The sequence below is a fragment of the Mytilus trossulus genome, chromosome 7 (genome assembly GCF_036588685.1).
Source record: "Mytilus trossulus isolate FHL-02 chromosome 7, PNRI_Mtr1.1.1.hap1, whole genome shotgun sequence".
NCBI lineage: Eukaryota > Metazoa > Mollusca > Bivalvia > Mytilida > Mytilidae > Mytilus > Mytilus trossulus.
In genome coordinates, this window is record NC_086379.1 from 63064068 (window position 1) to 63304292 (window position 240225).

Genomic DNA, 240225 nt, shown 5'->3' on the forward strand with positions numbered 1-240225 from the left:
GGACATCTATATCAATCACTACCATTTAATTTAAAGGGGGGGGCTAGGATGAAACAAAATACATTTTTTAAGTTGTAATCTCTGTCCTGCCTTTTATTTTGTCATCATGTTTTTTTCTTTTAAATGTCTCATCCTCCCTTTTTTTTTACTCAAAACTCCTGTCCTTCCGCTTTTAAATTTCATGTTAGCCCCCATATAAATCAATACAACCATGTGCCCGAATCTAAAGCATTGATCGTCCAGAAAGTGGTTTCCAATCCAGGAACACCCACCCAAGAGAACAAGTACAAATTGCAGGCTGGTGAAAAAAATAACGATGAAGCCTATTTTTACATAACATCAACACTTTTCATTTTCATCAAGTTTGTATTTCACCAGAATAAAAAAGAATTAATTGCGTATCCATCCTTGTCAAAATCTACATGGTCATGCACAGCATAAAACACACAAAAGGCAAAGGAACAGGAATTATGTTTTCCGACGATGTTTCTGCAACACTGCATTTGGTCATTTTGCAATTTACTATACAGAAACTCTCGGACCAGACTTATAAAAAAGGTAGGTGTGTCGAAATAATATCATTATAGATTAAAGAAAAATGTCAAGTTGTTTAAATCAGTACGGTAAGAGTAGACTGAAACTGAGGCGGGAACTTTTGAAAGGAACAAGCAAAAACAAATATTTGTCCATTTCTTAACATATGAATGAATCACATAGACTAGCTTGTGTTGCAACTTGTTGTGTTTTCTGATAACTTGAGTGCTGCATATTTCCTTTATTTTATTGCACAGTATTATGAGGATCATCATGAAGAAACGGTAGAAATATTTTGACAACAATCATGGGTTTTTTTCGGATTTGTTCCGCGTTTTGAAAATACAGTTGATTTTTACGTAGTATCAACTACAAGTAATAACATGATTCAAGATCCGATACCAGGTCTTTCACCAACAGGCCGATCCCAATGTTTGACCAGCATTAGGTATTCTTTCACGATCACTGATGATCTTTCTCATTATAATAAAGCCTACCAAACGATCGAAAGCCGTGGACAGGGTCAGACGCCTGGTATAAACCAGATATAGTACCCAAAAAATACAATAATGCATTATCGAGGTAAGATCTGACAAAATGTCCTTCAGTGTTACTGGACGTGCAAAATTCATGACAATTGTTATCATAGTTTTGCCGTTAAGAGGGCTCCTGGGTATAAATCTTTTTTTTTCTTCTAATATATGATTTCGCTATATTTTTTTTTATAAAAGAACTTTTTCATATACTTAAAAGAAAAATGAAATACAAAGATGGGATCACCCAGGGGCATAGCTGCCGTTAGGCACTTTAGGCACGTGCCTACACATAATTTTTTACAAATATTTTTTTTTCTTCCAAAAAAATAAAAAAATGATAAACAACGTTATCTGTAGATGAACGCCAGTTAAGTTCTCAAAACCCTTTGATTATCGAATGTCAAGTTCACACTAGTCTCTCGTTCTTAGTGAATGGAATGTTGGAAAGAAATGAATGTTATTATGTTTTTACCTTATATAGAATCTATAAACTAGAACTTAGTTGGTTCAGATCATTTCACTTCTATCAACAAAAACTTGAATGAACCTCAACTTAGACACATGCATGAGTGTTTTACTTTAATTAGTTGTTAGTTTTCAACTAGCTTTCCATTTTGCCCTCACCCGACTTGCCAATGTTGGTTGTCCGTTTGGCTGTGCAGGATGTATAAATACGCAGTCACGTTAGGTCAAAATGGGGACATTAAATCCGATGCCTAGTTGTAGAGAGAATGCCACTCTTTGGGGAGTTCGTAGTTGGTCTACTCAAAGGCAGAATTTCTGCTCTTTTCCAATAATCCCTCATTTTCAAATTTCCAGACCTTCGTTCTGGACGATACCTATTACAGGACCTAGCTCCCTGTTGTATGTATTTATTGTAAAAAAAAAATTGTCCAAATTCCTAACCCGGTAGGGATTTTACAGTAGAGGATACTAGTAAAGAAATATGCATTTCTTGAATTTTGTTACGATGGTATGAACAGAACAGAACTGTGTGTATGTGTTTATGTGGCTAGGGTGTAGGTTTATAAGAATAAAAAAAAAGATTAATGATTATTTTCCAGCCAAACGGATCGTTTTATTATATAGAAATATTAGTGTTTACGTGGATTCCTATTTTTTTTAATGAAGGATCGTCACAATATTTACTATTAATTAAGTTATACGTATATATCAATCAGAATGGAATAGATATGAAAATACCAAACAGGGTGTACTGCTTCATTAAATGGATACGCTGATCTACGCTGGGCAGTGCATAATGTGAGTTTTTTATCCATATTTCCGATTGTACTGCGTTACCTAATTCACTAGTCAGATTACTCATAATTCTTCGAACTTTTCATCATGTATATAATAATTATCATGAATAAATAACCAGTAAATTTAATATTTTTTAACATAAAATTATACAGCTAAATTGCTTAAAACCGTTTTCCGTCGGGGGGCGAAACCCCCTGAACCCCCTACCAGGGCTCTGCCCTGGACCTACTGGGGGCCTTTAGCGGCCCCCAGACCCCCTGCCGATTGGTGCCTACAGTTGGCTGAATACCTAGCTACGCCCCTGTCACCGTTCATTTAAGCTCACAGTCTGCATCTGGAAGAAACATACATTTTGTCGTTTTTTTCTGTTGAACTAATAGGAGAAATAGATGTAATATCGAAATAAAAAATAACCTAATTACAGAAATCGCTTAAATTTTACAATTATTTAGTTTATGTACAGCTTATTTGAAAACAATAATAAAGAATAAAGGTCACCGATGAGTTAAAAAAAAGATATTTCAAATTTAATGCCCAAAAAAATGGCATTTTTGCACCAAAGGGAGATAATTTGTAGCTTCATTTTAAAAGTCATCTTGGGCCAAACCGAATCAATTTTTTTGGGTCGATTTTAGTGACCATATCTTAAAGTTAAAACTAATAGTGTAATAGTTAAAACTTGTAATGAAAAATAAAGGTTTATTTTTTTGCCGAAAATTTTGTACCCAGGAGCCACCTTAAACAGATGCACAAATCATAATTTAGGAAGCTTGTACATACGGATTGTGTAATTTTAGCATGATGCGTGTGAGACAGTGATGATTAATTTAGCCATTATAAACGATACAATTTTTTTTTATATTTCAAACACTTCAAAATGATACATTTCCGTTGAAATGCAATGACACGAAAACTTTGATTGATTGATGGTTTCAGGTGCGTTTTAATGAACTGATAAAAACACACCTGACATCAAATAAAAAGTGTGTATTAAAAGTTAACTTTGCAATCAATTTTCTATTATTATTTTAGTTAATTGTTTTTTTACAATTTTATCTACAAAAATGCATTTTCTTTTATCTGCATAGAAATCTACAACCGTTTTATAGGTACTTTAACATATTCATAGATTTTATGGCATACAATATTCAGGGGGAGATAATCAATGTACACTAGTTTCTGTATATTTTATTATTAATATCAAGTTTTCATTATGCTTGGGTTTTTGTTTGTTTTCCAAATAAATAAAGTTAAACGACTGAATTGAAAGTATATTGTTGAAAAAACATGAACCCCTACCAAAAATTACTAGATTTATCTTAAGTGCTCTAGAAGGGTAGGCATATATATTTTGCTAGACATGTGGCTCCCGTCGTGTTGCTTATGTACGGACCTGTTGATTAAATTCGAAAGGTCACATTTTGAGAAAAGGAGACGGGATGGTTGTTACGACACTTGGAACATATCTGTCATCATCTGTGAAACAGATATTTCAGAACGGTCAATCAACTCGTGATGGCGTCCGTAAAATAAACGAAGATTTCAACTTCACCACTTGGAACTCTTGGCTTAATAGCTTTATTGTGGGTAGCAATCATTGAACAAGTAAATCATGATAGGAATTGCAAGCCCTGTTATACCAGATCAACTGGGAGATACACATAAACTCCGTTTGCAGGCATTGCTGGAATGTTGGCACATAGAAATGGAAAGTTCACAATTTGGAAGCTGAAATCATGACATCTCTTTTGTCGCAAAGTTTTTTGTTCAATAGGCCCACAATCAGGAGGTCAATTGTCATTTCTAGATACAAGTCAATGCACGAGACAGACTTAAATTAGTCAATCCCAACCTTCATGAGAAAAATGTGACAAACATTTTCAATTTGGCTACTGATGTGTCAAATGCAGTTAACAGGAAGTTGTTGGGTAATAAATATGAAAACGCATCTCACGGTATAGCTAACTCCAGCTCATATAAATACTCAAACCAAATTTCAGAAATCCTTGTAATTTTGATCCTGAGAAAGATATCATTTCGGATGGACGGATGGGCAGACTATGCAGAGATAAAACAGTATACCCCCACTTTTTTAAAAGCAGGGGTATAAAAATCAATATAATATATGTACATTCGAAAAATAACATTTAGAATATACTATATGCACTTGATAAGAATTTTTAATACGAACATAGGGCTAAAAGCAGATTCTGAGATCATACATTTGAATCCCCGTAATGTGCTGCATGAAACTATGTGTTGTGGTATAAATGATTCCAATCATTTAAACTGTTACAGTACATCGGATAAAATGAAAATCTATAAATATCTTGAGATGTTTGCATTTGCCTTAAATGAGTGTGGATTGCTATTTCTGGTTCGATTGTCTAAAAAGGAATCAAAAGGTATAATGTGAGGGACTGCAGTAATTTCGTGTATAGTTTTGGATAAGAAACAAGTCTGTATCTTACACGCCTAATTTTCAGTGGGTACTAATTTAAAACTGTCATTATTTAAGTAAATGAACTGGTGTTATGGAAGCGGTTATATCTGAAGCGGGCTTCTCGTTTATGTTCATTTTGTGAAATTTGCTGTTTTAGATGTGGATCCCAAATGGTTGACCAATACTCTAAGTTTGGTCGGACAAGAGTTTTTAAATACATAAGCTTTGACTTTATGTGAATTTAAGATAATTCATATATACTGAAATATTCTTCTGTTGAGACAACTTTGTTTCTGGTGTATTTGTTGTGCGACACCCATAACAATAAGATATACGAAAAAGAAGATGTGGTTTGATTGCCAAATGAGACAGCTCTTCACAAGAGACAAAATGACACATAAATTAACAACTATAAGTCACCGTACAGCCTTCAACAATGCGCAAAGCTCATACCGCATAGTCAGCTATAAAAGACAATGTTAAAAAAAATTAACGGCCTATTTTTAATATGTACAAAATAGTGAACGAAAAACACATATGTTTCACAGTCACATGTATATACAGGTTCCTAACTTGGGACACACAAGTCTATATATATCGAGTTATGTAGACCTTCAGGAGTTTCAGATTATTACAGAATAGCATCTGCAAACATTGACATTTTTTTAGAGTCACTTGTCACTAGTTTACAGTTTTCTTTAAATATTTCTGGTAGATCAATTATATATTCATTAAATGAATTTGGACTCATATTATCTATCTCCTTGTAAAACTCCTTTGTAAGTAGAGACACATGGAGATATAGATCCAAACACGTTTAAGACTAATGCAACTTTCTGTTACAGCCGATTGCATTGAGTGTGTACATAGAGGTAGTATCTTTGGTTAGCTTGCTTGCATTGACTGACCTAATAGGGGCCCTTTCCAGACATGCTTCAGTGATTCACTTTATCTATCAAAGTCATCTTCGTATAATAAAGGAAAGTCGCAACAAACACATTCTAGATTGAGGTATATTTAAGCAATTGAAGAAACGGCACACCTGGAAAAGAGAGGCGCGCGAATGAAACCAAAGGGAAATAAGCATTGGAACATAACCTGGAAATGATTTATCTAGCAATCTGCTCAGTCTTATGTTCTATGTTGTATTATGGGTACTGATGTGTGTCTGTTGGCCTTTTTTTTTATTGGCCATGAATTTGTCAGGTTTTTTTCGACTTATAAGATTGAATGTCCATTTTGATATTTTTCGCTTATACTTTGTGGATATATTTCACATATTTTCAAAGATCTGCCGTATATAGGTCATAAGCGAGTAGGGTGGGAAAGCTACTTTATAGCTCTTTTTTTTTAGCACCAAGGCATCGCCTTTTATTTATTTTATCTATTTTATCAGGGCAAAAATAATGATTAAAATAGATGAAACAGTTTTCAATGTTTAATAGAAACGCAGATGATAATGCATTTAATAACATATGTAATAAATAAAAAGCAAGAACACAGCAGATGATTTTATAAACTATAACAGTTAACATATCATACATGTTGCTTCTTTTTTATCACTAGGACAAAACCTCATATCTGGAGTTGATCTTAGATACCATTCTGGCCATGACCCATCGTATACGGGCACGTCTTCTTTCCCACATAAATAGGCAGCAAATGCTATGCAACAGGCAGTAAGACCTAAAACAGAAGTACTAAAATTGAGAATGGAAATATGGACTGTGTTTAAGAGACAACAAACAGAATTAAGAGCAGACAACAGATGAAGGCAAACATGCAATGGGTCTTCAATGCATCGAGAAACCCTAAACCAAAATATATACTAGTTAAATGATAAACTCCGAAATATACACAAGAAACTAAAATTGAAAATCATATATAAGAAACACATATCATAGAACAAAGGATGTTGGGTATCGTTCCAAGACACATGTCTCTTACAATGTGGAACATTTTTTTCTATCTAGGTCGATAAACGGTAACCAGCAAAATAACCTTTTATAGATTGTGACTTGGATGGAAAGTTGTATCATTAGCGCTCATGTAACATCTTCCTATATCTATTGACAGCAAATATTATCTCACTACATGACAGTCAGGTAGCGGCTCTTTTCGTTGGACTTTTCAAGAACAGGTGTTCAATATTTTTTAATTACGAATATTTTAAATTTTTTAACTATCTTAAATATTGTTGAATGGGTCTTATTTCTGTGACTATAACCCCACCACAGTAATTCAGTGGTTGTCGTTTGTTAATGTGTTACATATTTGTTTTTCGTTCATTTCTTTTATATAAATAAAGGCGTTAGTTTTCTCGTTTGAATTGTTTTACATTGTCTTATCGGGGCCTTTTATAGCTGACTATGCGATGTTGGCTTTGTTCATTGTTTTAGGCTGTATATATACGGTGACCTAGCTGTAGTTGTTAATGTCTGTGTCATGTTGGTCACTTGTGTGTCATGTTGGTCACTTGTGGACAGTTGTCTCATTGGCAATCATACCATATCTTCTTTTTTATATATAGTATAAAAGAAGGGACACAAAAAAGTTCTTAACTAATCCTTATACCATGGTCATTTTTATTATCGGCAATTTCTGAGATTATTAGTTCGATTTAAGACAATCGGATTTAAAGTCACTTCCGGTTAGATTTGCTACAAATGCACACGAAAGATAAATATTCTAAGGAAGCAAGTAAAAGATCTAATTGGATTATAGACAAGAAACATTGCTTACCTGAAGCACAAGAGGATACTAATGGTTTTGATAGATCAATTCCAGTTTCATTGAAAAGTTTTTTAAGCTCTTTTACATCAAGCATAACACCGTTTTCCTTATCCACAATATCTTGATAACAGAGATTCTTTGAATATGGTATATGACCAGACTCTAAACCTATAATAAAACAGAAAAGTAAAACTGTGAGTTACTGCTCACTGAGTGATACCCCCGCCGAAATAGTTCGGCAAACAGGTTGTTGAGTGATGAATCTGAAAACCCATCACATGGTATAGCTTACTCATACATGTACATAAACCCTGAAACCAAATATATCAGAAATCCCTGTATTGTAATTCCTGAGAAAATGTGACGTTAATTTTCAACTTGGCTAATTATGTGTAAAATGATACAAGTGTTCGTTAAACGGGAAATTGTTGAGTGATGAAGATGAGAACGCATCACACGGTATAACTGACTTATATAAACCCTGACACCAATTTCAGAAATATCATGGCCTTGTCAACTAGTTCCTGAGAAAATTATGACAAAAATATTAATGGGACAGACTGACAGACTGACTGAATGGATGGACAGACAGAGGTAAAACAGTATACCGCCATTTTTTGTTTATGTCAAATCTTATAACATATATATACTTTTGTTCAAACGTAAGTACACAGTAGGAGATCAATGATTATACCAACATTTTTTTTAGTTATTGTAACAGATTTCCAAAAAAGGGTAATCAAAGCATGTTGAAAATATCATTTGTCCTTTGAAATAAAAAAAGCTATCGTATTTAACATGCAACCAAATATAACTTTGCCAAACTTTGAATACCGAGATTTCCGGAAAATCATATTACAGTGGAACTGCTTACCTCGTAGTATTTGTTTTTTTTCAAAGGAATTGAGTTTACTGACTGGTTGACTAAGACTATCCTGTCTGAATTTTGGAAGTGCTCATGGAATTGTAAGAGGTTAAATATTGTATATACATTTACAATTCAGTTATTATAAGACATGTCATTTACGGTTAATGAACGAGCTGAGTCTTGGAAGTATTTGATACTCTGAGAAGAGACAGTTCAGTTAGGCCAGATAATAGAACTATGTCCCCGTACAACTTGTTTGTATGCTGGAGTTCTGAATGCTTAGTCCAGTAGTCGTCAGTTCTAAAAAGGCATTCATTTCGTAAAAACTTGTTAATAGATGTCTCAATTTTACCTATTTTTTCAATTCAGATGGACTATTTTCTTCGTTCCAGTTTTGTATAGTCCTGGAAGTTAGCTTTTTCTTTGGTCGACTTATTGGAGATGTTTGCATTCCGTTATGAATAATCGATGGTGTGGATCTGTTCTAAAGTGTTATACTAATTTTAGATGTGTCGGAACAACCCTAATATTAAACTGGACCCCTGTGGTGTTCACTTATCTCTACGCTCGGTGAGAAGCTATAGACGGAACGGCGGACAGTTTACCATTTCAATCGTAACTACTCGGCCATTCTCGTTACGCAGTTATTTCTTCGTGCAACCAGAAAGGCCGAGTTGTTCCGATTGTTTACCATTTATAACTTAAAATACCTTCTCTTGCTTCCGGTTTGATTCCCATAAATTGTCCTCCTCCTCGAGCATCCATTAACTGAAACGAATTATCTTTCAAGTTTTTCACAATATCCTCGTATGACTTTACTAAATGTGGGTGATAAATACCGTCGAATATTGTTTTCGGAACCTGAACAACTTCCGATGTCGTCGGTAAACCCTCAGAGCACCATTTCATAAAACCACCGTCAAGCACTGACACCATTTCATGTCCAAAAACTCTGAACATCCACCAAATTCTTGGAGCAGAGAAAAATCCGTAGTTTACTCCATTATCATAAACAACAATATGAGTGCTATTATCAATACCTAAGTTGCCTACATACTGCTCAAAGCGTTTTGTGTCTGGTAACATGAGACCGTAAGGAGAGGATTTATCACAACATTCTTTGATATCAAAATATAACGCTCCCGGGATATGCTTTTCTTCATATTCTTTTCGACCGTTTCTGTTCGAAGATGGCAAGTGAAAAGAAGAGTCAAGAATCCTAATATCTTTTGGATCTCCACTTTTCATTACATTATGCAACCATTCAGTTGTGACCAGAGCACTTGCTTTCGTCAACATTCTACAAAAGAAAATACAAATGAAAGGCACGACTGTACATGTAAATGATAACTGAAGTGAACAATCGACTTGTAACGCTCACTTTCAATTCATTATTGTATTGGCTGTTTGAATTGTAATGCAAGATTTCATGTTTTAAGCAAGGAAATTCTATATAAACTGAAATAGGTCTTCAATAACTACAATACTGGAAACTATCAAGAAACCTGTTATACCCGGCCATGATTGTCAGCCTTCAATTGCACTGCTGTGGCATCAATTTTAGGATGGGTTCCATTGTACTGTTGGATCAAACACATGCAGCCTGCATGGTAACCAAATGCCGTCAAATATCTTAGTACGGTAAAGTTGATTGCAGTTTTTGTCATGAGTTGAACACAATCCCCTAATACAGTATATACAGTCAACCACTAAAACACAAACTCATGAGTACCACACACAGGGGCGGATCCAGCCATTTTAAAAAAGGGGGTTCTCAACCCAGGATAAAGGGGGGTCCAGCTATACGTCCCCATTCAAATGCATTGATCGGCCCAAATTCGCTAAATTCGATGTGTTTTATGACCATTGCCTGCTTTACTCTTGTAGCTTTTTTTCATTTGTCCTATTGAATAGTCGATAACCATGATAACTAAAGAAGCCATGATCAAAGACAGAATTGATAAATGTGTCGTACTGACGTAAGGGACATAACTCTATGCATATTTTAACTAATTAAATAAAACTTGCTAACTAATAATTTAATTTAAATATAAGATCAAAAGTCAATTCAAAATGTTTAAACACTTTTGTAAACAAACTGACTAGTCCAGATAATTATGACATCTTGAAAGGCTCTTATATTAATTTTTGTTTACGCCTTACATCGTCGAAGGCATTGGAAGGCGCTGAGACTACTATAACTAGTAGTCTCAGGAAGGCGTCAAAGCAAAAATATAAAATAACCTTCAAAGACGTCATAATTATTTGGACGAACTGAAATCCTGCGGAAAAGTGTGGCTTTCAAAACCTAATTTATGAACTAAATATGCAATCTACATACAAAATATAAAATCACAACTTACAGAATAATAAATTAGAAAATAAGGTTTCATGTCTATATGTTATGAAGCTTTCGATACTAAATATTGCTCAATCAATAAGTAACTTTGAAACTTTTACATACAATATGAATTATTTTCGGACTTTCACTAAACTTTTGAAAATAACTATTTTAAAATCACCTATATATTTCTAAACATAGAATCGATGTGTATTTAATAAATTCTTGAAAAGTTTATCAATTATTTACATAAAAAAAAGTATCGCGTCCTAAGCGTAACCAACACAAAAATAATTAATCTCAATGGAAACGAAATAAAAGGATTTTAATCTATGCAAAATATATACAATTAATCTTAAGTGAAATTGATAAAAATAATTTTAGTTCAGCTTTACCAAAAATATAAAGTAATTAAAACGCTTTAATTCAAATGAGACAAAAATACAAAAAAATATAATTCAACTTACCTGGTGTAAAACAAGAGAAATTCGGGTAAATGAAGATGTTTATTCTTGTAAATCAGTAATCAAAGTAACCGTTGGAAACCTTAATTTTTTCCGTGCGGGCGTGGTCAAATGATCACTGATTTCTTAACTTTCTCCTGTTTTCACCAATCAAAATTTACCTTTTATCACCTTGACCACGACCTATTTTCACTGGTTGGTCAATAATCAAGTCATGGGTGACAGGTGTTATAGTTAACAATTTCACACATGAGTAACAGGAAAAGGTTATTTACAAAACCCTTAATTTACATGTAAGGTACATAATCCAAATTAAATCATTTAGAACTTATATGTCTCTTTGTTATCTTGCTTAATTACGGAATCTAGATATTTAAGTTGTATGTCATTCTTCTTTATTTGTTATGGTAAAATTATGAATTGCCAAAGACAAAATTTTAGGTATAACAAATGTAAAACATTTATTTTTAGAACATCAGACATAAATATCAGGAGCAATTTTACAATACGTAAGAACATATTAACTTAGCCATTCGTTAACACGACTATAGACATGATAAAGGTGAAATATTTTTCTCATCTTTCTGAAAGACAAGAGCATTGGTGAATTACTTTCCTTTTTGTTTTTTGTGTACAAGCATACAAATAAAGGCAACAGTAGTATACCGCTGTTCGAAACTCATAAATTACAAAACCGGGTTACAAACTAAAACGGAGGGAAACGTTGAAACATTGAAAAGAAATGTAAAATAATACCATTAGCTTTGTAACTATTAGCTGAAAGACTATATAATATTACAGGATGCATGTCACTAAAATAACTGACTAATTTGAATAAAACAAAGCATATGTTTATAATTTATAAATTTGTAAACATTAAATAGATTTGAACTTATATCACTACCCTTGTTTCCGACTACTGTGCCTATAGAGATATATTCAGATATATATAGAAACGTTTTAGACCAATCAAACTTTCGTTTTAGGTTTTTCTTTTTACCCAAACAATCAATGTAGGATACTTAACCAGTCAGTCTGAACCATAAGGAATTCCTATCTATATATATATATATATATATATGCGAATTGAAAAAGTCTTATATCATACATTGACATTTTGATGCAATAAAACACAATGAATTTAAATTGGTCCTTAGAAAAGAAAGAAAAAGACGTATATAACTATGGTTTCTGTTAAAAATTATGTTAAGCTCTATCCTTTGAGAAACACTCAAACTTTCAAAATCACATAGAATATTCAGTCATGTGCCATTTTTCGACAAAGACGGTATAATTTAGTCACGGCATTATCAGAAGTGCATTGTGTATGTCATGATTTTGGTTGACAGCCCAAGAAACACATTTAGATCTGGGACTTTTACTAGAACTAAAGATTGAAAGACTTTTTGATAAAAAAAAAATTCTAGCGTGACATAAATTCAGGGAAACTTCTCCCCATCTTTTTCGATAGCAAAGTTCTATTTTAATGAAGTTTTGATAAAAACATACCTGCTAAAATTTTCAGTATTACACCGATGTATTTTACTGACTGTGTCGACAATACATTAACCCAGTCATATAACTTTTCATAATACAACATTTAGCAGGAAATAGTGATAGAAATTGTGTATTTGAATGGATGTATTTTCGGCCGTAACAACCAAACAGAAGCCGAACAGGGTAGGGAATTGGGTCACTAATCTGATCTGGTATTAAACTTTGCAATTGTCCAAACTCGATTTTCAAAGTTGAAAATTTTATCCTAAATTTGTCAACAAATGTTAAGGATCATTTATAAATGTCATTTTACTTGTAATCGTGCATGTATCAAAATTCCGTGTCCAGGCTTTATACAAGGTTGTAACCAAAGCAAAGCACAGTATTTGAATCGGCTTGTTTTACTTGCAATTTTGAGCTTTTTCAATTTTGCTTGATAAAAATTATCGCCCACGTTGTACTTCTTAAAGGTATATCCTACAAATACGGCATTTTCTGCTTATCAACACTCGTGGCACTTATTTGGATAAAAAGAGGTCAAGTAACGAAAAGAAAATGTCTGCCATAACATTTGTTTTGTTATCATTTATCAGTGTTTCTTCTGGACTTCTTGAAGGTTTACCATCTCAAGAGGAGCTGCATAGTGACGCAACTCTTCAGCTTCTCATATCGGAAGTTACTAGACTAAGCAATGAACTCAAAGAGGCTCAGGAGAAAATTACCACATTGGACAAACAAGTCGGTAAAAAACACTTCTTAAGACATCTACTCTCGTGATCTCTTTTTCTTTCGAGAAATTAACATCTCATACAATTGGTTTTTTTATCGTTTATTCTACTTGATTTTTATAAATATTTAAAATTATATTATTGTTTATTTCAATACAAAAAAAAATAAAATTACTGTTATGTGTATTCTTAAACAAATTTAAATGTTCCAAAACAAAGGGTACTAAATTTACTTTCAAACGATTGTCAGTGTTTTATTTTCCAGACAAGCTAACGAATAAAGATCGTGACATTGCGTTCTTTGCTTACCTAGGACCTGGTTTGGTAAACCCTAGTCCTGGAACAACAATAGTTTTCAATGAACCAATGACGAATTCAGGCAACAATTATGATCCGCAACATGGAGTGTTCACGGCCTCTGTCAATGGAACATATAATTTTCACCTAATTGCCGCCTCCCCCGAGAACAGCGACCCATCCCATCAGTTGCATCTATACATCACAAAGAACAAGCCTGGATCCTACGTGTCATATGGTTGGTTGGATAGAACGACAGACCATTGGGTACAGACCAGTGCTTCTGCTGTTCTTCATTTGATTCAAGGAGACAGGATTTGGGTCGAAGTTGGGACAGTCGTAGGCTCTCACACCCTTGCAGGACACAGCGATAACAGACCACACACATATTGGTCTGGTTTTCTGATCCATGCTGATTAAAACATTTATCAAATAAAACAACTAAAGATTAATATTGTTAACCTTTCTTAGATCATTGATTTCATTTCCATATTTGTACATCACTTGTTTTTGTACTGCCCATCGGCGGATCCATAGTAATGGGAGGGAGGCGCCCACCCCCTTTTTGTGTGAAAATTTTGTTGATTATATAGGGAATCACTGAAGCGTTTTAGGAGTGGCCAACAGTATTTTGAAGTCTAGCAAAACAAAATTCGATAGAATCATTTCGATTCTGATAGGAATATTTAGACCTTTTGTAATGCAAAGCGGACCTACAATACACATTCAAAAGGCAACCATTTTGATTTGGTGAATCAAAGACTAAACTAAAAATATCAACATATATATACTCAATATAATTTAAATAAATTACATATATACTGAAACTTACTTTTAGAATAATTACTTTTTATATTATATTTCATATATAGCGAGCAAGCTTTTAAAAACAACAAAACTGTCCGTTTCGACGTTGTTAAGACTATAACTGACGTTGCAATTTCAATGTTTTGTCATAATTTTGTTTAGCTTAATGTTTGAAATAAATCAGTATAAATCATGCCGCTGATTTCCTCGTTTGAATTGTATTCAGGAACGTTTATAGCTGACTATACAGTATATATGAGTGTTGATCATTGATGAAGGCCGCATTGTGCCCTACATGCATGCAGTTGCTTACATCCAAGTCATTTGGATTCTAGTTGAAAATTGTCTCATTGACAATCATATGTACGTCTCCTTTTTTATATACTAGTAAATACGAAAACATTTTAGTTGCTGAAGCATATAATTCCCCTTCATCTATCAAAGTCACATTGGTAAAGGAAAGTCACAACAAACACAATCTAGTTTGTGGTATATTTAAGTAATTGAAGAAACGGCACACCTGGAAAAGAGAGCGAATGAAACATTTACTTGGAACAAAACCTGGAAATGACTAATCTAGCAATCGGCTCAGTCTTTAGTTTTGTATGTATTGTTTCGGGTGCTGTTTCGTGCCTGTTACCCTTTTTCTTTAATAGCCATGGAGTTATCAGTTTATTTTCGACTTATCAGATTGAATGTTCATTTGATATTTGTCGCTTCTATTTTGTGAATACATTTGACAGATTTTCATTTAATCGACGAGGTTCTAGTATTTGGACTAATAAACGAGTAGGGTCGAAACACTACTTTATAGCTTTTATTTAGAACCAAGCCATCCCCTTTTTTCTATTTCATTTATTTTCATCAGGGCAAACACGATAATTAAAATAGCTGAAACAGTTTTCAATGTTTAATAGAAACGCAGACAAGAATGCATTTAATAACATATGTAATAAATAAATAGCAAGAACACAGCAGATCATTTTATAAACTATAGCAGTAAACGTATCATGTAGATTCTTTTTTATCACTAGGACACACTCTCATATCTGGAGATGATCTTTGGTACCATTCTGTCCATGACCCATCGTATACGGGCACGTCTTCTTTCTCGCACAAATAGGCAGCAAATGCTGTGCAACACGCAGTTACACCTAAAACAGAAGTAATAACATTGAGAATGGAAAAAGGGAATGTCTCAAAGAGACAAAACCCCGACTAAAGAGCAGACAACAGCCGAAGGCCACCAATGGGTCTTCAATGTAGTGACGTGCTTAAGCTGGCCCCTAAACAAAAAAGTATATACAAGTTCAATGATAATAGACGTAAAACTAAACTCCCGGTAAAATATACAAAAGACATATATATATATATATATATATATAATTTTAATTCAGTAACTGTATCAGTTTATTTTCACAAACTGATCCACGCTTAAATAGATTGAATGTTGATTGTTGCTATTTTTAGACATTATATATTCATGTTTTTGACCACACTGTAAAACCTATTTTATTATATGGTAGCGAAATATGGGGGATGTTTAATTCTCTTTCCTCTAAATGTAAGAAGGAAGATATATCTTTTGAAAAATTATATTCAGGTTTACCCTGTGAGAAACTTCATATAAAATTTTGTAAATTTATGCTTGGGGTACACAAGAAAACAACAAATGCTGCAGTGTTATCTGAACTTGGAAGATTTCCAATATATTTTAATATTATAAAAGGAATGTTATTGTACTGGTATAGATTAGAGAATTTAGGTAATAATTTTCCTCTATTAAAAGAGGCATATACACAATCAAAGACACTACATCACATGAATATAACATCATGGTATGGTTCAATAAATGTTGTTTTTAAAATACTTGGTATTGACTATACAAATGCCATAAATGCTCCATTTTGTGAATCCTTATACAAATTTAAGAAATATATACAAACCAAGCTATCAATATTGTTTATTAGCTGTTGGAAAAAACAAATAGATAAATTTTCAGACAGTAAACTGAAAACCTACCTTTTATATAAAACAAATTTTGGTTTTGAAAAATATCTAACATCGATCAAGAATTTTGAACTTAGAAGAAGTTTTACTAAATTACGTGTATCTTCTCATAGATTACAAATATAATTAGGTAGATATCAGGGTATTCCCCGAATTAACAGAATATGTAATAAATGTTCTTCCAATACTGTCGAAGATGAGGCTCATTTTCTATTTGATTGTAACAAATTTGAGGATGATAGGAATTGTATGTTAGCTAGTATTGCACAATATAATTCTTATTTTAATCATATGAACAGTCAAAGCAAAATTATCTGGTTATTTAGAGTAGAAAATGTTGACTTACTTAAAAATAATATGTAATTTTATATACAAACATCTTCCTTAGTGAAGATTAGTTAAAGGAAATCTATGTGCGTATATACATTTGATTGGACATAGAAAATTATATTCATCTGAATATCACAAACATACTAGCCGATTAAAAAAAAAAAGTAATTGTTAAGATATATTATTTATTCAAATGTTCTCTTATATCCTTGAGGCATCGTCCCCTGGTATCAACTGCATTCAAGTTACCTATGATGCTTCCTTGTTTGCATTTGATACAGGTAGGAAAGAGACATTTACACACATTTACATGACTATGGCCCATAAGGTATCGCCCCCTGGTGTCAGCTGCCTTTAGGAAACCATAATGCTTTCCTATTTGCTGCTGACACAGGATGAGTCATGGACATGTTTAATTTCTACTTTCTTTTTGGCTAATTATTATATATTTAATTGATCCAACTTTTTGTGTACTATACATATGTGGATATCTATTTTTCTTTTTTTTCTTTTTGGGCTGCTTGTTTGTTATCTATATCAACCACACTTGCAATAAAATGCATTAGTATTAAAAAAAAAACATACTATAGATTCTTTATCTATGTATTCTTTAAGAACTTAAATAGTTCTCGTTTAACTTTTCTTTTTTTTTTATCTCATTGTTTGTATTGTATTATGAAAAAATTATTGATGTTGTAATGTTTATGCCCTTTGGGGCCCATAATTGGAAAATAAAATATCTTATCTTATCTTATATATATATGAGAGCTCAGGTGGTCGTGTAGTCTAGCGGGACGGCTGCAGTGCAGGCGATTTGGTGTCACGATATCACAGTAGCATGGGTTCGAATCCCGGCGAGGGAAGAACCAAAAATTTGCGAAAGCAAATTTACAGATCTAACATTGTTGGGTTGATGTTTAGACGAGTTGTATATACATTATGTACACAGCCATGTATCACCATCATTGATGGCGATCCGATGGATACATCTGTTGTAGGGTTGTCACTGACTCAGACGTACTTATATATATATATATATATATAAACGAGTCTAAATTGAAAACTACGTTCAAACCTATGACTGCGTTGGATAAAAACCGCAATTTTTATACGTGTGCATGTCAAACAAGTTTCGTTGTAGAAGGGTCTAAAAACAGCACAAACAACATTTTCCAAAAGACCAAAAGCGTGAAAAAGTATATTTAAACAAAACGCATTTGACTAACAGGTCGAACAACTGATGTTCTTTAACCCTGATGACTGCCATTGGCGATTGCCAAATAAAATTGATCACAAGATGTAATAAAATGGATCTTAATATAAATTTAATACGTCACAGAAAAAAAAATAATTGTTAAATTGTGGACAGGATGTTGTGCCACAAACATTCGGTGTCAATATTTCTTTAGTACACCATATCCGGATTTCGACAATAAGTGTCTCTTCAGTGATGTTAGGGATCGAAACGGTATTTGGAAGGCCATATAAAAAGTACCCTCATTTTTAGAGAAAGTACCCTCATTTTTAGATTTAGTTAGAAAATATGATACATGCCCAAACAAAAAATATAAACGAGTCTAAATTGAAAACTACGTTCAAACCTATATATATAACTCGTCTAAACATCAACCCAACAATGTTAGATCTGTAAATGAAAGCAAATGTTTTGTTCTTCCCTCGCGGGATTCGAACCCATGCTACTGAGATATCGTGACACCAAATCGCCTGCTCTGCAGCCGTCCCTCTAGACCAAACGACCACCTGGGCTTCACAAATAATAAAGCTTTCGGTGGCCGTGTGTTACCTTTCCTCGTCAGTTTTAATCTAGCGGCGTACTACAGTACATGATATATAAGGCAAAGAGATGTTATTGTTACAGATCAGCTCAATTATCTATAGTAAAGGATCCTACAAATTAATGCAAGATACAGTCACAGAAAATAATTATATTTATAAGTACGTCTGAGTCAGTGACAACTCTACAACAGATGTATCCATCGGATCACCAGCAATGATGGTGATACATGGCTGTGTACATAATGTATATACAACTCGTCTAAACATCAACCCAACAATGTTAGATCTGTAAATTTGCCTTCGCAAATGTTTTGTTCTTCCCTCGCGGGATTCGAACCCATGCTACTGAGATATCGTGACACCAAATCGCCTGCACTGCAGCCGTCCCGCTAGACCACACAACCACCTGGGCTTCACAAATAATAAAGCTTTCGGTGGCCGTGTGTTACCTTTCCTCGTCAGTTTTAATCTAGCGGCGTACTACAGTACATGATATATAAGGCATGGAGATGTTATTGTAAGGATTTAGGGTATCTCTCCATGACACAAAATTAGTTCATGCACAACAACAAAAAGCAAAGGAGCAGCGCTTTTATTGCTTTTCGTCATCTCAAAGTAACAGCGAGGCCTTTTAAGCATGTCACTTACAATGTGGAAAATTATTTTCCAATTAAACGGTACCTGCAATATAACTGTGACAGCAAAGATGTTATATTTTTTTAATTACGAATATCTTAAATTCTTTAACCGTATCTAAAATATTATTGAATAGGTCTTATTTATGTGACTATAGTTTAAACGAAGGGACACAAAACAGTGCTTTACAAATCCTTATACCATGGTCATTTTCATTCTCGGTAATTTCTGAGATTATTAGCTCGATTTTAGACAATCGGATTTCAAGTCACCTCCGGTTAGATTTGTTACAATAGTTATCAAAGGTACCAGGATAATAATTTGTTATAAAGTTAATATGCCAGACGCGCGTTTCGTCTACAAGATAAGATAAGATAAGATATACATAAGACTCATCAGTGACACTCAAATCTAACCTTAAAAGCCAAATAAGAAAAACAAGGACCGAAAATTTCAAAAAGTTGTGCCAATGCACACAACAGATAAATAGTCTAAGGAAGCAAAGTGAAAGATCTGATTGGGTTTTAGACCAGATATAATTGCTTACCTGAACCACAAGTGGATACCAAAGGTTTTGATAGATCAATTCCAGTTTCATTGAAAAGTTTTTTAATTTCTTTTACATCGAGCATTACACCGCTTTCCTTATCCACAATATCTTGGTAACAGAGATTCTTAGAATCTGGTATATGACCAGGCTCTATACCTATAATAAAACAGAAAATTATTGTATTTAAAAACACGAATATAAATTTTCTAAACATTGAATTCTGAGATTTCCGGCAAATTATATTACAGTGGAACTGCTTACTATAGTATTTGTTTTATTCAAAGGACTTCTGACTTCTTCTCCCAGTGGGCACAAGCCGTCAACTGGTTGACTTAGAGTATCCAGCCTGAGCTTTGGGAGTGGACATTGATTTGTAACCAAGAAAATTCAGAAACACTAGGTTCAATGTATATACATTTACCATTTAGTATTATAAGACATGCCATTTAAGTTTAATGACGGGGCTTTCTTGTGCAATTCGATACTCTGAGAAGAGACAGTTCAGTTAGGCCAGATAATATTTCTTTTGTCGTTCTGTACGATAGAGTTAGAACGCTATCCCCCGGTTAATCTAATTTTATATGTGTCGGAATAACCTTAATAACTAAACTACCTTCTCTTGGTTCCGGTTTGGTTCCCATAAATCGCCCTTCTCCTCGAGCATCCATTAATTGAAACGAATTATCTTTTAAGTTGTTCGCAATATCCTCGTATGACTTTACTAAATGAGGGTGATAAAGTCCGTGGAATATTGTTTTCGGAACCTGAACAACTTCCGATGTCGTCGGTAAACCCTCAGAGCACCATTTCATAAAACCACCATCAAGCACCGACACCGTTTCATGTCCAAAAACTCTGAACATCCACCAAATTCTTGGAGCAGAAAAAAACCCGTAGTTTACACTGTTATCATAAACAACAACATGAGTGCTAAGATCAATACCTAAGTCGCCTGCATAACGCTCAAAGTGTTTTGTGTCCGGTAACATGTGACCGTATGGAGAGGATTTATCACAGCATTCGTCAATATCAAAATATGACGCTCCCGGGATATGCTTTTCTTGATATTCTTTTCGACCGTTTCTGTTCGAAGATGGCAAGTGAAAAGAAGAGTCAAGAATCCTAATGTCTTTTGGAACTCCACTTTTCAAAACATTATGCAACCATTTAGTTGTGACCAGAGCACTTGCTTTCGTCAACATTCTAGAAAAGAAAATACAAAAGGAAAGGTAAAACTATTTAATATAACATATATTTGTCAGGAGCAATTCCTACTGAACATAAACGGTCAGGAGATAAATGACAGATCATTTCTACTGTGCACCCAGCACTAAATATTATATCTAACATGGAAGCCAATTCAACGGAAGATCTCTCAATAGCAAATGTATAGAGCTACGCCCCCAGATCCGACATGCATTGTCAGGAGACTCAGTACCAAACAGAAGATTAGAAAATTAAGCAAGTTACAAGTACACATACCAAATATGCGGCCACGCATAATGTAACAAAGTTACATGGTCATATGCATGTGGTGTTAAAGAGAACATTTACTAAACTGTTTATGTTCTTATTTCCTAATCACAGGACCCTTTATGTCATTTCGAGATGGATGTTAACAATTAATGTTTAAAATCATACAGCAAACTATCAGGAATTTCCTGTATCCGGGTGACTTTTACTTTTTCTTGTCAATTTTCCGCTTATACCATGGAGTCACGATCTCTTCATCGTCAAACCTAGAAAAACGTGTGCACAAGTAAGCATCCAAATTGGAGAATCTGAAATTAACAGGCCATGATAAAAAGGCGGACAGGACTGAGGTTTTAAATTAGATTATAGCTTACAAATCATTGTTTTATTTTAATACTCCAATCCATAAGACACTGAAACCATCTTCTATTAATAGGATCAACTTTTACGCAAAGACAGACATTCAGTTGAAGCACAGGTACTTGCTTTCTATCCATTGCAAGATCTACTATCCCTTTATAGGAATCCCTTTCTAGGAATAGTAGATCTTGTAATAGAAAATAAGTGCCTTTGAGTTGAAGGCCGAATGCAACAAAATATGATTACTTGGGGTACCCCCATGAAGGGCCTCCTCGGTACGGTACTGATCGAGACGCTGTCCGCCGGTAATTCAAGAGTTTTAAACATAAACATATATCAGAAGTTTTTCTCAGATAATTCGCGGGATAGACAAACGTTTAATGTCATCAAAAGTTACGAAAAAAAACTCGATGCATGATTGTGCTATTCGGTTTAGAACATGAGTGGCGTGGGGACTGTTTGATTACTATGATATTTCGGACGTGACCCACAAATTACACTACAGTTGACACAGTTTTGAGTCCTCTGACCTAATTATGAGTGTTTTAATTTGAAACGTACACTTATTAATTTCAGTAGAAATGAAGTTATGTAAATAGAATTTATTCGCGCAAAAAGTTTTTAACCAGCTGGTAACTAAGTCATTCGTTTACGCGACATTTAAGGTGAAACTTTTTCTCACCTTTCTGAAGGACAAGACTAAGCATTGACGAATTACTTCCCTTTTTGTTTTTGTGTACATGCATACAACATTGAAAAGAAATGTAAAATAGTATCATTAGCTTTGTAAATATTAGCTTAAAGACTATATAAAATAATAAGAGGCATGTCACTAATATATCTTACTAATTTGAATTAAACAAAGCAAATGTTTATAATTTGTATTAACGTAAGCGACATAACTTCTTTTGTGTGAAAATGTCGTCCGACGAGGAATCGGATGAAATCGAAGATCAAGAAAAATTAGAAGAAAAAGTAGACTTTACATCGTCCAGACAGGCCAAAAAAGAAGCAAGACTTAATCAAATTATTTTCGAAAACGAACATAAAGCCAAAATAAGAAAAGTATGCAAACATTTCGCACTACTTTGTATAGCATACACTTTTACTCTTACAACTCCAAATATATCATGTAACTTTATAGGCACAAAATGTGCACCATGTAACACAGAGGTCCTGGTGGAGACAAGCAATTTTGCAAGAAAAATCATGCTCTCGGGTTACAATTTGTTACACACAGCACAGGGGCTTGTTACAATTGCCGGGTTTACTATCCATACGAACCCCTAAAAAAACACAAGGGAGGAAGCTAATTTGCGACAATGCTTCAAATTATTGTTGTAAATTTTTTCTAAGACTTTCACTTACTTTGTGACCTGGATAAATATGTTCCCACTTGAATTATCTCTCCAATGACATATATTTGTTACCTTAATTAACCTATATAACTATTGTAATCCTTAAAACAAACTCAACATTTCTGAAATAGAACGAATCGAGGCCCTAAATTTGAAAATGAGTAATTGATTTGATTTAACCATTCTTCCTTGGCTGAATAACAATGTCTATTTTTTTCTCAAGTGCTGCAGGAAGAACTTGTATTCTACAGTCAACCCTTTATTATATGATACAAAACCGTATATGTATTCTTATCCTGCTTCTATTTGAAGGGAAGGGCAACATTCAAATCATTGTTTATGTTGCAGTTCACTTTGTGATCCGCTATAAAATGCTGTTGATTTTAATGAAAAGTATCATCGGTAAAATAGAGATACATGTTTTCAAGTGTTAACTATAAATTGTCTGCTAAAACATTAGTTCTTACTGTACATTGTAGGAAAATAAAACATGTATTTGTACTCGCTACAAAAAAGGAGAAAGCTCTGCAACCATTGCATTTCGAATTCTCTCTCATTTAGATTAAAGCTCATACGAATAAATGTTGCATATTCAGACAATGAACGAATTTAATAATTTTAATTTTTAATGACAAATGTAATCTACACCAATTATCCACATATGCAATACACTCTAAATTGTTAAAAATTCATTTTACCTGAAATACAATATTTGCAAAACATAAATTACCTTTATAGCAATTATTACTTGGTCAGACTTGTTAATTTAGTAACAATCACTTGAAGTCTTCAGCCTACTGATAAATTGTAAAGCCTATCAGATATGTTACACCTTAGCATAATAGCTTTTGCAAAAAGACTTTTGAAACCTCAATATTTTAATACTTTGATTCCTACCCTTTGAACCATAAGCTTGATACACCATTGTACTTAAGCGAACAAACAACCATCACACTTTAGAGTGAGACGCCATCTTACTTTGATGTAGACCATCGCACTTTAGAGTGAGACGCCATCTTACTTTGATGTAGACCATCGCACTTTAGAGTGAGACGCCATCTTACTTTGATGTAGACCATCGCACTTTAGAGTGATCATTGCACTTTTAAAGTCCTACATATATATATGAATGAGGGTATCAGGGTTATGCATCATAAAGACTGATGTACATATACACCTTATTGTTATTTGGAAATCTGCGCCTGTTGTTCAGAGAATTAGCGCTGTCGACTATTGACATCATATACAACAATCACTTTTACATTTTAGCATCAGACATTTATCTGGTTTAGTTATATTTGTCTTACATGTCTTATGTGTACAGTTCTTGGCAGATTGCTATTGAATTTAAATCAGAAATGTTTTTCACAAGTTATGTCGCGTAAAACATGACCAATGGTAAAAACATACAGAGAAAATAATAGGCTATCTTTCATTCATTTTAATACCTCCATAGGTTAAGGAATTCTGACGTTCAGAAATGTTTATAATGTAAGATCCTTCTTTTTCACCGACTAAAAAGTATAAAATATAAAAGGAAAGCTGAATAACAGTGTCTGTGTGGCATGTACAAGTCAACATTGCCTAGTTTCACCCTTGAATGACAAGTTTTACACATTGTTGTATTTTTTTTAAAGGAACCATTCATGTATACTAATTATATAGAGAGAAGCTTAACAAAACAAAATATCAGAAGGAAAATTCATTCAAATATGTCCTTGCTACTTATACTTTATGCACAAATATCATTAATTATTAGTGGAGTTAAATCTTACTAAATATTAAATAGTCTTTGGTTTAGAAGCAGTTGAGCAATTTTTGGATTATTTTTCCATGTTAACAGTTAGTACCTTTTAGACTGAAAGATGACTTTTGAAATTTTACAGGTTTCAAAAATATTAAAGAAAAAAGACCATGATATAACAGATGAAGATAAAGATATTTTGACACAATCTCCAGAAATAACTAATCGATTGGTTAAATTAAAAGAAAGGAGAGGAGCATTAAAACAAAGAGTATTAGAGGTACTGGTAAAATATGTATATAGATAGCTTTTGTTGCATATTTCCTCCCTTGTGCAACATGTGCAAGACGGTTTTGAAATAAAAATAATATTTATAATATGTCAGGGTGACATAAAAAGAAGAAAAAAAAAACATAGAATAACAATATGTCACACAAACTTCTTGAGGGTGCCATTATAAGAGTAATATGTATATATTGGGTAAAAAAGAAACAGAGGAAAAGCAATATGTCACCAACATTTTTGATTGGGTGACATAATTTCTGGAATTTCTGAAATTCCATAATATTACATATATTTACCTGACTTGCAATTCAAGGACGGATTTATTTTACTGAAGACTAAAATGAAACATAAATTTAACTAGTCTTTGTACATCGTTTTACATTTTTTATGCCCCACCTAGGTGTGTTTGTCAGTCTGTGTGTCTGACTGTTCGTTGGTCCTGCCTCAGGTTTTTGTTCAAGGTAGTTCTTCCCTTCAATAGAATCTTTCTAATTTTAACGCTGTTGTCTGATGTTGTTTAATGCCCCACTAGTATAGGGATAACATCTCTGTCAATTTACTTGATTATTGTATAAAATCTTGTTCTAGATTGAAGATCCTGCTGAAGAACTTGAGTTGAAATGTGAAGAACTAGCTGAAGCCATAAGACATTCCAATAAAGTAGTTGTATATACAGGTGCTGGTATTAGTACAGTAAGTTTCTTTCCATGATCCTAGTATTTACACACTCTTATACATATAACTAGCTGTCAGTGTATGTGGATAATTACAGAATTATTTATGTGTGGAATTTAGTTTAAAAAGAAAAGATATATTTTAAAAATGAAAAAAAGTTTTGAAACAGCCAGTTTCACCACACAGATTGATCATATAAATGTAAAAGAACATTATCTAATTAAAGTCTTATTGATGCATGCTCTACATTTCATGTGTATGAATTTCTGTATTAATCTGAAAGAATTTTATTTTCTATTAGGCAGCCTCTATACCAGATTACAGGGGACCAAATGGAGTTTGGACACTGCTACAAAAGGGGCAACAACCCAAGTAGGTTTTCTAAAAGCTTGCATTATTCTTTCTCTAATATTTCTTGCAGTTTAATTTCAGCATCTATTGCATCTACAGAACTATTGAACTGACTAGTGGGTCTCATTAAGGTCTAAGCATGACGCGGGATTGCCGATTTTTTGTAAACGGGAAATGAGGTCTAGCGGGACCCGGGAAATGACAAAAAAGTGAAAATTGCTTACGTATATAGTGTAAGCAGGATACTGGAATCTGACAAAACAGTAAGCGGGATCCGGGATCGGAACCCCCCAATGGGAATTCTGACTACAGCTGTGTGTTTATTTTCATGTTTTGAAGATTTACAAAACCCTGGTTAAATTTTAAGAAAGGAGATTGATTTAGAGATTACTGAAATCTACAGAAACAATGTTTATCACTTTCCTCAGAGTGATTCTCCATTTCTGATGACATCTTAAAGTAAAAGAAAGTAAATTTTCTGTAAATCAAAAATACACCCAAGTTTGAGGTTAAAATATACAGGGAAATCATACAAATTAAATCTGTTAGTATCATCCATTCCAGCGGTGTAAAACAATTATATTGTGGTTCTCACTATTTATAAAAAGCACTGGACACCTTTTTATTGTTATTATTTAGATTTATAATACTTGGGCTTGGTTATCAAATTAGTCCACATTGAAGTTTAAAGGGTCTAAAATTGAACATTATTTGATTTCATCAAAAATTGAACATTGTTTGATTTCATCAAAAATTGAATTCTTGGGGTTCTATGATATGCTGAATCTAACCATGAATTAATATTTTGGATATTGGATCATAATAGGTAAATGTCAAATTTAAGATGTTTAAGTTTAAGTTTTTAGACCACATTCATTCTGTGTCAGAAACCTATGTTGTGTCAACTATTTAATCACAATCCAAATTCAGAGCTGTATCAAGCTTAAATGTTGCTTCATTTCTTGCCCCAACTGTTCAGGGTCCGACCTCTGTGATCGTATAAAGCTGCGCCCTGTGGAGCATCTGGTTATTTGATGTATGCAAAGTTAGGATTTTGACTAAAAATTAATTGTTGAATGATCATGGAAATGGGATAGTGTGAGCCAGAAACTGTGTACAAAGGAAATACATTTTTGTTTCACCCCTCATTTATTTTTAACAGAGCTCAAGATTTATGTGATGCCAAGCCTACTTTGACACATATGAGCATCAAGAAGTTACAAGATGAAGGACATGTAAGTATTATATGAGGTTTGTTTATAAAGTAACTGATATGGATTGTTATTCCTTAGTTCAACAGAGTTGTAAGAATGTAGCATTTTTTCATTTTTGTGATCATGTATGTATTCATTGTCTCATACGCCCAAATTAGTTTTTGAATGTTTCTGTGTGTTTAAAATTATAGGTTATAGAAGTACAATATTTTGTCAAAGGAAGTGTCCATTCCAAGTAGGTCACATTTGACTTTGAAGTTTTATAATAAATTAAAACAAGAAACTACCAGATGATAAAAAATGTACCACTTGATAAAATCTGTTTTAGATTCTAACACTATGTAATGAAATTATAGAATACAGGTCACATACATTTTGAATTTTGGTTGTGGAACATTAACTGGTAAAGAGTTTTTACAAAAAGTTTATCATAAAGTTTTAATTGTTTGTTAAAAATCCAGTAGACAATGTGATAGATATAGGAAGATGTGGTGTGAGTGCCAATGAGACAACTCTCCATCCAAATAACAATTTAAAAATTAAACCATTATAGGTTAAAGTACGGCATTCAACACGGAGCCTTGGCTCACACCGAACAACAAGCTATAAAGGGCCCCAAAATTACTAGTGTAAAACCATTCTTACGGGAAAACCAACGGTCTAATCTATATTTAAGATGGACATCATATTGAAGTCCAACCATAAGAAACATTATTAAAGTGTGCTGAAAAGTAATCTAGAAAAAAAAATCACTGCATTATTTATTATCAAAAAATTAACCCATTAAGATATTTTTATGCCCCACCTACGATAGTAGAGGGGCATTATGTTTTCTTGTCTGTGCGTCCCTTTGTCTGTCCGTCCTTCTGTCTGTCCCGCTTCAGGTTAAAGTTTTTGGTCAAGGTAGTTTTTGATGAAGTTGAAGTCCAATCGACTTCAAACTTGGTACACATGTTCCCTATGATATGATCTTTCTAATTTTAATGCCAAATTAGAGCTTTTACTCCAATTTCACGGTCCACTGAACATAGAAAATGATAGTGCAAGTGGGGCATTCGTGTACTGAGGACACATTCTTGTTAATTCCAGGTATCACATGTTGTATCTCAAAATTGTGATGGTTTACACATGAGAAGTGGTCTGAACAGAAGAAAATTATCAGAAATCCATGGAAATATGTACATAGAGGTAAGTTATGTTACAAGGATCATATTTAGATTCAATAGTTTTGCATTGCAATTATTTATCATCTTTATGTCATCTATACACAATTAGGCTGTACTGTTGATATTTTATTGAACTGTGCAACTAGTTTTACAGGAGTTATGCCTCTTGGATTTAGAATTTCTCTGGTAAATCACACCTTCATTTCGTGTAGCATATTTTTAAAAAAAAAGTTGATATATTTAATACTTTAAATTCAGATATTATTGGGAATTGTTTTTTTAATGTGACATGGTGATTATATTTACAATAAGAACTAACTAACATTCTAATATCTGATACATTTATCTGTATGCAGATTTTCATTAAATCACAAGAATTGATCTTTTCTTTCAAAAATGGGATAATAAATGCACACATTAAATTTAATTTCTGAATTTGCAGTAATTTTATCCCACTCCAGGAGTAGGGGCTAGATTGTGTGCACCTTGTCCATCTGTCTGTCTATTCTTCTAACAAATATATCTGTCAGCCCTTTTTGGATACTACTGTAACAGAATGACTTATTAAGTGGTCATCAGTCTAACATAGATGAGTTATTTGTTTGAGTGAATTTCAGATATTTAGAAATCTCTTCCTATTTGCTGATACTTTGTCTGTATATTGAAAAAACTTTTTCTTCAGTACATGAGTTGTAAGATGTGAGCTATTTTTGAAGTTCCACATTAATAAATTGTCTTATATGGTATGTCTAGTACAAAGCAGGATTTATTTTCATGTTCTCTTCCTCAATATGCAGTTGATTTTCAACTTTCAAACAGCCATCATCATGGTCATCAATCATGTTAAGCAAATAAAAAATCATCCTTCATAATTAGTAAACTTATTTATTTATGTCTTTGTCAGATTTGTTACAGTTGCCGGCCACATCAAGAGTACATCCGACTATTTGATGTGACTGAGAAGACAGGGGTGAGACGTCACCAGACAGACAGGAATTGTCATACCTGTAAACAGCCACTTAAGGATACTATAGTACACTTTGGAGAGAAGGGAGGGATGAAATGTCCATACAGATGGAAAGAGGCTGCAAAAGCTGCAGATAGATGTGATATAATCCTATGTTTAGGATCTAGTCTCAAGGTTGGTTCTGGTAGATGTGATATAATCCTATATTTAGGATCTAGTCTCAAGGTTGGTTCTGATAGATGTGATATAATCCTATGCTTAGGATCTAGTCTCAAGGTTAGTTCTGATAGATGTGATATAATCCTATGTTTAGGATCTAGACTCAATGTTGGTTCTGATAGATGTGATATAATCCTATGTTTAGGATCTATTCTCAAGGTTGGTTCTGATAGATGTGAAATAATCCTATGTATAGGATCTAGTCTCAAGGTTGGTTCTGATAGATGTGATATAATCCTATGTTTAGGATCTAGTCTCAAGGTTGGTTCTGATAGATGTGATATAATCCTATGTTTAGGATCTAGTCTCAAGGTTGGTTCTGGTAGATGTGATATAATCCTATGTTTAGGATCTAGTCTCAAGGTTGGTTCTGATAGATGTGATATAATCCTATGTTTAGGATCTATTCTCAAGGTTGGTTCTGATAGATGTGATATAATCCTATGTTTAGGATCTAGTCTCAAGGTTGGTTCTGATAGATGTGATATAATCCTATGTTTAGGATCTAGTCTCAAGGTTGGTTCTGATAGATGTGAAATAATCCTATGTTTAGGATCTAGTCTCAAGGTTGGTTCTGATAGATGTGAAATAATCCTATGTTTAGAATCTAGTCTCAAGGTTAGTTCTGATAGATGTGATATAATCCTATGTTTAGGATCTAGTCTCAAGGTTGGTTCTGATAGATGTGATATAATCCTGTGTTTAGGATCTAGTCTCAAGGTTGGTTCTGATAGATGTGATATAATCCTATGTTTAGGATCTAGTCTCAAGGTTGGTTCTGATATATGTGATATAATCCTATGTTTAGGATCTAGTCTCAAGGTTGGTTCTGATAGATGTGATATAATCCTATGTTTAGGATCTAGTCTCAAGGTTGGTTCTGATAGACGTGATATAATCCTATGTTTAGGATCTAGACTCAATGTTGGTTCTGATAGATGTGATATAATCCTATGTTTAGGATCTATTCTCAAGGTTGGTTCTGATAGATGTGAAATAATCCTATGTTTAGGATCTAGTCTCAAGGTTGGTTCTGATAGATGTGAAATAATCCTATGTTTAGGATCTAGTCTCAAGGTTGGTTCTGATAGATGTGATATAATCCTATGTTTAGGATCTATTCTCAAGGTTGGTTCTGATAGATGTGATATAATCCTTTGTTTAGGATCTATTCTCAAGGTTGGTTCTGATAGATGTGATATAATACTATGTTTAGGATCTAGTCACAAGGTTGGTTCTGATAGATGTGATAAAATCCTATGTTTAGGATCTAGTCACAAGGTTGGTTTTGACAGATGTGATATAATCCTATGTTTAGGATTTGGTCTCAAGGTTGGTTCTGATAGATGTGATATAATCCTATGTTTAGGATCTAGTCTCAAGGTTGGTTCTGATAGATGTGATATAATCCTATGTTTAGGATTTGGTCTCAAGGTTGGTTCTGATAGATGTGATATAATCCTATGTTTAGGATCTAGTCTCAAGGTTGGTTCTGATAGATGTGATATAATCCTATGTTTAGGATCTAGTCTCAAGGTTGGTTCTGATAGATGTGATATAATCCTATGTTTAGGATCTAGTCTCAAGGTTGGTTCTGATAGACGTGATATAATCCTATGTTTAGGATCTAGACTCAATGTTGGTTCTGATAGATGTGATATAATCCTATGTTTAGGATCTATTCTCAAGGTTGGTTCTGATAGATGTGAAATAATCCTATGTTTAGGATCTAGTCTCAAGGTTGGTTCTGATAGATGTGAAATAATCCTATGTTTAGGATCTAGTCTCAAGGTTGGTTCTGATAGATGTGATATAATCCTATGTTTAGGATCTATTCTCAAGGTTGGTTCTGATAGATGTGATATAATCCTTTGTTTAGGATCTATTCTCAAGGTTGGTTCTGATAGATGTGATATAATACTATGTTTAGGATCTAGTCACAAGGTTGGTTCTGATAGATGTGATAAAATCCTATGTTTAGGATCTAGTCACAAGGTTGGTTCTGATAGATGTGATATAATCCTATGTTTAGGATCTAGTCTCAAGGTTGGTTCTGATAGATGTGATATAATCCTATGTTTAGGATCTAGTCTCAAGGTTGGTTCTGATAGATGTGATATAATCCTATGATTAGGATCTAGTCTCAAGGTTGGTTCAGATAGATGTGATATAATCCTATGTTTAGGATCTAGTCTCAAGATTGGTTCTGATAGATGTGATATAATCCTATGTTTAGGATCTGGTCTCAAGGTTAGTTCTGATAACGGGCTCGTCTAGATATTCCACATGATATAGTCAGTATCAAAAACGAAACTACCTATTATTCTATATGTATTCTGGGATTATGTAAAAATGAGAAAATGTGGTATGATTGCTAATCGGACAACTCTCCATCAGACCAGACCTAATATTGCATAGATGTAAGCCACTATAGGTCAATGTACAGCATTCAATTATGATTTAAACCCTTATCCTGTGTTAAGGATCTTGGTGTAAAGTAATTTTTTATAATACTGATAATACTTTCTCAAGAACATAATTTTTAACCGTAGTTTTGATGTTATAGTTATACCCATATTGAATTCTTTTCATAATATGACTATATTGTCTGGTTTTTTAGATACTGAAAAAATACTCATGTTTGTGGTGTATGGACAGAAACAAGAAGAACCGACCCCAATTGTATATAATAAACTTACAGTGGACACCAAGAGATGATGCTGCTACTACAAAAATCAATGGTAAATTTTAACATATGATAATTTAGGGGTGTTTGTAGAAGGAAAGGGTTGATGCCCATGATACAACGGCACATGAAAAAAAAGAGAATTTCATAAACTTTACATAAGATCAGACCAATGTAAAACAATATTTTATGATTTGATTTATAGATTGGAGATATTAAACTGTGGATTTATTATTCATGGAATACCAACTTTTGTGGGTAAAGAGATTAACCAAAAATTCAAATATTCAATATATTACATATTTTCTGAAGTAATAAAAAGGAGATGTGCTTTGATTGCCAATGGAACAACTCTCAACAAGCTTAGTCAGCTATAAAAGGCTGCAAATCACAAATGTAAAACAATTTAATTTTTTTTGGCTCAATCCACAAATATTGGTATCTACATAAATTAATCCCTAGTAATATAAGGCTATGAGGTAAGTGTTATTTGTTTCAAAAGCATTCTCCATTTTTATACAATCGCAAACAATATTTTGGGATCGTATAATGGTATGATGTCGTTGTTGTGTGCATCATCTGAAGTCACATTTTGTGTCAGGACAATAACTTTAGTTCAAGTAAATGGATCTCTATCAAATTAAGTAAGAAGGTTCAAGACAACAAAAGGAAGGTGTGGATTGATTTAAGGGATGATGGTCCAAACTGTTTTGGAATAAGGGGCCCAAAACAAGCATTTTCTACTTTCAGTATATAAACTTGTGTAGAAGTATTTTAATTGCTTTGAAGTTGTATCATTAGGCCAGGATTTTTTAATTTGTTGGTTTACGGATCCGCCGACCAGATTTTGCCGATTCCTAGAATAAAAATAAAATTGACTTTTCATGCTTTTTTATTCCCGCCGACCCAAAAAAATACATTATCCCTGAAAAATAATTAAATTCTTCTTTTGTTATGAAATAAAATGCATGAATCACTAACAAAATTGATAACACTCTCTGTTGTGAAAAAAACAAACTTCCAGATTACGTTTCTAAAAATAGACAAATCAATTATAACTGACCTTGAAATGTCGTTTACGCAAATAATTTTGTGGAAAGAAATCTGTGTTTAAAACCCATTACACAATAAGTTCGTTTCCCTTATTTGTCATCAGTCTGTAAGATGCATAATCTCATAGAAATAGATTTGTCCAATTGTGGACAGGTGGAAAGCACCTTGGAAGTAAAAGTTCTGAATATCAACAAGTCATTTAGAATTTTCTTGTTTCATGGATAATAAAAAAATAAATATCATCCATTTGGATTAAAAACGGGAATGCATGACACTAGATTAACCCGATATTCTCGTTTTTTCTGTGGACGAGTCTATTACGTTTTTGACACGTGTGTTGAAACTTATTTTCGTACGACGTTTTTTACATTTTTTTCTTTATCAGTTTTCGTTTTTGAAGATCATTACTCACCAAATTTTCTGGAATTGATTAAGAGCTACGCGAATTTGTTTTTCTTGTTTATGAAAAGACAATTTAATTTCGTCTTTGTCTGAACACCCCCCTTTTTTTACGGCAAATCATTAGACAATGTCATCCGATATTTCATTTATGACAGCTAAACAAGAATATTTCATCGAACTAAAATTTGAAATGATTATAAAATAGCATAAACACATTTTGTTAGAAAGGTGAAATGTATATTTATTTTGCTTTTTTTTCTGTCTTGAAAGATATTTTTTTTTCTTTTTTTTCCTGACCGACTGACCCGACTTTTTCATGGGGAAAATCCGTAAACCAACAAATTGAAAAACCGTGGCCTTATGTTTAATACCACAAGTAGAAGTTTTGGATTCATTTTGGGGGCTATGGTGCCAACAGTTTAGGTATTAAGAGCCAAAAAGGGGTAAAAAACTAGCATTTTTGTAGTTTCTGGACTATAACTTGTGTGTAAGTGTATGGATCTCTCTTACATTGTACCACAAGGTTCCATGTCACAAAAGGAAGGCTGGGATTGAGTTTGGGGGTAGTTGCCCAAATCATGTGGGAATAAAGGGTCCAAAAAGGGTCAAAAACAAGCATTTTTTCTTGTTTCCAGACAATAACTCGTGTTTAAGAATATGGATATCTCTGAAATCGCACTACAAGGTTCCATACTACAAAGGAAGGGTTGGGTTTAAGAGTGGGGGTTATTGCTTCTAGGAGGGGTTCAAATATTTTTCAACATTTTTTTTAATTTTCAAGAAGAATCTTTAATTTCACAGTATTGTGCAATAGATTTGTTAGACAGAATCAAGCTTGAATATTGTGTTCAAATTTGCCACAACTGTTCAGGGTTCAACCAAATATTATGAAACATTTACACAATGCTCATTACCACAAAACACAGATCAAGTTTGAATTTTGGTGGCATTGCTGTAACCATTCTAGATTTGTGCCCCTTTATAAATTGAAAAATTGCCAAAATTATAGTGTCTGTTATCCAACTTAAATTAGGCATCATCTGTGTCCATGGGGACACATTCTCTATTTATTTATTTAAAAAATAATATTCAGTTTTTGAAAGTTTAGAATCAGGGGTAATGAAACCTATTTTTTTGGGAGGGAATTGGAAGAATGAATACTTTGATGATTTATGTAAAACTGTCTTTTTACATAGAGGTCACTTTCATTTTAAGAATTCAATAGCAGTTTGAGTAAATGTTATTTAAATCATGCATAGGTATGTTGACCTTTTATAAGTACATTTGCAACTAAAAAAAATGCAAAACCTTGGCTTTTAAATATTTGAATTTAAATACAAACAAGCACCTAAAACACATGAAATTTATAAAGTGTTCTTTTTATTTTTGTAATTTAATTTTACTTATCATTAATATTCTGTTCCACAATAAAGCAAAGAAATTCCAAAACAGTTTTGCATATTTATTGTATATCAATTTTATTACAGGTCGATGTGATGATGTAATGAGACAAGTGATGAGGCATCTTGGGTATTCCATACCTGAGTATTTTGAGTATGTATTGTTAACTTATTTTCTTATCACTAAAAAGTTTTATATGAAGATAATGTATCTCTAATTTCTTGTCCATGTATGGCTATACTTTTTGGTGTATCAGCTCGTCAATCTTTGAAGAAGGTTTTGAGCATCATTGAAAAGACATTGAAAAGATGTAACTTGATTATATGCAGTGGTAGTTCCAACTATATCATGTTATAAGTAGGTTATACAGTGCCAGATAATTTAACAGTTCTAAGGTTCTTCCCCTTTTATGCCCCACGTACGATAGTAGAGGGGGCATTATGTTTTTTGGTCTGTGCCTCCGTTCATTCGTCTGTTCGTCCGTCTGTGCATCCGCTCGTTCAGGATTTAAAGTTTTTGGTCAAGGTAGTTTTTGATGAAGCTGAAGTCCAATCAACTTGAAACTTAGTACACTTGTTGCTTATGATATTATCTTTCTAATTTTAAAGCCAAATTAGACGTTTGACCCCAATTTCACGGTCCACTGAACATAGAAAATGAAAGTCAGAGTTTCAGGTTAAAGATTTTGGTCAAGGTAGTTTTTGATGAAGCTGAAGTCCAATCAACTTGAGACTTAGTACACTTGTTGCTTATGATATGATCTTTTGACCCCCATTTCACAGTCCACTGAACATAGAAAATGAAAGTGGGAATTTCAGATTAAAGTTTTTGGTCAAGGTAGTTTTTGATAAAATTGAAGTCCAATCAACTTGAAACTTAGTACATATGTTCCTTATAGTATAATCTTTCTTATTTTAATGCCAAATTAGACTTTTGACCCCAATTTCACGGTCCATGGAACATGGAAAAGGATAGTGCGAGTGGGGAATCTGTGTACTTTGGGCACATTCTTATTTTCCCTTTTAATCAAAGCAATGTACAAATACGACTCAAAAATGATCTATATGGTCTCATGTGCTCATAATTACCATATAATACAACCATAGGATTTTAATACAGTTTTATGTATTTTTGAAAATAGCAATTCAATTTTCTTGGAGTCTCTAGTTGAAGATTAGCATCAAACAAAAATAATTGCTCACAAAGAAATGCTAATATGAATATTATTCATCTTGTAGGGAAGAAGACCCATTATTTTCTCTTGCAACATCTCTTCATGAAAAAGAAAATGACACAACAAGTAAAAAGATTCTGCTAAAACCAGACATTGATGATATTACTAGACATAGAAATTTAGTTGATGCAAATCGTAGAAATTCAATAGAATCTGAAAGGAATAAGAATTTAGCAAGATTAAGTAACACAAATTTGACTGATGTAAAAATATTTCCTTCAAGTTCTGTTGCAGGAAGTTCAACAAATTATTCCGTGGGAATAAATACTCAGGAAAAAATGAATACAGAATTAACTGTTGTAAAAACGGAGAAGATTCATGATCAAAATCATTTTATTCATAATCCTTTAGATCATTCATTAATTCACCATAACCATGCTCTTAAAACAGCGCTGGAAAAAACTCATACCGAGAATTTCTACCGCTATAATGCAATGTGGGCAAAATCGCCATTAAATCCTTACAATCCATATTCTTTACCTCCATTTCTACCTGGGGTGCCAAACGGTAGACAACAAATAAAGTTTGGTGAAGTTGCATTCCAGAAATATGTCGATCAAGGGGATAATCAAAGGAAGGAGGTCAAAGTTGAACCAATTATAGATTTAACAACATTTGCTGGAAAGAACCCTAAGCTGGAAAACAACAGTGCCAAAAATAATAAAGTAAAAAACAATTGTACTAATTCTCATGGCAAAATGAGATCACCAGAAGAATTACAAAACATAGATTCTAGAAGCAAAACGGTAACTGTTCCTTGTAAAGAAAAGTGTGCTGCTAGTCCCCGAAAATCAAAAACAAATTCAATCCTAAATAACGAAAAATGTAGTCCGGATGGAAAGGGTGATTCAAAAATAGGACACTCAGAACCTATATCTAATTCTACAACTGTTACACAAAGCAGTAGAGGAAGAAGGGTTAGGAAATCATTCTGTCCAAACTGTCACGGTGTTAGTGGTGACTGTCCGTGTACTGTACTAGAATCTGTAAAGAAAAGAAAACCACCAGCGTGTGGTAAATGTGAAAAACATCCATGTACTTGTCCAAAAACAACAACTCCAACTATTTGTCTACTATGTAGAAATCCTCTCAATAAATGTGAATGCAAAACAAACATTAAGGAACATCCTTCCAAATGTAGTGCATGTGGATTGTCAAAAACATCATGTAAATGTCAGTCCTCCAAATGTTGTGCATGTGGATTGTCAAAAACATCATGTAAATGTCAGTCCTCCAAATGTAATGCGTGTGGATTGTTGAAAACATTGTGTAAATGTCAGTCTTCCTTCAACAATAAGCTAATGCCGTGCCAGTTTTGTAGACACACTCCAGATAAATGTAAGTGTGCTCAGAATGGCCAAACATATTTATTGCTGTGTCCAATTTGTCATCAGCATAAACATCTGTGCAAATGTGTGCTAAATCATACCTCTTCCTTTACTCAGGGTGCAAATGTGCCAAATTTTACAAACTTGTCTAATTTACCAATGGCACCTTTAATGCCATTTTTTGACTATGCAAAATTTGCATTTCCAATGAACAATATTTCGCCGCTTTACATGCCGCAAGTCTTTCAGAATAATCTTATGAATGGTCTGCTACCAAGCAATTATTTAAATGCTTTGTTGCCAGGTAACAGTGTTAATCCTATGTTACCTAGCAATGGATTAACTGGTTTCCAGTCAGATAAAGTTCTAAATGGAACATATAGTGCTAGAAATGTCAATAGTTTGGTACCAGTTAATCATATGACTAATGCATTGAAGGTAGAACCAATATTACAAGATCATTCATACTTAAATAAAGAACAGATGCAATCATTGTCTCCTAACTGTGATAAAAATTACCAAAGATCTCAAAATGAGAAACAGACAGTTGAAAGTGTATCTTCAAAGACGGGTCTGAAGACTGAAGAAAGTAAACCTACAAGAACAGGTCTGACGACTGAAAGTATATCACCAAGAACAGGTCCTTCGACTGAAAGTATATCACCAAGACCAGGTCTGACGACTGAAAGTATATCACCAAGAACAGGTCTGAAGAGAAGCTATAGTTATATAGATGACATTCAGAAAGAAGAAGAGGACATTGTTTCAGAAACTACTCCAAGAAAAATTGATTTAAATCATTCCAAGAGCCAGAAAAAAGAGCCTGTAGCAATTAAAAGTACAGAACCATCAAATCCTATTGTTATAGATATTGAAGATGAAACTGAACAATGTGAAGGTGAAAAGGAAGGTCAAGGTGATAACGAAAAAGAAGATCAAGAAAAACCTAAACTAATGAGGAGCATGTCAGTTCCAGCATGTCCAGGATGGTTCGGGAAAGGTCTTAATCTTCGAAAGAAGCGTAGATAGTAACAAATGATATTTAATGTATTTTTCTATACAAAATGTTTATATTCAAGTCATTCAGGGATTTTTGTAATAATTTATAAAAATATGTTTTTTGTGTTTTAATGTATGGAAGTTTGGTTTGAATTGTTTACAATGATTGTATGTTTAATTTTCATGATAAAAAGAAGAAAATACTGTAAACCAATTAATTTTTTCGTGTGTAGAAAAATTTTGCGAATATAAATAGTCTTGGAACATCATCAAAATTGGAAAATAGTTAAAAACAAATAACTTTGAATCCAGCAAGTTAAGGCTTAGTAAAAAGAGTACACAGAAATTATTTATTTTCAAAGTTATTAATTTTTGGTATTGATAAAACTGGCATGCTGCCGTGCAGAATTAATTGTATTGAATTATTAACAATATAAATAACCAACAGTACAGCCTACTGGGTAGGTTATGGTAAGATATAAAGAATTTACCTGTTACTATGAGGGTGTAGCATTATGTATTTGTAGTTAATGTGCACATTTGGGCATGACTTTTTAGTTGTACCTCTCAACTGATATGGTTTATACATCTTGAACTAGAGAGACAGAGGCTCTAGTACTCCTTATTAGGTCACCACGTAACATTTAAAAAATCCCTCTGTCACCATATCTCTAAAGCTAATAAAATACAATATTTTTAAAGGTCACAAGTCCTGTAAAATGAGATGTCAGGCTTCAAAAACCGCTGCAAAATTTCAGGTTTGATTGGACCATGTTAAAAGCATGCAAGGTCGCAGGTTAGTTAGGTTAGACTAAGTTGAAAGGTTGCAAGGTCTTTGATTAGTGCATCCACAGCTGCAAAAGGACTATGTGTGTTCAGAAAGCATGCTGGCATTTTCTCACATGTATATATATATTGTCTCAGATCAAATATCACTGTACAGCATTATACATTTTTATGCATGTTATTATGGGCATAAGATATTGTAAGTTATATCTGCAAATAAGTACATGTAGTACAGAGATTTATGGGTATGCAACAAGATCACATAATAGGGTCGAATTTATTTTTAAAACAGGATTATTCTTTTATTAATAAGTGAACATAGAAATATATGAGTGCCTGTACAGCAGGTAAATTTGACAAATTAACTGCTACTTATGCGAAATACTGTAAATTAAGAAATTATTGCATGCATTTATTATTGCTTTTTTTAGAGAATGGACGTCAGATTGATAATTTTGATTTCTGTGAAATCTGCATACAGCTCTTTCTATTTTTGTCGAGCCTTCGACTTTAGTCGAAAAAGCGAGACTAAGCGATCCTACATTCCGTCGGCGGCGGCGGCGGCGTCCACAAATATTCACTCTGTGGTTTAAGTTTTTGAAATTTTAATAACTTTCTTAAAACTATACTGGATTTCTACCAAACTTGGACAGAAGCTTGTTTATGATCATTAGATAGTATCCAGAAGTAAATTTTGTAAAAATAAAATTCCATTTTTTCTGTATTTTACTTATAAATGGACTTACTTTTTACTGCGGGGAAACATAACATTCACTCTGTGGTTAAAGTTTTTAGAATTTTAATAACTTTCTTAAACTACACTGGATTTCTACCAAACTTGGACAGAAGCTTGTTTATGATCATTAGATAGTATCCAAAAGTAAATTTTGTAAAATTGAAATTCCATTTTTTCCGTATTTTACTTTTAAATATGGATTTAGTTTTTTCTGCGGGGAAACATTACATTCACTCTGTGGTTAAAGTTTTTAGAATTTTAATGACTTTCTTAAACTATCCTGGGTTTGTACCAAACTTGGACAGAAGCTTATTTATGATCATAAGAAAGTATCCAGAAGTAAATTTTGTAAAAAAATAAATCCATTTTTTCCGTATTTTACTTTTAAATGGACTTAGTTTTTCTGCGGGGAAACATTACATTCACTCTGTGGTTAAAGTTATTAAAATTTTAACATCTTTCTTAAACTATCCTGGGTTTGTACCAAACTTGGACAGAAGCTTAGTTATGATCATAAGATAGTAAGATCCAGAAGTAAATTTTGTAAAAAGATAACTCCATTTTTCTGTATTTTACTTTTAAATGGACTTAGATTTTCTTCCAGTTAACATTACATACAGTCTGCAGTTAAAGTTTTCAAAACATTTATTAGATTCATTAACTATCCTAGATTTTTACCAAACTTGGACAGAAGCTTCATACAATCATAAGATAGTATCAAGAGGAATATTTTTATTGATTTTTTTCCTCACTTTTGTTGAGCCTGCGATTTACAGCAAAAGTAGGCGAGACACTGGGTTCCGCGGAACCCTTACAAATTTTTGATTAAGAATGCAAGTTCTTATTTTTGCATTACTTACCCGGTTGCATTGTTCACATTAATAAAAATGTTATAATTTCTGAATTTACAGTATGTATTATGATGCAGTCATTGCAAAACATAATATACCTCACCACTTACTGAATTATCCATGACATAAGAAGTACTTATCTTTAATCACTCTTGCACATCTGGACATCTGACAATTATTAAAAACTTTCTTTTTATGCCCCATTTATGGGCATTATGTTTTCTGGTCTGTGCGTCTGTTCGTTCGTTTGTCTCTTCGTCTGTTCATCTTGGTTCAGGTTAAAGTTATTGGTCAAGGTAGTTTTGATTAAGTTGAAGTCCAATCATTTTGAAACTTAGTAAACATGTTCCCTATGATATGATCTTTCTAATTTTAATGCCAAATTTATAGAGATTTTCCCCCATTTTCACAGTCCATTAAACATAGAAAATGATTGTGCGGATGGGGCATCCGTGTACCACTCAGGGGCATTACTTAAACAAGCTATTTTTTTTAATTACTTATATAAGTAATTTTTTATTTTGAAAATAATAAAATTACTTATTAGAGTTATTTTAATTTTCAATAGAAACATAGACTAAATGTAGTTTTCATGATTTTAAACAACATTTTATATCATAAAATAAAGAATTTATCAGATTTAAGAGGAGTATAGAGATAAAGGGTTACTTTGAAAATAATGACAAAAATATTACTTGAATAAGTTATTTTTAACATTTTTGAAAAAAATTGCAATTACACTTATCTAAGGCACATATGTAATTGATTTAGGTTACAAATTATAAATAATTTCATGTCTTAATTAATTCACTAGTATCTATCTATTTATATCAGTCTACCTTCAAGATTTTAGAGGAAAATGATAAATTAATAGTCCCAAGAGACCAATCTTTGACCCAGAAGCGTTGGTATCAAAGATAAGTGCATCGGAAAGTTAACTAGTGTTTCTGAAGAATTAGTTTTTATATATCAAGGGGAAAATAACCAGATAACTGTGAAAATTATTTAAAGCTAGTAAAATCTGTATTCTTGGACACCTATAAAAATAATATTCAGAAAAATAACTTATATAAGTTATATTTAAATTAGCCTCGTTTTCAACATTACTTGTATAGGTAATTTTAATTGTTACTTGTTTAAGTAATGCCCCTGACTGTGTACTGGGGACACATTCTTGTTTAAATATAAATATACATGTACTATAATGCTGAGTCATATGGCTTTCACATTTACATGTTATGTTTGTGCATGTAATCACAAAAAGGACCTCATTAACAGGCTTACACAAAAACTTCTCAAGCAAGAGTTGTGAGGAATAGGTACTTAAATTGATAAGTTGATGCTACACATGCTTAAAGGTCACTATCACAAATTGGTTGCCTGATAAAATGTCTCAAATTTGTTTTATGCTTTCACAGTTCTACAATTTACTTTTAGATACTAATTCATTTGTCTGCTCTGCAGTTTTACAAATGTGTCCTAGACTACTATTCCTCATTTTGACATTTTGACATTTGACAGGTCAAACATGCATAGTAGGAGGCAATTACAATGTTGGGGCACCAGTTCTTCCTCTATTTGGAGTTCATGCAATGCCTCAGTTTTGTTTATCTTTATGTTTACGGTATCTTCTGAATGGATTTTTTTTAAATAGTTTTATGTAATTTATATTCTGCTGCACAGTAGGTCACACATATCAGTGTGTTAGCAGTATAAGTAAAACATAATTTGCTAATTCTTAAGGACCAATAATATGTGGGAGGGTAGAAAAGTGCATTATATGGAGACTTTTTATTTTGGTAAATGGTTCAAGCTGGCCTAGTTTCAGGCTATTTAGATATTTATCTGTTGTGGATTGTAGGTTGGTATTGAAATGAAGTAATATTTTTCTACAAGAAAATTGGTCTGTGACGATTTATAGATATATACTTGCTAGTCTGAGTTTGGGTGTGCAATTTTCATGTTTTCTATATGGACCGTGCTCTCATTTCCCGTGAGCCCAACAAGTCCAAAACATCTCAGAGCAAATCTTAGACTAATTTTAGTTATGGTTGAGGATCTAGATCAGAATTTAGGAACTTACTATTACTGATAATTTTGTACATTTCTTAATGTGAAGAATAGACAAAAATGAAATGATTTTTTGCAATTTCATGATAATCTGCATACTCATATATGTACCAGATATCAGAATTAGAGTTTGCAATACTGCGCCCAATGGTATTATTTGCATGAATTAAACCTTGCAATTATTTCTGAATTTACAGTAACTTTTTGTATCTCAATTTAAAATTTCTAGACAAATGTACTTTTCTTATCTGCAATCTACATTTTCTAATGCATAGAATTTGTTGTATTATATAATACCAGGTAGTTTTCAAATTCATCGTTTTGTATTGTGTAAACCAAGATCATTCAAAAAGTTTAACAGTTGGTGAATTATTTCCTTGTTTTTTGTATATTCATAACAATAACATGTTTTTGGGGTGTAGAAGACTTTTGTAATTATTTGATGATATGGTTGAAAGTGTATATTGATTAGTTTGTGAAGTATATTTTGTAAATCAAGTTGCAATATTTGTACAAGAGTTTACATTATTTATTTATGTAAAATAGGATGCAGAATGTATTTATATGGTATAGTATGTTGTATTGAGTGGTTGCAAACTTTTGTTTTTGGAAAATTTTGAAATAAAACATTGAAAATCTACAAAGTAAAACTTCTTTTATAGTCATATTTTTTGAGAGATGAAGTTGGTTTCTTTCTGTGTGTTAAAGAATACTATATGTAGCAGTAGAAGTTGCTTGGCCCTGATTTAGAACATGTCTAGGACTCTAAGTGAGATTTGTGAGTGAGCAAAGGGTCACAGATTTTAGTGTTATGACATCTCTGACTGACACAGATAGTACAAACATATGAGAAAAGAACACAAATTTGCATGCATCTTACCTGCCAACTTGCCAAAATCTCAATCAGTTTTTAGTACGGCACAACAATAACAAAGGTTACATGATTGCTGTGCACAATCTTTTGTTTTCTAGAAAAAGAATTGTGGTCTGATATTGGTATCACATTGTCGACAACCAAAGATATTTGGTTTCCAGACAATAACTTAAGTATAAGTAAATAAAAATCTATGAAATTTAAACACAAGCTTTATGACCACAAAAGAAAGGTTGGAATTGATTTTGGGGGTTATGGTCCCAACAGTTTAGGGGACCGATATAAGCATTTTTCTAGTTTCCAGAAAATAACGTGCGGAATGGTGTATGGATCTCTCTGAAATTATAACATAAGTTTCCATACCACAAAGGGATGGTAAGAATTGGCTTTAAGGGGTTATGGCTCAAACCGATTAAGTGCTAAAAAGGGAGAAAACAAGTGTGTCCTGGTTAATGGACAAGTACAAAACATGATTTAAATGCAGTGTAAGGGAGGTAATTCACACTGTTTATGAATTATGTATAAAGTATTAATGTTGTATTTCCTTGAGGTGATTAACTGTCAATTTATTTTCCGAAGTTACTGTTATAGATATGCTGATGCAGGTAATTAAATTTTAGCCAATATTTTGTATGTCATTTTCTATTTTAAGATTTGAATGATGTATTTAAATAGGTTATTTTGGTTGCAAACTCCAATTGAATCCAAATCCACACCTGTATTAAATGCGAATATTGTGTCCATTTTTGCCCCAACTGTTCAGGGTTGGACTTCTGCAGTCATATCCAGCTGGGCTACGCCAAACAGTTTATTATTTAATGGTTTACTGAAGATGAGATAATAAGCCCTTATCTTAATTTTATTCCCATGATTCTCATACTTATGTTATAATGTCAACCATGTATGGTGGATTCAGAAATTTGTATAAGGGGTGGACAACGACGGCCTAAGAAGGCCAGCTCTAGTCCAGTGATTCCTTATTTATAATCTACAATCCCCCCCCCCCCCAAAAAAAAAAAGGGGGGGCCTGCCTTCATTATGAACTTACATGTAGCTACAATACCATTAAATATTTTCTGTTGTATGAAAATTATTAAAGTGACTGATGACTTTTGAAAATATGGACAAAAGGACATTTATCTGAATCCATCTGACCTTGTGAAAATTAAGACAGTAAATTGTACTTTAAACGATTTGACAAAATGACAACACTGTATGTAGATATAGGAAGATGTGGTATGAGTGCAAATGAAACTCCATCCAAGCATAGATATAATGGCCATTATATCTATGATCCAAGTAAAAATTTAAAGAAATAAACCATTATATGTCAAGTTACAGCCTTCAACACGGAGCCTTGGCTCACACCGAACAGCAAGCTATAAAGGGCCTCAAAAATTACTAGTGTAAAAACATTCAAACTGGAAAAACAAAATCTATATAAAAACAAGAAACACGTATCAACTGGTCTGTTACAATAAGTGAAATGTCCACAAGCTACCAATTGGTATGTGTATGCAAGGACCTGGATTTGTATTTAAAATCACTTTCTAAACAAATCTTTGGTTTATGAGAGGACTGCATTTTTAAATTTTGTAAATCAGCCATGCTTTTCTTCTGACAGGTGAACAATACGTGTCACAAAATATGTTTAATATTAAGATATTTGAAGACATGATAAAATAACTTAATTCCTGCCTGAACATGTTATATTCAATTATTCTATTCTATTGACACCTGATTGTGTATGATGAATTACTAATATTGTGTAAATATTAATTAAATTGAAAAAACAACATTGCCGAACATATTTAGCCGGTTATTCCTTGAATGCCAACATCCTTTGATCTTCCGACAATTTACCTGTAAAATTATGTTGGCATTCAAGGAATAGGTGCAAGCAGTTATCACAACAAAAGTGCATGCTTATCAAAACAATCATACTAATTAAACACAGGTAAATTACAGGTAGTTAGTTCATGTTTGTCAAGGTGTTGAACATTTTTTGCGGTTACTGCTTGAACCATATGATCACCTCTTAACATAAAACTTTGAATCATCTTTAATTGTTGCATCACAAAGTGCCTTTTGTCAGGAATTCCAGGTTGCACAAATTCTATAATAGACTCTTTGGACTTTGATGTTTCTTTTCAATATTTCTAAAGTTGTGTGTGCTGTAATATCCTCCCATATTTCTGAAAACTTATGTAAGATTACACTATTTTATTTTGTTCAGTGGTTCAGGATATATTTCTTGGTTATAATATATATTACACCCTTATTATTGTAAGTGATTCATAATATATTGTTCAGATATTTGTGATATTTGTTAATTTTGAATAGCATAATATTCGTTTGTAGACAGAGCACACAGAAAACAGTTACATATATCATAACATTAGCAAATATATTTGCAGATTGACATAAAGCATTACAAAAATGTCAGTATTCACCACAGAAACTAACAAAACCTTTAAATAGACTTATTAAGAAGGGATATAGTTACGATACTGTTGTCAAGTCATTGAAGATTGCATATTTTGGCGTTAATATTGATTCACTTATAGGGTCTTTGCATCGGAACTAAACACATTTATTCAAAAAACAGTTGTTGGCATGACACGGGTTATGTTCTTCTCATATATGTTATGATGGTATGATACTAAACCCCTGACGGGAAGGATTGTGCCTGATATTCATATGATGAAATCATAATCTTTCAGTCAGTTTAATTGAAGTCTGGAGCTGGCATGTCAGTTAACTGCTAGTAGTCTGTTGTTATTTATGTATAATTGTCATTTTGTTTATTTTCTTTGGTTTCATCTTCTGACATCAGACTCGGACTTCTCTTGAATTGAATTTTAAATTGTTATGCGTTTACTATTCTACATTGACTAGAGGTATAGGGGGAGGGTTGAGATCTCATAAACATGTTTAACCCGGGCGCATTTTTGCGCCTGTTCCAAGTCAGGAGCCTCTGGTCTTTGTTAGTCTTGTATTATTTTAATTTTAGTTTCTTGTGTACAATTTGGAAAGTAGTATGGCGTTCATTATCACTGAACTAGTATATATTTGTTTAGGGGCCAGCTGAAGGACGCCTCCGTGTGCGGGAATTTCTCGTTACATTGAAGACCTGTTGGTGACCTTCTGCTGTTGTTTTTTCTATGGTGGGGTTGTTGTCTCTTTGATACATTCCCCATTTCCATTCTCAATTTTATTATGTGATCTGATAACAATTGTTGAATATTTTATACAAGCAATTTTCACATTCAACAGTATCATGAGTATATTACAAGCATGACAAGTGTAAAGTTTAATTGATTGTTCATTTGAAAATTCTCATATTAAATAATAAAATATTCAAAAGGATATGGAATTAAATAAATCTGTATCTTTTTTTCTTTTAGTTTGAAATAATTTTATTTAGCTAGAATTCCTTAAATACTTATGATATGTCTTGTTTTATGTTCCATTTCCAAAATATTTTTTAATCAAAAGTTATAAAATGTTTTAATTTCTCTTTTACTTTAAAATACATAATACTTTTAACCCAAAAAGCTATTATTTTTTCTTATCAAAAAGTGATAAAATGTTGCAATTTTATTAAATTCACTAATTATCTTTAACATTTAAATACTTATAAAATAATTTAGACAGTAATAAAAACACCAGTGACCAATTGTTCTTACATAAACATCTATTGAAATATTTTTGTTGGCATTCAAGGAATAGGTAACATATAAAATGTTGGCATTCGAGGAAGACACCATTTAGCCAATTAGCATAAACAGTTCTCACAATTTATTATTTATTTGTTATTTGCAAGTGGATTAATAAAGACAATTGTATTAATATTTATTTAATTGTTCTCTGTATTCTGTCATATTTGTATATACCTTGTTTTATGCTAAAGCAATGTTGTTGCTAATGCAATAAAGATTCATTCAATAATTATGAATTATTAATTTCCTGAATTTCTTCACCTGTTTTCAATGTTTTATGTAATTAAATGATAAAGTATTACAAGAATTTTCGACATCAAATGAATTCGGGTAAAAAATAAAATTAACACAACGGCAGGGACATTTATACTAAGTATTATGTACCATATATCTGAGACTACATGTACTTTAACTCGGACTATATGTTACCTCGTCAGTAGTTGCATGTATATATCATGGACGCATAAAATTCAGGGGCGGATCAAGCCAATTTAAAAAGGGGGTCCAAACTATATGTCCCCATTCAAATGCATTGATTGTCCAACCAAAAGGGGGTTTCCAACCCCGGAACCCTCCGCCTGGATCCGCCACTGAAATTGTTGTCGTCTCTTTGGCGTACTCCCTCAACATCTCCTTTTAATCATATATAAGCCAAAAACATTAAAAAAAACGGGTGCATGCACAAGAACGTATCTGTGCAAAATTGCTTGGAATTCTATCAATCAGAAAAACAAACAAAAATTTTGTTCTTTTCTTTAATTGTATTTGAATCAGGCCGACAGTTTTCTTATTTCAACTGCTTTATATGTAGTTGTTGATTCGGGACATTTTATAGCTTGCTTTGTGAAATGGGTGTTTCTCATTGTTGAAGGTCGTACGATGATGTGTAGTTGCGAGTAATTTTTACGTCATATTTGTCTCTATTGGAGAGTTGTCTCATTGGCAATCATGCCTGCAGCCAATCTCCATTTTTATATCTTTTTGCGCCAAAAAGTAACTCATTTGCGCCACAACTTAATTGCGCCAATACTTCTTTTGCGCCACCTAATTTTCGAAACTACAGGTATCATTTGCGCCAATAAAACAATCATCTAATTGCGCCAATTTTATTTATTTATATTTATTTATAACAACTAAATGATTGACTTCCCTTTCCTTTATCCGGCCTTGGGAACGGCAGTTCTTGCAATTTTCACCAAGTAAGAAAAACATTTTCTTGTAACACGCTTCTGATTTTGACGGCAACAGACAAAATACTAAGGGAATGTAAAGCCATGTATAGTATAAAGTTGTTTGAAATATTTTGGACAACATTTATAGGTACCATCAGCAAAAACTTCCTCTGTACACATTGTACACATGCATACATTTTAGATTAGCCTCGCATCTTATAAAATTAGCCCGCTTTTTTTATCGTTAACAATACAAAGTCATCATCTTTGTTTGTAACAATTAACACAATATCATCCAATATTCTGTGAAATTCTGCTTGTTTGTTAGGTTGAGCCGGATGCAGTTTTCTTCTCTCTCTATACATTGAATGACGCACATATTTTAAATCTTTCTTTATTAAATTGTATTCTTCAATTTAGAAAAGCTCTGAATTTATCATTTTTAGAAGGTTGTTATGACAACATATCGGTTGCTTTTCTTTTTCAGACATCTTCACTCGTGGAAAAATATTCTATTACTAAACAATTCATTTTTTTTCAAATTTGACGAGTGTTCAGTTAAATCTTAAGTAGAATGGTAAATTATAGTAAAACATGTGGTGTCAACGTATATTTGTTCCACCTAACAGAAGTTCCAGTGGAAACTTTATTATAAACAATGTCATAATACCTGTACCTGATGGAACAAATATTCTATACTATTTATTCCGTTAGGAACATCTACTGTAACATTTATTCCTGAGGAAATAATATTCCAGTATAGTTTTTCCCTTTGGAACTTATATTATGAAGGAACTTCTATTCCGTGACAGCACAAGTATGATACAAGTATAAAATTTATGTACAGGTCAATGTGGCGCAATTTCATTTCATTTATTGGCGCAATTAATACCATCAAAATAAAAGAGAGTGGCGCAATTTATACCTTTTCAAAACTGCAATTGGCGCAAATTGATTCTGCCCCATTTTATGTTATATTGATCCCAGCTTCACTACTATAACACGTGCATATTCATGAAACTGGAAGATTTTTATAATAATTCATGTGATATTATACTGTTTAGAAATCAGCCTATAACCACAGTGTACCACTCTTTATTCTTAATTAAAGACAAACCAACTTTTACACAAAAAAACAACCAATTGTGTTTAGCATCTTTTTGCAAATAAATTTATATATATTTTATTTTATTTTTTGTATTAGTAATTATATTTTCAAAAATCAAGAAATTAAAAGTCTTGTAATAAGATGGTACACTAAATTATTTATGTATTGCAAAAAAGGGCCAATTAATTCTTGTTATTCATATAAATAGAACAACTTTGTTGCAGTGAGTTTGTAAATTTGAGTAAAAATCACTTAATGATGTACTTGATTCCTTACCAACACTTATTAATGTGGTATAAAATTCGACATTACCTTCAGTAGGTCTTGCTTTGACTATATGTTAACATAGTTATTTATACATGTATGTACACAAAAAATACTTCAAGAAGTTGGGGAATTGCCTCCCCTGACTCACTGCAACAACTTGTGATCTATTAACTTATCAGAAAATTATATACTATCATGCATGTTATTTAATCCATCTTGTATGGGAAAGGATTTGTATAGGCACTGCCTTTTGTCCAATCCATTTGTTTAAATGTACATTTGATATTTGAACAATAAAATATTTTTGAATTGAATTGAATAACACGTGCATTGTGAAGGGATATAGGAATTATTTTCTGAGACAAGTGCCTGTGCTGACGACGTCAACATGGTCAACAGAAGGGTCTCAATATTTCGTGTTTCACATGCAAGAACATCAAATAAATATATGTCTATACTTTCTCATTAATATGTTTTGTCCAAAAAAACTTAAGGATACTTTTGATGTAGAAAAACAACTTTTTTATATAAATCTTATAGACAACGGGGACTGAATCGGTTGTCAAGGTATACAACACAGGGGTAATATTAACTTATGATTCCGATTTCAGAGCGAGAGATTTGTAAGAGATATCATGATTACTTTTTTTGTGAGAAATCTTGTGAAATATAAAAATACCATTTAATGAACAACTTAAGCCTGATACGACACAATGGTTTGCAGGTCGACAACCCACTAATTCATTTGTGATAATATAACACTCGAGAGAGAATATTAGATTTCCGCAAACCCTACTCTTTCTTAGTAAATGTACTACTTTACTAACAATATCAATATATGTAAATATGAAAATATTTTTATTAATTCAACAATTAAAATATTAATAACCTTTCAAATGACCCGCTGAGACATATATCGGCTTTTCAAATGTGTATTCTTTCTAGCCATTGTTTTTTTTTTAGAATTCTTATTTCGATTAAAAATTAACATGTATTTTTTGTTTATCCAATTCTCCATTAACAAAGTGCTAAAAGAACAATAATTGATATACATCAGTTATTATGTTAAATATTTATTGAAAAAGTTCAATTGATTTACCTGTAGAGGGTTTAAATACCTATATAGATTTCACGGTACTCTGATTAGACCAGTAGACTTGAAACTTTTAAGTTAATTGGTAGTACGGTTCTCAGTAAGTTCTAACCAGGATGTTATAAAGTTGATCATGTCGGAACATTCGTTTTTTACTTTGTGTGTTTTGTGTCTTGGATTGTTTCAGTATGGGTCATCTGAAAGTAAGTACAATATTCTTTTATTACTTATGTTCTAAATCATTCATTTTGGGGATACACTCTTGGAAGTATTTTCTGATATTTGGAAACCCCTGTAACCACTGACCCAAGTTTTTCTTCACAATTCATAAAGATATTAGATACGAATTTACAAGCACATGTATTAGATATCATATATGTTTGTTCTTTATTCCTAAATACCCTAATTTTTGTGTCAGTGTTTACACATAACAAGAAGATAAAATATCGTAGTGTAGAGATATAAGTGTTTATAAGAATAAAAATAGATCACCAAGCATCTTAGGTAACGTTCTGATCACATCAAAATACACTATTTTGAGAGCATATTTCCTGTTTTGTCACAGTGATATTTTGATCGCATGTACAAAAGAAAATTTATTTTAGGATTCATATTCGTGTATTTACTAGTGAATAGCTTTGTTCGATTATTTTAGCTCCTTTATTTTTGTAAATATCTTACAGTTAAAAACTTTATTTGTTTACAGAGGTATTCAAAATCGTGTTTTTTTAAAAAGATTGTGAAAAAGGCATTATAGATAATTACACAATCAGACATTATTTCTAAAGAAGAAAAAAGGGAATTAATTTGAACAAGGAATTTAACACTATAATAAAACTGATCCACTTTGTTAATATTTATGTTAGTGTAAATCTTAAGACTGAAAACAAGTTGGGACAGACATATCAAATAAAAAACCATGACAACTAAATTGGAATTTAAATCATGCACCAGGGTACAACTAAAACGTACAATAGGTTATTGGCCCTTGTATTATCATAAAGCTAAATCAAAATTAAACCAAAACAGAGAAAAGGGGGGATTTAACACATTACAGTTTAAATCATCTGTCCAATTAGTATAAGGTTTTCTCTAGTATATGTTGCACTAAATTATTCAGTATATTAACTGACTGACAATAGTTAATTTATCTATTAAATTATTTTTTGGAACAACAACAAAAAAGTATAAGTCTCATGGATTTATTTTACTTGACGACCATTTTCAATTTGTTTTTCGATCGGCCTTGTTGAAATAAAAACCGTATCATATAGTCAAATTATACATATGCCTATACAAGTAGATCAAATATACAATTTTTGTAGACTTTGTAAACATTACGTGGAGTCCTTAACCCCCATACAACCCCCACCCCCCAAAAAAAGAAGAATGTATTTGTCTATTTTGGTTAAATGGAAGTCATGTGCGGACGAATTGTGAAAGGTTATACCAATTTTCAAATGCTGATTTAAAATAATCGATAAGGAAAAAAATACAGATGTTTTCTTAAATGAAATAGATACATACAAATCCATGAAATCGTTATTGTCCCTCCATGCACGTGGAAAAGTTACAACAAACTATGATTACCTTCCATAATACAAGGATAGAAAAAGCTTGATCTAAACATTCGTATAGTTGACTATATCTTTATTCAAGGAATGATGATAAAAAAGATTGCTATTAAGTAAAGTATAATTTAAGCACAATTTTAAAGCTTCGTCGTTCTTTAACATGACCTTCCCATTTTAACATGGTAATAGATCCTTCCTGTCAGTGTGTTGCAGATATTGAGGATGATCACTATTTATTTTTTCTTTGTCCAAAATATGCAACCCGCAGTAGAGAAACCTGATTCAATCTGTATTTTCTCCCAAAAAAAACTGTGGTTCAGATAATATTGCAGAAACCCTCAACTCTCAAAAGTACAAAATATCAAATTTTCAAACAAGGTGACTTTTGATCAGAAATAAGATTTCTTGTACCTTATGAAGTGTTATTTATAACATGGACCCTCATCATCGTCCTCACTCAAACTATTATGTTTCACTCTTTTTATATATTTCCGTCTCTCTTCTTCATTTACAATTCGTATATTATGTATTAAAGATGGATTATTCTCGTAACATGCATGCTTATATTATACATATACATGTACATGTAATTATTGATTTGTATAACATGTTATATTGTATTACGGAAAAGACCTCTTAAAAGGTTTTGATTGTGTCTAATACAATTTGATTAGCTTGTTATTAAATGGAATGAAAATAATTGAAGATTTATATCATAAGATACAAAGTTATATATTCCTTAACAGTGAAAAATTATGGTGTGTGTGTATAATGGATTTATGGATACGAAATGCTTTGTAAAAATAAAAGCGCTCCAACATGTGAAAGGGTATCAATGGAACCTATTTGACAAAAACACAAAACAAACGAAAGTCAAACAAATAAAAAAAAACACCCATAGAACTTTAATGTAAGAATGTACTGCTAGAAAAATTTAAAATATAATTATATACAGTGATCGTGCTTATTTAATTCCACCGACTTCTCATCGCATAAATGATGCTTAAATGACTTTATTCAGAACTTATAGTTTTTAAGTAACAAGTGGTATTTTTATGACTTTAAAAACACGAGTACCCAAAAGACCAGGATTGTCACTCGCGTCATATATTAGGCTAGTACGGTTCGCGGGTCATGTATCAATAATTTATTGATAAATCAACCTTAAAGAAATTTATAACACACAGTTCCAGTCGAATAAATCGTTATTCATGTTTCAGTCATATTTTATAATTTTAATATTAACATTTTTAATGTAAGATGTTGGCTTCAATGATTATATAAACAAACTTTTCATAAGTTTGTTATTGTTTGGGGAAACCCAAGTTCACTTGGTAGGAGGCTGGGATTCCATTTGGTCTCATTAAAAACCAAATTAGAAATCAACTTACACGAATGCACCGATTTTATTTGAAACAAGAACTGAATTAAAATGTGTGATTTTTAATGTAACATGCACATGCATGGTTCTAGTTAAAAAGTAAATCAATTTGATAAAAGAAAATATATCGGAGCCTTTGGGGAAATAAAGAAGTTGAAAAACATAAGACTGAAAAATGCCCCAAACAGTATCGCTATGTTTTCTTTTCATTCTATATAGTTTTTAACCGACATAAATTAATAAGACTGAGGATTAGTTTAAAACTTCGATAACGTCGACTACAATACATTACTTGTATTTCACTTCAAATTCAGGATGTTTGCCTTGTAAGATATGATATGCGACGTATCAGTTGATATATTTTAAGTGACAAACCGATATACATAAAATTATGCTCACTTGATTTGGGATTAACTTAGACTACACAATATTTGTAGTTCATTGTAAGGTCTTCTTTGATGATACTAGTAATTTCTATTAGGATTTTTCGGCTAGATAGACTATATATATGCACATGTTGATTTTATTATTGTTACAAATGAAAACCATTGTATATGGCCAAAATCACCTGCATGGTATAACACCTTACTAGCATACAGACAGACACATACAGAATATGGTGGAGTATAGCTAGTCTAGAAAGGCGCCAACCCTTCCCTAACCTGAGACAGTGGTGTAACAGTACAACATAAGAACACACTATAAAAATAGTTGCACAGGGCTTTACTCATCAGATGGATACAAACAGAAATGTATCTCTCTCTAAAAAAAAACCACCAGAGTGAACGTTACATGGGCACTTTCACACAATAAAAAGACACTACGTATAGATGTGATAGTACTCGTAGTTACTAACAGCTAGTTCAAAGCCAATAAAAACTTATATTAAACTTAATATGCATTCATAATGTTAAGATAGTAAAAATCAGCTGACACAACCGAATCTATTTCGTGATTAACAGATGTCAACCAGTAGTTAAAGACAGTTGAACACAAACGTCGAACTAAAGCAATAAGAAAAATTGTGGATTCCCTTTTCTAAGTAGCAATATATACCAGAACATTCACGACCAAATATAGAAAAAATGGGAAGCTTGAAAAGATATATAATTACAAAGGTTATTAGGTCTTACGTATGAACTGAAAAATCGGCCATCTTCCTCTTGGTTTCAATATATACGTTACAACCAAACAAGTAACAATTGTATATTCATGACTTGTTATGCACAAACATTCATTTAACTATATACTATAACACTGACCCCATAGCTGTCATAGAACATGGCAGACAATTTGATATCAAATTACTGTAAAGGAAGCCGTTAGTGTGCATTTTAATAATTTTAACTTTCTAATATCTCACCATGTGCTAATTTTTTTTTTTTTTATTAATTAGAAAAAAGATTATTGGGGTATGTCAGTGGGCATATATTTTATGAAATTAGTTTCGTGTACGAGAACAAATGGTTTGAAAGGGAAAATAAATGTAAACAAGGCTGAACTACATTTATTGAATTGATTTGGCCCGTAGTCAAGAAGGGAAGAACTAATTTTCTTCTTGCATTGCTACTTAATTTTCATGGGTAGTGCCAATTGATCATTTCACACAATATATTTCAAGTCATTGTTGATAATGTAAATATTAAAATGTACGTATTATAGATTTCCCTCCATGCAATGACTTGATAAAATTAAGGGAACGTGGTCTTATACGATTGGATGAAAAAGAAATCATATTGTTGATATTTCAACGTTTAAATGACTTTCAAATGAGGTAAATCAAAAGCTTTCCACAACACCGTGTATAAATAAAATACTTCATACGACAGAAAATCGAATGTTCATTTTGTTGAAAACTTTTGCTTGTTTTTATCTAAGTTTTAGTTTGTAAAGTCTTCAAAGTTATTGGAGTGCTTGTAAGTTTAAATGGTTGTTTATCTAATGTCAAACTTGGTTTTGAAGTCCATTTAGTAATACCATATGGTCAATATTCCTATACTTGGACGTATTTGGCTTATGGTTTTTGGTGGTGGTTGTCTAATTGACAATAGTTCCACTTCTTTTATCAATGTTGATATTTTTTTCTAATAATTTGATGCGAATAAAGGGAAATGTATGGAATACACAAACGAGGCAACACTGATACGATACAAAACAACCAAAAGACGAGGGTACTCACATACCAAATATCAGCCCAATATCTGAAGGCGTTTAGAAAAAAAATCCGTATAACTGTGACTTTCAACAACTTATCAAAGTCCATGGCCTGTAATTTCCGCAATAATTAGCCGAGCAGAACAAAACTTAAACTTGATCTGTAACTTATCTTGGTTAAATCACATACCAAAAATCAGTCCAATATCTGAAGGCATTTAGAAAAAAACTCCGTATAATGGTTTGTTGCGGAATGACGGAATGACGGAATTTCGGAATTGTGGAATTTCGGAATTACGGACAAGTGTAAAACTATAAGGCACCGACAACTTCGTTGCGGGGCCATAACAATAACAAAAGGCAGTTATATGTCAAGTTCTGGCCCTTTGTGTTTTTCTTTTGTTGATGACTGGTATCTTATTGGCTTATATTGCTTTTATTCGCATCACGTGTCAAAAGTGGAACTACAACGCTGAAAAAATAAAAACCAGACCACTTAATTATATGAATTGATATTTCTAATATACAACAGAACACACACACCCAACCTCGCTCCCTGTAAGTGTGTGTGCAGCTAGTTTTTCATTGTGTCAGCATGGCAGCAATCTTTGTTTTATCTTAGTTTTTAAATTGTATCTGTCTTTACAGTGTTTCAGGTATTTGCGATGTTTTATTCTCAATTGAAAAAATATATAATACCAAAAATTCTGTATGTTGCTTTTCTTTTCTTTCAGAGATATCGTTTGACACCGGTATAAGTCTGGACGTTGTTGACCCCGACCTGTTGGGAGCTGAAAAAGATAATCTTGCTGATCCTGTAAATACAGGTATGTGTTAATAAAAAATCACCGAATTTACCATGATAGTTTAAACTAAATACTAGTAAAGCTGAAAATGGAAACGGTGAATGTGTCAAAGAGAGAAAAAAAAACTTACTTTCGCTTGTGGTCTTGTGTGGTCATCTTTAAACCAGATTCCACTATTGGATGAAGTTTTTATGGTTTGGACTTTTCAGTTTTACGAACCTCTTTTAGAAACTTATAACGGTTGGTCGCCAAAATAATGCGACTAGTCCACGTTTTTATTTTAAATAAAAAGTTAATCACAGCATTAACAGCATACGTTCATAACAACCAAATAAATGCACACGGACTGCCTAATATGTAAGATACCAACGTCTACATACTTGTTATTGGTTTCATTATTTTTTTTCAGGGAGTTACTTGTTTAAAGCAAACAGTAATGATGACACCAGAGCCTTGACATTGAACATATTGGTACGAGATTTCAAGTCGCCAAGTTCACTGTACTTCAGGGCTCATCCAACTTTCTTGAAATGTGTACAAGCCGCCATGACGCAACTCAGAAATGCTGATAAACAGGTAAAATGTTATAGAAATAGACATTATCTGAAATTCATAATAATAACTGTAACAAAGAGTTTCTACTGCAGGATGTTCTTGTAGAGCCTTTTTCGTGAAACTAGACAAGGCCGTACGGTGACCTATAGTTGTTAATGCTTGTGTCATTTTGGTCTTTTGTGGATAGTTGTCTCATTGGCAATCATACCACATCTTCTTTTTTATATCGAATGCCATTTAAATGTATCAGTATTCTCAAATATTTCACATAGATATTACGAGAAATTCTTAAGAGTATATGTCAGAAAAAGTATCATTTTTCATAAGTACATTTCCGATTCAAGCACGGTTTAAACGATTGTTTGTTTTTGGACTTGCTGTATACATACTTTGATTTCATTTACAACAAACAACAGCACATGGCATTTGTATACTATTTGGCCGTTTACACATGTCCGGTAAACCATGAGATCTCCACCAAATGATTAAGGCGAGAGAAAAAAAAAACCTACTTAAGATGAGACGTTGAGATTTTCTGGTATAACATTGGTATAACATATAAGATAGAGAAGGTCGAATTTTCACCAATTCATTCTCAATCTGTGAGTTTTGTTTTGGTTACACAGTAGAGAATCAGCAGAATGTCAGTCCATGTATAACTGAACGATAGTCTGATTGATGGTTTACCAGGCGTAGTTTTTGTCCTGTTTTTTTTCCAAATAAAATACAAAAGATAACTGGACTACGTATAACAAGATATGCTTGAACCAAATTTTCATTTTTACAAACATATAACTCTTAAGTATACTTAAAGAATGTTCATCAGGTCTACAACCTAAATGTACACAATACATATACTTGCAAACAAGTCTTACATTATACCTCTTTCTTTATTTCAAGGTTAAAGTTAAGCAGGGGTTCCAAACATTGAGTGACGTTTCAGGTGGTGTAACCGACCAAGACAATTACCTAAGAAGTGGTGCCGGTATCACTCTCGAGTTTAAGGCTGGAGTGACTGGTACTATAGATGATATCGTCACTGCTGTATTAAAAACATGCCCTGTTCCAATGATGGTGAGTAGTCGTGACACTGTAAATAATTTTAAACTCAAACACCCCAGTGATGATTAGAAACCGTAAATATACCGGTAAAGTCAATTACTGTTGTCATGAAAGTATGATGACCAATTCCAATCCAATTATACCAGTCAGCAAAATTATTGACAGCTTAAAAATAACCTTTCCATAGATGGTAAGAAGTGAGAAATCATATTTTTTTCTTGGTAGAAGCCATTGACTTTATCAGAAAAAACAACAGACTAATACAAGAAGCTTAATGTTGTATTTTGTTTCCTCAATTTTTAAGGGAAACACACTATGCATATAACTGTTTTTGGGTTATCAACTTTTCTGAGCAACTTCAAATTTCGTAAATCATTTCATTTATTGAACTTATTTTCAAATTACAGAAAATGGAGAGAGATATAGGTGTTGAGAAATTTGCAGATAGTGTCCATGTTCACATGAAAGGAGCTGATTATGATTCAGGCCCAACGTTTACTGGTTTAACAAATGAACAAACACACATAAGTGCTGGATTAGGTAAGACTGCTTTATCACAGTAGATTGAACAATGATACATTCGTTAAATTAAAAAAACGTAAAAAAAAAATGACCCGAAGCGTTTTCGAAGAATTTACTACTCTTTAAGAGTCTCCAAATTAATTGCGGACCCTTTTTGTATAGATGTGACAACATTTGTATTGTGCCATGTGAAAACCCGAAAGCCGTATGTTGACAAACAAACAGAGAGTATATAAAACAAAAAGTACTAGTACTTGATATTTTCTGAAAGTTTTGTCATTAAGATCCTGTCAGTTGTATTGGAGTGAATGATGTTATAAACGGACATCACAACGATAGTTTTGACCAAATAAAAGAAACCATGCAATTCGTAAAATCGACGGTATACAACTGGGACTATCTTTTAAAAAACACGAACTTGCTTTATCGCATAAAATACAAACATAATTTAATGTAATGGAAACCACCAAATAAGACCTTTCTTCTGTGTTCCTTTTAGATCCACAGAAAATCCCCGACTGCTCCAATCTTAACACAGTTGCAAATGGTGCTTATTACCCCGGTGGATACGACGATCCAACACAAGTAGTAGGGATAGTGGATGAACCAGTGGATAGAACTATGACGGTGGATGCTAGCAGGTACGTGGGTAGAAATGTTTTATTAGAAATTTGAGTGCCAATGAGACCAATTATCTATTATGTGATTTGACAAACAGGTACTGTATTGCCGTGGACGGTACTTATCAACAGGTTATTTAATGAGATATACGAAGAAATATAATTTAAAATTTAAACAATAATCATTTCCCGAAGTTGGATAGTCCTTTGGAATATTTAAGAATATTCGTTTGTAGCCCGATGTAATTGTTCAGTTATGACTTAGTCGAATGTATTGTAGCTAGCCTTTAATGGTATTGTTTACTAAGTTAATGAACGTGACTAATCTTTTTAATTATAACTTTTAGGCTTGTACAGTATCTTGGTGACAACGTCGACTTCAGTGATTGTCCAATTTATACAGGAAATACACTAACTGCAACAACGATAACTAAGCAAAGGTAAGAACAATATAGTATGGATTAAAACAGAACTTATAAGATATTACACAACATGAATATCAATGGTGAAAAAAGTATTGCAATGTGTACAACGTCCTGTAAAATAAACGAATGTGATTATGATCCATTAAAAGCCTGTTTTGTTGTCCATTTTTTTTAGCTGCTTCGGATAACTGACTGTACTTAATCTATCAACTTATTGTTGAGAAAAATGTTGAACAAAATTCAATAAGTTTTATTTTGATTTTAGGTGTGCACAAAGAACGATGACAACAAGAATGTACAATGCTGTCAAATACTTACAAAAAATGGTTAGAGATAATATGTCAGGTAAGACTAGATTTATAACCACTATACTTCAATAATTTATACGAGAAACACTAATCACTAGAAAACAAAAAAAACAAGACTGCTCTATTTGAGTAACACAAAAATGTATATTTGGTATGACATTATAGTCATTGTTTGCATCGCCCTTTTCAATTACTGTGGATTCATTTATTTTCGTGTGTACCAATTTTCGTGGTTTTAGGAAAATTTACATTTTCGTGGATATTTAATTTCGTTGTTTTGGCAAAGTCTACACTCATTCCTTTAGAAAATTTGTTATTCGTTGAACATTTGAATTCGTGGTTCTCCTGTACCAACGAAATCCACGAAAATTGGTATCCAACGAATAATAATGAATCCACATAAAAAAATTTAGAATCAAATGGTATATTCTAAAGAAAAAGGATATTGCTCTATGGACAATTCTTCATTAAACTATGCATCTAATATACATGTACAAATAATGTGTTTAGATGTTTTGTTGTAAAGACATTGCAACACATAACATAAACTAATTGAATCGGCATTATCCATCGGTATTTGTAGTTGTTGTTTCAATTTTTTTTGAAATTGTGCATGTTTTGACGTTTTATAACAACATTTGTAACAATATGAAACGTTTTGTTCAACAGACAAATTGGTTATCACAAAAGCATGGGATGATGATGGTACAAATCAAGACTCACTGCATTCTGAAGGTAGAGCCCTCGAAGTGGAAATGGTGACATCAACCGATATGGCAATGTTGTCACGATATGCTATATGTGCAGGAGTGGATTATGTTGCAAATAAAGGTATGCTGTTATACTGTTTAAATATGTAATACATAGTTAAAACTATACTAGTATTTGAAAATATAACATAATGATATCCTTAGAGTAAGTTAAGTATACCACTGCTATTGATCCGATAAGTATATAGGAGAAGTGATTCAAACACGGTATTAAGGAAGTGAACATTTGCATATGAAGAATTATTCTAATAAAGATTTAATAAAAGCATTTTATTTCATTAAATCATATTATCAGACCTTGACATTTATAACGATGAGAATTGCAGGATGACATGTACCAATATAAAGAAAACAGATTTTAAAATAAAATCAAATGGGTATGATTAAAGCGTGTGTCACTTGTTTCAGTGCATAAGGAATGAATTAAACCAAATATGTATATTTATGATAATCAAAACTTTGATCCAAAGAATACGATTTCATTACATTTGAACATAGGTGATCACCTCTTGTTGGCTGTAAAGAAAATGAAGGGTGATATAGCTAATATGATCCAGTTTAAATCCATTCAACTGATGGGAGTAGAACCAGCATCTTCGAAAAATTCATATTACAGTCTGCCATCTGAATTCACAGAAAAGGAGATTAATGCCAAATATTCCCTGTTTGACAGTAGTGGTCGGGTTAGTATAAACCTACACATTAGTGTACCAGTAATAAGTAAATGTTAGAAATGCATTTTGTATTTGAATTAGTTATTCCCTTCATGTTCTGTATTTAGGGAATTCTTTCCATCACATATATAAAAAGTTACATTCCTGATTTGTACACGATATATCTCTTAGAAAAAAAAGACAAATTCCTACACACGTAATTGCTTGACTCAACTTCATTTTAATTGTGGTGGATAGTAATCTCATTGACAATCATACCATATCTTCTCACTTTCATATTCAATAAATTAATAATGAAATATTTCATGGATTGTAGGAAGATTTCAAGCTTAATGACAATGCTACTGTTGGGATGTTTATGTCACAAGATCCAGACTATCGTTACTTCAGATTAGACCCTAGAATTGTCGAATGCTATTCTTCCATAGTTGAAAGTGAAAACAAAAACTCAGAGGACTGTAAGTATTATAATTAGTATTATATGTTCTCCCATTTATTTGTATTGTAGTCATGTCATGTAATGTTGCCATTTTACTGTTATATTTTACATTACCATAAAAGCGGGCGGTTTGGCATGCAACAAAACCAGGATCAACCCACCTTTTTTTTTTCTTAAAAAATGGAATGTACTAAGTCAGGAAAATGTCCATTGTTATATTATAGTTCGTTTCTGTGTGTGTTACTTTAATGTTGTGTTCCTGTTGTGTCGTTGTTCTCCTCTTATATTTGATGCGTTTCCTCCGTTTTAATTTGTAACCCGGTTTTGTTTTTTCTCAATTGATTTATAAGTTTCGAACAGCGGTATACTACTGTTGCCTTTATTTGATTTATTTCGAAATTGGCTTGTTTAAATGAACCTCTTTTTTCGTATAGCTTTAAGTTTATATAAATCCCGCAATTGCGCTAACAGAGGTTGCAACTTCTTCAGGTAAAGATTGCCTCAGATAAGAGTGGTTATCATATCTGATGTTTTCTTCTTGGTTTCTCAAACTTTGATTGTACAGGCACACTTTGTTTGCATACTAAAACCTTTATCGCTAGTCTGTGTTTCCGCTAACTCTCTTAAGGTACCATTCAGCCAAATGACAGAGCCTTTGTCGGATTTAAAAGATACATTTCAACTAGAATTTAATTTTCAGCATCTTCATCAAAATATTGATCCTGGTAGTACTGATTACCCCTTTTTTGTTTTTATGCAATCTAGCGCCTAATACCTTTCACCCTCTAAGCGTTCGACACAAGCGTTCTCATATCTTTTTTTTTCTTTCAAAAATGAAACTTGGATACAGAGAAAAAGCAACTATTAGTACATAAATCTGGTCAGTAGAAGAACGAAAAATCAACACTGACTGCTGAATACTGTAAGATTTGTTTTCAATATATTAATAGATGTAATTATGTATAATACTACTTAATATGCATTTTACAAATTTGCAGTGATTGAAGTAGAAGTGCTTCGTGGATTCATATCCAATCCCGAACAAGCATCTTTGATGGATGTTATGGACGATAGATACGAAACACACACTTTGGGAGTGGCTATACAGATAAGGTACAAAAATGGAACCCTTGGCCCGGAGTTTACACCTCAAAGACTTGCACAGAAGGCTGTTGAGCAGTGTTCACCTGTTTTCAATCACACCGGAAGTGACGAAGAGGCTGCGGGAATTGGTTTATACAAAGATAGTGTTTTTGTTGATATCAGAGACCAGTTTGAATTGTGGGTAGAAAAAGATGAATACATTCCAACAGGATATACACTTGAGACGTACACTGATTTTATGGAAAAAAGAGCTGAACTCGCAAATGGTATGTTTAAATCTTAAAATAAAAATGATAAAACGTTATGATTAAAATATGACTTCACATTTAACAGGTTCTGCAGTTTAGTAAGTAGATTCTTTAAAATAAAATTGTTTTAGAAATAATTTCTTACAAATCCACATTTATAATAAACGGAACAATGACCTGCAGGGAAAATTTACATAAGAAAAGTTTGTGCTATTACATGGACACTTTTTCTTGCACGATTATAGATAATATGTAAATGATATGCATTTTTTTCAGACTTCCGTATTGTTGACCCAGACGATCTGACAGAAGCATGCGCTCTTGCACATCCTCCAGCGAAGCAGTCCCTAACTTATGATTATGATGAACCCGAAATTTCCAAACGTAAAAGACGACGCAAGCGTGCAACGGCTGACGACTGCATACCAACCTATTCTACACCTCATTGCACATTAGTCGCCAAACACCTCCAGGAAGAGGTAGAAGAGATTTGGACTGAAACCAATAGAAAATGGATCTATCGCAATGCAAGTGAAGTAAAAGAAGCGCTGGACAACTGTTTAGGCATTTGTGGAACTTGTCTTACAGGTATGTAATTACAAATTTTAGTTTTGGTGTTATTTAGAGATATACCCATTTTAATATATTACATATGTTTTCCAAGTTTTTTTTCCAAAATTGCATGGTTCAATGAAAAATTAAGGATTTGTATATGTGACCTATGGCAATTCCCATTTACTTTTAACTAATTGTTTCCTTTTCTATACTTTTTACGTGGTTGATTTAATAAATTGTTATCAAAAGTACCAGGATTATAATTTTATACGCCATAATAAAACATTTTCTAATACTCCTAATAAGTAAGATAAGCAGAAATCATATTTTCCACAAGATGAGGTCCAAATATTCGTGTCTTGATAGTGGTGTGTGGGAAAATTAACATCGAACCTGGAACATGATAGACTCATTATACAAGTGTATAAATAAAAGTAAAATCACAAAAATACTGAACTCCGAGGAAAAATTCAAAACAGAAAGTCTTTAATCAAATGGCAAAATCAAATGATAAAACACATCAAACGAATGGACAACAACTGTCATATTTATACGTAAAACAACGCTCAGTTACTAGCTGAGGAACTGAAAGAACGATCATTATCGCTAATATTTAAACAAATAATGTGATTTATAGATTTAAAAATATTAAATTCCAGGTGCAATTTATGATGCTAAGCTGAAGCACTGTAACAACTTACTTCATTGGCTACCATTTGAAATGATGAACGACGATCCAGACATTACCAACTTTTATCCACGTGACAACTTGATAGCAAGAGGTTTGGCCTGTAATGGTGGTGAACATTGCCTGGAAAAGGCGCCGTTGTTTTCTATTTTGAGTAAGTATCTATTCACGTTTTTAATTAAGTATTATTTTATATCATGGTTAGTGTCTAGCCCAATGCATGAAACGAGTTTCTTGTTTGCGTTTCAGAAACATTACTTATTTATAATATAATTTCATTTTACTGCTATATTTTTGTTGAAATTTTCCTCCAGACAAAAGACTTCAAATTGGAAGTCCCTATTCGATCGACCGTGTGAGAGCTGTGAAGCCAGTCAAGGTCGTTAATAATTATCATCATCAACCCAATTCGTCAGAGGAATATTGCATATTGATTTTATACATTCAATTCATCTCTTCAACTTGAAATTAATCTTAAGAAAACCCAATAGCTTCAATTTCAAATTTAGAATATAAAAATAGGAAGTGTAAAATATATGCTGCATTGCATTCATTACTATAATTGACTTTTAGTGCCATCCATTAAGAGATTATACAGACCTGACCCCACCAAGAGTGTGAAGGAATTGATATATGCCTCTGAGGAGAACCCTACTCCATGTCCACAGATTCTGGATGAGTTGTATGCCAGTCATGCTAAAGGAATCGTCAAGTTTTGGGTTGCTGACGAAACTGATATAACCTCGTTTAAACATGGGCTCCAGGTAAGACACATTAATGCAGGAACGGTACCCAATTAAATGCTCCATTGAAACACATTTAAAGTCATAGTGAATTAATGGGACCCTGTTCAATTCATATTTTTGATAGCCTCCTTGGGACTTCTGGTTCATGTTAGGCATTTGTTTAAAACTGTTTAAGTGTCCAAGTACAATCTCAATGCATCATGACCGGCATTCCATTGCAATTTTTTTTTATTGACAAGTGGGTCAGTCTGTCTTCTTCCGGGGAAGATTAAAGGCTAGAATTAAGGAAATGTACTATATGTACTGACGCCAGAATACATTTAAATCAGTCAAATGTTTTACAGAAATTCAAACTAGAAAGCCTACCCTTTCAAATAAATCTACATTCAATTGCAGAACTAGTTTAATAATAACACTACACACGTTTAAACAAAAGTTATATATTTTTTATTAAGAACTACATACGTGGGTACCAGACTGGTTGCCATAACTGGGATCCTATTCCACTTATATTACAGATAGCAAAAGAAGACTTAGTGTGTTGAACTTTGTTTATTCATCAATGATTTTAAATGAAAAATAAAGGCAACATTAGTTTACCGGTCTTCAAAGGTCATAATTTGATTGAGAGAAAACAAATCACTCGTTTTTTCGGCTGATTTCTGGTCAGAATATGACATGGAAATTATTTCAACAAATTGCTTCTTATATTATTAGGTATTAATTCTTATAACAATTGTGGTCCCTACTCCCTCACCAAGTATATAGAAAATATCCTATAAAGTTATCCACCATGGTTAGAAGAGTTCGTTGAAATTTACGTAAACTTATACGTAACCGAATAGCACAAAATTGATCACTTTATCTCTAACGTTATGAAATATACATCCTTTAATATTTTAAGACTGCTATGTTGTACAACAAAGACGTGACCAAAATCCAGGTTTTCGTACTAAATGCCCACAGCAAAGAAGTAGTTGATGGTGTCCTTCAGGGTTTCACCAGGGAATTTGCTACCACTGGATGTCCTAAATATTCAAGAGAAACTGTAGCTGAGTTTGAAATCCTCGATCCACCTCATCGTAAGTTATTCTTTAATATCTTTAATCAAGTCAGACAATTGTGTCACGTACTCTAAATGAAGTTGTTTCAATGTCAAATCTGAACGTAAAATGTGTATACTTATTCGTAATCGTTCTTAAATTGAAAAAAAAACATAGGATGGTGACATTATGTTATTGTTAAAAGTTGATTTAGTATAAGCCTTTAATTCGCTTCTTTTTTTGTCACCAACGTAGATAAATATATGGTTTCTTTACACATATTTGATTATTTACATTTTGACTACTATCAAATAAAGAACTAAGCTAAAACCTATGCTTAAAACCTTATCATTTGATGCTTAAGTGTTGATCATTTTTTTTTTTTAATTTTTTTTTTTAAATTTTCTTATAAAAAAGAAGATGTGGTATGATTGCCAATGAGACAACTGTCCACAAGAAACCAAAATGACACAGACATAAACAACTAAAGGTCACTGTACGGCCTTCAACAATGAGCAAAGCCCATACCGCATAGTCAGCTATAAAAGGCCTCGATATGACAATGTAAAACAATATTAAAACAAGAAAACTAACGGCCTTATTCATATAAAATAAATGAACGAAACACAAATATGTAACACATAAACAAACGACAACCTTATCTTACATTCTACCGCAATACAATATTTAAATGTTTATTTTTGCAGATGTGCGTAGGAGAGCTGCATCACACGTCCACAACCACAAGAACAAGTTAGTTCTAGACGCAATGAACTGGGAGATGAATGACTTGAGAGGACCATAGAAGTGCCAATGTTTTAGTTTTTCTGTTAAATCATTATAATATTTTAATTTTATCAAATATATTCTATTTTTATTATTGCATTTTATATTTGTTAAAAAGTTTTGTGTTCTTCATCATGAAACAATATCAAAATAATATATTATTACCTGTATCTGTTGTAGTAGTCCGTCCATGTAAGTACTTTTTTTAAGGGGCAATTGAAATATCTTAATATTTTATTCAACAGTTACACAGGATCAATAAGTCTTTTGACGAAAGACGAAATGCGCGTCTTGCTTACAGATTATAAACCTTGTATGTTTTAACAACTTTTTAAAGTTCCCAAGATGGTATGCCCTCAACTGCTATGTAATACTTCTAACAGCACTAATTGATGACAAAAACAGACTTTCGAATATGAATTCTTTGATACCGTTGACAAGAAACAAGCATTCGTATTAAACACGGACGCAACTATAGTAACAAGTACGTAAAGTTACTTTGTTCTCTATATGTGTAGCTCATATACAATATATATCAGAACAAATATACAGTATGCCGAACGACATCAAAAGTCTTTTTTTAAAATGTTTATTTAAATGGTTTTTCTTTTAGACTTATGACAGAACACTGTTATGTATTGTTTGTTAGTTAAATTTTATTTTTGTGCTATCAAAATGATTTTATTCGTATTTGTTAATATTCGCTAATTTTTCAAATATTAAGTGTTATTAGTTATGAATTCCTACATCTTAAAAATTAAAACAGATGTGATAAAACATTTATCAGTATTATATACACATTTCTATTTTCTTGAATAAAAATTTCTTAGAATATCGTTTTCTTTAATGTATATTCAAAGTGAACAATATGACAGTTGTTATCCATTCGTTTGGTGTGTTTGATTTGTTTGAGCTTTTGATTTTTGCCATTTGCTCAGGAATTTTCTGTTTTGATTTTTCCTCGGAGTTCAGTATTTTTTGTGATTTTACTTTCCACCAATAATTATTCCACACAAAATGTTATGTCTAGACAAGGTAGTATGATTGGCTCATAACCGTCTCATATGATCTTTTCGTTTATCAGGCCTTAAACAAATCAAAACCTTAATTTCTAGTTGTGTTATTTGATATTTGCCAAATATGAATTCTCTAATTGATATTTAAATGTCAGTATCCTTTCAACCTTGGTTCTTCAATATGATTTTGATGAATGTAGGAACTAGGACTTTCATTTAAGATGGTAAACTATTTTCCCCATCATAGATACTTTGAATTTGATTGGTGGATTACTTCTCTTAAACATGATACATTCTAGTATTCATGCTATCAGGATTTAATTCCGAAATCTTGTTATGACTTTGCTCTTTGACATTGAAATTAAGCAAGTATACTACTATTGCATTTATGTATATATCACATTGAAAAATACGAATATATATATTTTAATTATTCATATAGTTTTATATAATATTAAAAAGTATTACTTTTTAATATTATTATTATAAATTGCAAATCTCAAGATATATACCGATCATTGGAAAACCAAAATGTTTGCCACGTTATCGATACGTTCATACTTTCATAAGCAATGACATACTAGTAAATGTACGATTTTTACTAGAGTAGACCATCAACCTGAATTCTTTTTTGGATAGAATTCAAAATGTAATTAAATCATTAAAAAAATGAAAACAACAGGTTATGCATTTCATGCTTCTAAAGCACTGTCTTGCGTTACTTTCACCAGAAACTGTTAAAGCGGAATATTTGAAAGCCAAATATGTATAAAATCAGAAACTGTGGAAGTTCTATATGACCAAAAAGGACATGAAAAAATTGCCAAATACATCTACGATCTATAATACTTGTATGTCTGCGAATCTGCGATAAAGGTTATAAATAATGTCATTACCTAAGTACCGGCTACTAAGCTGAGTCAGTTCGGACTTCAGCACAAAATTCTAGTTTAGAATCAAACCATATGTATAATTTGATAATAAATAACTATTATGTTTCGTAGTCTAACAAAACTCATTAAAGATTCATGAAATTTATTTCTTCAGACGCGCGATTAACTACGTGACTTTAATATCAACATGGTTGGAAGGTTATATCAAATAGGAAGTTGAAGACTATTCTTCCGTTACAGTTGTGGTATTCCCTTACCGAAAAATAAGCCCTGCGGCAAACATTTGCCGCAAGTTTGCAGCAAACATTGCCGCAAGCTTGCAGCAAACGTTTGCTGCAAACTTGCCGCAACCATTTTACCATGCAAATGAAGTTTGCGGCAAGCTTGCGGCAAACACAATTATGCAAATTAGATTTGCCGCAAGCTTGCGGCAATTGTTTGCTGCAAGCTTGCGGCAAATTTTTGTGGCAAACTTGCGGCAAACTTGCAGGAACTACACATATACCAATGTCATGTGTGTAGACACATTCAATTTATTCTCTTTCAAATTACACAGTAACATTTTAAAAAAGTCAATTCCTGTCTTTTTACAATCATTGAAAGAATTCTTGCAAACTCATGAGATGTGAGGAAATACATACATGCATTTGAGTTTTGAAAAAGGGACAGGAGTCATTCTCAAATGACATAATATACCTGTATTAAAAACTTAAAAAGGTAAAATCTCAAGATGTATTGAGTATAAAGCTAGGTATAACTGCAATACAGAATTTAACTTAATCTTAATAAACATAATCATGATGGTGCAGTTACATCAGTAACAAATTTAAACATATAATAGCTTAACGTAAGTTTTTCAATCACACATACATGTATATCTAGTTGCTTACTTAATTATGTATGATGATAACATTAATTATTTTATCAAAACATGCAGTTCCATGAATCATTTGTACTTACACAGTTACATATACTGATTATCCCATATTATTGAACCAAAATGCCTTCTTGATCTCTTATATGTGAAATGCATTTCCAAACACAACCAACATGACCTAGCCACAATTTCAAATTGTTAGCATCCAGGAAGTGCCAACTAGGCATGCCCAGTCAATATTGTGTAATTCCTGCAATGTTCTGGCAAACATATAGAATGGTCAAAGTTTTCTGCAATCTTGCGGCAAACATATTGAATGATCAAAGTTTTCTGCAATCTTGCGGCAAACATTCTTTCTTAATTTAAACTTTCTGGCAATCTTATGGCAAACATTGATGTTTCTGCAAACTTGCCGCAAGCTTGCAGCAATGTTTGCCGGAAGTTTGCAGCTAGCGGCAAACATCTGCAAACAATTTTTTCTGTGTTCCTGCAAACTTTTTGTTTGCCGCAAGCTTGCAGCAAGTCTGCTGCAAGTTTGCGGCAAATAATTCAGTTTCATAAGGGTTGTTTTATGTTTGGTAACCGATTAAATATCAAAACCTACTTTTAATCAAACAGTTTATACAATATGAATGACACTTGAAGGCCTTGATAGATACATTAGCAAAGACCCATCGAAACAACATTTGATACAAAAATTTAACAATACTTTTAGATATTTGAATGATATATTGGCTCTCAATAATGAAGACTTCAGTATGTATACTAAAGAAATTATCCTGTTGAACTTAATTTAAATAAAGCTAATACTAACAATTAACACTGCCCTTTCCTCGATTGATATCTATATCATTAACGTGAAATTTATACAAAAATTTATGATAAAAGAGATGATTTTTCACATTTCCAACCGTTAATCATCCATTTTAATATGGTGACGTTCCCTTTTCACCATCTTAAGGTGTTTATATATCTCAACTTGCACTATTCGCTCGTGTATGTAACAACGTATTAGATTGTAGCGAGAGAAATTTATGTATTACTGAAAAATTATTTCACCAGGGTTTTCGATATCACTAACTAGTCAAAACATTTACTAAATTTGATAATCGGTATAAGGAAATAATTCGTAAATATAACTCAACATGAAGACATCTTATACGTTCAGGTATTTCACATCCAATCTTTTATGGTAATATTGTTTACAAAGCACAAAAATATCAGTATTCACAAAACCTTTAAATATACTTATTAAGAAGGGATATATTTACGATACTGTTGTCAGGTCATTAAAGATTGCATATTTTGGCTTTGATATTGATTAACTTATAGGGTCTTTGCATCGGAACTAAATACATTTATTTAAAAAAAAAAACAGTAGTTGGCATGACACGGGTTATGTCTTTCTCTATATATTTTATGACAGTGTGATACTAAACCCATAACGGGAGGGATTGTGCCTGATATTCATATGATGAAGACATAATCTTTCAAACAGTTTAATCGAGGCCACATGAGTTAACTGCTAATAGTCTGTTGTTATTTATGTATTATTGTCATTTTATTTATCTTCTTTTGTTACATCTTCTGAAATCGGACTCGGACTTCTCTTAAACTGAATTTTAATGTGCGTGTTGTTTTGAGTTTACTTTTCTACATTGGCTAGAGTTGTAGGTGAGGGTTGAGATATCATAAACATGTTTCACACAGCCGCAATTTTGCGCCAGTCCAAAGTCAGGAGCCTTTGTTAGTCTTGTATGATTATTAATTTTAGTTTCTTGAGTATAATTCGGTGTTTAGTATGACGTCCATTATCACTGTATACATATTTTTTTAAGGGGCCAGCTGAAGGACGCCTATGAGTGTGGGAGTTTCTCGCTACATTGAGGGCCCATTGGTGGCCTTCGGCTGGTGTCTGCTCTATGGTCGGATTGTTGTCGCTTTGACACATTCCCCATTTCCTTTCTCAATTTTATTATAAGCAGAAAAGTGTTACTAGTATTGAACATCAGTAAACTATTGTCGACTATGTCAAGGTCACAAATTATAACGAAGTCAATTGATTTATATAAGACTGGGGGATCTTGTTTATGTGCAACCACGTGGGTTTAGACCTGAGGCTTTACCTGCCAATTGGAACGTGACCGTGATTCTAGTTTGTAGTCGTACACATAATTAAGTGTCAATATCAAGGAAAAGATTAAGATATGAAACCGGCATTCTAGTTTTGATTGTAACTCAAACTCGATGGGATATATTATAGGTGGCACGGTAGTATTTCCTAACCCATAAGGGATATAGATAGACTTTTAAGGATTTGCACCACTTTCTAGCACTGCGAAGAATTCGACATACACAGTAAACTGAAGTACTTTCATTAAACTAATCAGAAATAAATTTGAATATGTATCATGACCGTTTACGTTTTTTTTTTTGCTATTTTTAAAAACCTACGACCACTAGTGCTTTTTTGTCTTTGATCATGCAGTGAATACAAAATTTTAAACAATTCTCAAAAATGAATTTTCGCATTTATGTAAAATATTTTCATACACCTGATTCATCCCTCCGCTTTGGAAAGTATGTTCAGTAGATACTGTATGTTCAGTCCAATCACACTGTTCAGATACATTGACCTAAGTAGGGTACACAAAAGAGCAACCTAAATTCTGAAATGCAAATACTACCGTGCTACCTTAAAATGCTAGCTATTTTTTTTTAATATTAGTTATTGAGTGAAACATAATCAATATAATAACCTGAAGTGAAATCTAAAAATCTTGAAAGAAGTTTTTCTTTCTTTTTGTCTCTGAGGCTTAATGTGACTTTTTATTTTGGGATAACATATGGAATATTTTTTTAATAGTGAAAAAAAGACATGTCATGCTACACAGAAGTTCAGTAATGGGAATGCTTGAATATCTCATTATATCAATTCAAAAATTATTCACGATGGTCTAGTATAGATCGTAGGTACGTACTTAATTATTATCTTAACTTTTAGTTATAGCGTTTCTTTTATTCGTCGTTGTAAATTATTAAAGAGGGACGAAAGATACAAAAGGGACAGTCAAACTCATAAATCTAAAACAAAATGACAACGCCATGGCTTTAAGTCAAAAAGACAAACAGATAAAAAATAGTACACATTACACAATATAGAAAACTAAAACAAAACCAGCACGAACCCCACCAAAAACTAGAGGTGATCTCAGGTGCTTCGGAAGGGTAAGCAGATCCTGCTCCATATGTGGCATCCGTCGTTTTGCATCTGTGATAACAAATCTGGTAAATAGTCTAATTCGGTAGGTCACATGCATGAAAAAGGGACGAAAGATACCAAAGGGACAGTCAAACTCATAAATCTGAAACAAACTTACAACGCCATGGCTAAAACTGAAAAAGACAAACAAACAAACAATAGTACACATGCCACAACATGGAAGACCAAAGAATAAACAACACGAATCCCATCAAAAACTAGGGGTGATCTCAGGTGCTCCGGAAGGGTAAGCAGATCCTGCTCCACATATGGCACTAGTTGTGTTGCTTATGTGATATCAAATCCGGTAAATAGTCTAATTCGGTAGGTCACATTCATAAAAGGGAAAGGGATTGTAGTTACGACGTAAGGAACATATCCGATATCATTTGTGAAACGGTAATTCCATAACGGTCAACCAACTCGTGATGGCGACCGTAAAATTTACGAAGGGATGATTTCAAATTCACCATTTGGAACTCTTGGTTTAATAACTTCCTTGTAAGCAGCAACCCTCTATCAAGAAAATCATGATAGGAAATGCAAGCACGGGAATATCATATCAATTGGGAGATATATACCCCGTTTGCAGGTGCTGCTGGAATTTTGCTACTTAGAAATGGAAAGTTCACAATTGGAAAGCTGAAATCATCTCTTTTGTCGTAAAGTTTTGTTTTCAACCAACCCTCATTGTCAATTACTAGATGTAAGTCAAGATATGAGGCCGATTTAACTGTATCTGTAGTATCCTTTATCTCTTGTTCAATGGGATAGATGCGTTCCACATACTAGTAGTCACCTGGTATAGAATGTTGTTAGAATTGAGGTTAATGTCTGATCTATGATCGCACATACGTTTGTTTAGCCATCCTTTCGTTTCAGCGACGTATACCAATCCGCAAATGTATGTTGTGTCATGTGTACTATTGTTTTTTCTGTTTGTCTTTTTCATTTTTAGCAATGGCGTTGTCAGTTTGTTTTAGATTTACGAGTTTGACTGTCCCTTTGGTATCTTTGGTCCCTCTTTTGCACTCTAATCCATAGACGACATTTATCGATTTCCAATTTAGATACCCGTAACTTCTGGTAAAATATGACTTCTTGGTCAAATTGCTAGTGAATTCAGCATCTGTCATTAAAATTGCACAAGGTTTTTTTTGTAATATCCAGTTGACGTGGATGGTTACCTATGCACGCCAATGCGTTGTTGTGCTGTTGTTATTTTATATTCTTGTCTTTCCAATTTGCTTACAAGAATGTGCTTTGTCTATCTGCCATTTTGTTTTCTGTGATGACATATTTGTTTGTTTTGATAGTGATTAAGATTATAACACAATGTTGACTGCTGTACTTTTTACCTTTTTTAACCTATCATGTCTGTTTGTTTTGTTCACACATTGCTGACAATATAATGGAACTGTATGCGACTGTCATCCAAGTGAGATGTTTAGCTAGCTATAAAGCCCGGTTAACCTACCAGTGTCTACATATGGAAATGTCTGAACCAAGTCAGGAATATGACAATTGTTTTCTGTTTGACGTATTTGAGCTTCTTATTTTATCATTGAATACGGTACCTCCCTTGAGTTCGGTATTTTCTTATTCTAATTTTATCTTCGTATTACATGAAGTAAAAAAAAAGAGTCAGCCAGTACAATTATAACCTACTGGAAAACTGACTTTCTATTGAAATAGCAATTTACCGAACTCAAGAAATATGCCTGGTAAACCAGTTTTGATCTGGATAGCGTTTCAAAGACTGAACTATAAATTATTTAATCAGTTTAAGTCAATTCTCAGAGTGGTCATTGTGAACAAATCAGTATTGTTCAGACAACTCGCCTATGGTAAATTGAGATCTGTTTAGTTTGTGTCTAGACTGTTCAGTAGTGGTTATTTACCTATACAAATTATCAGTATGCTGATCTTTTTCAAAAAGCTAATGAATAGTACTGAACTAGTCGGAGTGTATTATCTGTATATGGACTGCCCGTCTTTTCATATGATTTCAAGATTAAAATTACCGGTCCAAACTATAATTTATTTACTATTGTGCCGAACAAAGTCAAGTATTATGAGGATAACATGCTCTGCGTTGTGTATCTGCGATCAGTTCAGTACATGCATTTGGTGGTGGATCTGTTAAAGAATCCACATCTACCTGGGACATTTGGTTATACCTAATTACATTTTATAAAGGGCATCATGTACTGTAGAAAAAAAAGGTGGTGAGAATTTAAGAAAAATATTTATAGAAAATCTTGACAACCTGGTTATATATCGTTCTTTATAAGAATTTGTAAAGTGTAGCAAATCCGGCATAAAGACGAAAGATTTTGAATGCACTACAGAATACAATCGTGTCCGAACATCCATGTAGTCCAGTCAATCTAGCATAACAAATACCCATAGAACTTCGGTTTTGTACATTTCAAGAGCAGAAGATTATATAATATAGTCTGTGTATATTTTAAACTAAATGTTATAGATTAGAAACTAAAACTTTTTCTGTTGCAATTAGTTTGAGGTTCAAACTTTGTTTGACTGCCTTATTGATAAATTCAGATACATTGTCCAGTTTTGTACATCTGGATTGTGTTTTTCGGCATCCCTCACTAATCAAAAGTTCTTTTCGATCTGATTTCCTGAAAATTCGATATAAAGCCTTCGGTTAACAATACTCAAAGTTGTTCATTGTTTTCATCTTATAGTTGATGTGTTTCCCTCGGTTTTAGTTTGGAACCCGGATTTGTTTTCTCTCAATCGATTTATGACTTTTCAACAGCGGTATTCTACTGCTACCTATATAAACAATGTCATGGTCTCCAGTATGAAAATGACAATTGGGGTTGTATTTGTGGATGCACGGCGAACAAGGGGAAGCAGGAGGATTGAATTGTACATCATTCAGGTTATGGAACTCATGAGAAGGGCTCCTGAGAGGGACTCTAATACCATTCTGTGGTTGAAAATATTGGAAAAAATATGATTAAGATACATAATGTCACAATAATTGTTTTTGATATCTGATCTAGACTTTCTTTGTATGCCATTACATTGAAATTAAGTGCATTCTGTCATAAAATAGTTATCAGAAACAGATCAGGTAAAAACTCTTTACTTTTATATTGACAATATATTTGTAAAATTCGACAGAAATGCTAAACTCAATATTTCGGATTTTCTGTTGAACATTACAGTGTATCATCCGTTGTGAATTGACTAAAAACTCAGATCAAGTGGTGTTTATTTCAGTTAACTGAAAATAAATAAACTCTACCCAGACTTTGTGTAACGTGCCTAGTGTCATTGGAAGGTACCAAGACCTTGTTGATAAATATTCCGTATCAACTTTACAAATTATACATGATTGTCTTGGTGTATAGATTCTGCGTACTGACGTTGTTTATCATCTTTATAACGTGTTAGATTGTTCATTTATTTGTCTTTGTTCTATTATCAATAGTACATTTACTGTGAGGTCTGTTTTTTGTGATATTCATTTGACGTGGCTCGATGCTTATACACCCCTTCAATGTTCTGTTTGTATTATCTTTCCATTTTGCTGGGGTGTTTTGTACGTGTGACTTTTTGTGTTTTTTTTTGGTACATACGACGTGTCTCTGTACTTTTAAACATCCCGCCATTATGTTATTATATTATCGTTTTATTATAATTATGAAAATACTGTGAACGACAAAATATTTTATATCTCTTCATGTCAGCATGGTGAGACGTTTAAATTCTGACGTCAAAGATGCGACTCTACACTAGAGTTGAGATGAACCTTGCCATTCAGTCACATGACTTAAATATTTCACGTTATGGGTTGAGCTAAATACATATTTAAGTAAGCAATGAATTTGATAGATGCTTTTTCTTCTTCTTTGTTAAATGTATGTTTGTTTTTCTTTTAATTTAGATTGCATCACGGTAATGACTGATGTACCCCTATTTTGACAATTTACCTAATATGTCTGTTTTGTTTACGCATCGTTGTAAATATAACGGAATTTGATGCGACTCTCATACAATTGAAAAGTTTAGTGCTATAAACCAGGTTCGACCCACCATTTTCTACATTTGAAAATGCCTGTAACAAGTCAGGAATATGACAGTTGTTGTCCATTCGATTGGTGTGTTTTAACATTTGATTTTGCCATTTGATTAGAGACTTTCCGTTTTGAATTTTCCTCGGAGTTTAGTATTTTTGTGAATTCATTTTTTCTATATGACTTTAGTGTAGTGAATGTTTTCTAAGTCTGTTTTATTCGTGAATATAAATCACTTTAAATACTTATTAGGTTCTCGAAATTTAAAAATCAAAGTTAGACGAAGTCAAATCTACTTTCCAACTTAAACAGCACACAAGCTTCTCGAAAGGGAGAGGCTAAATATGCCAAAAGGATAAACTCATAAGGCGAAAACAAAATGACAATGCCATGGCAAACAAACCCGACGAAAATACAAAAACTTGTGATTTGAAGAACAAACGTGATAGTATGATTTCCCTTAGTGGTCATGATTAAAGAAGTTGTTATCTATGTAATTCCAGTTCTCAACTGGAGTATTGTTTTACTTGCACTAACAACAGACAATCGTAACGAGTTGAAACAATGTAACTGGCATCTGATATCAAGAGGGCGCTGCATATCTATAATATCTTTAATAATTATACGAGTTCACACTCTTTGTGGAGTATGTTTTTTTCTCTTAAATTAGAGAAAACATTTTTCGTATTCAATATACTTATAATTTACAGTATACACACTTTTGACAGATATTAAAGTTGATTGAAAAAAGCATATTTTTTTTAAAATGATGATTTATTCTTAATCTGATACAAATCATTTTTCTTATAAGGATTGTATTTTTCAAAAAGTATTTTGCCGTGTTAAATTGTATCCTCCATTTTGCATCTTCACATTTATTCACAAATATATATAAATATATCAACATTGATAAATTAACTAAAACATATATTCTAAAATTAACAATCCCGAAAGCAAAAAAGGAAAATCGGGACTCAAACGAAATAAAAAAAATATCTGTAAAATGGTGTTTAAGAATTTAACCGAATGCAATTCCAATTTTCCTTCTTTCTAATGTAAAGTTTTTCTGTACACTATTTTACAAGCACTCCTTGTCCTTTCTTCAACACACATGAAAAGCGTTCAAAATTATGATTTATAAATAAATAAATATTTTCAATTACGAAATGATCACAGTACTGATAAGCTTGAAAGTCAATTGCACGTTTCCCTTATTATATTGTCTCCCCAGTTTTTTTCCTTTGCTCAGAGCTCTTCGTAAGGGTACTCAAAAGTCTGAAATACCATAGGTTTGATCAACTGTAGGCTGACCGGTCTGATACGTCTTAGATGAATAAGTCTGAGTTGTGACAGGAGCTTGTCCCGGATACGTTTTTGTCTCCCGTTTTTTCTCCTCCTTCACCATTTTATAAACATAGGACTGATTCCAATCTCGATCCCCATCTTTTTGTTGTTGCTGCTGCTGATACTGCTGCTGCTGTTGTGGTTTAGAGACGGTAGAAGAGGTCCTAAAATGCACAATATATAATCGTTATATTTTCTCGGATGATTATGGTGGTGACGACTACGATGTTGATATGACAACGACTATGATAATGAGAATGAGGATGATAATGATGAAGAAGATGAACTAAAAAAGTAAAAATCAACAATAATACTGAACTCCGAGGAAAATTCAAAATGGGAAGTCCCTAATCAAACGGCAAAATCAAAAGCTCAAACACATCAATCGGATGGATAACAACTGTCATATCCATGACTTGATACAGACATTTTCTTAAATATTTTTTTACTTGAAACTAGAATGTGTTAATTTATATATCTAATCCACTGTTCTTTTCAGTAATAGATCATCGTTCCTTTTTCAACCGTTTAAATAGGGTCAAAGCATCTCAATATCAAAAGGTTATAATACTTGTTATTAAATCATTTAATATCATGTTTCCCTTCTGTTTACAAGAGAGAGAAAAAAAACATTTCAATCAAAATGTTAATTTACGTTTAGAAAAGAAAACGTTTACATCTTCCAAAGCCGAAAGTATTTTTCATTAGGAAACCATTTAAATGTTCTAGGTATTAAATATGGGAAAAAGTAAATAAAAAGTAATGTTACAAAAATACCGAACTTTAATAAAGAAAATTCAAAACAGAAAGTCAATTATAAATGACAAAATCAAAAGCTCAAACACATCAAACCAAAGGAAAACAACTATCATATTCCTTAACCCTTTTCCAAATAAAATCAAGATTATAATACTTTGGCATCTTCTGAAGAACACTGTTTAATATTTTTGTTTATGTTCATGGAAAAACACACTTGTATGTGTTGCCATTAATAAATATATTAATTTTTAATATTTAATTTTGATGTATAAAGGTATGTTTTGTTTTGCATTTTATAAATGTGTATTCATTATTTGAGGACCCTCAAGGATATAAGTTCTAACTAATGATTATATTTGGCTTAAAAATATTTGTTTTCTATTTTTGTATTATTATTGTTTGATAAGTATCTATTTATTTATAGTTGTTAATCAAATGTTAATGTTCATATTATAATAACAGCTAATCGTTCACCATAACTTTTATTATAAAAAAAGGAAGAAGCGGTAAGATTGCCAATGAGACGACTATCCAATTTTGGTTTCAATGACGTGGATTTTTGGAATTAAAGATTAAAGATCATCATATGAGCTTGAAAAGTAAGAATAGCGTATTTATTCTGTTTTGAATGTTTATGTTCCGTTCTATTTTATCGTACATATAATACTTTAACAAATTGTTTATATAAAATAGTATTGCATGAACAACGATCTAAAATGTGTTTATTATACAGAATTTATTTTATAATTGACTTCAGATTATATAAAAACTCGAAAAAATAACACATTGACGAAATTTCATGGAATTGTCATGATTTGGGTACAGTAAGCTTTAAAGATGTTAGAAAAAATTACGATTGTAATGAAAATTAATCAATGCCGACATGCAAATGCAAATGCAGTGTGGTTAATAATGTATTTTATGAACTTGACAAAGAGTTAAGCTACTTCATAATTAACATTATAATAAACTAATCGTATTAAAGTTACTGTATGCGATTTAAAACTATTGTAAGCATATCTATATAGAGTTTGCGGAACGCCATTTCTATGTCACTCAAAGGGTATAGCTAATCACTTAGCAAACTTGATTCAATTCAAAGCAAAAGTGTGAGGCGTTCAAATATGAGCCTGATTATTCAGTACCTTCCTACCAATACCAGTAGATAAGCTGTAACGTAAGAAATATAAATCTTTTTGGAAACTATTTGGATGTCATGGTAAGGGGATGGTAAAGAGGCATGGATAGTCTTTACACCTACATATAATATCACATTTTGTATGAAAAGGTAGGACCAAATATCCCTGAATTCATTTAAAAAGGGACCATTTTCAAACAGTCTTAATGAATTTATGGTATTTCCAAAAAGATATGACAAAAATGTAGATGCTTAGATGGAGTTTTAACAGCAATTTTGATCACTATTGTCAAATTTTTAGTATCAATTCGAAAAATGTATAAATATTAACACTTTTTAGGCACACATATATTCATCAGTTTGTCAATGATTGAACGCTATATCAATTCTGAAAAATATTGTCAACAACAATATATTACGCTGAATTTTGACTTCATGGAAATATATAAACTTGTATTCCATATAGACTCTCTAGTATTTCAAAATAAGTTTCTGATATTAACTGTGCGAGTGAAACCTTAGATATACATTACATATACATATATGTTCTAAAAATGTATCTGGTAAAACCAATATAAAGTAAGTTGACCCTCTTATCATTTCATCGAAATTAAAAGTTAACTTCAATTTGAGGAAAAAAACAAAAAAATGTTTGTGACTGTTTGAAAATGAAAAATCTAATATGGAAAGGATTTGATCGAATTGGTCAAAGTAAAATTGCTATTTTCTCAAATTGAAAAGGAGGCTAGGTGACATGCGCAAGACTTCTTAGACTAATTCTACCACATGCGCACATCACAACTTACTCCTCCGGACCATCCTGAATTTGGGCTTGGTATGTCTTGTCTACGTTGTCTCTTGAATAGAGACCCATGGGTGAATTATATTGTAAGTGAACCGCTTTAGGTCCACCTTCAGTTGGTTCATTATTGACCGACCTGATGCTTATCTGTCTTGCTGGTGCAGGTGCAGACTGTTGAGGTTTCGCCACTTGCACCTTGATTTGCTGTGATGTTCCCTTTGGTTTTGGAGATACAGCAGGTGGTTGTCGTTGTTGTTGTGGTTGCCGTGTCTGCGGTCTAGAACTACGTTGCTGTTGTTTCATAGCTTCTAGCTGAGAAGGCATGATATACTCCTGATCTTCTACTTCCCAAGGTTTTATTCCGCCAGTACTCTCACTTCGAAGAGTACCTGTCCATGGTTTTGGACCTTCATCTACTTCCGGTTGTGGAGGAGGTCTATTAATTGGCACCTGTGTTGGAGGAGCAGGTCTAGGAAATCGTGTTTGCTCTTGTTGTTGTGGTCTTGGTTTGGAATAATCAGTTCCAAACGCTTCATAACCTTGTGCTACACTTTGTGTAAACTTTTTCTTTTGCCGTCTAAGTTCTGAAAAAAAGGTTTGGTTTCAAATACATTACAGTTAGTTTGACATAGCTTGAATGGAATATATAAATGATCTGCATAAAAACATTTCTTTTCAAGTCTTGTTCATTTTAGATAGTGTAGATGGTACGAGTTGAATTAAAATCTACTTATTTTACAACTATTATTCTTTTATAGATATATAGTTGACTAAACATTAAACTGCATAATTATGTAACAGAAAATAAAACTTGGTCCACTACTAAAATGTGTCCAGAATCTGGGCAAGTAAAATCATATCATTAGCTTTCCTAGAAAACTACTGGACCAGGATGTATTTTCCTAGGAAATCTAGTCCATAAGAAGTTACATTATGTCTGGTTAAACATTTTCCTATTTACAATGGAATATAAAAACTAATGCAGACGTGCTTTATGCCTAAACATATTGAAATGGACTAACGTTTAAAGTTAAAATAAATAAATAAATTATCAAATATTAATTTTTTGCAACATAGTCGGTGTTCGATTAAATTTGACTCATTTGTGCATTTTCCTATTTTCTAATAGTATAATTTATCACAATAATTTTATACATCGTAAGTCTCTTTCTTGACGAAGAAAATACTTTAAAAACGTTTACAATTTCATTATTTAAAGCATTTTCAAATAGAAATAACAATAAAAAAAAGTTAATAATAATAATAAAAAAAAAAATTAAAAAAATTGACACTCTTGCTTTTGTTGTGTTTTTTTAGTGTGTTTGTTCTTTCTTTCTAAAACTGTAATTTTTTTCTGAAACTTGTCAAAGTGTTTCTGTAGATGTATTTTGGCATTTATAAGTAACATGCATAATCTACTAATACGTGAATACAATATAAGCAATGTACTTCTATCTAACACAGAGCATAGCAAATATATCTCTACACAATCAAAACACATGGCGTTGATTTAAGGGAATGCAGAGACTGACTGCCAAAAAAAAAAAAAAAGTACAGATTTGATTTTATAGCATTTTTTTTATCAAATAAAGATGTTGCAAAAGTGTTTTAGAAACAACTTACTATTCAGATTGCCAAGGAAATCTATCTGTTCTACATAATACACTAATGTCATAATTCACAGTCATATTAATGTAAACATGTAAATCTACTTCCAACTGATGCCATGTATTTCACAGTTCGTACATACAACGACCATGCTGGGCGGAAAACTAGTCTAAATGCATCACCTTTCGGCATAAAAAGTTTCCGCCTTTCCCACACCGCACAGTGGGGGTAATCATCATCTGCATCGCCATTATGTCTGATGTGACCAGCTAAAATCGATCAAAATTCACAAGTAGCTAAACCCAAAGGTAATCTGTTATTGACAAAACAAAATTTAAAAACTTTTTTTAACAATTGCGCACATTTTTTATAGTTCCGTTGACCGTGTGTACCTTTTGACATATGTCATGTAACAAAACAGAGTACAATACTATATACAAATCAATTAAAATTGATCGCTTCAATCAACCAAGTGTATCACCCATTCACAACATATCTTAAAAGCCAATCAACATTTGACAATATCTAACACAAGCTTTAGTGTAGTGAATAACTTACCAGGTGCCCTGTCAGGTTTGTCTACGAACTGTTGTTTTCTGTCTCTTACAGATGAAAATTCATATTCCTCCTCGGGTACCGGATCTTCAGCCCTGACATAATCAGGCTGTAAATCTCCAACAGTCTGAAATGTTGGTGTGTATGGCTCTTCTTGTTCCTGTTGGTATTGCTGGGGTGGTGGCTGGTATTGTTGCTGGGGTGCTTGTTGATATTGTTGTTGGGGTGGAGGTTGGTACTGTTGCTGGGGTGGAGGCTGGTACTGCTGCTGGGGTGGGGGTCGATATTGTTGTTGAGGTGGGGGCTGATACTGTTGCTGGGTTGGGGGTTGATACTGTTGCTGTTGTGGAGGTCTATATTGCTGTTGCTGTTGTTGTTGTTGTTGATACTGGGGTTGCTGTTGAAACTGTGGCTGTTGTTGATAGTAGCTTCCTTGTGGGGGACTAGTTGGCGATAACGCGCTGTCTAAACTATCTTGTACGCGGCCCATCATACCCTGAGAGGACCCGGGACCTGATACAGGTTGCCAATTATTTGTAGTTGTCGTTTTTTTAAAAGATTGTCCAAATGATGTTGTTCCTCCTCCAAACTTGTTCAGAGTGACTTTCCTGGGCTTGTGGCCAGCAATTGGTGGTGGCGGCATATTGTTATGAGTTGTATCGGAAGTTCGTCTCTAAAAGTATTTGAAACAAACATTTAACAAAAATATCCTTATACAAGTATATATTTACCTAGCAATTACCATGTACGACATTATTTTACCATGTACGCAAAAATGTGTTGATACCTAATCCTCTCTCTTAAAGTTATCTGTGTGTTGTGTTGTGCATACATACCTTCACTATATTCAAATTCTTTTTTCATTTGAGTAAATTAAACTTGATGTGGAAAGAGACCTTTCAAGAATTTGTTCAAAAATAGATAGTTTCTATAGATGACTACATGATTGCATTATTTTACACAAACTAAAACCAAGCCGAAATTTATCATACTATCATTTTCTTACAAAATGTAATTCCTCGACAGTGCCAAGGTGACAGTAAAAGCCATTAAATCTGGTCAAATATGTACGTGCTAAGTCCAAAAGAATACAGAAACGATTGCTTCAATATTGAGAAACTATATAAACAGAAAAACAAAGATTGAGCGACAAAAAACACCTTTACCGAAGGTGAGCTCATGTGTTTATGATGGAGTAACAAATCCTGACAGGGACAACAAACTCTCATATAAAAAAAAATATACACTGAGGAACAGGAACTCACAAAATAATTGAGTTGACTCGGTTGTAACAGAAGGGGTTTTAAAAAATACTTCCATCGAAGGGAAAGCATATTCAGGTCTACTTTGGGTCCATTTCACTGCCTCTCATTTTATTTATAATAACAGAGTAGCAACGAGGCACATAATGGGAAAGGTGTTTTCACTCAGTCATCTAGAGAAAACATTTGCAGTACAATAGTAAGTAAATCCTCGATGACGATAAACACTTAACTTCAGTTGTCTATATGATTTTTCAAAATATTTTATGGTTTCATTGAAAATTAAAATTATTAACAGTGTTTTTTATCATTGGTTTCGGACAGTTCATTCATAATTCAAATGTATCTTTGGTAACAATGAACGTTATATAGATGTTGTATTTGTCTCATCAACAAAACACCTTTGTTTAGTGGTGTACTCTTGCTTTTATATCTGCAATACTGAACGTTGTTATCTGCTGTATTGATTGTTCTAGTATTGAAGATAAAACAAGTATTCGGATTATTTACACATAAACATAAAAACACAAAACAGATGGCGAGTGTTATTCTTTCATCTTAATGAATTGAGTTACTGTTAACTTTTGCAATACATGAAATACTTACACCAACGAAGTTTGATGGTGCCCTTGTCGGACTGGTCGGTTGTAGTGGCGGAATATGAACACTTCCTGGGGACGGTCTGTAATGTAATAAACATAGTTTGAATAGTTATCAAATGTACCAGAATTAAAAAGTGTTTACGTTACTTCTTGATTGAAAAACTATGTCTCTATTGTCTGTATTTGGCAAAAGTTTTAGGAATTTTGGGTTCTCAATACTCTTCAACTTCGTATTCGAGCGTCACTGATGAGTGTTTTGTAGACGAAACGCGCGTCTGTCGAAAATATAAATGTTCAATCATGGTATCTGATGAGTTTATTGAATAGATCATATCACAGATAAATAAACAGATTGATAAAAAGAAAATGTGCCAAAATTGAAATATTATCTTGAAAATACTCTCAAAATAAATATAAATATACATAAATTTTGTATACAAGTCTAGATTGAAAACTACGTTCAAACCTATGATTGCGTTGGATAAAAACCGCAATTTTTATACGTGTGCATGTAAAACAAATAAATAAATATGTTTAAACTAATATAAATTTGTTACTAAACAGAAAACAATACACTTGTGGCTCAGATGTTATGCCACAAACATAAGGTGTCAATATTTTTTTTTTTACACAAGATCTAGATTTCGACAATATATGTCTCTTCAGTGATGTTAGGGATCGAAACGGTATTTGGAAGGCCATATAATTTACCTTCAATTTAAGATAGACTCTTGAATTTTAAGAGTCAATATAGAATGAACAGATCATATAAACCAGAGGGAAAATATGATACAAGCCCAAACGAAAAAATATAAACAAGTCTAAATTGAAAACTACGTTCAAACTTTTGATTGCGTTGGATAAAAACCGCAATTTTTATACGTGTGCATGTAAAAACAAATTTCGTTAAATTGTTTATATATATATTTGTTTTATTTAGTTGCAAAATTAGATAAATAATGCCAGGAGTACGTTTATACGCAACCAGACAAATTAAAAGTCTTTGAAGTCGATAAATACATCTCCTGATAATGATGCAGTGCTTTCTAACCTACCTTCGTATAACATCACATCTCTTATTGAACATCATTATTAAAACGTTGTTAAAATCTCAATTAAAATGTCTGTTTATAACTTTGATCAGTATCAACAAATTATCAAATTAATATATTAATCATTAAACTTGTACAGGGCAATATGTCAAATTTACAAATATTATATTGATGTGTCATTTTCATAGCTCGGGTTAACGAAAAAACGATCAACCTTTAAAATTATGACAAATTAAATCAACGGAAAGGACTGATTATCCAAGTTTACTTTTTTTGGTTGTTTTGCCTACAAGAAAACACCTTTTCTTTTCATTTCCGAAACTGTAATTTTATTTTGTGACACAATTGCTAAATAAACCGGAGTAATGAAGAACAAAGCCCCCACAAGGGAAATGCCTCCACCATATTTAGAACAAAAAAAGTAAAAACACAAAAATACTGAACTTAGAGGAAAATCAATTAAGAAAGTCCATAATCACATGGCAAAATCAAATAACAAAACGTATCAAAAACGAATGGACAAGAATTGTCATATTCCCATGGTTTTTATTTGAAATGAATGTGTATGAACTCCTTTTTGTATGTACCAGATTCTCTGAGCAGGATTTTATCGTGTTGAAGACACATTGTTTTGCTTTCAAGGATGTTTGCTATAGCAGAACAAGATGAGACAAATACCACTTGTACACACTTTTTTTTGTACTGGTATGGATATTTAGACCCCATATTGACAGAAACAAGTGCTTGCTCATTATTTTATTGGACTTCTCGCAAATTGAATCAGACAGTTTCAAAGCAAGCAAACTATTAACAACTTGAAGCCATCGATACTGTTGGATCGTTAGGAAAGAAAAGTACTAAATTTAAAACTATAGATTTAAAATTAGTACTGACTTATAGACATTCTATTCTAACAGTTTTTTTCTTTTTTATATTAGGTAGTACAATTTTTATACCTTTGGACGTTAATTTCTATCTGGCCACCGGCAAACTTGATGATATCTTGTGCCTGTTTGTGGGTAAAACTTCCGGAGTCACGTCCGTTAATGGAAAGGATAATATCTCCCCTTTGAAGTTCCCCCTCCGCAGGACTGTTCGAAAATACCTGAAAAGAAAAGATACAGAAATAGTTACTTTAAAACCAAAAATGTCTGTATACAAAGCAAGGCAAGTATATAAATGTACTGCTCCTTGTGAAACTTACTCTCTAGTCCATTTGTCCCCCAAAAATAATATAACAGCACGAGTTTATATAACTTAGCTTGTGCACCTTGTGTCTCTTTTATAAAGGCAACAGTAGTATACCGTTGTTCGAAAGTCATAGATCATTGAGAGAAATCAATCCGGGTTACAAACTAAAACCGAGGGAAACACATGAACTATAAGAGAAAAAAAACCAAACACGGAAGTGCAACAAAAAAACAACCGTCGATGTTAGATAGTATGAATGCATCATCAACCGATAACGTAATTTGAACTTGCGAGCATTCTCTGATTATTATATTATCAAGTTAGTTTTCAATAGCCTTACAACATTTGACCGATATCATTGAATGAAAAGCATGATACCTGCATGTTGATTTTTATATAATGGGATTTTTCATCATACCATAATCTAGAGAATAAGCTTTAAAGCCAGAAAACATGATAACCACTTCATATGCTTATGCAAATTTCAAAAGTCAAGAGCCAGAATATAAGTTGTCCTCTCTTTGTGACCTGCGATTAAGAGTATAATATTTGGCCTTTTTAATACTTTTTTGGATTCGAGCGTCACTGATGAGTCTTTTGTAGACGAAACGCGCGTCTGGCGTATATACTAAATTTAGTCCTGGTATCTATGATGAGTTTATTAACAACCACTGGGTCGATGCCACTGCTGGTGGAGATTTATTTCCCCGAGTGTATCACAAGCCCAGTAGTCAGCACTTTTTGTGCTGACATGAATTGTCATTGATATGGTTATATTTATTAATTTACTGTTTACAAATTTTTGAATTTTATGAAAAACTAAGGCTTTTCTATCTCTGGCATAGATTACCTTGGCTGTATTTGGCAAAACTTTTAGGAATTTTGGTCCTCAATGCTCTTCAACTTCGTACTTTATTTCGCCTTTTTAATACTTTTTTGGATTCGAGCGTCACAGATGAGTCTTTTGTAGACGAAATGCGCGTCTGGGGTATATACTAAATTTAGTCCTGGTATCTATGATGAGTTTATATGCACTGTCCATCGTTATATACAGTGACATTCGAATGGTATTTTTTACTTTACTTCTGATGTTGTATTGGTGTATCCTTGGTGTGTATCCCATATCTTTATTTATTATAGTAATAGAACCGTTAGTTGTCCTGTCTTTGTAACCTGCGATGAAGAGTCTAATATATGCACTGTACATCGTTTTATACAATGACATCCTCTTGGTTATTTTTTAAATTTATTTCTGCTGTTGTCTTGTTGTCTCATTGGTGTGTATCACACGTCTTTATTTATCAATAGAACCAATGTATATATGTAAATAAGAATCACTAATACAGTGTATCATGAAATATTTTATTATTTTACATTTTATATCTTTTTAATGACAGTGATTATTGTATATTTAGATATCTGTATTACCCATTTTCATTTATAATAAAGCTATTGTATATATAGATATTTTTATTATTTTTTAATGATAAAGTTTATTGTATATTAAGATATCTTTATTATCTTTTTATGATAAAGATTAGTAGATCTCTTGATATTCCTATTCATGATAGTGCATTTTGTATATTTAGATCTCTCGATGAACATTTTATGAAAGTGTTCCAACATGCGTTAGTACAAATTTTTTAGTGTTATTGATCTTGTACATTTCCGTCTTTTCAATTAGACCCACTTTGGTGTCATTTCCCCCTTTCGATGGAACGCAAATTATACAATTGAAGTTGTTCCCTTTGGTTTGCAGAATCTGCTTACCCTGCCTTAGAAACTTAGATCATCCTCTATTTTTGATAGGGTTCGTGTTGCTCAGTCTTTAGTTTTCTTTGGTGTGTTTTGCGTTCTGATATTTAACTTAGATCATCCTCTGTTTTTGATAGGCTTCGTGTTGCTCATTGCATTCTTTAGTTTTCTATATTGTGTTTTGGGTTCTGATATTTGTCCTTTCGTTACTATTTTTTTTGCCAGGACATTGTCAGTTTGTTTTCCACTAATGGATTTTAATATCCGTTTGGTACCTTACACCTCTCTGCTAAAGCCTACTTGTCATAGATTGACATTTACCATGGTAAATCATCATAGTATAAACATAGAAGTAACTCACAATAATAAAATAAACGTCATATAAATGCACTGTTAAAAATAAATTGGCTGATAGAATTACATTGTACTTTATAGATACGTAAGAATGATTGATACGAACAGTATATTGCTGAGTTAACAAATTAGTAGAACTTTATAGTTAATGCAGTATTGTGATTTCTCAGCAAAATGCAGTAAACACCTTAGTTTCTACAGGTAACGCACAGTCAGTGTTATGCTTAAAGAAAACAATCATAAATCATTAAGATATAAAAAATACAGTGTATCTTGAATGTTTCATTTAAATTCAGTCACTTGTTTTAAGAATTTTGGTGATAAAACATAAGGACTAACGAACGAAACGGACGGAATAAAAGATTATTATGCTATGCATAGTCCTGCATGCATAGCTCGCCTATCCAAAATTATGGTTGTCAATTTAAGATGAGAAAATATGGCACGATTACTAATGAGAAAACTTTCCACCAGAGACCAAAAGAATGGAACATATGGCACATATAGTACCTACACAGTTCTAAAAATTATTTAAAAGTGCAATATTCTGCAAAAAGTTTATATTAAGGTATATAAAAATCGAGCATCTGGAACATTTTCAAAAATTTAAGCCAAAAAATTTCCACGATATTATTACAACATTGATATGTTTATGCTATGTCAGTTTGAAAATCGGTTGTTTTTTAAACTGAACAACGAAAATGCTACTCATAGCTACATAAAAGAGAGGCGAAAACCCCAAAAGTCACAGACAAAAGTGACATATTGCCCATTAAATTGAATAAAAGGGAAATTTGAGTAATTACAATAATCCAATCTTGCAAAAAAATAACATATCGAACAAAAAACCTGGTTTGTCTTTTAATATTCCTCTGTAAAGAGCTAGACATAAAGGTTAAGAAGGGTGTTCTTTTGAGCATACAGAGTACATAATAAAGTAATAGAGAAATAACTTTTTAATGATTATAACTTATTACCAAAACACTTGCTGTGTACACATAGATGCATACGAGTGCAAGCCATCAACTAATACATTTGTATAAAACAATGTAGGTGTCTATAGATTTACCGAACATTATTAATAGACAAATAATGGCATGGTGCCAAACTGTAAGATGAAAGTGATGAAACTATCTCTCGTTTTCATCTTGGGGTTCAGTTAGGGTAAATATTTATCAATATTTTACATTATACAAATAAACATTTTTCCATATCTTTAAGAGAATTTTAATTTGATTAAATGTGATTTACTACGCCAGCTGGAGTAAAGATTATCAAGTTGAGTTTTATACAAATTTAATAGTTGATAAATTATTGATAATAAATTATATAACTTTATTCTGATATTTTTAGAATTATTTATTGAAGCTTTATTTGATTTTAATTAGAGACGCAGAATTTGATTGCATCTGGTATTATAGAGAGAAAATAACGTTGTCAATTGAACATCGAAAAGAAAACCTAGCAGACAACCTTCGATATTATTTTGAAGGTTATACACGTATAATTGCAACTAAGCAATTAGTTCGTATGCAAGCACCGAAAGTCATGCAGAGGACATTCTTACCGTTATATCTCTCAATTCCCTGCTTACTCTGATATCGACAGGCTCACTCCCAGACCGAGTAAACACTCTAATATGAGCCATTACTAATACTGGTCACTGCCCCCATATCACAATAGAAATACATCTTCATAAACTAATTTATTTATACATAACGAATTAGCTTCATTATTAATAATTATTAAGACAAGGAAGAGAAGATATCAGGAATTTATTGAGAAGACATGTAATATCATAATGGTGCCGAAAGATCAGATCTGCTTATTACTTTACTAATCAAGTCTTACATTACATGTAGTTAGGGCACAGTCTGTTCAGAAGAGAAGCAAATAAATGAATAATGCCGACTGTTCAATTGGCAACTTGTTGCAACATGTCACCCCATCAAAATTTTTGTTGTAGAATACTTGAAGATAAGCGAAGATGTGTACAGCATTATGCTATGACCTTCATGTCTTATTCGATAATGGCTGTTGTGAACATTTTAATTGGAAAACAATTTTTTTAACGGATCTCATCACTCATTTTCGTTAGCTGTTATCCTCTAACGATATCCCATATCATATATGATGAAAAATTACTTTCTTTTGTTAATTTTAGAATTATTTATTGAAACTTGTTTATTCAATTTTTAATAAATAAAGAATTGGAGTGCCTCTGGTCAACATTATTGAAACTGACGATGGCTATTTGTTAGACCGAAATATTTGTCAACAAAAAACTATGTCTACAAGCTTTCCAATTCATATGATTTTATTCGATTATTTGTTTTCATGTGAAAAATAACGTATTTTTATTGTTTAATGCATACACAGCAATAATTTAGATACGTAATGCCAAAGTAACAGCCAATTAGCCTGTATCTTAATTTCCTTTTGTTGTATATACAATGAAAAAATGTTGAGTTTTTCTAAACAACTTGTAAATTGATCTAACAGAAATATACGAAAATGATTTGCCGTCAACGGACCAAAAACATTACTACATGGCGAACAACAACCAGTTTTAGCAGAATATATATTGAAATTTCTTGCACTGTTTCTAAATGCAAATATGTAAATCTATGATTTTTGCAGAGACTTTTGTACTGCCAAGCTTATATATATTTTTTTTAATTTTACTTCATAATGCCAAAGAAGAATTTGTGAAAATTCACTAATTTACTTGAATAATTTTTTTTTTGTGTGATCAAATCCCCTCCCCCCCCCCCCCCCTCCCCCGAAAATCAAGTGACAATTATTATATTGATGTTTTTGGGAGGCGATTTTCCTGATATGGAACTTGCGCCATGTTGTCAAGTGACAATTTAAAAAACCAAACTTATATAATTAGACTTTTTAAAGTCCGACTGGCATTGATGGTGTGAAGATGAAGATGAAAATTATGATTTGAGCGGAGCAAGTTTTTGTCATTTGATAAGGGACTTTCAGTTTTGAAATTTCCTTGGAGTTTATTTTGTTGTTGTTTTACTTTTTCAATGGGATAAAAAAAAATATGTATATAGTATCACCACGAGAATATCTTGTCATGAATTTTCAGGTGCAAAGAAATTAAAAAAAAATACCACTTAGAAGCAAGAATTATCTATGCAGACTCGTTTTTAACCGATCAGAATAAAACATAAAATTTCAAACATCACTGTCAATGCTACATGTAAAAGTTGTTTCAGTTGAGATGTTTAAGTTTATGAAATAGTAAAGGACCACAAAGACAGCAAAGTAATAACAAAATCTGGGTCCTTTTGACCATAATGAGAAAAAGGTAATCTTAACAGTAGAGAATGTAATTTAGAGCCAATTCTTAAAATATAAGACCTACACTGAAGAGACTTACTACATGTATTCTCATTATTGACACTAGAAACAAAGAAAATATCTATTTAAAAGTTTAATCATTGGAGTTGCCGTGAATGTGCAACATAAGGTTAAAAAAACAGTGGTGTAGTCTTGAAATTAGTCAATGTCCTCCCATTTCCATTTTAATTGTTTTGCCAAGAAGGTAAGGAGGAGGGGGCAAACACCCACTTAGTCTGACAAGTGACCACCACTCGTTGAATAAGCTCATATGGAAAGTTTGGCATTCATAGTTCCCTTTAGATTGATTTCAAGGTGGGGTTTTTCCTACATATTATTACTGATACTACTAAAATTTGCAGTCTGCATAGTGCAACATTAATATCCAAGTGATGTTCAGCATTTCTTTAATTAAAGATTATGACTGATTGTTTCTCTTAGTGAATGTATTCCTACAGTAGTCAACATGTCATTGGGGGAGGATGAGGGAGAATCTGACAAGTATCAGAAACATTCATACAACCTTGACAAGTAGCCAGGATTATCATGGTAATATTGAACTTACCAGTTTTCAGAAGTTCATGTGTTCTTCGGGCAAAAGCAATCATATAGACAAATTTAATCTAATAATTAAAATGTATGCAATATAGCTTGATAGATTAGAACGTGTTTTTTTTTAATTCACACACACTGCATACATTTTTTTATGTTGAAAGAAGTCAGTGGACTATTTTTGTAAAGTTCAATTTCTTCATTCTTCTTCATTTAGATTGTCGTTATTAACTCAATTTTACTAGTATTCGGTCGTTATTTGTGACGGTGCGCTGATGTTTGAAACTTCTTAGTTAGATATAGACAGATACTCTTTAAGTTAGATTCGATGTATTGTGTTGTTTGTTCCGGGATATTTCCGTTGTCTTTTCATCTGTGAAATAACTTGGGAATTTCAAGTTTTGACACGAACCCGAATCAGATGACTGGAATAACATGTCGAAATTAATTAATTAATCCATTCAACCTGGAAAGAGGAGAAACACACCAAAACAGGTCTTTTTATCTAAAAGCACGTACACGTTAAACAATTTGGTTATCCCTTATGGGGAGGTACTTCACTTATTTCAAAAACTTTAAAGAAAACAATAAAAGAAAGCTATTGCATCACTTAATGAAACTGCATTTTTATTATTAATTTCAAAATTGTATGTATCTTCAGTGTAATCCTTAATTGTTGATAAGCTAGATTCCTTACAATTTTCCAAAATGGTAATGCCGTCCCGAGTAGTAGGGTAAATAATATAAATACGGACTGTGGTCGGGCATCCACGTAAGTCTTACTACCAGTCCGCTGCCTAATGTAGTCATGACCATCAGTCAAAAGTCTTGACCGGCTGGTTAGAATAAAATTGAGAATGAAATGGGGAATGTGTCAAAGAGACAACAACCCGACCATAGAAAAAAAACCAGCAGAAGGATGGTAGTCAATATTTAGCTGACCAGCAGCCAGTAGTTCGATCTTTCTGTTTTATGTATGGGTAGAACTTGTATCGTTTGGTGGATAAGGACACTTTTTGTAGGTTGAGTCTTCACTTATATTAATAACCTTAAATTATGCTGGGTCCGGATCGTCATAAATGAAACAATAATTGGATGATATCTAGGATTATTTCATTAACAGAGTTTGCATTGCCGGTACATTAAAATAAAATATGGTATAAACAATAAGCATATGGTCATTTTAAAATAAGAAATATTGTGCTGGGCAATTAATCACTTTGCAAGAGTTTAACAATATGTATCTGAATTGTAGTCTTTTAATCATTGCCAAAGCGTTCTCGTGATATTCTTGGCTTACTAATTATATATAGACTTCATCAAAATATAATTAAAGTAAAGTTTGTCTGCTAATGAGTTTATGTCTGAAACACAAATATTCAGTACTTGAAAAGTGGTAAAACTCTTAAAAAGATGTAGGCGTAACATGAAGAAACTGGATGCTATCAGTTAAAGAATTATACAATCATTGCTCATTGTTGTAGCCGTTCTAATTGATTAATTACGTTTGATCTGTACAAGCTAATTATTTTATATCCAACTTTCTTATCGATGCTGATCGGGGGATGTTGGCTTATAATGGATTGCAGATGTCAGAGAGACGTCTTCCATATGATATATGGAATCTGAAATGATCATCTTTTAATCAGAGTTCTGATTGTTCTGCATTTTTTTAACCACTAGGGTACCTTCTGTTTACACATTTCTTTCCTAGGTAATGGCATATTTTGTCATTCAAATGATTGATAGGAAAATTCAGAGTGTTTAAGATTTACCCCCATAAAAAACGTTATCCCATCTAGAAACACAATATTTGGTTGACTTAGCTGTTGCTTTAATCTTATGTGTCAATTTTTGGAATTTAATGTTGAAGGAAGATGTAAAAGTTTATGTATTAACAACTTGTATGGACTCATGGCTACCTAGAGTTCAAAATATTGAATTGACTTTTTTTAACACCACTCAGGTACCCTCTTTGAAAGTTTACATTTATCTGTCATGGAAAATAGCATATTTTGTTATTTGATATGATTGGAAGATATGAAAATTGAGAGTGTGGAGTTCGAAACTTAAGTTAGGGACATATTCTGTATGTATGCGCCTGTCCCAAGTCAGGAGCCTGTGATTCAGTGGTTGTCGTTTGTTTATGTGTTACATAATTGTTTTTCGTTCATTTGTTGTACATAAATTAGGCCGTTAATTTTCTCGTTTGAATTGGTATACATTGTCATGTTGGGGCCTTTTATAGCTGACTATGCGGTATAGGCTTTGCTCATTGTTGAAGACCGAAAGGCGAATTATACTTGTAAATTTCAAATTGTCATTTTGGTCTCTTGTGGAGAGTTGTCTCATTGGCAATCATACCACGTCTTCTTTTTTATATATATATTTGTTTGACTTTAGTTGTAGCTTAGTGGTTGTAGGCAAAACTTTAAAAGTTAAATTTTTTATCGTAATTCATTCCCAGCTTTTAATGCAGCCCGTCATATAGACTGGACTTTTGTTTATTTGTTTAAATCGCATGTAAGGTACAAGTTATTTGCGAGTTTTTCGTTAAATTGCTGTCTCGTAGACAAATATTCAGCCCATTCAGCATGATTTCATTAAATTCATAACAATTACAAGTATGAATATTTAAAGAAAAATAAGAGGAAAACGTCGTTCTTCAACATTCAACTTTGAAACGGGTTTTAGGATTTTGAAAGAGAGTATTTTTCCCAAATGACAAAATATCAGAATCGGTTCCTTGGTTTGTTGTATATAAAAAAAAATCCGATTAATTTAATTCAAAGAGATTATGCAATGTATTGTTATTATAAAATACAAGACCAAATCTTATTTTACTCAACACAAGAAGCACATTTCAAATATTAAAAGTCATTTTGAATATCATAAGTTAAAGAATTTGCAACCAAGGCCTTCGCTAATCCATAAAATAGAATCAGTGCCTTGTTTTTGTACTTGTACGAGCTGTGTGTGTTATTACACGACATGTAGTTGGAGCATGTACAAATCAGCTAATTATATACCAAGAATCTCTTTGACTAATTTATAGTAGTACGATATCTAAGTCCGAAATAATTTAAATGATATCTCTTTATTTCATTTTAACATTTCAAATTGATATCTCTTTATTTCATTTTAACATTTCAAATTTATATCTTAAGTGTTCATTATGTAGTTATTTGTGAATAATTTATTTTACATTCAATTGGGGAAAACAACTTTTCAACGTTACTTGTTTAATTGTTTAAGATAAATGTACGATATTAACGTCACAAAGACACACGTGACAAACGCATACCAATTAAATTTTTAAAAACGTATCTTCCTCTTAAACTATTTTTATAATATTGAATAGGGCTTCTTTACTTAGCTTTGATTAAATTAGTGCATATATCCAGCGATGCACGGACATCGATCATTCAAAATACGACATTTTTATCAAATACGAACATATTAATGGATATATCAGACCAATGTTTGAACATTTGAACTGACCGCACTGGACAAACAGCAACTACCTGTGCTGAACCTCGAATACCTGGCTCCTTAAAGAGAGATGCACACGTCTTCCAGATGTTCGGTTTCTAATTACAGATCATAGAATTTCAAAGCATGCATGCTATATGTTAATAATGACTTAACAGATTTAACATGTTAAATGATGGTTGACATTAAAGTAACTAACTTAAAGGTATTGTCCCTTGTCAACCTCAGGTAAACCTAGACATGCAGAAGGACGAAAATGGTACTCACCCTTGCCGCACCAAGGAAGTGGAAGGGAGGATGAGAAAGAGGCTAACGTCGTTGTATTTTCTTATTAATGTCGATGTAATAATCAACGACAGACTCCGAAGCGGAAGCCGGCAGTGTTCTCTCACCTGGGCTAACCCACGTATCAAGCTTCACCTGCCGACTATATATGGTAAAGCCATGCACTACAACTATAATGACCTACCCTCTGTAGAACTAAGGGTTGGTTTAAATCCTTTCCACCCTGTAGACGGAATCCCCAGGGGGTTTCGAACGAGTCCCGGTACAACTTCACCAGCATTTTGATTGTCAAATTCTAGGCACCATCCTGGAATAGTAAACAGATCAGTTACACCTTCCCTTCGAAATCGAGGCACAGTATAGATAATGGAATTTACTTAGCGAATGCCAACTAATATGCGAGAAAGCATATATAAAAACAAGAAGATTGATAATAATCATAGCAACCCCTTGCCAATACATAAGATAATATGTTACATTTCAAGTGATTTATTTTTCATTGTAATTAATGTGAAAATTACAAAGCAAATATGCAATAATGCGTTTTTATTTGTTTTGATAGTTTTAAATGATAGATTTAAAATTCAATCTTCGTTTTTCCATCTTAACAGTGAAAGGTGATAAATCATTAATTAAAAAAACAAAATAAAAAAGTCCCGACTTAACGATTAAACTAAAGAGAAAAAATCGTAAAAATCGTTCTCCTGACAATATGAATTAACTTCAAAAGGCACTACAAATATTTCAAAGAGTTCTTACCCCGACGTTTGCCGTGTCCCTCCTGATAGTGAACTGTGTTGGATACCAGATAGGTTACTATTTCTTACAAGTGTTATATCATATCCGTGTAGTTAATCACCAACATATGAACACAATCTACTTCATCATTATATTTATTTATTGGTTTGTGATTATTGAGATTATCAGAGAAACATATTGGAGCAGTCACACTTTACAGAATAGGATGATAAAATTCTGAAAGTTATGATGCTAGATTTTTCTTAATTTATGCGTTCGCTAAGCAGCTGAAAAATAAATATTCCCCAATATGATTTAAAATACATATCATCGATAACATAATCAAGGGTTCCTGTATCAAAATGAATAAGTTTATTCTGTCATAAAAAAAATATACAGAGTAACTATCCACAAATCAATGACGATAAGAGGGAATATATTGTACCCATAGCATTCCCAAACACGAATTAATTTAAATTTAAAAACGGTCGAAGTTATCTTTTGTTTTAACTTTTACGTATACATGTTGTTGACTGTTATTGAATATGTCGCAGATGACCGTGGATCTTACCTCATTTATGAAATTAGCATTCGAAACATATGTCAGGAAGCTAAATTAATTAAATGTTAGGGCTTCAACAATATTGGGGGAAATATACCATCAATATGTAGTAGTATCTGTAATAAAGCTATGCACTTTATTCTGTCCAATTTTCCTTTTATCGCCAAACATGTGCTGTGCGGTACTTCGAAAGTTATATGTTCTGTTTTTAAAAAACAGCTGAATGTCTTATTGTCGTTTTTCGTTTTCGGCTTTTGGGTTTGAATTGCCCTTTTATATCTTCTGTTTCCCGTTAATGCATATGTTCCAGACCGTATGAGTATTTGGACCGTACGCGTACGGTCTGGACCGTATGCGTACTTTTTCAAAATACTCATACGGTCGGACCGTACGCGTACGGTCTGATTAATATTAAGAAGTTAGTCAAGTTTAGTAGATACAAATGCATATAACAGATCAACATAACTTAACTCTAAAATTTATATAAAAAGTTCAATTGTAATTGAAATACACAGTCTAGATATTAATACCTTAAAAAAAACCACGCTAATTAAATCTGTTAATCTCTTATAATTAGCATGTTGATGTCATACATTACATTTTTTCTGTATTGAATTATGCTCACTGAAATTGAAGATATCGGAAGTAAGCATAATGCGGGAGGACAATTGCTATAGAAAATTACATAAAAAAGAATATGCAAAGCATAGGAACATGCATGCACTGCAAACATGTAAATGTAAAAAATAGTATGTTACTCAGTGTGGTAGCAAGTGTCACCTAGTACGAGAGTACGAAAAAATGATTCAGATGTACAGTTCAACACATATTTAATTTCGAATGTTCGCTTGTTCATTTTATCCATCTAATTATAATAATAAAAATTTGTAAAACTAAAACTAAAAGATTTCGATAAATGTTTGTTTAAATTTAACCCATTTGATTCAATAACATGTATTGCCAACTGGACCGTATGCGTATACTCATACGGTCCGACCGTACGCGTATGGTCGGGCCGTACGGGTATACGTATACGGTCAGGACTGTACGCGTACGGTCCAAATACTCATATGGTCTGGAACACGATTCTGTGATTAATTTTTACATGAAAAAAATATTGACAGTTTTGGACAATTTTTTTAAAAATTTGATAATTATTCTGATATTGCATATATAGGTACTATTCAAAGTCGATTTTTAAAACAAAACTATGAATAACTTTCTGTATACAGTCTTATGTTACATTTTAACTTACCTCATTGGAAACTCAAAGTGTAAGAAGTTCCAACACCATCTCGCACATTGTACTAAAACTAAAGAATCAAAAAGCTAAAAATACAGGCGCATGAAGAAACAAAATATATATGAAACATATGTTTTTATTAAAAGTGCAATAACAAATAACAATTGCGTCACGAATGACAGATTCAGACAAGAGTATGTACTAAGAGAGCTACCGATTGATATTTAGGGGGGGGGGGGGGGGGGGGGGGGGCTAGGATGAAAAAAATTGTCCTGCTTTTTTTAGCTGTAATCTCTGTCCTGCCTTTTTTATTTTTCACTCTATCCTGACTTTTTTTGCATAAATTGTCATCCTGACTTTTTTTTTAGCAAGTGTCACATCCTGCCATTTTTTTACTCAAAACTCCTGTCCTGCCTATTTTTTTCAAATTTCATTCTAGCCCCCCCCCCCCCCCTAAAAATCAAATGGTAGCTCCCTAACTATCGAGAGTAAACTTTATCGTCAGAGCCATGCTTATTCATTGACCTTTTGACTGCTTGGCCATCTGTGCTGACCTTTTTGTACATAACACAACAAGCCTACAACTGGCAACTAAACAAATTGGCATACAAAATACCTGTCTATTGATGAGGACATTACCGTTATACATAATCTGTCCAGTGGATATCGGATATCAGTATTGATTGAAACCCCGAACCGCACTGAAAACTGTCAAAATTGGTCAGTTGTTTTAAATCATAGATTTTGTCTTTACATTTCTAGTCAGTCAAGTATGTACCACCTATAGAATCATATTCAAAACAGTGTGGTCCTGGCCATTGATTGACGACCTAAATTATCCCATTGACTGGGACAGATTAGGTGAACGTTTGTCGGTAACAATCACTGCTCACTATGTACGTGTTAAAGACACTGAATCTGTGTGGTCACCAAAGGTTCTCAACTCCTAAATAAAGCAATTCGATAAAACAAATCCAGAATAATACGATGTGTTGATTTATATCAATAATATAAATCAAAACATAAAGGTTATTCCTGAATAATTTCGAATTATTTTATTATTAAAGGCGTTAAGAACCTTTGGTGACCCCACAGTTTAAATTCTATAATAAGTAAGAAGTGAGCAATGGTCGTTACAGACAAACGTTCACCTAATCTGTCCCAGTCAATGGGATAATTTAGGTCGTCAATCAATGGCCAGGACCACACTGTTTTGAAAATGATTCTATACTAAAACGGATGTTGCAAGCCGTTCCTCATCAAACTGAACTGCCGCGGTTCTATCAAAACTTTTTTGGTGAGTTTCCTGTCAAACTTATTTTGTTGTTGCGTTTTCTTTTTCTTTCTTTCCAAAGTTCTAGTTTTGAGTACTATACTTGTATAAATGATGAATGAAATTCACAAAAATGCTTCGTTTCTTTTAAACCGTTTGTGTTTACGTATTCTGTCAAACGTGGTATGCTGTTGGATATACAAACATCCTAGTTTGAGTGTTAATGCAAGATGAAGATAATCGAAGAGTCTCGTGACTCTTGTGCACGGAAATCGACATCATACGTTTTTGTCCACATTTGTCAATATAAAAAAGAAACGTAGATGTTGTATGATTGCTAATGTGACAAATATCCACCATGGACGAATTGATATCAATAGAACCAATTGGAACATTAAACGATCAGCAAAACATATACCGTATAGTCAGTCCATACATGCATGCATGTTTGTTAATTTTTGGTTTCTGTCCAATACCTGCCAAGAGGACTAACAACAAGTAGGAAGGTTGTCTTATTGATGATTTTACCTACGTTTAGCAAAGATCGTAAGTGTGGCTTATATTTAATCTGTAAATAATTTAAACATTGATATACATAAATCGTTAAAATCGGATAAAAAGTCAACATATTTTAAAATTTTGGTGAACTTTCTTTGTATTGCTCGTGTGTCATGGACTTTTCAAATATTATTGTAGAACTTGCATGACATGCACGAGTTTGAATTTGGCTAATTTCTATTGCTAGGTTTCATCTGCAGCTACTATAACACAATGTGTCATAGAAGTTTCAGACCGTTTAAATTGACCACAGGAAACAGCATTATACATTGTTTTCAACGGTGTCTGATTTCGACGACATGTTCTCTGTATGAGTGGACGGATTCTTTCTAAAAGAACAACGTAAACTCACTGTAACTCTTAGAAGACGATGTTAACGATGTCCTTTTAAGATTTTGATTTTATGAATTCTCGTGGTATGAATTTCAAAACGACTGTTCTTTCTTTCATTGTTGGTAATATATGTGTTAGTGTCACCTTATTGAGTGTTTTCCTCGTTGTACATGTTTTTATGCAATGAAATCTCTGATGTCTGTGAGAGTAATATTTGTGTGTAAATAGTATTTATTTTATGAAACAGGAATGTAAATTTCTTCGGACTATAATTTTCTACATAAATAGACAGTTATTGTTGAAGTTTAAGATAGGGAGTGGTATTCCAATGTGACGTTGTTTATAAAACTAACAAGTTGAGTGGTTGTCCTTTTTTGACTTTTTGATGGATTTATGGATCTATGGTTGAACAGTTGTTAAACTCATTTATTTGTAAATTTATATGACGTTTTTCGGGTATAAGCACCACAGTATTTTTATAAGAATCTGGAATGTTTCTTTAAGATTTTCACTAAAGTACAATACAAGCTTATTCCTGCATTTCAAAGGGTCATGTCTAACTGTAGGGTTTACGATGTAAGTAGAAGAAATGTACTCAATCTTCTTACTTCTTACCTTATCAGAATGTAAAATGAAAATGCATAATAACAACAGGTAACGGTCTTACAGATTGCTCTCAACTTTGTATGAGGTATAAATTATATTTTTTTGTCGAGCCTACAACTTTTGTTGCAGAAAGCTCGACATAGGGATACTGATGCGGCGGCGGTGTTAGCTAACTTCTTAAAAGCTTTATATTTTAGAAGGTGGAAGACCAGGATGCTTCATACTATGTATATATATCCCTCATGTAAAGAAGTTTCCGTCAGTCACATGTCCAATGTCCTTGACCTCATTTTCATGGTTCAGTGACTACTTGAAAAAAAGTTAAATATTGTTTGTAATGTTAAATTCTCTCTTATTATAAGTATTAGAATAACTATATTTGGTATTGCGTACCTTATTCAACATATTTTATTTGCAATAGTAGCAAAAGGGATTGGACATAAGTAATAACAACATTAGAGACATCCTCTCCCAATATAAATATAAACACAATATACATTAGATAATGACAAAAAAAAAACATAATAGCCTACGCATGTAATACATACTACATCGAAAATTAGAAAGAAAAAGAAAAAAATACAATATAATAAGGAATAATAATGAAAAAACTGGACTGGAGTGAAGGGTTGTAAAGTAGAAATTTAGAAGTTAATTGATTGTTTTAAATCTATGTGTTATTCTGATATAAGATTGTACGGACTCAGAAATGTCTTTGTTTTGCTGAAAAGAAAGGTCACCGTCACCAGCTCGACGCTCAATATATATAGCATATCTTTCTATTTTTGAAAACAGTATTTTTCTTGCTTCGTTGTGAAAAGCGCACTCTACAAAATAGTGTATACTATCCTCAACCGGGTGGCCACCGCAGCATGCGGGACTGGATTTAATATAAACACGATGTTAATCTGAATTTAAAGAACTGCACATATTTCTCAAACGTGTATGAATGATATTAAGTTTTCTATCCCCACAACTAAAATAGGAAGGCTGTATTAATTTGGACTTTATCGTTTTCGTTTAAAAATATTAATGTACGTACCTTGCAAGGTCCTCATCCCCGTCACACAGTTTTCAACTGACCTCGACCTCATTTCATGGATCAGTGAACAGTGATCATATTCGGTGTATAGAAACAATGTAAGGTGTACATGTCCAACTGGCAGGTGTCATCTGAACTTGACCTCATTTTATTGGTTCAGGGGTTATAGTTAAGGTTTTGTGCTTTTTAGGTCTGTTTTTCTTATACAGTATGCAACAGGTCTTCTATAATTGGTGTATGGAATGATTGTAAGGTGTACATGTCTAGCTGGCAGGTGTCATCTGACCTTGATCTCATTTGCATGGTCCAGTGGTCAAAGTTAAGTTTTTTAGTTTTGATCTTTTTTTTCTAATACTATATGCAAAAGGTCAACTATATCTGTATGGAAATATTTTATAATCTATATATCAGACGTGCAGGTTTTATTTGACCTTGACCTAATTTTCACGGTTCATTGCTCAGTGTTAATTTTTTTGTGTTTTGATCTGTTTTTCTTAAACTATGAGCAATAGATCAACTGTATTTGTTCTATGGAAGGATTTTTAGCTGTACACGCTTGCCTGGCATGGCTCATCTGACCTTGACCGGTTAATGTTAAGTTTATAAGACAGTTGTAATAAAGCTTTATATTTAGGACTATCAACATAATATCAATGATTAGTAAAGAAGACGAGACATTTCAGTGTGTGCACTCTTTTCATGTACATGTACTACTTGTATTATAATTACCATTATTAAGGCCAAGTGTTTTACTTCACTGATATTGTGTGTACTCGCCTTCTATATATGTTTAGTTATTTCAATTATGGATATAAGAGGGAAGATTAAGATGTCAAATCTAATTCTTGGGCGAGCACAGAGTTGGTCAAGTTTGCCTTCATTGTGCATATAAAGTAAACCTTGCATTGTATTACATATTAAGATCGTATTTTGAACTGAGTTATCTCCACTTGTTAAGTAAACCTTGCATTGTATTACATATTTAGATCGTATTTTGAACTGAGTTATCTCCACTTGTTAAGTAAACCTTGCAGCATTGTATTACATATCTAGATCGTATTATGAACTGAGTTATCTCCATTTATTCACAATCATTATCTATGTTGGTCAGATGGTTCGTGCTTCTTTAAGCAACTTGTATAATTTTAAATAAAATTGTTCTTGACACGTATTGTATTACACCACCATATTTAGTTTGTAAATTGAATGTCTCTGTATATATTAATTATAAAGTGCATTATATGGTCATGGGTATGATCTAAAAAAAACGTTAACCTCATTGCACTATGTTTTGTGGACTCATAAAAGACTGGTAGAAAATATGGCTGGAATAAAGCTGACCAGCCACAATAGAAATTGGGATACGATTTCACTTTATGCAATCTTTACCCAAAAAACTAGATACACTCGTTTTCTTGCATGTCCCTGTTCTTATTTAAGAACCCCATCAGTTTGGTATTTTTTAATGATTTTTTGTCATGTTTGGTAAGGTTAATCAAAGCCGTGACATGTATAGTATACTGTATATTTCTCTAGACTCTGGTCGATTTATTTCTTGACTAATTGACATATTGTTTAAACACTGTTTGTGTAGACAATTCACTAACTACTTGATGTTTCTTGTTTCTTTTTGCTGTGATGCTGTCATCATTGGCATATTCCACACACCTTGTCTTGATCATTATTGCATTAGGTAATGGCTAAAACGTTCAAATAATTTTGATTGATTGGTTGGTTGATTGAAGTTTAATGTCTCTATCAACAGTTTTGTGTTATTTCAGGGCAGTCAGTGTTTTGAAGGAAGCTGGAGTGCCCAGAAAGAACCTCCCCTTCAGTAGAAATGCTGTTAATCCTAGTCCATTTAGATCTACTTTGAGATCCCAACACATACAAACTTTAAAACAATCTTTATTTCATTGATATTTACAAACCATTTTCAAATATTTAATGCTCACAAAACAATGCTGTTAAAAACATTCAGAAATAAATTGATAAAATATACATTTTCAGACTGAAAATTGCATAACTTGACAGATATTTGGTTGCAATAACTGTGTTTAATCATTTAGCTCTCCATACTGTTTGTGTATTATAATGACTAATTAACCACTTTTGTGCATTACTAACATATTAAAGGGCAAAAATAAAAAAGTCCATTTGATGCATTTGTTTGACAAAGGCTTCCCCTGCTATAATTTTACTTTTGTATAAAAATGAGTTATATTCAATATATCCATAAAATTGAAAATGGAAATGGGGAATATGTCAAAGAGGCAACAACCCGACCAAAGAGCAGACAACAGTGGAAGGCCATGGATGACTCTTCAAGGCAGCAAGAAAATCATGCACCAGTAGGTGGTCCTCAGTTAGCCCCTATATAAATCCAGTTTGAAAATGTACTTTTACCAATTTGTTTCTAAAAGACTACACTAAATATGGCACATATGCAATATAACATGATGTGGAATGAAATCTTACATTAATTATGAGACAGATACTAATACATGATCATGTTACATCTTATAAATAGGCATTCAACAATATGCTGTTCCATAAACAATGATAAAAGACGTGTTCATTATGATTCAAAATACATATATAAAAAAAAAGAGTAAGGCAGATTAGCAACATCAGTCATCTTCTGTGGTTCTACCAGGATGACTGGTCATACATTTAGGTATATCAGTAAGACAAATATTTACAAGAAAATCATGAGGCTAGAACAGTTATTTTTCAATATCATTTTGATATCAGCGCAAAAGATCTTTTCTACAACTTCATTGACATTTGAAAAAAACCCAAAACAATAGTCTAATTTTTATAAAAACTTACTTTTTTATGTAATAATGTAGTGACTGAATTGTTTGTAATACTGTTCTGAAAATCACTTGACCTGCTAAAAAGCAGGTGCTAGAATAAAACTTACAATTTTCAAAAGCATAAAAAGCAAATATTGAAGCAAGATACATTATAAATTACCATTATTTTTTTTTTTTACCTTTATAGCAAAAAAATAACACATAAACAATAAAACTTAACAAAATAACATTTAATTTTGATTTTAAAGGGAAAATTGCACTTTGATAAATAAATAAATGCAAAAACAAATATATGATAATATTTAGCCTCCTCAAATAAAAACAGCACCTATAACTTTATTGTGACACATTAAAGTAATTCCTCTCAACTATTTACAAGATTTTTTGTTTCTGACACTTTAAAAGTTTCTTAGAAAAAGGGTTTTTCAAACTGGGGAATATCATTTTATTTTTTAATCTGAATAACAGCTTTCCTTTCAAAATTGAATTTTAATCTTTTTAAAACTTATCCTATCGCAATTTTAGCTATCTTAAAATCATTTAAAAATGTTCATTTATTCTTTCACTTTTATTAAATCATTTCTGTACCATGTATACATAAATGTGCAGTTTATAAATAAAATGAAGAATCATGCTGAGCATAGGATAATACATCAGTTATGTGTCAACCAAGAAATACTGAAAATGTGTATATTAGAAGCAAAAAAAAACAACAAATGCTGTAGTGTACTTCAACACAGGTAAAACACAGTAAAGACCTAACGGCTTGGTATTTTGAAACGGATTGTGTTACAATCAATTACAAATACAAGCCTTTCTTTTGTGCTAAAGACTTGTTCTTGACGGAAACACATGCATACTATATAATGACAGTAAAGTTTGCTGTAAAAATAGTTTTTGTTAAATACTGTATCTTGATGATAATACATTACATTTCAGTCAAATAAGACAACAATGAGCAATATTTAATTATATAGATATATATATGGCAAATAATTATTATTTATAAATAAGTATAGGCACCTTACCAGCAATGGGTAAACAAACAAATAAACAAGTACATCTCGTAAATATACAATATTCAAGTGTAGGTCTTTGACCAAATCTAGTGAAAAATTCTAGAAAAAACAATAAGAACTCTCAACTGAAAGATCAATAAATATTTACCATTCAATTTTATCTAGATATGTACTAGTCTCATGCTTTTCTTAAAAGAACCCAATACTTGCAGATTTTTTTGAAAAATTAACATCAGATATTTGAGCAGAAAAATAAATCAGAAGAAAATGTAGCTAGCAAACTTTCAATTTTTGGGGAACAAATGGATTCCATTTAATATGAAATTTTGACAAACTCAATGCAGTTCTTAATGTTATTCAAAATAAAATGGTAAAAACTAAACTGTGATGAAAAACTATGTGTAAAAAGTATGTTATGATACAAGTATGGAATGTACCACTTACTTTCTAATGAAAGATCATTATATCGCCAAAATATAACACTTTCATCCATTCCAATGTTTCACTGGGTACAATTTAAGATTGTCATTTGAGGAGGTATGTTATTGAGGATGTAGTATGCTTTTGATGTCAATTGGACATGATGGAGGTTCTTTGTGGATGCCTGGGTGCATGAATGGGATGGGTGGTGCATTTCAAGTCTCAAGAGTTACAATTTAAAATTATCATAAAGTAATATATACTGTTCATGATGTTGGTCAGTAAACACTGCATTTCAACTCAGATAGACAAATTATGAATGAAAAATGGTGAAACATATATATATATATAATGTAACAAACAATGAAATCTTTCACATTGTATGATATGATGACTGAACACACAATGGTTTTCATGTGTTTGATTGATGAATAAACAAAACTAATAAACAATTACAATGTTACATTTAACAATTACAATATTATAATAAACAATTACAATGTGACAATAAATAATTACAATGATATATAAACAATTACAATGTTATAATAAACAATTACAATGTTACAATAAATAATTACAAAGTTACAATATCATCAGATTTGCCTTGAATGGTCAGATTTCAGGAAGAATCTAAAAGTTTGTCTTTTCCTGAATCTTTCTCTCTCAATACTGGCTTGTCATTAAATTAAGAACACTTTGTCTATTTGCTGTTAAGGCATAACATGTATAATACACTGATCACCTACCATACACACATCCTATAGTGTCACAAGGCACATACATTGTGGAAAGACTTGGCAATGTGAACAGAATTTATAAATACTTTTATTTTTCATAATATATCCATGTTTTTTTTTAGCTATATCAACTTCGTTTTAACATATATATGTAGATATTTGACATATGTTAATATATATCACTCATCAAGATAACAGGTAACCATCAATCATTCTGTATCTAGGAATAACATTGGTGTTTTAAACATGTACAGTAGCTCTGTTGAGTCATGTATGTACAGTAGCTCTGTTGAGTCATGTATGTACAGTAGCTCTGTTGAGTCATGTATGTACAGTAGCTCTGTTGAGTCATGTATGTTTGTTGGAAACAAACATTTTCACAATCTCTCTTTTCTTCATATTTTGAAATTGCATTTGTTGATTAATTGGCAAGCAAAATCACATTTTTTCAGTTTCATTTCAAAATAAATGTTTGACTGAGGCCATAGGTTTTATGAAACAGTTTTTACCTAATAGATTATGTGGCGTGATTTTTGTTCAACATTTCATTATCAGCTTATTTTCTGATAAAAGTAATCTTCCTTTTATATTTCACCAGTCTCTTAATTCTGTTTCGTTTGATTTTTTAATGAAAACTGTCTCTTCTTGGTTTAATTTGGAGTTTCTTATATTGTCATTTCGGAACCATCTGTTCCTTACATGAATAATGTTTTCCATTTCTTGTCTGGTAAGAAATTACTTTGAGAAAACACATTGTGTTTCAAATCAGCTAACAATTGGCTGACTCATCAACTGGATTATTTCTGAAGTTGTTATTCTCGTTTCCCTATTCAGAAAAAAGAATCTGAGAAGTCACTCTTGTTAGATATAGGACTATCATTCTTATGAAGTGAGTCCTCCTTGTACTGGCTAATACTTGAGCTTGGAGAGGAGTCCTTAGGATTAGAGTCCACTCTATATTTACTTATACTTGAGTTAGGGGAGGAGTGGTGTGTATCATCTCGGTATTGACTCAGACTAGACCCAGGTGATGAATCATGCCAACTCTTGTTACTTTCAATCTGCAAAAAATTAAAAAAATGTAATTTACAACAAAAATTTTGACACAGGATGGTTAAAGTGTTATATCAAGGTTTGCTTTTTTTAATAGTTATTTTCTTTTTAAACCATGATTATACCTAATAAAATTTAATAACAGTGTTCAAATTTTCACTGCAGTTGCACATATTTAATTTGTTGAAGGAATATAACTAACAGAAATGTCATGAAGGGTTCATTTAAACTTTTTCGTTAATATTCTGCAGGGAATGTATACATTAAATTTTTTATCAATGTTATTTTCTATAACATTTCCTTTTCTGATGAACCTCTTCCGTGGTCTTGAGGTAGCATGTTTGCTACCATTGTGGGTTATTATAGGTCTGAACCTTTGTCAGTTTTAATATGCTTTAAAAATTGATATTTGATGCTTCTCTGTAAGGCACTTGGCATAATCAATAAGGAGTAAGAGTAAAGACTTGTCAGCTCAGAGTCAGAATAATGTGTCCAGGTAGGGTGACATGTCTTCCAGTGGACTGTTACCATGTGAAGCAAGTTGAATATCCAGTTTTAACAATTCAATGTATTCTTCAGAATACTTTTAAGCCTTGTTACATATTTTATTTCCAGAAACGTATTTGATATTTAGAAATTAATATTTTTTTAGAAAGATTTGTTATAGCCTATCTCTCACCTCAAATTGTTGCTCATTTTTCATCTCCTGGGTTATTCTTAGTCTAAGTGGTCTTTTCAATGATGTTTCACTATACTTGGATAAGTCCTGTAAAGAAATTAAGGTTTCTAAACAGTTCTATAAATGACTGAATAAATGTATTATTAATGTAAATTATCGGGCCCTTTTATAGCTGACTATGCGGTATGGGCTTTGCTCATTGTTGAAGGCCATACAGTGACCTATAGTTGTTAATGTTTGTGTCATTTTGGTCTTTTGTGGATAGTTGTCTCATTGGCAATCATACCACATCTTCTTTTATATATACATGTATAAATTGTTTTACCATATATAAATTACATGCTTAAAATCATCAAAGATTTCTGCAATGTTAACTTCTTTGTATATCTGATGTTTCTGCTCATTCTGGCTATAGGTTACTCTCTGTCTTGATAATAGGCAAAAACCCAAAAATTCTTCAAAAAATGTCTTTAAGGGCAATAACTCAATTTAAAAGTGCTCAGACAGCTTTGAGGGGAATGGACAATAGGTAGATCTCAACAAATGAAATTGGTTGTCAGGTTTTCTTTTTTGATAGTAGGGCTCCAGATAACAGACAAAACTTGCATAGGTTTTTTGAAGTTAAACTGGATATTCAAATGAAGATTGAAGAGTTGTTGTCTCTTTTACACATTCCCCATTTCCATTCTCAATTTTATTATGGTCAAGTTCATTAAGTTTGCCCCATTAGTTTAAAAACAGAAGATATGTGTTACAGTTAATGGAGGACAACGGATACAAAGTGACAAGAAAAGCGCTAGCTCACTTGGCCATTAACAATAATGTTGACTTAAGCATATGAATATCTATATCCTTAAAGAAGACTGTCTCATATGCTTTCATTTCACACAATTTCTTTCATAATTTAATAACATGTTTACACATAGCCTCACCTATAGATTTGAATGACAAACTTTAAATCCAATAATCTAGTTAAACAATTATCAATGAACAACCTCCCCTCCTTCATACATAAGTTCAAAATATAGTCTTATGAATTGAGAGTTCATACTATACCCAAAGCTCTATAAATGACAGAATGGATATAGAAAAGCCTTGTAATATAATTTGACTAGACTAAGCAGAATTGCAAGTAAGAACTTAAATAATGATCTAAATATTTTGAAGTTTTAACTTAATTTTATTAGTACGGATTAAATATTGCCTTAATTTTATCATGCCCATTTTATATAAATCTTATTGTTTATCAGTGCTATATTTTCAAAATCTGTTTGTTTTAGAATTTTTAACAAGGGCTTTCATATTTTATTGTAAATACTTATATATGTGAATTTATATATGTTGTAAAGCGCTTAAGGTAATTTTAGTTTTATATAATGCGCTGTTATAAATGCTGTATGATAATAAATAAATAATAATAATAATTTAAATAATACTAAATAGGTTGTACATTGCTAATAATTACATTACATGATATAACATTATCACATCTTAGCTATATTATTGTATATTTATATCAATACTACCTCTATTACTCTAACTATAATATGTTAGTGTATATAAAAAAGATGTGGTATGATTGCCAAGGAGAAAACTCTCTAACAGAGACCAAATGACAGGGAAATAAAACAATGTAGACAGATGTCTCACAGCAAAAAAACCCTAACTGTAAAAGTATAAAGGCATACACTACATGAACGATTGTTGAGAATTATATTAATATCAATTTCCTTGAAAACCAATACCAGTCCTTACTACTTCTCTATTAGAGCAGTCATAAATAAATACTTTATTTTAGTACAATTTTATTTCCCTCCTGATTGATTCATCTTTCCAATATTTCCCCCTTGAAATAATATTTGAGCCTTAAAAATAACCTCTTGCAACTATAAAACAATGAAGAAGTGGTTTCAAGCATATTGCATGTCTTGTGATTGGACATTCTTACACTTATAGTTCTAAAAAACAGTTTGAAATGATTGCCTTCAACTACTTGACCTTCAAAATATACTGTCAACCTAGTGGTGTTTTCTTGGCATATAAATTTATTTCTCTGAAAAAGAATATTTTTACAGGGATTTCTATCTTCACTTGTCAAAAAGTCAAAATAGATGGTACTTATGAATGATGCTAAGTTTAATAATTGTTTGAATGAGTCTACTGATTTTGTAGCTTAAGGATGTACTTAAGTGAGGTTTTGGAAATTGGTGCAAAATGTTTGGACTCCTTGGTATTTTTCCATCAATACAGGGTAAAATATTTTGCCCCATAACACACATTTTTCTCTGTATAAAAGTCTTCAATAGGTCATAAAAGGCCATTTTCTAAAATTTAAGCAATTTCTTATTTGTTGTTCTTTCGATTTGAGACCCAAATAAAACCAATGCAAATGTAAGGTAAAAGTCTGAGTCAGTCTTTTTCAGCTTTTTTTTAAAACTCAAATATCTCGAAAAGGAGGTCTATTACCTATCAATATTTTTAGCTTATTTTGTTCCTTCACTGGTGCTCTTTCAAAATGGAGTATAAATTTTTATTTCTTGATTTTTTAAATTTCACCTAAGTACATCCTTAATATCATTGAATCTTTCTAGCAACTAAAACTATACAAGGCTTCTACACTAAAGTGTTGTGTTCAGCCACTTTTTTGGCACTGCTCTGTGTTTAACTAAAGAATTGCAATGTTTACTGTGGATTCATTTATTTTCGTGGGTACCAATTTTCGTGGATTAAGAAAAACTTGCATATTCGTGGATATTCAATTTCGTGGTTTTGCTGAAGACTGCATATACACCTATAGAAAAATTATCCTTCGTTGAATATTTAATTTCCTGGTTTGACTGTGCCCACGAAATCCACGAAAATTAGTATCCAACGAATAATAATGAATCCACAGTATCTCCATTTGACCTCAGGATTTAGATACCGTTTCATTGATAATCCTTTTTTTTTATTTTTCAAACTGAAATAAATAACTACCTTTCTCATCCAATTAAAAAAAAAAACCAAGAAAAGGGTATAACAAAACAAGCTAGACACTAGCAGATTCCAGTACCAGTAAACTAAGCAATAGCTGATCAATCAAATTTTGCATAATTTTAACATTCCAAAAAAAAAAATTAAATGAAGAGATTGTAGCATGCAGTTTTTTTTCTAGCAGAAACACACCTCCTCCCCATGCTGGTGTTATAAGTAAGCATGCAGTCCTCAGAGGTCTGAGAAATCTACCTCATGGTCAGGGAAGACTGGTCTCGCCCATATTGGGGCTGATGCTTGTCCTCTATGGTATGCAGTTGGATCAGACAGATCTGAGTCTGAATAAGCAGGATTATTTCTGAATTGTACTGTTCTTGGTAAACCTCTTGGATAAGTAACCACCTCCAATTCACGGTGAACTCTGTCCATATGTTGGTAGTTATGGGGTGTTTCTTTTCTTTTCTTTTGGTTAGACCTTCTGCAAAAACAAAAAGTTATTAGTATTTCAGGAATTTCAAAAATTTAGAAAGGCAGAAATTCTAAAAATTTCACATTTTATGAACAAATTCTGCTTCATTGTTTAAAGTTATTGAGATGGGCAGAAATTTTAAAAATTTATCCCATCTAAAAAATATTTTCTCAAACATTATCAATTTAATAAATTAAAAGTCATTCTGTCCAGAACCCAACTTTAATAGGAAAATGTATTTTTCTAAGCCAGATCTAACCACTGCACATTCCGTCAGTTCTACCTTGGCTATACCCTTAGCAACACTACTTACCCTTTGGCAGCTTAAAACCTACAGCTAAAACTGATACAAATATACCCTGTCTGTCAGCTCCAATCCTATAAAACTTCCCACACCAATAACTAGGACTAACATCAAACTAAGATGCCCCCCTCCCACCTCCAATTTTCAATAAGACTAACCTTCTACAGACACCAACTACAATCATCAGGAGTATTATCAATACAAATGATGCTCCTCCGCCTGCCACAGCTATCAATAGGACTTACCTTCTACAGACACCAACTACAATCATCAGGATTATTATCAATACAAATGATGCTCCTCCGCCTGCCACAGCTATCAATAGGACTTACCTTCTACAGACACCAATTACAATCATCAGGAGTATTATCAATACAAATGATGCTCCTCCGCCTGCCACAGCTATCAATAGGACTTACCTTCTACAGACACCAATTACAATCATCAGGAGTATTATCAATACAAATGATGCTCCTCCGCCTGCCACAGCTATCAATGGGACTTACCTTCTACAGACACCAACTACAATCATCAGGATTATTATCAATACAAATGATGCTCCTCCGCCTGCCACAGCTATCAATAGGACTTACCTTCTACAGACACCAATTACAATCATCAGGAGTATTATCAATACAAATGATGCTCCTCCGCCTGCCACAGCTATCAATAGGACTTACCTTCTACAGACACCAATTACAATCATCAGGATTATTATCAATACAAATGATGCTCCTCCGCCTGCCACAGCTATCAATGGGACTTACCTTCTACAGACACCAACTACAATCATCAGGATTATTATCAATACAAATGATGCTCCTCCGCCTGCCACAGCTATCAATAGGACTTACCTTCTACAGACACCAACTAGAATGCCCCCTTCCCACCTCCAACTTTCAATAGGACTTACCTTCTACAGACACCAACTACAATCATCAGGATTATTATCAATACAAATGATGCTCCTCCGCCTGCCACAGCTATCAATGGGACTTACCTTCTACAGACACCAACTACAATCATCAGGATTATTATCAATACAAATGATGCTCCTCCGCCTGCCACAGCTATCAATAGGACTTACCTTCTACATACACCAACTACAATCATCAGGATTATTATCAATACAAATGATGCTCCTCCGCCTGCCACAGCTATCAATGGGACTTACCTTCTACAGACACCAACTACAATCATCAGGAGTATTATCAATACAAATGATGCTCCTCCGCCTGCCACAGCTATCAATAGGACTTACCTTCTACAGACACCAATTACAATCATCAGGAGTATTATCAATACAAATGATGCTCCTCCGCCTGCCACAGCTATCAATGGGACTTACCTTCTACAGACACCAACTACAATCATCAGGATTATTATCAATACAAATGATGCTCCTCCGCCTGCCACAGCTATCAATAGGACTTACCTTCTACAGACACCAATTACAATCATCAGGAGTATTATCAATACAAATGATGCTCCTCCGCCTGCCACAGCTATCAATAGGACTTACCTTCTACAGACACCAATTACAATCATCAGGATTATTATCAATACAAATGATGCTCCTCCGCCTGCCACAGCTATCAATGGGACTTACCTTCTACAGACACCAACTACAATCATCAGGATTATTATCAATACAAATGATGCTCCTCCGCCTGCCACAGCTATCAATAGGACTTACCTTCTACAGACACCAACTAGAATGCCCCCTTCCCACCTCCAACTTTCAATAGGACTTACCTTCTACAGACACCAACTACAATCATCAGGATTATTATCAATACAAATGATGCTCCTCCGCCTGCCACAGCTATCAATGGGACTTACCTTCTACAGACACCAACTACAATCATCAGGATTATTATCAATACAAATGATGCTCCTCCGCCTGCCACAGCTATCAATAGGACTTACCTTCTACAGACACCAACTACAATCATCAGGATTATTATCAATACAAATGATGCTCCTCCGCCTGCCACAGCTATCAATGGGACTTACCTTCTACAGACACCAACTACAATCATCAGGATTATTATCAATACAAATGATGCTCCTCCGCCTGCCACAGCTATCAATGGGACTTACCTTCTACAGACACCAATTACAATCATCAGGAGTATTATCAATACAAATGATGCTCCTCCGCCTGCCACAGCTATCAATGGGACTTACCTTCTACAGACACCAACTACAATCATCAGGATTATTATCAATACAAATGATGCTCCTCCGCCTGCCACAGCTATCAATAGGACTTACCTTCTACAGACACCAATTACAATCATCAGGAGTATTATCAATACAAATGATGCTCCTCCGCCTGCCACAGCTATCAATGGGACTTACCTTCTACAGACACCAACTACAATCATCAGGATTATTATCAATACAAATGATGCTCCTCCGCCTGCCACAGCTATCAATGGGACTTACCTTCTACAGACACCAACTACAATCATCAGGAGTATTATCAATACAAATGATGCTCCTCCGCCTGCCACAGCTATCAATGGGACTTACCTTCTACAGACACCAATTACAATCATCAGGATTATTATCAATACAAATGATGCTCCTCCGCCTGCCACAGCTATCAATAGGACTTACCTTCTACAGACACCAACTACAATCATCAGGAGTATTATCAATACAAATGATGCTCCTCCGCCTGCCACAGCTATCAATGGGACTTACCTTCTACAGACACCAATTACAATCATCAGGATTATTATCAATACAAATGATGCTCCTCCGCCTGCCACAGCTATCAATGGGACTTACCTTCTACAGACACCAACTACAATCATCAGGAGTATTATCAATACAAATGATGCTCCTCCGCCTGCCACAGCTATCAATAGGACTTACCTTCTACAGACACCAATTACAATCATCAGGATTATTATCAATACAAATGATGCTCCTCCGCCTGCCACAGCTATCAATGGGACTTACCTTCTACAGACACCAACTACAATCATCAGGATTATTATCAATACAAATGATGCTCCTCCGCCTGCCACAGCTATCAATAGGACTTACCTTCTACAGACACCAACTACAATCATCAGGATTATTATCAATACAAATGATGCTCCTCCGCCTGCCACAGCTATCAATAGGACTTACCTTCTACAGACACCAATTACAATCATCAGGATTATTATCAATACAAATGATGCTCCTCCGCCTGCCACAGCTATCAATGGGACTTACCTTCTACAGACACCAACTATGATGCCCCCCTCCCACCTCCAGCTATCAATAGGACTTACCTTCTACAGACACCAATTACAATCATCAGGATTATTATCAATACAAATGATGCTCCTCCGCCTGCCACAGCTATCAATAGGACTTACCTTCTACAGACACCAATTACAATCATCAGGATTATTATCAATACAAATGATGCTCCTCCGCCTGCCACAGCTATCAATAGGACTTACCTTCTACAGACACCAACTACAATCATCAGGATTATTATCAATACAAATGATGCTCCTCCGCCTGCCACAGCTATCAATGGGACTTACCTTCTACAGACACCAATTACAATCATCAGGAGTATTATCAATACAAATGATGCTCCTCCGCCTGCCACAGCTATCAATGGGACTTACCTTCTACAGACACCAACTACAATCATCAGGATTATTATCAATACAAATGATGCTCCTCCGCCTGCCACAGCTATCAATAGGACTTACCTTCTACAGACACCAACTACAATCATCAGGAGTATTATCAATACAAATGATGCTCCTCCGCCTGCCACAGCTATCAATAGGACTTACCTTCTACAGACACCAACTACAATCATCAGGATTATTATCAATACAAATGATGCTCCTCCGCCTGCCACAGCTATCAATGGGACTTACCTTCTACAGACACCAACTACAATCATCAGGATTATTATCAATACAAATGATGCTCCTCCGCCTGCCACAGCTATCAATAGGACTTACCTTCTACAGACACCAACTACAATCATCAGGATTATTATCAATACAAATGATGCTCCTCCGCCTGCCACAGCTATCAATGGGACTTACCTTCTACAGACACCAACTACAATCATCAGGATTATTATCAATACAAATGATGCTCCTCCGCCTGCCACAGCTATCAATGGGACTTACCTTCTACAGACACCAATTACAATCATCAGGAGTATTATCAATACAAATGATGCTCCTCCGCCTGCCACAGCTATCAATGGGACTTACCTTCTACAGACACCAACTACAATCATCAGGATTATTATCAATACAAATGATGCTCCTCCGCCTGCCACAGCTATCAATAGGACTTACCTTCTACAGACACCAATTACAATCATCAGGAGTATTATCAATACAAATGATGCTCCTCCGCCTGCCACAGCTATCAATGGGACTTACCTTCTACAGACACCAACTACAATCATCAGGATTATTATCAATACAAATGATGCTCCTCCGCCTGCCACAGCTATCAATGGGACTTACCTTCTACAGACACCAACTACAATCATCAGGAGTATTATCAATACAAATGATGCTCCTCCGCCTGCCACAGCTATCAATGGGACTTACCTTCTACAGACACCAATTACAATCATCAGGATTATTATCAATACAAATGATGCTCCTCCGCCTGCCACAGCTATCAATAGGACTTACCTTCTACAGACACCAACTACAATCATCAGGAGTATTATCAATACAAATGATGCTCCTCCGCCTGCCACAGCTATCAATGGGACTTACCTTCTACAGACACCAATTACAATCATCAGGATTATTATCAATACAAATGATGCTCCTCCGCCTGCCACAGCTATCAATGGGACTTACCTTCTACAGACACCAACTACAATCATCAGGAGTATTATCAATACAAATGATGCTCCTCCGCCTGCCACAGCTATCAATAGGACTTACCTTCTACAGACACCAATTACAATCATCAGGATTATTATCAATACAAATGATGCTCCTCCGCCTGCCACAGCTATCAATGGGACTTACCTTCTACAGACACCAACTACAATCATCAGGATTATTATCAATACAAATGATGCTCCTCCGCCTGCCACAGCTATCAATAGGACTTACCTTCTACAGACACCAACTACAATCATCAGGATTATTATCAATACAAATGATGCTCCTCCGCCTGCCACAGCTATCAATAGGACTTACCTTCTACAGACACCAATTACAATCATCAGGATTATTATCAATACAAATGATGCTCCTCCGCCTGCCACAGCTATCAATGGGACTTACCTTCTACAGACACCAACTATGATGCCCCCCTCCCACCTCCAGCTATCAATAGGACTTACCTTCTACAGACACCAATTACAATCATCAGGATTATTATCAATACAAATGATGCTCCTCCGCCTGCCACAGCTATCAATGGGACTTACCTTCTACAGACACCAACTACAATCATCAGGATTATTATCAATACAAATGATGCTCCTCCGCCTGCCACAGCTATCAATAGGACTTACCTTCTACAGACACCAATTACAATCATCAGGATTATTATCAATACAAATGATGCTCCTCCGCCTGCCACAGCTATCAATAGGACTTACCTTCTACAGACACCAACTACAATCATCAGGATTATTATCAATACAAATGATGCTCCTCCGCCTGCCACAGCTATCAATGGGACTTACCTTCTACAGACACCAATTACAATCATCAGGAGTATTATCAATACAAATGATGCTCCTCCGCCTGCCACAGCTATCAATGGGACTTACCTTCTACAGACACCAACTACAATCATCAGGATTATTATCAATACAAATGATGCTCCTCCGCCTGCCACAGCTATCAATAGGACTTACCTTCTACAGACACCAACTACAATCATCAGGAGTATTATCAATACAAATGATGCTCCTCCGCCTGCCACAGCTATCAATAGGACTTACCTTCTACAGACACCAACTACAATCATCAGGATTATTATCAATACAAATGATGCTCCTCCGCCTGCCACAGCTATCAATAGGACTTACCTTCTACAGACACCAACTACAATCATCAGGATTATTATCAATACAAATGATGCTCCTCCGCCTGCCACAGCTATCAATAGGACTTACCTTCTACAGACACCAATTACAATCATCAGGATTATTATCAATACAAATGATGCTCCTCCGCCTGCCACAGCTATCAATGGGAATGTATCTAAAATATAAACATCACAACATAACTTTCACTTCTTTAAAAACATAAATTATATTATATTTACATTCAATTGCCAAGAAAGTAAAGTTATCTGTTTTGTTCTCAATTACTTAATTGTTCATTTAATTTTAATCTATTTTACACTGTGTGCACTAAAGATAAGTAATATTTATGAGCTTAGATTTGTAAGAAAATTTTGGAAGCTGTCAATGTACTTAATTTCATTAAGCAAACCCATCTTTTTTATCTTACGTAATTTTCTGATGTTTAATATTGCTATAGTAACAAATTTTCTAAAATATACAATAATTATATAACATTTTGTAATTTAGGATAACAATAACTGAGATACAATTTAAAGGTATTTCTTTTATGTCCTTCTTTTTGTGTTGGTTTCCTTGCCATCATGTTTAAACCTTGGATGTATATTCTGTTACTTGGTGAATTTCTTGCAAATTCTTGTTTGAACTTTAATATTTGTTTTGCAATTTACAGACTTTTGACGAGCTGGATATGTATGAAAATCATGATGCATTTGGGAATTTTCCATATATCTGAACATTCTTAAGTATTGTACTGCCATTTATTGGTATTCAGTAGCATTATACATTGTAAACACTTAATGTAAGACTATCAGCTCTGGGAATTGTTTAACACTGACATACCACTACCTACATGTGGTAACACTTCCTACCTGAAGTTACTTGTTTACAGTGAAGGTAGACTATTTACCTGAGGTATCTTGTTTACACTGAGGTTCACCACTGTTGTCAATGATACAAGCATTGTATCCATAACATGCTCCAATACATTTATCTGTAAATAACATACTTATATTACTCCATGTTCATATTTTATACATAGACTTTCTAAAAGGTTCAACTGGAAGTTTTTGCTAATCTGGAACAAACTAAGTCTCCAAAATAATTTCATAAAAATTTAACTTATAGTTCCGTAATAGTAGTTGCACAACCTCTGTGTATGTGCAATCTTTTGATTCAAGGAATTCAAGGATCAAAAACTGTAGGAGGAGTTAATTACACAAAGGAGGTACCAAATCCTCCTTGCCTCCTGCCCATAGCTCTACATCACCATATTATAAGTTGTACCGACCATGGGAAAACCTCATGGGTAACAAGGTCGTAAAAAAACAAACTTTACATAATCTATATGATGTTTTTTTGTTTTCATCCAACCCACACAATAAAATACAATGAGAATAACTGGGAAATGTAGTGAAAGATTTTGGCACTTCAATACAGAATGATTCACAGCAAAAAACATCAGATCTTAGTAATTCTTGGAATAGAATTTTAGAAATCTCAATTAATGTAAATACTATTCCTTTAATGACATTTTGTACATACCCGTATTCGGACGAACCCCCCCTTGAAAACAAATAAGCACTGTTAAAGTCAACGTTCTGTTCGAATTGTGACTGTTAAAGTCGAGTTTGTAAGTCCAACATATCCCCCTTTGGAAATGCCTGGCTATGGGCCTGTTGTATCTGAATTCTATACATTTATAAATCTATTTCACAAAGTAAACACATCATTTTTCTATTTCAAATCCAGGTCAAAGAAGTATTCAAATTGCATTCCAACAATAAACTAAAAACCTAATCTTTCACAAAACAACATCAATCCCTGAATATTAGGCTCCTGACTTGGGACTACTTTTTTACAAGAAACTAAAACTTTGTAATTAGTTAGGAGAATAATAAATAGATTAAAAAAACTCACCAATACATGTTGTTCCATTTCCCTTGAAGCCAAATTTACATTGACATTCAAACGAGTCTGTAGTATCAGTACACTCAGCATTATCATCACAGTTATCCTGATGTATAGCACATTCATCTATCTCACCAGTGGAACATTTTCTTATATCCTTATCAAATTTAGTGCAGGGTATACAGTAGCTTTGACCTTGATAAGGTTGATGGTAACCTGGAGGACAAACTACACATTTCTCTGTTGTACTGTCATATTTATAATCTGGTGGACAGGAAACTGAAAGATTTAAATAATGGCAGTAAAAAAGGAGAAAATTGAGATACAAAATAGCAAGAGACAAAAATAAATTAATGTAATTAGATAAAAAAATCTGTCAAGTATACACATTATATATATATAATTATTTAGGACACTATTTCCACCAAAAATATTTTCAAATTAAAATGTATGCATAGAAAAACAATGTTTTCACTGCTTCATGATAGAATTAACACCCAACAAAATGTGAAGTAATAACCTATCAATTATTTAAGATTTACCCTCAAATGGTGTCACTATTTCTTCAGACATGAATATGTCAAATGATTTAGGCTCTGCCAAATATCATTTAATCTAAGTTTGAAACCAGATGCTCTGCAGTGCACAGCTTTATACGACTGCAGAGGTCGAACGCTGAACAGTTGGGGCAAGTATGGACACAACATTTAAGCTTGATACAGCTCTGAATTCGGATTGTGATTAAATAGTTGACACAACATAGGTGTCTGCCACAGAATGAATGTGGTCTAAGAACTTAAACTTAAAAACTTAAAAATTGTAAATTGGACATTTACCTATTATGGTCCAATATCCAAAATCTAAATACATGGTTAGATTCAGCATATCATAGAACCCCAAGAATTCAATTTCTGATGAAATCAAATAATGTTCAATATTAGACCCTTTAGAAATCAATGTGGACCAATTTGATAACCGGGTCCAAATATTAAAAATCTAAATACATGGTTAGATTCAGCATATTTAAAGAACCCCAGGTATTCAATTTTTGTTGAAATCAAACAAAGTATAATTTTTGATCCTTTGGATCTTAATGTAGACCTATTTGAAAACGGGACAATACTGTGCAATTGAATATTTCTTGCTATTGCGCAATATTGTGCAATTAGATATTTCTTGCTGTTGCGCAATACTGTGCAATTGAAGATTTCTGGCTATTGCACAATACTAAGTAATTGAAGATTTCTTGCTGTTGCGCTATACTGTGCAATTGAAAATTTCTTGCTATTGCACAATACCTAATATAATAATTTTGGACCCCGATTTGGACCACCTTGAAAATTGGGCCCATAATAAAAAATCTATGTTTAGATACAGCATATCAAAGAACCCCAAGAATTCAATTTTTGTTAAAATCAAGCAAAGTTTAATTTTGGACCCTTTGGACCTTGATGTAGACCAATTTGAAAACGGGTCCAAAAATTAAGAATCTGAATACACAGTTAGATTTGGCATATCAAAGAACCCCACTAATTCATTGTTTGATGAAATAAAACAAAGTTTAATTTTGGACCCTTTTGGCCCCTAATTTGTTGGGACCAAAACTCCCAAAATCAATCCAAGCATTCCTTTTGTGGTCATAAACCTTGTTTTAAAATTTCATAGATTTCTGTTCACTTATACTAAAGTTATTGTGCAAAAACCATGAAAAATGCTTATTTTGGGCCCTTTTTGGTGCCTATTTCCTAAACTGTTGGGACCAAAACACCCAAAATCAATCCCAACCTTCCTCCTTTTATGGTCCTAAAACTTGTGTTTCAATTTCATAGATTTCTAATCCCAAATGTCTTAGGACGCCGACGATGCCAACTTGATACCAATATACAACCAAATTTTTTTCAATTTTTGGGGTGGTATAAAAAGTTATATGGGATTTCACATAATTTAAGATCATGAATGTGTCCTTATTTTGATATTTGAAATTTTAATAAGAAACTTACCAACTGAACATTGTTGAACTGATGTTGCACCTTTATTGTGTGTACTATAACCATAAGGACAAGGCTGGCAAGTGTCCTGACTGTCATCAGATTTATATGTACCTTGAGCACAAAGTTCACATGTACCTGACACTGACAACTCTGTACCAGCTCTGCAGGAATCTGGAAGGGTTTTAAAGAATAAAGTTATCAATCAGTGAGGAAAAGGGCTAAATGTTCATGAATCATTATTAACTTTCTTAAAAATTAATTGAATTCGGGGTATGATTTTTTACACCATAGATCATATGTTGAAAACTTTCTTAAACAATGGTACGAACAATTGCTATTGCCGAAAATCCTTAAGTTTCTAATTTAATTTTCAGACTTAAATTGAAACTGAATATGGACTTCATTTGTATGAATTAATGCACATTATTTATCTGAGTAATTTTTGTAATAACAAACGATGATGCATTTCATTGTTTTAAAAATATTTATTTTTTAACACTAACTTTATTTGATTTTATTATCATGTTTCAGATATAACTTTCAGACAGAAAAAGTGGCCAATTTCATATATATAAAAAACAAAACAATAAATTTTCTTACTTTGGCAGTATGTCACTGAAGTAGATCCTGTATTCTCAGTTGTCTGCCCATTTCCACATGATTTACAAGTTGTCTTTCCTGTTTCATCTTGGTAGTAGCCTCTCTCACAGGGTTTACAGTCTGAGAGTGTCTTGTCATAAAAATTTCCAATGGTACAAGATTCTGTAATTGGAAATTAGTCCAATTTTTACTAAACTCTTCATCCTTTTTAATTCAGATAAAATAAACACTTAGAGAAGATTTTTGAAAACATTTACAATCATGGATGACGACAAACCATACCAAATTATTGTAATTCATCCAACTGGCCAAGTAAAACAAAAATCTTTAAACTTTACAAAAAACTTATAATAATAATTATGAACTGATTTACTTTGATTAATTCATAATTTCTACCTCTAAACCCTATACCATATTTTTCTGGGTACAGAATTGTGCTCCTAGGTAGAAGAGTTAATCATTCCAAACATTACTGACACTAGATATTATTTTAAGAATATGCATTCTGTTAATCATCCTATCACATGATTTGCATGTGACTTGCACATACAAAGAGAACTTACTATAACAAAGTGTTGCACTGGTTGTCCCTGAACTTTCTGTTGTGTGTCCTGCATCACATGATTTACATGATGTCTGCCTATCCTGGTCTGTATACTGACCCCTAGGACATACTCCACATACTTCATTGGTGTTGTCATAATATGTTCCTCTAATACAATTCACTACAATTGAAAAGATAGAAAGACTTTCTATAACATATACTTTGAATTTACATATCTAAAATGACCTTCAGTGTAAAATGGATGAAATGTTATGAAAAAATTATACACATTTAAGCAACTTAATATGTAAAATCATCTTAACATAAAATTAAGTTATGATGGTTTGATCAGTACAAGTAACAAATTACTACCACAAAAAATGGTCAAAAATTATTTTCTGTCTAATATTTTCATCTCTGTATCAAAATAAGGAAAGTGAAAAACACATAGGACAGACTGCAACCATTAAACAACTACCACATACTTAAAGGCTCATGACTGGGGATACACATGAAGAATGTGGTGATGTTAAACATGTCTGAGCATTCAATCCTTTACTAATCTGATATTGTGGTGTAAAAGTAGTGTATCAAATCAAATTGTAAAAAAACAGTTGGAAAAAACTCAACTCCTCAAACAAGACTAGTTCTGATATTTACCACAGGTTGTGTCAATAAGAATCTGTCCTATCTGATAAACAAGACTAGTTCTGATATTTACCACAGGTTGTGTCATTAAGAATCTGTCCTATCTGACAAACAAGACTAGTCCTGATATTTACCACAGGTTGTGTCAATAAGAATCTGTCCTATCTGACAAACAAGACTAGTCCTGATATTTACCACAGGTTGTGTCAAAAAGAATCTGTCCTATCTGACAAACAAGACTAGTCCTGATATTTACCACAGGAAGTGTCAATAAGAATCTGTCCTATCTGACAAACAAGACTAGTCCTGATATTTACCACAGGTTGTGTCAATAAGAATCTGTCCTATCTGACAAACAAGACTAGTCCTGATATTTACCACAGGAAGTGTCAATAAGAATCTGTCCTATCTGACAAACAAGACTAGTCCTGATATTTACCACAGGTTGTGTCAATAAGAATCTGTCCTATCTGACATTTGATGTATGGTTTAACTACTAGTTCTGATATTAACCATAGGTTGTGTCAATAAGAATCTGTCCTATCTGACAAACAAGAGTAGTCCTGATATTTACCACAGGTTGTGTCAATAAGAATCTGTCCTATCTGACAAACAAGACAAGTCCTGATATTTACCACAGGTTGTGTCAATAAGAATCTGTCCTATCTGACAAACAAGACTAGTCCTGATATTTACCACAGGTAATGTCATTAAGAATCTGTCCTATCTGACAAACAAGACTAGTCCTGATATTTACCACAGGAAGTGTCAATAAGAATCTGTCCTATCTGACAAACAAGACTAGTCCTGATATTTACCACCGGTTGTGTCAATAAGAATCTGTCCTATCTGACATTTGATGTATGGTTTAACTACTAGTTCTGATATTTACCATAGGTTGTGTCAATAAGAATCTGTCCTATCTGACAAACAAGAGTAGTCCTGATATTTACCACAGGTTGTGTCAATAAGAATCTGTCCTATCTGACATTTGATGTATGGTTTAACTACTAGTTCTGATATTTACCATAGGTTGTGTCAATAAGAATCTGTCCTTTCTGACAAACAAGAGTAGTCCTGATATTTACCACAGGTTGTGTCAATAAGAATCTGTCCTATCTGACAAACAAGACTAGTCCTGATATTTACCACAGGAAGTGTCAATAAGAATCTGTCCTATCTGACAAACGAGACTAGTCCTGATATTTACCACAGGAAGTGTCAATAAGAATCTGTCCTACCTGACAAACAAGACTAGTCCTGATATTTACCACAGGTTGTGTCAATAAGAATCTGTCCTATCTGACATTTGATGTATGGTTTAACATACTAGTTCTGATATTTACCACAGGTTGTGTCAATAAGAATCTGTCCTATCTGACATTTGATGTATGGTTTAACTACTAGTTGTGATATTTACCACAGGTTGTGTCAATAAGAATCTGTCCTATCTGACATTTGATGTATGGTTTAACTACTAGTTGTGATATTTACCACAGGTTGTGTCAACAAGAATCTGTCCTATCTGACATTTGATGTATGGTTTAACTACTAGTTCTGATATTTACCACAGGTTGTGTCAATAAGAATCTGTCCTATCTGACATTTGATCTATGGTTTAACTACTAGTTCCGATATTTACCACAGGTTGTGTCAAGAAGAATCTGTCCTATCTGACATTTGATGTATGGTTTAACCACTAGTTTCTCTGCATCACAGGAGAAATCATCTGTGTTGAATTCCTCATTCTTAATCATGGTCTCTAACTGGGTCAATGGCAAGGCATTTACCCCATCACTCATTAAGCTCCTGTTACGAGAGAAAAAAATAGAGGAAAACTAAGATCAGTCTAGTATAGGTAGTATATCAATGAATCAACTTGCAAAATAAGAGGGAAAAAATCTTCAAAAGCATAACTTCTTCATCATACTTCCACAAATTCTTTAATTTATCATTAAAGTTTTTTTTTTAAATTGAACATTCACTTCAATGTAGTTATTGCTAAGCTCCAAAGTCAATCTAATTTGACCTTAACTCATATAGACAATGCACATTACACTTCTTTATACATTAGAAATATCACTGTTTTTCTTAGAATGAAGTAAAGCTATTCAATTCATGTTTGTCTACATGTCTAAAAATATATTTCTTTTTTAAAAAAAGATCAAATAATTATAATCCCTTACCCATTTACTGGAATGTCAAATGTAACATTATATGTAGATTTTGTTGATCTTTTCCGTCTTTTTCCTGATGACATACATAATATAGTTATGTTGGAAAAATTACAACCAATCTCCGGACACAGTCCAAATTCCATGTTCCAATTGTTCATATTTTTAACAAAGCTCTCATTAAGTATCTGTTTAGAACTGAGTGTGCAGGGAGGTCCTAGATATACTAACTCTCCTTTTATTGTTCCGTCAGGGGAGGAAGATTCTACAAAGTTATTGAACAAGGTATCATTAAACAAGGTTTTGAAAAGACATATAGTCTCATATACTTATAGATTTTTATAATGCATTTGAATTGGATATAGCTTGATTTCTGTTTCAATATAATAGTAAACAAGACTTATATGAGATAATAGTTATTATTGAAATCAAATAACAAGAATTAAAATACCAGGTGACATTTAATTCTCAGAGTTGTTAAAACCTATTTCTCTTGTATTTTTTTTTTGGGAGTCTTTTTTAATTGTTAAATATATTAACAGATGAGAAATGAACTAAAACAGGACTTCTGACGGGTTATATGACTCTTTGTAGCATAAAATAAGTGATACTCAGTCAGTCTTCTTTCTCTTTTCTCTATTACCTCTTTCCGTGATTTCTAACAAAATATGTGAATTTGAACAACATATTAATGCTCAATAGCATCAAAGCACCAAGATATAAAAGTAACTGTGTCAAGCTATTTCCATGGTGTCAAGAAACATATAAACGCCTATCAGTTTCTAGTATAAATTAGTGGACACTTACCAGCGCAAGTAGGGAAGTTAAATTCTCTCCCTCTGGGTGGGTCCCAGAATCCTTCACGACCACATTTATAAAATGGTGGTACTTCCTCTACAAAGCTCTGAACTTTGGGATTTTGACATTTGACAGAACATTGTAAACCCTCCGACCAGCTAGAGCATGTCAAGATCACATTAGATGGTGGTGCAGGCAAGGAACAATTAAATGCTGAAAAAAATATAAATAATATAAAAAATGATTCAATTGTTATTCTGACTTCTTTATTTTTCTTTGGACTGCTTTTCTCATAAAAATACACATCTTAGTAAATAAAAAAATGCTTTTATATTAAATTTACTTTAAGTCGCTTGACATTAAGCAAACAGCAACCAATCAATTATTCTTTCAACTTTTACCTTGAATTAATCTTATTTTAAAATAAATGGGGAACGATGATGCATCCCCTTGCATATATTTTTATAAAGAGACATAAATACAGAGTTGTAAAAGTGACACCACCCAAATATAAAATTGATCTGTAATCAGAGGTCATCAGCATTGTGTAAAAGTTTTATAACATTTGGTTAAGACAAATTAAAGTTAGAGAAAGGAAACTAATTTTGGGATGTATGGACAGAGGTTACACTCCATGCCCCCTCCACTGCAGCAGAGACATAAAAAAAGACATACAAATCATTTGGAAATCAGGAAATGTGAAGCAGGCTTATTATTACATTTTCTCCAAAGTATTGTATTTTAAGGTTTATAGTATATTTATTATTTCTTACACCTCCATTTGCGATTAAAACAAAATTTTAAAAAGCAGTATCACTTTTGCCCTTCTCAAAAAAAAAATTAAACTAGAGAATAGTAAAGATACTTACGTATAACATACACGGTAAAACTACAGATAGCTGTGTTATTCTCTGAGTCATAGGCAATATACATTACATCATACTCTCCATAGGCAAACACTTGACCTACAACGTTTAAAGGCAAGTTTTTATACATACATAATATATGAAGTAAGTAAAGTAATTGAAATGAATTTTATACCAATAATAACAATTTTTCTTTGCTTAATGTACCTTGTATCTACTAAATTTGAGGCCATCCAATGTTTTTAATGGCATTTAAGTGAACTTATTGTATTGAGCATTAATAAATGCATGAATCCATTCCTAATTTTACAGCTAACAAAAATTGAAAGTTTGTCATCTCACATTAAGATACCCATTGGCTTACATTAACTATTACCACATATAGAAATATTGAAGTAAGTAAATATAATTATCTCCCTTTAACATGTTGGACCAGAAATATATTCCCTTATGCACATCCTCAGTTAGTGTTCTACAAATGTTTAAGACGCATTTATATCCATCCAGCCGTTTAAATGTACTAACAAGGCACAAAGACTGACAGACAAACAGATTGACCCATAGATTAAGGAGTGGACCAAGTGATTCAAATATACAGCCCTCAAAAACTGTTTGCTAAGTGAGCAGAGGGTAGTTATGTGTTTATCCAGGGTTGGAACTTTGTATTGATTTACTGCAATGTTTCAAAAAAAGTTTTGCCTACTCTTATCCTGAACTTGTAGCCCAAAACTTAATAAATATATTTCTAAATCTGATTCAATACATACCTGATCTGTGTGTCTGTACTACATTGATGATCCCTACATTATCTCTAAACTGAGGCTCTGTCCAATTCACAATATTAAGTCTGTTAGCAGTAACAACTTGTATATATTCTGGACAGTATATTACTGTTGGTGCCTCCGTATCTTTAAAAGAAAGTACATAAGTATTCATCCCTAAGTCTTCTATGTTCTACTTATTTACACAATAAAATTTCAAATTACACTAAGTCTTTTTTTAATTATAAGTTATCCTGAATATTCTTGACGTTCAAGAGGTTTTACTCGTAAGATTTTTGTGAAAAGAGTTGCTGGATCCTTTAAACATATCTTGAAAGCAACGACTTATGCATAGGTGAATGTTTGTTTTTTGTACTCTGCACTGATAAACTAATAAAACTTTAAACTTATTTTAAATTTGAAAGCAGCAATGAGTCCATACCAAGGATGAACAGAAAGTTATACCATATCAAGGACGAACAGAAAGTTATACCATACCAAGGACAAACAGAAAGTTATACCATATCAAGGATGAACAGAAAGTTATACCATATCAAGGGAAAACCTAACATATCATTATAATTACCTTCAGTTGTATTACACCATTCCCCTTCATAACTTAAGGGACATTCCTCACTTCCACATAGAGATGGTTCAATCACATTCACACCTGCAGTTTCTGTGCTGATAAAGCTGGTAAATTCTTGCCACCTAAATACTGACCCTACTGGCATACTGATAGAGCAGTTTTTACCTCCATTTGTAATCTCAGACTCATTCAGTACAGTATCATACAAATTCACCTGACTAATCATACCATGAAATGTACTGTTAGGATTTTCTGTAGCTTGTCCAAATACAAGTTTTTGTCTGAAAATTTCGAATTGTTTAAGTTAGTACAAAATATGTTAAAATTTCTATAAATTTATATCATGATACCCATTAACTAATAATTGATTTGATGTCTACCGGTATGTAATAATACATTTTAGGAAATGATGTAAACAAATAATGCAAACGCTCCTGAAAATACAAATTCTAATTACTGTGGATTCATTTATTTTAGTGGGTACCAATTTTCGTGGATTAATGAACACTTGCATATTCGTGGATATGTAAATTTGTCCTTTGGCAAATTCTGCATACATTCCTTTAGAAAATCTGTATTTCGTTGAACATTAGAATTCGTGGTTCCCTTGTCCCCATGAAATCCACGAAAATTGGTATTCAACGAATAATAATGAATCCACAGTAGTGTGAAAATTATGAGATCTGAAATATTTTGAGATCTCTCTTGTCATTCCATTAGTCCATATAATTTTGAGATGACAATAAATAAAGGTCAATAAACCATCCTTATTCAATTGTCTACTGTGATAAAATATTTAAAAGGTTTAAAGTTCCAAGGGAATCTATTATACATGTAAAGTGGTTATTTACCTTTGTGGAAGTTCTTGACCATTACCAAATTCATTGCCCTCTACCTGTATCCAACCATTAATATAAACTGACCAGTGTCCACTATCATGGCTATCCCAAGTTACACATAAATGATTCCATGATCCTGGTGTCACTGATATGTTGAACTCTGTCTGTCTGAAGTAGGACAGGTGTATACGGTCACTGTATATACTTAAAACATCATCTTCCCTAATACTGAAAACAAATAAACCTCTGAGAACATGTTGATAGCATCATTGTCAAACAAAATCTTAGATCCTATGGCTTTAACTATATATTAATAGGTTAATAAGTTAAGATATTTATTGACAATAAAAAAGTGTAAGACAACAAGAAGAGACTTCATTATTTTCGAAAAAATAAGACAACTCCTAAATACATATGAAAGAACTGAAAAAGATTGAGAAAATCAAACTTTATTTCGCCACTGAGCTTCAGTCTCTCTTTTTTTAATATCAAATATCTTTATTATTCATATTTATCCCAACAAAACTGAGGGGTAAACCTTGGAGCTCCTGAGGGGTTAACAAAATCTGCATTATTCAAAAGTTACATAAATGTGTTATTATGAATAAAAGTTGAATTTTCACATTAAAAACTTGTTTATTTTCTAACTTAGAAAATAATTTACCCATTTACAGCCACTAGAGTTAGAACAGGCATAGATGACACCAGACCAAAAGCCTTGTACCATAGACACACACTAAACTGGTTTCTATTCTTTATTCTTTTAACACCTGTATCTATCCTATTGTTACCATGGAAATACAAATCAAAGTCAGGGTTTACCTCTGAAATATAGAATAAGAAATGCATAAGAGTGAGTAAAACAATTAAAAACACATTTATTACAAACTCTTCTTACTTTGAAAAAAATACTTTTAGTTAAGTATTCTTTCAGCACCTAAACAAAAAGTTTTCTCTTATTTAAAATTGTATATTTTGAACTTTTCCTGTGTCAAGATTTTCATGAAATCTTACAAGAAGACATCAAAACTTCTTTCCCACAATTGAAAATTTCATGAAAAATAAAACGATTTTAAAATTCATTTATTTACAGAAGTATAAAGAGGATAGTCATAGATATTCTTGGATAAAACTGATTTACATTCCTAAATAGTTTACTGATGATTCAGTTGGAATTGCAATACAGAGGTAAACTTTGAAATAAGATGTATGCTTCTTTCCCCTAATTGAGGATTCAAATCACTTAGACTGATCACTGTGTATTAATTGTACTATGGATGAAAGCTTTAACAACAATACCTCTTTATTGAAAACAAAAAAGTCAGATTATCTGAACAATCATTTTACCAAAGGAACTTTTATAATGAATTAGCTCCCTTGAAACAAAGGTATCTAATAATAAGTTATCTCCCTTGAAACACAGTTCACAAACAAATGATCTATAGTTATTTTTACCTTTACCACAATCAGGACCAATAAAGCCTGGTAGGCAGACACATTCTCCATTAAAACAATCAATAGCCCCATTCTGACATGAAGGACATGGAATATCAAGGTCAGCACAATCTGTTCCAGTATACCCATCTGGGCATGTGCAATAATATCCACCAATCAGATTTGTACAAACTCCTTCATGAAGACATGGATCTGTAAGACATTCATCAATGTCCAGCTGACAGTGACTTCCAGTATAACCTGAAATTATGTTAAAATTATAATCAGTAAACTTTCAAATTCATTTGTTTTAAGTATACATTTTAGATAATGCCATAACGTCAGCACATGTTTTAATGTTCTTACATACAATGCTGCAATAATCTGAAAATTAGTATATACAATGTAAATGTTTTACAAAACACAACCCTCCAATGTTATCTCTAGCAAGGCTTCCAAAACGGTCATATATTCCGGTAATTTGTATAATGTCCGTTAAAAGTCCGGCTGGGCAAAGCATGAAACTGACATATACTTTTTAGTTTCAAGACTTTTTCGGTCATTTTAATATAATTCACGAACTTTTTGACCCAAACTTTTGCCTTAAAAGCCCCACATTTCCTGTCATAAAAGTGATATGATGATTAATTACTATCAAAACAACACCTACTTCAATACTTTTAATTTTAATCAAGGCTAGTTAGTTGTTGAACAGCTGAAAACTACCTGTTCAGGTGACAGGTAAACTATAATTGTCAGTACCGGACATCGTATTTAATTAATCGGTCTATTCACAATTATTTTCGTACATTTCAGCGGTTTGTATCTAATTGATTCAGTCCAATAGATTAAGTTATAATAAATACATTTATAGACATGATTTGATGAAACATTTAAAAAGGTTTTAAATGAAAAATCCTCAGAACTTCGTTGCATGAACAAGTACACGTGTGCGCATGTGCACAGGTGGGAAATTTAGAGAAAAACAATTATGCATCCTACATTTCTTCAAAAATGCTAAAATTATCATTGATACCTGTATCTTACGTTCATTTCAAGTATTTTGTTGAAGACATATCGTGGAAAGAGCTTCTTCACTCAGTCGGGCTTTGAAACGTATCCGATTTTGGTCCATGTTTTACCATTGACAAGGCAACATCCGGTTTGGGAAAATGTGAATAAAGTTTTTGACAATGTAATTTTGCACAAATAAAAAGCCTCAGGCAGATATGTGCACGCTGATGTGTACACATTGAATGATGCACTGCCAATTTTAACAGTTTACTTCATAACATCGAATTCATATCAAAGTAAAGTTTAATAGTGTTTTTTTTTCTTAAATCTAGACTAATGTCAATCATTGGGATGGCCATCTGATTACAGTAATTGCCTTTTGTGACGTAGTCTTAGATATTAAAATCGGGATCATAAATAAAATGTCCGGCTTACAGGCACAAAAATTTTTTGGAAGCCTTGATCTCTAGATGTCTTTTTCATTTTATTGTTCATTTTATTGTGTGTTTGTGGTTTGCTGTCAATCATTAATTATATTTCAAAACAAAAACAAAAAAACATCAATATTTTTCTCAATTATATAATAATTTCTCATTTACTATATAGGTTGGTCAACTGGGGCACACAAAATAAACCTTTGTCAGGGTTGCCCTTTACACCCTTTATATCAATTGCTAACAATTATCCCGACTGTTACGATTCTGGTCACTAAATAATGGAAATAAGTCATATATTTGTCCTTTCTACAAAGAAGAAATAACTCAACATAAAATTATCAAGCATCAGCACAATTCAAACATTACTGAAAGAGTATTGCCCTGCCAGCCTCACTTTCAAATAAAAATTGTAATTCTACTGACCTGGTTTGCAAACACAAGTGTATTGGTTGATACCATTGATGCAGACAGCATTGTTGTAACATGGTAAGCTAACACAGTTATCTATCAATGATTCACATCTACTGCCCGTCCATCCAACTTCACATCTGTAACAAATCAATATCATTGGTCAAGTTAAAAAATAAATAAAAGTTAACAAGATCAAGTTCATAAACTTCTGACCATGCTGTCAGATCACACTTTTTTTTGGGTGGGGTTTGTGTCAGTGGCGGATCCAGGGGGAGGGTTCCAAGGGTTGGAACCCCCTTTTTTTAAACGACCATTTAATTTTAATGAGGAGAAATGGTTGGAACCCTCCCTTTGTCCTGGGTTGGGAGCCCCCTTTTAAAAATGGCTGGATCTGCCAAAGTGCCTTCTGTAAGTAGCGTTTTGTGCACTGTTTGTATTAAGTCTTATTTTTTTGCCATGAGTCTGTTTCTCTTTCTAACTTGTGTTTTTTTTATTCCCAAATTGGTATTGTCTTCCCTTTTATTCATAAAAAAAAGTCATAAATGTATGAAATAGTTGACATGAAAATCTTAAAATCAGAAAGGTGCATAAAATTTTAAATTGTCAAATCTAGGAAAACATAACACATTTTTTAAAATACACTTACTTGCATATAAAGGTGTTCACCAGTTCTTGACATGTACCATTGTGTAAACAAGGATATCCGACACACAGGTCTATATGGTTCTCACACTGATTTCCAGTAAAACTCCCCTTACATGTACATTTATAGCCATTTACTAGGTCTAAACACTGGCCGTCATTGTAACAGGGATGTGAATCACACCCAATAACCTGGGTCTAAAAGGAAAAGTTTCATGTTATTACATATAGCTGATACTGATGAACACCTAGAATTTTGGACATCATTATCATTCCGCAAGTATTTCTTTAAATTCAATACCAACAGATTCTTCTATGGATTCATTTATTTTTTCTATGGTAGCAATTTTCATGGATTGAGGAACAAATGTATTTTCATGTATACTTGATTTCATGGTTTTGTGAAGTCGGCTTAAAAGCCTGTAGAAAAGTTGAACATTGAACTTAACGGTTCCCAGTTATCATCGAAATCACCAAAAATTGGTATCCTACCAAAAATAATGAATCCACAGAAACCATTTTGTCAAGAAAATCCCCAGTTAAGAAGTAAAATTTTAATATATTTTTAAACCACATCCTAGTTTTTAAATAATCACATAGTTAACAATGTAGAGATACTTATTCTTACTTGCAAAATTTATGAAATAACAACTCCTGAATAGCTAACTTTTTTCTATTGTATATTTTGTTTTTTCTAAAACTATGTCAATTTATTGGTATACTGAAATAGAAAATGGAACACTTACTGAACAGTTGTGACCAGTATATCCATCAACACAAGAACAGGAGAACTGGTTTTCATGATCAAAACACTGACTGCTATGAGCACATGGACTTGATAGACATTCATTTGTAGGCTCATCACAAAATTCACCTAAAATATCACAAATAATTTATTACTTGAAAGGACATATATGCTAGCTTATAAAAACCTTCAGATATGTAAATCAATATGTAATTAACATTACTACTAAACACTCTAAATTCAGAAATCATTGAGTGTATTTATTATTGCGATTTATTCATTTTAGGCTATAATGCGATTTTAATTTTTGCAACATAAAAATAAATCCTGTCTAATTCATATAAAATATTTCAAAATGTGAGTTTAAATTATTGCGATTATAACCCTGTTGCAATTTTAGCAATAATAATAAAAACATCGCAATAATTTCTGAATTTTCAGTAATACACACTATCCCCTATAAAAACTCAACCATATGGTATTGCTTTTAATATTTGGTACCAAATACCAAAAAGCTCTGATTAACAATTGGTAGAAAAAATACAAGGTATTTGAATACATATACAATATTTCTATATCAGAAAACTTGTATTTAATAAACAAAAACAAAAATAAGAGATTGTTTCATATATTGTGAGCATTGTTTATTTAGAACAAGCTACTTGTACCTCATTTTTTCAGTCTACTTCTTTTTTCAACACAATTTTGGTTTTCTATGTATTTTCTGTTTTTCTACTTCTTGAGATGAATAAAAGGACTGAGACTCAGGAAGAATTTTAATGTAAGTCTGCTTACACTTCTGGGCCACCTGAGATCACCAAGTTTTGGGTGGGGGATTCTGTTACTTCGTGTTTAGTTTTCTATGAAGTATTTTATGGATTTGGCTTTTCAGCGTCTTTTTGACATGGACAGTTTCTATTTAACTTTTGAATGTCCCAGCATTATTGTATCTTTTACCTCTTTTTCAAGACCAACTCACTTTGAACAGGCTATCTTTAGATTTATTGATTATTTGTTCCCATCCCAAATGTGCATGAAACAAGGTTTCTTGGATGGAGAGCAAACATCATCAATTAATTAAGTCTTACCTGTCCATCCAGGTAGACAATTACAGGTGTAACTATTTATCTGGTCTACACACTGTGATGTTTCAGGATTACAATTATTCTGTTTACATTCGTCTATGTTTACTTCACACAATACACCAGAGTAACCTGTAAAACAAATCAAATTCAGAGTTAAAAAAAACAAAAAAAACATTATTTCTGCATATAATTATAGGTATTGCATGTAATATAATTCCTTTTTTAATATGCATTTTTCTGATATCTGATAGCTAGGTAGTTAAATATGGACATATCAAGCGTTGTCAATGGACAATACATATGAAGTCCAGGTTTATCCAGTATGCATGGAGTCAGAGTAAGTCCTTCAATACTCGACCTATCAATTAGATGTAATTACACAAACTAAATCTTACCTAGTGAACAATTACACATAAACCCAGTTAGTGTGGTCTGACATGATGCTCCATTCACACAAGGACTGGTATCACACATAGTGTTGTAATTACACAAACTAAATCTTACCTAGTGAACAATTACACATAAAACCAGTCAGTGTAGTCTGACATGATGCTCCATTCACACAAGGACTGGTATCACACATAGTGTTGTAATTACACTGGGAACCATTGTAACCTGGCTGTAAATAAAAAAGAAAGTGTGGTTTGTTAATATGTGGTTACTGAAACTATTGCCTTGATAACATTTTTTTTACCTCTGTCAAGCCATATCATCACTTTCATTTAAAGGACCTGAGTGGCAGAGTGGTCTAAGTAGTTCCTTTACTGTACCCCTAGCCTGTCAACACTGAGGTGATGAGTTTAAACCCTGCACATGGCAAGTGTGCTTGACTCCAATCTTTGTTTACTCGGAGGTCTGTGGTTCTTTCTGGGAACCCAAATTCAAACTTGATCTGTGTTTTGTGTTTATAAGCATTGTGTATAAGTGTCATAAAATTGAACGAGGAAAACTAGAGTATGTAATGGAAAGTATGGACAGATATACAAATGGACAAGGATAAAACTTAGTGCCCTCCTCCACTACAGAGGGAACATAAAAAAGATTTCTAAAATAGTAAGCTACCTGGCAAAGACAAGTATAAGAGTTGACCCCATCCACACAGACAGCTTGATTTCTACAATAGTTGCCTTGACATTCATCAATGTTGATCTGACAGTATTCTCCTGTATACCCTGTGATATAAAATGTCAATTCATTGTCAGTAAGGCTTTACCAGTGAAATTATATTTCATTTATATTATTCATTCTAATTCAACAAAACTAAATAGTAAATTTTCCGTTTCTAAACATAAAAAAAAATCTTTTATTCCAAATATTTATTTATACAGTTCTTGCATCCATAGAAGAGACATATAAAGTAGTTAAAATTTTATCTTTGCCCTTTTACAAAAAATACATTAAATATATAATCTTTAGATAATTAAAATTGAGAATGGAAATGGGGAATGTGTCAAAGAGACAACAACCTGACCATGCAAGGAACAGAAACCCATTATATTTCTATGTGTTGTTTGTGTAATATTCTAGCACACCTCCTTATTTACCTTGAGCACAGGAACAGCTATAACCATTGACATGTGGATGACAAACTCCATCATTTAAGCAAGATCCATTATAACATCTCTCAGGTAACATACTGCAATTCTTTCCAACATGACCTGTACCCTGAATGGAATACAATAATAATAAATAACAATTACAAACAGCAAACTGTGTAATTCACACTATGCAGAAATAGCAAATATATGACTTGGAATCCAAATAATTTTTTTTTATTTTGTTCCAATTGAGATCCATACTTCAGACATTTATAGTTTACTGATTTGGTATTAAATCCAGATTTTTTAACATAAACTTTAAGAATTATTTTGCAGTTTGATCCAAAATTCAGACTAAAAATTTGAAAACAATTAACATCTTTAATACACATAATAAAGAGGTATTTTAAAAATGTCAAATTAAATGCTTCACTGAGCGTAGACTGATACTACCGCAGAGGTCTAACCATAAACAGTTTGGGCAAGATTGGAAAAATTATTCAAGCTTGATAAGGTCTGAATTGGGATTCTGATCAAATTTTTACATAATAAAGGTTTCTGACACAAAATAAATGAGGTCAAAATTCTAAAATCTATTTCCCAATACTGTGCAATTAAGATTTCTTCTTGAAACTTTTCATAAAGTTTGAAATTTCAAAACATTTTAAGAAAAAAAATATGACCCTCACCCAAAATATTGGAGAAAAAATTGGACCTTTGGAGACTCGTGTACATAAATATATCAATACACAAGCTATAACATAAGTGAACACTTACAGAACAGTTACAGATGAAGTCGTCTATCAAATCTATACATAGACCACCATGTTCACAAGTATTTGGATCACATTCAGTCTTCTCTACACAAGAACTGCAACACAATGATTCACATCTGTACATTAGAATAGCGTAGAATGTTATTCATTATTTTTCAAATATTATGTTATTAAGACAACCAACATACAAGGTATTTACCATGTTTCAAGCTCTCAGAGATAAGTCATTTATACAAATTCAAGATCACCAGAGAAATTGTTTCAGCAGAGACTAATAAGGCAATAATGTAGGTTTTTACTTGTCATCTGTCAATCCATTACTGCAGACACAACAAGTGAAACTGTGTAAAAATGTGTAAGTGTTTGGTAAACAGGAAGTTGTTGAGTGATGAATCTGAAAACACATCACATCCTATATCTGAAATCAAATTTCAGAAATCCTTATGATGCTGTTCATGAGAAAGATGCAATGAAAATATTCATTGGATGAATGGATGGACAGATAGACAGACAGACAGAGGTAAAACAGTATGTATAGTTTTTTGTATACCCCCACTGTTTAAACAAAATATAAAAATAATACTAGAGGTTTTCAGGGATCCTTTATTTATACATACCTATCACCAGTAAATCCATCATAACAGAGACAGGTAGATGAATTCACACCATCAATGCATGTACCATTGCTACAGGTATTCAGGGAGCAGTCATTGATACTGGTTTCACAATTGTGTCCTGTATAACCTATTTACAGAAAAATATTGTCCATAAGAAGCTATTGAATATTCAGATAATTTCCATGTTAAGTTACAAGTTTCACATTCCTATTGGAGTAATAGACTGCAATCAAATATTGATTACATGATTTGATCCTATTATATCTAAACAATAAATAACCTTATTTCACAAAGCAGTCTTAAGTTATGGTGTTTTGGTGGTATTTTTTTACTTTTTATCTGAATTTACCTTGATAACATGTACAATGATCTGTTACTGACTTATGCTATTGCATTTTGTATTTTTTATTTAAGAATTTACCTTGATAACATGTACAACTGTAGCTGTTTATTTCATCTACACAGTCACCATTAACACATGGGTTACTGTCACATTCTTGTACATTAACATCACACACAGCACCTGAAAAAGTTAAAACTGTTCATAAAATACTTGAGTAGTACTAAAAATAGAAATGAAGCAATCTTTTTTCTGTACAAAAGATAGATCATCAAATTTTCTGAAGACATCACAACCTTTTTTCTATTGCTCTATTTAACTTTTATACAACATTAAACCTAAAAACATTGGTTCTCAAAAGTGTAAGTGTAAAAAGAGTTCTCAACCATCTAATCTTACTTTTAAAAACACTTACCAATAAATCCTGGCAAACAATCACAAACAAAATGTCTTCCACTGTCCATTGGCATGCAGGTACCATTAATACAAATATCATTAGAACATACTTTAGGATCTGTAATATAAAGATAATAACAAATTACAATAATTTCCAAAATTCATCTTTTATCATTGAGTATCTGAATTAGAAGTGCACTTGCCTATTTTAATAAATGATAACCTTTTTCAAATATCTGAACACTTCTATGCTGAAAAATTTGTTTCATCTAAATTAAGTTGGGTCACGGCACCAAAAAACTCATCGCTGTCCCATTTACACACATACTCCATTTCTTCTTCTATCTATAATATTTGTATTTTTTCAATATGAATAAAGAAATAAATTACCATAACACTGATTAACTGTAGCACTTCCTGTTGAAGCAGTTACTTGACCAGGAGGGCATTCTGTACATGACTTGGACCTTGTTTTATCAGTGTAATACATCTTTTGACATGGCTGACATGGAATAAGACCTGTATGACTGTATCTCCCCATTGGACATTCATCTGTAAATATCATAGAATCATAAATAAATTCTAAGAACTTTGAGTATAAAGAATAATATATTTCAAAGACTGTGTCCCCAGTACACGGATGCCCCACTCGCACTATCATTTTCTATGCACTATCATTTTCTATGATCAGTGGACTGTGAAATTGGGGTCAGAACTCTAATTTGGCATTAAAATTAGAAAGATCATATCATAAGGAACATATAACTAAGTTTCAGGTTGATTGGACTTCAACTTCATCAATAGCTACCTCTACCAAAAACTGTAACCTGGAGCAGGACAGACGAACAAAAAGACAAACAGGAGCACAGACCAGAAAACATAATGCCCCTCTACTATCTTAGGTGGGGCATAATAAAATATTAAAAACTGTGCAGAATTTTTCAAAATACTACTGTTTGTAAAATGCAGACCTAAATATCACAAGAAAGATAATAATGTCTTTAAAACTTACCTATACAATAATGTAGACTGTTTGTTCCTGTACTTAAGGTGGAATTCCCTGGTGGACAAGACTGGCATATAGTAGAATTGTAAGTATCAGTGTAGGTACCAACAGAACATTTGGTGCAGGGTTGTAATCCAGTTGGGGAATATTCTCCTGGTTTACAAACATCTGAAAAAAGTAAGAACAGTTTAAACCATTGTTTGATTTACATCAATATTACCAAGATATTTTTTTCTAATTTCAAAGTTCTTCAGTACAGACAAGAATCAATTTCACACAAGAAAAAAACCAAAGAATATATTTGTGCTATTGGTTGGAAACCAAATGATTTTCAAAGACAAGGACTAGGACATCACCATACCATTATATGTGAAAGACGAGGACTAGGACATCACCATACCATTATATGGCTGCAAATTTTTGCAGTAGTATGAAAACCTAGAAATAACTTTTGTTTGAACTGTCCAAATCTTACAATCAATGGCTTCAAAAAACAGTCTGGAATGCATTTATTAGTTTGAATTAGTTTATAATAGTTATTTCTTTGAATGAGAGATTACAAATTTATTATGCAGAATATATAAACATCACTCAGTATAGTTCTTTTCAAGGATTTTCTTTAATGCCTCAAAATTGAGAACAATATTTCAGAAATGTAATATAGACACTAATATGGCAAGCCAAAGTGGACAAAAAGAGCTATTTTCTAATATTAAAAAATCATTTTCTAATATTAAAAAATCATTTTCTAATATTAGAAAATCATTTTCTAATATTAGAAAATCATTTTCTAATATTAGTTCTAATATTAAAAAATAAGGTACTTTTTAATATTAGAAAATGATTTTTTAATATTAAAAAATCATTTCTTAATATTAGAAAATCCTTTTTTAATATTAGAAAATCCTTTTTTAATATTAGAAAATCATTTTTTAATATTAGAAAACCATTTTTTAATATTAGAAAATCATTTTCTAATATTAAAAAGTACTTTATTTTTTAATATTAGAAAATGATTTTCTAATATTAGAAAATGATTTTCTAATATTAGAAAATGATTTATTAATATTAGAAAATGAATTTCTAATATAAGAAATTACTTTTGATTTTCTAATATTAGAAAATGAATTTCTAATATTAAAAAATGATTTTCTTATATTAGAAAATGATTTTCTAATATTAAAAAATGAATTTCTAATAATATTAAAAAATGATTTTCTAATATTAAAAAAGGATTTTCTAATATTAAGAAATGATTTTCTAATATTAAGAAATGATTTTTTAATATTAAAAAAGCATTTTCTAATATTAAGAAATCATTTTCTAATATTAGAAAATCATTTTCTAATATTAATAAATAGACTTTTTCTTTTTTAATATTAGAAAATGATTTTCTAATATTAGAAAATGATTTTCTAATATTAGAAAATAGCTCTTTTTGTCCACTTTGGCTTGCCATACACTAAGGATTATACATACCTAGACAAACTGAACTATCTTCCGAACAAGGCATACATTCTATAGGTAAAGTGTCCTGTGTTACTGGGCAAACTTCACATTGTCCACTTGTCTGATTACTGAAGGTGCCTTTATGGCAATATGCTGTAATGAAAATTACAATATATAACATTGTAATTAATGTGTATCATTCTAAGGAGTATGAGAGAAAAATACTCAAAACTATTTATCAAACTGGTTTAAACTAATTCTTTTCTGCAGTTGACTAGCACAGACTCACAAGTAAACATTATTCAATTTAATTGATTGACCAGAAGAAGTGAACATCAACTGTCAAATATTAAGCTGATGCCTATCATACATTGCATACTGGGGTACTTGAATTGTAGGAACCATGGATGAAAACAAAATATCATTTAAAAAATGACTAAATAAGAATACATACTACAGTATTTACTGGTTCTATTGAGGACTGTAAAATTACTTTCACAAAGGTAGTCCTGAGTTGTCTCCTCTTCGATGAATATAAGTTCTAACTGTTCACAACCAGAGGGAGCCAATGTAAGGTTTCCAGCATCTATCATCTCTTGTGCATTTAAATTACCACAGTGTTTCATGGAATCAAAATTCAATGTCTTGAAATTCATAAACATGACAGATATATCCACAACTATTTTGTCCTGAAATGAAGTATTAAAAAAATCATGTTTTAGGGTGTGCCCAAGCAATAGACTTTCAAGCTCTGTATAAAAGATGTATAAGAATAAAAAAAATATTTTTGTTAAAACAAAAATCAAACCTGACAGCTGATAAATGAGGCTGTTTAAGAAATTACCTTTACTTTCATCACCAATACTATATATCTACACTGAAATAAGTTTAAATAAACACTGTGTGCCTTCATTTTCCTGTACAGTTTATTTCATACTGATACTTTTATATTCCAAACAAAACTTAGTTACAGATCAACAACAAATTTTACTGTAAAATATTGTGCTATTTTTCAATCAAACATTTATTACCTGATGAACAGTAAAACTTGGCATGAGCATAAATTTGTCATTACATTCTGCCACTGATAGGTTCTGTATTTTATGAATGAGTTCTGTGCCATACTTCATCGGACAATCAGCTGGATTTGTATCCTGCTTATTGGTGGCACTATATACTACTGTTATTTTGTACTTTGGAATCTGGTCATCTCCTAAATAATACAAAAAACTTTATTAAAAACAGAACCTGTTTGTAAGCTCTCATAGTGTCAGTTTTTGGTATCTGTTAAATCCAATGTTCTCTCCTAATAGACATCCTCCACTTAATTACTTGACAGTGATGGTATTTTCACAAAGAAGTGACCATAATGACGTTGATTTATATTTATCTTACAGTACATAGCATAAAAAATGGCATCAATAACAGTTCTCCTGATATTCTAACATCTCCAATATTTCTCAAAGAGGAATTATTTTTTCATAATTTATAAGCAATATTCAGATCATATAATAAAATAAATTTTTGCACACATTTTAAAACATAAACTGATGCACACTGTGAATTTCTAAAATTTATGAAATTTAGCATAAAAGATATTCAAATTATGGGGATTTTTTCAATAAAATATAGTACAAGAGAAGCAACCACTAACTTTCTGAAGGACAATTAAATCAAATTTTTGCATAGGTTTCCTGAGAATGTCATTAAAAATGGTAATTTTTGAAATCTCAAGAAGAGATTTTATATGAATTTATAGGGTTAAATATACTTACCATGAAATTACATTTATATATATAGAATATGTTTGCTTTCACAACATGTTCTCATCGCAATTACCTAGGTGATTAAAAATTACATCCATGAGATGTACTCACCTACGTCATAGTTCACCTGTGTAACATACACTAGCTTTAGTTTTAATTTGTCGTTTAATTGAATAATTTCAATTAAGTGAACAAAAAACTGAATTTATTCCAGGGGTGGTGGTGGATTGTGGTAAGTATATTTAACCCTATAAATTCATATAAAATCTCTTCTTGAGATTTCAAAAATTACCATTTTATATGAATTTGGTTAAATATACTTACCATGAAATTACATTTATATATATAGAATATTTACTGATTAACAAGCAGTATTTCATTTGGTGGAGGATAAATTCTCTCACACACATACAATTTCAACATATAAAAAATTTTGTGAAATTTTTTAAAGAAACTCCATTAAATTTTGTAAAATACGGATATTAGTAAAAACCGAAATTACTGAATTTATTATACAATGAAGCTATGCTGCATAACTATATGTATATCAATGGCAAACTTTGCAGATTGTATAAATACAAGTATGCAAAATTAATAGACTTGATGTAGAGTTGTCTCAATGGCACTCACATGTATATATATACCCCATCTTTCTATATCTGATAGATAAATAATCTGCAGGTCAGTATAGAAATAATTATATTAAAGCTCCTTCATTATGAGCTAAATGTGTTGTAATATTGATGCAACAGTAAATAAGCATTTATTTCTGAATAGGTTGTTCTTGTTGCTTGTACAAATCGACAAGAACTAATCCAACCTTAATTTCATTAATTCCACTTTGAAACTTAAGTTTATTTGGAAACATTATTACCTTTCCATTGTTTTCTCTATATTAATATAATAACATATAATATATGATTGCTGTCGTCTTTTGATAACCTGATCAATATCACATCTTTCGAAATAAATTCTTTTCTACTTAATTAAAGAATTATAATCAATTAAAATATACTTTGTAAAAAGGTGTCCTTAATACAATCAAAGTTTATTAAAGACTCAAACCAAAGTTGTTTCATGATTATGCTAAATCTGGATTAATCTTTAAACTTTTTTTTTTTTTTTTTTTTAAAGTTATAGTCCCTGAAAATTTGCTTCTCTGCTAGATATACTACTTTTGATATTTTATAGATTTAGAATAAAATATTTTCATCAAGAGAAGTCTTTTACTATTGTCATATTGTATAATGACAATTCTCTAAACTGACTAAATTTTAAAAATCTGATAAAATTTCTATGAGTGATAGAACCTTTGAATACAATGTCTACCATTTCAACCATGAACAATATTTTAGTTTTGTATTGGACTACTCAAGTGTAAAAATACAGAAATGGACAAATCAGTGGAAAAGTTTCAGTATAAATGTTTCCATTGATATACTACTTCCACAGAATATTTGGATGTTGAGCTGAATTAAAGCCATGATTGTTGTCCTTATAAATCCAAAAAGAATGCTAACAGATGATTTTCTCCAGCTATGAAAAATCTGTCTAAAATAAAATGTTTTGATATTTCTAATTAACATTTCACAACGGTTAACTTTCTAGAATATCTTGCCATGTATAGTTCCAAATTTAAGGAAACAAAAATTTGACATAATGAACAACTCTTGTATGTTGCTCTTGACAATTGTTTATATTAATTTCAGAAATTATTTCGCTATCAGAAATTATTTCGCTATCAGAAATACTAAAATGCAACTTGTCAAATATAGTTCTATATAATCTATAGTTTTATTTAAAGAAAAACACTTGTTTGGCAATATGGAAAACACTTGTACTAACTTGCAGTATTCTTAAGTGTTCTTAGTTATTTCAGAAATGGTTTCACTATCAAAAATGCTCATTTTATTTCTGTCTTGGTTCACCTCATCTGAATCCTATACATTCTGATATGATTCAATATATCAACCAAACAGCTTTTGGTATATCGTTTGGTTAACTTAGTCACTCAGAAGAAATTTGCATTTGTCCCCAAATTTGGCAAAAACAAAATTAATGTGATTTAAATAATCACATCTTTCAAAACAATATTGAATCAAAATTCAAAGTAATTGTTTAAAATAAACACATTTCAATTTTGTGTAGCATATTCTTGTATGAGATACTAACTCTATGCTATATATCTACAATGTATATTATTCTGGCTGGTAATATGGAAATTGAAAATTGAATAATTACCATCAATTCCGAGATTAAAATCACATGCAATCAGAAAACCTTCCTGCATGTAGATAATACACAACCAGACTTGATTTTTGTAACTTTATGCTTATAATGAGCAAAAAATAAAAATAAACAGTGACATTTTAATATTTAGGTATAATATTAAGAAAATGTCTCGCATTTGATTTGATATAATCATGGAATTATCATACTATATTTTACTTCCATGTACTATTCTTAGACTATTGAAAGCTATTTGCTAACTATTAATCAGTCTTTTGAATAAATTGCTTTTCCTATATTTTGCTGTTAGATTAACTGCTTCTACGCTGGTGCTAAAATTTGAGAACCAATTGAAAAGTATATATATTATATGTTTATATTGGTACATCATGTGTTACTCCAAAAAAAACTCTTCTTTTTTACTGCATCTCGTAAAGACTGACTAAATAAAGGTTTATATAAAGAGCTGTATAATAGATAGTTTCAAATCTTGAGAACTACTTCAATTTCCTAGACCTGATGATGTCTAGCATTTTAAATAAATCCTGCATCCACAATGCTTTAAATCTTATTTATTTATTTACCAATATTTTACTAATTTTTGTACAAGATCTAAATTAATGATAATCTTGTTTCTATAAATCAGCATATTTGAGTCCTCTATACTTCAGAATTCTGAATCAATATTTAACACTAGGAAAAACAATGTGTAGCCATTGCATAAACTGTTGGGTTCTACCAATCTCACATTAAGAATAAAACAGACCCAATGAATGAATCCTTATAGCAGAAATTTGCCCATCTGTTGGCATTGCTTAGAAAACTTAAGATGTAAATTAAGGCATAATTTTCTATCTTTAAAAGAGCATCCAAACTCCTTTTGCTTTCATGATTGGAAGATATATGTATAATTTGACAGTGATTCCCATATAGTGAGGGTAAGATAGTCTCTTAAGTCTTACGTTATCACCTCTTTTTTGTGTACTCAAAACAAAACAGAATTAGTACATATTATATTATATGCATTGGCAATGTACACTCTGAATTATGTAATCAATATACAAGCCATTACCTTGAATGAGTCTTTGTGAAATGCATCATGGCATCCCCTAAACTCTTTATTCAATAGACATTCTAATGTTTACATAAAAACATATAAAAGTCTTTGTTTACTTACTGCCGACAAAAATAAACAATTGGTTATAGCAGTTTATACTTATAATATTCATGTTCTTCTTGCCATAAGTAAACTGACCATGAAATTTAATATTAGTAAAAAGAGTTGTCACAAGCGATCAACTGTATTTAGAACAGTGCTCCATTCTTACTGTCTCCATGTCTGTTAGAGCATTGGAGAATTATTTATCAGTAAAAAAATAATTAATATTTACAGCAATTTGCTGTTCTGGAAAAATATTTCAGGCTTCTAAGAATTACTGTCCTGATTTAAACTGGACATATTTAAAAGAAGTATGTATTGGTATGCTTAAAGTTTGAACTGCAATCACATTTGTATTGTACTAGATAACAATGTATTATTTTAGTGTCTTTAATATCTGTCTTGACTATTTCCAGACACTTGTTCAATATATTATCAATATGAGCAAATATGTTAATTGACTAAACTGTTGGTTCATCACAAAAAACAATGTGCAACCAAATATTAGCTATGCTTGTGTTGTTTTAAAATATAATAAAAGTAGACATAATGTTCCCTGGTTGGAAGGATGTCTAGAAAAGTCAGATAGACCTGGACTTAAATTCACTAGTCTGATTCTAATTTATTTTATTTGCAACAATCATCCACGTGCAATTCTATGCTCCATAAATATCAATGTGCAATCAATAAATAGTTATGATTTAATTTTATGTAAGATATCAAATCTGTATTTTATTAGAATGAATGAAACTTACAGATTCTAAATCATGCATGTTGTTCTAGTTCCTATGTTTCCTGTATGAAACATGTCAACATTAATCAAATAGACTTGGACAAAATCCCTATTCTATTTTTTAAATTCTATAGTGATCCATTGAGCACGTTTTATTTTCAATAAATATGGTTCATGTTCCCTGAATGGTAGGTTAACCAAATAAACATCATCAGTTGTGGGCAAAATCCCTATTCTGATTGTTATGTATTTATCAACTGTTAAAACAGTATCACTGTTGGTCTACGCTCCCTGTATGACCTGTATGGAACGTTTTCCAAATAAAACAATCAGAAATGGGCAGATTCCCTTTTCTGATTGAAATTTATTGAACCAATTGAGGTTCTAGTCACAATAGTGGTATACGCTCCCATACGGACGTTTTCCACATTAAAATAATCAGATCTGGTCAAAATACCTATTCTGATTTTAATATAGTTATGTGTTTACACAGTCTCGTGTACCAGGCGTACACGTAACAGACTGCAAATTGTAAACAATCGACTGAACCAATTGAGACTCTAGTGACAATAGTGGTATACACTCCCATACGGACGTTTTCCACATGAAAAACAATTAGATTTGGTCAAAATTCCTATTCTGATTTTAATATAGCGATGTGTACAGACTGCAAATTGTAAACAATCGACTTTATCCAAACTTTACACTCGACCCGTTTCGTAGCATTGCTCTAATGCAGTGAAAATCCGGTCACCTGAGCGTGAAAAAAGAAATAAACATTCGTTTAAATATATATCTTTTTAAAAACGTAGCACTCACGTAACATGTCCGATTTTGACAGCTAAATTCTGCTTTTCCTCGGACCCGATTTAATGTTTGAAAATGGCGGCTAAACAAAGGTCATTTTCTATGTCGTCGTATTTCCAGACTCGTAAGCTGTAAAAATGACGAAAACGTGCTATCAGAAACTTGGCAGAAGCGCTGTATTCTGATTCACATTAAATTAATCGTATACCGATATTCCAAAAACAAATAATGTCTTTATAAAACATAAGGATTTTCAACAGTAAACTGTTAAAAAACCTTGCCGACGAGAAACATGCGTTCTCTTGAACGCAAAAATTAAAACTAAAGCTAGTGTATGTTACACAGGTGAACTATGACGTAGGTGAGTACATCTCATGGATGTAATTTTTAATCACCTAGGTAATTGCGATGAGAACATGTTGTGAAAGCAAACATATTCTATATATATAAATGTAATTTCATGGTAAGTATATTTAACCAAATTCATATAAAATAACTTACTAGTAGCTTCGTAAGTAAAGTTGCATGATGCAGTGTTGCCATTAGAACCATGTGCTGTAGCCTTGACCTCTACATGTTCCTTTATCTTGATACTAGTACCGATTGGTGGCTGGTATGTTATATGTGTGGCACTACTGGAGGCCACAAGACCTAGACTGCTGTATGTTATATTGACCACATCGTTGTTAGTAGCATATGGGATATAGATAACATCTACAGGACATCTGATCGTGAGAGGATGTATGTCTAAAACAAATTAATAAAACTACAAACTACTGATAGGAGTAGTGTTTGAAATTGAGAACTTAAAATCATTTTTATAAAATATGATATGTTTACAGTTGCTGATATTACAAAAACAAAAGATCAATGATTTTTTTCTTATAATGTTTATACTTTTTGAAACTACTGTAACCTTCAATGATCTACCATCAGAAAAATTACAGTCGACTCTCGTATCTCGAAGTCAGCCAGACCTGAGAACTATTTCGAGATACATGTAGTTCTACTCCAACAAAAACCAGAGGTTTGACAGAAAAAAAGGACACAACTCTTGCTTAGCTTGGTAAAGCTAAAATAAAACTGGGTGAATATGGGAAGGGGATCAATATTCTGGTATAAGATCGATGTATTTATATGTCATGGTCTTTCATTACTATAATAACATTATTTTTACTTATTCAATAGCTTTTATCCGAGAGAGTAATTTCCAATTGATAGTTTCGTTATTCAGTTTGTTTATAGTTGACAAAATGGTTTATTCTCGGATGCAAGAGATTTTAGAAAATTAAGAAATTTCTTCATTTTGTTTTATCTCACTCTTTCTTTTCAAAAGAAAACACAACAAGATTAAAGACACCGATTGAGTAGTTTTTATGTGATTATCAACGGAAGTCATAATCCTTACTTTATACACACCCAAGCTCATTAGTTTTTCAAGAAGATGGACAATGTATCACTAATTATTTATAAAAATTCTATAAAAGATAATCTCAGGTAAACACTCGTGGAAAAAGCATGTCATAAATCTATAGAGTGGTCAGTGACTGGAAATTTAATTACACGTGTATTGTCAGATTAACTCTTCAATCCATTTAAATAATTGCCGGAGGTCATGTTTTGACATATGTGTATTAGTTCGAGATAAATAATGAATTTTGAATGCTTTTGTTAACCTTGGGATTGTAAATTAATTTCGACTCAACCGAAATTTCGACTTATCCAATTCAGGAGTCGAATTACATACATTTATATGGAACAAAGTTTGGGACCAAGTGAAAACTTCCACTCATCCGAAATTTCAAGTCAACCGAGTTCGAGACAACGAGAGTTAAATGTATAAGTAATATGACAAAAGTCTCAATGTTTCTCAGACCTTAAATTAAAATTACACTTATCTGAAAACCATCCTGAGTCAAAAGAGTAGATCAATTTACAGGAGTTAAACCGTCCCATGAACATCAGAATCATAAACTGTTACTGGTCCAAAGAAGAATAATGAATAAGCCTTACCTATCAATACAACATGGATTTCACACTGTTCAGAATTTCCAGCATGATCCTCAGCACTGAATGTTACAGTGGTATTCTAAAATATAGAATTAATTTATATAAGTATAAATAACTGGGCTACGTTAGGAATACAACAGAGCTTGTGAAATTCTTTGTATAAAAAATACAATATATTTCATCAGTGCACATGAATTGTTTTATGCAAGTTATATTCTTTACACCAATTATCTCAGATACAGCAATTTTGTATTGAACATCTTATATACAATTCCATGTAGAATTAACAATATAATTGATCAATTGTAGAAATATTGGTTAAAGCAGATTTTTTTTCGGCTTTAATTTCTATCAAGTTATTATCATTTTTTTCACCTCAGTAAAATAATGACTTTTATTTCAAAATATATTTCCTGACACGAAAAAATGATGACGAGAGTATATATCATGGTTAAAAGTCAGTATTATTTTTTTTTAATTTTACCTCTCTGAACAGATATGGCTGTCTAAAATCCTCAGGTGTGACTGTTATTTTTGGACTGATACCAGAGTTATCTACTGCTGTTGGTTGAGTTATGTTTACAAATACTGGTCCCCACAGCTCCTTGTTGACTATGATATCTTTTGTTGGACAGTTCTGGAATACTGGTGGCTTTACATCTGATAAAAAATAATAATAATTCTACTGATAGCTATTGGAACGAAATTTCCATAAAAAAGATGAAAATGTATTACTAATCCTATAAAAAAAGAAACAACCTTAAGCCAACCAATCATTAATTGAAAGTATATAATGTACTATTTTATAAATATATAAGACAAAAGACCCAAATGGCAATAATTTAAATTAAGGTATACAATTGGTAACGTGATGATTATCTACCATTTTTTTGCAAATATTTTTGTTACACTTTTACATCAAACTATCATTTATTCAAGAAATGTATTCAATCTCCATGCCTTATCATACTCAATATAAATTTTAAAAGTAACATTTTTTCTGTTTTACATAATCATATTATTTGAAGCAAATATAATCAAGAGACAGAGTAAAAAGAAAGAACTCTTGTAAAAGGAGTGTTTTAAGACAGTGTAATGAGGTATTATTTACCTATACAATTAGGGACTGATGAATTCCAGAATGCTGTAGTTGTTGTCAGTACTTCCACTGATCTCTTTGATCTATTCATTCCAGTATGTACTGTTGATCTTTTTTTTCTCTTCTTTCTTCCATCTACCAAAAAAGAAAAAAATAACATCAATCTTCTAAAACAATAAATTTTGTGCAAACATCCCTTTTTAATTAAAAAAAAAAACCAAAAAAACAAGGAAACTTTTTTTCTTTTTTTCATTAGGATAATGATAATCTTTATAATTTGTCCTCACCATCAGCATTTCACAGTATAAAAATAACACATTAATTTAGAAAAGTTATTTCAGTCATTAAATTATAAAATTTATACAGTAAAAGACAATAAAAAATAGAAATTGCACTATATATTTCATCTTATTAGAATATAATTTCAATATATAATATCTAAACAGAATATTATTTCCATGACAATGAAGTTTGAATGAAAAATAAGCAATCAGACACCAGTAACTGGTTTATAATAATAAATAAGTTATAATTTCTACATGTTAGTATACATTAATGAGGCATTACAGATAAGCTAAAAAGATGTGTCTGATATCCAATTCCCAACTTTAAGTTGTTTCCGTTGAGTTGTATATAATGTGCAAAGTCATATTCATTTTTTCTTAGGTTGTTTGTTAGTTTAGAATAGTCATAGAATGTTTATTGTCATCTGAAATAAAGAATGATTGAAAAAAGGTTATTTCTTGAAATATCTTTGTTCATTTGTGTCAAGCCACATTTGTTCTAATTGACCATCATTAGACCATTATTAGTTCAACAAAATTTAAACCACTAATAATTTATAAATTCTCCTTCAATAATGACTTGTGGCATGTACAGACATATATACCAGACATATTGGTATATAGAATATAAAATTGTACAAGAATAAATTACAACATTTTCATTGCACAATATCAAAATGAGCAATGATTTAGAGCTTTCAAAAACTGACCAAAGTGACAGGATAAATTTACCTGAAATAGCAAGAGCTTAAAATTTCTAAAGGGATATGATAAAGTGAATTTAAAAAGATAAGAGAATGATAATTTAAATAAATGTAAAAAATGTGATGGAAGTGAAATTTTAAGTATCAAATTTGGTATGAATATGAAGACACAAAGCATAACTCAGAAGGTAAGGACTGAACAAAAGTCAAATCTACACAATGCTATTAGATTATCATTTTTATAAAAAATATACGTATGGTGAATTGCTTGCCATTAATATAAAAACTACATGAATTGCAGAGTTTAAAATTGTTAGGCAATATTAGATTTTTTGGGGGTTAACTCTATAAAGCTGAATATATTTCTGTGAGGCAATACCTTGCCAGTCAAGGAAAGACGTTTCCGTATTGCACAAATTGTCAGCACAACAATAAATACATGTGGTATCATAATCAGTAGGGTCGCATGCAATGTCAACCAGACTAGCTTCACACAAATTGGCACACTTCTTTGTTATGATAGCTTTCTTCTTGAAATACACAACCAGAGTTTGACATGATTCTCCCTAAATATAATTTTAATGTAAAATGTTTTATCAATTTGATTTTATTAGAATAAAAATTTAATTTTCATTTTGTAAATTAAGATAAACATTATGCATAAATCTACAAATATTTACCATATTTTAATTAAAAAGAAAAACTTTGACCAATATGACAAATATCAAGTTAAAGAAAAGTTATTCATTTTAAAGGAAAAATAAAACTATAAGCTATTTTCATTTTTTGAATGTTTATTAAATATAAATGAACAGTTACAATATATTTCAGTATTTTATCAGACATCAATTATATAGGTTTAAATAAAAATAAAAGAAATTAACCTGTTGACATTGCTTTGTGATCTGATTACAACTCTCATCATTCTTTTTCTCATTGCATTCATAACAAATTGGAGGATCAGTCTCTTCTGTTGTTATTTGTGTTGAGAGTGAGGCTGTAGTTATTTGTGTTGAAAATGAGGTTGTAGTTTTTTGAGTTGAAAGTGAGGCTGTAGTTATTAAGGTTGAAAGAGAAGCTGTATTTATTTGTAAAGGGGTACTTGTTTGCAATGTAGCTGTATCATTTTGATATGTGGGTGTAGTACTAACTTGTTCTGTTATTGCATCATCTTGTGCGATTGTTGACGTGTCAACATCTATAGTTGTTGTATCAAATTGTACTATAGTTTCAGTGTTAACATGTTTATTAGAAGTTACTTCAACATGTCCTATTGTTGTAGTGTCAACATATTTCTTAGTTGTTGCATCAATTTGTATTGTTGTTGAATTGTCAAAATGTTCTGTAATTGTTGACTCATCTTGTACTATTGTTGCCTCAGCTTGTGCTATTGTTGGAGTGCCAACCTGTTCTGTAGTTGTTGCATCATCATGTCTTATAGTTGAAGTGTCATCATGTTTTAAAGTTGATGCCTCAGCTTGTGCTTTGGATGAAGTGTCAACATGTTCTATAGTTGTTGCATCATCTTTTGCTTTTGTTGAAATTTTAACTAGTTCTGTAGATGTTGCTTCATCAAGTGTTATGGTTGAAGTGTCAAAAAGTATTTTAGCTGTTGCCTCAGCATGTGTAATAGTTGCAGTGTCAACATGTTTAGTTGTTGTTGCCTCATCTTGTTCTATTGTTGAAGTGTCAACAAGTGATGTAGTTGTCGTTGGTGTTGTTATAGACATTTTAGTTAAAGTTGTTATTGCCTCAGATGTTACAGTTGTTGTTATTGGCACATGTAATTCAGTAGTGGTTGGTATTATTACAGATGTTTCACTTGCTGTTGGTGTTATTACAGATGTCTCACTTGTAGTTGGTGTTGTTACAGATGTTTCACTCGTAGTTGGTGTTATTACAGATGTTTCACTTGTTGTTGGTATTATTACAGATGTTTCACTTGTTGTTGGTGTTGCTATTGATGTTTCACTTGTAGTTGATGTTGTTATAGCTGTTTCACTTGTAGTTGGTGTTGTTACAAATGTTTCACTTGTAGTTGGTGTTGCTACAGATGTTTCACTTGTAGTTGGTGTTGCTACAGATGTTTCATTTGTAGTTGGTGTTGTTACAAATGTGTTACTTGTAGTTGGTGTTGTTACAAATGTTTCACTTGTAGTTGGTGTTGCTACATATGTTTCACTTGTAGTTGGTGTTGCTACAGATGTTTCATTTGTAGTTGGTGTTGTTACAAATGTGTTACTTGTAGTTGGTGTTGTTACAAATGTTTCACTCGTAGTTGGTGTTATTACAGATGTTTCACTTGTTGTTGGTGTTATTACAGATGTTTCACTTGTTGTTGGTGTTGCTATTGATGTTTCACTTGTAGTTGATGTTGTTATAGCTGTTTCACTTGTAGTTGGTATTGCTACAGATGTTTCACTTGTAGATGGTGTTGCTACAGATGTTTCACTTGTAGTTGGTGTTGTTACAGATGTTTCACTCGTAGTTGGTGTTGTTCCAGAATCTTCAGTAGTGGTTGGTGTTGCCAGAGATGTTTCAGCTGTTGTTGGTGCTTCTACAGATTGTTTAGCTGTTGTTGGTGTTGTTAGAGATATTTCAGTTGTTGTTGGTGTTGTCACATATGTTTCAGCTGTTGTTGGTGTTGTTACAGATATTTCAGTTGTTGTTAACGTTGCTGCATATGTTCCAGTTGTTGTTGGAAAAGATGTTTCAGTTGTGATTTGTGTTGGAACAGATGGTTCAGTTGTGGTTGGCGTTGTAACATATGTTTCAGTTGTGGTTGATGTTGTTACTGGCATTTCAGTTGTTGTTGGTGTTGTTACAGATGTTGACTTTTGAATTGGTATTGTTATTGACGTTTCAGTTGAGGTTTGTATTGTAACAGCTGTTTCAGATGTGATTGGTGTTGTTAGAGATATTTCAGTTGTTTTTTGTGTTGTTGTATGTGTTTCAGTTGTTTTTTGTGTTGTTGTATGTGTTTCAGTAGTTGTTGGTGTTGTTACAGTTATAGATATTGGGATTGGGGTTCTTATATATGTTTCAGTTGTGGTTGGTGATGTTATAGTTGTAGATATTGGGGTTGGTGATGTTACAGACGTTTCAGCGGTGGTTGGTGAAGTTACAGATATTTCAGTTATGGTTGGTGATGTTATAAACGTTTCAGTTGTGGTTGGTGATGTTACAGTTGTAGATATTGGGGTTGGTGTTGTTACAGACGTTTCTGCTGTGGTTAGTGTAGTTACAGATATTTCAGTTGTGGTTGCTGTTGTTCCTGATGTTTTACTTGTAGTTGGTGACGTTTCAAATGATTCAGTTGATGTTACAAATGCTACAGATGTGGATGGTGATGTTGCAAATGTTTCAATTGTGGTTGGTGATGTAACAACTGTTTCAGTTGTGTTTGGTGATGATACTAATGTGTCAGTTGTATTTAGTGATGTTACTAATGCTTCATTTGTGGTTCGTGTTATTACAGGCGTTTTAGTTGTAGTTGGTGATGTTACAAATGCTTCAGTTATGGTTGGTAATGTAACAGATGTTTCAGTTGTGGTTGGTGATGTTACAAATGCCTCAGTTGTTGTTGGTGTTGTTACAGTTGTAGATATTGGTGTTGGTATTGTTACTGATATTTCAGTTGTTTTTGGTGTTGTTTCATGTGATTTAGTATTGGTTGGTATTGTTACAGCTGTAGATATTGGGGTTGGTGATGTTACAGATGTTTCAGTTGTGGTTGGTGATGTTACAGATGTTTCAGTTGTGGTTGGTGATGTTACAGATGTTTCAGTTGTGGTTGGTGATGTTACAGATGTTTCAGTTGGGGTTGGTGATGTTACAGTTGTTTCAGTTGTGGTTGGTGATGTTACAGTTGTAGATATTTGGGTTGGTGATGTTACAGATGTTTCAGTTGTGGTTGGTGATGTTACAGTTGTAGTTATTGGGGTTGGTGATGTTACAGATGTTTCAGTTGTGGTTGGTGATGTTACAGTTGTTTCTGTTGTGGTTGGTGATGTTCCAGATGTTTCAGTTGTGGTTGGTGATGTTGCAGTTGTAGATATTGGAGTTGTTAGTACAGATATGACGGCTGTAGATGGTATTGAAGGGATATACTCTGATGTCATTAATTTGTTTATATGTAAGGTATTTGTAATAACAGTTGTACCATAAAAAGTTTGTGTTGTGTCAGTTGATTTTCCTGTGGTTGCTACTTCTATTGTATTCAGAGTTGTTCCGAATGGTACTGTTTGTGCTGAACTTATTTCTTCTTCCTTGATTTGTTTGTCAGTAGAACTTATTGAGTTTGATGTAATTTTTAGTTGATCTTGTGTTGTTTGGGCTAATGTTACATCATTTTGTTTAATAGTGGGACTTGTAACAGACTGATCAGAGGTGGTTTCAAATTGTTGTGTTTTCAAGATAGAAAATGAAGATACTGAAGTTAAGGTTCCATTTATTATTTCTGTATCATTTTCTGAAACAAAAATATTCTAAGGTAATATACATAAAAGTTGTTATTCATATAAAACACTGTAAACAAGAGTATAATTGAGTGAATGGGATAACAGGAAAAAGAAAGTTACTGAGCATAACAAAAATTTCATGCATGGAAAATGAAAAAAAAGAACTAGTAAAATAAAATATACATATTATCATGCTTAGCTGGTTTAAGCTCTGAATCATGCTTCAACAACATAAACATAAAATGAAACATATATTAAAATTTTAGATTGAGGAGTTTACAATTGAAAAAAAAGGTGCAAAAGGCATTTAAAACAATAAAATAAAGGGTTCACCCAGTGCAGCATTATACATCAACATGTTAATTGGGTAAACGTTAAACTAACGTATGTTAAAAACACATCTAGAAACAGAGTTGAGATTTATTGTTGGTCCTAGATACATTAGAATGTTGTAATATTATAAGGATAAGTCAACTACAATTCATGTAAAAAACTTTCTGTGTTTAAAACTGGACATCACTGCACTCACTGTCATACACAGACCATCATATAACTGTATAAATTTTCTAGAATTTACTAATGATATTTTTGTTAGATTAACAGAGCAAAAACGCTGAAAGTGAGAGACAAATATTTTTTTAAATTTATTTCGCTTTTGTCTCAAATTTAGATTCAATAACCTAGAAAATGATGTTCTAGTAAAACAAACAAATACTAGGAACTACATTACTACGCTAACATTATTTTTACCTGGATTGATACATTGATTTTTGATCTGGTCCCACATTTTCTCACTAGGACATATGTAATGACCACTAACAACAGGCATGGTTACTACTGGCTGTGTTGATCCACAAGACTCCATAACCTTCTCTGAGCTAAATATTTCAGATGATTTCTGTTCAAAGTATGTCCTTGCTTCTTGAAGAATTGTAACTGCACACAATGAAAATGCTGAAATTGATCCTGCAGTTTCTGTCTGGCTGCTCAGTTCATAAGCTATGGTAATATTACCCTGAAATGAACATGGATTGCTTGCATCAGCAAAGATTTTGAAGACAGTACACTACACCTCTAGTTGCTAACTTCTACATCATTTGTCTCTAGTAGGGATTTGTCTCTTTGGAAACCACATCTTTTTACCTTTATTTTTAAATTTCAATGGAAGTTCAGGTCAATGAGATAACTAATTAATGAAGTGGTTATAGATTCTGAAACTAAACTTTAAACTTATCACCATCAAAATCTCTTCTTTCGATTATGAGCATATTCATATACTGAAATACTTACATGAGAATAATTACTACTGAAGGACGATGTAACAGTACCATTCTGCTGTAGAATAATGTCTGAGGGACAAGATGGCTGCTTAGCATACTGTTGTACAAATGGAATGGACTCTGCTGAAAGTCTGGTCATCAAACTGTTTATACACGGTTTACTACTTAGTTGGTGCCATTGGTATGACAAAAGTAAAGGTGCTATGTACTTTGTACGATCATCTAAGATTATAAAAAAATAATGATATTTAGTATCGTAGATTTTGATTTATTCATGATTGTTTTCATAAAAAATAGACAGCTTCATTATCTTTTTATAGTATTTTTAACAGGTATACTTATATTACTGCCAAGGCTCCGTGTTGAAGGCCGTACTTTAACCTATAATGGTTTAATTTTTAAATTGTTATTTGGATGGAGAGTTGTGTCATTGGCACTCACACCACATCTTCCTATATCTATAAACTTGCTCACAAAGTCTTGCAATTTGATTGAAAATTGGATTTTTTTTTCAAGAACCGTGAGTAAAGTAACTCATTTCAATGTCACTCATTTCATTTATATCTGCTAGCTACTCTGTATTGCAAGGAATCCAGCATATTATCTATCCCTTTAAATTTACAATAAAAAATTTCAAACAAACTGATATCCTGTTGTAAATCTTACCTCTAAGACATAGGAAGTATGAATTATATAAGGCCTTCTGGTATCCTGTAGTACAGTCAAAAGCAACATTAGTAATAGAAACATTATTCAATGTCACATTACTACACAATGTAGCATTAGATGATGGAAGAGTGGATTGACCAATCAGTGCATAGCTGCTGACATTCATAAGTTTAGAGGCTATCCAACCAATGCATGAATTATAACTTGCGTTACTGGTAAAGCTACTTGAAGTGGCAAACAATTTAACAGCAACCTGGCCATTCAACTGAAAAGAAGAAAACACTTTCAATAACAATAAAAAAAGTTGTCACTCTATGTTAAAATAAAAATGTTTTCAACTGATACATGTATCTCATTTCCTAAACTTTAACGAAAAAAAATCCCATATTTGAGTCTATAAGATCACCTGTAAGATTGTAATATGTATTTAAGGAGGCTCGCGTGAACAAAAATTTCAGCAAAAAATTAAATATTTGTTTTTTCATAACAAATTTTATCTATTTCACTATTAGTTATTACTTTATGATATGATACAAAAATTAACACAAAAAATCGATTTGGTTTGGCCCCAGATGACTTTTAAAATGTTTGTATCATTGAAAAAGCTCCAAATTATCTCCCTTTGGTGCAAAAATGCTATTTTTTTGCATTAAATTGAAATATCTTTTTTTTACTCATCAGTGACCTATATGTTTTATTATTGTTTTCAAATAAGCTATACATAATCTAAATAATTGTAAAATTAAAGCCATTTCTGTAATTAAGTTCTTTTTTTATTTCGATATTACCTTTTTTTCTCCCTATTAGTTCAACAGAAAAAGAGTACCTTTTACAAAATGTATGCTTCTTTCGAAAGCAGATTGTGAGCGTAAATGATCGGTGAACCCTTTATTCTATTTTATTTTTCTATTAGGTATAAGATAAAGTTAATTTGGAGAAAAAATTAGCGAAATCTTATATTAAATAAAAAAATTGATTTAGACCCGAGAGCCTCCTTAAGTTAATTGTGCATCAATTTTAAATCATCATCAACATATGATTTTCAAAAAACATTTTTTTTTACAATTACATATTGAGTCCTTACATTCACATCAACGTTTTACTTCTTTACACAGAAAATCTTAATTAATTGTAACTTTATATACTTACCATACCAGGTGACACCGACAATACTACATCCTCGGCCATACTGTCTATTCCATATAAGCTGATATAAATGTCTGCACAATATATCTTTGCGTTAACCATGTTTCCATTGTTAAACAATGATGTCTGACTCTGCATTAGTGATACCAATAAGTTCCTATACTCTGTCAGACAAAAAGCTTCATTCTGAATGGATAGATGTGAAAACTGTATTGACAATGATAGTACACCATGAGGAATAAAATATTTGATGTCACTGGCCATTAATGTATTAGAAGGTGAAGGTGTTGTAGTTTGACTTTTTGTAGTCTGAATCAATCGACAAATCTCTGAGGTCGGATCATACTCGTAATTGTCATTACAAGACCAATCGGAGAATGGAATCTCAAAAGTTTGAAGTGTGACAAAACAGACTCCTGGATTTATTTCTTGCAGCAGTCCATGGAATTTGGAATTGATATGACCTTGAACACCATTGCTGGCACAATCTGTAACGATGCTTGTAGCTACACTTGGACTCTGGATGGCAAATGGTGCTGTCAGTTCAAGCTGTAACAAAATAGAAAATTATTATAACATAATTCTTCTCAAACATTTACTCCATAATTTTAGAGACCCTGTAAAATAATTTCTGCCATTCCCTGAAGAATTGCTGCATTTTTATAAAATCAACAAATTCATTTTAAAATGTCATTGCTCATCTCACAATTCACAGAAAATTACTTTCTTAGTGTAATAAAATATTTCTTGCTCTTTAAGTACAAAGAGCAATTATTCAATTTGGAGTGCCCGAAACTAAAATCAATTATTATACACTAAAAAAAATAATCTTATTTCAGTGAAGTAACTTAATAAGTAGTTCTTTTAAGCTCAAGCTGAATGACACAAAATTCAGGTACCTAAAAAAAATTGATTCATATGAATAATTTTTAAAGATTTTTTCAAGCATTTAATATTTCAACTGTAAACAAGAATGTGTTCATAATACATGAATGCCCCACTTGCACTATCATTTTCTATGTTCAGAGAGGGCTATTCATTTTGCCTGGAGCTGTAATGATAACAGTTCAAATAAATGAATAAAAAAATAAAAAAATAACATGTGTATCCCAACTGTCTAGGCATAAAAGAACATAGATCATTGAGCATCTAATATAAAATTAACATAAAATTCATTTTTCATTTGAAAACCGACTGTACTGCAATGTGTTCTTTTCAATAATTTAAATTTAATACAATGTATTCAAATTATTTCATGGCTTGTTTATTTACCTTTGCTTTGAGACAAAGATTCTTAATTTTAAAATGGTACAATAAATATTGAATATTATGTTAAAACACATTAAATATTTAAATGTTATAATAAATTTTAAAAGGTTTGTTAAGGTGTTTTTGGAAGTAAAAATAAATAAAAAAATCTGTTTATCAAATCAAAAACTATTAAAACATTATTTGACACAAGCTCAATAACATAACATCATGCATATTAAATAACAAGACAAAACAAAGGGTCAACTTGTGCAATTCATTCATTATATTGTGTGTGTTTTCTATAGCAACTTTGATGGGATAATACATTTACTATAAAAATAACTTGGAAAAGCTATAAAACTACAAAAAATCTTATAAATTTGTCAACATTTACAAATTTGCATTCATAAAACTGAAATGACACAAATTACATATAATAATCCTTAATTTGCTGAGGCATACTTTAAATTCATGCCATGTGACTTACCCTATGTACCGAGGGATACTGAATTTTCAGTTTTAGCTGGAAACAAACATTTCTAATATAATAGTTTTTAAAATGTCATTAAAAACTGTACAGCTCTGTCTAACATCTTTTAAATTTTGCTAGACTTAAATTTATCTCCATGATTTTTTTTAATATTATACTGAAGTCTCAAAATAACCATCATGCATCTACCTGCTTTTCATAGAAAAACAAAATGGATTCTTCCATGCAACACCTTTTTTTATAAATAAAAACAAAAATGACCCTTCCACAAGCTCATACCAAGTAATATAATACATATTTAGGTAAGAAATTGAAGTATTAAAAGTCGTTTCAGATCTGGATATATTCATTTATAACATATTTGACTGAAACTGAAGCAGTAATATATTCAGCCACCATATGGGTGGAAAGCAAAGACTAAAGAAAAATCCTTACACGTGAAGTCTGAAATTTGAAAGATGACTTTAAAATCAAGCTTACAAGTTTGAAATCTTTAGCATCCCCAAAATCTGTTTATTGATGAACCACTATATCATATACCACAATTATGGCAACATTAAAATGCAAGCATGATTTTTATACAATGACGCAATTTGCAGTCACCAAGATTTAAAGCATTATGCAATTGTCTAGCGCCAGTAACAGATTCTAAAATCAACCCGAATATAAGCAAATAGTGCACGATGAAACAAATAAATTCAGAGCTATGCTTGAAAATGGCTTCATGTTGACATGGGAAGTTAATAATATGAAATTGAACACTACAATAAGAAACTGACTTGTTGTAAGAAAATTGTTTAGCAAGAACATTCTTTTTAAAAGAAATTAACCAATTGCAAGAAAATTGTTATAAAAGAACATTTTTTTTTAATAGATACAACAGAATGCATTTAAATTGAATCCTAAATTACTTTAAGACTGGTGAAAGTTAAGATATTAAATCAGCATTAGATATCAAAAACAATTTTTAGGAGACCACAATAAGGAAGAATGTGAAGTGCATTGAAACTACGGCTCTATTGTGGATAAAAATAAAAGAGATTGGCTAACTTACTCTATCTGGGGTGACAGCTATTTTTCCTGTCTGAGATAACAGGACGATATCCGACTGTTTAGTACATTGCTTCCAGTCCTTGTTTAAACCTTTTATGATACTCGTACTAATGCTCTCTACTTTTTCTTCAATCTGGGTTCTTGTAGCAGTAATACATCCATCCCATGTTAAGTTAGTACCTGTAAATACTGCCTCTACCTGTATCAGGTAAAATGCTGCAGAAGCTGGAAAAAGAAAGAAAATGTTTTAATCCATCACAGTGCAAGATTTTGTAGGGTTAAAAACTGATAAAATTACATAATCCTTACTATTTTACTTTAAGGTAATTGAAGATTATAACTGTTTAATGAAAGATATGTGCATGATTTGAACTCTTTCTTCTTCCGTAATCGGTTTTCTCTCATCCAACAAACATTTTTGCTGGACAATCGATAAAAGAATTTCAAAATATTTTCAAACTGTAGAAATCAGAAAAATATGGACATAAAACCATCTATTTAACTTGGGAACCAAATAGCATAATAACTATTTCCATGGTCTCAAACCTCTAATGAAAAATCTTAAAATCATAGTACCGCCTTAAAAGGAAAAGAATTTCATGAACGGTAAGAGTGTATTCAATACACTGAAGTATCTTTATACTGAAAATTTAAATCAGTTTATCAGTTTGAAGAAAATAATTCAAATTGTAACTTGAAAAAGTATTCAGCCCATTGCAATGGGAAAAGGCAAAGCCCTTTTAGATAACAATATTTTGCTTACTAGGGGGGAGTGTGGTTCCTTGAGTGGTTGGTTTCATCATAGTGGTGGTGGTTGGTGGGGTAGTTGTAGAACTGATTGTTGTTGGTGGCACAGTTATAACAGCTGTCGTGACTTTTGGTGGCACAGTTGTCGTGGACACTACAGCAGTAGTTGTTTCTATGGTAACAGAGTCTGTTGTCAGAGTAACAATATGACAAAGTTCTCCGGATCTATCCATGACATAGCCATCACTACACTTCCACAGACTGGCAGTGATGCTTGTCTCCTGTAATGACTGCAGACATATAGTCTGTGAGGGGAGATTACTCAGACTTTCTCTTAGTTCTAATAATAGCTTGTCATCAATATCCTGTCCACATGGTGTCAGAATGGCTTGTGTTTGTCCAACCAAACTGTATTTCTTTGTTACTTTTACCTTTTATATAAAAAAAAAAGAACATATTCTTTAATTCTTTTAATAACACACAAACAAAAAATAAATTCATGAAATCTTGAAATGTAAATAAAAACATTCAACCAATTTAAATATCCTACTATGCCATGAACATATTTTTAAGAAGGGGAGAATGTTATTAGCTTTGAGCCAAGGTCTAATTTTGATCTCATAATGGAGTTATCATTAACATTAAATCATTTTATCTTTTAAATTATTTGGTCATAAATTACACCTTCTCTATTTATATCTTCCCACATTGCCAATATAATCTTTTTATTCTGGAATTAAATATCCATGCTTTTTAAAAAAAAGATAAATAGTTAAGAAGATAGCCCTTTTCTACAATAGCATTCCATTTAGATCACATACATGCATAATGATTATTTACCGTTTCAGAATCTAATGCATTCTGGGTAAAATTTTCAAAAGTGTACACCAAAACGTTGTGATTGGTTTAAAACGTACTAAACAGTGGAAATTGAGCCAATGAAGTAATGTTTTCTCCCTTTTGGTGTATGAACAATGAGATTACCCATAGTCCCTAGATTCTGAAAAGTCCAATTGAAGGCTATGCATACAAATCTATCATATCACAGTGTTTCATACTTTCGCAAGTTATCATCTAAATAATTTTATGTGTTCAATTACTAATTTGTGTACAACTTTGCAAATGTGAATGTGGCAGACATTTTGAATCCAATACTTACTGTAGATATTGTCATGTTTATTGCTGTTTCAATGAAAACTTTGATGTTATATTTGGAGCATGTCTTTGTGTTTTGTAGAGAATTACTAACACCCGCTGTGGAACTGAGTATGTCTGAAATGGCCGTGTTGATATTTGCTTTACATGGCTGACTTAGATTTGCTGGGATCAGAACAGCTGTCATCTCTATTACATACTTTGGTGCAGTAGCTGAAATTTAAACCATTTAAACAACCGTTACATTTATAAATTTCAACAAAGAAAACACCGGTCTGTCCATATTTTTCTATGATACTCAAGATTTTACAGTTTATCATATGAGTTAAGATTCCAAACTTCAGATCTGTATATATATATTCAAAGTTTTAATAAAAGAAAGATTATCACATGACTTGCATTGATATTTTCTACATTTTTGTACATGTATTACATTTGTATTTCTTCATTAAGATGATTTGTAGATTTTTAAAAATGTAATTCAGTCTTTTAAATTATAAATTTTACAGGAAGCCTCTGTGATTTTGACAAAATATGATATTATCTCAATGAGCCAACAACCCGACAACAAAATATGTATGTCATATATTTGTCATATATAAGAAAATTGGTTTATACATCTACAACTTTGATTGTAAACACAGATTAGGCATGCACAGTTTAATGTCATAAAAAACATGCATTTTTATAGTTGTACCTGCTAACTAACAAACAAACACATGCTTCAAGTTTGCAGATGTACATTACTTTGTTGTAAAAGTAATAAGGGGAATTCCAGAAATGACAGATAATAATTTGAATTAAGATAAGAATACGATAACATTTTAAATATTACAACAATTGTGTTGCAGAAATTATGTCAATAGTGGTTCTCATTAAGGTTGATTTTTTTTGTAAGTGTGACATGTGAAAGTCAAAATTATTGGGTAGTGAAAAGGGGAAATGAAGTCTTACAGGACACAGGAAATTACACAAAAAATTAGAATTGCTTACGTACATAGTGTAAGCAGGATACAGGAATCTGACAAAACAGTAAGCATGATCTGGGATCAAAACCCCCCTGAGACCCCCTTAATAAAAAGTAAAACAGGGTATGTTGTTGATCTAACTAAACTACTCACTTGTAGGAATTGTTATACCAGGGGTAGTCAGAACCTGTGTTGTGATCTCAGGATCAGCTGTTGTTTTCACTGTATTTGGTTGGCTAGTTGTAGTTTTGACTGTAGTTGGTTGTTGGTCAGGTGTAGTTTTGACTGTAGTTGGTTGTTGGTCAGGTGTTGTTTTGACTGTATTTGGTTGTGTGGCTGTAGTTTTGACTGTAGTAAGTTGTTGGTCAGGTGTAGTTTTGACTGTAGTTGGTTGTTGGTCAGCTGTAGTTTTAACTGAAGTAGGTTGTTGGTCAGCTGTAGTTTTGACTGTTGTTGGTTGTTGGTCAGCTGTAGTTTTGTCTGATTTTGGTTGGTTTGCTGTAGTTTTGACTGTAGTTAATTGTTGGTCAGCTGTAGTTTTGTCTGTTTTTGGTTGGTTGGCTGTAGTTTTGACTGTAGTTAATTGTTGGTCAGCTGTACTTTTGACTGTAGTTAATTGTTGGTCAGCTGTTGTTTTTATTGTAGTAATTTGTTGGTCAGCTGTAGTCTTGTCTGTATTTGGTTGGTTGGCTGTAGTTTTGACTGTAGTAAGTTGTTGGTCAGCTGTACTTTTGACTGTAGTTGGTTGTTGTTCAGCTGTAATTTTAGCTGTAGTAATTTGTTGGTCAGCTGTAGTCTTGTATGTATTTGGTTGGTTGGCTGTAGTTTTGACTGTAGTTGGTTGTTGGTCAGCTGTAGTTTTGACTGTATTTGGTTGTAGGTCAGCTGTGGTTTTTGCATTAGTTACCATTTCAGTGACTGCCTGTGACACTTGTAATTCAGTGTTATTTTGAGACATGGTAGTAGTTCCTGCCTGTGTAGTAACTTCAGAGACAGTTTCTGTCATTGATTGTGTTGTTTTTTCTGTTGTCATTACATTCTCTGTCTTGTTTTCCATAGTTATAGATGGTTGGGTTGTTAGCTGTGAATTACTGGTTGTGTTATCTTGTAGTTGTGTTTGTGTGACAGGAGCTGTTACTGTTGTGTTATCTTGTAGTTCAGTCTGTGTAACAGAAACTTGTTCAGTGGTGTTATCTTGTATTTGAGTTGGTGTCTGGATTTCTCTTACTGTTATATTATCTTGTGTTTGAGTTGGAACTTGTGTTGTATTTATAGTGGCATCTGTAAATATTTTTCTTCCAGCAGAGGTGGTGCCAATATCCTCTCTCTTGGTGATATTATTATATGGAGATGTCATTTTATCATCTGTTGCTCTGGCTGTTACTTCATTAACGGTTGTATTTTCTGGTATATCAGTGGTGAAGCTCTGAGGTATTGTTGGTGTAGGTTGATGGGTTGCTGGGTTAGTTTCATTGTACTCTTGAGTTGTGTAATCTGAATTATTATATGTTGCTTGTGATAAAGTTTGAAATTTTTCTGTTGAATTTACTACAGTAGTCATATTTTCAGAAAACAATTCTGTGACTGACTTTTGTGTTGTTACCAATCCAGAAGGCTCTGTGGCTGATTTTTGTGTTATCAAAGACTCAGAAGGATCTGTGACTGACTTATGTGTTGTTACTGACTTTGAAGGCTCTGTGGCTGATTTTAGTGTTGTCAATGACTCAGAAGGATTTGTGACTGACTTTTGTGTTGTTACTGACTCAGAAGAAGTTGTGACTAACATTTTTGTTGTTTCAGAAGGATCTGTGATGGGCTTTTGAGTTGTAACTACATCAGAAGGCTCTGTGGAGCGTAATGCATGTTGAGTATTCTCAACAGGTTTGGCTGTACTGTATAACTGAGTAGAGTTGTCTGTTGTATTCCTAGCAGTTATATGATGATCTGATGTTTGCTGTTCAGTAGTTACTTTGGGTGTTGCTGTTTTCTGTGTTGTTCTGATATTGGCAGTTGTCAATTCTGTTTTATTTAAGATGGATGGTTCTGTAGATGGTATTTTCGAAACAACAGGAATTGTTGGTGTCATTTGTGTTGTCCTAATTATGGCAGTTGTGACTTCTGTTTTATCTACGATAGACGATTCTGTAGATGTTACTTCAGATACACCTGGAACAGTTGGTGTTCTATGTGTTGTATCTTGTACAACAGATGTTAATTTAGTTGTCTCTATTTTACCATCAGTTTCCGATACTGTAGTGATCTCAGCAGTTTGTGTCATTGTAAAAGTTTCTAAGGGTGACCTTGCTGTACTAATTGCAGTTGACCTTTGAAGTTCGTTAGTAGTTTGGTTGACAGGAGAGATAGGAAAGTTCCACTGTGTTGTTGTTTCAGGTGACAATGTAGGTGTTATTCTGGTCGTACTTGGTGTTGAAGTTGGTGGAACATATACATTTGGACAGTCTGCAAATATACAAGTCAGCCATGCAGAAGTAAGTCATGCAATTAGTAATAGTAATAGAAAGAAAAGCTGATCATCTAAAAGAGTCAATAATTTACAGAACTAACTTCAAAGCCTACATTTTAGAGAAGAGGAAAATCTAGAAAAGAAAAACATCTTTCTGGGTTAAATAAGTATTGTAAAAGATGGAGAATCAAGTTATTTTTCTAAGTATACAATTTACATGCAGAATAAAAGTAGTATGCATATGCTTTTATCTGAATAAATCTCTACAGAGCTAAATATGAGAATAAAACAAGCTTAAATATCATGCATATCTTCATGATGCTTAGAGCAGTAAATCAAGATGCAGAATTAGATTCCTAATGATATAATATTACTATATAACTAAATCATAACTATGATATTACCTGTAGATTTTACACAGGTAGGTTTAGGGTCTTTGACACAAATTTCATTGTGATGTACAAGGTCATAACCTTCATCACATGACCAATTACTGGTACTGGTGATATTATCTCTGTCTGCAGCTCTCAGTCTGACAGTAGGACAGTTGGTATCTTCTGAACCATTGAATGTGACATTGTTGATGTTGTTCTGTATGAGTCCTGTGCTGACAATATCATTTAAAGCAGTGCTACAGTTACACACCAAGTCAAAGGAACCTTCCCTTGGTTCTGATAGTTGTATGGTCAGATCTATTTGTAGAATCTATAAAAGATTGAAGAGAAATTTGATTCAGCCTAATTCAATAGTTTTAAATTGGATCACTTATGGGGTAATCATACTGCAACACATGTTTAAACCACGCATGAACATATATGTAGGTATCATCAAACATTATCAAACAATTTTAAAACCATTAGTTTTTATATAACCATCTGATAGAATGTCAATGAAGTTTAGCTGTCAATTGCAGCAACTAGCAACTGGACATTTAGTTTTGGTAAACATTTCAAATATGACAGATTTTTTTTTTAAGTACCAATTACCATATCATTGTATTCATTTATGAATAAGTTTACATAAACTTTGAAAAGGACCTAAAACTTTCATTTTCTTCTATAATGATCATGGCTCCATCATTTCTCGATATTTGGGACCAAATAAGACCCTTACCATACCATCACCCTTAAAATAAAAAAAAAAGACTAAAAATTCAGTTAAAAGAAGAAATGAACTTTGCCAGGGGAGATAATCCCCAAACCTATAACTAATCATTGTACTAACATCACCACTAGTAACAAGTGTTTTAATCGTTGTTAATGGTCTGTATGGATCTTTACAAGTCTGTTCCACTAAATCTTTGAACATTTCAACAGTTTCATTAACATAGTGACTGTCACATGACTTGTTAAAGTTACCAGGTGTCAGAAACTTCATCACAAACATAAGGTTATACTGAGGTCGTTTGTTCTCTGTTGGCCTTTCTAGGACACATTTTATCGGTGTTGTATCTGAAAAGTAGGATTAAATATTGATAAAATATAGGTACAATTCTTTGATAATGGATGCCCTTTTTTGTAGTTTATGGTAAAGAATCCAAGAAAGCTTCAGAATGATCAATTATAGACAGGGAACATAAGCTCTTATGGTCCTTGAAATAATATTTTGATAATGTGTTTCCATGCTTCACACACAAAGTTTAATATCAATGTTTTTATACCCCTATATAGTCATAAAATGAAGTATTCAATTCTGAAATGGAGTCCGGCTGGATTAATTGATTTTGGTTGATTGATTGATTAATTATAATGAATTATTCTTTACATATTGATACTTTTTCCATGCATACTGCAGTACATATCACATGCTTACAAAAGTTATGATTATCATTACAGGATTTAATTAATTGACTCTTCACTCATTCAGAACTTGTACACATCAGATATATAATCATAATGAACTATAATCAGGATGACCAAGAATGGTCTATCAGATTTTTTTTCCTTAAGGAGGGTCGTGGGTATAAGATTTTCAGAAAAAAATAAAAAGAGAAAGTTCATTTATAGAAAAATATAGAGAAATCCTATATTAAATTAAAAAAAATATTTAGACCCGTGAGCCACCTTAAGCTCTGAAAATATGAGATTTCACATACCAGCTATTTCATATCCAGGTTTCTTGCACTGGAAACTAACTTCTGTCCCCACTGTATAGAATGGTGATACATTGGACATGACTATTAAACCAGAGCTTGCTGGAGACTGGCATACAGTTGATGCTGTTAAAATAAAATTATTCTTGCAAAAAAACAATATCACATGTATAATAATATTATATTTCAATACTTAATATGTACAGGAATCACTTTCCAGTCACATTTATAAAGCTTAATTTTGAAGTGACAGTTTTATTAACCATACAAACCACCACATCTTACTGTCTAGACATTTTGAAAAACCTTCAATCACAAAGAGAAATTACATCGTATTTGTACAAACAATAGAAAAATCCTTAAAATGTCAAAGAAGATACAGAAATTATATAATGCCTTGAAATTTGACTTCTTATAGTTCTTCAAATGTTCAGTTTTTCTGTTTTAAAAAATTAATACCATATTATGTACGAGTATTTATTTTTAAATTATCAAAATAATCTTACGAGCACAAATTGCATTTCTTCCATCCCATAATCCACCAGGCTGACATTTCCTGACTTTTGACCCAATCAGATGATATCCACAGTTACAAGAATACTGTAATATTGAACCAACAATTGTTGAGCCATACATTGCTTGACCATTAGCTGGATCTGGCAATGCTGGGCACTTGAGTTCTGAAGTAATATTGTATTATATTATTACTTTTCTGTGTAATAATGCATATAGCAAGTTTCTTTTTACTTTTGATTACTTTTAGGTGAATTGTTACATACTTTGCAACAATTTTAAATGTACATGCTTCATGATAAAAAGTTCAACAGTCATCACTGTTATCAACTCGGGAACACTTAAACTGACCTGTATACTGTAGACTAACTTATTTTTTAAGAGCGATTTATTTTTGCCACTTTACCGGGTAGAAAATAACGTGAATATAAATTGTAGTTAATATGTAAAACTTAGATCGTAACTTATTTAACTTTTTCAATTAATTTTGAAAATCACGAAATTAAATTGACTTGAAATTGGACAGAAAGGGCTTAATGTGAAATAAAGTATCCACAATACTTCGTAATCAAGAATACTCATTTCTATCGTGCAAGACATTGTTACCTTTGCACACAGGTTCTATTCCAGTCCATTCAAACTGTTTTGTATCATTAACAGGCTGACAAAATCTGTACTGAACTCCAGATAATTCATATCCTTCTTTACATGAATACTGTACAACAGAGTTATAGCCCCTGGTCCCATTTAAATAAAAAATTCCACCGTTATCAGGGGCAAGCAACCGTTCACATTCATGATCTGAAAATATAAAATCAATTTACACATAAAATTTCCAATTTATTATGTCCGTAGTATTGCAAATATTTTTGAGGTACAAGGCCAATAACTGAATAAATATATAAAAGAAGATGTGGTATGATTGTCAATAAGAAAACTCTCCACAAGAGAACAAAATGACACAGAAATTAACAACTATAGGTCACCATACAGCCATTTATTTTTTTTGTTTTAAAACTTTTTATCATAATCTTAGAGAAATGAAGGCTTCAGAGCAAATTCAATGTAATTTCTATTATAACTAATATTACCAAGGGGCATAACTTTTTCATATGCAATTTTCAATCTATTCATAATTTTCAAGGGGTCTAACCTATCTTGAGCGAACGTTTGATGCTTTTAAACAAGAGTGATTGTTAAATACAGGTTTGACTGCACATGTATCTAAATGATCCAATACAAATAATTTAATCATTTACATAAGGTAATTTATCACATGACCATCAAATTACTTACTTATACACTTTGTCACAGTATTGTTCCATGTTCCATCCAGTTGACATTCTACAACAACTGATCCGTCTGGTACTGTTCCCCGAGGACAGTGTATCTTAACTGTTGTGGGGGCTATGTAGTTACCAGAAGACAGGGGAACAGTATCAGCTACAATAACTCCACCATTGCTGATATTAAAGCTTGGACAAACAGCTGGAATGGAGTATCAAATTGTAATAAGGTTATCTAATGAGGCAATTTTTTTTTGTTAATGAAATGGAACAATAAAGGCAAATAAAAAATACACTAATAATCTTACATTTATTTCTCCCCCTGATTTTAATGCAGTCAATTATTAAATGAGCTTTCACAACATACAATCATGAATAGTGCTTCATGACTTAAAGGGGCATCAGTGGCTCAGTAGTCTGAATAGCATGTCAACACTGAGGTTGTAAGTTAAAATCCCACACAAGGTAGGTGCACTAGACAACAATCTTACAGCCGATTCCATTGAGTGTGTAGGCAAAGGTAATATCTTTGGTTAGCTTGCTTGCTACCTGAACCCTTAAGTCATTATTAGGTTAAGTAAACTACCCTCCTTTAATAGTAGACTAGTCCGAAAGATTACCAATATATCTGTCTGTAGGACTAGGCTACTTTGAAAGTAGGGTAGTATACCTTACCTAACAATGACTTCAGGGTCCAGCTAGCAAGCAAGCTAACCAAAAATATTACCTTCAGCTACATACTCATTGAAATCAGCTGTAATTGACAAGGATTGTCAGTTTTCCTACTGAAAGTTGGTTGTTCTCTCTGGGCACCTCCAGTAAAAAACTGACTACCATGAAATAGCACATTAGTGTTGAAAGTGGCCTTTTAAAATACACCAATCAATCAATTAATCAACCAATCAATCAATCATGACTTATATTTGGAGAGAGATGAAAAACATGAAATTATATATTCCAATCCTTTTGCCTTTTTTGCTCTTGAATAAAAGTATAAGCTAGATACAAAGTTGAAGATAACTGGAAAAAATAGTGAAAAATTATTCAACCACTGGTGACAAAAACTTGAAGATAATTTTTTACTTTACTTTTATGAATACATAACTTTGTATGTAATGGTTGCTTTTTTTCTTTTTTTCATATATTTTCAAGTATTTTTCTATGTTCATTTATTTGTACTAACCTATACAAGTACTATTTGGTCTGAGTACTTTTCTTTTGACAATTCTGATTATATTTTCTGTGTAGAGTTCCTGTGGTGGGTTACAGTTACACCTGTATTTACCATTTAAGTTTTCACATATACCTGTGCATGGAAATGAACTGCACTCATCTGTATCTGAAATAAAGGGAGATAATCATTATTCAAGTTTGTGTTTTCATTTTCAATTTTACTGTACAATATTGTTTTTCCATGTAAAATTTTAACCAAACGTTAACTGGTAATTGCCAAATAGAAAATATTTCTACAAAATACAATATTCTTTGATTGGTAATATCTCATATGAATCAGTGATCTGGTTTGCATGGGAACATTTAAACAGATGCTGATTAACTGATATGAAAAGAAATTATAGAAAGAAGAATGGGAGTTAATTAGATTAAAAACCAATTGTTCAGAGAACAATTGTAGGTCTTTCCACTAGTAAAGATCTATTTTGATATTGAAATATGAAAAATCAGTTTAAAATGGTAGTTCCTATGACTTTATGATGTATTTATATGAATTTAAAGCAAAGGTCAAAATCTAGAACGTCATATTAACTTATGACCTTGACCTCAATTTCAAGGTCACAAACTTAGGACCTTAAATCAAAAGACCCTAGGTCTTTAATATGTTTGGTTAATGAGTAATATCACTTTACGCGTAATTCTAAATGTAAGATGGGCAAAAATTCCCATTTATTGTCTGCGCACCCTTTCAACCAAAATATACAAGTAAGGACATGTAGCAACTAACAATTTATGAAAAATTATTTGTCGATATGTCATACGGTTTTTGAAAATAAATGAAAATAAGCCAAAATCAAAATTTAGAATATGACCTTGACCTTTGACCTTGACCTCATTTTCATTTTTTGGGACCAAGGACCTCAAATCTGAAGACCCTAGATCTCTATCACTTATGGTTTACCAGTTAGAAATGCATATCACTTGAATCAAATTAAAAAGGGGGAATAACTCTCATATGGAGTCTCCGTAAAGCTTCGGTCCAAATGAATATCCTAATCCCTAAGATGTAACGAGCAATTTGGTAAAATAAATTTGTCGTAATCTTTTACGGTTGCGAAGGAGTAGTGGCCACAAGAAAAACAGTGTTTGGGGAGATAACTCTTACAACGTAAAGTATTTGGTTACGCAGTTGTCAGTTTTAAAAACGCATACGCATTACGATATCATATTCCAAATATCTAAGCGACATCTTTTGAAACATCAATACTACGCAAGAAAAAATTTAGGCGGAAGAAAAAAAAAAAGAAAAAAAAATAATAAATATCAATTAAAAACCAATTGTTCAGAGAACAATTGTAGGTCTTTCCACTAGTAAAGATCTATTTTGATATTGAAATATGAAAAATCAGTTTAAAATGTTGGTTCCTATGACTTTATGATGTATTTATATGAATTTAAAGCAAAGGTCAAAATCTAGAACTTCGTAATAACCTATGACCTTGACCTCAACCAACCAAGGACCTTAAATCAAAAGTCGCTAGGTCTTTAATATGTTTGGTTAAAGAGTAATACCACTTTACGTGTAGTTCTAGATGTAAGATGGACAAAAACTCCCATTTATTGTATGCGCACTCTTTCAACCAAAATATACAAGTAAGGACATGTCGCAACTAACAATTTATGAAAAATTATTTGTCGATATGTCATACGGTATTTGAAAAGAAGTGAAAATAAGCCAAAATCAAAATTTAGAATATGACCTTGACCTTTGACCTTGACCTCATTTTCATTTTTTGGGACCAAGGACCTTAAATCTGAAGACCCTAGATCTCTATCACTTATGGTTTACCAGTTAGAAATGCATATCACTTGAATCAAATTAAAAAGGGGGAATAACTCTCATATGGAGTCTCCGTAAAGCTTCGGTCCAAATGAATATCCTAATCCCTAAGATGTAACGAGCAATTTGGTAAAATAAATTTGTCGTAATCTTTTTAGGTTGCGAAGGAGTAGTGGCCACAAGAAAAACAGTGTTTGGGGAGATAACTCTTACAACGTAAAGTATTTGGTTACGCAGTTGTCAGTTTTAAAAGCGCATACGCATTATGATATCATATTCCAAATATTTAAGCGACATCTTTTGAAACATCAATACTACGCAAGAAAAAATTTAGGCGGAAGAAAAAAAAAAAAAAAAAAAATAATAATAATCAGAACAAATACAATAGGTCTTTCCACGGAAAAGTGGAAAGACCTAATAAGTGTACACATAAGTAGAATCTCATTTACATTTTCTGTTTTTTATGTACACAAACCACAATGACAACCATATTTTTGTCTGTCTAAACTTATCAGCTTGACCTATATATCATCTTCTTTTTTTATTTCAGTTGTAAAAACGTTTCTGTGGAATACATACCTTTGCACACAGTATAACTGTTTGGTGGGTTCTGATATCCACGATTACACACACATCTATAGGATCCAGGTGTATTCTGACAAGTGTGACCACCACACACATTTCCTGTTTCACATTCATTTATATCTACAATTAGATTATAATAAAATACTTAATTTCAAATTATTCCTACATTTTTTGTTTAAAATTCCTACTCAGATGAAATTGTTCAGTAAGTTTTGATGATATTTTTTATCGGAACTTTGAGGGTCGTTTATTAAAATTGTAATTAATAAGATTATTTTCATTGACATGTAAAGTTACACACATAAACTAAACATTTACAATTTTTTTAAATGAAAACTTGTGTTATGAAATGTGTGCATAAAATTCAAAAGACCAGATAAAATGAATGCCAGAGTAAAAAGAAAACTACAGTTGAGTCTAATCTCAGTATGTAATGGTGAGAATTATTTCATGCTATAACCTGATCCTGCAGTGTTCATTACTTAAGTCATGTAGATCGTTCGTACCGTTTACTGGATTATATAATCAGAGAACAAATGAACAAAAAAATAATAGATGTTTACCACTGCAGTATGGCATTGCTGTATATACACCATTGAGATCACAGAACACAATTGAGTTGCCTGTAAGTGAATATCCACTGTTACAGTCCACCTGCATAAAGTCCCCTCCCATCACAATACTTGTAGCATTAGTGTAACCATTCCGTATATACACTGGTGGACAAACAGGTGCTGAAAATAGAACAAGTATGATGATTAATACTACAATAAAAACTTAAAAGAATCTTTACATTTGATTGAAATTAGGTATCTTCATATCTGTTAGTGTTTTAGAGGTAATACAGTTTAAAATTGTGCAAGGGAAGGCATGTATTTCTGAATCAACAACAGCTTACCACTTAAAATGTTTCAGAAATTGAAGAGTTTAACATGGTTATATGTTTGACTTATTACCAAAAACATTCAATGAAAAAAATAAACCACAAAGTTATGACTGATTGATTATTGCCTGCTTAACGTCCAGTGGCAATTATTTCAAGCATACTCAGAATGATGTTTAATTTTAAACATATTTATTTATAGTGGATTGGGAAACAAGTTTTGCAACTTAAATTAATCCCTTTCCACTTTGCGGGTGCGAGTGCTGCCTACTCTTTTTTGAAATCTACAAGGATGTCTTTAACTTGCAAGAGATATGGCTCTCTCTTAACATGGTTCAGCCATTTATTGTCCCCTTCCAATGGACTATCATCTTTTCCTCAAGACCATACTCGCAAATGGTGTCAAGAATGATGTTATAACCATAGAAGACTGGTACATACTTAAGTTTAAGTTGCCTCTTTAGTACAACCATGTCAGTAGCTTCCAAAAGTCATATCTCAAATCTATTTATAACCTAGAATACTTACGTTTACAAGATGGTGTAGGTTTTGACCAACTTCCATTTTCTGTACAGTAAACCATAGAAGCTCCTATAAGTCTGTAGTTACTATCACAGTCGTAGATTACAATATCTCCATACACATAGTGAGATTCTGATGTGGTGAATTTTAACATTAATTTCTCTGTCATATCTAGCTTAGGACAACTAATTTCTGAAAAAACAAAATACATAGTGTCTATTTCTTTCATTTTTTTATTTATAAAAAAGATAATGTTTTATGATTGCGAACGAGACAATTCTCCACAAGAGACCAAATGACATAGATATTAACAAATATAGGTCACAGCATGTACTTCAACAATGAGAAAGGCCAATACTGCAAAGTCAGCTATAAAAGACCCCAAAATGACAATTGTAAAAAAATTCAAAATAGAAAACTAATGGCCTAATTTAACTATGTACAAAAAAAGAATGAAAAACAAATATGTAACACATCAACAAACAACAACCACTGAATTACAGGCTCCTGACTTAGGACAGGCACATACATACAGAATGTCTGGGTTAAACATGCTAGCGGGATCCAAACCCTCCTTTTGCTGCACAAATTTCAGAAAATGAATAATACAATAAGATATTTGTTAAGGCGCCAGCTGAAGGACGCTGCAGGTGCTGGAATTTCTCACTGTTTTGAAGACCTGATGGTGAACTTCTGCTGTTGTCTGTTCAATAGTTGGGTTGTTGTCTCTTTGACACATTCCCCATTTCCATTCTCAATTCTACATGTAATCATGCAGTGGGTTGGATATCAATTAATGAAGGAACAAGCATTTTTATTTGTTTGGTTTCATCTGAAAATAAGACAGAAATTTTGAAGTTCTACTTAAGGTATGGTTTGAAATAGACCTAAAACACTACAAAAGTTGTAAGAAACAACATACATGTACAAAAGTGTACTAATGTTATCAGAAATAGCATACCTGTACAATAGTTAATCAGAAATACCATACCTGTACATAAGCTATCAGAAAATAACCTACCTGTACAATATAGTGTTGTCCATTGTCTATTACTCTGACATATACTGGTATCATTGGTAGACATTTTATACCCTGAATTACATTTATATACAGCTCTTCCAAGGTAAGATGTGGAACTCACACTAACCAGTTTGGTATCAACTGGTATGGAAGGTGATCCACAATTCATAACTGAAATAAATTAGATGAAATTAGAATTAGCAAGGATATAAGCCAGAAGTATTTTTCAGTATGGAACCAAGTTGTTTAAACATTGACACTTTACAACTAATTTACCAAAAGATAATTCTAAAAATCAGGTTTTTAAAAAATATATGCAAATTAAGTGACACAGGTGACAATGTAACTGATGCTAAAAATGGAAAATGTTCTTCTATTTTTTAATATGATATGACCTTGAGAGGAGAACATTGATGTAACTGTGTTTCTTTGTCATTCAAATTGTGCTTCTGAATTACAGTAATCCGCTCATGATACTCTTTTTTTGTTCAAATTTCTATGATATTTAAAGCAATCATTCTTTTTTTGTTAATACATGACTTCATAAACATTAATTTAAAACAATTTTAGCATCATATCTGAAAATAATGTATAGTGTGGAAGAATCTGTATCAGTGAGTGTATTGTGTCCTCACATCAAAGTAAGTGTATTGTGTCCTCACATATCAGTGAGTGTATTGTGTCCTCACATATCAGTGAGTGTATTGTGTCCTCACATATCAGTGAGTGTATTGTGTCCTCACATCAAAGTGAGTGTATTGTGTCCTCACATCAAAGTGAGTGTATTGTGTCCTCACATCAAAGTGAGTGTATTGTGTCCTCACGTATCAGTGAGTGTATTTTGTCCTCACATCAAAGTGAGTGTATTGTGTCCTCACGTATCAGTGAGTGTATTGTGTCCTCACATCAAAGTGAGTGTATTGTGTCTCCACATCAAAGTGAGTGTATTGTGTCCTCACATCAAAGTGAGTGTATTGTGTCCTCACATCAAAGTGAGTGTATTGTGTCCTCACATCAAAGTGAGTGTATTGTGTCCTCACATCAAAGTGAGTGTATTGTGTCCTCACATCAATATTTTAAACCAAAATGCACAAAACAGTATGTATGGTGTCATGTACTAAGCAGGATTTTTTCTTTATAGAAGTAAACTCTGACCTACCTTTACAAGTAGGGGGAGATGTTGACCATCTTCCCCCAATATCACAGATAAGCACACTGGTACCAGCTAACTGGTAACCATTATCACAGTAAAACAGTACATATGTACCAAATGTTGTAATTGATGAATTAGTTTGTAGATGATCACTTAAATTTAATGTAGGACAATCTGAAATATAAGAAATGATAATTTTTACTGTCACGAGTGACTGTGCATAACAATGGACACATTTGTGTTTCCTTTTATTTAAAAAGTATTATACATTGTTTTCAAATATACATTCTCAATTGTATTTTATTCCTTCCCACGTAATTTTTATAAAAAGCAAGATTTCTTTTTTTAGGAAACATCAGATATACACCTATCATTTTGACAGTAAGGCAGTGATAAAACTGAATAAGTGCAATCTATAAGAGGGAGATAACTCAATAAGATATGATAATACCAACAAAATTGATACATTAATCTAAGATTTAAAAAATCCTTTTCGAAACTTCATGCTTTGATTATGCATGGATATTTTTTGTGATTGCAGGCAATGTTTTACTGCTTTTAAAAAGTGTGGTAAAGAAAAATTAATACTAAAAATCTTACAAAGATTTTTCTTCACTGCCAATTAAGTGACTAGATGAGTATTGCAATAACAAGAACCTACACTCTGATACCTGATACATTTATCTGTATGCAGATTTTCCTGTATAACAATTACTCATCTTACATGTTTACCAATCTTCAAAAATTGCAGTAATAAATGAACACTTATTTCTGAATTTACACTATATACCTACCAAATGACACAGTGATGGCCCAGCCATTCCTGTTAACTTGACTATCTGAACTAAAGTTAACATGGAAATGCTCTGACTGAGTTGTAATGGCTGGTGGAGCACCCTGACCTGCATGTGTATAGGAGGTATGATTGTTTGTATAAACCTGAAAAAGAAATATCAATAAATTCCACAAAACAATGACTTGATCCTTTCTTTGTTGTTTATTTTGTAGTAAAATATTTCGTGAAAGCAACTAATTGTCACAACGCTAATATTTTGTTGCAAGATTTTGCAAGCATTGTCACAATGCTTACATTTCATTGTAAGCTTTCTCATATTACATTGTAAGCTTTTTCATATTTCATTGGAAGTTTTTACAAGCATTGTCGCAATGCTAATATTTTGTTTTAAGATTTTGCAAGCATTGTCACAATGCTAATTAGTAATATTTTTATAAAGTTTTAACAAGTTCAAGCATGTACAAAGTTGTTCTTTTGATTCACTTACTGTAACATTATCAAATCCTTTCTCTGTATCAAAATTATTATTGAAAACCAGAGATAAATTTCTTTGTAGAGGATCACTGATTGTCCAATCACAGTTTATGCTGTTTGGGTACTTGGTAATACCATATCCAGGGGACATAATTCTGGCATAACCTTGAAGTATTGTATTATTACAACCTGCAAAAAGACAATATGGAATATCAGTATACAATTAAATATTAGCAATATTCTCAAATGTTTTTGATTTTTCTCTTTGAAATCTTTTACATTAATTATATCCTTTCTATATAAAAGCAATAAGTCAAGGTCATTAAACAGCGTGCTTATAGTCAGCTTTTTTATAGCTAACTATGTGGTTGGAGCTTTACATATTGTTTAAGGCCATACAGTGACCTATAGCTGTTAATTTCTGTGTCCTATGGTCTCTTGAAGAGAGTTGTAAAAAACAAGGATATTATTTTCTCATGAAATGGAATTTGTCAAATAATGGAAACTTATATATACTAAGACTCTATTCAAATTCTATTAGGAATCTTCGTATAGTCTATATAAAATTGTGGAAAATCTTGAATATTTTGAAGAATAGTGCATAGCATATTAAATGTATAAAAAAGAAAAACCATTGAAATATGTAATTCACAGACTGTATATGGTATTGATTCGTTTAACATGCATCTATTTGCATTAGATCTGTCATTTTTGAGAGCCTTTCAATATTTTTGCTTACTGTGCTTGTCTCTTACAATTTAGTATTTACCTACTTGCTTACATAAATAACGGAAAAATCATTGTATGTATCAGATGGCCTTTTCATCACTACATGACCTGCTATAAAATCCATACAAAACTTGGATAAATATGCTAATGAAAAAAAAACATGCTTGTTGGTGGGTGGGTGGGTGGGTTGAAATATATTAACACTAAATTCTATGTATCATGCTTATATATATCTCAGTTTTTCTTCTTTCACTCAGATTCAGAGATATCATCCCTCAAATCCTAACAAATCTAATTGATATTAATTTCCACATAGAGATATGAAAAATACAAACCTGTTTTATATGTTGCATTAAAGCCAGTACCAGTATGGGTGAAGTCTGTATATAGCCTGATAAAAAAACTGTGACTAGTACTAATAAATACTGGAGGTATATCATCACCGGTAAAGCGTCCATATAATGGCGAGTCAATTGATTCCCCTTGTCTGATCTCTATAAAATCTGAGGTATCTAAGGAAAAACTGTGAAACTGAAAAATAGAAAACATTTAAATAACACTTCAGCTTTAAGTATTCAGTAAAAAAAAGGCTGCTTTCAGTGAGCAGTGGACGTAAAGGAAACAAAACACTGTACAGCATACTCCCATGAAGCTTGATTCCAATTAAAGGAACTAATTGAGCCATAGAAAAATGGCCATCATGTGATAAAATTACTCAGTAGCAGAGAAATACAAAGCCTATAAGCATCTCCATGTCTCGCATTATGTGAAACTGATGCAAGCATGACAATTTTTTTTCTCCAATTCACTTGTAACATGCATGGAAACTCTTAGTGGTTTTCTTCATTTGTATTACAGTGCTTTTTGGCCTTGGTTCTGACATGTGTTCGGTTGCTGGTTTTGGCAAACTTTTATAGGTAGTTTTTTTTTAGTCATTTTTCTCTTTCTAAAACATTTGACAATTTTGGACATTTGTTTGAACAAAATTAATTGAGAAAAAAATCATATGGATTAATTATGTATCAGAGTAGCATTTACGTCATAAAAATTAGGGGGTGCATTATCATATGTATGAAATCAATTTGTCAGTGCTTTTTTCCTACATGGAATTTGGTGTAATAGCAAATCAAATGATATAGGCATTTGTCCATTAATTGATTAGCATCATGTAATTTTTTTATTGTGAAACTCTTGTTGGCCTGTTGTCTCACATGTACTTTATTAAGCTCGTAATCTGTCCTATTGAAATAATTTTGTTGTAGTTATTCCGAATACAAGTTAAAAGCTCCACTGACAATTTGCTATTAGTAAAATTTAGGTATCCCATAAAAAAAACAAGAATGTGACCCAAGTACATAGATGCCCCATATGCACTATCATTTTCTATGTTCAGTGGACCATGAAAATGGGATTAAATCTTTAATTTGGCATTTAAATTCGAAAGATCATATCATAGGGAACATGTTTTCTTAGTTTCAAGTTGATTGGACTTAAAATTCATCAAAAACTACCTCGACCAAAAACTTTAACCTGAAGCAGGACAGACGGAATAACAAACTAACACACAATCAGAGAAAAGGACGGGTGAACAAAGGAACAGACGCACAGACCAGAAAAACATTATGCCCATAAATAGAACGTAATAAAAATTCTTAAAACTTCAAATTGTTCACTTTTCAGCAACATTTTCACTACTGAAACATTTCCTACCTGTAATGATATGAGGTCCACTGAGTTGCCTGTCTTGATGATCCATTCACACAGTATATTGTTGGGATAGGAATTAGGAAAGTTTGAAGATCCAAACCACTGTGATATACTAGACGCAATCATTACACTTCCACATTTGTCCATCGGCACTGAAATATTAACATATCAAATTAAATAAGAACTAGAGGTAAAAAAGTAAAGCTCATTAAAAGATACCAAACCCCTTACCACGGGAATCTAGTAAAATTCTGTGAATACAAATTGTGTTCAAGCAGTTCAGAAGCATTGCATTAACAAATTGGGTAGCAACTTACAGACAGACAGACAGACTGACAGTAGACTCCAATCTTTATATAACGCTCCCTTTCAGAAAGCCTAGGTTAACGTTATAATAAAAGACTTCAAGTCAAGAATATCTGAATCAAGTAAATCACACAAATGTTTTATGTTATATTTCATGATGTGGTCATAGAATTCTTTCTTTGCAATTTCAGAACTGCAGTTAATAATTTGCAATGGGGAGCAAATCAAAGTATTATATCATAATGATCATCCATGAAATATTTGCCACTGGGCTTTAAGCAACTATAGCAATCAGTTAATTTAACATATCAGGCACTCAAATGTGTGATGTGAACATGTTAAGCCACACACTATATATAAAACTGAAACAACCTGAAAGGATTCACTTGGGATTTATTTCAAATCTAAAACTGCAAAAGATTATGCAAATTTGTTTTTGTTGTGAAGCAAAAATAATTTGATTTAATTATTTGAGGCCCTAATGATGTGTTATTAGTAAGATAAGTTCTAAATTTGAAAACAACATGTTTAATAATTAAATGCTTCCGAAGCGCTTTTCTGGATTTGCATTCATCAAGAACGCTCAAAGCCAAACATTTAAAATCCAAGGATGTATTAGTACCAAAACTGTTGAAGAGCTATATGACAAAAATACCTAAAATAAATAGCCAAATTCATCTAAAGTCAACTTTGCCTGAGGGAGTTGAAACCTTAGTTTCTTAATAATTGAAAAATTTACAACAGACAATTCAAAATGGCCTAAAAGTGATTCCAAAGAAAACTTTTTAAAATGTATTTTCCAACAAGAATTTGTGTACATAGGACACCGTGCCCTGTTCACACTATCAAATGTCCTTTTTCATGATGCACAAGATGGGGGTCAAAAGCACAATTAGATCATGTGTACGAAGTTTCAAGTTTATGTGACCACAACTTTATGGTAAACTACCATAACCATAATCTTTAACCTAAAAATGTACCTGTTTCCTGCTATCATATTTCTATATTCAGTGAACCTGGTAATCGGGTCATAATCATAATTTGACATATAATTTAAGAGATCACATTAAGAAAAACATACATACTAAATTTAAAGTTGATGTGACCACACCTTCATGGTAAGCTAACTTAACCAAAATCTTCATCATGACACAGGCCTGACAGATGGCTGCCTAGACTAGAAAACATAATTACCCCAATCTATTGTAGGTATAAAAGCTCCAGTCATCTTGGACTTCTCTGACAAAATTTGAAAATGAAAAAAAAAAAGATTTTATTATTTTTTTCTTTTTAACTAGCTCTGTGAGTGAGTGAGTGAAGATAGCAGACCTATCATTTAAGCATAGTCCTCATCTGCATTTACTACATTAGTTTACATAAAGAAAAAAAAGTCTATGCAGGATAAAATGTCAAGGTCATAGAACCCAATTGTTTAAGGATTAAAAGGATAAAATTACTTTTTTTAGATCTATGTTGTATATAGTTCATATCTTTATTCAATCTGTGGTAAAGTTACATTTGATTCACTTTAAACCTCCTAAACATTTATTCAGCTATGATCACTGAACTATTAGAGCCATGTCCCAACATCCTTTAAATATTTTATCTTGATGTACTCTAAATTTATATTTTTTTTGCGCATTTATTATTGCTGAATATGGGACAAAAATGTGAATTTAAATTATACAGTTTAAGGAATGCTTCCATCAAAATTTTAAATGCAAATTATTTATAAGAAATGTAATTATAATTATTGAATTATGATGTCAAGTCACAGTCACAACATCAATCAAACCTATACATTTTTACAGCAGATGACCATGAGGGCATTCCGGTGTATTGTTTTATTCTGTAAACCTGGATATTCTCATGAAATATTTTTTTCTTGATTTCAATGCAAACTTCTTGAACAAATCAAATTCTGAGGCAAAAAAAAGGGCAGAGAAATAGACAAAAAATAGAAGTGCAGATACACAGACTGCAGAACAAAATCTGCCTCCATGCTTAGATAGATATAGGAAGATGTGGTATGAGTGTCAATGAGACAACTCTTCATCCAAGTAACAATTTATAAAAGTAAATCATTACAGGTCAATGTACTGCCTTCAACACAAAGCCTTGACTCACAACGAACACGAAGCTATAAAGGGTCACAAAAATGACTAGTGTAAAACAATTCAAAACGGAAAACCAAAGGTCTAATCTATATAAAAAGGCAGGGTACAAAATATCCTTGCTCCTATGCAATATGCTTATACAATGTATTCAAAGTAAAAGTTACAATTGTTTCAGATGAAATAACTTATATATTACCCTAAAAAGTACTTTTCTGAATCAATTGGAAAAGTACAGACATGTTGTCTCAGCAGTCTTGGTGGGCCAATTTAGAAATTTGTGAAGAGTTTATGTTAAATATGTATGCACTTATTCTCAAATGTACACCAATCCTTTCTTTCAACTGATACTTTATAATGAATTAGCTCCACCCTTCAATATACTACCTTAAAATGCTTCATTAAAATATGCACCAAACCATGTTAAGATTTTACTCAAGATACGAAAAAAGTATATATTTACTTTAAAGTACAAAGTTTCATTAAATAAATGATAAAAACTTTCAGTACAAAGGTTCTGTATCATTGCGTACCATGTCAGAACTGTTTATTTGATCCACCCATCTATAGTGCTAATATATTATTTCTTATATTTCATACTAGATGTACTGTTACTGAGAATGAACTTTCTTACTAATGACCTTGACCAACTATGAAGGTCTCAGTCTTGACAAATTTGATACAAATCTTCATGAAACCTAAGTAGTATTACAAGTTTTAGAGAAAAAAGATTTTGCAAATCAACATGGGGAAAATGATATATTTGTTACTATCAATATGTATAGAATTCCCTAATAAAGTAAAAAGAGGGGAGACAACTGTCTTTTATATATCTAGAGAGAAAATTTCTTAAGCAAAATATTCTATAATAAATAGACATTTCTTGTTGACAGTGTTCATAATTAAAATTAAATCATTCTAATCTTGAAGAGTGAATGAAAAATTAACAGCATCTTAACATTAAAACACAGGCAACAACAAACTGGCGACACAGTTCAGATTCAATACAAAAGCTCTTGTACAGTTAGTTTAGTCATGTTTGTTGCCCAGCTCATATTTAGGAAAGGGATATCACCAAGAAAAAAATGATATTCAGTCATGGGACATATAATATTGATAACAGATGTCGTTCAACATTCAACTGTATTTTCTACGTCAAAAGGCTAATTCTCTTTTGAAATTTTATGTCTTCTACTGTAATCCTTAAACTTGTGCCAGTTGTGGTCAAATATTTTTTTAAGAAAAAAAGATTATTACAGAAAATAAATAAAGAATTGGAAACTGCATCATAAGATTTTTTAACCTCTGTAGTAACAGCGCCATTTATCTGAAATGCAATGCTTGTCAACTTCTGGTTTCACTTAATACTCCACCTTATTGTCTGGGTCTAATAAAATATTCAAGGACACTAAACAATGTAAACAATCTTTGACAGTTTAATATGGTACACGCCCACAATTTACATAAGCATGGCTACTATACTAATAAGTTTTAAATGTCTTATGATACATGTAATATGACAAGCAAATAATTACACAATTAAAGAGCTGAGAAATCTCATTTATATCTTTATACTATAGGTCATGTCATCATAGACATTTATAGCAGTCCCCTGTCTTAGTGGTGCCTATGTTTGCATGTCACAATTTTCAGCTCTGCAGGTGATTAAACCCCTTTCATGCACTGGAGTATTGAAAAAAAAACGAACTTTTTTAATAAATTGAACATGAATCTCTCCTCCCTTATGCTTGCTTCTGCCGGCATTAATGAAAAATGTTATCACATGTTTCTTATCATTTCATTTCAATATTAAATAAATGATTTTCTGTTACAAAACATTGTTTTGTGTGTATACTTGTCATGCTGCCCATCAAGGGCCCTTAATTGGAATAATCAACTATGCTTTTTCTTTATTCTTTTATTAGAATTTCCTCAATACAAGAATAGAGGAAGGAAGGTACTAATATAAGGTTTTTATGGGTGTTTACTGTTGTTTATTGTTCTTTGAAATATTGTGGGTTATTTTGAGAAAAGTTCTATTGTTTACAGAAAACAATGACATCATCATCATGAATGCTTATGAATGCATGACAATATTGTGACTCCCAATTGATATAATTTCCACTATAAATATAAATTTGACGACTAGCAGAGGTATATATAATCCTCTTAGTTTTATGACTTCTGATAGTAGACTTTGTATCATAAAAAAAATCACAATGTAAACAACTTATGAAATATACATTTGCAAATAGCAATACAGTGTAACCTGTGTTACTCGACACACTGGAGGACACGAAAAAATGTTGGATTAACCAGGGTGTTGGAACACTCAGGTTTTTTCTGCAAGGATAAGCATATATTCGGACCATGGAAATGTGGGTATTAAAGCAGGGTATTGGAATACTCAGGTGTCAGATTTGGCAGGTTACACTGTATATTGAATTTACTAGCAGTTTACATCTCATGCATATGTTGCATGTACTTTTATCAGGTATTTCTTTCAACAACTACTTGTAGCTTGACTGCCCCTCTCAAAATCTTATTTATCTACATCTGTCCATATCACTATATATTTACCTTTCTGAATAATAACTTATTAATTAATTCATTTAACTGCCAGAATAATTACAAAATAATTTATTCACAATAATGTCAATAGTTTATAATTGATTGGACATTTTGTACCATACAAAACAGCCCCCTACTGTGGAGCAATGTTATACTAATCAAGAACAACTATGTCGTAACAAAGGGTACATCCCGCTTAAACAAATTTTTATTATTATAAAATAATTCCAACTTAAAAAATTCAATTTTCTTGGTGATATCCCTTATCTCTCTTTCAACATTACAAAATTTCTTTTCACCAAAGTAGCTTTTCTGCTATTATACTTAGGAGATTATTTACTTAACCCCTCTTGAGAACCTCTGCAATTTTTGGGTGGAGCAGTAATTGATCTTGTATCAATCAACCAAAGGTATAATTTTACCATGATAACTCAATAAACATTACTATTTTCAAATAGATAAAATTATGGCATTTTAACAAACTGCAAGGTCTGTGTTTGTCTGTAGATACCAGTATTCTTATAACAGTCTAAACAGGACTACTCCCTTTCTTAAAACAGATGCAGGAGAGATCATTTCTGGGTGGAAATATCTTTAATAACATAAGCATATCTCTGCCGTCTGCCAGTCAGTATGCCATAGCAGTCACCAAAAAGGACAAACTATCACACTACAATATTTTACTATTTTTGCAGAAAATGTATGTGAAATGCATTCAATTTAATTTGATTAATGCAATATTTCATTTCATTTTTAAGTTATGCATTTAATATTGTCAGATTCTAAACAGCTTTAAAATGTTTTTCTAACTTTCAGATATATTTCTAGTGTCTAGACCACTCTATATTTCAAAACTGCAAGAAGAGTGCATATAGGCAATAAGCAATATGCTTGTAAACGGATTCGCATTATGTCACATGCAGGGAAAAAAATAGGGCTTCTCATTTCAATGAAGATACAGCTGATTTTTTTGGTGCCATTTCCTTTACTAATGACTGCATTTTTTCGTCAAATCTGATATGGGGTAATGTGTCCTTTATAAGTTTCAGGAAGTTTACAAACTTATATTTACAATATTTGATCAAAAGTTGTACTTAAAAAAAGTCAGTAGTTTTATTTACCTACACTATTTATACCTTTCTTATCTTGACAGATTTTAGCATTGGGTGGAAGCAAGTTAAATTTATTTGACAAATTATACCTGTAGAATAAACAAATTAAACAGATAAATGGAAATAATTTCTAATTTAGAAGCACTTAAGATAAATTAAGATAATACATTTATATTCGAAGTAGTGTTTTAAGTAAAGGGTTTGTCTCATTTTATATTCATTAAACAACTTGTTAATTAACTAAATATTTAATCATTTTATCATTACAGTGACATATATGTCACAAAATATGATTCATACAAATTCTAAGTCACAACATTGTTAGTAATTACTAATTAGTTTTTGAAGGAATGATAATAAGAGGACAATGTAGCTGGACTCCATCATCCCTACAATTTGAAAAGGACAATTGACGAACGAAAAAAAAACAGGACAAAATTATCAACTTTTTATTGGTTTGAAAAAGCATGCCAAAGAAGGTGCATGGTCACTTTTTGCCATGCATATTTTGTATGAACAATTGTGTATGAATAATATTAATTTTTCTGGAATCACTGCACTTTATCATCTATTTTAACATAGAATCGAAGCTAGTATTAATTTAAGGTGAACAAAATATTTTACTGTGGTGAGATCCTAAAGTTGATAATCATACAATATTAGGAGAATGTAAATGATTAAAAGGAGATGGGTCAATGAGACAACATTTATAATTCAGCTCATTGTTCAGGGTCAAACCAAAAGTGACCTGTAGTTGTTTATATTCTTGTTCTATGATCTTTGGTGGATAGAGGACTCATTGCTATCCATACCACATCTCCTTATATCGTATAATACTGTAATTTAAACTAAAATAAATAACCGAAAACACCTTCTTGCAGCCAAAATGATATAAATAAATGAGGTAATTAGAATCATGGTGAATGCTTTGTTATAAATTAAGGTAACATCAGATTAGAGATAGGACATTTTATCTGGTTTCCTAGCTGTCTTGAACATTTTTATTATGTTTTTTTTTTTTTAATTTTAAGTTCAATTACATGTTTCAGAGTTTTAAAGTGGTGTCCTTTTTTCCTGAACTAGTACACACTCTTGGGGGCCATGAGCTGTTTTCTGCTCTTTTAAAGGGTTGTTGCCTCATTTTCTGTGTTCAGTGGACCGTGAAAATTGGGGTCAGAACTTTAATTTGGAATTAAAATTAGAAAAATCATGTCATAGGGAACATGTGTACTAAGTTTCAAGTTGATGTAACTTTAACTTCATCAAAAACTACCTTGACCAAAAACTTTAACCTGAACTTCGCACTATCATTTTCTATGTTCAGTGGACCATGTAATTGGGGTCAAAACTATAATTTGGCATTAAAATTAGAAAGATCATATCATGGGGAACATGTGTACTAAGTTTCAAATTGATTGGACTTCAACTTCATCAAAAACTACCTCGACCAAAAACTTTAACCTGAAGCGGGACGAATGGACGCACAGACGGACACACAGACGGACGGACGAACGAACGAATGGAGGCACAGACCAGAAAACATAATGCCCCTCTACTATCGTAGGTGGGGCATAAAATCTGAATTACTTGACTCTACTAATATCTTTTTAAAAAACTGAACAGTAAAAGATGCTATAACAAACTAATTGGTTGCATATTCCCTGGGTTACAATTATGTACAAAACAACATTTTTTCTTTTTGATATCTCTTATCATTATTGATATCTATGAGTCCAAGCTTAAACATCATTAATAACATCTCCCCTTATCTTATTAATTTCTTTTATAATAATTATTTTCATCAATAAATGTCAGAATGGTATTTAGAGGTGCTAAAGGTCAAATGGATTCAAGGTCAATGTTTCAGGAAGGAACATCCTCAACATCATCATTATCTTGGGTTTGCCGCAAATCTCACAGTTTGAAGTGTCTACTAAAAATCTAATTCCAATACAATAATGCAATTAAATTTGTCTTCAAAACAAAAATTGATAAAAACTTTATAATTTAATGCACTGCTGAGAAACTCTTCAGTGTAAAATTCATACACCCATATTCATTGAGATTTTATTTGTTATTAAAAACATCATAGGTTTCTTTACTAAGCAGCCTTTCCAGTTGATAAAATAATCAAGGAAAATTAAAGCCATGAACTCTATAGGTACTCCACCCATGTTAACATCTGTTCTTACTGTAAATACAAGAGTGGTAATTAGTGACTTCGTTAAACACCGAAATGTCAACATGATTCTTAAGTCTTAGAAAACATATTCTAGATACAGGAGGAATTCTATAATATATATATAAAATTCAAGCAAAGTTACGTTTTGTATAATGCATCGTTTCTGCTTTTATTGCATAATTTCAACTTGTTATCTTTTTCAAACCGGAACCTGAAAAAATGTTTTTATTAAGAGATTTTTCTTATCATTTATATCCAAGGAGTACTGACATTACACTCATATAAAATGAAATCAATTAAATTTGCAGATACGGTACTCCAAGCATATGCTTATTTCGAAAGTTGAATTGATTATTTCAAAGGATAATTCCCTTACTTATTTATTCATCTACCCTATGTAGCCTCTATATATTTAACATATATATCTTTTCTGTGACTCTCCAGGAAGACAGACCTATTTCAAGCCAGATGACTTTCCAGGAAGATAGAGGCCTACAAATATCTTGAGAACAATCGACGAAAACATAACAAAACAAGAAACTTCAGGAAGGCACTCAACAGACCTTTAACAAGCTAGATGATTGTCCAGGAAGAAAGAAAATTCAGAAGGACTATTGTGGAAAACAGACCTATAACAAGCTGGTTATACTTTCTAGGAAGATAGACAGCTTCAATCTTCATGTGAACTTTCCACGAAGACACCCATACACAAGCTAGATGTCTTCTCAAGTAGTTATCAAAAGTACCAGGATTATAATTTTATACGCCAGACGCGCTTTTCGTCTACATAAGACTCATCAGTGACGCTCAGATCAAAATAGTTAAAAAGCCAAACAAATACAAAGTTGAAGAGCATTGAGGACCCAAAATTCCAAAAAGTTGTGCCAAATACGGCTAAGGTAATCTACTCCTGGGGTAAGAAATCCTTAGTTTTTCGAAAAATTCAAAGTTTTGTTAACAGAAAATTTATAAAATTGACCATATAACTGATATTCATGTCAACACCGAAGTGCTGACTACTGGGCTGGTGATACCCTCGAGGACGAATGGTCCACCAGCAGTGGCATCGACCCAGTGGTGTAAATAGTTATCAAAAGTACCAGGATTATTGTAAATAGAAGCCTTCAAGTTTCCTAATTATCCAAAAAAAATCAATCAATTAAAGTTTTTATTTAAAAAAAATAGTTAGGTGGGTTTTTGAACGACATGAATTTGATGAAACTTAGCATGGGTCTGGTATAAGTCAAAACAAGCCATGTGCTTATCAAAGGTCACAATGAACAAGGTTCTGACACACTGATATAGTTAAAGTTTTGGGAGGAGCTCATAAAGGCATTATCTCTTAAAGATAAGAAAATCAATCTTCACTTTCCTCTATAAATACTTTCACATTATATGTTTTTATCAAAAGATCTTATAGAAATATTAATGATCTGTTGATGATCCATAAATGACAACGAAGCAATTAATGTTTTTTTTGGTTCTTAGATGTTGATTTACGTTTACATACATGATCTTGGCATTTTTTACAAAAATAAATTCTTCATACAATGTATTTTATTGTAAAAAGAAAAAGGCACCTGTATTTTGAACTGATTGCTTTCAAATTAATAGAATGTGTGCAAAAAAATCTTAAAATTGTGAGAGTATGCAATTTTAGCATATAATATATTTTGAATACTTTAGAATAAACACATCTATATTTTAATTTTATTTCTTTCAATTTATGAAATCAAATATGTGCAAAGTATCATAAAATTGTGCTACTATGCAATATCAGTTTTCAATATATTTTACTGTAAAAAAAAACGCATCTATATTTTAGAGTTATTGCGTTCCATTTATGAAAGCCAACGTGTGCTAAAATTTCATTTAAACATGATTTCTTTCGGTGAAATCCTCACTCTTTCCAAAATGTTCAGATCAATGGATTGGTTATTTCTAATTGATTCCAATTTTAATATGTAAAAATTTCAGTTGTTTATGATATTTTTGTATACCAAGTGAAGACTTATACATTGTAATAAAATAAATAAGCAATAATTTTTTTCAAACCATTTTACAGGCCAATAGAAAACATATTAGAAGCATGGTAGAGTTTTAGGGTTTCAGGGTTTCAGAAAAAAACTCCTGAAACAAAAAAATTAGTTAAGGGCATACGATACAGTTAAAGAGAAGGTTATGACGTTGCTAACGTAATTTGTTATTTTCGCGACGTCAAACTGTGACATAAAGATGCATTTTTCGACTGATTTTTATCATTCAAACTGATTTAATTTGAAAACGAGTTCATGGACCCCTATTTTTCAAAACAGCATTTTGTTTCATTTTGCAGGGAGATTATGTGACCCAAATTTTATAAAACTGTAAATAGAGGATTTTTTTTAATTTTGATAAACATGCAGTAAAAATTGACGTTTTTTCCTCAATTCATGAACATTTGATAAATTTGAGTTATTTCTGAAAAAAAAATTGCATGTTTTTTTATGATATTTATAAAATACAGAAATTACCGATTATTTAACAAAAAACAATTTGTGTTTATCTTTTAAAACAAAAAAGTTATGTCTTTCTTTCGAAAAACGAAATTACGGCCACAAATCTGAATTTTGAGCAAATATACAAAATTTCAACCTCATTTTACTCAAAAAGTAGCACATGAAGGTATATTTTTTATTACATATTTGATTTAATCAGGTAAAAAATAGCCGATCTGCAAATTTTCATGAACTTGTAAATACAGGATCAAAACTGTATCGTATGCCCTTAAGACCATTTTAAGTAAAGTTCCTAAGAGGTGTCAGATTTTTGCCTTATAATAACAGGCTACCTAAAATACCTAACATAAAATTGTTGCAACTATAATTTTCAAACATTAACCACATATTTATTTTCTGGAAATTATAAATGCAAATTTTGTAGATATCTCAAGAAGATCTTGAAGGCCACTAAATTTAAGTGTACTGTTATACAGTTCCTAAATCATGTATTTCAGTTAACGCCCTTAATGAGGTCAAAGACTTTTGAAACCATTATTCAAAACTATTTACATTAAAGTTTTTATGGATCTAGAAACAGAGAAATCTACTCAAAAGTGTAAAAACATTAATTATACTGATGTATTTAAAAATTCAAATGATTAAAATATGTTTAATGCAAACTTTTGCATTAAATAACAAGGAAGCTATTTTGAATTCTGCTGAAGTAGATACAAACACATGAATGTACTTTTAACATTGCTTCAAGGTGAAAAAGATTTGTATTGAATAAAATTGTAGAAAATATTTGTGGTAAACCACAGTTCAAATAATATTTAATAACCGAAAAACAAAAAATCATTGCAACATTTTGAGATTTAAAGCTTTAATTTGTAAATCTAATACATCAACATGTACTTGGTAGCAATCGGTAAGATAAAACTTTAATCAAAGGCATTGAAAAAACAGAGAATGCTATTTTTGGTTTGTTTTGATATCTGATCACGGTATCCACCCTTTTTTCTTAATTCCTAAGTTCAATATTGACGTCAAACATCTAACATTTACATGCATCTTAAGTTCCAAATATTACTTTAATGACATCATGAAGAATGCTACGTAAAAATATTTCTTATTTATTGGCTTCAATCCAGTCTTCATCATCATACAAAAACCACAAAAAGAGAATAACGCTATTATCATCTGTCATAATCAGCGTGAATCTGTCACCTCATAAAAACCCCTCCTCCCTCTCAATCATATTAAATCATATTAAATCAAAAATCAAAATTTATACTAAGCAGAAAAGCTTTTAATTTGTCAAATTTAGGGGCCATTGTCCTTTGGAAGAAACTTTTCCTTGTGAAGGTCAAGTAGCAACTGGTTAATTTTGATTATCAACCTACAAATTTAAGACATATTTTTTTAACTCTGAACAATGAGTACAGAAGAATCTTAATTTGGTCAACACAGTTTTGTACTGCAAAAATATATATATGTTCTCAGAAATGTAAAAAGTTAAATGTAATTTCATGCTTCATATTTCCAACTCATTTCTCTGCTTTCACTAAAACAAATAGGGGTGGGGTGGGGTTCAAAAACACTCAGAAAAAATGTTTAAGTTTTAAAACTAGCTATCATAAAAATTTTGTTTCTTATCATTGAAAAAAGAGATGTTGGGTGGACATCTGACAGCAATTCATAATCCCAATGACACAAATAAAACCAGAAGCTAGGTGTCTTGCTTTTTTAAAACATGCTTCCTTTATACAGGTAGAAGAACCACAGTACCAATCATCTTCTGTATAAGTTCCTATACATTACAAATATAACTTTAACAAGCAGTGTAGCCTCATGTTGTTTGCCTTCAATACCTGCAGATTAGATACACTTTTTTATTTTAAAGATTTTACCATTATCATGTAATTAATGGCACATCACCAATTTAACTAAAGGTTAACATTTTTCTACCTTCCTACTCACACATCCTACTCTCTGCACTCTGTGATAGTGTGTAACATGGCCCCTTGTGGCCCTGAGAAAAATAACACCATGTGCAGCAGCATAGAATTTCACACATCATATCGCATTTTCAACCATGCAAAAAATTGACAGTTATATTTCATTATTTGACTATATGCACGTTGCACCTCCCTAATCTGTTTCTGTTTTCTTTTATTTCTTTGATAATAATTGCGATAGCATCTAAAGAAATGCATTAATTTATTATATAAAGTTTCTATAGTACAATTCAATTTATTACTCAATGGAGAAAAACCTTGGCATTTGTCAAATATTCTGTGTCTGCGTGTATATAAATCAAACGGTTATACAAATATGAAAGCTGATAAAGGCGAAACTGAAAGTAGAGCATGAAAAATGTCATGTAATCCTTATCTTGAAGTCTGTAAATTTGAAAAACTACTCATAATTTTATTTTGAAGGTGGATGAAAGACAAGATATATAATAGTATATGCTTAAGAAGATTGTATCAACAACAAAGTTCAACATGTAATCTGTTTTTATTCTGTTAGGGTGTTAACACTAAGTTATATGGGAATAAAATTTGATCGTATCTTCTCATCTATTTTATTATTGTTTAAAATTAATCTACATTTGAGGTAGTGATTTTTAATTCTAAGTCCTAATTTTAAAATGTCAATAAGTGTAATACATCAATAGCTTTTCTTTTTTTTATGTTTTTTTTTTCGTTTTCATTTGTGGAAACTTTAAAGGAGGACTCTCATTGGGGGGGGTTCCAATCCCGGATCCTGCTTACTCTTTTGCCAGATTCCTGTATCCCCCTTACACTATGTACATAAGCAATTCTCATTTTCTTGTCATTTCCCAGGTCCCACAAGACCTCATTTCCCGTTTTCACGGCACAATAATTTGACTTTCATGTTTCACGCTTACGAAAAATCGGCAATCCCATGTCACGCTGAGACCCACTTTAAAGGACACTGTTAAATCTACCTAATTGAGACACACTAAAAGCTTATAGAAGGAGATGAAGGGTTTTCAAATATTAAAGACATTAACCCAACAAACATTATTTTCCATGTACAGTACGCCATATATCAATCAGTTCATACATCTTAATTTTTTGAAGTTCTTTCAGGAAATAAATATGAAAATTTTGGTTTATACTTATCACATTAAAGCCCCTTTTAATTGTTGTACAACTATTACAATATTATTCAGATTATTCAATTGTTATCATTCTCCTGCTTACCCTCTTAAACATTAAATGCAAAAAGACCAGAACTTATATAACAGACTATTCAACAAATACTGCTCTACCAAATTCGTCGTTTCAGAATCTAATAAATTCTGGATAATATTTTCTCAAGCGTACACCAAAAATGTTGTGATTGGTTTAAAATGTTCTAAACAATGGAAATTGAGCCAATGACGTATAGTTAGTTTCATTTTTGTGTACGAACAATGAGATAACCCATAGTCCTTTAGATTCTGAAACGGTCAATTGTCTACCACTATATATATATGTGCTTTGAGATGTAGAATTTTTGTCTCACAATTATCAATTTTAATTGAAATACTTTGCAATCATTTTAATTAATTAAAATTTAATTTTTAATTAAACTATTTCAGCAAACTAAATGTCATATCAATAGTGATAAATTTCAAACTTTAGTTTTTAGCCTTAAAACAATTTTAACTTTGTTTCGTATTAAATTATATATGATGATATCCATTTCATATTATTACGATTTAATATACAATATTTATTATATTCCCAGCAGTTGCAGCATAGCATCTTACCACACATGCTGTTTATCTTCTATTTAATTTTTCATTTATTACGGAATCAAAAGTTTTACCTTTGATTTTTCTGACATAACATAAAGAGAAATCGAGCGCTAACATTGTTAATTATTTTGTCAGGTACACAGCAGATTGCATGAAGTCAGTCACACCCTGATATAGTTAGATCATTTGTCATATTAGAAACTTTCAAAGCTTTTACTAAACTCATAAAACATCAACCAAAAAGTAAATCAACTTGTTAAGAGACTATCTCCTCTCGTATTCTCTACAGGGGAGACGGATAGGATTATTTGACCTAACAAATGGTGGGGGAAAAAAAGTAAATTAAAGAGAGAGTAGTTTATGGTGCAAGAATAAAAAAAAATGCAAAAGGCGTGAAAAACAAGCAAATTTGAAATGAAGATTATAGTGACACAAACAATTGATGATGGGAAGAACCTTGGATTAAAAACAAAAGTGATGGGGTTAAGAATGACGAAAAGAGATCGTATAGAAAAAGTAAGGGCAGCAAAAGAAAAAGAATTGAAAAAGAGGACTGCCCATCATTATTCATTTCTAACAAGATTCTAAATGATGTATGTTATACATGTGTTTGAGGTAACCAAGCAGCATGCTATGCATTTTGATTGTTTTATCCTATAGTTTGTTAAAAAAATAGAGTATAAATAACAGGCTAAAGTTGTTTTGAATTGCTCTAAAAAAATATATAACAAAAGATCTAAATACCAAGGCAAATTTAAAGTGGGGTCATCAATATAGACAAAATGAAACGAGTCGAAAACAGTTGTCATAAAATCTTTAAACATTCATTGGAAAAAACAAACCAAGAAAGAAAATATGCATGGAAATTGCTTCACTCAGATAAAGACCAGGTGCTTTGCGTACATCACCCACTAACCCAAGACTCACATCTGATAAAGAATTTAAAACTTCAATACTCTCAACTTCAGCTACTCTGGTGTAATAAGCAAAACACTTCTGTTAATGTAATTTGTATAATTTTAACATGCGAACCGATGCAGTTCAGCATAAAGAGTCAGAACAAATATCCTGATATAACATCGTCAATAGATAACAATGACAAACAAAGACCATATAGACCCCATACAAAGGTATTTAATGGTATTGTTTGAACATTATTTCCTTATTTCAGTAAAATATGTTTATACTTGTGTTTAGGTTAAGACAAAGGTTAAAGAAAACATTTCAGTTTTCATGATAGAAAACAAATAGTATAACAGATATGAAATAATAAACAAATGATATTTAGTACTAAAAATGTATGAAGGAAAGCATAGAACTATATAAGGTGCTAAAATAAACTACAGTGTAACCTGCCTTAAATTGGACACCTGAGTATTCCAACATCCTGCTTAATCTTATATTTTGTTCTTGTCCCCCAATGTTTCAGATTACACAGGTTTCACTGTTATAACTATATATGCCTATATCTTTTTTGATACCAACCTGCAGAAAATGATGCATTAAATCCAGACATTTGATTGTCCTGGTCTGATTGAAATATGACTAGATAAAAATTGGACGATGAATATGGCACACTTGGTTTGTCAGTTCCAGAATAAGTCCCTACCAGCGGATCCTTCTCCGAGCTGCCATCATGAATTATGACTTTATCATACAATGTTTCTACTGTAAATGATTCAAACTGAAACAGAAAAAAGTATACCATTTGAAATAGTTCTTCTTTTTACTTTCTACAAATTCAGTATGATTCATCTAGCCCTAAAAAGTGACAAAAAATGCTTAAAAAAATCAAAATAACCATTTTGCTGTTTAATTAGTGTGTGTTTGCTTCAAACCTGAATTTCAAAATGTCTGTACTCATTGAATCTATTTGTCAGAAATATATATGTGTGTCATTCTAAAAACAATGAACTCATAAATGCTATTCCCAAGTCATTGATCTATATTGGTTATAGACAGTGTGAAAATGCATTTGTCTCTATATCTGTTGTTTAATGTTTTGTGCTGCTAGATAATTCAAAGATGAATTTGTTTCTGACAATGGTAATTTCCCTAAACAACAGTAACCACTGACAAACAATTTTAAGAGGCTGTTAACATGCAGAAAAGAAAGGTCCTATGTTGCACTATGTTCCACATTGGCAGATATGCTTAATTTCAAATTGGCACCCTGATCTTGAATTCTGCATATAACAAATCTGATCTATGAAAATGTTTACAAGAAAAAGATCAATGTGTCTACATTGTACTTATCAAAGGGTTTAATTTCTGCTTTGGTGGCCATCTTTAATTTCACATTTTCAAAACAAAAGTTTGGTTCTGGACAATAAAAGAATCTTTTACAATATAAAACATTGGTTTCTTATGCAGATAAGTAGGCACATTACATTATAGTTATTGCACAATATGAACATATATTGTAAATGTTCTATGCCCAAATTTTTCTGTGAAACTTTTTAGTTTACCTTTGGCAGCCATACTGGACTTCTAACTAACAAACATATCCAAAGACTTAGAGGTACCTTTAATTCATATAGCTAACAACAACTGAGTGGTTGATGTCCATAAACCTTGACAACAGGTACAAGTTTCAAACTGACATATTTTACGAATGTGCTTATTTAGGACATAAATTATGTGCAAAATTAAGCTTTAGAAGTTGCCTTTAAGTAATGAACTATTCTAATGTAAATTTATATGCATAAAACACAACCAAGAATTTAAATCAATAATGATATTCATCAACTTAATTATGTTTAATGCAGTAAGAAAATTCCATCTTTTCGAGTCCCTGAAACAATTTTGAGGACTAATTTGCACATAAATTTGCTTTTGATATGTTGTAAGATTCCTGCACTACATTAAACATGACAATACTATAATGAACCACACACAATCAAACAGGCAATAACATGTATAGTACTTGTCACAATCAAGCAACAACAAGAGGTTTCTTTCTCAATAGTACTATAAGCCTCCTTAAACAAAAACATCAAGATTTTTTTGAGTGTTTTTGATCATTCTGAAGTAGTCAGTGTACTTCTATATGTCATAAAATTTCTGGAAAGTTGTTTTTCATTAATTTTGTTTACTAAAAATAAATTGTGACTAGGTGAAAAATTTATTCGGTACTTTTACTTTTATTTGATTTTGATACACATATTCCTAATAAATATAAGGACTTCTTATAAAATCAATTTGGTAAAGTGTATGCAAGTCCAAATAGGATTCTACATGTACCAATACAGATACACAAAGTGGTTATATCTAGTCACTGGAAATACCATATATAGAATTCAGAGACTCAATGTTCAAATGGTAAGACATCTTTAAACTGGTGTACAGTATTACACCCTGTTAGAGTTTCTACACAAGAATAACAAGAGGCTGTCACAACGACAGCAAACCTGATTTATTAGCATTTATTTGTGTCCTGGCAATATCACAAGAACCATTACTGATGATTGGTGAAAGTTAAAATTCTCAATATCAAATTTGACCTCTATTTTGTCATCAGTATCAACATATTAAAATTTGAAAAGCTTAGATTGAATGGTTTGTGAGTAAATGCAACAACGCGAATGGAAACACCATTTTACGATCTTTCAAGAACCATAACTCCTGAACGGTATAAGTCAAAATCGTCATTATTAAACTTGACCTCTATTTTGTCATCAGTAACAACATATTAAAATTTGAAAAGCTTTGGTTGAATGGTTCATGAGAAAATGCACAGACACGACTGGAAACACCATTTTTCCATCTTTCAAGAACCATAACTCCTGAACGGTAAAAGTCAAAATAGTCATTATTGAACTTGACCTCCATTTTGTCACCAGTAACAACATATTAAAATTTGGGAAGCTTTGGTAGAACAGTTTATGCGTAAATGCACGGACACGACTGGAAACGCCATTTTTCAATCTTTCAAGAACCATAACTCCTGAATGGTAAAAGTCAAAATGGCCATTATTGAACTTGACCTTCATTTAGTTGTCAGTAACAACATATTAAAATTTGGGAAGCTTTGGTAGAACTGTTCATGAGTAAATGCACGGACACGACTGGAAACACCATTTTTCAATCTTTCAAGAACCATAACTCCTGAACGGTAAAAGTCAAAATGGCCATTATTGAACTTGACCTTCATTTAGTTGTCAGTAACAACATATTAAAATTTTAAAAGCTTTGGTTGAACGGTTCTTGAGTTAATGCACGGACAACATTTGATTGCTGCCCGCCCGACAGACCGACCGCCCGCCAACCGAGCATCCCCAATTTAATAACCGACATTTTTGTCACAAAAATCCGGTTAAAAACCAGCATCTAATTTTCAAAAGACCTCATGGCTACAAATCATTGTTTCATTTCAAACTTTTGAGGACACAATTAGTTACACAAGGAGAGCTATGTAATAAAGGGTTCTTAGCCCAGTATCTACTCACCTTTAAATGAACTCTAGTTCCTACAGGAGTTTCTAGCCTCCATATACATGATGAATATTTAGGATATGTTTGAGGATAATGAGGTGAATGGAATGTCTGTAATATTCCCTGAAGGTGACCCCCACAGCTACCTGAAAAAAAAGTCAAAACTTTTATAGAAATAGTAAAATTCTAACAAATATTATTTCATTAAATGTCACATAGATCTATATTTCTTTCAAAATTAGGTCTGCAACTAAACTCACACTCAATATGTATTCCATTGGATTCTAAGAAAATACAAAATATATTTGCAATATTTGGAAACACTACAAAAGAAGACTCAAGACTTCAAAATAATCAAACAGGTAAAACTATATTCACTGTCAAGGACATAAAAATGTACTACCAGGGATTTTTTACAAACTGCAGTTGCTCCAGTTTACACCACTGATAGTGTGTAATTATTAGATGGTAACAAAATATATTCTGTAACTCTTAAATATGTACTTTTATGTAACACTAGTACTACAAAACCCTCTACCAGTAAGTAGGTGCATTAGTTATTAGACTATAACTATCAATAATAACCTCTTCCTATTAACATTATAAATGATGATTGAAGGGTAACATTTCATCATAAAATATGATTTGGTCATGAATATGTGTACTGTAAATTCAGAAATTATTGCGTGCATCTATTATTGCGATTTTGTCATTTCAGACTTAAATGCGATTTTAATTTTTACGATTTTGAGAAAAATCCTGTTAAATTCATAAGAAATATTTCAAAATACAAGTTTAAATTATTGCGTTTAAATATCAGTCGTATTTTTCGCAATAATAAAAACCTCACATTAATTTCTGAATTTACAGTATATTAAACATAAACCACAGAATGCTGGTACATGTATACTGTTAATCAAGATCATAGTCTAACACACTTTGATAGGAGTGGGTTTCAAATTCAAGACCCTCAGTGTTGACAGAGATGAACTTCACAGACCCCTTGGCCAATGAGGCCCATAAGTTTGAAAGTGGAACCTCACAAACCCCTTGGCCAATGAGGCCCATAAGTTCGAAAGTGGAACCTAACAGCTATAACACTATATTAAGGTTATTACCACCATGCAGCATTTGTAAAATACAAAAAAATCTTTTACTTTGGCCAAAAGGTTTTTAATCCATTTTTTTAGTAATGGTTAAATCATGTTTGAATGAATTTAAAAATCCTCAAGCAAGATCCTTTTAGGGGATTGTAATTGTTCTCAGGTGGATCCAGGGGAGGGGCCCCTGGACGGGCAGGGTCCATCCTTTTGTGGGAAAATTTGGTTGATTATATATCCCCTTTTTAGCTCAGTCAGTGTCCCCTCCTCTTTATAATGAGTTCAGGATCTGCCACTGTTGTTGCATTTATGTTTAGTAGTTAATGGCTCTTTACATTCTTTTTACATTATTCTAATTAAGTTTTTCTTTGATTAGTTAGGGCAGAGGCAATGATTAGTGCTGGTTTGGGTTATATAAGGACAGTACCAATTTATGATTAATGGTGGTTTGGGTTATGTAAGGACAGAAGCAATGATTAATGCTGGTTTGGGTTACTGCCATAACAATGATTTAAAGAGGAATAGAATTGTATCATTTCCTCAAATTTTGATCCACTAGATTGTTTTTGTTGTTGTTGTTTGATAGGTTGCTGTTTCATTGATGTTTACCCCACATTTCCTTCTATTCATAAATGGCCTTTTACAGGATGTTATATAGATTTTCAATTTAACTTAAGTGATAATAACCACTATGTACTAGTTTTTATAATTGCAGCCTTTTCAGTCAGTTGACAACATATTACATATAATTTTTAAAGTTTACATTCTTGGGATGATTCTTGTTTAGTATGGTTCCCACTTGCCTAGTGCTTTAACAAAGCCTGACATAAGATGTGAAATGACATGTTGAAAAGTTCACAAAAATGGTTTTCCAGTAAATATCACCTAATAACATTTTAAAAGCCTTTTAATATTTTATATGTTGTCTTTATAACATTTCCTGGAAGCTTTTTTGCCATTTTTTTGTTTGTTTTATTATAAGTGTCAAAAATCCATTTTTATGATTTTCAAAATGTTTTTATTTTGACACTTATTATGATTAGTCTTTCATCTCAGGCAGAACTTCAGAAAATATACATATATAGACTGTTATTTGTAAAAAGTAAAATAATTGTAAAATTGTTTATGAGCATGCACGTTTTAAACCTATTTTCTACATAACTTTAGACCGTGATCTTTTAAATTATAGATCTAATCTTTAATTAAGATACATCCTTGTTATACAAATCAATGCATGTCAAGAATCATTTTTAAATTCCAAGAAATACTGTAAGGAAGATTATACAAGTTGAACATTTTGTGGAGGGTAGACTAACAACCTAATTTTAGGCAAGCGCTTAGAGTAAATTTTTATTTAGATAAGCGCTATATAAGCACTGTAAATAATAATAATAACTATACAGTCAATGCCATTAAACCAAAACAGTTATTGATTGATTGTTGGTTGCTTAAAGTCCAGTGGCATATATTTCATGCATTTTCATGATGGTCCAAAACTGTTAAAAGTAAGATTTAGGATCAAGGAAGTGAGTTGGCCCCATACAGTTCAATATTTTATACCTATCCAATTGGATATCGTAGGATCTAATAATGGAACAGACATATAATGTAATCTCAAGGAAGAATTTGGTCCAATAAAAAACATTTTGTAAACTAATATTTTTTAAAGATTTATTTATATAAAAAGTCCATGACTGTGCACTTCTAATCTTAATCATTACAGTTTTGTGTTAATAAATACTTTTTTCAGAAAACTAGACATACACAAAGTTATATTGATTCATTCTTGGTTGTTAAACATTCATTGCAATGCAGGGTTTATTTCCTACAACTGTCAAATTCACGGGAATATTTTTGTTGACCCTTTATAACATGAAACGGTATGTGATATACCATGTTTTGGTGGTATAACACCTAACAGTATATACATTTTAAAGTTCAAGAGAGAAAACACAGCACTGGAGTCAACAACTGATAAGTTAACCCTGATGTTTGATTCTCAGTTATTTGGTTATAGGCTGAATCTTTTATGGTTCAACTTGAGTGCTGAGTAAACATGAACCTATCTAAAGAATGAGGAAATGTTTACAGTGAAATCTGTAACCTAGTGACCAGACAAGGTGTTAGACTATGACTGATACTTACAATCTAGTATGATAAACTGATCAGTACTATGTCAACCTATTACATTGTACTATAATGTATCACTATCCTTTTTCTTATTTGACAATGCTACATACATTACCTTCATTTTTTTTTCATAATTTTATAAAAATATTCCTTTTTTTATCCCAATTTTTATTAAAGGCTTCTAAAAAATAAGTCTTATTGGTATATACCATCTTTTGAGGCTAAACCAGAACTGTGCCAAATCATAAGCTGTTTCCACTTTCATTAAATGAAAAACATGATTTATTTTTTGACATGAAAAAGTGAACCAGATTGGTAAAGATTTTTTAGTTTCCAAACTGTTATTTTGCCTTGCAAAAAAAGGAGTATTGTTTTTATAAATGCACATTTCCAAATGATAATCTTGCCTACAAGAATGTCCTGTGTGAAAAAAAGGTGCCATTCTTGGTGATGATTTTATTATAGGTACCTTAATTAGCAAACTATAACAATATTACAAAATGACAGATAACTAACATTATGATTGAAGATAAAAATTGTATATATATCTAAAGACAATTTAACTCACTAAATTTATTCATCCGTCTAAATAAAAGAATAATAAAATCAAATTATTCACAATAATTTTAACATAGAAGTAACTGTCTAAAGATGGATTGGGTGCCACCTTGGATTGTAAATTAGCAGATCACACAATCAGTCTTCATCTTTAGTAAAATATGCAAATTTTGAGAGAGGAATGCAACTCGTTTGTCATACTTTACATCTAAACGAGGAAAATTATTTGTTTTATCTTATTATACTTGTATTCTTATTTGAAGAAAACAGAACACATTTTTTTTGCATGATTTAATTCTTTTTAACTTTGACATGGGGAGATAACTCATATAACCTTTCTTAAAATAGGAATGTGCAGTGAAATTACATATTTAACTTTGTTGCAAGAAAACAAGTGTTGTGACCCTAATTTATTTACTTTTGAATTTTTAAAGTACAATATAAGAATTATCTTCTCAGATTTTTTCCTAAAATAACCTTATCTCTAATTTTCTTAATATCACACAATATTTTTTCATGTATAATTTACCGACATATAAAATCTGACAATTTTGCATAACCTGTAGCTTGTGAAGAAAGTACTGTGATCTATACCTTTTTAAATAAAATATTTAAAAAAAAAAAATGCATGATTTAACTACATATTGGATATATTTTTTTCAAAATTTCATCCTTTTCTATGAAGTCCATGGATCTTTCTTTAGGATAAATTATTTACTCTGGGGTCACATTTTAATGATAATTCTAATATATTAAAGTAGGCGGGGAAACTAAGCATCCTCCATTCATGCTTTTTGTAAAAGACATGACTATAATTTAGCAACAGATCACAGGTGAACACATATCTGTCTGTCATGAGTTGGGTCCTGCATATTAATGAGGGGGAGGACAGGGGTAAGGGAGACAGGGAGAAAGGGGGTAGGAGAAAGGAGAAAGGAGGTGGGAGAAAGGAGAAAGGGGGTAGGAAAAAGGAGAGGAAGGCTGGGAGAAGGGAGAAAAAGTTGGAGAAAAAAATAAAATATGAAAAAATAAAATATCTCTCTTTTTTCCGGTAAATTAAAAAAAAAATAAGAAGAGGGGTAGGAGAAAAGAGAAGAGGGGTGGGAGAAGGGAGAAGGGTACCCCCTGTCCTCCCCCTCATTAATGGTTGTTACAGAAAAAAAAATACTCTTTTTCATTTCAAATAAACTTATAAATTGTTTTACAACTATAACATTAAGTAATAAGTGATGAATTTGCCTAGGAGAATTCTAATTGAAAATATTTTCTTGTTTCTAATATTAGATTAAATTGTCACTAAAATAATATGGTGTATAACAATTCAGTTATGCAACAATCCAAACTGATATCTGTTATACTGTCATACAGTGAACCTTCAAAAACATTACCAATTTTTTACATGTAGTCCTAAATAAACTTGAACTGAGACATAGGTTAACAAGGAAGCTACTAAACCAAGAGTTCCAAATGGTGAAGTTGAAATCATCCCTTCATAAATTTTACGGACGCCATCACGAGTTGGTTGACCGCTATGGAATAACTGTTTCAAAAATGATATCGGATATGTTCCTTACGTCGTAACTACAATCCCCTTCCCTTTCATGAATTTGACCTACCGAATTAAGACTATTTACCGGATTTGTAATCACATAAGCAACACGACGGGTGCCGCATGATCTGCTTACCCTTCCGGAGCACCTGAGATCACCCCTAGTTTTTGGTGGGGTTCATGTTGTTTATTCTTTAGTTTTCTATGTTGTGTCATGTGTACTATTGTTTGTCTTTTTCATTTTTAGCCATGGCGTTGTCAGTTTGTTTTATATTTACAAGTTTGACTGTCCCTTTGGTATCTTTCATCCCTCTTTTAAGTCTCATTTGGGTCTTCAGTAAAATTTACATGTAAAGGCCATGCTTGTTTAGTGTGATCATAGAACCATGTGGAATAACTTAGAAAGAAAGAAAAATTGTCACCAGATATCAACTGCATAACTTGATAAAGAATATATCTTATTCTTATAAAAAACACAATCTGCAAAATAATTAGGTGTGACAATTCTAGACCAGCAATTGTTAAGATTACATAAGACTGTAATTTCAGACATCTTAAGTATTGTTGATAATTACAACATGTATGTGTTAAATATTTGTATCATATTTTTCAGGTGTAAAAGACTCATTAAAATCGGGAAAAATTTTGTTCACTAGCAAGCGAATAATTACACTGCAGTCTAAGCGGGAGATGATTTACATATAAAGCCTACATGATGGGTTCCGCCTATGACAATTATTTGACAACAATAATATCTGTAAAGATTCTTTCTTCACACTTTACCAATGACATAATGAAAAGAAACAACAATTGACTTCGGTAAATTCCTGCAATACTTGACGAAATATAAGTAACTATGAATCTTCAATGGAAACAATTAGAGGTAAAATACATCCTTAGTAAACACCCACTAGTTTCTTACATAATACAAAATAGAGAAGAAATTTTTGGTTTGTGGTCTACACTATCCGATATTCCTACTTGTGTGTGTAGGAATAAAAAAGCCTAACTGAACATGTATTAACCACTTGAAGCCTGGTGTCATGTCTCCTTATTTTTAAAAGAGTACATTTCCATTGGTTATCAATCTTCGTGGTTTGATATCCTGGTATTGCCAAAGTCTGCATACAATTACAAACTAAATATAAAGGTTGTAATGCTTTGAAATTTAAATTTGTGAAACACAAAACCATTGAAAATTTATGTCCAATGAATAATAATGACTCGACAGTATACTGTAAAACTCCTACCAGGCAACTCAGGTATCCATTGAGTTAGAAGATCCCTAATAAAAAGTTTAACATTTTCCCTATGGTCAATAAAGGAAACGCATCCTATTATTAACTCCTACCGTTTCTTTTAACTGAATTAGACGGTGAAAAGTCAAAATTAATGTGAAACCTTGCTTAATAAAACTTATTTTCAAACAAGCCTCAACATGCAGGGGTTTTTTAAAAAGAAGAAAGAGATGTTCAGTTATCACAAGGCTGAAATCCTCTGATGAAGAGTATGAGTTATAGGAGAGGGGCTTTAAGTTTACCTCACAAAGAATCTGTCTATCAAATTCATCTTCCATGGTCCTATTATTCTCAATGAGGAAACCATAGAACTATCTATGGAACTGTCCTACAGTTGCAAAGGTTTGGTCTAATTTATTGAAGCTTATGTAAAATGTACAAAAGTGATGATGTTTAATAAAAGGGTGAAAGAAACTAGACATCAAGTGTTAGAAAGCAGGTTATAACACTTTAAATCATAAAAAGTTTGGCTTTTGAAATCTAAAATTGCTCACTAATGGTGACATAAATTATATTGTTTTTGCTCAATTCAGCAATCAAGTCTGTTGATTTTAAATAAAGGTCCTGTATCATATTAATTAAGTAAAAACTTCAATGATTGTATACTGATAAACACTATAAAGGCATCATTGATGAAAGTCTTTTTACCCCCACCTAAGCTAATATTCTGAAATTACATCCTTTCTAAAATAATCAAGCTAAATTAATTTCAGCGAAACTTTATTTTGAAAAGTCCTAGTATGAAGTTTTTTATTTTTAGATGATGCAATTTGATTAAATTTATCTTTAAAATTCAATCAGGGTATTTAGTGCAAATTTCTGTTTAAATTGAAAAACAATTAAGTCAGGAAGTACAAAATATTAAATCTACAAGTACCATTTGTATAATCGATATATCATGTTTGAGTTAAAACATGCATTTGTATTATGATATCATATTAATCCTATATACTGACACGTCCTCTCTTGTCTAACCCTAAGAAATTTCAATGTCTTGGATTTGCTTGAGTGTTCTTTGTTCAACATCCAATGGCAAATATTTTCTGCAAATTATCATGTGTGCTTTTTAAGAATTAACTGTAAAATCCCTACCCAGCAAAGCATCAAAAGAAAAATAACGCCAAGTGTAATTTTTTTATACACACTAGCAATGTATTTTCAAAAAGGTGAATGACCTTTTACTATAAGATTTAATCTGGGATGCAAAAAACTGTAAAATTAAAATTTAAATCCATTATAAAAACTATCTCTGGTGAATTATGGTAATGTTTGGCATTTTTTTCACTGATCCACCTTAATAAACCAATTTATAGTACAAGTTAACAATTCTATGGCCTGCTCAAAGACAGACAACGCCTTCTTCTCCATTGTGTGAGTTTTTAAATGGAGGAAATGATGTATTGTTATATCTATTGATCGGTATAAAACTTATATAAATCAGCCTTTCAAGGGGTCAACTAACTGAAAAAACAAGGGCGGAGTGTCAGACCTTACTGGAGTTCCTGGTTGGTTCGAAAAAATCACTGAGTCATAAACTTTTCAAATATGTACTTTTTGCATTGAAATACACCTGCTTGGTTTTGCATAATAAGTATTATTATATTTCTTTTTATACAGAAGTTTAAATTCTATAAAGATATAATGGAGCTTTTATAAAATGGTATTGTAATCTGACATCTTACATAATACATTTCAATTTGAATCTCAAATCATTTTAGCAGTCAGTGAGAAGATGGGTGGTAAAGTTTTAAATCTGACCTAATATGACAAATTATTTTCTATGGGTAATATTTTTTTGCCGTAAAAGAAAACGTGGGTCATAATACATGCTACCGCCTATTCATGAGGGACAATAATTATAAATTATTACTTCACAACTTGATAAATCATACATGTTTTTAAACCCCAGTTTAGAATTACATATAGTGCAGCAGAAATGCTTACGTACATTAATTCATATCTATATAGATTTTTAATGTCTCTATTATTCCGTACTTCAATGGTTATATAATTATCACATCAATATGTCTTCAATTGCTATTCATTTTTTTAACCATGTCTAATTTTGAGAACAGATTTTATTGATAGCCCATGTCAAATTTTATGTTGAAACAAATCTCTAATTTTTGCTATTCACACCTTAAAAGTAATTGTTATTTTATGTTTATCTTCATAAAATAATGACAGCTTATATATCAAGATGAACAAGTTGAAAAAAGAGAAATTGAGTGACTTTTTAATCATCATAATACATTGTTATAAAAAATATAGATTCGTTTCATCTTTGATTTTCATTAGACAGTCATCTGTGGAATCCATGTTATAAATGTCAGGTGCCCTCATAGATTTTGAAAATCTGTTTGAAGACTTAGGCATTAAATTTATACTCAGCTCTGTTTTCAAAATCAAGTACAAAATAAAATGTATACAGAAAAAGAAAATTTGAAAATGCATTATCCTTTGTACCTGTTTTTGATTAAATGTTTCAATAATTTTTAGAATACACATTAAATAGTTGTTTTAATAACGTACTTCTGGTTGTTTAACAAAAATATGAGTTAATTTTAAATGTTTTGTAGTCATTATTTGACACTAAAATGGAATTATGATTCATAACCTATTTCAGTTGTTGAAATAATACTTGTTTTCAATTTTCCCCTCTGTAGGTTTTGTAAGGTAATGGTGATTTTGAATTAGTCTGGTAAATATAAAATTCATTTAAAACCGCCTAATGACATATATTTAGCATAATTTAGGCTCAATTTCTTTGGGTTCTAAATACAGATAATACCTTTTATGAATGAATTACTATTAAATTGATATATTTTCTTGGCCTTCCAAATACAGATAATACCTTTTATGAATGTACATGTATTACTATTAAATCGATTGATGAAAATTGAAATGTAATGTAAATTGATATATTTTACAAATTTTGATGAAAGAGGCATCTTATTTACAATAATTTCATTTACCAGTAGTCTTAAAATTAAATATGAATTTAAAGTTTTAAAGTCATCAATTTTTATGATCATGACAAATTAAGAAAACGAAAGAAAAAAATCATAAAACATTTAGTAAAACAATGTCATACTATCATGACCTCATCAAGGAAGTAAAGGTCAATATCATTCATTTCTACAGGTTTATTGCTTGTTTTTATTTTTGTTTTTGTTGATTTTTTACGTCTTATCTGCCTGGTTTCTATATGACAATGACAATAAAAACAAAAAGCAAAAATTAAGTAAAATTACCTATTTTTTTAACAAAAAAAGTCGTCAATCAAAGATTTAAAAGTAGATACAAAGATTGTATTAACATCGTGACATGGGAAGAAAAAGTTAACAACAAAACACCTGACAATGAAAAAAAGACCTTTTGTTTATGATTGACAAGCTTATTTTTTCTAAACATATTTAGTATAAGGGCCATTATTATGTCTATTTTGCTAAAACGTTTGTGTAGATGGTTGATTACAAGTATGTACTGGGCCTTACCAGTTACACCCACTTTATTACATCCAAAGACTTATAACATACATAACATATAAACACACAGCAGCGCACGTTTACTCTATATTTCCTACATACCTGTAAACCTATTTTTACCAATGTAGTTTTACAGATTATTGATATTAACGTTAATGTGAAAAAAATTGCATACAGCTCTAATAAAATCGGTTATTCAATTTTAAACACGATTTAACATTGTAAATCAATTTTTAAATTTCTCACGAGAATGAGGAAGTCATAAAGATCAAAGATTTGTAACACAATGATCACAATATCAAATTAGGAAAATCTTGTGTGTGTTACTAGGAAAGACATTTACAATAACCCTTCCCTAAATAGGATATTTTCTTTATGTGTAACTTTTCTATTGAGGTATCACTTTTTACGCATTAAAGTTATACAGAGAAAATACAGACTTAAACCTATATAGATTTTAAGGGGCATAATTTTCAAAATCCAATATATCTAGTCTTGGTAGTTTGACAGATTCTAGCTTTTCAAGAAATTTTATCTTTTGAATCAAGAATTTAATAACATACCCATAGCCAGGGGGTTCGTCGTTCGGACGAACCCCCCCCCCCCCCCCCCCCCTTGAAAACAAATAAGCACTGTTAAAGTCAATGTTCTGTTCGAATTGTGACTGTTAAAGTCGAGTTTGTGAGTCCAACAAACCCCCCTTTGGAAATTCCTGGCTAGGGGCCTGAATAACAAGATATTTTTTTGGCAGTTTCGCAAGTCGGCTAGTAATTAGAAGGAAAATCAAGGGTGACAACCTTCTAAAAGTCCCTTGACAAGATAAAAGGCATTTTAAGGCAGTCACTTCTATAAACTTCAACCTCTCCCAAATATAATGTATTATAAATTTGCTCTGCTGAAAGGGTAGGTAGCTACAGAGAGGGTAGTATAAGAATATATGTTTCCTAATGTCAATTCAAAATTCATGCCGAATCATGGGACTTTATCTCTGAAACAATAAGAAGACATTTGAAAACAAAGTAGAAGTCAATGCAATCAGCTATCTCTAAATTATAACTGTAACAAAACCAAAAATTTACTGATAAAACAACATTCATAGTTCATCTTTGTAATCTGATTCAACCTATGTCCAAAGATGTCAGAAAGCAGAAGTTTGATTGTACTTCCCATACAAATTCTGTGTAAATTGTTGTATGGTGGTCATCTTGAATTTCATATTTCAACTGAATTATGAATATGAATAAATGCAGGACATGTTCAAATGATAACCCTTTTCTATTTATGATTCTAGTCGGGGGAACAATGTAAAATGCGATGATTTTAACAAATTTTCTAAAAAAATGTAAGTCAAAGTATTGTACACTAATTAGATACTTGGCTTAAAATAAAATAAAAGCAATAGAAAGATAAGCAGAACATGTAGTTGTTGAAAAGTAAAAAACAATCACACGAAAATAATTGTTATCATGTAATCTAACCTTTGACCTAAAAATTGTATAATACTCTAAATACAGGCCAATTATTATATCTAACTATTCATCAACATCCCAAAAGAGGTCTATATAATATCATTTCACTAAACATGGTATATTATGTTATCATTATGCTCGCCTCGTTGCATTCATTTGTCCTCAATCTGAATGAAATATTTGCCACTGGCTGTTAATCAAGCAGCAATCATTCAATCATGATGTTATATCAAAATACAAACCAAAGTTGTCATCATTTTTAAGACAATTTTTCTGAATATACAGCTTAGACTAATAAGTCCAATAGCCTATCAAATAATAAAGAAGGGGCCAAGTAATACAAGTAAAGTCAAACTAATTTGTCTATCTGTATTCAACCCGAATTTTTCATTATCTAAAAATCATAAGCAGCACACCACTAGGCAGAATTTGAGGACATCTGTTCAATATGTAGATTAATTGATTATTGGTTGATCAAAGTCCAGTGGCAAATATTACATGATGTTATGGACAACATGGAAGTTGACCTAAAGAATACAAAACCAATAGATGATAAAATGTTTACCTGGACACATCAGCTCATCTGATCTATCTGAACACTGATGAATCCCATCACAAATCCATGACCTACTGATACATCCACTTCCATCGGCACAGCGGAATTGTCCTGCAACACACGCTGATGTCTGACACACAGAGCTATAACCTATATCACAATTACTTAGTGTCCAACGATATTCTCCATTGTCAGTTAAAGTTGTTGTCATAACAGTACACAGATCATATTCTGAAGAACAAAAATTTAAGATTTATTATGCATGATAATGATAAGATGGGAGAAACAATATGCTTAATAAAGTTTTATATAAAAACTGTAAATAATTTGAGATATATAGCAAATGTAAATTATGCATTTTAATGGTACATGTAAAAACTGTACTTAGCAAAATGAAATATTATATGTTACTGTTGAGATGACTTTTTATGTGTTTTGCCAGCTCATTACACAATATATCTAATATCTGCTTTTATCCTACAATCAGCCAAGAATTTTACAAATAACAAGTACAAAAAAAAATTATGCTTTATTTGTACTTGTACAGTGGCAAGTGTTACATTCCCCAAAAGAGCTAATTCGATCTTGTAGGGGAGAGCAGCTGAGACATTTAGTTTCTCATACTTTTTACTCATTTTGAAAAAGGTGAGAGTACTGTAAACCAACTTATTTTCACGTTTTTTTATTCCATGTTTTGCCTTTTATATCTAAATTCATGGCAGTTTAATTTCTCTTTTTTCAAATTTACTTGATGTAGTTAGAAAAGGAGAAATCCAGGTTTTAAACTTTTGCTTTGTTTATATTAGCGTTATTTTTCTTCTCAGGAAAAACGCCAAAATAAATCACTCACAAAAATAAGTTGGTTTACGGTATACTATAGATTAATGTTTATTGTGAACAAATTTCCATTTCTAATGTTGTCTGTTACAGGTGATGGCGAATCAAGTTCTTTACATGTGTAACTGTCAATTACATAACATAGTCATACATAACAATTTTGATAAAAATATCAAAACAACTGACACCTTCCTCATCTGAACATTCCCTTCAAAAAGTTTTAACATCTGTACAAAGTGATAAGCAATGTTTAAGATCTTTGGATATATAAAATGCGGTTTATTTCTCTATTTTACACCTATGTATGGTTTACATGGGATGTTGTATAGCTTGAATGACAAGAAGCAAGTGGTTATCCATACATATTTGTGGTATGTTAGCCCATCATTGTTTTTCTGAGGTTTTCAAAGGTTTTTTTCTCAGTGTTGAAAGCATTCGACCAATGTTCCTGATGAAGAACAGCAATAAAAGTCTTGTTCTGGTTCCCTAAATGCCATTTGATGATGTCTAGCTATATATAGTATACATATATATTTAGTAACCTAAATATGACATTGAAAAACCTCCCTCACTTTCTAAGTGTTTGGAAGAAAAAAGGGAAATGATGCAATGTTATAATAAAAGGGAGGGGTGATATATAACATATCATGTAGGGAGGGGTGATATATAACATATCATGCAATGTTTTTAAATTTTGAATAAAGGAAAATATTTGAAAATATTTTAATGTAGTTCATACAAACCAATTAAGTTGTGGTCTGTTTTAGGGGAAGTGTAACACCCTCTCATTCAAACACAAGGCTAGACATGTTAAGTAAGAATATTACTCACGGTTCGAGGCCTTGTAGTAAGTTTCAACGATCGTAAAAAGTAGAAATGTTTCCCTTCGTAGAATGATTTATATTACTTTGATTTTGTTTGTGACATGAATATCAAATCTAATACAATACACGTATTTTTTTCAAATTACATGTACAATTATTATGAGTTTTGCATGTACATAAGTCTGACTGGAGCATTGTTTCAATGAGAAAATAAATCACTTGCAGCATAAATCATTCATGTGTTAACCTATTTTTCTGATAAGTAGTAAATTCTATTTAGATCGCTGCTAGTTTTTTGTCAATTTTTAGCTGTTTTAGTGTAGAAATAGTTTAAGTAACACAAAATGATTTAGACAAACTGATGTTATATTTACCTAACATTTGTCTAAACAATTCTAATTTTAATAGCAAGCATTTAAAATCTTATGTAATATTCTATACAGATTGTTTGCTATAAAACCATTTTATGAGTGCTCACAATAGATTAATTAATTGACTTTTGATTGCTTCACGTCCAGTGGCAAATATTTTATACATTTTCAGGACGCCGCCCACACTGGAAATTAGCATTGGGAAGTGTGCATGACTGGAAAATCTAAGACACCAGAAAGTTATATTTGCACAAAACTAGTCAGAGAATGGATATCTTATCAAATCGTGTCTATAGATTCCCAGGTGTTATAGACAAGAAAGGTGGGTGCCAGAAGTGCTGCAAGGTTGTACATTGCCTCGCCCAGGAGCTTGGGGAAGAAAGGATTAATTCAGTTAAGAGCAAACATACTTCAAATTGTTATTGCTAGATACTATATGGCGACATGCCTCTTTATTATTTCTAAAAAAAATATCTTGACATAAGATTATATTGAATTATTTATTGTTTTAGTTAATTTTAACACATTATATCAAAAAGCAATTCTAACTCCAATCCATTCATGCATACTGGCCATGAATGAAAGAATTATTTCTTTGCAAGAACTTCTTCTATAATAAAAATACTAACCAGTAGATTGGATGGGTAGCTGGGTTGTCCAGAACCCATCAGCAGCCTCTGCTAGCTGCCCATTGGACCACCAAAATTTACCAGATTTCTTTCTTTGTAAACCTAAAACAAATCAAAGAACTGGTTATATACCAATTGATGACCTGGTTAAAATGTCAAAGCTTAGAATTGGTAAAAGTAAATACAAGAGGTGGAATGCATAAAGCATTGTTTCAAAAGTATTTTGGACTTTGTGTTTCAAAACTAAAATGTGCATAGCATACAAACAATGACCAGAATGTAAATAAATACTATGAGTCATGTTATTTAATTAATAATTATTTATCCAAGGTTAATTACTTAGTCTGCTATTAGTTTTCTACTTGTCAAATGTCACTTTTTCTACCATTTATTTCATGGCCCTGTCAATCATTAACACAAATTGTGTACGATTTCTACTTAATTTTACAGTCAAAACAAATATATACATGTAAAAAATTACAAATATATTCATGTTCGACTATACGTAGGGTTAAGTCAAACAAGAAATCTTGTATATCATGACCTATCTCCTATACGTAGTACAAGAAAGGTATTTGGTAATTTGCTCTAACAATTCTGTCTAACCAAACAAAGTATTTGTTTCAAGGTTTTCCGCAATGTTATATCAGAAAGAGTCTTTATTATAAAGTAATGAATATCGGTAAAGTAATACTTCCTGTACAATTGTTACAAAAGAATTCATGGTAGAATTTCAAAATTTTCAGATTTTCAAAAGAAGTGGGTGGGGAGCCGCAAAACTTTAAATCATATTGATTTTTTTTTACTGCTGCTGCAATAGTTTACAGAGCATTCTATACAATTCTTATATTCACAGCTACCATTGAGAAATAATAAAATAATGTTAGGTTTCTTTATATTCTAAAGTAACTGTAGGATAATTTGTGTTGACAAACTTCTCCCAATGTAGAAATGATAAAGTTTAGCAATAGGAAACATGAACATATAAACCTATCAAGGAATAAAAGTAAGAAATGCAAATATATATCTATCCATGGTTTGAACAAATTTAGCTTTTGTGATTTGTTCAAGTTTATATCCATTCATAAGTAAACTGCAGAAAGTTCCTTTTAATATTTAGAAAGGACAAAATATATTATTTTTGACAATGTGTGAAGGTGTCTTTTTGATAAAATTTCCAACACCAGATGAAAACCCAAGTCTAAATATTGGCATGGCCTTACATTAGGACTGTTACAACTGCCAAGAATACAATTGTCACTACTAAATGCTTTCACCACAATAATGATACTAATAGCGTTAAAAATTACTATTCTCTGATCTAAATATAACAGTTATTTGTAGAATATGTAAGACAAACAAAAACGGGAATAAATTAGTTGTTTGATGCAAGAACTCAAAAGGTGAAGAAAATGTTTAAAACCGTGTTAGTAAGGTGATGTGACATCTAACATGCAAATTAAGTAATTAGTGACGGAAAAAAGAAATTAATTAAAAATGTTTACTTGTACATTATACAACGTAATGAACTAGCACAAGAAAACTGGTGTACTGAAGTAATGAAGCTCTTTTTCCCATATCATTATAAAAATTAACCAAAAAAAGATTAAAAGTATAGTTAGGGACGACATCAAAAGTTCAATGTAGGATGAAAAACTAAATTTTCATAGTTTTTTTGCTGACCCCCTACCCCCTTCTTAACTTAATTTGGGAAAAATTGATTTACCTATAAGGATATATGTAAAATCGATTTTAGATTTACAAAACTTGAAGCAATGTTGACCCCCACCCCCAAACTATTTGATTTAAGTTTTTTATCCTTCATCGATCTTTTGATGGGGTCCTTTAGTTGGATGTGAAAACTAGAGGCCCATAAGAGTTTGTGTCATTCACCTAGTATCTTTGCCCAATGTCCTGAATGACAACCTCTAGCCAAATTAAACTCATTTACAGATGCGGATCTCCCCCTTTTTTTTACCCCATCCACCACCAGAAGTTATGTTGAAATTGGCCAAAAAGTTTCAGATAAAAGGATGAAATGTGAATTGCCATAAGTTTAATGGAAGCCTATGTGGCAGAAATGATGCCACTATGTACATGTACGCCATCTCTAAATTAAGAGACATGAGAAATCAGTGTAACAGGGCCATTTAAATACTTATCAGTTTGGTTTAATTTTGCCAAGTTAATTATTCTATAGGAACTGAAAAAAATGTCGAAGGATGCATTGGTATGAAATCAAATAAGCACATAAGCAATGTTAAAGTCAACTTTCTGTTTAAATTGTAACTTAATGTTAACTATGATTGTATCCCCCCTTTGGAAATTCCTGTCTTCATGCCTGCTACATAAAGTATTATGTAATGGCCAGGTCTATTAGTAATGACTATCCTCTTGTCCATCTGTACTAGTAACTTACCAATCCACACATTACTAATATTGTGGTTACTAATTAGCTTCCCAATTCCTTGATTACTATTGTACCCATCTGTCTTCACCAAGTGACCTCCATACCTACAAAATAATTTAATTTTGTTATAATCAATGAAGTGTAATTATAAAATTACAGTGGCAGATTTTATTATGTAAACTAATATATCATCAAATCATTTAAATCATTTAAATAAATAGTTTCTACCTATACACAATCTCTTCTCATACCAGTCACAAAGTTGTATACATCTCCAAATCAAGTTCCAAATGGTACTGATCAAATTCAACTGATTACTGTTAGTTCCATTGAGGAAAGGGAAGAGCAACTACTTGTTCAGTTTCAAAATATTTTGATAATAAACTGTGTAACTCTAATGATTTCTTATGCAAAATTTATACCTTTGGCAATAAACAAATAATAGCACATTATAAGAAAGGTGGATTCGTATAAAATGTATTTAATTCACTGTTTCACTACTATTTTAACTTTTCCAGACCAACCATCTAGATCCTGATATATCGCACAGAGTGACCAGTTTCTAAATGTTGATGAAAGTACAATAAAGTAACTTCTAGAATTTTGTTTTGTTTTGAGCATTGATGGGTTACTGTCTACTTTTATTTATATTTTGCACAAAACTTAAAGTACATGTAGTAGTATTATTTGAATTTGTAAATTCTTTCAATAATTACCCACTTCCATAATGTACTTAACCTTAATGCTAAATAAATTGAACAAAACTAAAACAATCATAAAATGCTATCTGAATATCAATTTTATGTTTTATAATCTATAAACAACCTCTGAATTTAGTTATTCAATTATTTCTGGTACAAATGCACTTGTTTTCATTGATATTTTTCGAGCTCCGTGATAATTTAGTAACTATGTTATAAGAATAACAATGAAGCCAAAATTAAACACTTGAAATATAATTTTATAGATTAAAGAAGTTTAATAACAAATGTGTTTAGTTAAAATGGTACTAGCACTTTAGAAATCAATGTGCAATGAATACAGCAGTGAAGATATTCATGCATATTACCAATCATGAATCATGTCTAAGTGAAGAACATCTGGGTTCATCATCAAAACACTGTGCACAAATTAATACATGTTATAAAATACAATTTTATTGAGATATTTTAAAAGTTTTGGAAGGAATCTTTCTGCTAAAATTCGCTAACATAAAATAAAGAGATGTGATGTGACTGCCAATGAGACAACTATCTACCAGAGACCAAATGATGTTGACTTAAGCAACTATACAGGTTATCATATGTAATTTCAGGGCCTGTTATCATGTTTATAGCTGACTTTTCAGTACAGGCTTTGCTCATTGTTGAAGCCTGTCCTGTAACTATAGCTTTTAATTTCTGTGACATTTGGTCTCTGGTGGAGAGTTGTCTCCTTGGCAATCCTATAGGAGGATCCAGGTGGCCCTGTCCCCCCTTTTCATTAAAAAATTGGTTCATTATATTGGGAATCACTGAAGCATGAATGGAGTGGCCCCTCCCTTAGGTCAGTTAGCAGGCCCCCCTTTCCCTTATGAAAAGTTCTGGATCCACCACTGAATTATACCACATCTTCTTTTTTACATTTATCGATGACAAAAGTCCATAGAATAATGGGCCCAGACATTACAAAATGTATGACGACCTAATGGGAAAACCAACAGCCCAATTTAAACAATATCAGAAGGATATGGCAGTCACTGCTGTTTATGTTTTGAGTAGGTACAAGCACAATAATTGTGGTGGGATTATAAACTGTTTGTACGGCTCTTGACTGACAGAAGTGACAAATAGGAAATATACCACAAAAGTTGACAAACTAGTATATACTTACCCTACTTTAATATCTGAATGATTTCAAATGTCAATGAACTTGACACTTGGGTCAAGGTCTTACATTTGTCTGATGCAAAAACACTACATGTACTTATTTCAAATTCCTCTATGAATTATCATTTACATCTCTACAGAATTCCTAAGATACACATGACCTGGCATTCTACCATGATATAAGGTCAATTCTATATAAAATATATATGTAGGTTGAAATGTACTTGTCAACAAATATGTAGTGTTAAAAAAAGTCAAGGTCACCTGACATATCAGACAGACAGATATAAAGTTGTTTGAATCTACATACTAAATATTGTTAAACTGCCAAACCTTAACCAGAAATATCACAACTGATTTAATGTTTTGTCCAATATTCTATTTTGGGTAGTCATAATAATTAGGGTTGTCCTATTTGTATTAATGGAAGTTTGGTACTTAAGTATTTATATACTTAATATATTGTATTTTTCAGAATTTTCATTAGATGTTTTTTTCTATGTTAGAAGCCATGTTTTATTTAGTTGAGTTTATCAACAATACACAATTACAACCAGGGATAACAGTTTTGTGATTATTTGTTTTTTGTTGTTGTCCGTTTGTATGACAACACTTGTCAACTATATCTGCTACAAGACAAAAAGAACTTCTCTGTTTCAGTCTGAACAAATTGACTTCTGGTGATTTGGAAGAAAATAAGTACAGATTGATGTTTGCTTAATGTCCTGTCCAGTGGCAAATATTTCATGCAAATTTTGGATGAGAAAAAATACCAGTGAAGATTAAATTCAATTTAAGCAGGTGCTGTAAGATGATCAGCTGGGATAAATGTCAAGAAATTCAGGTGGTCCCAGGGAAAAGGGGTATGTTGGCAGATATTTTGCCTTGCAATAGGTCACACACAGGCCTATAAAAGAGTCTTATTTTAACAGTCACATAGTGAAAGAGCATGACACTTTCCATACACATGGCTTCAGATTCAATGTTCAAATTCTAACTGGAGGTAATTAAATACAGAAATTAGTGTATACCTTTTACATAGTATGTCAGCTTGTTGAAATGTAGCTTCTTCTTGAACTATATAATAACACTGATTCCTGAATTTAAGCCAGCCTGCAAATAAAATTGTATAGACTAGTTACAGAAATTAATCACCTTTTCTTATAAATAATATTTTTACTTTTCAGTTCTATGTTATTGTAAACATACAAATGGATAAAACAAATGGATTGAAAATGGTAAAAATAAGATGAAAAAGTAAGGCTATAAAAGTGTTCAGATAAAGAAATCTTGAAAATTAAAAGTTTGGCAGTTTATCATAGACTCCAATCACATACAGATAATTAATTGTATTTCCAAATTCATATTAGAACTAACTGATAAAATACTGTTTATTGCAGATTTCCTTCTGTATGAAGTATTTGTGATAGTGATGAAAACATACATTTGAGATACATGTACTTCAAATTGTTTTAAAACTCATTAACAAACCCAGTTTGAATTTTTCAATTATCTTGTTTGTTTTTAAAAAGAATACTGGAAATATTCCACAAGTAATGAAATGATTAATTAGTTTTATAGTATTTGAAATACATGTAAATTAAATTGTATTAAAACTCAATAATAAACCCAGTTTGAATTTTTGAAACAATCTTGCTTGATTTTTAAAATGAATGCTCAGATTATTTCATAAGTAATAACATTTATTATTATTAACATATTCACAGATGGTGAATTTAAGGGGGGGGGGCCAAAAAGGGTCCACTAACATGTTAAAAAAAACTCATTTTGGTAAAAACTGTTAACAACAAATGCAAAAATGCTGATAAGTGTTAAGGCAGTGGGATGAAAACCATTTACAGTTATTTTTTTTTTATCTCAGATTACAGTTAACAACACCTAGAAAAAGACAAAAAATGGTTAACATAAAAGGGTAGTGCCTCCCCTTTATAAGTATCTTTTTTTCTCTAGTTGATGGAGACTATTATTTGTTTTGGTTTTTTTACCTGTTGGACATTCTAACAAAGTTTCATCCACCTGGTAAAGCTGAAGGTCAAATTCATATGTTGGAGCCTGAAATAAGATTTAGTAACATTATTTTATTCATCACATTGGAGAAATAAAAAAATAAATGCCAATCAAATGAAATTAATTTCAAGTTTCTGTGACCCCTCTTCTGTTGACCACATACTATGAATACTCATAAGGATTTACTAATATTTCCATATGGTATACATCATATACATGTAATTTTGTTTATCTTTTTTACAACAGCTTACAGATCTTATCGAGTTCTGCTGATGTGAGCTCCTGATGTTGATAAAGTTCCTATACGAAAAAACTAACCGGAAACAATAAAACTAAAACACAAACCAATTACCGTGTATCTCGAACTCAATTCGTTATCTTTTATGGCTTAATTTTTTTCAAAGTTCATTTGTTGTGCCTTTCATGACATCCTTTCCATAACATTATTTAAATACAAATGCCTTAAAAGTAGGATAAAAGAAATTAATCTCATCTTTGCTGAAAAAGCTCACATTTTATGTCAAATATGAGCATACTACAGTGACCCCCCTTTTTTTACGATACTGTAAGTTTTGTAGAGATATTGGTCATAAGCAACGAGCAGAAAATGGGAAACATTCTATGTTTAGATTTCACACAAGGGTGTTTCCAGTGTTTTTGTTCATATTGAAGACTTAACGGTATCAATATAACAAGACAGATTGTGTTGGGAAACGTTAAGTTCGTTCCTTGATACCACTGGGTGTGTATTTCCTATTATTCTGTGGGCTGGGTGTCAAGTTATTTCAAATAAACTTTGCAACGTGTCAGTATTTCAATGTTTTACCAAATGAAAAATGTAAACAAAAAAAATCTAGATTTTTTTTAAAGCAATAAACGTATGTATTACTCCGTTATTCATTGTGAAATTGCACTGGGAGAGTCTAATTCTAATTCAAGTTATTTTTGTTTATAGATCACATTTTCATTATTTTAAGTGAAGTTTGTAAATAACCATCCGTTTTAAACGGCACGTCTTGTATGTTTTACCACTTAAAAGAAAGGAAAATATTGTAGATATGAACAATGTATCTTTATCAATTGGTTTTTTCCTGAAGTACATAACTAGTTGGTTACACCCTCAGATAACCATCAAGTTCTCTAGTCAAACATCTCTCTCACGTCTTATTCTAGGCTCTCTCACGTCTTATTCTTCACATAGAATATTTTGTCTCTTCGTTTCTCTTTACCGATCCTTGTTTCTGATAATTTGAATTATGCATGGAGAGTTGTCTCATTGGCACTCACACCACATCTTCCTATACTAGTATCTAAACATTATAATACATATGATTTTACCAAATAAGTTCTATCATGACTGAGATAATCTTTAAAAAGAACAGTTTCGACGGATAACGGATCTCATGTCATGGGAAAGTTCCTAAATTCAATATTCAATTATAACACCCAGACACTGTTTCCGCAATCATGTCACTCCATCGTAAATTCAATATTCAATTATTGTAACCAGACACCTTGCAATCATTGCAATTCATTGATAGAACAAGCAAAAAAAATTATAGACCATATATACTATTTGTATAGTTTGAAAACCTAAAGCAGCATGAACACAGCTAGGGTTTGGCGGTGAAGGTAAGCAATGTGATGTGGTTGATCTAGAATTTATGATTTTATGAACAATTCCAAGAACTTTTCCTTAACCATTGATGGATTCGGGGTTCGGGTCGTAAAGGGGCCTTGATTGGAATAAATATCCTTTTACTCGCTCCGCTCGGCGTGGAATATATATTTTCCTTGAACTGTGCCTTCTTTCAAAACTACTAAATCCCCCATTGTCCCCATTTGCCACGTGTGTCATCCTTGTGAAATTATGTGCCAACAGAAAAAAGTGGTTTGATAAATAATCCCGTATTGATTTACTCATGTGGCCTATTTTTATACTTTATGATCAAACTACAAGAACTTTAGGATCGTTGCTTGAAAGTTCCATTGCATTGTATGTCATTCGAATAACGGCGAAGAAATACGTTAATTGTTCGCATGTAATTTAGAGTTAAATATACTTTTTTGGACTGAAATAAAAATCATTAGAAAAACTTGTCACACGGTATATTTGGTTGCACAAAAAAAATATCACCTCATTACAGATCGTACCAGTACTTGTATAAAACATACACTATGCGCAAATACTAAATTTGAGAACGTAAATCTTAACTTGAAACCAAAATAACAGTTTTATAACCATCTTACTTTGAATGGTGAGTTTCTGTTAATCAAACATAATTTAAAACTTTAAAAAAAAAATGTAAGTTCGGTCTCTACAGTAAAACTGCACACACATGACATAGCAGTGTATATTTTCATCATGTGCACGTAATATTTTTTAAATATGAGATGTGTTTCAACTTTGGTTTACTGTTGGGAAACTAACTATTTTTTTTTTATAATGCTAGGTTCACAGTAGAATCGGAATAATTTTAATTATTATTTTAAAAACAAAATCAATGATATCCCGCCCTAGAAAATCGTTTCGTGTAATCAGCAAAAGTGGGATTATAAGTAGTTTGAGATCAATCCCTGTTATTGGTCATTTCCAGGAAAACGATATGCGGAAAATTGAAATTCAAATATTTTTCAACCCTTTTAATACGTGTTTTGTGCTTAACTTTCCCGAGCAATTGATATGACTTAGCATTTGGATGGACATTCGTACTAGTATACGCATAGCCTTTTAGCTTTATGATAAGTCGTAGGTGACTGGTGGTTGATTTCTCTATGTCCGTAAGCCCGTCTCCGTTGCTTTAAATTTTCACGTCATATTTTGTTTATTTTCTTCTGAATTTCGATATGTCTGTTTCTCACTAGCTGAAACAACATATTGCAGCTGTAATATTCCTTCGTCGTATTAGCCTTCAATTTTATTTCCTTTTTTTTATTTTCTAAGCATATTTTATTTATTCATTATGTTTCAAATGCAATTCACAATGCCATTTGGGGACTAATTGGTCAGTCTAGTATATTTTGCATACTAGTATATCCTTTGTTTCATGGTTTAAATTTGTATTTGTCTGTTTTCAGCTGAGGTTTTCGGTTGTTGTTATACATGTTTATACCTCTGTGGTGCACAGGCACTTGTCTGATTTTTTTATTTATATATAACAGTCAGAAAAGATGCATTTTTTCAGACAAGTACCTGTGTTCTAGTGCTGTGATGCTTTGTGTATACGAACTTGAGCTCATCAAAAAAGCTTGAAACGATAGAATCCGCGTAAATGTTCATTCATTTTATGTCATATTGACTAGGTTTTAAGGGTTAACATTTTACAACCATAACCTTGTGAAGAAAAGTCGGTGGACATTTCATTTTTTTTTTCATATTAAGACTGTACATGCTTAGCGAGAATCGGTTTAATTTGCAGATGTCGAAAAAACGCACCTCTACGGTTGATATCGTGATACATCAGCATCCAAGGTCAATAACCTCTTAAAATTACACGCTTAATTTGTGTGCAATCCATGTCTTCAATTCTATATTTACTTCAGTGATACTCTTTATTTTTATCTGATTATTTCTGCCCCCACCCTTTATATTTACAGAATAGCAACAACAAAAGTAAAAAGATCTTAAAATTCTAGGAAGTAATGTGTAGGGGTAGATAGATATATTTTTATTTTTTTGGGAAATTAAGTTAAAGAGCTAGGGAAATAAACAAAAGCATAGCAATCGAAACTACAAAAAATATATAATCTCATAGTTATAAAATTGTAATTAAAATGGTTATATCTGACATAAAAGCACGTGTTACATATTTAAGTACCAACCTTGACACAAGATGTAAATATAAGAAATCCAATTGACCATAAAATCAGAAAAATCAATTTCCAAACGGACATCAGCCCGACCATCTGACTGCACAGAAAAGTCGTTCCCCACCCCGGGGCGACATCGGGTCGTCTCGGAAACTATACGTCTCCAGAATCTTTTTTGAAATCAGTATTTAGAAATCAATATTAATTTGAATTAAATCCAGTTTCGGTTAGGCTGTATTTAAAAATCCCAAAACAAAGCGTGATTTGATTTAATCCGGCTGAATGTCATTATTTGTAATTAACGATGACATGGTCAGCATCCTAGATACACATTGTCATTTGTAGTGTATTCCGTCATGCCGGCATGTATGTATGTATAGTAAAGCGACATATCAGTAGAAATATGATCCAATACACATAGCCGGGGGAAATACAGGTTCCTATTATAGCTCAATCAATAAATAGATTTGTTGTGTATGTTTATATCACATAACGTGTTCTGTTCAAAGTACTATAGTCACTTTATAACATAAGATAAGATCACAATATTTTTAAAACGATCACAAAATTAATGTTCCCCTAAACCAGTAGCCTCAGGAATATTTACTGGGCGCAAACAAAGACTAACCAATGAAATATCAACACTGCACTCATTCATAGTTAAAGTAATATACTGCTGTAAAATAATGCATGTGTTTGTTTGTTAAATGACAGTCTCTCGTATTTATAAGTATCAATATCCATAAAAATACTAAAGCCAACACCATTTAAATCCATCCATTGTCCCTGCGAGAATAATTATCAGCGTGATAGTGTAGAATATAACATGAACTTAAGTACACTTCGTTGTTGAAGTTCATATTGATATACTTGGGTGTGGTTCACTTTTACCCTATCAATTTGCAAATAAATTAGATAAATAATACGGTATTTGCATTCCTCGGAGACAAAGCAAGAGAAATATACCACTTTTGTGATTGTCAGCACATTAATGTATATAAAATTTCGACTTTTAAATTGAACATATATTTTTTCATTTATTGCGGCATTTCCAAAGTATTACTGTGCTAAAACACGTTGTGTTTAAAATGCATTAACATGCAAACAACATTAATTTCAAAACTAACACATGAATATGTTATAAGACCATGTAGTTGTGAAAATATTAGAACAAGAAGAATATTAATAAAAGTAAGTGCACTTGCACTTCAAAGTGGTTACAAAATCAATATAGATATTCTACATATGAGTGAACTTTTCGGGGTTTTTTTTTATATTGTATTTAAAATGAATTTTATTTACTTTTTTTACAGGCAGTGGTTTAACAATACAGTTTTTTTTTCTGAAATACCTAAATATAGCTTTTAATAAAATGATTTCTCAAAAAAAAAATATCAGCTGCATCATGGTTTGAATGTTGTTTCTATTGTTTGCGAAAATATGTAGAAGCGTCTTATGTTTAAAAGACGTGAATATTTTGCTTCAATACAAAACATGAAATCTAGGAATCCGAAATCATTTATCGTTCAAAACTTTTACTTATTTGGTATGATTCTACATCGCACTTGTACATAATATCATGAAAACTATACTCAACAACCAAAGTTAGTAAGCAAGATAATGATTTGTCTTTTGTACTTTTTGTTAATTTCTTTTTTAATAAACTTATCGACAAATGTTTTTTTTGTTGTTGTAAAAACTGCTGTATTTGTATGTCAGGGAAAGATCCTTTATTTGCTTAAAAAATAACTTCAGAAAAACAATTCCGGTGAGTATAGAAATACATGTAACTGTTCCCAGTTTATCTGTCTAAGTTTCACCCCTCCACTGCTTTTTCACAGTGAGCGTTCATCGGCGTGGCGATAATACCAAATACACACGCCCGCATGAAGTTCGACGAATGCTGCGGTATCTGCAACTACTTTTAGATAGATAATTGCTAGTAGCCTATTTCTAGGCAAAGTTTCTAAACGGTTTATCTTCTTTTCTAGTGGAAGTCCGGTTCCCACTCTCCATAGCGATCGACTTTGCTATATCTATATATTCTTATTTGACCTAATGTTTAACTTGTTTGTGATTTGAAATGTACGAAATATTTGCCACTGAACGTTAAAACAAACAATACTCAACCAATCAACCAATTATTCTGTATGCTAGTGTCTTTTTTCTTATAAATTTACTACATGTATGCTATTTAAAAATATTAGGATGACGTTCACGGTTTTCTTTTTTAAGCTGTGTATCGATCTCTTGGGATAACAACTTTATTTATAGAATAGTTTTTTTGCTTCACGTCCAATGAACAAATAGTTCACACATAATCAAGACGAGATACCAAGTTGATTCTTTTTTTTTGGTTTGAATTCCACTGTTAGAGAAATAAAATGAACATTCATGAACTGATATTCTATCGTTATACTATCGTCCTGAACACGCATGAACAAATTGCCACTGATAATAGGTGGAAGATTAGGTGGATTTGAGAATTACAGCCGATTTGGTTGAGTGTGTAGGCAAAGGTAATATGTTTGGTTAGCTTGCTTTCTAGCTGAACCGCGAAGTCATTATTAAGTTAGGTATACAACCCTCCTTTCGAAGCTGTCTAGCCCTACAAACAGATAGATTGGTTATCTGTCGGACTAGTCTACTCTTAAAGGAGGGTAGTTTATCTAACCAAATAATGACTTCACGATTCAGCTAGAAAGACAGCTAACTAAAGATATAATCTTTGCCTACACACTCAACGAAATCGGCTGTAAGAGGGATCAAGATAATGAGTGAAGCACGATATTTGCAAAAAATATCATATATCTATATGAAAAGAGACACGACTATCTGTAGATGGACACGATGCATATATCTCACAAAATACAAACTAACTTGTCACAAAAAACGCGAAAACGGGAAGTGAAATAGATTTCTCGATTTCGTGTTTTTGCATTTCCGATTTCTCGATTTCCCGATTTCTCGATTTCGCGTTTTCGCTTTACCGTATTTTTCTGTTGTTATCTTCATTTTTTAGGACGTTTGCCAAAAATAATTACTTTATAAATGAAGGAATCACTTTAATTCCAGTAGAATTTTTTTCTTCTTTTTTATGGTTACGCAAGTCCTATATATTTGTTTTGGACAAATATTTAACATTGTTAACTTCACAAAAACTACCTTTTTTACTACAGTTTTTACCTATGTTTAGATATTTATTATTTGATGTTTATTACATGATGTTAAAAATAGAATTCGCACTTATGAAGCTGTTGGATTGTTTCTCAGAAGTGAAATATTCATTTGGAATTTAACTTTTACAATTAGATAGTTTCATGAGATAGTTTCATGTGCACTTTGTTTATGTCGGGTCCTTTTAGAATCGACTACAATGTATTAGTAATGGGTGTGGCTATAATTGTTGAAGACCGTACTGTGACCTACAGTGGCATAAATCCACTTAATTTTGGACTATTGGACAATTTATATACTAGGTCTTCCTATAGTTTATATTAAATTGAAGCAGATGCTATATTTTTGATAGGTTCCTGTGTTTAAAATAATATTAAAAAACAAACTTAATGAAGAATGTGTGTATGAGCAACAGATACCCCCCCCCCCCCTTTTTGTAAATATGCACGAGTCAACTTACACACACAGATGCAGGATTCTATTAGTTAAGACCGTTCTGTGATCATAAACATTATGTATAAGTTTCATATATTTGGTTGAGGCAAACTATAGATTTAGCCATTTTCCATTTATAAAAGGGCATAACTCAAAAACGGTAGAAGTGACGCCACCCAAATTTTATCTGTGTTTTGTGGTAATAAGCACTTTCACGGTATATATTTTTTTTTACATCATTCAGTTGAGGCAAACTAAAGAAAGAGAATGGAAACGAAAAATTAATCATGTTTTATTTTTTGAAGGGGCATAACTTATAATTTATAAACGGTTAATTGACACAACACAATTTCGAGTTTGATTTGTGGTAATAAGCACTGTGTACAATAAGTTAACAATAGGTTGAGTCAAACTAAAGTGAGAAAACGGATTTACCAATGTTAGGAATTTACGCGACGGACATGACATACAGGAAGGACGCGAAGGAAGGACGGACTGGACGAACAAGGGTAATACTTTAAGCTATCTCCACTACTGCGGGGGCTTAAAATACGATTTCACTTGCATAACATGAATGCTTCCGAGGGAAGGGAGTTGCGCCCACACACCTGCCTCGCTAAAATGATAACACTACGCATACTTGTATACATTTACATTTATATATTGACTTGATAAACATTTTGTGCAGATTGCGTCATAAGATAGAATTCTTGAATCTTTTTTAACAGGCCTGTCTTAGTTTAATTGCCTCAGTTGTTCACAACAGAAAGTCATTTTAGTGTTTCATACAGTATGTGAGTATGAAAACAGCAGATATCTAGTGGTATAAAAAGTTGAATCCCCTTTCTAATCATATGTATCATTTACACTTTTTGGTATTGATTTCAACCATATTAGCAAGTAAGTATTTAAATTCCGCACATATATATATATATACAGAACAAAAAGTAACTTGAGCTTTAATGAACTCATATATAACCGTCTATATAAAAAATCTGCATATTAGATTTAAAAAAAAATCACTTTCATATTGTATCATGCTCTTTATCCCATTATGGAAATAAAACATCTTCTTATATATACACACACGTAAGAGTCGAATTTAGGGGGCAGGGGGGCCCCCTTTTTTTGGAAAAAAATTTGGTTGCTTATATATGGATTCAAATGAAGCATGACTGGAGCGGGCCCCGTCTTAGGTCATTCAGTGGGCCCCCACTTATGAAAAATTCTGGATCCGCCACTGCACGTTCCTGCATTAGTAAGCAACAACATAAGCATGATATAAAGAACATAAGGAAAACAAATTTAGACATAAAAGAACATAGCAGAGCATAAAAGATAGGCCATAAAATAAGCCAGCGAATTATAGAAAAGAACAGCATTAAGTCAGTAACCAAAAATTACAAGTACACCAGAAAAAAAAGCATTACAAATTACAACAAACAAAGGTTTAATGTATCTGGAAGTAAGAAACAAGCTAGCCGCGAGGCAGGACTGATTGAAGGCAATCTAATGACTTTGACACGTCCAAATATCCGTTATATACTTATTATTATCAAAAAGCTATTTTCTAATCTTCAATCACACCTTAAAAAATATAGCTCAAAACATGACCTAAAGTTAAGAACCAAAGTAAGTATTACAAATTTCCCCAAGTAATCAAATAAATCGAACAGTTTGGAAGTAGAAGGGGGACAGTTGCTTGCCTTTCTCCAGATCACAATTGTTCCTATTCTTTGTGGGCTTCCTTTAAATGGTCTGAGAAGTTTGAGGATGAAATGGTCAAATTCACGAGATCTGTACAGATTTAAAGGGGTTGACGGGAAATCAGTTGACATGTTTTTTCCCGTTCTTCGTTCCGTCCATCTGAGATAGAAACAAGATTATTAAGTACATGTATGTTGGGATGATTATCTTAAATGAAAAAAATCACCATCTTTCGGATAGCCTTTGGTGTTACAAGCTGTCATTCAACAGAAAAGTCATTATATAGGACTTTAAAATATCCCGATGCTTTAGTGATTTAATTTTCTTTGAAAGTCTAGCAAAATTTGTGCTCTGTCTCTTTTAAACCTTTACAAGGCAAAAGGTATGTTCCGTCAGTATTACTAAGTTGCTAAGTGTGAAAAAAAATGAACTAGTCTTAGAGAGTGTCGGATGCATGGGATTATTTATTGTTTATTTCTTTATTCTTTAACTTTTAAGATCATTATTCTCTATTCTCAATTATTTTTACTTATTATTCTCTACTCCAGACCCTCTTAAAATGAAGAGTTTACAGTTTACTTGATTGGTTAAGTAACGTTGTTTTTGATTGGATCTACATTTGAACACTTGTTTAATCCACGCTTTCGACGACGTCCGCACTAGTTTTATAAAAAGGTGAACCCGATTGGCCTGATGTGATAACGTGCTGAAAAAAAGTAAGAGAAAGACGTAAAAATGGCATCTACTTCTCCCGCCAAAAATGGACCAAAGAAAGCGGCTAAACCGCCACCTAGCCATCCACCAACAATTGAAATGGTAAAAGATGCTTTAGAAGCAATAAATGAACCTAAAGGTGTACCTGCTTCTGCTATTAAAAACTATATTTGTGAAAAGTACAAAGACATTAATCCAAATTCGTTAAAACCCAGACTTCGTCAAGCTCTCACCAAAGGTTTAGAGAAAGGCATCATTGTCCAAACAAAAGCAACATTAGAAAAGCCTGTTTTAATGAGTAGATTCAAGCTTGTCAAAGAGAAAACAAAAAAGGTGAAGAAAACTACGGAAGAGACGGTCAAGAAAACAACCAAAGTTAAAACTTCAACAGAGAAGAAAACCACAACAAAAAAGGCTACAGAAAAAGTGAAGGCAACAAAATCGCCCAAAAAGACTGCAACCAAAGAAAAGAAAGAAACGAAACCAAAGAAGGCCAGATCACCAGCTAAGACGAAAACGACAAAAGCAGCTAAACCAGTGAAAGCAGTAAGTAAATATTTAAGAATATTCAATTTAGTATAACATGTTTTGTCTATTTTAAAAACCACAGCAACATAGAAAATGTGACTGCAAAAATGTCCTGAGAAGACTTCTTAATCCTAGGTCAAATGTTCCACCAAAAGAAATTTCCACATTTCATCATATGAAAAAAAAATATGCATCATTTTATGTGCATTATGTTTTCTGATCCGTTCGTTGATCTGTCAGTCTGTCCCGCTTCAGGTTTAAGTTTTTGGTCGAGGTAGTTTTTGAAGAAGTTGAAGTGCAATCAACTTGAAACTTGGAATGCTACATATGATCCCTATGAGATGATTGATTGTACCCCAATTTCATTGTCCACTGAACATAGAAAATGGTTGTACTGATCCGTGTACTATGGACACATTCTTGTTTAGAAATAAAGATGAAGATATATCTGGTCTAAACTTAATTAAAAAGGAATCAGAAAGCATTTTATTGGAACAATTATGAATTATATTTTTAGGGAAATTTCTGTTTAAAGTTTCAATAAAATGTGAATTTCTGCTAATTATAGGATAGAAACTTGTATAGAAATTGACATTGTTTTATTTAACCAATCATACAAATATTGATTTCTCAGAAATAAACTGAACACTGACTAACAGTTGGAATTTTGAACAGAATCTTTGATTGTAATCCTTGCCCTTTTTTTAACAAACTTTTTCATCCTGTATGCTTTAGATTTAAGATTAAATGTTCTTCCTGCAAATGAAGTCTTATTAGACTTGTTAAGCACAACTAGATAAGACAACTTTCCACTAGTACAGACCAAATGACACAGAAATTAACAACTATAGGTCACCATATATTCTCCAACCATGAGCAAAGCACATACTTCATAGCAAACTCAAAAAAGCCCTGAAATGACCAATGAAAAACAATTGAAATGCTGTATTGCTGTAATCTGAATGATTTGTTCATGTTGATTAAATTTTATTATTGTTGCCCTATGAAGTAGCACATTAAAAATTTTGCTCTTCAATTTGATCTAGTGCAGAACAGGATCCATATCTTATTATGTTTTCATCCAGAATATGTATTTTATTTCCCAATCAACCTATAATAATTTCTTCTTGTTTTACTTGAAGGTTCCAAAGACTCCAAAGACTCCAAAGACACCTAAAACACCAAAGTCAAAGAAAACTGCCAAGAAATAGTGAGAGCCTGGGACAACAAATTTGGTGCAATGCTTTGAATGTTTTATGAATTTTTAACATTAACTAATTTTAATTTGTCTGAATGATTTAACATGTGCTGATGGATAAATGTGCTTCATATTCGTATTTTAAAACAAAAATATCAATTTTAATATTAAAATGTATAAACTAAATTTAGATTTGTTAGGTTTGTTTTGGAGGTGGACAGCTGCCTCAAACTTGTGAACCTAGTTGAAATCAGACCATAGGTCTACTACATTTGGTCTATTGAATGGATGAAAAGTGTACATGACCAACTGGCAGGTGTCATCTGACCTCGACCTCATTTTCATGGTTTTTTTTTGTAACACTTTATGCGAAAAGTCAACTATATTTGGTGTATGGAAATATTTTATGATGTACATGTCAATCTCGCTGGTTTAATTTGACCATGACCTCATTTTACAGTTCAGCTCAGTGTTTAGTTTTTGTGTTTTGGTCGGTGAACTATATTTGGTGTATTGGAGGAAGTGTAAGCTGTACATGTCTGCCTGGCATGGTTCTTCTGACCTTGACCTCATTTTCATGGTTCATTGGGCAATGTTTAGTTTTCTTTGTGAAGTCTGTTTCTTGGAAAATGTAAGCAAAAGGTCAACTATATTTAGTGTATCGAAAGGTGAACATTTATTTCTCTTTCTCGTTCTCGTTTGGTGTATATGACCTTAAATGCTTTTTCTTGGAGCATGTTTATTTTATGTGATAGTTGAAGTAAAGCTTTATATTTATGACTCAACATAATATCAATCGTTAGTCAAGAAGGCTAACATTTCAGTATGTGCACTCTTGTTTAAGATATAACATACCCTTGAGATGTAATATTATTTATTGTCATGTGGATGTCCACGTCTTGGATACTGGAAGCAATAGGTCCGAGACAACCATTGTCGTCCCTTGATTTTCGTTGTTCACAAATATAGTCCCTAGTGTTGACAGTGGGTTACTTGCCATTAATTTTTATACCCCTTCCAAATTTATTTCTCCATGTTCAATGCCTCAAATTGCAAGTAGGGGGATGAAATTACACAGTAAAAAAATTTGGGTCCAGAATTTTAAAGGAAAGTAGTGATTTGGTCCAGCTAAAAAAGGTTGGAAATGAGCACTTTGGAAGCTGTCAAAAGATTTCAAGACGCCCTAAACATAAAATTGTCCATATTTTGAGTTAGAGGCGATGATTCTATAAATTTGATATAATTTGTCCCAAAAGTAGTACAACTCACTGTAAAAGTTTCTTTGAGAAAGCGCAGGTGGGATTTTTTTTATTTTCATTTATGTTCTAAAAGAAATGCGCTACGAATTAATTGTGTTCTTGGACCCAAGAGGTGAAATCTGTAAATATAGAATTTGTACTCGGGCAACTTCCCTAAATGATTTGATGGTGTCAACTTGTCAAATAGCATGAAACTAAAGGATTCAAACTTTTATTTTATAGAATTTCTGCAAAAATTACCAATTTTGGCATTTTATGGTCAAAATAGGCATTTTATAACTTTTTCAATTTTGATGCATAAATGGCATCCTGAATTTCTATCTGACAGGTTTTCATGAGTAAATATTTGTGTTTCTATGCCTTTATCTGCTTCTTTTACTTATTTATGAACTCTGAATCTACAGAAAAGTTTATCTCAGACAATGTGCAAAATGTGTTGTATAAATGACCCTTGTCCAACTCCTTGTTTGGATGAAGCCAATAGTGGGGAGCTTGGTATATAAAATTTAATGTCCATATTAGAGACCTCACTAAATTTGTATTAAATGCACTTTACAATGTCTATTGTACCTGTTCCATTTCACATAATATATTTCTTTTCTTCTGTAGGGTAGCAAGTGGTTTAAATTCAAGCCTGTTGAGAATAAATTGCATGCAAGTTTTTCCCTAATAAGGCAAAAATCTTTGTATCAGCCCATACTGCTTGTAAGAAAAGTTAATTGCTTAATTGCAAGTCTTTTTGTGCTCAGATTTGTTGTATCGTTTCACACGAGTATAGAAATGATAAAAAAGACACAAATTTTTATTTCTTATAGCCTCATTATGCATTTTTTAATGTAAATATGTGGCACGGCCTAAATTGACCCTAAATTTTTTCCAGTCTTTACTTGGCCTAAGACCCTTTTAAACTAATATGATATGTTATTTGTAACTTTTCTTTCCATTTAAAGTACTTTCAATACATATGTAAGGATTATTTATAACCAAAAAGCTTCACAAATTTAAAATTGCTGGAAAATATTACATCTTTATGTAAGGCCCCCCTTCGTTGAAAAACCTATATTTTTAGGCGCAGGCTCATATAAATTTGACTTTTGAATAATTATGCCAAGTCTGATAAATCAAATGAGTACTCTATTGCTTTTAGTACATGATAAGTTATATATTAAGGCATTTAAAAAGTATTTTTTTGCAATATTTTAATTTTTAAAGCCCCAAATATTGATAGTTGAAATTTTTCAATTTTAACGTCAAAATTTTACACGCAAAGATGAGTATAGAACTTCACTTAATGTCTGTAATATACATCCTATTGTCATGAAACTTTGTAAGCAGTGTTATAATTCATAAAGCTTTGTTCATACCAAGTTTTTTAAAGATTTGTCAACTCTTTCTACCCTATTAGGTCCGAGACCACCATTGTCGTCCCTTGATTTTCGTTGTTCACAAATATAGTCCCTAGTGTGGACAGTGGGTTACT

The 240225-nt window shown here is 32.1% G+C and overlaps 8 protein-coding genes across 18 annotated transcripts; 4 read left to right on the forward strand and 4 right to left on the reverse strand.

Annotated features, from left to right (window-relative positions):
- Positions 1-6201: 6201 nt before the first annotated feature.
- Positions 6202-11319, reverse strand: LOC134725522 (3-mercaptopyruvate sulfurtransferase-like). Of its 3 annotated transcripts, none has more exons than XM_063589409.1 (4): positions 11186-11319; positions 9217-9677; positions 7519-7677; positions 6202-6462 (listed from the first exon to the last, which is right to left on the reverse strand). In XM_063589409.1, exons 2-4 carry the CDS (start codon positions 9674-9676, stop codon positions 6305-6307), a joined length of 777 nt encoding a protein of 258 aa, XP_063445479.1. In that variant the 5' UTR covers position 9677; positions 11186-11319; the 3' UTR covers positions 6202-6304. The 3 variants fall into 3 exon arrangements, with proteins under 3 accessions (XP_063445479.1, XP_063445478.1, XP_063445480.1); XM_063589408.1 differs by having other exon boundaries at positions 9088-9677; positions 11186-11318; XM_063589410.1 differs by lacking the exon at positions 7519-7677 and having other exon boundaries at positions 9088-9677.
- Positions 11320-13188: 1869 nt separating this feature from the next.
- LOC134727204 (complement C1q-like protein 3) lies at positions 13189-14156 on the forward strand. The gene is made up of 2 exons (XM_063591583.1): positions 13189-13421; positions 13673-14156. The coding sequence occupies exons 1-2, from the start codon at positions 13235-13237 to the stop codon at positions 14122-14124; spliced, it is 639 nt and encodes a 212-aa protein (XP_063447653.1). The 5' UTR covers positions 13189-13234; the 3' UTR covers positions 14125-14156.
- Positions 14157-15446: 1290 nt separating this feature from the next.
- LOC134725524 (3-mercaptopyruvate sulfurtransferase-like) lies at positions 15447-22466 on the reverse strand. Of its 2 annotated transcripts, none has more exons than XM_063589415.1 (4): positions 21476-21498; positions 20448-21037; positions 19832-19990; positions 15447-15665 (listed from the first exon to the last, which is right to left on the reverse strand). In XM_063589415.1, the coding sequence occupies exons 2-4, from the start codon at positions 21034-21036 to the stop codon at positions 15520-15522; spliced, it is 894 nt and encodes a 297-aa protein (XP_063445485.1). In that variant the 5' UTR covers position 21037; positions 21476-21498; the 3' UTR covers positions 15447-15519. The 2 variants fall into 2 exon arrangements, with proteins under 2 accessions (XP_063445485.1, XP_063445484.1); XM_063589414.1 differs by lacking the exon at positions 21476-21498 and adding an exon at positions 22350-22466 and having other exon boundaries at positions 15449-15665.
- A 79-nt stretch (positions 22467-22545) lies between these two features.
- Positions 22546-43820, forward strand: LOC134725523 (uncharacterized). Of its 3 annotated transcripts, none has more exons than XM_063589412.1 (11): positions 22546-22732; positions 24912-25049; positions 25643-25747; positions 26031-26101; positions 27243-27315; positions 28384-28482; positions 29365-29601; positions 32267-32387; positions 35275-35341; positions 36427-38390; positions 38424-43820. In XM_063589412.1, exons 1-11 carry the CDS (start codon positions 22586-22588, stop codon positions 38777-38779), a joined length of 3378 nt encoding a protein of 1125 aa, XP_063445482.1. In that variant the 5' UTR covers positions 22546-22585; the 3' UTR covers positions 38780-43820. The 3 variants fall into 3 exon arrangements, with proteins under 3 accessions (XP_063445482.1, XP_063445483.1, XP_063445481.1); XM_063589413.1 differs by having other exon boundaries at positions 36427-38357; XM_063589411.1 differs by having other exon boundaries at positions 36427-43820.
- Positions 43821-51453: 7633 nt separating this feature from the next.
- On the forward strand, positions 51454-67907 carry LOC134726589 (uncharacterized). Its single transcript, XM_063590998.1, has 18 exons — positions 51454-51631; positions 57272-57364; positions 57753-57919; positions 58799-58972; positions 59368-59500; positions 59982-60123; positions 60450-60542; positions 60793-60872; positions 61505-61666; positions 61787-61812; positions 62076-62288; positions 62596-62737; positions 63717-64088; positions 64347-64658; positions 65285-65467; positions 65887-66077; positions 66964-67141; positions 67810-67907. The coding sequence occupies exons 1-18, from the start codon at positions 51562-51564 to the stop codon at positions 67905-67907; spliced, it is 2829 nt and encodes a 942-aa protein (XP_063447068.1). The 5' UTR covers positions 51454-51561.
- Positions 67908-79251: 11344 nt separating this feature from the next.
- On the reverse strand, positions 79252-99000 carry LOC134725525 (uncharacterized). 5 transcript variants are annotated; one of them, XM_063589416.1, is made up of 8 exons: positions 98856-99000; positions 98281-98403; positions 88067-88215; positions 86063-86138; positions 84198-84867; positions 83822-83908; positions 82036-82615; positions 79252-79496 (listed from the first exon to the last, which is right to left on the reverse strand). In XM_063589416.1, exons 2-8 carry the CDS (start codon positions 98374-98376, stop codon positions 79256-79258), a joined length of 1899 nt encoding a protein of 632 aa, XP_063445486.1. In that variant the 5' UTR covers positions 98377-98403; positions 98856-99000; the 3' UTR covers positions 79252-79255. The 5 variants fall into 5 exon arrangements, with proteins under 5 accessions (XP_063445486.1, XP_063445490.1, XP_063445489.1 ...); XM_063589420.1 differs by having other exon boundaries at positions 82168-82615; positions 98856-98999; XM_063589419.1 differs by lacking the exon at positions 83822-83908 and having other exon boundaries at positions 98856-98998.
- A 10755-nt stretch (positions 99001-109755) lies between these two features.
- Positions 109756-230309, reverse strand: LOC134726590 (uncharacterized). The gene is made up of 74 exons (XM_063590999.1): positions 229740-230309; positions 225896-225962; positions 224921-225002; positions 222031-222125; positions 219612-219713; positions 216960-217181; positions 204818-204948; positions 201855-202053; positions 185836-185984; positions 184461-184656; positions 183410-183585; positions 182921-183065; positions 182133-182300; positions 180974-181144; positions 179959-180144; positions 179111-179281; positions 178542-178667; positions 176133-176288; positions 174960-175151; positions 174270-174464; positions 173657-173830; positions 173154-173276; positions 172283-172509; positions 171463-171763; positions 168748-171054; positions 167631-167839; positions 166488-166902; positions 165726-165949; positions 164669-164704; positions 162934-163479; positions 161782-162049; positions 161126-161337; positions 160586-160850; positions 158381-159846; positions 156260-158209; positions 155755-155941; positions 154400-154522; positions 153773-153948; positions 153292-153367; positions 151780-152025; positions 145616-145797; positions 145039-145273; positions 144615-144737; positions 143142-143303; positions 142520-142681; positions 142149-142247; positions 141815-141916; positions 141394-141520; positions 140778-140871; positions 140007-140127; positions 139525-139634; positions 138967-139081; positions 138466-138591; positions 137379-137506; positions 136637-136830; positions 136003-136127; positions 134150-134389; positions 133359-133518; positions 132707-132922; positions 131853-132136; positions 131273-131413; positions 130509-130604; positions 129649-129852; positions 128854-129106; positions 128310-128476; positions 126039-126200; positions 125476-125637; positions 124885-125046; positions 122894-123163; positions 121884-121967; positions 121064-121151; positions 114407-114632; positions 111182-111268; positions 109756-110510 (listed from the first exon to the last, which is right to left on the reverse strand). The coding sequence occupies exons 1-74, from the start codon at positions 229821-229823 to the stop codon at positions 110280-110282; spliced, it is 17982 nt and encodes a 5993-aa protein (XP_063447069.1). The 5' UTR covers positions 229824-230309; the 3' UTR covers positions 109756-110279.
- A 5418-nt stretch (positions 230310-235727) lies between these two features.
- LOC134725526 (histone H1, gonadal-like) lies at positions 235728-237672 on the forward strand. 2 transcript variants are annotated; one of them, XM_063589422.1, is made up of 2 exons: positions 235728-236306; positions 237431-237672. In XM_063589422.1, the coding sequence occupies exons 1-2, from the start codon at positions 235782-235784 to the stop codon at positions 237497-237499; spliced, it is 594 nt and encodes a 197-aa protein (XP_063445492.1). In that variant the 5' UTR covers positions 235728-235781; the 3' UTR covers positions 237500-237672. The 2 variants fall into 2 exon arrangements, with proteins under 2 accessions (XP_063445492.1, XP_063445493.1); XM_063589423.1 differs by having other exon boundaries at positions 237440-237672.
- The last annotated feature ends 2553 nt before the right edge of the window (positions 237673-240225 follow it).

Coding starts and splice junctions, on each gene's coding strand:
- LOC134725522 (XM_063589408.1), bottom strand. CDS start 9,676: ATGTTGACGAAAGCAAGTGCTCTGGTCACAACTGAATGGTTGCATAAT. Junction 7,678..9,087: donor CAAACCGGAAGCAAGAGAAG/GTATTTTAAGTT, acceptor GTTTTATTATAG/GTTTAGAGTCTGGTCATATA. Junction 6,463..7,518: donor AGTATCCTCTTGTGCTTCAG/GTAAGCAATGTT, acceptor CTTCTGTTTTAG/GTCTTACTGCCTGTTGCATA.
- LOC134726589 (XM_063590998.1), top strand. CDS start 51,562: ATGTCGGAACATTCGTTTTTTACTTTGTGTGTTTTGTGTCTTGGATTG. Junction 58,973..59,367: donor CATGCCCTGTTCCAATGATG/GTGAGTAGTCGT, acceptor TTCAAATTACAG/AAAATGGAGAGAGATATAGG. Junction 60,124..60,449: donor ATGACGGTGGATGCTAGCAG/GTACGTGGGTAG, acceptor TATAACTTTTAG/GCTTGTACAGTATCTTGGTG.
- LOC134725524 (XM_063589415.1), bottom strand. CDS start 21,036: ATGTTGACGAAAGCAAGTGCTCTGGTCACAACTAAATGGTTGCATAAT. Junction 19,991..20,447: donor CAAACCGGAACCAAGAGAAG/GTAGTTTAGTTA, acceptor GTTTTATTATAG/GTATAGAGCCTGGTCATATA. Junction 15,666..19,831: donor GGTATCCACTTGTGGTTCAG/GTAAGCAATTAT, acceptor CTTCTGTTTTAG/GTGTAACTGCGTGTTGCACA.
- LOC134725525 (XM_063589416.1), bottom strand. CDS start 98,376: ATGCTGGTGAAGTTGTACCGGGACTCGTTCGAAACCCCCTGGGGATTC. Junction 83,909..84,197: donor CAAACCTGACAGGGCACCTG/GTAAGTTATTCA, acceptor GATCGATTTTAG/CTGGTCACATCAGACATAAT. Junction 79,497..82,035: donor ATTCAGGATGGTCCGGAGGA/GTAAGTTGTGAT, acceptor TGTGCATTTTAG/GACCTCTTCTACCGTCTCTA.
- LOC134727204 (XM_063591583.1), top strand. CDS start 13,235: ATGTCTGCCATAACATTTGTTTTGTTATCATTTATCAGTGTTTCTTCT. Junction 13,422..13,672: donor CACATTGGACAAACAAGTCG/GTAAAAAACACT, acceptor TTTATTTTCCAG/ACAAGCTAACGAATAAAGAT.
- LOC134726590 (XM_063590999.1), bottom strand. CDS start 229,823: ATGGTCGGGCTGATGTCCGTTTGGAAATTGATTTTTCTGATTTTATGG. Junction 222,126..224,920: donor GCTGACATACTATGTAAAAG/GTATACACTAAT, acceptor ATTATTTTGTAG/GTATGGAGGTCACTTGGTGA. Junction 166,903..167,630: donor TAAACATGACAATATCTACA/GTAAGTATTGGA, acceptor TTTATATAAAAG/GTAAAAGTAACAAAGAAATA.
- LOC134725526 (XM_063589422.1), top strand. CDS start 235,782: ATGGCATCTACTTCTCCCGCCAAAAATGGACCAAAGAAAGCGGCTAAA. Junction 236,307..237,430: donor CAGCTAAACCAGTGAAAGCA/GTAAGTAAATAT, acceptor TTTTACTTGAAG/GTTCCAAAGACTCCAAAGAC.
- LOC134725523 (XM_063589411.1), top strand. CDS start 22,586: ATGTCGTCCGACGAGGAATCGGATGAAATCGAAGATCAAGAAAAATTA. Junction 29,602..32,266: donor GTTTAGGATCTAGTCTCAAG/GTTGGTTCTGGT, acceptor CTGGTTTTTTAG/ATACTGAAAAAATACTCATG. Junction 35,342..36,426: donor TCCATACCTGAGTATTTTGA/GTATGTATTGTT, acceptor TTCATCTTGTAG/GGAAGAAGACCCATTATTTT.